The sequence below is a fragment of the Hyperolius riggenbachi genome, chromosome 6 (genome assembly GCF_040937935.1).
Source record: "Hyperolius riggenbachi isolate aHypRig1 chromosome 6, aHypRig1.pri, whole genome shotgun sequence".
Taxonomy (NCBI): domain Eukaryota; kingdom Metazoa; phylum Chordata; class Amphibia; order Anura; family Hyperoliidae; genus Hyperolius; species Hyperolius riggenbachi.
In genome coordinates this window covers 313,218,810-313,506,157 of record NC_090651.1, presented here as the reverse complement: position 1 = coordinate 313,506,157, position 287,348 = coordinate 313,218,810, and the positions used below count along the sequence as shown (strand labels likewise).

The 287,348-nt window shown below is 44.8% G+C and overlaps 1 protein-coding gene across 1 annotated transcript; it reads right to left on the bottom strand.

Moving 5' to 3' along the window:
- Window positions 1-68,391: 68,391 nt before the first annotated feature.
- On the bottom strand, window positions 68,392-253,063 carry LOC137522852 (voltage-dependent calcium channel gamma-6 subunit-like). The gene is made up of 4 exons (XM_068242987.1): window positions 252,248-253,063; window positions 86,154-86,228; window positions 76,093-76,230; window positions 68,392-69,026 (listed from the first exon to the last, which is right to left on the bottom strand). The coding sequence occupies exons 1-4, from the start codon at window positions 252,564-252,566 to the stop codon at window positions 68,800-68,802; spliced, it is 759 nt and encodes a 252-aa protein (XP_068099088.1). The 5' UTR covers window positions 252,567-253,063; the 3' UTR covers window positions 68,392-68,799.
- Window positions 253,064-287,348: the final 34,285 nt, after the last annotated feature.

The window sequence follows — 287,348 nt, the reverse complement described above, 5'->3', positions numbered from 1 at the left end:
GAGTGTGGGAGGGAAGTAGATAATTTTAGGTGTAAGTGTAGGTATTTTTATTAAATAAAATGTGTTGTAATGTACTTTTACTATTTGGCCACAAGATGTCCTCAGTCATTACTTCCGATTCGTGTACGTAAGGACATGAATCGGAAATAAAGCGTGGAAGTGTAACACCCAGAAGATACAATGACGCAGGCATCTAATAGATGCCAGCGTTCATTGATTCGGGGACTTAGATTTGTGAATATGAACTGCGTTCCCATTAATTCATGTCTCTGCTAACGGGCGGTAATGCATTGACTAACTTTCGCGGCCCTGGAACTTCAGGTAAAGTTTCCCAGGGCGTGATTATACTGCACCTGGTGCAGTAAGTAGTTAAACTGGTTTTAATTTTTTTATTTGTTACTTGGGCGCCTCTGTTATTTGTTCTTTTCATGCTTAGTCACCCCTTTTGGCAGGTTTGTATTTTATTTTTCACATTATTTTAATTTTTAGGAACCATAACCTGTACAGCATGGCCGAGTGGGGGCTGCACTTCCTCATAAGCAATACTGGTGGTTACTGGCTCAAAGTGGGATGAAACTCCATATTAACTGAAAAAAAAATTAAAATAAATTATCCAATAATAAATAATTTATTAAAATTATTCAATAATGAATAATTTATTTATCTTACCTATTCTGTTGTTTTTTGTGTTCACTGTTAGATTTAAAAGAAATATGGTATAGAGATAGAGATATTTCTACTGGTTTCCATCTATTGGGACCTAATTTAGAAAAGAAGGGGTTTACATATATACTTGGGATACTTACTATTTTTAGGCATTTTTTTATTTTTGGATGTTACAAGTCCCTTTAAGCAACCTAGATTCGTGAGTATTCACTTATTGTAACGATTGTGGGTTTCTATTTCCGTGGTCAGCGCACAAGATGCGTGCTGACACTACGGAAATCCTCCACAAGCGTATAATAGATAGTACCCAGCGTAGGTGCAATGCACCAGTAGAGGGCAATTCCCACCGGCAGATGGAGCTGTGGAGTGCAGACGAGCACAGCCTCTGCACGGCCACAGATGCCAGAAGGGAATTGTACAGATAAAGGCAAAGTAGGGCACGATAGCCCTCTAAGAGAGAAAGCACAGAGACAGACTAAATGTGTGTTCCCCAATCTAGTCGCCACCCAGCGACGGTGAACACACATCCGCAGAAACAAAGCAGGAACGCAATCGCAAGAGATACGATTGCCAGAAGTGACAGAAGGCAGAACAGAACAGAGCACGAGAGTAGCAAAGGCACAGCAAACAACAATAAAAAGATAAAGAAAATAACAAACACTAGCTAAATGCGAACACCGCACTCATTCGCAGCAGGGAACGCGTTTATGCACGATCACCGCGCGTTAGGCGCCTAGTGATAAGCATGCCACCCTAACTAACCAATGACACACAAACACAAGGTAGAGAACGCGAACGCTCGCTAACGGTTACCTCACCGAGCCTACAGCAAGTGTCCGTACATGACAGGACAGAGAGGAGGAGCGGCCAGCAGCAACCGCAGCTCTGGCCTACACTCCCAGACAGAGTTCAGAAAGAACCACCGCTGCTACCGCTAGAGCGAGTGCGATCCAGACAGACAAACAGATGGGGCTACCAGTAGCAACCGCTTCTCTAGTTAGCACCCCTGAGGCAGAATACAGAAGGAGGCACTGCCACTACCACTAGGGCGAGTGCGATCCAGACAGATAAACAGATGGGGCTACCAGTAGCAACCGCTGCTCTGGTTAGCACCCCTGGACAGACAGAACGATTCCCTGTCGACCGCCGCTGGCGACAAGGCAATCGAGACACAAAGACTCTACAGGCAAAACAGATAATGCAACCTGACTGCACTAGAAGAGCTGCCTACTGCAGTCCCCAGGAATTACTCTAAGATAAACTTTAACAAACAAACAGGGCTGATACTCTAGTAGAGTTCATCAGTAACAAACCATGAGGATGACCAGCAAGGGATTCTGGGAGAACATGGTATTTCTACTGCCAGCCTTCAAAGGAGGCAGCTAGGCAATCTGCATAACAAATATATACAAATTCCCCAGCAGCAGAGCAGGTCTGCAACTTACAAAGTAAAGACAGGTCTCTTTTCCAGAGACCTGCAGCCCTCAGACTTTAGGAATGGTCAAACAGCTGTCTGTCTGTGCAGACAGCTAAGCGGATCATTACACTTATCAAATTATGCCTATCCGCTAATAGTGATGGTCATGTCTAGGAGAACTCATGGAGAAGCACATGATCATGACTAGCAAACTAGAGACTTTCATATCTATCACCTGACCAAACTGATCACAATGCTTCTTCATGAGTTCTCTTAGACTTGACCAACGCTATCCAACACATGTAGCAGCTGGGCAGCACAGTGGCATAGTGGTTAGTGCTCTTGCCTTGCAGCGCTGTGTCCCTGGTCTGAACCCCAGCCAGGTCAACATTTGTAAGGAGTTTGTATGTTCCCCCCATGTCTTTGTGGGTTTCCCCTGGGCACTCTGGTTTCCTCCCACATTCCCTCAAAAAAGATAAGTTAATTGGCATCCCCTAAATTGGCCCTAGACTATGATACATGCACTACACGATATAGACATATGACTATGGTAGGGACTATTATTATTATTATTCATTGTATTTATAAAGCGCCAAAATATTAAGCAGCGCTGATTGTAGGACTAGATTGTGAGCCCCTCTAAGGGACAGTTAGTGACAAGACAATATACAGCTGTGTTCAAAATTATTCAACCCCACTGAAATTGAGTGTTTTGGCCAGTTTGACATTGATTTTGATCATTTCAGTCATCTTGTTTACAATTAAATCAAAGAGGCACTTGTAAGTCAGATAAATATAACATAACATTTATAATGAAATAATAAAAATTTATTTTCTGTGCTCACATCATTACCAGTTTTATTCAAGCCCCAAGTGACATTCATTCTTAGTACTTAGTACAACATCCTTTTCCATTTATAACAGCTTTTAAACGTGAAGCATAGCTTGACACAAGTGTCTTGCAGCGATCTATGGGTATCTTAGCCCATTCTTCATGGGCAAAAGCCTCCAGTTCAGTCACATTCTTAGGCTTGTGCGCTGCAACTGCTTTCTTTAATCACTTAAACCCCCGGCGGTACGAATTTCTCGGTCCCTTTTTTCCCCCCTAAAAAACCAGGGACGGAGAAATCCGTACCTTCCGCGCTACCGCCGCTGTCCGCGCTCCCGCCGCTCGTGCGCGTGCACCCGCCGCTCGTGCACGCCGCCACCTGCTCGCACGGAGATCAATGAACGGGAAAATCCATTCCCGTTCGTTGATCTAAGCCCCCGCAATGATCGCGCTGCTTCTATTAGAAACAGCGCGATCATAGTGATTCTCCCAGCCTCCTACTGCTTCCTGTAAGCGTCAGGAAGGACGCTTACAGGTCGCATGTAAACAAACACACTGTGGCCATCTTGTGGCCAAATAGTAAACTACACACTAAAAGCATTTTACATAAACAAACATTACATTTACACAATAAATTAACTCATTACCTCCCACACTCCCCAATTTTTTTATTTTTTTTTTGTAATTAAAAAAAAAAAATACAATAAAAAAAAAAAACATAAATAGTTACCTTAGGGACTGAACTTTTTAAATATTTATGTCAAGAGGGTATAACACTGTTACTTTATAAACTGCGGGCTTGTAATTAGGGATGGATGCAAAACTGAAAAAAATGCACCTTTATTTCCAAATAAAATATTGTCGCCAAACATTGTGATAGGGACATAATTTAAATGGTTTTATAACCGGGACAAATGGTTAAATACATTTCATGGGTTTTAATTACAGTAGCATGCTTTATTTAAAAACTATAATGGCCGAAAACTGAAAAATAATAATTTTTCCCACATTTTTTCCTATTTTCCCATTAAAACACATTTAGAATAAAATAATTCTTGGCATAATGTCCCACCTAAAGAAAGCCTAATTGGTGGCGAATAAAACAAGATATAGTTCATTTCATTGGGATAAGTAATAATAAAGTTATAGACGAATTAATGGAAGGAGCGCTGAAAGGTGAAAATTGCTCTGGTGTTCAAGGGGTAAAACCCCTCAGTGGTGAAGTGGTTAAAGAGGAACTTTAGCCTAAACAAACATACTGTCATTAAGTTACATTAGTTATGCTAATTAAAATAGATAGGTAATATAATCTCTTACCCACCTTGTTTTAAAAGAACAGGCAAATGTTTGATTTCATGAGAGCAGCCATCTTTTTGGTTGAAAGGAGGCGACATGGAGCATGAGACACAGTTCAAACTGTCCTGTGTGCTGATCATCCCTCCCAGTTGCTAGGCAACGTGAATAACAACCTAGGAAATCCCATCGTGCTTTGCACAGCATCAGGGAAAAAAGCCCAGGCAGTTTTCTTTGATGGGTGGAGCTTAGCTAAAAATGCAGCTAAAAATAATGTTTTGGTAAGAAAAACAAAGTTCTGATGCTGTGAAACTGTTAAAGAAACACCAAGCCTTTTCAGTTCTGCTGAGTAGATTTTTAGTCCGGAGGTTCACTTTAAGTCCCACCAGAGGTTCTCAATCGGATTTAAGTCCAGTGACTGCGATGACCACTCCAAAATGTTCCAGCCTTTAATCTGCAACCATGCTCTAGTGGACTTGGAGGTATGCTTGGGATCATTGTCCTGTTGAAAGGTCCAACGTCTCCCAAGCCTCAGGTTTGTGACGGACTGCCTCACATTTTCATCCAATATCTCCTGGTACTGAAGAGAATTCATGGTACCTTGCACACGTTGAAGCTTCCCTGTACCTGCAGAAGCAAAACAGCCCCAAAGCATGATTGACCCCCCGCCATGCTTCACAGTAGGCAAGGTGTTCTTTTCTACATAGGCCTTGTTCTTCCTCCTCCAAACATAGCGTTGATCCATGGGCCCAAACAGTTCTAATTTTGTTTCAGTCCACAGAATACTATCCTAAAACTTTTGTGATTTGTCCACATGACTTTTGGCATACTGCAGTCGACTCTTCTTATTCTTTGGAGACAGCAAGGGGGTGTGCCTGGGAGTTCTGGCATGGAGGCCTTCATTACGCAGTGTGCGCCTTATTGTCTGAAGTAAAAGCAACCCTACTGCTACTACTTATTGTCTGAAATGAAACTTCAGTACCCGCATCTGACAAATCTTTTTCAGTTCCTCAGCAGTCACACGGGGACTTTTCTCCACTTTGCGCTTCAGGTAGCGCACAGCAGTCGAAGTCAGCATCTTCTTTATGCCACAACCAGGTAGCATTTCAACAGTGCCCTTTGCCTTGAATTTGCAAATGATGCTTCCTATGGTGTCTCTTGGTATGTTTAACATCTTTGCAATCTTCTTATAGCCATTGCCCTTCCTGTGAAGAGAAATCACCTCTTCTCTTGTCTTCCTGGACCATTCTCTTGACTTCACCATGTTTGTAAACACACCAGTATAGAAGGAGCTGAGTATCACAGTCATTTTAATCTGCCTAATTGGTGCTTATTATGCTGTATTGCTGCTTGTTAAAGAGACTCTGAAGCAAGTGAGATAGGATTTGATTAGTGTAAAGCATCTTACATAGTGCCAAAACGCCGCCATCCTGTGGCAAAACAAGGGGTCTAAGCCCCCAAATCCCCTATTCTAGGTCCAGGGAATGCTTCCTGCTTGAGGCAGTGCTAATGGCTGTAGCTCTCCCTCTCAGCGCATCAATCCCGGCCGATCGCCACCTCTCCCCGCTCCTCTTACTCTTCCTTCACAGGGAGCGGGCGGGGGAGAGGCGGAGATCCGCCGGCAGATTGACGCGCATGGAGGCAGAGCTGCAGCTCATAGCTCTGCCTCATGAGCTGCAAAATCCACGACCAAGAAAGTCGTGGATTTTGCAGGGGGGATTTGGGGGGGGTAAAAAACCCTAATTTTGCCGCGGGATAGCGGCGTTTTGGCACTATGTAAGGTGCTTTACATTAATCAAATCCTATCTCACTCACTTCAGAGTCTCTTCAACATCCACAAGTGTGGATCGAAAACACTTGAATGAACCTCTGTTCTTAAGAGTGGTAGTCTTTAAGGGTTGAATAATTGTGTCAATGAAGAAATCACAAAAAAAAAAACATTTAACACTGTATTACAAAAACAAGTGATGTCATTTTAGTTGCATTTGGTTCTTTAAAAAGTCCTTGTAAGATTTCATTCTGAACACAATTACAAATGTTCCCTAAAACCCTTTACAGCATAGGTGGATGAATCATTTTGAACACAACTGTATACTCTGTGCAGTGCTGCGTAATATGTTGGTGCTATACAAATACTTAAATACTGTAAATAATAAATATCTGTACTAAACAGACTGCACCAGATTGGGCTTCCTGTTCTTTTTTTGGTTTCCTTGTCTAGTCACACTGCATACTTCTTCACCAAAAATTTGGCAAATGTACAAATTGAGCAAATGGACAACTCTCAAGAGAAGTTAGGACAGGGATACAAGAGGCGTCCTAGACATGTATTGCAATATGTGGAACCAGTGCTTGCAATGTCACTCTTCATGTATTGTTCAAATATCTTTTATTTCTTTGAGACTGGCTGTGGGTGGCATATCCAAGCAGTAACAACATTTACTGATGTCTCAGGCACCTCCCAGGTAAGCTAGCTCCCAACCTACATTGCAAACTTGTTTATAAAATGAGTTCTCTCTTTGCGAGCATATATAGAAATTATCCGCTGCTCACCTGGTTAAAGGTACTGTACTTTATTGGAAAGCAACAGGAACAAAACAGCTAATACGTTTTAGACAGATGATATGTCCAGTGGCATCGGGGACCCGGTGCGGTCGCAACCTCTGCAGCCCCTATTGCTAGACCACTGACTATGTCCTTAGTCATATCTGCTACACATTAACAAAAGACAAAACTCGATACAGGTAACTTCACTTCTTTGCCTACCAAGCAAGGGGATTGTAAGATAACTCCTAATAGGTAGAGAATGGAGTAGTACACAAAACAGCTGTTAAATCCTCACATTGTTCAAAAAAAAAATTCAAATACCAAATCCAAATCTCAGGCAGCATTTAAACCCTCTGGGACCCAAGTACATGATTTGAAGATCCAAAAGGCTTAAGATAAAAAAGGGTGCGATACACATCCACATGCTGAACAGGTCATTAAACCCTTTTTAGTGTCTTCAAAAGAAAATGAACTGAGATCTTCAATTAAGTACAAGTAAGAAACGTTTTGTCACACTAGAGGGGTTGCCCAATGTGTTCAACTATATGTGTCCTCAAGGCTCTGATTGCCCAGCTAGCATGGAAGTTTCGGAACTGGCAAAGGTTTTACCATTTGACTATGAGGTGATTTGTCTACCTGTAGTGAGTACCTCAAAATTTCAGCATGCTGATAATCCACTTAAAGTAACCCGATAAAGATAACTCGGTAGGTTGAGGACCTGGTGCAGGAGAAGAAAACAAACTAAAGGATAAAAGGAATCCCTGTGAATGGACCCTCCTAGAACATAAATAAGACATTGAGTTCACTTACCTGCTTACACCATGACGAAGCATGCAAGTTTGAAACCAGTTGGTGGGCGGGGCTTATGCATCCTCAACGTCGCTGATTCATCTCGAAACTAGATTCCCCACATTGCTTGTGGATAAACACCGTTGGTGTGTTTGTACGGGACTGCTCCTACACATTCTGTGGATACAGCCAGTGGTTGTCTCTCACTTTGAAAAGACTGCTCATCAGAATTATCATACAAAGCAAGTGTTGTATATTTAAAAACAAAAGTTTGCCACTCTTGCTATTTAAACTATTTTGATCATCAATACCTTAGTCCTTTATACATACCGTACCTTTTTTTTCTTTTACAAGTGTGGTTTGAACGTTATTTGACCAAACTCTGAAAGTAATATTTGGAGTGGTTGTTACTAGTTACCAGCGATCAAATGACCGCACTTCTTAGTCTCATGTCAGCTCGACATTCACACAGCTGTAGCATGTAGACCAGCCTTTCTCAACCTTTTTACCCTGGAGGAACCCTGCAAATACTTTTTGGATCTCAAGGAACCCTAGCAAGTAATTTTTGGATCTCAAGGAAGCCCTGAATTTATTTTGCAGGTGGCATGGTCTTTAATAGCTGGTGTGGCTGTTTATATCACTACCCCCTATTACACTGCCTCTCATTATAATGTCTCCTTATTCTAGTACTTTTTAATAATGTGCTCATTGTTAGTCTGAATTTAATACTTCTATTTACATTACCCCCTAGTATAGTGTGCCCTCTATTATACTTCCCCCGGCCCCTACGATGGGGAAAAATGCCAAGGAACCCCTATAGAGTACTTAAGGAACCCTGGGGCTCCAGGGAACCCTGGTTGAGAAAGACTGATATAGACCATGGATGCCCAGAAGCAATTAAGGACATCTATTGGCTTCAATCAGAAATACAAGGTGTTCCTGTCATCAGCATTCTTTGGTCACAAAAGCGGACAAAGTGGTGTGAGGCGATGTTTGTAAGTGTTATGATGTGAGAAAGTATGTCTATCTCTAGAACTAGCAAAGTGCCTAGCTCTTGCTAAACGCCGATAAGGGTTGTCCCTTTGTTTGAATCTTTCATCCAAAATACCATATTCCAATTGCAGCAATTCTGAGGTAGAGTGATTTTTTTTTTACTCTTTTACGCACAGGATTACAAAATGGTTTATGAGTGGACATGAATCAGCCTAAATGGGGCACCCCTGTTGATGTGCGTTGCAATATGTGAAAACAATGGGGTGTATTCATAAACATATGGTAAAATAACAGATACACAGTATAGTACCCTGGTAACGCATGCATTACCTAGGTAACGTGGGTTGTGCTAATTTCACAATGTGTTACCTTACTATCGGGATTACCGATAAAATGCCTTGCCTTGCCCACGACAACTAGTGAATATACCCCAATGTATTTATTTTTTATGATATAAAGAGGAACTGTAGTGAAAATAACATAATGAATAGTATTGCTTATTTTTTAGAATATAGATTTGTAGAATATTTTGTCATTGTTTTGCCCATTGTAAAATCTTTACTTTCCCTGATTTACATTCTGAAATGCATCACGGGTGGTGACATCTTTAGTTCTGGCAGGTGATCTGTACAGAATGTTCGTTACTAAGAGTTCTATGCACAGAGGAAGATATTGCTTGCTTGGCAGTTGGAAAAAGCTGTTATTTCCCACAATGCAACGAGATTCACAGACAGTAAAATGGTCATGACATCACACTGTGGGAGGGGTTTCACCACAATAACAACCATACAGACCTCCCTAATATTCTATTTGAGAAAAGGAAAAGATTTCTCATGAGAAAGGGGGTATCAGCTACTGATTGCGATGAAGGTCAATCCTTCATTAAAGAGACTCCGTAACAAAAATTACAACGTTTTTTCTACCATCCTACAGGTTCCAAAAGCTATTCTAATGTGTTCTGGCTTACTGCAGCACTTTGTACTATGACAGTCTCTGTAATAAATCAATGTATCTTTCCCCTGTCAGACTTGTCGGCCTGTGTCTGGAAGGCTGCCAACTCTTCCGTGCTGGTCTGTTATGCACTTCCCCCTCTATGCACACTTCAGTGTATGAGTTATTTACATAAGCCAGCAGGTCTCTGCTATCTTATCAGTGATAGAAGAGAGCTGGATAAAAATCCTCCTCTGTTAGGCTGTGAAAGTAGCTGGCTGACACATACTGAGGAATTACAAACAGGAAGAAAGGATCAGCCTCAAAGCCTGTCACTAGTATTCCGTGCATGAGAGCTGAAGGGGACAGAAGGTAAACACACAAGTGATCTCTTGAGATACAAAAGGAAAGCTGTATACAGCCTGCTTGTGTATGGATGTATTTTCTATGTGTGGACATACTGTACATCAACCTACTTCCTGTTTTGGTGGCCATTTTGTTTGTTTATAAACAAACTTTTTAAAACTGTTTTTGACTACTTTTAATGCGGCGGGGAGCGGCGAAATTGTGACAGAGTGGAATAGGAGATGTCCCCTAACACACTGGTATGTTTACTTTTGTGCGATTTTAACAATACAGATTCTCTTTAAGGTTGCTCTTTAAGAGTTAGATTAGTTGTTATAGAATGCCTGCTGTGCTAGAGAAGTACTTGCGCAGTATAGGCATTCACTTGGTTCAGAGCCCTTTCCTGTAGCACTATATAAGGCAGGTGATGGGTTTTTAAAGTTATACTTATACTTGTTACTCTTTTTAATGCGCAATCCAAAGATACTTCATGGAATTTTTACTTGGTTAAATTCCGATTTGCAATTAGTGACTATATGTTGCATCTCATCATTACATTTAAATGATGATGTTAATTAAGATTCTATTGCTCCGCAGCAATACATATTTGAGGATCCATCTGTATTGAACCAGGAATGAGATCATTAAGAGTTTTGTAATAATGGCCACACTTATTCTACACGCAAAGCCTTCCAATGAGATCCCAGTAATTATACTACTTGTAGCTCAATTATGCTTAAAACTAGGTTAATTAATATCAGATATTTATTATTTAAAAGCATGTCCAAGTGCCAGTTTTAGGAATGTAGCGATTATCAATCATAAGAGAGAACATTCAGCTTTAAGTGGAGCATCCCAAGAAATCCTATTGTGGCAGTGTTGCAGTTTTGTGACATATATTTCACATTACATGTAATGTTATCAGCTACTTTGTAAAGGTAACAGACACAAGAAGATCCCTGGCTGGTTGGTCTGGGTAAGTACATTACATCTGCATTTCACGTAAAGTTTTACAATTATGCCCATACATAATTATGATTTGTAAATTTAATTAATTTCATGTAATCCATTGGTAAATTTGTGTAATTTTCATTACATTTTCACGTAATTTCGCACTGACAAAGCCCCCATACATGCTATTGTTACCAAAAATGTTTTTTAACCACTATCCACCCACCCTTCATTTTAAAACGTCCCGTTAGACCCTCTTAACAGTCCTACCCTGCCTCTGCTACCGTCCAGGAGCGCGCACTCCCCCGCTGCAGGTAACGGTTGGAACCCGCAGAGCCACAATTGGTGGGGCAAAGATCATGGCTTCAACGAGAAGCCAATGAGCTTTACTGTAACAACAATGTTTCTGTGTTTGTTTTAAGCAGAGAGACAGAGGATATCTGGTGGTAAACGAAAAATACACACATAAGTAAAAATACACGTTTTACACTACGTTTTACACATAGTAAATTAAATAAAAATAAATTAATACCTCCTTCTCCCCTCCCCCACCATAGTTAGCGAGTGGACTCCCCTTTTTTACTATTTATGGCATGAGGGTATAATACTGTTTTATCTGCATATATGGGCTTGTAATTAGTGATGGACTCAAAGATGAAAAAATGCACCTTTATTTCCCCAAAAATATTGTCGCCATACATTGTACTAGGGACATAATTTAAACATTGTAATAGCCGAGACTAATTGGCAAATAAAATATGTGGGGTTTATTTCTTATTATTCCTGTTAAACTGCATTTCGAATAAAATAATTCTTAGCATAGTGTATCACCCAAAGAAAGCCTAATTGGTGGCAACCCCCCCCTCCCCCCACACAAGATATAGATAATTTTGTTGTGACAAGTAGTGATAAAGTTATTGGCGAATGAAACATAGGAATGCTGACAAGTGAAAATTGCTCTGGTGCGTTAGGGTAAAAACTCTTGGGGTGAAGTGGTTAAACTTTCATTTTTTGTTTAAAAAACATTTTTTCTTTGCATTTTTAAAATCAATTTTCTCAAAAACTACAAGGTCTTTTTGAAAAAAATTTTTTGCCTTGTATCCACTTGGAAAGACCTCCTTGGTAAGAGTGAATGGAATTTTTCTGAAATTAAACTCTTCTTTTTATTAACCATATAATCTGTATCCTTTGCAATAATCAACAAATAAAACCGTACCAGTTTCAGACATCAGAATCCCACAAAACACATTGGGAAATATTTAAATGAAAAATGACAGCCTCTTCCTTTGTCCATCCCATAAAGCAAGTGCTTAGTTGCAATAAGGGGACACTTTGGAATGTGGCATGCCACTATATCTGCTTGATTGATATTGATGATGTGCCGATACTATGGAAAGGGAAGAACCGGAAGCTGAAGAGCAATTATGGGACCTCAACCAAAACAAATATAATATTAAGTTAACATATACAGCTGATTTACAGGAAATAACATTTTTTCGAGGTGAAAATATTGAAAAACAATGTTAAGCTGGCTACCCATATCTACTGCAAACCGACAGCTGGTAATTCCCTCCACCATGCCGCCAGCCAGATTCTTGGCACTGCATTCAAAGCATCCCAACTGGTCAGTTCCTTTGTAAGAATTGTGTTCTTTGTGCAGCATTTTCAATTAATTCTCTGCGCACTCCCAATGCCTTGATGCCTCTAAATGCAAATAGAAATGATCTCCAATTGCAACAGCTATATCCAATAAACAAGAATTCTTAGTTGACAGAGTCATTGTAACATAATTGTTTTTGCCGACCAGCCGTGGAAAATTGATTTCCTTCTGTTTAGTACCTGATCTAGATAGGAATTTGTTCTTTACTTAAAGGGATACTTAAAGCAGTATTGTCACCATAAAAATCAAATTTCAACAGCAACAGGTCTGAGTGTATTAAGTGATAAAGATGCTAATCCTGCATTCAAAACTTTTTCTGCTGTTATGGTTTGGAGTTATCACATACTTTAGGAGCACTGGTCCTAGTGCCAAACGGTGCCAAAAAGTTGAATGCTGGGAGTTCTTTTGAATGTTGGGAGGTTTTTTTTATCTATAATATATTCCTCCTCTTCCATTTATTTCCCTGCCTAGCTGATCACTTGTGTTTACAAGCAAGGCTGAGGTGACTCAGTGATTGGATGTGTAAATAAAAAAAAGATTCTGGGAGGAGGGCAGCTAATTAATACACAATGAACAAGAGAAGGGAGGGGGGAAACAAGAGTCAGGGAGGATATGATGTCAGCATTAGCTTGGCAAAATGGCCACTGCCTGCAATAGGATTTTCTGCTTTTCCTTTCCAAAAATTCACAGGAATCATTACTTGGATAGCACAATACATCTGTTATGTAAGTAGAAGTAGTATTTATCTACTTATATATGTGTTTTTTATTACTAGGTTAGCATGGGTGTCGCTTGTTCTTTAAAAAGGAATCATCACTTAAAATTTAAAACACATACAAATAAGAAGTACATTTCTCCCAGACTAAAATACTTCTCTCCTATGTTTCTGTCACTTACAGTAGGTAGTAGAAATCTGACATAACCAACAGATTTTGGGCTAGTCCATCTCTCTATAGGGGATTCTCAGCACGGCCTTTATTCTTTATAGAGACATTCCCTGAAAATGATTAATACAAAGATGCTGGCCAGCCTCCCTGCTAGCTGCACGCTATTTTGTCAGTTGGAAGGAGGCACTGCCAATCACTAAGTGCTTTTAAAAATAAAGAAAACCCTGAGAACCCCCCAATGAGAAGATGGGCTAGTCCAAAATATGTCGGAATGTCAGATTTTTACTGCTTACTGTAAGTGACAGCTACATAGGAGAAAAGTAATTTATGGCTCATTTTACTCTGGCAGAAATGTACTTCTTATTTATATGTGTTTTAAACTTTAAGATTTTTGCAACCGTTCCTCTTTAAGCCTTGGATAAAAAAAAAACAGTTTTACTCACCTGGGCCTTCTATCAGCCCCCTGCAGCCGTCCCGTGCCCTCGCAGTCACTCACGCATTCTCCTGCCCCTCACCGCCAGCTAGTTTCATTTTCACCAGAAACCCGGAAAAAAGGAAAATCGGAAATTGGCATTGGCAAAAAAATGAATATCCATGGAATCAGAAATGGGCATTTCCTGCCATCCCTAGCATGGAATTTAGAAATTGGCATCTCATTAATTATCTATACTATACTTACTCCTACAAGGTCCATTACAGTAGGAAAGCTTATTTACAACAATGTGCAGCTTTAACAACTATATAGGGCTTGATTCACAAAGCAGTGGTAACTGTTGTCATGCTGTGAAAAGTGCTTCGCGCAAAATTTCATGTGAAAACGGTTACTGTGCGCAAAAAGTTCATGTCTGCGCGTTAACGTTCCGTTAGCATGTTAGCATGTTTTCGCGTGAAAAAGGTTATCGCGCGCAAAAATATGCAAAATATGCATTTGTGCGTTGTTCGTGCGATAACCGAAAACATGCTAAAACCAAACACAAAGCAATTTTTCACAGCCGTGATAACAGTTATGTTGTGAATCAAGCCCATAGGGTTCAAATGCGAGCTACCGAGGCACATGCGCGGAATAGCAGGACTTTAATAAGCATCTGCCGTATTTTTCGGACTATAAGACGCTCCTGACCATAAGACGCACCTAGGCTTAGAGGACAAAAACCAGGGGAAAAAATATATACTAAACCTGGTGCAGCCATGGTGAAGGGGCATCTTGTGGATAATGCCCCCCTTGTACCTCATGCCCCCTTTTACCTCTTGTGTCTCCCTGTGTCCTCCTCTGTCCCCCTTGTGTCCTCCTGTATCCCCCATGTGTCCGCTTCTGTCCCCCTTGTGCCCTCTCTATGCCCCTTTGTGTCCCCGTGTCCTCTGTTTGTCCCCCTGTGTCCTCCTCTGCATGGGTACAGTACAGGGAGTCCCCGGTATTGTGGCGGGTTGGAGGTTCATATTGGCAGGCGTTCACAAGTCAAAAACTCCCTGCATTTGGACTATAAGACGAAGTGACTCCCCCCCCCCCCCCCCCCACACACACACACACACACTTTTGGGGGAGAAAAAGTGAGTCAAAAATACAGTAATTTCCACTAAAGGTGCACAAATAGGAAATGGTTAAAGGAACTCAAGGTAATGAGGTCATAATATGTTATGTTATACGGCATGTTTTTGAGAAGCATTAGTAGCACCTGTCACACAATCATGCATTAGCACAACTGAGCATTAGCACAACTGAGAAGCATTAGTAGCACCTGTCACACAATCATGCATTAGCACAACTAAAAGGGGACTTTCTACCTTTTGACAGCGAGTGTGTAATATCTGGCAGATGTTCAACTGCAGCAGGATATTGTTTATACAACTGAACACAAATCTACCAATGTGCCCAGCATGCAGACAGAAATAGACATATTAATGGTAACAGTTCAGCCTTAACCCCTGGTTGTGATTGGTGATAATATTCAGTTGCAAACATTTACAGACTTGGACACAGTAATACTTATATAACCATCAAATCTAGTCTAGGCGGTAGTAAATCTGCTGTACATCGTAAATGATTACAGTTTCCTTTCCTTTTATGGCTTAAATGACAATCCACAATTTGGCCTTCAACTTTAATGGAATTTAAAGTAAGAGGAAGATATATGTTGCCATTATGCTATAACATTTTTAAAGTGCCCTTTACCTGGCTGCTGTGCGAATCTTTTGGCTTTAGGCTGGATCCTCGCTGTGTGTGTTGCGTAATGCACAATTTAGCTTATTACATGCACCAGTATTGGTGATGCCTCACACTGCATATGAACAATGTCTGTATTTGTAGTTGTGTTGTCCTGATTGTACGTGTGGATGTCCTGATTGTACAGTGTCTTGAACTTCTCATGTATTTATGGGGTTGATTCACAATAACAAATAGCGTGCCTTAGAGTTAACGTGCCTTATCCAAGTTAATGTGCCTTATCGGAGTTAACATGCCTCATCAGAGTTAGTGTGCCTTACCAGAGTAGCATAGCAAGTGCTACGAACTTATGTCTGCTAATTGGCAATGACGAGATCTCCACTCGTCCTGCCCTGAGCCCCTGCAGGTCCAATCACTTTAAAGGACATTATCCCTGCACTTTGATTTGCCCAATAGGCTGCCTGTCAAGTTTCCTGTCAAGTGACAGGCAGCCTATTGGGCCAATCAAAGTGCAGGGATAATGTTCTTTAAAGTGATTGGACCGCAGGGCAGGAGGAGTGGAGCTCTCGTCTTTGGCAATTAGCAGGCATAAGTTTGTAGCGCTCGCTATGCTACTCTGAAAAGGCATGCTAACTCTGATAAGGCACATTAACTCTGATAAGGCACATCAACTCTTATAAGACATGTTAACTCTGATAAGGAACGCTCTTTGTTATAGTGAATCAACCTCTATGTTCCCCACTATTTGTTTTGTACTATGTACAGTGCTATAGAAGAATGTGGCACTAGAGGCCGTTATCAGGTCGGGTACGCACGGGTTACCCAAAATGTGCATCGGGTTTGGGTACCTGGTTTTGCTTGTGGGCAGGTGTGGGTTGCAGGTAGCGGGCTGCGAGTGCGGGTCAGTTTGTGGGTAGAGCAAGCGGCAGGGAGCTGTTATAGCCACCTGTCCAGGTGGCTGGATTGACTTCTTCTCTTCCTCCACCGGGGGCAGCACTGCACTTCTGACATTCTCTTCTGGCTTCCGATCACATGACGTGATCAAAGCTCAGGGAATAGTGCCAGCATTGCAGCGCCGCCCAGTGGTGGGAGAGGTGACACGATCGTCAACACACTCATGGAAATTGACCAGTGATCCGACGTGATGGTTGTTCAAAATGAATGATCGCCACGGCTGGTAACATGTTGTTAAACATTGTTTACATTTTTTTTTGTGATGATCATCGGGAAAAAATAATCACACAAATTGGGTCATGTATACGTACCTTTAGTCTGTGTACAGTCACTTGATTTCTGAAGTATGGTTTGCCTTCTTAAAACAGAAGGTATTTGCGATAATTCAGATTTAGATGTGTAACTGTAGTTACCCACAATGCACCACTACTGAATACTGAATTGCATGCCAATAGCTTTACATTTTACAGAGCCGCATCAACTCAACATTTTTAGTAGGACGGCATTTCAGTCTCTTATGGTCCACTATACTTTCCTAGTGGTCCTGGGTCACCCAACTTGCTTGGGTATTCTGGAGATCTCTGAAATTAGGTTATATGCTCTTCATAAGTATAATAGGCATAAGGCATTTAGAAAACATACAAAAATAAAAAATAAAAAAACAGCAATTCCTCCTCTTCATATCCCACTCCTTTTCAGATTTCCTTAACCACCCTGGCGTTCTGATTAAATCGCCAGGGTGGCTGCGGGAGGGTTTTTTTTAATAAAAAAAAAACTATTTCATGCAGCCAACTGAAAGTTGGCTGCATGAAAGCCCACTAGAGGGCGCTCCGGAGGCGATCTTCCGATCGCCTCCGGCGGCAAGAAATAACACGGAAGGCCGCAATGAGCGGCCCTCCGTGTTTTGCTTCCCTCGTCGCCATGGCGACGAGCGGAGTGACGTCATGGACGTCAGCCGCCTGACGTCTCCGATCCAGCCCTTAGCGCTGGCCGGAACTGTTTGTTCCGGCTACGCTGGGCTCGGGCGGCTGGGGGGACCCTCTTTCGCCGCTGCTCGCGGCGATCAGGCAGCACACGCGGCTGGCAAAGTGCCGGCTGCGTGTGCTGCTTTTTATTTGGTGGAAATCGGCCCAGCAGGGCCTGAGCGGCAGCCTCTGGCGGTGTTGGACGAGCTGAGCTCGTCCAGACCGCTCAGCAGGTTAAAGAAGAGCTGTTAGCCATACTGCGGCTGCACAGCTCTCAGCCCTTCTCCAGCTGCGTCCTCGCTCCCCGCGTCCTCCTGTCCATCGGGCACGCTCACATCGCTCACATCGCTCACATCATGCGGCTGGAGGAGGGCTGAGAGCTGCGCAGCCGCACTTGCGTCCATGCGTACCGCACAGCCACAGCTCAACTCAGCAGCCTTCTTTGGAGGGGAATAATGAAACGACTCGTGCGGTGGGGTCGGGACCCAACCTGGGGCCAGTACTATGAAAACAATGGCGGCGGAATGTAATGGAGGGCGCTGATGGCGTCCTCTATGGGGACAAAAAGCACCCATGTACTAATCTATTTTTGGCCGTCTGGCCTCGGAAGTCCTTTAAAATAACTTTTCAGCACTTTTCAACTAAAAAGGTACCTAAAAGTAAGTGAAAAAGTACTACCAAAATTATTTTGAGTATTTTCTTGCTTTCTGGTGCTTTAAAAAGGCTTTTATTGATAAGTTTTAAAATATCACCTAGGAGAAAAAGTTAATTACATATGGGCCCCTGTGTCTGAAGCCAATCCTTATGTAATTTCCTCCCTTACTCTGTTTCCACTTCTCTATCTGAATGTGTATGCATTGCCCGCCCTCCTCCCAGTCTTCAGACACTCCCACACAGCTCTGCAGTTAGAAGTGCATCGTCACAAATCATTGTCACACGACTTTGCAGACCTGGTTTATTTGTATGGATTGGATTTTAGCTGAGTCACTTTCCCAAATAAGAGCCATGGGACCTGGTAAATTATATTCTATTGAGAAGAAAATTAAGAGTGATTTTTTACTTTTGGATTGCCTGGTTAGCATTTTTATTATTTGTTTGCCATATAAAAATAGATAATTGATTTTTAATTTTATGCCTAGTTACTCTTTAAGGTATGACTCACATCAGTTAGGTTCTAACAGACATGATTAAAGAGAATCTGTACTCTAATATTCTTGCAATAAAAAGCATACCATTCTATTCCTTATTTTCTCCTGTGCCCCTCTGTGCTGTTTCTGCCACTCCCTGCTACAATCCTGGCTTGTAATTGCCAGTTTTAGGCAGTGTTTACAAACCAATGACATGGCTTCTAACCAGAGTATCATAGGCTGTGAACAGCTATCTGGTGTGACTCATGCAGAGCTTGGAGGGGGTGTGTAAAGCTTCTGCCAATGACAAGCAGTGCTGCACATTCCACACATTCCAGCCTTAGCCCGACAGACACCGCAGAGGAAAGGAGATACGATTTATTACAGAGACAGTGCAAGTAGGAAAGGCTGCAATAAGACAGACCACATTACAACAGTAATAGGAACTTACAGGACAGAAGAAATAAGGCACAAAATGTTGTTACAGCGTCTCTTTAAATGTACATGTTCATTATTTAGTAGGCAGTAGGTTGTCTTTCTGTTCCCTCCTCAGTTAGGTGCAAGAAGCTATAAGCCCTAGTAGGACAGTAGTGTGGGGTAAATACAAAGGTGTCCAATGCAGTAGATAGTACATAAATTGTACTCCCTTTAAAGTCACCATAAAAATCAAATTTCAACAGCAACTGGTCTGTATTAAGTGATAAAGATGCTAATCCTGCATTCAAAACTTTTTCTGCTGTTATGGTTTGGCGTTATCACATACTTTAGGAGCACTGGCCCTAGTGCCAAACAGTGCCAAAAAGTTGAATGCTGGGAGTTCTTTTGAATGCTGGGAGTTCTTTTTATCTATAATATATTCCTCCTCTTCCATTTATTTTCCTGCCTAGCTGATCACTTGTGTTTACAAGCAAGGCTGAAGTGACTCAGTGATTGGATGTGTAAATAAAAAAAAGACTCTGGGAGGAGGGCAGCTAATAAATACACAATGAGAAAGAGAAGGGGGGGGGGGGGGGGACAAGAGTCAGGGAGGATATGATGTCAGCATTAAGCTGGGCAAGATGGCCACTGCCTAGAATAGGATTCTCTGCTTTTCCTTTATAAAATTCACAGGAATCATTACATGGATAGCACAATACATCTGTTATGCAAGTAGAAGTAGTATTTATCTGCTTATATATGTGTTTTTTATTTCTAGGTTAGAATGGGTGTCGCTTGTTCTTTAATCAGAAATGAACACACCACTGCACTAACAAGCATTATTTCAGCTATCCGGTCTGTGCTACTTGGAGAAGCAGACAGAAGATGAAGCCCCGAGGGGATCAGTGCATTATTAATGTTACAAACAGCAAACACATAGATGTAAGAAATGCAGCAGCCAGGGCAGCTTTATTGTTTGCTTGTGTTTTTTTTTTCTTTTTTAATCAGGGATGGCTGGAAATGCCAAATTTTGATTCTGACAGATTTCTTCTTTCCACGAGGTGTCTTATCGATTTCCACGGAGATCAGAATTTTATTATCAGAATGTTACTTTTTGTCAATACAATTAGTTAAATGTAAACATAAAAAAATGTGTTCTGAGAAATCCGCTATTTTTTGTAGATGTATACTGTTATGCAGAATCCGCATTTCCAACATTAGTGTTCTGTTCATACATCTGGCCTATAGATGGCACTGTGCTACATGCATTTCATGTAAGATGATTTGTACTGTTGTGTGTTGTTGGTTCCTGTTAAAACATGCTGGAGACACAGAGAAAAGTACTGCTTAAAGTGGAATACAACTCTGACATAAGATTCAATAAAAAGTGTTTTCCTACTTTTTTTTTATTACCCATTCAGTTACCATATTTATTTTTGTCCACAGGTAATAATGCCTGTTTACAAATTACAAAGTCCCAAGGTGCAGTTTATCTGCTCAGAAATCTGCCTTTGCATTTTATTCATACATTTTAATATAAATACAGCAGCTATCTAGTGATACATTTCTCATCTCTGCTTGTCAGCTCTGTGTAGCTCAGTTTCAGCAGTTGCTAGCTGTAACTAATTATCCCTTGTTTACATTCCTCTGTTGATACAATGTTATCACCTTGGATCACAAGCTAAAAGTTCAGATCACAAGCTTCCACTGCAGAATGCAGTGCTGTGTTAACTGTTTGAATGCTGTTCAGCTTAAAAAAATGTTTGCTGGTAGTTAGTTTAAAGAGACTAAAGGCCCATACACACGTCGTTCGGAAAAATTCGACGTGTGTATGGGCCTTAATGCTGGGTACACACGTTACGTTTTATTATGCGATAGATGGATCAGATAGATAAAATCCCTCATGTCTGATATTGCTCCCGATCGTTTCCGCGCTCGATTTTTCATAGCGGTGAATGGAAAAAGATAAGAATAACGAATGAAGATAAGAGAATCGAGCGCAAAATCATGTGTGAAATCGTTCCGAAAAACGATCGGGTGGCTAAGTCGCACGAAAGAACGTAACGTGTGTACCCAACATCAAAGCTGACAAATTAAAGTGTTTTTATACATACCTGGGGCTTCCTCCAGCTACATCTGTTCCGATCGCTCCCACACCGCCGCCCTCCACCGCCCGCAGCTACGGGAACCGGGTCCTGTCACTTACGTCAGTCACGGCCAGCTATGCAGGAGAAGAGCACCCTCTACGTATCTCTTCAACGACTGCTGGAGAGATACACAAACAGCGCACTTCTCTTACGTTAGACTGGCTCTGACTGATGGACGTTCGGGAACCTGGTTCCCGAAGCTGCGGGCAGCGGAGGACGGCGGCGTGGGAGCGATCAGAGTGGATGGGGCTGGAGGAAGCCTCAGGTATGTATAAAATCTTTTTAATTTGGCAGCTCTGGTACACTTTAAGGCTGAAAATAATCTTTTAGAGAAAGAAGAATTGCTGAGTTTCAGACCACTTTAATGGAGAGAGCTGCTAAATCTGGTTCCACCTATTCTACACTAGAGATGGCGCGAACGGTTTCCGAACATCTCACCATCTCTGGGCCCTGTACTACTTCCAGGTCGCTATGACCCAGAGTAGTACGCCTGCGCTGGACCGGCAGTGCGCGTCCTAGATCTCTCTCCTGTTGCCGGGCACTTTTTGTGCATGTACGTGACGTCATGAGTGATGCTCATGCGCAGAGAGAGTGCCCGGCAACAGGAGCGCGATCTAGGACGCGCACCGCCGGGCCAGCGCAGGCGTACTACTCCTGGTCATAGCAACCCGGAAGTATTACAGGGCCCAGAGAGATTCGCCCGGCGAAAGGTTCGGGCCATCTCTACTGAACACAACAAATTAAAGGATGGGATTGTTGTAGTGCCAGAAATGCCATACTTGTCATAATTAGGTATTATTCATATGTGCAAAATGTTTTTAATGCTACTATTTTTCATTTCTTGCACTATACTTTGCTGCTTTTGGTTCCTCTTCAGGACCCTTAGGGACCTTTCACACTTGTGCGCTTTACTAGCGCTTTCTGCATTGCTCAAAAGCGCTAGCATTTCAAAAAGCGCTTGTTCAATGTATTGTCTATGGTTCTGTTCTCATCCAAGCGTTTAGCGTTTTGCTGAAACGCAAACGCGTAGCATGCAGCATTTTCTGAGCGATTGGTGTTCGTAATGTTAAGTAATCACTATTAGCTAATTACTGAAAAAACACTTTCTATACAGTGAAAAATCGCTTGGAAAGCACTCATAAAAAACTCTGTAAAACGCCAGAAAATCGCTTTAGCGCTTGCATTTAGCGATTTTAGGTGTGAATGGGCCCTAAGTCTCAACAGTGCCTCTGTCTGTAATGCCGTTTGAAAATCAGCAAGCTAATGTGTATCTTGAACCTGATGGAAGCAAGAAACTATAAAAACAAAGGAAAAAGAACTGGGGGAGCAAGGCAATACAATAGACACAAGTGTGGAAAAAAAATGTAAGCCTGCTCTCGCTAAAGTGTAAAATACACGACAAAACTTTATTAATGTAAGTTACAATATTAAAAAACAAAAACAAAAACATGAATTCAGACAGAATAGAAGCTGTGTTCAGATGCATTAGTATAGGATAGCAAGCTGCTAACTGTTAGAACCTGTTCTATATCACCTTGCTTCGACACCATTAACTTCTTACAGTTGCGTCTCACAGACTGTGAGATCACTTGACTCTCCACACAGCAAGCAGGAGATAGACTTTCTCAGGCTTCTTCAAGGTTTACGTTATTTATTCAAGAAACAGAAATACAGATAACTACAGTTCATCATATCCTGGCAAAGCAGATTTCCATGTTGCGTTACAGCTGCGTGAGTACCTTCCTGCTGAAGTCAATCAGGCACTTCTTTCTAACTTACGTTCCACTAAACTACCTATGTACAGCATACATTATATCAGATTACAGAAAGGAAGAACATACTTAGAGGTCCCAGTCAGCCTTGCGAGCTAGTGCGAAAGTAAGAAGCAGAATGAGCTCTGATCGCCCCCCTCGATTTTAATACCGACTAGGAAAGAGTTAATTATGACATCATCTTTGCCATCCCCTAAATCAGACTATTGGTGGACCCACTCGTGGTGTCATCATACACACCTACTCGATTCATAATCAATGAGACATTTGACATACATGCAGGAATGTGGATATTTCCAAAACATGGCTGATGTTTATTGTTCCAATGGCGGTACATGCCCAGGTCAGGGAGACCTGCGGCCTTGTCCATAGAACAGCTTCCTGGTATGTTCTAGTTCTGCTGACAGAACTGCAGATTTTCTCTCTAAGAGAAAATCCCCTTAAAGGGCAGGTCTGCTCATCAAGCCTTTTTGACTAACTCAGTCCAAATAACTGAGGCCTACTTAAATTATAACAATCCCCCCTAAAAAGGTTTGACCCGCAGATCCCAGCTTCTGAACCCACCCGTACCTGGTTTCTTGCTTTATGTTTCACTTTTCGATGTTCGTGCTCACACAACTTCTCTGCTCTAGGCGGTTACCCCTTGAAGAGAGAGAGCACGACCTCTTGGTCTTCCTGTAACCAGGCTCTCTGGGGAGGCCCTACTTCTAAGTCCCTCTAATCCACATGCACAGCATTTGCGTCACTTGCGTATCACTCACAAACTTGCATTACCACAGAAAAGTGAAACTTGTGTGTTTGTTACTCAATGGAGCAGTGCCAGGTGCCTTCTAAAAGAGCGCCTTTATACAATCAGCTCCATCACCGGTACTACTAAACCTATACCCGTAACCCTGTATATCCCTTAATTTAAAAATATTGGTTCATGAGATTGTTTATGAGGCACCAATCTCTGGACCAGGTTAATTTGTTTTTCGTAATTTTAACACGCAACCTCACCTGGATAATGATGCCTAAAGTTGTCATCCCCATCCAGACGACCAGTGGGTGTAGAAAGAACTTTGGAACTGCAGAGGCCCAGTCCGAGTGTCCCTGGAACATCACCGGAAACCTTTTCCACCAGGTCAGACTGGAACTCACCTGCTTATTTTTGTGTTCTACCTCGTTAGGATCACCTGGATCATGGTGAAATCTTACCTCTAACTTAGTGTACTGTTTGTTTAACCTTTGTAACAAAGTGTGGTCGTCTTGGGTCAAAACCAGTGCTGGGCCGAAATTACGCATTAGCGTAATTACGCATCGTAATTCACTACAAATGCACCGTAAGCGTTACGTGTAAGGTTACGGTATTACGCGTAATTAATTACGCGTAGACCATAGGGTTACGTTTTACGCGTAACAAATTACGCGTAAGACAGTAAACTCCCATTGAAATTACACAGTCTGCCGTAATCGCGTAATATTACGCTCCCGTATAATATAAAAAAGCCGCCGACTTTAAGGGTTAATAGCAAAGCCCCCTTAAGTGCTAAGAGCCTCAAATTTGGAGAATATATTAAGGAGATCAGAAGCAATAAGATTTTTTTTTCAAAAAGACCTTATAGTTTTTGAGAAAATCGATGTTAAAGTTTCAAAGGAAAAATATATACATTTAAAAACCCGCCGACTTTAACGGTTAATAGCAAAGCCTGCTTAAAATTTAGGAACACCAAATTCACAGGGTATATTAAGGGGATCAGTGGGAATAAGAGGAAAATTTTTTTTTTCAAAAAGACCTTAGAGTTTTTGAGAAAATCGATTTTTAAGTTTCAAGGGCGAAAATGTCTTTTAAATGCGGAAAATGTCAGTTTTTTTTGCACAGGTAACAATAGTGTTTTATTTTCATAGATTCCCCCAAGTGGGAAGAGTTTTACTTACTTCATTCTGAGTGTGGGAAATATAAAAAAAAACGACGTGGGGTCCCCCCTCCCAGACCTCTTTAACCCCTTGTCCCCCATGCAGACTGGGATAGCCAGAATGCGGAGCACCGGCCGCGTGGGGCTCCGCACCCTGACTATACCAGCCCGCATGGTCCATGGATTGGGGGGTCTCGGAAGGGGAGGGGCAGCCAAGCTTTCCCCTCCCCCTCCGAGCCCTTGTCCAATCCAAGGACAAGGGGCTCTTCTCCACCTCCGATGGGCGGTGGAGGTGGAGGCCGCGATTTCCTGGGGAGGGGTTCATGGTGGCATCTGGGAGTCCCCTTTAAAAAGGGGTCTCCAGATGCCAGGAGAAATGAGTATAGAGGTACTTGTAGTACCCCTTACCCATTTCCTTTAAGAGTTAAAAGTAAATAAACACACAAACACATAGAAAAAGTATTTTAATTGAACAAAAAACATAACCACGAAAAAAGTCCTTTAATATTCTTAATTAACCATTAATACTTACCTGTCCCTTTAAAAGCCAGTTCCCACGCAATATCCTCGGAAATATACTAATCAGTTACAATGTAACAAAGTTATTACAATGTAACAACTTTGTTACTTTGTAACACCACCGCACCCGACGTCACTCGCCGCTCACCCGCCGGCCGCCGCATACACGCTAGTCCCCGCCGGCTCCCGCCGTCCACTCCGCCCACACCTGTCACTCATATACATGCTGGCACCCATGGGTGCTAGCATGTATATAGGTGACATGTGGGAGAGGCGGGGAGGGCAGCGGAGCCGGCGGGGACTTAGCGTCCCTTCACCCGACAGAGCTCTGAGCTATATTAGCTCAGAGCTCTCGAAAGCATCTTTGTATTTGGGCTCCAAGGAGCCCCATTGGTCCTTAGCAGACCAATGGGGTTCCTTCAAATCAGAAGGAACCCCATTGGTCTGCTAAGGACCAATGGGGCTCCTTGGAGCCCAAATACAAAGATGCTTAGAGAGCTCTGAGCTATAGCTCAGAGCTCTGTCGGTCCGTGCAGCGCAGACGCGGTGGCGGCGGCGGCGGTGAGTGACGTCGGGTGCGGCGTAGTTACAATGTAACAAAGTTGTTACATTGTAATAACTTTGTTACATTGTAACTGATTAGTATATTTCCGAAGATATTGCGTGGGAACTGGCTTTTAAAGGGACAGGTAAGTATTAATGGTTAATTAAGAATATTAAAGGACTTTTTTCGTGGTTATGTTTTTTGTTCAATTAAAATACTTTTTCTATGTGTTTGTGTGTTTATTTACTTTTAACTCTTAAAGGAAATGGGTAAGGGGTACTACAAGTACCTGTATACTCATTTCTCCTGGGAGGGGGGTGGTCATCTGGGGGACCCCTTTTTAAAGGGGACTCCCAGATGCCACCATGAACCCCTCCCCAGGAAATCGCGGCCTCCACCTCCACCGCCCATCGGAGGTGGAGAAGAGCCCCTTGTCCTTGGATTGGACAAGGGCTCGGAGGGGGAGGGGAAAGCTTGGCTGCCCCTCCCCTTCCGAGACCCCCCAATCCATGTACCATGCGGGCTGGTATAGTCAGGGTGCGGAGCCCCACGCGGCCGGTGCTCCGCATTCTGGCTATCCCAGTCTGCATGGGGGACAAGGGGTTAAAGAGGTCTGGGAGGGGGGACCCCACGTCGTTTTTTTTTTATATTTCCCACACTCAGAACGAAGTAAGTAAAACTCTTCCCACTTGGGGAATCTATGAAAATAAAATACTATTGTTACCTGTGCAAAAAAAACTGACATTTTCCGCATTTAAAAGACATTTTCGCCCTTGAAACTTAAAAATCGATTTTCTCAAAAACTATAAGGTCTTTTTGAAAAAAAAATGTTCCTCTTATTCCCACTGATCCCCTTAATATACCCTGTGAATTTGGTGTTCCTAAATTTTAAGCAGGCTTTGCTATTAACCGTTAAACTCGGCGGGTTTTTAAATGTATATATTTTTCCTTTGAAACTTTAACATCGATTTTCTCAAAAACTATAAGGTCTTTTTGAAAAAATTTTTTTCCTCTTATTCCTTCTGATCTCCTTAATATATTCTCCAAATTTGAGGCTCTTAGCACTTAAGGGGGCTTTGCTATTAACCCTTAAAGTCGGCGGCTACCTAACATTGATCCATGCGTCAACTTTTCCGCTTGGCAGCATGACCTTACGCATTAATTGCTAGTACGATTTTACACGTAAACCTATAACGTAATAACCTGAAGTACGGTATACTTACGCGTAATTGCGTAAGTGCTACGCGTAATTATAGACATGTACCGAAATTGACTGTCTATGCCGTAAGCGTAATTTCGTAATGCGTAATAGCGTAAAATTACGCGTAATGATCCGTAAGCGTAGCTTTCTCCATTACGACCAGCACTGGTCAAAACCTGTTCCCCTTTGTCCCATGTCGTGTTCTCCTTCAGGATGGGAACTTCCCGTGAAACTTTGACCTTTAGAGTTCTCTTAACAATTTGAGAAACAACGTCATCCAACCTGGATGACTGGATCCATATGGGATCTCCGCTCACCCAATATGTTCCCCTTGACAGATCCCCCTTATTGGAACAATTATGAACATGTACCTTGAATGTGTCCTTAGACAGGATGCTAAAAAAACAAACCTTTCCTTCAGCCACCGGAACTATCGGTTTGGCTTCAGGGTGGATCTTTTGAATGGTAGTGTAACGATTGTGGAACTTTCCCCGTGATCAGCGCACAATGCGTGCGCTGACACGGCGGAAATCCTCCACAAGCGTATAATTTGCAGGAACCCAGTAAAAGGTGCTACGCACCCGTAGAGGGAAAATTCCTGTCGGCAGATGGCGCTGGGGAGTGCAGAGGAACCAATCCTCTGTACCTCCACAAATGCCAGACAGGAATTGTACAAAACGCAGAACGCAATCGCAAGAGAGGCGATTGCGAATGAGAATGAGCAAAGAGACAGGTTGTATGTGTGTGTGCCAATCCAGTCGCCACCCCGCAACCGCACACACACAACAGCAGATATGAAATAGGAACGCGATCGCGAGAGGTGCGATCGCCAGACAAGACACAAGGCAGATCAGAACAGAATACGAGGTTAGCAAAGGCACAGCAAATAATACAATGAGGAGATACGGAAAATAACAAATGCTAGCTAACCGCGAACACCGCACTTATTCGCAACAGTGCACGCGGGTATGCGCGGTCTCCACGTGATAAGCACAATAGAGACAAGCACGCCTAACTAACCATTAACAGACAAACATGAAACAGAGGACGCGAGCGCTTGCTTAACGGTTACCTCACCGAGCCTCCAGCAAGCGTAGCAGACAGACACACGAAAACAGGGACAAGCGAGAGATAGGATCCACAGCACTAGCAAAAAGTGGCCAGCGCGATCCCAGAAGACAGAACAGAAGGATCCCCAGCGCTAGCGAAAAGTAGCTAGCGCGATCCCAGGAGACAGAACAGAAGGATCCCCGGCGCTAGCAAAAAGTAGCTAGGGCAATCCCAGGAGACAGAACAGAAGAGATAGCTGGTAGCAACCGCTGCACCAGCTATACTCCAAGAACAGAGATCAGAACCATTTCCTGTCAACTACCATAGGGACAGGACAATGGCAAACAGGCAAGACAAGACAGAACAGACAAGACAGATAATACAATCCTAACAGCACTAGGGAAATCTGCCTAGCGCAGATTTAGGAATTACTCTAAGCTGATGTTCAAACAGAGAGCAAGGCTGACACCCCACCAGGAGTGTTACATAGGACGAAATCCTTATGAACAGCGAAGCATTGTGGGAAAGACATAGTACTTATAGTACACGCCTCCAATGAATGTGGCCAGGCAATTTGCATGACAACGTATGCAAATTCCTCTGCAAGCACAAGCTGCAAAACTGACAGAAGCTGTTCTTTCCAGAGTCCTGCAGCATGCAAATCAAAACAATGGTCAAAAAGCTGCCTGCCTGCACAGGCAGCTGAGCAAATCATCACAGTACCCCCCCTCCAGGGTCGAATTCCAGACGACCCTCAAAACTGCTATTAGCAACAGACTCAAACTGAAGACTCATGAAGGCCAGGACAGCCCGACAAGGTCCAATTCCAGAGTCAGTCCACCCGAAACCGACCTCATCGGAAACAGAAGCCACCGAAACATGCCCATCAGTACTACCAGTCTCAGTATAACACCCATCAGGACTGTGAACGCCAGAGAAGAAGCCATCGACACCCTCCAGACAATACCCACCACCTTCCAAGGAGCGTCCGAAAATACCAAACCTGCCACAATACCTGTTCGAAGTGTCCCTTACAACACAAAAGCCACCGTTGATCTTATCCAGGGTACCAAGCAAAATTTCTCCCGGAATCTCCCAGAACCTTTTGAAGCTCCACAGAGATCCCAAGAGGGCAGAACAATCACCAGGCTCACATGGAGAATTACCAAGAACCCCCATGGAACCAATGACAATTCCGGATTCAGAATTATGAGGACCCCCATCAAGATCAAGACTTTCAGGGACCACTTCTGGGCATGCAAGCAGGCAGACCATATCAGAGCATGTCTCCACCGAGGAAGCATCTGAGTACGCTGGTAACCGAGGCACACTTGGGCTTTCTGGGTCACAGAGCACACTGGGGTACACCAGCACAGGAGAAACCTTAGGACATGTCGGCGAACTGCCAACCTCAGAGTCCGACACGAGGAAACCAAAACCAGGACCGGGCAGAGAATCATCACGAGCAATGGTCTCAAGCACTGGACTTTCAAAAGAAGACTCTGACTCAAATTCAGAAATTTCTGTGACTGCAATATCATCATTGACTACATATGAGTGAAGCTCCACCAGAGCTGCAAAGGTAGTCAGCACAACAGCAATGCCTACTGAAGTGGGCAACACCTCAGAAGGACTTGGGGGGCAGGAGACATCTCCTACAAGTTCTGCTCCCTTTGGGAGGAACTCGGAGACCTCCAGAACATCAGACAAAACTTCAGGAACATAATTTTTCAAGTTTTCTGAGAAGGATTCTGAACTATCCATGTTACAGGGCAAAACTAGAACTTTATTTTGTGGACAGGGCAAATGTCCCAGGGAAGGTTCCACTATAAACTGAGACTGGATCTCATCATCATGAGCGGAATGTACAGGAATATCTACTAGAACACACACTGACTCCCCAACTTCAATCTCACTGCACCCCGAATTCTGCGTAGCAGTCAAACTAGCTTGCAACTCCAAAACTGCAGAAAAACAGGTGAGTATAGCAGCAATACCTAGACGAGCCTCTAGGGGCACTGCAGGAGACATTGTACAAGGCAATATTAACTCATCCAGCGTACAGGGTGCAGAATCAGCATTTTTCTCAAAACAAGAAAGGGACTCACAAATGTCAGTGCAAGTGGAGATCATGTTTTTATTCATGGTACAGGGCAGATTCAGAGAAAGCGTCTCTGAATAAGGCAAAGAGGGTTCAGCATCAGATTCGCAAAACCGAAGCGCTGTCTCACTCTTAGATTCGGCTAACAATGTCGAATCCGAGGAATCAGAACGCAAAACCTGCGAATCAAAATTCACTTTAGGTTGTGAAACTGACGCTTCTATAGCGCAAACCTCCGCGATCTGCGGAGCAGACTGCAAGGCATCTAGGACCGAAACGCTGGAGCAACTGTCCCCAGGCAACGGGCCCTTACAGGTGTAAACAAGGTGAGACAGAGACTCATCTGCAGAAGAAATAGTGACATCAACAGGACAAATTTTATTAGGCATATTAAATTTACTTTTGACGCTGCACAGTCGAGAACTTTTCCCCATAGCAGGGTCACAGACGGAAGATCTCAAAGATCTGTTTCTAAATGACAAAGGATCCCACACATCCTTGAGGAAACCGGCAGACTCATGCCGATCACAATCTGCAGGAACATCCGAGAAACAGGCATCAGATCGCACAGATTCAAACTGCACACTGTCAGGAGCGAATCCTTCAGGATTCACACAGGAATCAACCACAGCGGCACACTCATTCATTTCAGATTGCACAAAGTCAAGACTCTCATGCTTTACCCCAGAAAGGCAGGAACAATCATCCGACAACGATGTCTCTTTATTGGAATCAATTGGTTGGTGTGTGTGCAACTCATCCAAAATCGTTTGCCATACATAGATCACCAGATCCACATCATCCTTGTCACAATTATCGGAATCAATCAGAAGGTACATCGAATTGAGACAAGCATTCAAGACATTTTCGCTTTTTGCGATGTAAAAATCGCAAAAGGCTTTCCAATCAAAATCGAATTCTTCCAGCAAGGCCCCAATATCCCAGGAAGCAAATGGGGGTTCAAACAGGCCAGTATCCAAATAATCTCCATAGGGGTGGAGTTCAGGAACAAGAACAGATTTTTTAACTGCTTTAATGTAGTGTGCGATCCTACCTATAGCAGGATCCACATAAGCTTTGGATTGGGGCAAAAAAGCCGGAGACGGAACAACATCATTACAAACATCAATAGGGAGTGTTTTATTCCGATGCTTGCGTTTTTTAGTTTTTCTCTTTTTCGCCACTTTGCATGTCTGCTGTTTAAAACCTGAAGTGGCAACAGACACATTGAACTGATTGTCATACTGAAAGGTTTTGCATGGAAGGGAAAGATCAGCTGACTTATCAGCAGCTACACACTCAATCAGAGCAGGTGGTAAGCCAGGCAGTTTAAACCAGTGAGAAAATATCTCTGCAAGCAACTGATACAGATTACCATTCCAAGAATTGATTTTTAACAGATTATATGCCCAGGTGAACAAATCGTCTTTTAAGAGCACATAGGCAAACAGAAGAGCCGACGTGGATGGATCAGAAATCTGAAAGGTGGGATTCAGGCAAAACCTCACACATTCAGAAAGAAATTCCGCCTTGGTCTCTGAATTAAACCTTTTAAAGCTCTTAAAGACACAGGACCCAAACTCGACAAAATCGTACAAATCGGAATTTCCGTCTACACTGGGGTTTTGGGTTGGGCTGTTCATACTGTAACGATTGTAGAACTTTCCCCGTGATCAGCGCACAACGCGTGCGCTGACACGGCGGAAATCCTCCACAAGCGTATAATTTGCAGGAACCCAGTAAAAGGTGCTACGCACCCGTAGAGGGAAAATTCCTGTCGGCAGATGGCGCTGGGGAGTGCAGAGGAACCAATCCTCTGTACCTCCACAAATGCCAGACAGGAATTTTACAAAACGCAGAACGCAATCGCAAGAGAGGCGATTGCGAATGAGAATGAGCAAAGAGACAGGTTGTATGTGTGTGTGCCAATCCAGTCGCCACCCCGAAACCGCACACACACAACAGCAGATATGAAATAGGAACGCGATCGCGAGAGGTGCGATCGCCAGACAAGACACAAGGCAGATCAGAACAGAATACGAGGTTAGCAAAGGCACAGCAAATAATACAATGAGGAGATACGGAAAATAACAAATGCTAGCTAACCACGAACACCGCACTCATTCGCAACAGTGCACGCGGTTATGCGCGGTCTCCACGTGATAAGCACAATAGAGACAAGCACGCCTAACTAACCATTTTTTTTTTTTTTTTTTTTTTAACCAACAAAGTTTATTGAAGCATATAGAGTAAGTGCAGGCAACAATGCATTGATAACAGGATGGAATTGAAGAACGTGCAGGGATACAATCATACAGAGTTATTGTAAACAATGATACATTACAATGGGGTATTAACATTACGCAAATTAGCTATTTGGCAAGGTGCAAGTTACTGCAGGTAAGGGGATTATGCGCAATAAAAGAACCACACTACATGACTTACTACAGCGGGTACTGTTATTTACTGCAATTCAGAATATTGAATGTCATGCAGTGTTCTGCATTGTTGAGGCAGACATGTGTTAGCAGCAGTTGGAATTATTTCCTATTTTCCCATTGGTCCCATATGAGATGAAATTGGGTGGCACGGCCCCTGTGTGTATAGACTAGTTTTTTGTATGCCAGACCATCATCTAATCTCTTTATCCAGTTAGAGAGAAGTGGGGAGGCAGGGGACAGCCATCTCAAGGCTATCTCCTGTCTTGCCGCAAATAGAGTCTCACGGATAAAGGATTTAGTACACGGCCGCATGTCTTCGTCTTGGATAACTCCTAGAATGCATAATATTGGGTCCAGTGTTACTGGGGAACCCATCTTGTCATGCAAAAACTTTATTACTTGCTTCCAAAAGGAAGAGATTTTTGTGCGTTTTTTCACCGCTGAAAAAAACGCACCTCAACAACGCTACAGTGGAAACAGGGCCATCCACTTGCATTACATGGACGAATCCGCATGCGTTGGACGCATGCGGATTCGCGATAGTGGAAACGAGCCCTAAAAAGAATGTTTCTATACAGAGACGTACTGTATCAGCTCACTCATATCAGAGCTACATGCACTTCTTAGTCATAGCTAAGAATGCTCTCGCAGGAGCAACAACTTATACTCCACTGGGGGCAGCTCCAGATTAGGTGGTAAAAGGAGGGGGAGTCAAGGCCGCATTTTGGGCATAGTTTACTAGCATTGAAGGGGTCAGATAGGCTTGATGCAGGATATAGAGCTGGGTAGCCCGATCTTTGATGCATAGGGAGACCCTTTTTACAGCTTCTAGGGCATCATCCCAGTCATCTTCCTCTAGCCGCAGCCCCTCCGCAATCCATTTTCCCTTGGACCCGAGGGTACGATCACATGCTTCTTTTGTTATTAATTCCTTATAGATATCGCCTATTTGATGTTTGGTCGGACCCTTTTCGATCAGATGCAATATGTTATGGGGCTCAATGTAGACTGGTGCATTTTTAAATTGTGCAGTATAAGCGTGTTTCAATTGTAGGTATCTAAAAAATTGGGATGCAATTTCAGGGTGGTGGTTTTGAAGGGAGGTAAAGGGGGTGAGGGCTTGCCCAGTTATTACATTACCTAAAAATGTAACACCAATTCTTTCCCAAAAGATTGGGTCTGGGATGGAGTTGAATTCGGGAAAATGTGGATTGTGCCAGAGAGGGGTGTGAAAGTCATAGGTGGAGGATGTGTACAAACCACCTACCCGTTTCCATACTTTAAGGGCCTGGACCAGAATTGTGTTGCTTGATTTACTGGGGGGAATATATTCACGTAGAAGATCAAGGGCTATGCTTTCTTTTGATAAGTCGTTGTTATAGCCTAGGGCTTCAGGGTTGTAGAGGCCCTCCGTGAGGAACCAAGTGGCCATGTGTTGGAGTTGTGCCGCTAGGTAGTAGTGTTGTACTGAGGGGAGAGCTAGGCCTCCAAGGCCATTTGGGTTTATTAGGAGAGAGTGCTTAACTCGAGGCCTCTTGTGGTTCCAAATGAAGGAGAGGAAAATACCCCTAAATTTTTTGAAGACTGATTGGGGTATGTAAATCGGGGAGTGGTGTAGGACGTACAGCAATTTAGGTAACAGGACCATTTTAATTAGATTTATTCTACCCACTACAGTTAAATATAGTTTAGACCAAGCCTTACACTTTGCTTGTACAAGGGAAATAAGAGGTATAATTTCTGCTTCCATGTATTGAACAGGATTTGGGTGGATCAATACCCCCAGGTACTTAAAGGATTGCACCGACTGTAGCAGATTAGATGACTGGGATTGTGCTGAAGAGGAAACATCTAAATGCATCTGGACTGATTTGGTTGCATTCAGTTTAAGGCCGGAGTAGTATCCGGACTCTTCTATCGTGTCCAGAGCTGCCTTCAAAGAGGAGTCCGGGTCCTCCAGATAGAGGATCGTGTCGTCGGCATAAAGGCTGATCTTTTCTTCTGTGTGCTCAGTGCATAGCCCGCGTATCAGGGGATTAGTTCTTATACGACAAGCTAGAGGTTCCACAGCCAGAGCATAGAGCAGAGGAGAGAGCGGGCACCCCTGCCTGGTCCCTCGACCCAATGAAAAGGGGGCCGAGATCCACCCGTTTGTACCCACTCTTGCCTTAGGGGCCTGGTAGAGTAGCTTTACCCAATTACAGAAAGCCTCCCCAAAACCAAACCTGGCAAGGACCCCCTGTAGGTACGGCCACTCGACAGTATCGAAGGCTTTGGCCATGTCTAGGGAGGCGATGACTCTGCGGCCCGAGTTTAAGTGATTGGCTTGTAGGTTTGTCATCAACCTGCGAATGTTTATTGCAGTGTTTTTGCCAGGCATAAAGCCGGTTTGATCAGGGTGGATTAAAGATAGAATTACTGAGTTTAATCTAGTGGCCAATACCTTCGCCAGGATTTTGATGTCAGTTGTGAGAAGCGAAATCGGGCGGTAAGAGTCACATAAAAGGGGGTCCTTGCCTGGCTTGGGTAGCACTATAATGAGAGCCTCCGTCATAGAGGAGGGAAGACGACCTGCCAGGAAAGCCGCTTCAAAGGTCTGGAGAAGTATTGGTGTTATGGAATCCGCGTATCTTTTATAAATTTCTATGGGAAGACCATCAAGACCAGGGGCCTTTTTATTGGGAAAACTAGCAATTGCTGTAGTCAGTTCATCTTGGGTGATAGGGGCATCAAGTAGTAGGACCTGATCTGGGTTTAATCTAGGTAGAGTGATCTCTGAGAGAAAGATTTCAGAGTCTGTTTGCGTGGCAGGGGTTTTACTAGTATAGAGAGCCTTGTAATATTCAAAAAAGGTGTTATTTATTTCTGCACATCCGGAAACTGGGGTGCCGGAGAGGTCTTTGATGTGTGTAATAACCGGGGGAGAGGTGTAAATTTTGGAGATCTTAGCTAGTAGTGTGCCCGCTCTCTCGCCCTGCTCAAAATGTGCCTGTTTGCTGAAGAAAAGTTTGCTTTTGGTAATTTCTTCCAGCATAGTTTTGTGCTGGCGTTCTAGTACCTGCCATGATGATAGAGTGGTAGGAGACGGTTTATTTATGTATTGGGCTTTAGCCACATCAATTTTTTTAATGAGGTCATGCTCTCTTTGCTTCGAGTCACTCTTACAGGTCGAAACAGCCTGGATCATTTCACCCCTGACAAATGCTTTAAACGTCTCCCATATCAGGAGCAAGTCTTCCTCCTCTCTGTGGTTAAACATGAAGTTTTCAAGGTGGGTAGTAATTTGGTCATGTGTTTGTATTAGATCTAGCCAAAAGGGGTTTAATTTCCAGAATTGAAAGGGTAACGTCTGGCCCCAGTTCACTGTAAGGGTTATTGGCATGTGGTCAGATACTAGACGCGGCAGCGCTCCAACCTCAACCACATCCTTCAGGACCAAGGGAGTTACTAGAAAATAATCAAGTCTGGAGGAAGATTTAAAGGTGGAGGAGTAGCATGTGTAGAGTTTACCCTGCGGATTAAAGTGGCGCCAGACATCTATTAAGTCCATTTCTGCTGTGAGATGGGCAAACGAAGTGGGTTTGTCTATATGAGGTGGGATTCTATCAAGAGAGGCATTGCAAACGGTGTTAAAGTCCCCCATCCAAAGTGCCTGGGCACTAGGGTACAGAGCAGTAAATTTTGCTCCTTCCTGAAGAACTGACGCACTATATGGAGGAGGGATATAAATGTTCAGGAGGAGCAGTGGAATGCCATTAATTTTGCAGTGTATAAACACAAATCTGCCTAACTGATCACATTTGACGTGCGTTGGCTGGAATTGGAGCGACTTTTTAACCAAGATGGAAACACCACGTGAGTATTGAGAAAAAGTAGAATGGTACGACCAACCTACCCAGCCTCGTTTTAATGCCATTATTTTGCTACCAGAGATGTGCGTCTCCTGGAGCGCCACCACGTCCGGTCTATGTCTGCTTAAGTAATTGAATAGCATGTGCCTTTTCATCGGGTCATTCATTCCCCTTACATTCCAGCTGATGAATTTAATTTTAACTGGTTGCATTAAGAGTAAAAAAGATGCTTGGTGGGATAAGTGGTGCGCTTATGGCAATACCTTTGCCAACGTCCTCTGTATCTGGTATCTTGTTATGCAATAAATTACATTTGCAGTGCGGCCCGTACATTGTAGCGCTTTTGTGCTTTGAAACTTTTATAAGCATAAAACTAACTTAACCCTAATACCCTTACTAATACTACGCTTAACCCACCCTGGTCGGCCCAAACTAGGCAGACCCTTGTACCCAAAACTGACAACACAACTAACAACAGCTAGTCAGAGTACTGACCCTTGCTGTTGGGGGGAAGCTATAGGAACCCTTGTATTACCCAAAAGTAATAAAAAGTAGTGGTACCGAACACACAACAAACAGTTGAATAGTTACCTATGCTGTAGGGGGGTGGCGGGGAAAAGGGAGATAGCCCCTTACAAAGGAAAGGGCTCGCTCCTATTTCCCGGCCCTCCCGCCCAGAACGGTATAATGCGGTTAATTCCCAAAAATACAATTTTGAAACCCTGAGAACAGTGTAAATATCGTCAACCTGTGTGAGGCCCGGCCCAAGCCTGCAGGTCTTTATAGCCTGTGGAGAGAAAGGTTAATTAAGGCAACCGTGGAGCAACTTGTATCCCTCAACCACGGAAAACACCAGTCATGAAGAAATGACAAAAGTGCATCATAGCTGGAGTCAGCAAGGAGTGGTATTGTACAAGCGGAGTAGGTGGTGTTGCACGTGGCGATGCATAGAGAGAGTACTTGGCTGTATGCTAAAACGCATAGTCTTGTGGGTACCGTTCTATTGTAGAGCATAATAAAAAGAAAGAAACTCCGCTTAGGATTAGGTGCTCCATATGTCTCAGGTGGCTATATCATGGCCTTACAGTAGCTGTGTTTAGAGGGAAGGCACCAAGTCCTCACATTTGGCTTGCGTCATAGCTGCAAACGTATATTCATCCAAAGGTGCTGTGACATAAAATGGCCGTACATGAAAGTGTAGTGATATTAAAGTCAAACTTAAGCGTTCTTTTGTACAGATTTAAGCAACAAGGAGGGGATCTGAAGAAAGGGGGAAAAGCAGAGGCGCAGGGAGAGCAGCAGTTCTGGCGCCAGGAGGACAGTCACGGACTGCACCGGTAAAAGAGGACCGGTGTGGAGGAAAATTTAAGTAGGGCTATGTTGTACTCACTCATCCGGAGAGCCTTGGCTGTGTGCTGGAGAACGAATGGTGGCTGGGCGGGTGTCCAGCCAGTCTGCGGCAGCCTCCGGGGTATTGAAGAAGTGCACGCGATCGTTTTCCACCACTCGCAGCTTTGAAGGGTAGAGCATAGCATACATTAGGCCTCGATCGCGGAGCTTCTTTTTAACGTTGATGAAGGTTGCTCTGTGCTTCTGTAGTTCAATGGAGTAATCCGGGTAAAATGAAATGCGTGCATTTTCGTAGATAATATCACCTTTAGCTCGGGCCTCTTTAAGGATCACATCACGGTCACGGAAGTTTAGGAGCTTCATAATAAATGTTCGCGGCGGTGAGCCCGGTGGTGGAATCTTAGGAGAGATGCGATGCGCGCGCTCAATAATGAAGACGGTGGAGAAGGCCTCTCTGCCGAAGACCGCTATCAGTAACTTCTCCGCGAATGCCTCCGGGGAGGTTCCTTCAAGCTTTTCTGGTAGCCCCACTATGCGGATGTTAGATCGCCTGTTGCGATTCTCTAGGTCATCCTGGCGCTCACGCATGGTCTTAACCTCGGATTGGGTCTGTGCAACGTCACGCTGGATAGGCCGCATACGGTCCTCGAGGCGGCCAACTCTTTCTTCTGTCTCCGACACACGGGTACGAAGCGTTTGCATATCTGCTCTAAGGAGGGAGACATCTGACCTCACCTCCTCCAGCTTGGTGGTAATAGTTGTTAGGGCAGCTTGGCAGGAGGATATGCCTTGCATGATTTGCTGAAGTGACGGAGCAGACGCTTCTGTGTCAGAGGCCTCGTCGCCATCTTGATTTTCATGGCGGAACTTCGCCAGCTTGGCGGCTGCTTCAGAGCCCTTCCTTGTCATGTCTGGAAGTATGTAGGTGTACACCAGCACACGGCGGTTCACAGGGGTCGGTTTATAGGCAGGTGGAAGCGGGAAATACCGAGCGGATAGCGATTGTCGGAGGATCAGGCGGGAGCTCTCGTCTTGTGCGTCTTACTCCATCCGCGTCCCGCCTAACTAACCATTAACAGACAAACATGAAACAGAGGACGCGAGCGCTTGCTTAACGGTTACCTCACCGAGCCTCCAGCAAGCGTAGCAGACAGACACACGAAAACAGGGACAAGCGAGAGATAGGATCCACAGCACTAGCGAAAAGTGGCCAGCGCGATCCCAGAAGACAGAACAGAAGGATCCCCAGCGCTAGCGAAAAGTAGCTAGCGCGATCCCAGGAGACAGAACAGAAGGATCCCCGGCGCTAGCAAAAAGTAGCTAGTGCGATCCCAGGAGACAGAACAGAAGAGATAGCTGGTAGCAACCGCTGCACCAGCTATACTCCAAGAACAGAGATCAGAACCATTTCCTGTCAACCACCATAGGGACAGGACAATGGCAAACAGACAAGACAAGACAGAACAGACAAGACAGATAATACAAACCTAACAGCACTAGGGAAATCTGCCTAGCGCAGATTTAGGAATTACTCTAAGCTGATGTTCAAACAGAGAGCAAGGCTGACACCCCACCAGGAGTGTTACATAGGACGAAATCCTTATGAACAGCGAAGCATTGTGGGAAAGACATAGTACTTATAGTACACGCCTCCAATGAATGTGGCCAGGCAATTTGCATGACAACGTATGCAAATTCCTCTGCAAGCACAAGCTGCAAAACTGACAGAAGCTGTTCTTTCCAGAGTCCTGCAGCATGCAAATCAAAACAATGGTCAAAAAGCTGCCTGCCTGCACAGGCAGCTGAGCAAATCATCACAGGTAGCCTCGCATTCTGCGTTATTGAGCCCGCAGGCTTCTTCACTAAATTTGACTTGCCCCGGCCAACGCAGGTACTTCTGCAAGAATTGCCCGCATGAGGACAACTCTACTTGTTTCACCTCTCCATCTAGCACCAAAAAAGTTTGACCTCTCAGGTCCTGGTGTAAGACATGTGTTGAGGTGGGAACTAAGGAAGTGGCGGTGCCTAAAGGAATGTTGCACCGTTTCCATTTGTTCACCCAAACATCTCGAAGCTGCCATGCAAAAGATCCTTCTCCAGAAAAATCGATATACCTCCCCGTGTCCAATCTCAGTTGCACAGGATCTTTTAGCCTCTCCCTGACAAAATATGCCCCCAACTGTCCTGATTGGACCTCTTCCCCCCTTATGTCCTGAGGCACAATATGTACCTGAGGTCGGGAAGACTGTACTCTCTGCAATCTTTCAATTAAGAGTACCTCTTCACTTACCCAACTAGCATGAGGATAAGCGGCTGCATATGGACTGTGTAATATCGTCCCCTGTTGTGACCCGTGTAGTGTGAATGGGGTTCCCTGTGTTGGCTTTCCCTCCCCCGGGACCGCTCTCCCCACCCTCTTTGTCACCTGGAAATGTGGCTCGATCTCGATTTTTACTTCTTGTTTCGAGAACCACCACCCCTCGGCTTTCCAGCCTTTACATGTGTATAGTTGTTTCAGAGGCACTCTCTGTTGGTAGCTCCAGAGTGTGATGTCCCCTGCGTCTCTCTGGTAGGGGAATTGACGCCTCCTGCTCGTTCCTCTCCAATCTGGAACCATCTCACTCTGCATAACCAAGACAAGGTACCCCTGAATCACACACTCCACCTTTTGCATGTACCCATTGTACTGCACTGTACCTTTTAACAACTCTTTGGATCGGTGCATTGATTCTGGGAGTGTGGCATTCAATAGCAGATTTACACTGCCATTCAATTCCCACTGCCCGCACACCTGACCCTTCAGACCTTTCACCCACATTGTGCCATGAAATTTGTTTTCTCCTGGCACAAGTGCTCTTTTCCTCCGTCCCTGCATGGTCCGTCTGTGCCAAGCGGAGGGAGGTGTGAAAGGATTAGTACCTTTGTCACCAAACATTAACATGCTTGGGCCTTGCATTCTCATTAACCCCTTATTATACATGAAAATGTCCTCTCTTCATTCTCCTAGGACGAAACGGCAACCTAGGATCACCATCAGCACGGTACTCTTCACGGTGGCGTAGTGGTTAGCTCTCTCGCCTTGCAGCGCTGGGTCCCTGGTTCGAATCCCAGCCAGGGCACTATCTGCAAAGAGTTTGTATGTTCTCTCTGTGTCTGCGTGGGTTTCCTCCGGGCACTCCGGTTTCCTCCCACATTCCAAAAACATACATATAAGTTAATTGGCTTCCCCTGAAAAATTGGCCCTAGACTACAGTACTTACACTACATAATATAGACATATGGCAATGGTAGGGATTAGATTGTGAGCTCCTTTGAGGGACAGTTAGTTACAAGACATATATATATATATATATATATATATATATATATATACACTGTACAGCGCTGCGTAATATGTCGGCGCTATATAAATACTAAATAATAATAATAATAATAATTATAAAAGCACCACCTTGGGAAAGAAAAACATTAGCAATTTGCACTATGCTTTGCTCAGTCAGTTTTTTTAGACGTTTTCCGATCTCAGGAATCTCGTGTTTTAGTCTCTTTCCAATTTCAGGAATCTCGTGTTTTAGTCTCTTTCCAATTTCAGGAATCTCGCTGTTCTCCAAACTCAGATTGGCATCTGGAACCTTTCGCTTATCCGACTGACATCTCCATCTTTGCTGCCAGCACTGCAGCTGTCTCGATTCCATATTGCCCAACCCCTGAAATCAAAATACAAACAAAATCAATTCTTATTAATGATTTGGGATTCGCCCTGCGGCTTGTACTCTGTACACTTTAAATTGATCAATATATATCGTAATTGATCTCGTTGCTTTATGGTTCTCATCTCATGAACTCTGTTTACTCTTTTTGGTAGATTGGAGTTAAACTTCACCTCCCTACCGCAGTACTATTCTCAGTACTTACCTGTTTAAAATATGCTCCCGCGGACTTCACCTCTGGAAGCTCTCACCTCATTGCAGCTCCTTCCACATCCCCCCCTATCTGTCCATGCGCGGCCGTCGCATGCACAGATTACGGATGCCACACCTGTTGCTGCTTTGCAGGTGAGCCTGCAATGCTCTTACTCATTTTCGCATTAACTTATCTAGAACTTCATCGCGATACCAGCTCTGCTAGAAGTTCTGTGTGTTGTACCCTCTGATCAATGTTTGCCGTGCCACTACCTAAACTACAAAAAAATGGCTGCCTCCCTGTAGGAAGGAGCACTTAACACTTAAACTACACAGGGTGCAGGGCTAAGCATACCAGCGTCACATGCCTGTATGCAGATCCCTGAATGCCCACGTGGTAGGTAGTCATATGGCAAACACCGTACTGATACACTGTCACTCTGTACATGGCAATTCTTTCATTTGTATAATTGCCCCATGAACTGCTGTCAGTTCTTGTTCTTTGTGCTACAATTGATAGGAGCTGGAAAAAACATCTTTGACCAATCAGTGGACGAAAAAAAAACGCACAAAAAACAGCCCCAGCCCAGCATAGACCCCTTAGTCAAGCTCTGGCCCTGTCCACGACAAAAACCGGAAAAAAACGTTACCGCTCTGCAGCAGCGGCGACGGAAACCCGGATTGGTCAACTCCCTTTTTTCCAGCTCCGGCACCCCCTTGCTGCACTGTTGGGAACTCATGCTGCAACACCCATTAAGGTGCCCCACTTACAGGAATAATCCCATAAGCAACTCAGTACAGACCCATTCCTGATCTGCGCTGTTCATTGTCTCCCTGCACCTAGCTGGGAAACATTTCCTATCCGTGACCATGCTAGTCTTACGGTAATAGCTTGGTGCACGTATTCTGGCATTCCTTTCCATGGACCCAGGGAAAAGCTTCTGGGGAAGTACTTTGAGAACCGAGACACTCAGTAGAATGTCTCTGTATTTCTACCACCCTTCCTTTCAGCTGCTCTGCCCGGAGCCGCGAGCACAGCCTGACGTGACGTGGATCCCCAGCCCCTCCTCCCCCCTGCCATGACGTGTGGGAGCCATGACTCTTGGGGGAGGGCCCTCTCCACTGCCGCCATTTTGAGTCCTGGACTGCCAGCTAAGATGGCTGCTATCAATCTCCCGTAGCAACCACTTAATCCTATAAACCTTAAGAGAAAAAACAAATTCACACAGAACAACATTTTATGCATAATTACACATAGCATCGATACATAGTGCAAAAAAATTCCGCCACACACACTGTCTTCAAAACCGGAGAAACTTTGTCCCAGCTGCAATTCTACCTCAGAATCACCCAGGAACCTGGAAAGCTCTCTCTCTTCACAACTATCTGCTTTAACACAGACAGAGCTCAGACCCACTAGAGCGTGCTGTGAACTTTAAACCACATTAACAGCTAGTACTTCTGAGACGAACATTTATCAGCCCTAGCTGACTAAACAACATTAAACATATGCAGACATTTAAAAACCTTTAAGCAGCTCTGACTGGAACGAGATAAGCTTGCTCCTCTCACTACACTTTTCCACTACGCTCCTCTCTATCCCCTCTCCCTCCCATCCAGTACTAACGGACTGAAACACCGCTGGCTTATCTCCTGCTGCGGGGGACCCCCCCACACACCTCTGGCCCATTTCCCAGATCTTCTCTGTGAAATTAAAGCAAAAGACAGACAAAGAAAGGGAACAAGAGGAGAAAAAAAAAGAAAAAAAAAACCCAATCAACATCTGACCCGCGAAAGAAAACATGCCTGCGACAATTGTGGATGTAACCACATTCTAAGCCGTATATTACCACTACGTAAGTATGCAACACAGGAACATTGAATCCTAAGAAAAAAATCAAAGCACATAAACTCTGAAAACAGCACTATGTATTTACATCGGAGCTGCTCCTATCCTCACCCCTCCCACCACGCACGGGAGAGATGAGAAACCCGCAGCCTCCACGCTGCAATTAGCACAAAACACAGAACACATTATCTTCTCCTTGTTTAATAAAGATAATGCAATATAACAACGTAAATCATACATGCCTGATCTGCAGACTCTTCGCAATTCATCAGCATTCCGCAACTTTTTTCACGCGAAACTTCTGTGGACTCCAGAACGGCAGGGGGGGGCACTCACCTTCCCCCACAGCGGATCGATCTCCAGCGGCAGTTGCGAGCAGCCGTAGCCTCGGAGGGTTCCTTCCGACCCAGGTATAGGCTTGTAACTGTGTGCACATGCAGTTACAGTGTAACGTCCAAGAGTTTTGCCGCTGATTCCTCGAAGTGCAGCAGTGTGCCTGGCTCCCGCACACACCCCACACCACTTATCAGTATCAGCTTGATAAGCTTTACAGTCCGCGTCTATTCCGCTTGTTTTGCTGTGGAATATCTTGAAAACTTCTTCGGCCCCCGGCCCCTGTCTGCTTGTTTAGCTAGGCAGTAAAGGGTTTAAATCGGCACCATTGTTAGAACCTGTTCTATATCACCTTGCTTCGACACCATTAACTTCTTACAGTTGAGTCTCACAGACTGTGAGATCACTTGACTCTCCACACAGCAAGCAGGAGATAGACTTTCTCAGGCTTCTTCCAGGTTTACGTTATTTATTCAAGAAACAGAAATACAGATCATGTCCTGGCAAAGCAGATTTCCATGTTGCGTTACAGCTGCGTGAGTACCTTCCTGCTGAAGTCAATCAGGCACTTCTTTCTAACCCACGTTCCACTAAACTACCTATGTACAGCATACATTATATCAGATTACAGAAAGGAAGAACATACTTAGAGGTCCCAGTCAGCCTTGCGAGCTAGTGCGAAAGTAAGAAGCAGAATGAGCTCTGATCGCCCCCTCGGTTTTAATACCGAGTAGGAAAGAGTTAATTATGACTTCATCTTCGCCATCCCCTAAATCAGACTATTGGTGGACCCACTCGTGGTGTCATCATACACACCTACTCGATTAATAATCAATGAGACATTTGACATACATGCAGGAATGTGGATATTTACAAAACATGGCTGATGTTTATTGTTCCAGTGGCGGTACATGCCCAGGTCAGGGAGACCTGCGGCCTTGTCCATAGAACAGCTTCCTGGTATGTTCTAGTTCTGCTGACAGAACTGCAGATTTTCTCTCTAAGAGAAAATCCCCTTAAAGGGCAGGTCTGCTCATCAAGCCTTTTTGACTAACTCAGTCCAAATAACTGAGGCCTACTTAAATTATAACACTAACCTGGCTGCATTTACGCCTTTTTAAAAATATAGGGGCTGATGCAGGAAACCGCGATAATATTGGCATGCACAGATATTGCATGCAGAGGTGCTGCTAGGCCCAGGCAAACCAAGCAGCCGCTTGGGGCCTCTCCAACAGGGGCCCTGTGCTGCCCTGCCTGTGACATGAATGCCTGCTGCTACCTTCCTGTCACTCACATACAGAGCTCAGATCAGTGGTATGGGCCTGTTTCCAGTACACATGGTGTGATGCAGCTGCATAGCATGGAACATTTTCCATTGCGTGCTGGTTATGTAAAGTGATCCGAGAATCTGCAGCATGCTGCAGATTCTTGCACGGCCGCGTCCGTCCTCATCTACGTCCCGCCTCCTCCAGTCACTTCCGCAATGGGAGATGCGGAAGTGACGCAACTGCAAGTGGAAGTGATGCGATGTGGCAAGGTAGCCCCACTCGCATCACTTCGCAAGTGGAAACGGGCCCTAACTTGAATAGAGGGGAGAGTGGTGCAGTGACCATTGCAGATGCCGAAGTGAGGTCATTCCTCATTTCTTGCATTGCAAGAGTGCTGCACAGTTATTGTGCACTGCTTTCCTCTCTTCGGGTTTCCACTGATCTGAAGGTCTGTGAGTGGTGTGGATGGGGAGGCAGCAGGAGGCTACATACCCCCACTGACACCAATGCCCTGGGAAGGGGGGGGGGGATATCTATACTGGGGACACACCTTGGCTACCTATACTGGGAGTGGCTACCTATACTGAAGGGTCAACATTAACTACCTACTCATATCTGGAAGTATTAATTTTTTTTTGGGGGGGGGGGAGCAACTTGGCCACCTATAATCACGGGAGAAGGGCCTCTGAATGAGGAAGGGTAGAGTTAAGCTGTCAGCGCAGCCCGTAGTACACGACTTGTATGATCATTGCTGAGGTAATGTGCACACTACAAAAGGTAGTTACCACAGCAACGGTTCCACCAGTCGAGTACCACGGGTTGCGTTAATAGCATAATTTGTGGTACACAGTGCCATTAGTAGGGTTATATTGCCGACCGTGCAATGTTTGTGCCAATATACCACAGATTTCTGCATCAGGCCTCATGTAACTTACATTAATAAAGTTGTTATATTTTTTTTTAACTTTAGCAAGGCTTATATCATTTTCTTTTTACACAAGAAAGCATCTTTGTTGCCTGTTTTTGACAAATTTATATTAACCTTTTTTTATTTAGAGTATACTTTTCTTTTCCCCAAAACTCACATATAGTGGCTGTTTAGGATCCATGCTTCCATCCAGGTCTGGCTGAGCTCCATCAGGTTTTCCTGTATCCACTGGCTTAGGCTAGTAGAACTCAATACGCGTTCCCTGACATGCTCCCAGCGCTCGCTCTCAAATTACGTTGACTCTCCGGGACAGGAGTAAGAAGCTTTTCCAGCTAGAGTGAAAATATTTCCTCCATCTATATCTTCCAGTGTTTATTATCAGCAGATTGTGGACTTGTTCTTTTACAACTATTTATAACATGTGGGAGTCGGTGGATGCTACTGGCTGGGCGAGCCGTGTCCCCAGACTTGATGGACAGCAAGACAACAAGAGCGATTGGCTATATAGCTGGCAGAAGGGATAATGTATATGATGTCTTCAGCTTTTTAACTACTTCTGTGTCTGTATGCCGAGCTTTTATCTATGCCAGGCCCAGGCCATTTTTTAGCTAAACAAATTTGGTTTGGTTTTATCAGATCAGACAAGGATTTGTTTGGTAGCAAATCATAAAATAAAATATGTTTATTTTTTTTTTAAATGTTTTTAGGTTAACCACTTCCCCTCCCCCGGGACGAGTAACTACATCCCTGCAAATTCCCTCTTCCCCTTGCAGGGACGAAGCTACTATGTCCCTTGTTGCTGCGCACTCCTGCACCCCCCCACCCCCCACACTCCCCCATGCATTACCACGCTCGTTTTCACCGCCGATCATAAGATGGGAGATGAATGAATGGAAACGCAATCCTCATTCTGCCAAAATAGTGTGTAAGTGAGTAGGGAGGCAGATCTGTGTCTTTCTGTACAGCTTTTCCATAGGGTTCTTTTTGTAAAGAATAAATGAAGTACTGAGAATCCCCCAAGAAAAGGTGGACTAGTCCTAAATCTGTCAGATTTTTACTAGTTACTGTAAGTGATAGCAACACAGGAGAAAAGTAATTTATAGTGTGTTTTACTCTGTGAGAAATCTACTTCTTATAGGTACGGTATGTTCACAGATTTATTTTACATTTATTTTGTGATAGTGGTCCTTTAAAGATATTTCATCTTCAATAAAAAAGTAGACATTTTATTACATTCATGTCTTGATTGTAGGGTTGAGCCGAAATTTTCGAAATTTCGCGTTACTATAATTACGCATGCGAAATTTGCTATTACGATGCGAAATTATGGTAGCGTAATTGCCATTAAAATCGTAATTGAAAATACCGTAAGCGTAATTTTCAACGCGTAATTTCGCGTTTCGATCATAACGTAATTTCGCGTTAAACCATAACGTAATTTCGCGTTAAACCATCCCGTAATTTCGCATTTCTTCGTAATTTCTCGAATTTCGTAATTACTTGTTAGCTATAAAAAAATTACTTGTTCGCATTAGCCAATCAGAAGCGAATCAGCGGTAGTCAGACGAACGCTAACGCGTTAAATAATGTAAAAACTAAGCATGCGCAGTTCAAGGGTGTAAACTACGCTTACAAACGATTGCATGCAAGGCAAACGTAATTTCGCGATACCCACCGTAACGCGAAAACGACGCGAAAATTAACGCTTACAGTAATATCAACTATCACGAAATTACGTTATGTAACTACGCTTACAAACGGTTGCATGCAAGGCAAACGTAATTTTGTGATACCCACTGTAATGCGAAAATTACGCGAAAATGACGCTTACGCGGAATTTCGCGAAATCCTTCTTCATTACGATTATGTACTTACGGCCATAATCGTAATTACACTAATTACGCAAAATTTCGCGAAATCGTAATTAAGTCTCTACTTGATTGAGCTCATCTCTACTTGATTGAGTGGCTCATTTAGAATTCTGTTGGCAGGCTCCTAGACTACGGATCGAGGCAGGCAATTTATATGGTTGTATTGTATGCAAACAATATTAGCTTTCTTTCTATTATTTGATGCAGCACCCAAGTCATGCATACTTTTATATGTTGTATATTGTAGCTACTGTTTTTTTTCAGAATTTTTTGTTGTTGTTTTATGCCTTAAAACTGGTAATAAGTAAGCCCTTGGCCTTGCCATTTTTTGGATGTGATATTTATAAAAGCTAATTTTTATTCTATTTAAATAATCAAACTGATAATTTAGTGAGTTGTCCTTAGTTGTCCCCTCCAAGGGTTCTCTTGCTTTTTTTGACATTCATAATAAAAATCATTCAAAGTCTGAAGTAGTTGTTTAAATCAAATAGAGGATGCTGAAGATCCAATTTAATTCCAAGTCATAAAACAACGAAATGTGGGCAAGGAAATGAAACTTGCGTGTCCTTGCCCATTGCTTGTTACTGACTGACTGCTCAGCTGCCACGTGATACTGATATTTTGAATATTTCTCAGACATACGTCTCTCTCTGCCATCTGACACTGTAAAAATGCCATTTAAAACAAGCACTGACAAGTTCCACACATGGTCCGAGCCTCCCTAATGGAGAACCGCCTTGTTTACTATCCTACAAGATGTAACCAGAGCTAGATGAGCTAGGAACAGTGTCATTATTATTACTTCAGCAGGCACGGAGCTAACGCAAATACCACTCTTCTCTTTCAGCCAGTCTTTATTGACACTCTCTGAATCACTTAAATGGGGATCACTTTTCAGAAAAAATAAAGCGATGAGATTGCTTGGCTCAGCATTTAGCCTTATCTGTTTTCTCTATAGGGAGCCTGTTGTGAAGCAGAATGTTTTGGAATCTACAGGACGGCAGCGACTAATATTACTGCAGCATAAGCAATTCTATTATTGTACAGTCTGCACCATTAAGCGAGTATTTGATGTGCAGGGATTAAAACGATTACGTTTCCTGCCATCTCATTTCACTATTCGAGGATCTTATGATGAGTGGTTTTGCAAATCATGCACAATGGATACGTTATGTAATTGTTTTTTATTGTAACTTTTTTATTTCACCAATTTTAACATTGTGTAATTATTTCTTATTAGCATATCAAAATACACGTGAAACATACTCTTAGGGCTCGTTCACACTAGAGACTTTTTTCAAGCGCAGGCAAATTTTAAAATCGCCCCCAAAACGATGGTGCAATGAATGTCTATGAGAAGGTTCATATTAGCGCGGTTTGTGCGCTGTGCGTTCAGCAAAGCGGAGCCTGGACAATTTTTGGGGCGATTTTGCTGTAATGGAAGGTATAGGAAGAGCGCTAAACGCTCACAAAATTGCTTTGTGGGGCGATTGCGTTCACGTTTTAAATAAATACATTGTATTTATTCTTTTCCGGGTCAAAGAGTTCATTTACTGACTTGCGTCAGGGAGTGAACTAAAAAAAATGCTCGGGGAAAAAGCGCTTAGAAAAACGCTTTTCACAAAAACAGAATGCCCACCCAAGCGCTGGGAATTGAAAAAAAAATTGCTAAAAAAAAACCCAACGCGAACGCTAACGCGAGCGGAACGCAATGTGAACAAGGCCTTATACCTTGGCAAAGCCATGAAATTTAGGACCGCCTATTAGGGATGGTCAGAAATTCTGATTTCTAATTCTGTGGAAATTCCAATTTCTGTCAATGCCGATAACCAATTCCATGAATCTCTGATTTCTAAGTAGTTTTTCTGGTCATTTTTTGCATTTTCTGATTTGCCAAATACTTCCGAGTTTACTCTGCATTCTCTGATTGCTTCAATGCTTCTGAGTTCTGTGATAGGACTGCGGTGACAGGAAATTTCGGGCACATGAGGCTAGTGGACAAAAAAGACGGCGCCATTCACTGCCGTAATAAATATCATTTGATGGGCACCGAACAGGAAAAAAGGGCGCCCAGAGATTATTAACATGAGATTATAACAACTGTGCTTGTGATGATTTAAGTTTACAAAATGTGCCCGTGGTGAATAACGTTTACAAAAATACTAAACATATTTATTGTATTTAACTAAAACGTTGTTTAAAATGCTACCCCTTACTGTTTGTAAAACATTATTCACATAAGCGATCAGTACGTACATTGTAATATATTTTTTTCAGTCACTATTTGTAAAACATTATTATCCACACAATAAAGCGATCATTAAGGGGGGGTTTAGGGTTAGGCACCACCAGGGGGGGATTTAGGATTAGGCAACACCAGGGGGGTCTTAAGGTTAGGCACCACCCGGGGGGTCTTAGGGTTAGGCCCCTCCAGGGGGGATTTAAGGTTAGGCACCACCAGGGGGGGTCTTAGGGTTAGGCCCCTCCAGGGGGGATTTAAGGTTAGGCACCACCAGGGGTGTCTTAGGGTTAGGCACCACTAGGGGGTCTAAGGGTTAGGGATAGGTACAGGGAGGGTTCTGTGTGAGAGTAGGGTTAGGTTTAGTTGTAGTAAAATGTTAGTAATATTTACTAATGTTTTACAACAGTTATTACGAACGTACTTATATTTTTTTCATCGTTATAAACAATATTTTCATATTTTATTACATGAAGAAACGATACATGAAGGTTATTCACAATATTATACAATTATAACGATTATAGATATATTATCATTTTTTAACAGACATAATTATAAGTTTCACTTTTAAAACAGGGAAGATTATCGTTTTCACAATTTGCGATTTCATACATATTATTAAATGTTTTTTAATTTGTAAAACATTATTGTAAACGAAATACAACACAATATTTTTTATAAACGCTATTACCGCTTATCGTTTACACCACACGCTCTTTTTTCCCTGATGACCTTTTTGCATGTACGCCTAAAATTACTGAGTTGCAGTAATCTGGTATTTCTGCAGAAATCTGATTTCCAAGTTCTGTTTTCCAATTTCCATGTTCCGGAAATCTTAATTCCACGAAATCTGAATGAGCATCCTTACTATTTATCTATGACACTATGTAAAATGTAAATTTAAACAGAATGCGATGATTTAAATATCATTTAAACACTATGGGCTTGATTCACAAAGCGGTGCAAACAGTTAGCACGCTGGTGAAAAGCCCCTTATCACCCCTAAACGCAGTTTAGGCATGATAAGTTTAGGCATGATAACTATAGCACCAACTGGGTTAGCACCGCAGTGCACAGCTGATCAAAAGTTTTGCGCTAGCAAAGTCTGGTGCGCGAAACGTCGCATAGAGTTTAATGGCGCTGCTTTGCGCGCAGGACTTTGCGATCTAAACTTATCTAAACTTATCACGCCTAAACTTATCACGCCTAAACTATTATCATGCCTAAACTGAGTTTAGGCATGATAAGGGGCTTTTCACCAGCGTGGTATGCTTGAAATCTAAAAACAATGATGATAGAGGTGGCTTACCTCAATGATGACACCAGGACCCTCATGCAATTCACTTTTCCTCCTGAGTTTTCATCTTCTATTTAAAATAACTTTCCAGAAATTTTCAACTGAAAATGTAGCAAAAATTAGGTGAAAAACTTATCTCCTAGGAGAAAACTCAGGTGAAAAGCTTAATTGCAAATGGCCCAAGGTGTCTTAGAAATACAAGATTTTTGTAAGACGTGCTAAAAAAACTGAAAAAAATGCCTTTTGGTAAACCTAGAAAAAGAGTAAAGTGCAATAGGCTTCAAGGTCTTTGGCTCTGAGGCCTGGCTAATTTTTGTGGAAGACTCATCCAAGGGCCTTTTACCACCTTGTCAGATCCATTTAACAAGACCAAAACAGCAGAGCACATCTATCAGACAAGGCAGGACCCAATATGAGCCATATACAAGGGATTGCTTTTAATAGGCTAGTCTAAAGCCTTTCCAATAGAGTCATGAACATCTCTGAAAGAAACCTGTTCTAGCATATGATCAGCAATGGCATTACCACCAGCAGGGGACATTTAAAGATATAAATGTTATATACCCCATAATGTTTTATTACATCAAGTGGTGCTGTTCTAGTGGATTATTCAATTCTAGATTAAATTTCTGCTGAATTTTATCAAAACCGAGTGGACAAGATAGTAGGATTGGGCAATGTTTCTTTTTTTTTTGGAATTTCAACTGAAGAATTAGTTATTGCTTGCTATGTTGGGCTGTTATTGATCTTTGTATTATTGCCATTTCCTATACTGAGATCAGTTGTCGCTAAACCTATGAAAAATGGTCTTTAGTTCCATGAAACAACTTGAAAATGTTTTGAGGAGCTGCCAATATTGTGCACAAAATAAAGGTGTCACAATCTCACCTGTCTTTCAGCAGTTTCTGTTGTCAGGCTTAGTGGCCCGATTCTTGCATCAGCACTCACAGCATCCCCGCTGATCCTGTGGCTGCACGTGCCAGGGCGCTCTCTGGTGGCTCCGAGGGTTGGACGCCCGTGACCACAAGTCCGTCCTATGCACTTAGACGCTGGCACTGATGGAAATGATGCCATCTTCTCACAGGGAGCATAGCAGGAAGTGATGCAGGATTGTCTAATTGGGGGATTGGATGTGTGGCTTTCGAAGAATGTATAAGTGCTTGTATGCCTGGACTGACCCCTTGCTTGAACTTGACTTCTGTGTAGATTGCTGCCTGGACCAACCTCTGCCTGTTCAACTTCTTTACTTCTGCTCCCTGCACTTGTTGATTGGATTGAATTTTATGAGTATGACCCCTGGCTTGTTTGCCTACACTTCTGCCTGTGGCTTCTGTTATTGTATACTGATCTTGAGTATTGTTCCTGGATTGGCTGCTTTTCTTATGGACTGTGCTGCTGCTTAGTGAGTTGCAGTGGTGGTTCTGTCTTCCTGCAATCAGTTCCTATATTGTGTGCATTAAAGTGAATGTCAAGTGACTAAAAAAGAAAATCCAATACTTGATGGAGCAGAGTGGCTAGTACATGCAGATAGACACCAGGTATGACAAGTTAGAACTCTTTATCGAAGAAAACGTGCAGAGATAAATCATAGATGACCATCAGGAAATGCAGCTTACTAAGAACAGAGAGGACTACAGAATGAATACAGGAAATCAAAATACCATAGAGATCATCATCACATTTTACAGACAGTGACATCTTGTGGTTGTTTTACTATACTGCAGTTTAAGTAATAATGTTGGTAAATCCAACAATACGTACCTATGGACAGGGAAGGCTCTGGATCCTATAGCACCTTCCCAGTCCTCCTTAAAGGGACCCTGAGCACAGTGTGTGGGTATGCATTTAAGCATACCCACGAATACTTGGTTTTACCCCCTCACTTACCGCCTGTGAAGTAAAGCTCTCTGTCCCCTGGCCTGGCCGGTGTAAATTGCATTGGGGCCGGCGACTCTCAGCAAAGTCACGCTGTGACTCCGGTCCCTTTAAAAAAACAAACAAAAGCAACATGTCTCCCAGACGTGATGGGCTTCCCAGACTATTTTGGTACCTCTGGCTGCTGTAGTTTCCCCCAAAGGGCCCAAACAACTACCAGAAATTTACCCTTTTGATTTCAATGGTGTTTGGATTTTATGCTGGGAATACACGGGTCATTTTTTCCGCTCTATTCTCCACTTGATTCTCTTATCTTGCACTCGTTTTTCACCCGTATCAGGAATCGAGCAGCAAAACGATTGAACGGGAGACCGGACATGTCGGAAATTATCTATCTAACATCTATCTGCCGCAAAAATGACCTGTGTATTCTCAGCATTAGACCTTGCAAAATCAAGGCCTGCGAGTGGATAAGAGGCAAGTTGGAGCAACATAAATGACAGTGACTACAGGGAAAAAGAAAAGCAAAACGTCACGCTGCAAAAATGGCACGTTGAAAAGAGTTGTTTTGCTTTTGCAATATTTTTGTAAAACATTTTCTTTGAGTATCTTTCCAGAAGTGAAATAAACACCAGGAGGTTGTGATTGACCTCTTCCTATTATACTGAAGGGCACTACTGTGATCAAATGATTGCAGCAGCTGCTCCCCTTGATACCATCTTCCAGGCAATGCTGATTGCACTAATCAGTGCCTTTATGAAGCGGGAGGTTCAGATTTGGGCAGTATTGAGGTTTTGTATTTGTGTAAGATAAACTCACTGTTGTGTGCTACTGAAGGAGATTTTAGCGAAATCTAACCTCATGGGATAGATCTTCTAGATATATCTAGATTGGAGGAAAAAACAACTGAAAAGTAGTGATTGTTTAGTGATTAATTCCTTTTGAAACTAAGGAAAAAATAGAGGAGATTAATTGCCAAACATTTCTGCTACAACTGGCAGTGTGAAAAAAGGGAGATAATTGTTCAGTCATGCAACTGGAAATTATACATGTAGCCTCTCTCATTTTAACCTGTGTGATCGTCCAAGCAAAGCAAGCAACAGCTCCTCAGCTTTCACGGTCCACACCCAACCCTCTTCTCTGCACCTGGAGGACCACAGAGAATGAATTGCCTCTTGGGATGTCACAGCTTTTACCATGGCAGAACTAGAACCATGTGGCTCCAGATGAAGTGGGGCAAGAATGGGGCAAGGGCAACCAAATGGTGTACATGTAAAAAATGCGCCTGGAAAAAAAGGTCGCGGGGGATTGTTGCCAGTAGAATATCGGTACATTTGCTGATATTCTACTACTTAATTCCGATAGTAAAATATTGGTAATAAATATTTTACTATGACCTAATTTAACCCTACTCTCACACAGAGGCCTCCTACCAATGCCTTATGCTTAACCCTTTCTTTACCAATGCCTAACCCTTAACACTCCCTCTACCGATGTGTAACCCTTAACACCTCCCTTCCCTGGTGGTGCCTAACCCTTAACATTCCTCTGCTGGTGCCTAACCCTTAACCTTCCTCTGCTGGTGCCTAACCCTTAACCTTCCTCTGCTGGTGCCTAACCCTTAATTTTCCCCTGCTGGTGCCTAACCCTTAACCCTCCTCTGCTTGTGCCTAACTCTTAAACTCCCCACCGTGATTAGCGTTATCAAAGTGACATTTGGGCGTCCAAGCCTACCAATTTGGTTTCCATACCTACCAAGTGCATAACTTTATTAGCCTCGGGCGCCCACATTTCTTTACACTACTGCTAATCGCGTCTTTTCCCCTGACAGCACCCTTTTTCCGTGGCTCATATCCAAATTTCCTGTTTCTGCCAAATGGCCCTTGCAGTGTGTGTGTGTGGAGGGGGAGCAGGTATTTCTAAACGTGCCCAGAGCTACATGGTTTGCCCTCATTCTCTGTGTCCCCATACCGTATTGCAGCCTTCTGGTTCTAACCATGTTCCCAAAGCTTCCATGCTTTCTAGTTTTTCAGTACCCGCAGTGTTTTGTCAGGTTTGCAGTGATGTCCATACTTGGCCACAGGTTTCTATCAATGTATGCCATATAAGGAATGTATAAGCACTCTACCAGTGTACGAAAATATAAAACTTTAGTCATAAATGGCAAAAATGTAATAGTAAAAAAACACCCTCAACATTCACCCCAGCTTCTGTGGCATGTGGAGTCAAAAAGGGACCGCTCCTAGGCGTTATCTTTTTGCAATTTCATAGTTGGAAGCTTCTGCTCATGCAGTGTAGGATGGTTTTAATAGGGTGGGATAGCTGTGGCGGCTGTTAAGGGTTTTCTTGTACCATTACATTTATACAGTTTATGACTAAATACATTCTTATATTTTTGTGCACTGGTAGAGCGGTTGCAAATTTCTTATGTGTCATAGATTGGGCACTGTTTTGGTACAGCTGCTCCCACCTGCACATTTTCTGTGGTTTGACGTCTGATTACAGGGTGGTGCACTCTTTATTGGCTTTCTCCACAGCCTTCCAATATCCCTAGCTTCCCAGAGATTGCCCTTACTGCTACGGTGGTGTGTGTGTGGAGGGGGGTGTGGGGGGGTGTGGGGGGGTAACACTGACTGCCTCCTGGCTGACAGGTTACTGTAGGTGCAGTGTGACTAATGGCATAAAGGATGGAGCAACATGTAGCAGCTTACTAAGATTGGTGGCCATGGCCATCTATGAGTGCTGGCCAAGACTGGGTGATTGGCTGTGAGCGCTAGTGTAGACTGGTTGAGTGTGAGGGACAGAGCACACTATTGTTGGATGTGTGCTTGTGACTGATGAGGGGTATCTGTGACTGCCTGCTGAAGGTGCTTGTGGTGTCTGAGACTGGGGTATGACTTCTGAGGGGTTGTTATTTCTGGGTGTGCTTGTGAATTTTGGAGGGGGATCACTGCCTTTGTCTGCTGTGAGAAGGGTCACCCATAAATGCTAAGGGGATGCCAGCATGACCTGGCTACCTGTGGCAGCCAAGGGGGCATCAACTGTGACTGCCAAGTGGGGGATGCCATTGTTGCTTCTGTATAAAAATATCAGGAAAGGGCCTGTGACTGCTGATGCAGACAGAAACGGTGAAAAGCATGGGATCCCCAGGCAATGACACTGGCCGCCACCCATTGGCAGTCACAGATGAGAACTCCCACTTATAGCTAACATAGAGTGGCACAGGTACAGGCAACCCCTCTCTTATCAGTTACATGTGGGAGATAGCACGGGCCTATGTCCCACACTGTTAGCAGCTAACATCCTGTGCTAGAGATCACGGGAAATGCAGCCCTTTCTTCAACAGGAAGTTAGTGCAGGAAGAAGCAACAGGAAGTTAGTGCAGGAGGAAGCAACAGGGAATTAGTGCAGGAGGAAGCAACAAGAAGTTAGTGCTGGAGGAAGCAACAGGAAATTAGTGCAGGAGGAAGCGACAGGAAGTTGGTGCAGGAGGAAGCAACAGGAAGTTAGTGCTGGAGGAAGCAACAGGAAATTAGTGCAGGAGGAAGCAACAGGAAGTTGGTGCAGGAGGAAGCATCAACCCCACCCAATAGAGTTGCTGCAGGGTTAGTGCTGTGGACTTAGAATGAAAATGCGCAGAACAATTTTACAGTACCTTCAAGCTTTATTTTTTAAACAATTCAAAGTGAACTTCATCAGAGTGGGTCAGCAATTTGTAGGGAAGATTTGTTTTATGATCACAGAGCTCCTTTTAATATTTTTTTTTACTTAAACTTCTGTAATAGTAGAAGAAATATGAAAGTCGTTCGGTTAGTTTCACAGTCAATAAAAGGCGGTGAATTAATGGTGGTAATGTTTTATTTTGAGCTACAGCAGTGTAAGCCCATCCACTGGCTTGTGTGCAGTCAGCACATCTCAGCATTACTAGGCAGGCAGCAGACACGCTTCTCAAGTGTTGCATACTTAAACCATGGCTGATGTTAGAAAATCTTAACTGAATGAAGCTAGGTATACTTTAGCAGAGCGTACATTTAGAAGTATAAACACTGGTTCTGTTCTTGACTGACAGAGCCAAGTTAAGAATTCCTTCAGGTTGATATCATGGAAAGCGAATAAGCTGCTTAGACCTGAATGCACAAAAACACATATCTGTAATGCGTCAGTGTAAACAGCTCAATAGATGCAAGTAGCTTCAGCCTCTTACAGAAAGTGCCAGAAAGGTCTGTTCAGCTCGCAGGGACAGTTCTGAAAATCATATCATAAAGGTTCCTCTAGTGAAGTTGAAATAGGGCTGGACCGAGGCAGAGGCGAGAGAGGCTCCAGCCTCAGAGCGCAGTGTAGGAGGGGAAGCACAACTCACTCAGCTATCATTCCCCTATTGTGTTTGAAGCAGAGAGAGATAAGAAAAGGGGATACATAGCAGTAACTGCAAGCCAGATGACTAGAGATTAGGGTGTTGGGGGCCCTGGGGCCGAACACACTAAAACCAGCACAGGAGATTTGGGCGCAGTGCAGGAGATTTGGGCGCAGCCGGCACTACCATAGGTCGTAATAGGAATTACGGCTATAGCAGGCACAGGGAGTAACTTCAGCGCCGTCAGAAGACGGAGCTGAAGTTACTTTTAAAACATAATAATTTGAATTATTTAATTCCCCACTATCCATGGCGGCCTGGAGGGGGGAATAGTATTTAATACGGCCGGGACTTGTGCAGCAGCAGGATCGGCCATATACCGTCTGGATCCTGCGCCCAAGTCTCCAGCGCCGTTATCTCTCGTACGCCCTGTGGCGCCTCTTAGTCTAATAGCAATCAGTGTGTGACGGCTGCGGTGGGAGGGATGGAGGGGCGCACTTTGGTGTCTCAGCCTTGGGTGCTGGAGGAGCTTGTCCCGGCTCTCTGTTGAAGTGGGGGAAACAGAGCACACCATAGGGTATAGCCCATAAGTTCCTGGGTGCTCAGAGCAGTGGTAACTGGACAACTAATTGATACAGAGAGTAAATGGCCAGCACTCCAGCCTGGTGTCTACAGCCCGGACTGCACATCTAGCTCTACTCCCGTGTGCTCATCTTTTAGGCATTTTGTCCTTGAGAAAGAGACACGCTGTTGTCTTGAAACGTTCGAGCATTTGATTATGCAGCAATAATAATAATAAAAAAGTTTGTATATTTCTGACTGGAGTGACGACCATTTAAGCTACGTAAAGGTTCCTTTAGTATGCCTGACGTAATCAGGAAAATATTGGGATGTATGCACTAAATTGCGTAAAGCAGAATAGTGTGCATAAAGTCATACCACACACTGAGTAGAGCAGATGCAATACATTATGCGTAGGACTTTACACACGTTATTCTGCTTAATGTAGTTTAGTGCAAACACCTCATTATCTCTCTACAATCCCAGCTCCAGGAATCTGTAAAAATACACCCTGTAAAAAAATGCCTGTGCTTGAAAAGAATGGCTGACACCAGATAATTAAAATGGCAGTCATGTCTAGCATTAATACCCTAAAACAACTTGGTGGTGCTGGAGGTTGAGACAGGTAAAAAAGGGGCCGGACATTTGGGCACTGCTAAGCGTTGCCATAGTCCGTAATGTGAATTATGGGACTATAGCAGCGCTCGGAGGGTAATTTGGGTACTGGCAAAAGACGGAGCCCAAATTACAAAAAAAACCCCAATACAATTAGTTTTTTTGGCTTCACCCTGCGCCCAAATTTATCGGCGAGTTGACTTCATTCTCATTCATTGACTTCATTTTTTGGCTTCACCCTGCGCCCAAATTTATCGGCGAGCCTTCATTCTCTACCAGTCGTATGCCTACTGACCTGCTGCCTACTTTTTCATCAGCCTCAAAAATACATGTTGTCTTCCAAAGGGGACCCGGGTAAAGAAACACCACACACATACCAAAGAAGAAGGAAGCCTCTGGATGCTCTAGAGCAGAGGTCCCCAAACTTTTTCGGTCAAGGGCCAGGTCAACATACTTCAAACTGCTGGGGGGCTGGAACATACATAAAATTATGTTGAAAAACATAACATTGAATCTAGTTATTGATTGCCCCCAGTCATGCCTGGAGGAGAACTCCCAGCAGCAGCCACTAAGGCATGCGGCACTGAAGAGCGTCTTTGTGCATCAGACAGTGAAGCATACTCAGGAGGCAACCTGTCTTCCAGTTGGACAGCAGTGTCACCTGATTCAGAATTGGATTGGAAGCCAGCGAATGACCGCTCACTGGCTTCTACAGTATGTGGATGGGTAATGCCAGCACTGCTATTCTATATGTAGGCAGCCAATATTTAAAAGGTACAGTGGGCCACATCTATAATTTATAGATTTTGTGTTTAGGGGGGCCAGTGAAAAAGCCTCGGTGGGCTGCATTCGGCCCGCGGGTCTTAGTTTGAGGACCACTGCTCTAGAGGTTTCCTGTATTCTCCTCACTACCAACCTTCCAGAAGGTTTGGGCCATGCTCCTCTTCAGGCACAAGCACATAGTGCTGCACCTGCGCGAGCACGCCTCCCCAGTGTGCAAGAGTGGCTCCAGCTTAATTCCCAGGTGTGGCTATACTCACGCAGGTGCAGTGATAATAATAATAATTCTAAAATTTGGATAGCATTTTTCTCCTGCCGGACTCAAAGCACTTGAGAGCTGCAGCCACTATGGAAGCGCTCAATAGGCCAACCAGCAGTGTTAGGGAGCCTTGTTCATGCACTCTTTACTGAATAGGTACCGGCTTACTGAGTAGAAAGAGCTGAGATTCAGACCCTGGTCTCCTATGTCAGAGGTGGTGCCCTTAACCAGTACACTATCCAGCCAGTACAACCAACCTCATGCCTGAAGTGGCCTCTTCTTCAATCTGGCAAGCTCTTGTTGGATTTCTTCAGTGTTCTGCGGGTGGCCATGGTGGGTCAGAGGGTGGCATGGGAAGCCTCTAGAGCAGGGAACCTAAGGCTCGGGAGCCAGATGTGGCTCTTTGGATTGCTACATCAAGCTCACATACAAATCAGTAGGAATCGATTCATTACGCTACACTGCTCAAGCAGCACAGCTTAGTGTGGCAGCGCAAGTGACTTTGAAAGGGACTTTGTAGAACGAGATCCCTGCACTTTGATTGGCCCAATAGGCTGTCTGTCACTTGACAGACAGCCTATTGGGCCAAAGTGTGGGGATCTCGTCCTACAAAGTGAATCAACCCTCAAGTAACCTAGCTAATTGTACAAGCTGTTAGTCGGTATTTCTCCTGTCTGGCTCTCTGGGAAATTGCTGATGTTTCTGAAACCCAACTGTATATACATCACCATGGCAACAGGGATGTGAGCCCTACTGTTCCAGTTTGAAACATATTGTATGGCTCTGATGGAATTGCATTTTAAAATATGTGGCTCTCTCAGACAAAAAGGTTCCTGACCCCCTACTCTAGAGGTTCGAAAGGCTTTCCTCTTCTTGGGTAAGTATCTGTTTTTTAACCCGTTTGCCTCGTGTACACTTAAAGTGTTGGCAGGGCCGGGCCGAGGCATAGGCTGGAGAGGCTCCAGCCTCAGGGCGCAGTGTAGGAGGGGGCGCAGAATTCATTCAGCTGTCATTCCTAATTGTGTTTCAAGCAGAAAGAAATAAGAAAAGGGGATACATGACAGTGACTGCAAGCCAGATAACTAGATATTAAGGTGTTGGGGAGGTTGTGGGCCCTGTGGCGCCTCTTAGTCTAATAGCAATCAGTGTTTGATGGCTCGGGTGGCAGGGATTTGGTGTCTCAGCCTTGGGTGCTGGAGGACCTTGTCCCGGCTCTGAGTGTTGGATATGAAAAAAAAGATAACCATTGTAGGGTGTACTTTGTTTTTTCCCCAACAGTAACTTTGATTTATTTTAACAAATCAGACAGGAAGGAATTACATTTACCCATTTATAGCTGTATAACCAAGTATGTTATACTTTCTTCTATTTTTTATTTTACAAAGTTTAAAATAGTATTTACTTTGTTGAAGATGCAACACTGATGCTCAACATCTGTTTTTTTTATGCTGCAAATGTATTATAATAAGCTTCACAGCACAAAGCAGTTATGAACTGTAACAAAAAGCTTGCATATACTGTGCAGATAAGCAGCACTGCTGCTCAGTGCTTGTTCCAATATTCTGCAGTTGCAAATATTGTAGAAAAAGGCCCACAGAACAAAGCCATGATGAACAGTAAAGGCATTTTATGGCCATCAGGCGCGGAGCTAGGGGGGGTCGGTGTAGGACAAGTGCCCCGGGGCGCCGGGTCCCCAAGGGCACCCTCCGCCTAGCTGAGCTACGGGTTTTTTTTTTCTTTTTGGGGGGGGGGGGGGGAGGGGAGCAGCGCAGAGAAGAGGTAGAGCTGTGGGGAAGGGGGGCAATCACCCCCCTCCTTCCCTCACCTTAGGTGCTCTCCCTCCCTCGCTCTCCCCTCCATTACTGTCCAGGTGGCTGGCAGCGGCGGGCGGAACTCACCTCCGTCTCGCTCCAGCGCCGGCCGGATGTTCGGGGCAATCACCCCCCTCCTTCCCTTACCTTAGGTGCTCTCCCTCCCTCGCTCTCCCCTCCATTACTGTCCAGGTGGCTGGCAGCGGCGGGCGGAACTCACCTCCGTCTCGCTCCAGCGCCGGCCGGAAGTTCGGGTCCCGCAGCCGCTGCTCTGGTCTGGACCAGACCAGAGTAGCGGCAGATCCATCCGGCGCTGCGACTAGACAAAGGTAAGTTCCGCCCGCTGCTGCCAGCCACCCGACCCGGACAGTAATGGAGGGGAGAGCGAGGGAGGGAGAGCACCTAAGGTGAGGGAAGGAGGGGGGAGATTGCCCCCCTCTCCTACCGCTGCTCACAGCTCTCCCTCTTCTCTGCGCTGCTCCCCTCCTGCTGGGGAGGGGGACACCTGGCTACCTACTCCCACCTGGCTACCTACTCTGGGCACCTATACCCCTGCCTACATATATTGGGCACATATACCCCTGCCTACATATATTGGGCACATATACCCCTAACTACATATACTGGGCACATATACCCCTGGCTACCTACTCTGGGCACATATACCCCTGCCTACATATATTGGGCACATATACCCCTAACTACATATACTGGGCACATATACCCCTGGCTACCTACTCTGGGCACATATACCCCTGCCTACATATATTGGGCACATATACCCCTGCCTACATATATTGGGCACATATATCCCTAACTACATATACTGGGCACATATACCCCTGGCTACCTACTCTGGGCACATATACCCCTGCCTACATATATTGGGCACATATACCCCTAACTACATATACTGGGCACATATACCCCTGGCTACCTACTCTGGGCACATATACCCCTAACTACATATACTGGGCACATATACCTCTGGCTACCTACTCTGGGCACATATACCCCTGCCTACATATATTGGGCACATATACCCCTAACTACATATACTGGGTGCATATACCCCTGGCTACATATACTGGGCACATATACCCCTGACTATATATACTAGGCACATATACCCCTGACTATATATACTGGGCACATATTATACCCCTGGCTACATATACTGGGCACATATACCCCTGACTATATATACTGGGCACATATTATACCCCTAACTACATATACTGGGCACATATACCCCTGGCTACCTACTCTGGGCACATATACCCCTGCCTACATATACTGGGCACATATACCCCTAACTACATATACTGGGCACATATACCCCTAACTACATATACTGGGTGCATATACCCCTAGCTACATATACTGGGCACATATACCCCTGACTATATATACTAGGCACATATACCCCTGACTATATATACTGGGCACATATTATACCCCTGGTTACATATACTGGGCACATATACCCCTGGCTACATATACTGGGCACATATACCCCTGACTATATATACTGGGCACATATTATACCCCTGGCTAGATATACTGGGTACATATACTGGGCACATATATCCCTGGCTACATATACTGGGCACATATACCCCTGACTATATATACTGGGCACATATACTCCTGACTATATATACTGGGCACATATTATACCCCTGGCTACATATACTGGAAACATATACCCCTGGCTACATATACTGGGCATATATACCCCTGGCTACATATACTGGGCACATATACCCCTGACTATATATACTGGGCACATATTATACCCCTGGCTACATATACTGGGCACATATACCTCTGGCTACATATACTGGGGACACATACCCCTGCCTACATATACTGGGCACATATACCCCTGGCTACCTGTTCTGTGGACATCTCTACCCCTGGCTACCTGTTCTGGGGACATCTATACTGCTGGCCACCTATTCTGGGGACACCTATAGACCTGGGGCTATCTATTTTTGGGGAACCACTGCTGTCAGATTGAGTGTATTTTGGGGAACTGCTGCCAGGTGAGAGGTGTCTACCATATTAAGGGGGCATTCTGCCTATTTATGTGAAATGCTGTCTATTTATGTGCCTCATGACTGCTGAATTTGTCTTGTTGGGGGCCTCATGATTACTGAATTTGTCTTGTTGGGGGCCTCATGAATTGTTGGGGGCCTCAAGATCGCTGAATTTGTCTTGTTAGGGGCCTCATGATTGCTAAATTTGTCTTGTTGGGGGCCTCATGATTGCTAAATGTGTCTTGTTGGGGGCCTCATGATTGCTGAGTTGGTCATGTTGGGGGCCTCATGTTTGCTCATGATTGCTGAATTTGTCTTGGAACATGCTGGAAGGTACATACTGAGGGAGAGTGGGTGAGTGTGAGCCTGCTAACCTCCATGTACATTTGGCTCCACCCATAACCACGCCCACATTTGGCCACGCCACTTTACCTTAGGGGGGCGCATTAATTGTCTTTGTCCCCGGGCGCTGAAAACCCTAGCTACGCCTCTGATGGCCATGCGATGTAGACAAAAAATACTACTGCTCAATGGCTAGTCTAATTGTAAATATAGGAGAATAAGTCCCTCAGCACAAATTGTAATGATGAAAAGTAAAAGGTAGTTTATAGCAATGCTATGCAGACAGGCAACAGTGCCGCTCACTGCAAATGAATTTAGATATTCCCCACATCACAAAGCAGTGAATAGGAGGAGTGAGATACAACTTGACTATACAAGAAGTCTAAGAAGTAGTGGCTCATTTCCTGGGTGGTAGATGAACAGTCATATGATTCCTCAGTCTCTCATTTTCATGAAGACTTCTATTCAGGTACTGTAAGTATTTCTACAGTGTATGGACTGTTAAGGGGTGGGACTTCACCCTGCCTTCAAATGTTCGCTTTCAGCTGAGTTTTAAACAAAGATAGAGGAGAGAGCAGTAAGGTTACACAATTTCAATATTCTTAGCATGAAACATACCCGCAGTTAAAGGGAACTTGAGGTGAGAGGGATATGGAGGCTGCATATTTATTTCCTTTTAAACAATACCAGTTGCCTGTCAGCAGGGCAGTTTCTGAGGGTGTAAAATTGCACCCACTTCACCCCAACCCCCATGGACTTGCGAACCCTTACTCTTTAGGGACAGTCACACAGTCACAGGTCACAAGTAGATATGCCTACTTACTAGTTACCAGCCGCTCATCTAGGAGGAAGCTGGGACCAGGAGAACACACAGGCTGACTCCTCCATGGGCGCAGCACACTGACAGCCTGCAGTACCGCTACAGGACATCAGGTGTCATCACGCGATGGTGACGCGATGGTGACTTGATGTCTGACACAGGCAGCCTAGGAAGAGTCAAGGAAGGTGATTAAGCTGGGAATCTTCTTCCATTTGTCTGCACCGCACGTCAGCAGCTCCCTAGCGGTTATATCCTTCTTCCTGTGCCCCCCCTTCTTCTACTTGCCTGTCTCTGCCCAGGGCGGTCGCCCTGACCGCACTGCCCAAGAAACGGCCCTGCCTGTCAGTCCTCCTGATCCTCTGTTTTTTAATACATTTAGCCATAGACCCTGAACAGGCATGCAGCAGATCAGGTACTCTGACTCAGCTGAATTAGGTTTTACTGGATTAGCCCATATGCTTGTTTCAGGGTTTTGATTCAAACACTATGTATGCCAGAAGATCAACAGGGCTGCCAGGCAACTGGAATGGTTTACAATGAAATAAATATGGCAGCCTCCATATACCTCTCACCTCGGGTTTCCTTTAATTCAAGGACTAAAGAGGCTCCCAATTGACAATGGGAAATATTCAAACATTTATAATACAGTAGATACATACAAGTAAACATAGCAAAAATGGAAAACAATTATAAAGATAAATATAAGGCTTTACACATTTATTCTGGAAATTTTGCATTATTATATTATAGGCAACATGACTATTTATTCTATGTGGAATAAGCCAATATAAATACACAATAACAATAATTACATTTTTAGTACAGGTGCTTGAGGCTCAAAGCTTAGCATATTTGAAAAGGACTTAAACTTTTCCACAGGAGTGAAGAAAACACAGAAAAATTCACCCTGTTTGTATTTAGAGATAACAGCGTGTCTAATGGTGGCCACTAATGATCCAATCTCTTTCATCCAATCTTACCATTTCTATGTAATATGAGGGACTGCCTAAATTATCCATTCAGTATATTCACTCAAATTACCCTTATACTACATAGATTTGGTAAAATTGGATGAAAAAGATTGGATCATTAGTGGCCACCTTAATACTCCCTTGTCTGCTAGTAATGAGCCACTGCAATTTGAGCTTTCAGCTCTGTCTGATCTGTGCCGCAGTGTGCCGTTCAGACAGGCTATAAGTAAACATAGGAGGTTAACCCTGTATGTGCTCCCAGCAAACCAGGAAGTAACTACAAAGCAGCATCTCTGAGGAGTTCTGTAAGCAGTAATAAAGAAATGTTTTTCTGTAAAGGATATTATGCTGTTGCTTTTATTTTAGAGCAACGAGGAAGTTCTGGGTTTAGGTCCACTTTAGTGGTGATTTTTTTTTCTTATATTTACCATTTCACATACCATTTAAAGCGGATCCGAGATGAAAAACTAACTATGGGCCTGATTCACAAAGAGGTGCTAACAGTTAGCACGCTGGTGAAAAGCCCTTTATCACGCCTAAACTCAGTTTAGGCATGATAAGTTTAGGTGTGATAAGTTTAGGCATGATAAGTTTAGGTGTGATAAGTTTAGTCGTGATAGGTTTAACCTATTTTAGTTCCTGGACGTAGAAACTACGTCCAGGAACCATGCACGCTCCCGCGGCCGATCGCGCACGTGCACGCGCGCCCCCGGCCGCGGTTCGTTAGCCAGGCAATCAGTGAAACGGGCTATGGTGCCCGATCACTGATTCCTCTCCCCCGCTGAAAAAGCGACAGCTTCTCTCGGAAGCTGCGCTTTTTCTGGCTGTAGCGTCCCCCATGCGACTCTCTAAGCGTATGTTACGCTTAGAGTGACATCATGTAAACAAACTCATGGCCGCCATCTTGTGGCCAAAAAGTAAAACTACAACTAAAAGTAAAAAAAATAAAACTCAAACACATTATAAATCTATTGTTACATCCCACCCTCCCAAAACTACCCAAATAAAATGTTTAATATGAAAAAACAAAAAACATTACAATAAAAAAAATGTAAATATTTACCTAAGGGTCTAAACTTTTTAAATATTAATGTAAAGATGAAATATTTCTCTATTTTTTTATTTTAAACTTGTAAATAGTGATAGATACAAAACGGAAAAAATGCACCTTTATTTCCATATAAAATATTGTCGCCATACATTGTGATAGGGACATAATTTTAACGGTGTAATAACCGGGACATATGGGCAAATACAATACGTGAGTTTTAATTCGTTTTAATCCGTTTTTCTTCTTATTCTTCCTGTTAAAATGCATTTACAGTAAAGTGGCTCTTAGCAAAATGTACCCCCCCCCCAAAGAAAGCCTAATTGGTAGTGGAAAAAACAAGATATAGATCAGTTCATTGTGATAAGTAGTGATAAAGTTATAGGCCAATGAATGGGAGGTGAACATTTCTCAAGTGAAAACGACGGAACGTGAATGGGTTGAGCACCAACTGGGTTAGCACCGCAGTGCACAGCTGATCAAAAGTTTTGCGCTATCAAAGTCTGGTGCACTTCGCATAAAGTTTAATGGTGCTGCTTTGCGTGCGGGACTTTGCACGGGATCTAAACTTATCTAAACTTATCATGCCTAAACTTATCACGCCTAAACTGCCTTTTCACCAGCGTGGTGCAATGGTTATCATGCCTAAAGTCTCTAACTGGGTTAGCACCGCTTTGTGAATCAAGCCCATTATATCTTATCTAAAGTTTAGATATTTAGTTTACACAGCAACTCTAGCTGCAAACAGAACAGCTTCAACGGCATATGATTATTTCTTCCTGTGATGCAATAAGAGCGGCCATGTTCTGTATGTGATCATTACACACAGGCAAGCTACTCTGCATCTCCAGCCCTCAGCCTGTGAAAACTTCACTCCCCTCTCCTCCTCCCCTCTGCCTCTGAACTCTCTGGCTAGTACCACCTCCTCTTCCTCCTTCTCCTCCTGCCCACACTGAGCTCCCATAAGCCCTTGCTACATGGATCTGAGAGTGCCAAGGCACTGGAGAAGCTGTGGGTAAGGCTTGTTTAGTTTATAGGGGATCAGAGTATTAAAACAAAAAAAAACTATAAACTATATAAAAGGAAGACAATTATGCAATGAGTAAAAGTTTATCTCGGATCCACTTTAATGTTTGTATCTGCAAACAATAAAAAATGAATTTTGGGGGTTTTCAAAGGCTCTGTATCATTGTAAAGGGGCACCTTTTGTTATTTGCAACCTCCCAGTTCCTGATATACACCATGCTTAGCCAGTTCACACAATCATACGGTTTTATGATTTCCATATAAATTGGATCACAGCATTCAGTAGAGCAGCATCCTTGGTCGGCTTTCTATTAAGGGTCTTCACAGTATCTGAGATTTTAAAATAGCAAAGCCAAAGCATGGAATATATTTGTGTAAATTCAATGCACACACTCTCCAGAATAAAAATAATCTTTAATAGCACAATATAATATAACACCAAAAAAAGAAAAAAAAAGTTTTTGTTTTTTTATACAATAGCCCTTCCCAACCCCCGAATACAATACATTAACAGAGTTCTGGATGCTACAAAGCTTATTTACAAAAGGGAAAAAAACATCCGGTCCGAAATAGGATATAAATAGATTGTCCATATATATCAGAGCATCTTCCTTTGCAAGAATTACCACAAAGTTTGAATACTGACTGTTAATCTGGATCAGGTGCGAAATATGACAATGACGTAAACAAACAACTGTCCTTGCATTGCAAAGGACTTCAGTGTTAAGAGCCCGGCCATGTTTGATCGGTCTCCAGCTCATCGACTAGGAAATTAAGCAGCAATGGTCTTCATCATTTATATTTTAAGAACTGCTTCCTTTCTTCATGCAAGATTCCCAAGGCTTTTTGGGCAAAGACGGCAATATCAGAATCAGGCAACATAGTCCCCCAAATATCAAAATGGCTCCCGCTGCTACCGCACATGCTGTAGACCAGGAGTATTCAAATTCCAACGCTACATTCTGGTTACTTGCCATGAGCCAACCGACAGCCTGACGAAATACCGCCATGGTGATGATGACGAAAACACCTGGCAAGTAACAAGTGAAAGAAATAGATTAGCATGCTCTTGAGATGACAAACTCAAGTGACTAGAACAGTTTGCAAAAGACTCAATGTGTGGAATACGGCTTATTAGATTTCTGGTTTCAACTTTCTAGCCTTATATGATGTACACTTTTACATTTTTTTTTTGTATAAAGTGAAAACTTTCCTCTTGGGAGAAAACATTGTATTCATCTTACAGGATAATTGTAGTTGTTTTGGTTTTTGACATTATGTCCAAGAAAGCCCCATTTTCCCAAGATATCAGAAGCTCCACCCTCAACATACATATTAGTACGCCACCGGTTAGTTTGGCACAGAAGGACAGGGACGGATTTAGGGGGGGGCAAGCGGGTCTCTTGCCCCAGGCGCAGTTTGTTAAATTCTTAAAAAGGCGGCAAAATGTGGATGGGGAATGGCAGTTTAGGCGCCAAAACCTGACCTTGCCCCAGGTCTAGATCCGTCCCTGCAGAAGGAGCCAAGTGAAAGCTCACCTTGCTGCCGCTGAAATTCCTGGTGGCGTAAAATACTATTCCCCCTCCAAGTTGGTGCGCAACTCGGTAGAAGATATGTACTTCCAGGTCCAGCTGTCGATGGCAATCGGATTACAGGTACCATAGCATTGCAGCTATAGCCGTACTGATAGCCGTGCTGATATATTAGTCCCTGTCCCAGCGTCGAAGTGACCTGCTTCCTTGTGCTTTATTGATATGCATAATGCATTACTGTAGTTTAGTAACTGGCAATGATTAGTTACATGTGATAATGCTTTACGCATCTAAATATTGTGCACAGTATGTCTACTATTTATGAGTTTCACTTTACTTCAGTTTAGAGAAATGGCCCATAGGTAAATCACTTTTTCTCCTGACTTTTCTCCTAGGTGATATTTTTAAAACTTGTCAATAAAATGTCAATAAAATGCCTTTTAAACCACCAACAAGCAAGAAAATACTCAAAATAATCCTTTTTATTTACTTTTTGGTACTTTTGCAAAGTACTGAAAAGTTATTTTAAAAATAAGTTTAAAAATGATCTCCTAGGAGAACAAAAGAAGAGAAAAAGTTAGTTGCCTATGGTCCTTTATGTCACTTCTGGTACCCTTTGAAAAGGAGCTGTCAGCCATACTATCTCAGAAAAAAAACCCTCACATACAGAAGTAGAAAAATACTTGCTCTACTTACATACAGTATGTATTTGCCTGTCTACATTTTTGATTTTAGTGTTTTTTCTATAGTAAAAAAAAGAGAAAATCCTTCTTAGTCTATTTTGAAGCCAATCCTGATGTAATTTCCTCCCTTACTCTCCTCTGCCCGATTGTGTATGCATTGCCTGCCCTCCTCCCAGTCTTCAGACACTCCCACCTAGTTCTGAGTGAGTTTCTCAGCTCCTCAGCATAAGAAACATTGACCAATCAGAGAGGAACAGAGGTGTGGGTGAGGAAAATGGTAGGGAAAGAGGCTTCAGCCAATCAGGCTGCATTAGTTATGTGTGAGGGGAAAAGGAAGGAAAGTAAGGAAGAAAAAAAGTAAACACTGGCATACCCTGCAACTTTCTTTGTGCGGCAGAGGTGCCAAATAAGAGCCAGGGAAACTGGGGAATGATATTTTATGGTTTAGAAAAGTAAGAGAGATTTGTAACTTTTGGATTGCCTGGTTAGCACTCTTATTACTTGTTAACCAGATAAAAATAAAGTATTGATCTTTGATTTTCTGCCCGACAGTTACACTTTAACCACTTAAGTACCACAGTCTTAACACCCCCCCAGTGACCAGGCCACTTTTCACTAATTAGGCCAATGCAGCTTTAAAGAGACACTGAAGCGAAAATTTTTTTTATGATATTATGATTTGTATATGTAGCACAGCTAAGAAATAAAACATTAAGATCAGATACATCAGTGTAATTGTTTCCAGTACAGGAAGAGTTGAGAAACTCCAGTTGTTATCTCTATGCAAACAAGCCATTAAGCTCTCCGACTAAAGGCCCATCCACACGTCGGATTTTAGCGAATGACCCGTCGTTTGAACGTTCCGTCGTTCGGACGTTTCCGTGTCAAATCCGACGTGTGTACAGACTATCGTTCGGGTGATAAGACTGGTTACCAGCGATCCGCTCGGCGGATCGTTGGTAACCAGTCTTATCACCCGAACGATAGTCTGTACACACGTCGGATTTGACACGGAAACGTCCGAACGACGGAACGTTCAAACGACGGGTCATTCGCTAAAATCCGACGTGTGTATGGGCCTTAAGTCTTAGTCGTGGAGAGGGCTGTTATCTGACTTTTATTATCTCAACTGTTCCTGGACTGTTTACTTTTCCTCTGCCAGAGGAGAGGTCATTACTTCACAGACTGCTCTGAAAGACTCATTTTGAATGATGAGTGTTGTGTAATCTGCACATATTATAGAATAATGCAATGTTAGAAAAAACACTATATACCTGAAAATAAAAGTATGAGAATATTTTCTTTGCTAATCTTCTAGTAATTATTCATAGTACACAACCAATTCACTATATCATATTTTTTTTTTCGCTTCAGTGTCTCTTTAAGGCCTCACTGCAGGGCCGCACAACTCAGCACACAAGTGATTACCCCCTTTCTGCCCACCAACAGAGATTGTTGTTGGTGGGCTCTGATTGCTCCTGGAGTTTTATTTATTTTTTATAAATATTTATTTGTTTTATTTGTTAATAAAATAAGCTATTTTTTTTTCTTTTTGGCCAGAACTTCCTCCCTCCCCCCGCCAGCCAATCACCGTGTTCGGCTGTCATAGGCATCAGCTTATGACAGCCGGTCACTCCTGAGCCTGCCAGGGGGACAGCCGTGTCACACGGCTGTCCCCAGTACAGCGCTGCCATAGATCACATCGCTGTACAGTGTTATTAGACGGCGGTTTCACCATCTAACAGTCTCCTAGCGGTGATCGCGCCTGGGAGACGCTCTGTCATTCAATCGGAGATGCGCGTGCATTGGCGAGCACGATCTCCTGAAAAACCTCGCCCCATTCGGCGTTACGTGGTCGGCAAAAGGTTAAAGGAAATCCAATACTAAAATTAGGCTTCACAAATCATAGCAGTGGTTAAAGTCTTCTACATATATTAGATTACTGTCTATTGACCTAATCATTATGATTAGATTGAGTGACAGTATCATTACAGGAATCCCTGCATCCCTTAGATCAACCTCCCTAGCCACAGGAGCTCAATTAAGGATGCGGGCCAGTGCTTGTGTTGTATTGCATGCCCTGGTACAACGTATGTAGGCTGTTCCATGGGAACCGAGCGGATTGGAGGTGAACAGGGAGAAAGGTCTGGCATCCTTTAAAGAGACACTGAAGCGGAAAAAAAATGATGATACTATGATTTGTATGTGTAATACAGCTAAGAAAAAAAACATTAAGATCAGATACATCAGTCTAATGGTTTCCAGTACAGGAAGAGTTGAGAAACTCCAGTTGTTATCTCTATGCAAACAAGCTATTAAGCTCTCCGACTAACTTAGTCGTGGAGAGGGCTGTTATCTGACTTTTATTATCTCAACTGTAATTGAACTGTTTACTTTTCCTCTGCTAGAGGAGAGGTCATTACTTCACAGACTGCTCTGAAAGACTCATTTTGAATGCTGAGTGTTGTGTAATCTGCACATATTATAGGATGATGCAATGTTAGAAAAAAACACTATATACCTGAAAATAAAAGTATGAGAATATTTTCTTTGCTGCTAATCTTCTAGTAATTATTCATAGTACACAACCAATTCATTATATCAGATATTTTTTTTCGCTTCAGTGTCTCTTTAAGATCAGGACTAGGACTATTGTCACTTCAGGTTTGCTTTATGTTGTTGGCACTTTTACCTTTATGTTGTTGGCACTCTAAATCTCACTAGAGACTCTTGGCCTGATATTATTATTATTATTATTTAGCATTTATATAGCGCCGACATATTACGCAGCGCTGTACAGTGTATATATATATTGTCTTGTCACTGATATACTGTGGTTCTTCAAGCTGCCAATCATCAAAACATTTTAAACCAAGTGCCTTCAAGAAAATTATTTAAGAGAACCTAAAGTGACAGTAAGGTCCCCATTTTAACTTACCTAGAACTTCTTCCAGCCACATGTAGTCATCCTGGTACTTTAAGGCCTTTCTGCTTTAGCTGCTGTGCCCCTCTGAAATCTGTCTGACTTAATGGAACACTATTGATCTACATATTTTTTTCAATTGAGATAGGAATTGTTTGGGAAGTGCTGCTAAGTACTGGTGTATACATTTCACTGGCAACCTCTTTGTTTACTGTTATCAAAATACTTTCAAACTTTACTGATGCCAAAACTGATGGCAGAATGAGCCATGAGGAGAGGGGGAATTCCCCTCACACTTGATCAGTTAACCCTGTGTGTAATTCTGTATGAGAGAGAGAGAGAGAGAGAGAGAGAGAGCGCTCACAGCTTTTGTCACAGCTTTTCATACTGTTTTTGCTTTCTGAGAAAAATACTCTGTAGTCTGATATGCAACTCTGGCTGTGCATTGAAGCAGACACCCCTTCTGCAATTGATTTGTCCCAATATAGCTAAATTCTACTCTCAATAAATTAAAGCTTTTACCTTTGATATTTAACATGAAAAGTAGGAAAATGTTTACACAGCTACTTAGACATTATTTGTACATTGTCATTTAGAACACTTGGGCATTGATAGTATTCCTTTAAGTAATTGCAGGCTACTGCACATGTGCAGCCCTGGGCCACGCACCTCATTGTGCTCTTGTTGCTGGGGACATTTGGCACATGTGCAGTTTCAATTTTTTTCAAACCGCGCCAGTGCAGAATGCTCCTGGCTACGGGAATTGAATTGAGGCACCGAAACCATGGCTTTTGAAGGGGACAGCGGCTGAAGTGAGAAGAGCAGAAAGACTATGAGGGACGAAGACATCTACAGTGTGCTGGAAAAAGCCCTAGGTAAATTAAACTTGGGACTTTACAGTGACTTTAGGTACCCTTTAAACAACAACTTCAAGTAAACCTGAGATGGTTTAAAAAGTGACAGCATTTTTTTCTACCTTTTTTTTTTTTAATATATATGTGATGGGGGTATATTACTTTTACTTTTGCAAATAAGGGCTTGTAATTATTTACAAGGTACAGTTCAAAAAAAAAAATAGGGGACATGTTTATTTTTTGTAAATAATGTATTGTTGCAATACATCGTACTAGGAATATAATTTAAAGATAAACTGTAACCAAGAATTGAACTTCCCAATCAGTAGCTGATACCCCCTTTTCCATGAGAAATCTATTCCTTTTCTAAAATGGATCAGGCTTTGTATGGCTGATGTTTGGGTGAAACCCCTTCCACAGTGTGATGTCAGCGCCTCACAGCTCTGAGGTTCTGACATCACACTGTGGTAGCCTTGTTGCATTGTGGGAAATAACAGCTGTTTCCAACTGCCAAAAATGCAAGCAGCATCTCCTTCTAGTGACATCACTTGTCAGCAGTAAAAATGTCACCATGTGATAAATGTCAAAATGTAAATCAGTGAAAGGAAAGATTTTACAATGAGCAAACACTGACTAAATCATTTATACATAATTATTGTAAAAATTCCGTACTTTTTTTCAACTACACTATTTTCACTGGAGTTCCTCTTTAAATGTTGTTATAGCCATGACAAACAGGCAAATAACATGTGTTTTATCTACAGTAGCATTGTTTATTTAAAAAAATATAGGGGATGGAATTTAAGAAATAGTATATTTTTCAGTTTTTTTTTCTCTTTACAATGGAAAATAAAGTAATTACTGAAAACAAAAACATCACTCACAAAAAGCCTAATTTGTGGTGAAAAAAAAACGATAAACATCATTCAGGTATGGTAAGTAGCAGAGCTGGGACAAGGTCCTCCAGCACCCAAGGCTGAGACACCAAAATGCGCCCCTCCATCCTTCGCACCCCAGCTGTCACACACTGATTGCTATTAGACTAAGAGGCGCCACAGGGCCCACAACCTCCCCAACACCTTAATATGTAGTTTCTGGCTTGCAGTCACTGCCATGTATCCCCTTTTCTTATTTCTTTCTGCTTAAAACACAATTAGGAATGACAGCTGTATGAATTGTGCGCTCCCTCCTACACTGCGCCCTGAGGCTGGAGCCTCTCCAGCCTATGCCTCGGCCCGGCCCTGGTAAGTAGTGATAAAGTTTTGGGGGAATGAATGGGATGAGCACTGAAATGTGAAAATTGCTTGCCCCCTTAAGGTGAAAATAACCCCTGAGCTAAAGTAGTAAAGTATTAATTATCTGCTGCTAAATGTATTGTTGGCAGATACCACAGAACACCTTCAGATGCCTTGTAGAGTCTATACCTCAATGGGTCAGAGCTGATTTGAAGGCATAAGACAAATCTACACTTAGGTAGATTTAACAATAGTTTTAATGTTTTTGGCTCATCAGTGTTTATTGATATTATCAGTTATCATGATTAGTTAGAGGTTAAAAATATAATAAATTAAACTTCTCACAAGGGAAATATGGTTTTATTATTCTATTGTTCATGTCCTTTTAAAACTCTTAGGGCTTAATTCACAAAAGGGTGCTAACACAGTTAGCACGCCTAAACGCTTTGGACGTGCAAACTAGGGGGCTAAGCAGTTTGCACGTCTAAAGCTCTTACTGATCGCGCGTTAAGTTGGTGCGCACGAAAAGTCGCTCCGTTCGCATGTAAAACAGCTTTTCAGGCTATTTTGCGTGCAAACGGTGCGACGTTTCATGCGCACCGGTGCGACGTTTCACGCACCGCGCATCGCTAACCTTTTCACGCGCAAACGCTTGCGTGCATATTAGCACGTGAAGCGGCCCTTTTCGCGTCCTAAGTGCCTTTTCACTGGCGTGCTAACATTTAGCACCCTTTAGTGAATCGAGGCCTCAGTCTTACAGCAATTTCAGTGCTTTGTAGGCTCTCTTTCACGTGAATGAGGTGACCATAGATGAATATAATGCAGAGCACATCTTTGTAACATTTTGTACTGTACAGAAGCTTCCTTACCTGAAAGAATGAAAAAGAATGAGGCAGGCTTCAGGAGGAATTCCACTCCTTTGCTCAAAACCATCGTTATACAAATTGATCCCATTACCATAAGAGTTATGCTGAGCAGAGAGAGAACAGCTGCTGTGATATTGAGATCTGTGGAAGAAACATGCAGGTGAATGGCACAGCACACATACATATACATCTTATAACCACACATTAACTGGACATACTTTTTAGGGTAATTGCATGCATGCTCTTGACCAGTGTCTGCCCACCTTCAGTCAGCAGCAGATGAGAGGCGACTGCTTATATTGTTCATTGGAGTGTATTGGAGTAAAACTGCTGTGCACAGATTTACTGGTGCTATTTATTGGTAGTGTAGCCTGCTTGGTGCAATTATTATGCCCCGTTTTACCTAGGTAAGGCATACGATACCGCAGTACTGCGTTCTGCAATTGCATAATACACGGTACTCTGATAATGTAAACATTACAGTACTTAGGTAATGCAGGTAACAGTAATTGTGCAAAATTGGCTGCAATATTAATGAAATGGTGGATTTTTAGTAACAGTGCTCCAATACCACTGATGGGGAGTGTGTTGACTCACTGTCAGTGGCATCAGAGTTCTATCACAGTTCTGCACAACCCATTGAAATCAATAGGCTGCTTCCTAATTGATGTGCGGGGGGAAAAACTGAAGCATTTTTTCCCCACTAAACATGTGATTCATATCTAGAGGGAATCGAATACGTTCTCGCTATGCGTACTTCATTACTGTACAAAAGGCCTCCTAAAAGGGCTGCTCAGCCAGGTAAACAAGGGAATAACTTTTCTCTCACTGGTTGTCATTTGAGGCTCCAACATCTGGATTGAATTATGCTAAAACAGATTTCCATTGGCACAAGATTGGCGAACCTATCTCACTGATATTTTCCCACTGAGATTTGCTTTCCAAAGATATCTGCTGGTGCTCATAGACAGGAAGCTGACATGACGAGAGGATGGGGTGATGGACACCTTGGAAAAAACAGAGACAACGGTATCCAAATAGTGCAACACTTCACTAGGTTTTTTTGGGCGCATATAACTCCTAGAAGAAATATATGCAAAGGTGGGTTGCAGGAAGGAGCAATTGGGTACATTGGGTGCATTGCGTGTCAGCTCATCTGCTGACATGCTGCTATGTTATTGGTTAATTTGGATTTCTTTGCTTTCTGATTGGTTAGTCCTTGTATATACAGTGGGATGCGAAAGTTTGGGCAACCTTGTCAATCGTCATGATTTTCCTGTATAAATCATTGGTTGTTACAATAAAAAATGTCAGTTAAATATATTTTAGAGGAGACACACACAGTGATATTTGAGAAGTGAAATGAAGTTTATTGGATTTACAGAAAGTGTGCAATAATTGTTTAAACAAAATTAGGCAGGTGTATAAATTTGGGCACCACAGTAAAGTGCGCCGAATGGTTGAACGATGTACAGTGACTCCATCTGCAGCAAGATGATGTTCTAGGTCTTTGGTACTGGTCTGTGGGTTGACTCTGACTGTTCTCACCATTCGTTGCTTCTGTTTATCCGAGATTTTTCTTGGTCTGCCACTTTGAGCATTAACTTGAACTGAGCCTTTGGTCTTCCATTTCCTCAATATGTTCCTAACTGTGGAAACAGACAGCTAAAATCTCTGAGACAGCTTTTTGTATCCTTCCCCTAAACCATGATGGTGAACAATATTTGTCTTCTGGTCATTTGAGAGTTGTTTTGAGACCCCCATGTTGCTACTCTTCAGAGAAAATTAAAGGAAAAAGGAAACTTACAATTGACCCCCTTAAATACTCCTCATAATTGTGTTCACCTGTGTATGTAGGTCAGGGGTCACTGAGCTTACCAAGCCAATTTGAGTTCCAGTAATTAGTTCTAAAGGTTTTGGAATCAATAAAATGACAAATTTATGCACCTGCCTAATTTTGTTTAAACAATTATTGCACACTTTCTGTAAATCCAATAAACTTCATCTCCTATATGATATATATAACTGACATTTTTTATCCTAACAACCAACGATTTATACAGGAAAATCCTGACAATTAACAAGCTTGCCCAAACTTTCGCATCCCACTGTAGATAAGGTGAGCGCCCTCAGACATCGCCTGTGATAGCATTAGCTGTGGCTTGGCTTGTTGCTGGGCATGCACTCACACTCTGATTGATCTCTGTTGCTGACTTTGCCTTGTATCCTGACCAAGCTTTACTCTAGATTGATTGCCCTTGCCGACCACTGCTGGTTTCTACTTCGCCTTCGATTGGATTATCTGCTGCCAGACTTTGCTTTGTACCCGGACTTGCCTGATTGCTGCCTGGATCGACCCCTGCTTGATTTAAGGACTCCCTTGAACTCTGCCTGGACCGACATTGGCTTGAACTGACCACGCTACCTGTAAAGTGTTTGAACTACCTAAACCAATCCTCAACAGTATGCAGTCACCCGGCTATCATCAGGACTGTCTCAGCCTTTAGGCCTCAGGTGACAATACTACTTTTAAATACTGTGCCTTGTATCTAACTACTAGTTTGTTTGGTGAATACTATCTGTCAGTCTGTATGCTACATCTACTTGCAGGGTTACTGTAGTTCTGTGTTAGGTAGGAGTTTGCACAGGTGTTACGGGGTGGGCTATAGGTCAGTCATATGGGCATACAGCCTGACCTATAGTCATTGACCAGACTAGCCTGACAGGACTGATGAATCCCCCCCCCTTCCTTTTAGAAAAGGGGAGGATCGACTAGCACAACAGGGGTGAAGCGTCATCCAGGGTGGATAAAACTTATTAAAAACCAAATAAAATGAAAAAAGATGGAGGTGGCTTAAGGTGGCCATACATCAGACGACTTGCCTGCCGATTGACCATCCAATTCGATCATTATAACCGAATTGGATGAAAATTGGTGCTGCCAAGTGCCAATTGGTCACATGGTCAATCGCACGTGCCGCAAAATGTCAGGCCGAAGTTGATTGGTCAGGTGTGCGGTGGTACGTAGTGTTGGGCGAACAGTGTTCGCCACTGTTCGGGTTCTGCAGAACATCACCCTGTTCGGGTGATGTTCGAGTTCGGCCGAACACCTGATGGTGTTCGGCCTTTTAAGTTCGGGTTCGCCCCGAACTACTAAATGGCCGCCGAACAGGGCCCTGTTCGGCCGAATACTGCCCCCCTATGGGGTCGCAGGCATAAGGGGGGAGCATGCCCCGATCGCGGGGGGGGGGGTCGGAAATTCCCCCCACCCCCTCCGCTAGCGCTCCCCCCTCGGCCCGCTTCCCCATACAAAAAGTTGGCAAAAGTAAAATAGTACCGGTGGTGGTGGTGGCCTTGCACTGTGAAGTGAGTGAGGAGGAGGAGGAGTCCGGAGAGTGACGCGTTGAGGGAGACCGGGCAGCGGGCGGTTTAGCGGTAGTACCCTTGTGGTACTTCCGCCCTTTCTCTGACCTCACGTCCTCTGCGTGATGACGCATACGAGGGTACGCGTGACGCGTACCCTCGTATGCAGAGGACGTGAGGTCAGAGAAAGGGCGGAAGTACCACAAGGGTACTACCGCTGAACCGCCCGCTGCCCGGCCTCCCTCAACGCGTCACTCTCCGGACTCCTCCTCCTCCTCACTCACTTCACAGTGCAAGGCCACCACCACCACCGGTACTATTTTACTTTTGCCAAACTTTTGTATGGGGAAGCGGGCCGAGGGGGGAGCGCTAGCGGAGGGGGTGGGGGGAATTTCCGACCCCCCCCCCCGCGATCGGGGCATGCTCCCCCCTTATGCCTGCGACCTCATACGGCCCCCAAAAGCGGGATGTTCGGGGAGTTCGGGGTTCGGCCCGAACATGCCGAACATTGCGGCCATGTTCGGCGAACTTTCCCGAACCTGAACATCCAGGTGTTCGCCCAACACTGGTACGGTGACGATTTCCGCATTTATACATTACCTGTCCTCCTGGCGGCTCTCCGTATACACGCTACTGGAACATAGTGTCTGACGTTGGCGCATAGCATGTGACTGAAGACGCTATGCACCAGTGGCATGTATGGATAGCCGCCTGGAGGTTTACAGACACTGTGCGGAGGCTGCTACAGGACAGGTAACCTATAAATGCACACACGGAGCGGGGGGGGGGGGGGGGGAGCGGGGAACATTATACATTGGGGGGCAGCGGCGGTGCGGACTGTATTTCATGCTGAAATCGGACGGGAATCGGCCGGTAGTGTATGGGCAGAATCAACAAAAAACAAATTTATCTCTAATCAAATTGGATTAGAGATACATTTTTCTCTTTGTCGAATCTGCCCATAATCGTCAGGTCTATGGGCACCTTTACCTCTCAACTGACACAATCAATTAAAAACAAAGCAGATTTTTGTTTGCACAGCCTCTGCAAATAAAAATCTACTTTCTTTTAAATTGATTGTGTCAGTTGAGAAGTAAGGCACCTCCATCTTTTTTCACTTTATTTGGTTTTTAACACGTTTTATCCACTCTGGGCACATCTTCACCCCTGTTGAGGAAGCTGACATGATCAGCAACCATCCTCGTCTAGATAGCATATCCTGTAACTAGGGTTGCCGCGGTATACCGGTATGACGATATACCGCGGTTTGATTGTGCATGGTAATCATACCATGCACAATCTCGTATTACCGGTTTTCGGGGGGCGGGGCGACCGGGAGGGCAGGGCGACATAGAGGCAGGGATGCGACACAGCGGTGAGCGCCGAGCGCACGAACAGTGGCGGTGAAAGAAATACTTACTTGCCGGGCCAGTCCTCGCACTGTACTGGCTTCATTCGTTTTCCTGTTCTTGCCTCACATTTTCCTGAAACAGCACCCTAGGCGCTATTACAAGGAGAAGGAAGCAAGAACAGGAAGTAGACTAAGCCAGTACACGCATGAGGACTGGCCCAGCAAGTGAGTATTTGTAACCCCTGCTGCTGCGTCCCTCACCCCCCCCCCCCCCTCTATACTGCGGGCACCTATATCTATCCCTGTCTACCTATTCTGCAGCCACCTATCCTGCCTACACCTAGCTCTGGCTACCTATGCTGTGGCCACCTATCTTGCCTACACCTATCCCTGGCTACTTATGCTGCAGCCACCTATCCTGCCTACCCCTAGCTCTGGCTACCTATGCTGCTGTCACCTATCCTGCCTACCCCTAGCTCTGGCTACCTATGCTGCTGTCACCTATCCTGCCTACCCCTAGCTCAAGCTACCTATGCTGTGGCCACCTATCCTGCCTACACCTATCCCTGGCTACTTATGCTGCAGCCACCTATCCTGCCTACCCCTAGCTCTGGCTACCTATGCTGCTGTCACCTATCCTGCTTACCCCTAGCTCTGGCTACCTATGCTGCAGCCACCTATCCTGCCTACACCTAGCTCTGGCTACCTATGCTGCAGCCACCTATCCTGCCTACACCTAGCTCTGGCTATCTATGCTGCGGCCACCTAATACTGGCTACACCTATCCCTGGCTACCTATGCTGTAGCCACCTACTACTGGGGTGTGTGTGTGTGTGTGGGGGGGGGGGCATATTAGTAAATGTAAGGGGGGGAGCCCAGGTCCAAATAATTGTATAATATCGTATACCATAATACCGTCACATTGTGATATTTTATTTTTTACGGTTATCATACCGTGGAATTTCATACTGTTGCAACCCTACCTGTAACAAAAAGCATTCTAACTAAAGATACCATAATATCTTTACTTTGTCTTGTAAACAAACAGACAAAAAAAACCTGCAACAAGTATAACACCCCGCAAACCGAGGGCCCAACTACCTGATGAACCTGCTGGTCTGTTACACTGAAACCCGTGGTCTCTGGTGTCAGGTTCAGCTCATACTGCATTTATCTCTGGAGGGTTGGGCATTCTGCCAGGCTGCTCTGACTCTGTGGAATCACCTCCCAATAAAGTTCAAGTGGTCCTCTCTGGAAGTATTTAAAAAAAGATTGAGAATACACCCTGTTACACAAAAGTGGCCCATGCAAACAGATCTTTTTATGGACTACTGGGAAATATATTTTGAGTACAGTATCTACTGTCAGCGAGTAGAGATCAATGAAGATACTTCTTTCTGTATTCAGTATAATAAACTTTTACAATACACTAACAATTTCAGACAAGTGACGTGCCATAGGGATATATAAGCCCACTCTGATATTCCACAAATACTTACCTTAGATCAGGACTCTGGCACTGGCATATGCCAGTTTCATGGTTCCGTTTCATGGTTGCATTAACAATAAAACGAAAATCACAACAAAACAAAATATGGCAAGTAGCTGGGCAGCTATGAGGGGTGGTGGGGGGTGCAAAGGGGAACCATATGTCCTTTGGCGCAGCACTGTTACATAGCAATATATAGATATAGGAAGTGTTTCTGATGGGGAAACCAGAGTATTTAATGTAAAAGTGAGTATCCTGAATAATTTACTACATGCTGGTACAGTTCCTCGTTAAGCTGCCATATATAGTTGAATATTTTCGGTTGCTGGGGCTGACATGCATGCTCACAAAGGGGTGTGCTCACTAACCTACAGTAAATTTGCTGTGCGCAGGGAGCACACTGCACAATATTACCAGTAATCCTGACAGTAAGGTTGTGCTAAGTGCGCAATGCATGCTACGGTACTGTCGGCTTTACCGGTTAAATTGCTGTGCATGTGCACTGCTGCACACAGTAACTTTCCCATAGCAAAGGGCGCTGGCAGCTAGTAGACGAAAAGGGCGCTGCCATAGACTCTGATGCAATTATCACTAATACGGTGAAAAAAGCTGAAAAAAAGGGCGCCTGAAAAATATCGTTAACAACATTAGAACATAAAATTTTTTGAAGTATGTTATCGTTTTAGAAGCTTGCAACGTTATAGTTTTTAGTCATATTATTTCACTTGTATGTACAGATTTTACGTTATCAAAGATACTATCGTTTCTATGTGTAAAAGGGTGTTTATGCAGTGGGAGTGGTTAGGGTTAGGCACCACTGGGGGGTAGTTAGGGTTATGCAACACCGGCACCACCTGGGAGGTTAGGGTAAGGCACCACCCGGGGTGTTAGGGTTAGGCTCCACCAGGGGCGGTTAGGGTTAGACAACACCAGGGGTTGTTAGGGTTAGGCACCACTAGGGGAGTGGTTAGTTTTAGGCACCACCTGGGGAGGGTTCTGTGTGAGAGTAGGGTTGGGTTAAGCTTTATTGTTGACTTACGTTATGATTTTTAACATTAATATATTTTGGTTATCAACTCCCGTCTGTTTTAAAACCGTATTTATTGTTACCAATTTAGTTAACACTGTTTATCGTTATTGAGATTTCGCTATCCACCGTCACAATTTCGCCACCCAGCCAAGCCCTTTTTTCCTGGCGCCCTTTTTTCACGCACTTCCCATATATTAGTGAATACACCCTAAAGTTTGAAGAGTTATTCGGAATTCTACAGTTATACTTAACAGCATGAGGACTATTTCTACAAAATAAGTGCAATTTCACGAAAATGAGTAAAAAGACAACCCCGAAGTATGTTGTCATGAATGTCTTTAGTAACCTCAAAACTGATTTAATAAATGTTGCTCAATCATCCCAATTTAATAGTATCACTAGAGGCATGGTCATTGAGGACACACATAACTTCAGTACTTTCACACATGTCGAAGTAATTAAAATATTGAAGAAAATCTGAAATAATTGGATGTTTGAAGTAAGCAGATGCATTTGGCTATGTCATACAATAGGGTTGATGCAGGAAACTGCACTAATATTGGTGTGTGCAGACAGCACAAAGCAATATTGCCCTAACTACTGGCAGCAGTGTAATGCGCATTACCATAGCAATGCTCACAAGACTGTATTACCTCAGGTCGTGCAAATAGCATAACTTTCGGCACACAGCTGCAGGTAGTAACACACATTCAAATTTGATTAGACAATTGGCCAGTTTTAACACTTTATTGTAGTATGAGGGGTTACTTATACAAACTGTTCATAGTATTCAATATCTGTTGGCAGGGGCGTTGCTAACCCAAAAGATCAGTGGCACGTGCCCCGGATCTTTTCTGGAGTGCCCCGGATGTCCCCCAGGCAGAGTCAGCTCAGCTGTAGTGCTCCAATGGCAGGCATGCTGGAAGCTGTAGTGCATCAATCGGGGTTTTGCTGGGTGCTGTGGTTCCTCTATGTGGGCATACTGGGTGCTGTGGTGCCATGCTGGGTGCTGTGATGCCTTTATGGGGGCATGCAGGGAGCTGTGGTTCTTCTATGGTGCATGCTGCTGATGTTGTGGTGCCTCAGTGGCAGGCCGGTGGGAACGTGAGAGGGGGTCCACTAGACGGTCAGGGAATGCTGTTGGGGAACTGGCGATAACCTGGCAGCAGGCCAGACCAGCCAGCACAGAAGCCAGATAGCTTTGCCAAGTTATGTTTAAATGACACTGCCTATTTATGTTATCTGCTGCATTTTTCTTGTATAAATGCAGAGGGGCTTCATCCAACATTTTTCTGGGCAGGTCTACTTAGACCGCTGTTAAGTTCATGTAAATTTGGCTCCACCCATGACTATAACCACATTCTGGTGCGTGACCACACCCATTTTCTGTCTGAACTGCCCAAAAGTGCCCCGGATCTCTAAGGAAGCTAGCAACGCCCCTGTCTGTTGGCCTTTATACTGAATAGAGGAGGTAAAATTGGTCAGTGATTGGCCAATCAAAATTGGTTGTGTGTATGCACCCTAATATTGCCTTGCTACTGCTGCTAATACCACCACCTCTCACAGCAATATTAACGCAGTTCTCCAACCCTGTCCTCAAGGCCCACCAACAGTGCATGTTTTGTAGAAATCCACACAGGTTGTTAATCAGCTCTGCTAAGCCTCTAATTACCCCTCCTGTGCATGTTTGTGGTTTTCTGCAAAACCTGTACTATTGGTGGGCCTTGAGGACAGGGTTGGGGAGCTCTGGTCTAATGCATTTACTTTATGGTATTTTCACACATTGACAACTTTGTTTACAGCCCGACTGGGGAAAACAGAGAATGGTATGAGATTTACCTACAATGAAACCTGGAAAAGAAAATTTTATTACTGGACGGTTACAATAATCCTTCAGTGCTTCACCATTTTTGGGCCAAGAAAAGTTGAAAGGTACAATGGACCTTATGGAAGATTGCAGTTTTGGCTTCCTGCCTTTGCCACCTTGCTTTCTTGGCAAGGGGAATTGGGGAGGGAGTCGCAGGAGGTGCCAGCCAGGCCTGTGGACACCAGCCTTAAAGGAGTCATCAGCCAAACCAAGTCCTCCCCACACTACTTAACCGGGGCTTCCTCCAGCCCATTGCAGATGACACTTCCCATGCCGTAGCCCCCCTTCAGCCGTTCGGCCCGGGGTCCCTGCTGGTGAGGAAGGCGACTTCCTCTAGTGCGCCTGCAAGAGCGCCGCTGTCCACGTTGTCTGTGGTGTACTGCACAGGCGCAGTAGTTCTGCACCTGCACAGTACACCGCAGACAACTTGGGTTTGATTGAAAGCAGGTTTTTGCGACCTCGAGGTTGCTCTCTGCACCGGCGGGGACCTGGGCCAATCGGCTGAGAGCGGAGAGGGACTTGCCTATGTTGCCTAGGTTTTCCCTGCAGGTGATAGGGTTCTGTTTGGGTTCAGTGATGGATTAGTAGGGCTCTGCACTTCACACCGTGCACTACATAGTAGTGGCAGTTAGGGATGAGTTGCAAATACTTTCTTCTTGCATTCAAATTTAATTTAAATTATATGCAGCTAGAAATTGGACCAATCAGAATAACTTCCATTCAATTTTTCAATTTTTATTGGTCCACGTTCAAGCTGCATAACATTCACATGGAATTTGAATGTGAGGAGAAATTACTTGCATCTCATTGATCATCCCTAGTGGCAATGCAGGAGGGGGCAGGCTTAGCAAAAGTCACATGTTACCGTTTATGGTTCAGGGAAATAACTATTTTTTTACATATGGATTCAAGTTTAATTTAACATTAGTTAACGTAAACATTTTTAGTGCAAAATCAAGCTTACCTTTGTGTGTAACACGTTGAAATATGTATGCATTTTCACCGGTTGTGAAGAACTTGAAATATGAGCAATTTGAATCTGTAAGAAAAGATAAAGAATGACAAGATAAAGTACTGGTATCATTTCTGGTCATTTACCGGCATATGTGCAGCAAGGATGACAATCTCAATAATGCTTTCACATCTACAAACACAATCATTATGGACACCATCGCTTCTAGTCTTTCTACTTGTTATTGGTATTCATTTATTTAATAATAATACCACATTAAGCTGAAAAAAAATTAAGTTTTAAGGTGGAATGTGAGGCATTTTTTGGCCATAGTGAGGAACCTCTGTAGTGTTTTCTACTGCAACTATACTATTAGGAAGAGCTCTCCTAACTTCCTCTCCCAGTAGCCCCCAAGTGTAATGTGGTTCTAATTAGAGAATAAGGTAAAGGTGTCACCAGTTGGGAAATATAAAACTGGATGGATAGTTCTACCACTTCTCCACTCTGTAAGGCCTGGTGCACACCAAAAACTGCTAGCAGATCCGCAAAACGCTAGCGGTTTTTGAAACAATTTTTCTTATTTTTATGAACCGTTTCACCTAGCGTTTTGCGTTTTTGAGTAGCGTCTTTGGTGTAGTAGATTTCATATATTGTTACAGTAAAGTACAGTAAATATCTATAAATCAGCTGTATCAGTAAAGGACCCAGATAACAGAGACAGCTTCCACACTCCTGATTACAACCCCCAGCCAGGAGCTAGGAACACAGACCTCAAAGTTAAGGGAAACAACATTAAAGCAGTACTCTGCAATGCCAGGTCCATAAACAACAAAACAGCAGTTATTCATGATCTAATAGAGGCTTCAGATCTAGCTTTAATTACAGAGACATGGTTGGATCAGAACTCAGGACCCACTCTCGCAGCTGTGGTACCAGACAATTACTCAGTTTTACACTGTGAAAGGCAAAACCGCAAGGGCGGAGGATTAGCTCTGTGCTTCAAATCCAGTTTGAATATTAAACCCCTTGCTGTAGCCCCCACCCACTCTTTTGAATGTCTAGCAGCCCAGCTCTCAGCTGGAAAAAAAATAAACATACTGCTTGTCTACCGACCCCCTGACGCTGGCTCAGCTTTTCTCAAGGAAATAGCAGAACTTGTATCTTGCATAACACTGAAACACCCTAGGTGGATAATTCTTGGAGACTTTAACGCACGGGTCGATACACACTCTTCCCAATTTGGAACTAAGCTACTTCTCTCCATGAATGAACTGGGCTTCTCTCAAGCCGTCAACCTCCCTACCCACAAAAAAGGACACACTTTGGACCTCATTTTCCATTCAGAACTCCTAATATCCAATGTGGAAATTGATCCAGTAGTTTGGTCAGACCACCACACTGTCCACTTCTCCTTTACAGCACCGGCTACAAAACACCAAGTGAAAGAACTAATAAAATATCGTTCCTTGAAAGGTTTGACACCCCAACACCTTCAGAACAGCCTCAATCTAGGTGGACTGACAGATCACAACTTAGGCCTTGAATCCATGGTCCTTAAATATAACCACGATGTCTCAGCCGCTTTTGACGCCATAGCTCCCTTAAAGATTAAACGTTCCGCACCATTACATCACGCTCGCTGGTTTGACAACTCTATAAAGGAACTAAAGAAACAGGGACGCAGACTGGAACGAAGGTGGCGCAAACATCAGTCTTCTGATGACAAACTTTCCCTAATTGCTCACCTGGAAAAATATCAAACGATGATTAACAAAAAGAAGTCCTTATTCCTGTCTCACGAAATTGCAAATGCAGCCAACAGACCTGCCCAACTCTTCCGCACGGTTGACAGTCTCTGCAATCCATCTTGCAGGAAATCCAGCATCAGACCTTCACAGGAACTGTGCGAGAAATTTGCCCACTTCTTCTCAGACAAAGTCTCCTCCATATGATCTGCCATTCAATTCACAGCCCCAGAAACCCATGCAGAGCCATATAACAGGTGCAAAAATAGCCTACCACCATGGTCTGATTTTAAGGTAATCACTGAAAAAGACATCTTGGATATCCTCTCAAACCTTCGCCAGACTACCTGCGATCTGGACCCTGGCCCCACTAAGTTCATGTTGAAATGCCCTGAACTATTTACACCGGCATTCCACAAAATAGTCTACGGCTCCTTACAAGAAGGGTGGTTTCCCTCTACTCTGAAAGAAGCAATCGTCAGGCCTCTACTCAAGAAACCATCCTTAGACCCAGATGCTCTAAACAGCTACAGACCTGTCTCAAACCTCCCCTTTCTGGGAAAAGTTATTGAAAAGGCTGTCTACCTCCAACTTGAAGCCAGGCTCTCCAGAAACAACATCCTTGACCCTCTTCAATCTGGTTTCAGGAAATATCACAGCTGTGAAACAGCCCTCACCCAGATTTGCAATGATCTGCTCATTGCAAGAGACAAGGGTCAATGTTCCATCCTGATTTTGCTCGACCTCTCAGCGGCTTTTGACACAGTCGATCATGAAATCTTACTCAACAGGCTACAAGAGTACTGTGGTATAGATGGCATTGTTCTCCGGTGGTTCAACTCCTTCCTGGCTGGCAGAACACAAAGGGTAGCCTTAGGGCCCTTCCTCTCCAACCCTGTACCACTAAAATACGGTGTACCTCAGGGCGCAATATTATCCCCTTTACTGTTCACCATATACATGCTGCCACTTGGAGAAATCATACAAAAACATGGCCTGACATATCATTGCTATGCTGATGACACCCAGCTATATTTGTCATTCAAACCTGATGTCACAGACCCTACTCCACAAATAAACGCATGCTTAGCTGAGCTTCAGGAGTGGATGAATAATAATTGGCTAAAACTTAATGCTGACAAAACTGAGGTTCTTGTTATCGAGGGCCAGGGCTCAACAGCAAAGCAGCTCCAGTCTCAACCAACACCGCTAAGGATAGGGAGCTCAGACCTGAACAACTCAGACTGTGTGCGCAGCCTGGGAGTACTGATTGATGGGAAATTAAGCTTCAGGAATCAAATCTCAGCTGTTGTGAAACATTCCTTCTTTCACCTAAGGAATATTGCAAGGATTAAACACCTAATTCCTTCAGAGGATCTTCCAACCCTAGTTCATGCCTTCGTCACATCAAGGTTAGACTACTGCAACGTCCTCTACACAGGCCTGCATAAGAAAGACTTACGCCGCCTGCAATTAGTACAGAATACCGCCGCAAGGCTTTTAACGAGCCAACCCCGCCATTGCCACATAACACCAACCCTGAGCTCACTCCACTGGCTACCGATAAAGTGGAGAATTCTGTTTAAGATTGGCTTACTGACATTCAAATCCTTGCACAATCTGGGCCCTGGATACCTGAAGGACTTGTTGCAACTACATCACACCCCCCACAATCTTAGATCAAAAGGACGTAACACCTTGGTCACCCCCAGAGTCCACCTCAAAACCTTTGGAGACAGAGCCTTTTGTCATGCTGCCCCTACACTTTGGAACTCCCTGCCACACCCAATCAGGACAGCCCCATCCCTGGAAGCATTTAAGTCTAAACTGAAAACCTACCTTTTCAGTCTGGCATTCATGAACATCTGACTATCTCCTCTGTAACACAACCCAGCCTGAAACCCTGTATTAATCTGAGACACAGCTATGCGCTTTGAGTCTAATGGGAGAAAAGCGCTTTACAAATGTTATTGTATTGTATTATTGTATTGTAAAGCTGTTACTGAACAGCTTCTGTAACAAAAACGCCTGCTAAACCGCTCTGAACTGGCAATTTTCAGAGTGGTTTGCGTTTTTCCTATATTTAACATTGGAGGCAGAAACGCCTCCGCAATCCAAAAAATGCCTCAGCCCGAGAGTATGCGTTTCAGCAAAACGCCTCCCACTCTGGTGTGAACCACCCCATTGAAATACATTACCCTAGCGTATCCACAGCCGCAAGCGACTGTAAAAACGCAAGAAAACCCGCTCGGTGTGCACCAGCCCTTAGTGAAAAATTTTCATGACTGCCCCTTTAAAGTGGACCTGAACTCTTGCACAGGACAAAAGGAAACATAGAGAAATGCACATAATTTCTAAGAAGGTGAAGTTCCGCTCAATGGTCCATGGCTATGACTAAGGACCAGTGTGTGTCCGAAACATGTCAGCGAACTTTTTATGCCGTGTGATTTATATTTAATTTATATTTAATAAAGATTTGATACTTTTGTGGGCCATTGAGCAGAACTTCACCTTCTTAGAGATTATATGATTTGGGGAACGAGTTACCTGGCTCTGTTCCCAATATCAAGGTTGAGCGGACATCACATTGAACTTTTCTATAGAGAAATGCACCCTGTATAAGTGTAATTTGATCTCAGCTGTGTCAGCTTAGGAATCTCCTCTGCCAGGGCAGAGCTGCGAATTTGTAAACATAGGATGATAACAATGAAAGCAGGAAGTATATACACTGCAGATTTATTGCAGGATTTGTATCAGCTGTAACAAAGAAAAGTTTTTCGTTAAATGTTATTATACTGGTGTGTATCTTTTAGAGCACAGAGGAAGTTCTGAGTTCAGGCCGGCTTTAATAATATCTACGCACCTTCCTGTTGAGACAGGGAGTCTGCAAAATACTCCCCATAACAGAGACACAGATAGCTGTAAAGACGTGTATATTTGTGCTAAAGCAGTAACCAGAAAAAGGAGAGCCGAATGCACCAATCTGCAACGTTACGAAAATAATATATAGACCATTGGCATTAAAACCAGAATCTAACAAACAGACAAAAGGGGTGGGGGTGGCGGGAATGCCAGGCTGTAAATAAGACTGCCCATCTAGACTGCCCATTCAGTTCTCTACCGTCCAAGAGCAGCAACAATAGAGCAGTGACGGGCAAGGGGATGAATGGGTCAGTTGAAGCAGGGTTGTCCAAGATGGGGACCAGCAGAAGAGGGGTTGAGGTGGTACTGGGAGGTTACGGCAGGGGATTCCACCATTGAATGGATGGCGTGAACAATGTGTGGACAGTGTGGTATGGTCCTGCTGGTGAATGGTGAGCCACATATTTAACAGGGTGGGGTCTGGAGGTCTGCAAACCTGCCAACAGCAATGTGAAATCTCTAGACGGGTTTATAGAAGTTCTGATAGATAGGGGTCACAGTACAGCGCTAAAAATCTAAAAAGTCCTTATCACACTGTGCAAAATATTTTCTTATCCTGGATCCTTAAATATTTTCTGGAAGTGTTCACGTAATACAAGGGTTATTTTTCCCTTTTTCATGTACAATGACTTTGGTCTGCTTCGGGACAGTGCCAAACACTTCACAGAAATATGCCTTCAGCTTCCCAGATATTGTTGGCTGGTGGCATCGGTCACCTACTTCTCTGCAAGGGACTATAAAGACACTCCTTTTCTCTGCCTTAAATAAGCCAACAGCAGAGATGAAAAAGCTGTTTAAAATTCGCTTCACAAGGCTGCTCACCTAAATTGACTCTGTGATCCATTTGCAATGCAGTTCATACATTTTCCTGTTTTGAAACTTTGCTGGACCCAAAAGGTATTTTTCATGTCCTCTAAATTTTTGTAGTAAATAGCCGTGGAATGTTTTTCATTAGTGCCACATCCACTATCTCATTTTTTCCCCAGATGACGGTGTTTAAAATAATGATAGGCTGCTGGGAAACTCACACGTGGAAGAAACTTTTGGGGCAGGAAAACGCGGCATCCCATCTCAGAAACAACAATAGTTCTATGGAGCTATCACATTTATTACGATGCGGCAAGAGTATATGAGCATCGTGCTTCTTTTACCCGGGAAGGAGGCATACTTTCAGTGGCGTAGCTAAGGAGCTATGGGCCCCAATGCAAGTTTTACAATGGGGCCCCCCAAGCATTCTATAAATAACAGTTGATACGGCGCACCAAAACCTGCCAATAGCAACTACAGTGTCAGAGGTGTAAGAAGGGGGATGGGGAACAGCTAGTTAATGATTACCACTATTCAAAGTATCTATAGAAGTGATTATTATGAGCACAGGACCAATAGAGAGCTAATACTGTAGTTGAGGGAGGGCCCTTTGGGCCCCCCTCTGGCCCCTATGCGGTCACAACCTCTGCAACCCCTATTGCTAGGCCCCTGCATATTTTCATTGTAAAGTATACCTCACTGTATGGTCACATTGCAGGGGTAATGTGCTGTACGACCTTTTCGGACAGTGCCATTGCAGAAGAATCGCACCACAATGGACTTAAGGCCCGCACCCACTATGCAATTTTTCCAACAATGGAAATTTTTTGAGAGAGGAGTGATCGTTTCCATGATTTTGCGATGTGATGTACATGCACGTGATTACACAAATGACGTTTGGTGACGCGCAGTGGTAATGATCGTCATGGCGGATCTTTAAGATCCCCGAAAAAGCCACATAAAATACTGCGATGACATAGGGGCTTTCGTTTGTACCTGTGCTTTGTGGCTTCAATAAAAGAAGATTCTATGAGGAGTGCCGGAGTCTGTCAGTTCTTTCAGCTATAAAATACTGCGATTGCTTGACTGCCCATTCTCGCCCGTTGTGTGCCAACGCATGTACCCACCTGCAGGAAGATGGATCGGGGAATGCTCCTCGTTGGGGGACGTTGCTGTGATCCATGTTCCTGGTTTGTCAGGTGAGTATTCAGCATTAGAGGTGCAGCAGGCCAGTGATGGCCACATGCACACTAGCAGTCATCCTGCAGCCTCATGACACTCCTCCCCAAACGTTCACTGGCAGTTGGTCAGGTAAATGGCATGGTCATTCTGGAGGTGTGGCCAACTGAGATACTGAGCTTAAAGAGAAACTCCGACCAAGAATTGAACTTTATCCCAATCAGTAGCTGATACCCTTTTACATGAGAAATCTATTCCTTTTCACAAACAGACCATCAGGGGGTGCTGTATGACTGATATTGTGGTGAAACTCCTCCCACAAGAAACTCTGAGCACCGTGGTACTCCTGGCAGATTCCTGTCTGAGAACCTTGTTGCATTATGGGAAATAGCTGTTTACAGCTGTTTCCAACTGCCAAAAAAGCATGCAACAGCTACATCACCTGCCAACAGTAAAAATGTCACCATGTAATAAATGTCAGAATGTAAATCATGGATTTAAAAGATTTTACAATGGCAAAGCACTGACTAAATCATTTATACATTATTGTAAAATGTAGCACTTTTTTTTATTACATTATTTTTATTGGAGTTCCTCTTTAACCATGCACCACTAGTGACTGGCTGGCTCAGCTGGCCCAATCCTATCCCCTCCCCACGATGTGGACTGTGTCATTTAACTGTCCGACTGCTGGAAAAGGAGAGAAAAGGCAGGGATGCTTTTTATAAATATTTATCCAGTATAGTGTCTTTAAATATAGTCAGGCTGTATCATATAAATAAAGAGAAAACATTTTTAGTAAATCCAGCCACTCAGACCATTTGAGCATTTGAGTGGAGAGAGGAGCCAGCCTGGTGATGGTGTCTCTGATCTCAGCTCACATCTAGCAAGTTGACCACCACTGTGCGGAAGGAAAGGTTTATTAATGTGTTGACCTTTAATTGTATTTGAAAGACAATATTTTACTTTTCAGTAGAGATTTAAAAAAAACACATGGATGGTATTCACTGCTATACAGCAATATCATTTCCTTGCTTCAGATTATTCTTGCTCATAGATAACAGCCCATCGTGCATGTGTCAGAAGGATGGTCTAAAAAATTTAAATAGAAAACAGCTGATATTTCTTGGTCAATATCAGTATTTGGTCAATATCAGTAATTGGAAAAATAAAAAAAACATACACTTAAAGCGGTTTAAAACCCTGACATAATATTCAATAAAAACATGTTTACCTACTTTTTATATGCCATACAGTTATCAACCACCCCCCCCCCCCCCCAAACTACCACATTTTTTTTATGGGAATATTGACGGGTTGGGGCAAATTTTGTTTTTTTGGGGGGGAAAAGGAGTCATCAAGATGTAGACGGAGCTAACCGTTATGATAAGTTGTACAGTGGCGTATCTAGGCCCCTCAGCCCTCCCCCCATCCCCCACACACACACCTACAATCAACAGCATCCTGTCTAACCTTTTTGGACAGGGTAAACCCATCATGCATTCAGAACACACACACACATACCAGAATGTAACAGTCACTAGGAAATAAATGAGGCTATCCTTCTGATCCTCTGCCTCTAATACTTTAAGGCAGGGAACATACTTGACTGTTTTCATACGCGTTTTCTGCACAGAAGAACTGAAAACTCATGTTAATCAAGGGGCTAGTTCACACTTAATGTGTTTTTCTTGCACAGAAAAAAAAACTGACATTCTGCATGATAATTCTGCTCATTTTGTCAGTTTTCTGTATCAATTACATTAACTGCTGTGAAAAAAAGCACACATTTTTCTGCATAGAAACACACTTGGGGCTTGATTTACTAAGCGGTGCTAACCTACTTAGCACGTCTAAAGTCTGTGCAGTGCGCACGCAAAACTTTGCGCGCAGTACTTTGCGCACAATCACTACTTCTCACATTTCAACTAAGTTTAGACGTGCTAAGGGCCAGTGCTAAAGTTAGCACCGCTTAGTAAATCAAGCCCATGGTGTGCAGAAAATGTGCACAGAAAAGGCTGAGTTGAAAACTGAAAAACAAGTGTGATCCCTGCCTTAGCCATAGACCCTGAACAAGCATGCAGATCAAATGTCTATAAAACATCTGACAAGATTAGCTGCATGCATGTTTCGGGTGTGTGATTTAGACCCTAGTGACCAGAAGGATCAGCAGGATTTCCATGCAACCAGTATTGTTTAAAAGGAAACAAATATGGCAGCCACCACTCTCATATGAATGAAAGCAATGAAACATTTGCAGTGACAATTATAACATAATAAAAGGCTGACAACCTATTAAATATCAGTAGATAGGTACTGAGCTAGAAATATAATGCATTTTAACAACTGAGGTACACTGTACAAGAGAGAGGTTGTTAAATCTGGCCACAGAGATGCCAGCAGCGTAATGGTTAAAGTGCAGAGAGTGCCATAAATAAAAGTAAGTAAACAGCACACTGAGATAAGGCTGAGGAATGTGTGAATGACAGAGCTGAATGGATGTGAGATCTTGTAACCTCCAGACCAGGAGCATCTGCTGCTATCTCGGGGGACTGAGACATGGTAGGGAGTGAGGGAAAACTGCGGAGCTCACCTCTCAATAGCTTGTAATGTAGATATAAGACAAAGGCTGAGACGGGCAGGCTGCTGGATGATTGTTACTCCCTTAGACTCAGGAATGCTGTCAGCAGCACCGCGCCCCCCTGATGATTGAAGAGGGAGGTCGCCTGGGGCACGTGTCATGTCTGCATCCCTCCAGATACGCGTCTGACGCTGTACTCTATACAGTGCTGCAGAAGATGTCAGTGCTATATAAATACATAATAACAATATGGTAGGACATTAGACTACGACTATGGTACAATTAGATTGTGAGATCCTCTGAGGACAGTCGGTGAAGGCAGCTAATGTTGTCCAGGAAGCTCTGCCGTATACAGGAAGTGATCTCTGTTTACTTCCTATATAGGGTCGAACCTGTTACTGGACAACATGAGCTGCCTTCACTGCAGGTCAACGCTGATCTTCAGTGTGAATTATGCAGGGCATAAGCAGCAGGGAGATTTGGACTTTCTTAAGGAGGGAGCCGGGAACAGAGGAGGTAAAGCGGGGGGGGGGGGGGGGAGCAGGTAGGGGGGAAAGGGAGCTGGTCCCCAGTGCCTACTGAGTCCCCGCATCTTGCACTGCCGCTAGGGCTTATTTTAGGGGGAGGGGTTATATTTTGAGCATACTTGAAATATATGGTAGGGCTTATTTTCAGGGGAGGTCTTACATTTAGGGAAATATGGTAGTAAAGATGATGATCTGCATGCTCATTGTGGATCAAACAACATGAACAAATTACATGGTGAATATCAATTATTTCTTAATCTCTCTTCTATTTTTTAGCTTCCCACTTTGCAATGTATTGATTGATTTTCCCCCCCTATAACTATGTTTCGGTGAAGTTCCTCTTTAAGCACTTCAGTACCAACAGTCTCTGGCCCCCTAAGGACCAGAGCCCACTGATACAAGAAACAGGGCCTACTGGTCACCCTGCATGGACCCGCCGCTATCACCTATTAAGTCGCTCTCAATGAGATTGGGTCACAGTGTCCAATGAAATAAGCTCCTGACCGGCTCACAGAGCTCTGCTGTCATACCAACAGCAGGGCGAGTGGGCTACAGCGGGGGGAGTGTTGCAGCTGGAATGCGCGACCGGCTAATTGAAATCTATGCCTTGGCAGGGCTTACATTTCAATTAGCATGGTCCAAAAGTGGTTCATAAGGTTTCTTCTACTTCCTCTTCTGGTGTTAAATGTTAATACAAACTAGTAGTGAAGGGGTTTCCCAAAACCTTTCCCTACTGCATGCAGCAATAAAAAGGAACATTTTGGAAAGAATCCCGCTGTAAGCCTGGGTATCCGTAAAAAAATCCATGTTGGAGAATATATGTTTACCAGAAGAATGTACACAAATTAGTGAATTTAAATTAAGAAGTTTTAAATCAGGATGATACCATTTATTGGCTAACTACAAATGAATAAGAATAAACAAGCTTTCGGCCTTGCAGCCTTCGTCAGGTTTACATCCTGTTAGTTTGCAAGCTGGTGGTACAGACAGCTTATATACATGCAACATCAAAAGGGAAAACAGATATTTTTTTCAAGCATAAATTCGTCATTAAGATGCCTTAATACAAACAGACCATCTAAATGGGGTAAGATAAGGATCCTTGTTTACTCCATTTCTCACAGACCTGGTATTAGTATTGACCCAGAGGTATCGTAAATTCTTAGTTCACAAGTTCAGCTAGAGTGGCTGAGACAGTTCATATATCATCAATCTCATACCAATATATACCAATACCCTACTGAATTTAAATTATTAATCACTAAATAGACAACTTATAAATACATTTGAATTAGTCACGTATTAACACTATCAGACCAAACATGGCCACTCCCGGTATAAACACACGATGATTGCTGACACAGTAACTCTACGCTAACTTGGCAGAGGACATTCCTTTAATGCATGCCTTTAGACAGAAACAATCTGGCTCCAATTGGGCAACCATAACCCACAGTAATAATCAATTATCTTTAGAATAGCATGCATAAAGATATATGTTATTAATTAATTAACCAGAAGCAAGTGACATTACATCACCTTTACTATAGGAATAAGATATATTGGCAGTGTTAAATGCTGTCTGTACAGCTGTTTACTTTCTCTCCTGCTGCTAGCACAGAAATGCACGCTCATCAGTCAGGCAGAGGGGACTGAGCACAGTATGCTCTTACAGTGATTGATATCACCATGCTTTAGGAGAAGCAAAGGCAGCTATTCTACAAAGCAACGTCTATTCCGCTTATACATTTTATTGAAAAGAAAAAAGGTTTTGTGGCCAACATGAATAATCTTGTCTCACTTGAAAAGTCATAACTGGTGGAGGGAGTCACCCAAGGAATGTGAAATACTTTAAAGGCACTAGAAAGGAGAGGAATAGGTTAACCTACCTCTCCTGAAGAATGGGCTAGTCATAGATTGACTAAATGAAAAGGATCTTTATTATACAGAGTTATGATTACGGGTTTTGCAAGTAATTCCTGCATCTTCAGGTCAGTGAAACGTGCTTCAATGAACAAATCACATTGGAGCTGATGGTCTTGCAGGCGGGACAATGGCATCATTGGTAGGCCAATCACTGCCCTTGATCAATAGCGGTGATGTATGACATAATGATGGTGCTGTGGTCCCACCCGTGAGACCATCGGCAGCAGTTAGCAAAAGGAGCAATGGGCGGCTGTGATTGGCCAGTCTGATTGTTGGTTACGTGCCAAAGCTTCCCCTCTGACTGGCTATGGTGATCTCTCGCCAGTGAAGGGGTTTATATGGGAGGTACTGTATATATGATATGAGGAATATATGATGGGGAGGGATATATATATATATATATATATATATATATATATATATATATATATATACTCGAAGCAGGTAAACACGGAGCATGCAGCCGGCTGGTAATAGAGCGCCCATTGTATAATAAGGGCACAGGAAAACACTATAGCAATAGCAATAGCTTTTGGTAATAAAGAAATAAAAGGAACTAATAATAGAAATAGACATGTATCAATAAAATGATGGAAAATTTTACTCCAATATAATTTTTTTTGTTCTGCTATTGGCTTGGATGCACCTAGGGCCCAAATTACCGCTAATAGCGGCTGTTAGCATTCCAATTATCAGTGAATAAAGTTAGGCTGGTGTGTGTGTGTTTGGGGGGGGGAGGGTTTCTTAAAGATAACGTGAGGTGGGTTCTAAGAATCCAATTAGCACACAGAGGCTGGGTCTGCATATAATACCCAGCCTCTGTTGCTATACTGTTTGCCCTAGTCTCCCTCCTGCGCTCTGCTGTACCCCATAAATCAATCGCTGTGCTGGCGACATACAGCGTGTCGCCAGCCGGCTGTTTACATCTGAAGTGTCAGTCTCTGCCTTTACTCCATAGCGCCACTCCCCGCCTGCGTCCTTTCCCTCCCGCTGATAGGAGGGAAGGGACACAGGCGGGGAGCGGCGATATCGGAGGCGGGGGAGCGGCAGAGACTGACACTTCAGATGTAAACAGCCGGCTGATGACACGCTGTATGTTGCCAACACAGCTATTTATTTATGGGGGTACAGCAGAGCGCAGGGGGGAGACTAGGGCAAACAGTATAGCAACAGAGGCTGGGCATTTTATACAGACCCAGCCTCTGTGTGCTAATTAGATTCTTAGAACTCACCTCGGGTTCTCTTTAAGTTTAGACGTGTGGGGGTGGGTTAAGGTTAGGGGGTGGGTTAAGGTTAGGCACCACTGGGTCGTGAATTAGGGGTAGAAAGCGGCGGGGGGGGGGATCCTAAGGTTAGGCACCACTCGGGTCCTAAGGTTAGGCACACTTTAGGGTTAGGCAGCGGTAAGGGGAATTGACTACAGTTAGGCATCAATAAGAAGGGTTCTATGTGAGAATAGGGTTAGGTTAAGTCATAGTAAAGTGTCTGTAAAGATTACCGATATTTTACTAAGGCAATTAGCTAGTAATATTTTAGTAGTGGTATCTCCGGCACCCTTTTTACTGGGTGCCTATTTTTTTACATGTATACAGCGTGTGTGTTAAACATTCATTGCTCAAGTAGAAGCAGCAGTTTGAAAAGCAAGTTGATTAGGTGGAAGCTGTTTCTTGCATGCTATCAGTGTGGCTATTTAGCACATATAGCAAGTGACATTTACAGCAATATGATTAGGCCTCGCTTCGTACTGGGCGGCTCCTGCAGTTAGTGACACTCTTGCTTGAGGATTTCTATTTGGTAAGACTGTCCGGCCTTTTCAGCTGGCAGAACAACATGAATTACGAAGCAACTTGTCAGTCAGTGCTAGTGTTGGGCGAACAGTGTTCGCCACTGTTCGGGTTCTGCAGAACATCACCCTGTTCGGGTGATGTTCGAGTTCGGCCGAACACCTGACGGTGCTCGGCCAAACCGTTCGGCCATATGGCCGAACTAAGAGCGCATGGCCGAACGTTCCCCGAACGTTCGGCTAGCGCTGTGATTGGCCGAACGGGTCACGTGGTTCGGACCCGAACGCGCTCTGATTGGCCGAACGGTCACGTGGTTCGGGTAAATAAATACCCGAACCACGTCATATCTCCGCCATTTGTCTGTGGGTTTAGCTTTGGGTAGGCAGGCAGGGTAGTTCGCGCTCCAGCCACGCTAGCCAGGGTCCCCCCTGTCATTGTGTCACTGCTGGGAACAGTAGTACACCGCTTGCTCAGCCACACTATATAGCATTCTGTTTACTGCCACTCTGTGTACCTCGCTCAGCCACACTATATAGCATTCTGTTTACTGCCACTCTGTGTCTGCTGGGAATAGTAGTACACCGCTTGCTCAGCCACACTATATAGCATTCTGTTTACTGCCACTCTGTGTACCTCGCTCAGCCACACTATATAGCATTCTGTTTACTGCCACTCTGTGTCTGCTGGGAATAGTGGTACACCGCTCGCTCAGCCACACTATATAGCATTCTGTTCACTGTTCTGTCGCTGCTTGGAATAGTGGTACACCGCTCGCTCAGCCACACTATATAGCATTCTGTTTACTGTTCTGTGTCTGCTGGGAATAGTGGTACACCGCTCGCTCAGCCACACTATATAGCATTCTGTTTACTGTTCTGTGTCTGCTGGGAATAGTGGTACACCGCTCGCTCAGCCACACTATATAGCATTCTGTGCACTGTTCTGTGTCTGCTGGGAATAGTGGTACACCGCTCGCTCAGCCACACTATATAGCATTCTGTTCACTGTTCTGTGTCTGCTGGGAATAGTGGTACACCGCTCGCTCAGCCACACTATATAGCATTCTGTTTACTGTTCTGTGTCTGCTGGGAATAGTGGTACACCGCTCGCTCATCCACACTATATAGCATTCTGTTCACTGTTCTGTGTCTGCTGGGAATAGTGGTACACCGCCCGCTCAGCCACACTATATAGCATTCTGTTCACTGTTCTGTGTCTGCTGGGAATAGTGGTACACCGCTCGCTCAGCCACACTATATAGCATTCTGTTCACTGTTCTGTGTCTGCTGGGAACAGTAGTACACCGCTCGCTCAGCCAGAGTATATAGCATTGTGTTTACTGCCACTCTGTGTACACCGCTCAGCCAGACTATATACCATTGTTTACTGACACTCTGTGTACACCGCTCAGCCAGACTATATACCATTGTTTACTGACACTCTGTGTACACCGCTCAGCCAGACTATATACCATTGTTTACTGCCACTCTGATTCTGCTGGGAACAGTAGTACACCGCTCGCTCAGCCAGACTATATAGCATTGTGTTTACTGCCACTCTGTGTACACCGCTCAGCCAGACTATATACCATTGTTTACTGACACTCTGTGTACACCGCTCAGCCAGACTATATACCATTGTTTACTGAAACTCTGTGTACACCGCTCAGCCAGACTATATACCATTGTTTACTGCCACTCTGATTCTGCTGGGAACAGTAGTACACCGCTCGCTCAGCCAGACTATATACCATTGTTTACTGACACTATATAGCAGACTATATAGCATTGTGTGTACACCGCTCAGCCAGACTATATACCATTGTTTACTGACACTCTGTGTACACCGCTCAGCCAGACTATATACCATTGTTTACTGCCACTCTGATTCTGCTGGGAACAGTAGTACACCGCTCGCTCAGCCAGACTATATACCATTGTTTACTGACACTCTGTGTACACCGCTCAGCCAGACTATATACCATTGTTTACTGCCACTCTGATTCTGCTGGGAACAGTAGTACACCGCTCGCTCAGCCAGACTATATACCATTGTTTACTGACACTCTGTGTACACCGCTCAGCCAGACTATATACCATTGTTTACTGCCACTCTGATTCTGCTGGGAACAGTAGTACACCGCTCGCTCAGCCAGACTATATACCATTGTTTACTGACACTATATAGCAGACTATATAGCATTGTGTGTACACCGCTCAGCCAGACTATATACCATTGTTTACTGACACTCTGTGTACACCGCTCAGCCAGACTATATACCATTGTTTACTGCCACTCTGATTCTGCTGGGAACAGTAGTACACCGCTCGCTCAGCCAGACTATATACCATTGTTTACTGACACTCTGTGTACACCGCTCAGCCAGACTATATACCATTGTTTACTGCCACTCTGATTCTGCTGGGAACAGTAGTACACCGCTCGCTCAGCCAGACTATATAGCATTGTGTTTACTGCCACTCTGTGTACACCGCTCAGCCACACTATATAGCATTGCGTACTCTGCCAGTCAGTGTGTATATTGCTGGGATCAGTAATACTCCACTCACCGTCAACCACTATATGAGCTCAACATGAGTTCCCCAGAGACCTCCGCTGTGAGCAGCACTCCCAACAACAGCAACAGCCAACGCCCCACGCAAGCTATAACATCCACCCCAGCAGCCAGTGGTCAGCAGCAGCCCTCCCCGGAGGAGAACGTTGTGTCCATCAGTCCGTCGCCAGAGCGATTAATGAGGGCTGCCATTGAGGAGATGATGGGGCCTGATGTGGAGGAGGAGGTCTGGCTCAGGCCAGCATCCCAAGTTAATGTTGAGGACGATGAGGGGTCTGTGTCTGGGGATGTTGGGGTGGCAGAGGTGGTGGGTGGGTCAGACTCAGGAGAAGAGTTGTATGATGAGGATGATGATCGGGACCATCTGTATGTGCCTCAGAGTCCGACCCCGGAAAACATGTTGTATCGTGTGTTTAGGTACTAAAATCTGCGTTCCCTCCCAGTAGTGTTGGGCGAACAGTGTTTGCCACTGTTCGGGTTCTGCAGAACATCACCCTGTTCGGGGTGACTATATAGCAGACTATATAGCATTGTGTTTAATGCCACTCTGTGTACACGGCTCAGCCACACTATATAGCATTGTGTTTACTTCCACTCTGTGTCTGCTGGGAACAGTAGTACACCGCTCACCCGCCACTGTATAGCATTGTGCTCTGTGTCACTGCTGACAATAGTGGTACACCGCTCACCCACCACTGTATAGCATTTCTGTACTGCCACTGTACTGCTGCCAGTCAGCGTGTACTTTAAGGATAAGTGAAATGAGGAAGAAATCCGGTGAAAGAGGGAGGGGCAAGGGAAGAGGTGTTTCCCCTGACGGTTCACGTACAGGCCACAGGGGAGCACCCAAGAAAACCCACTCAATACTGCCCATGTTGTCCAGGACAACAACCCTCACAGATCCAAAAGAACAGGACCAGATAATTACTTGGATGACCTCTCAAGCGTCCAGCAGTGGGTTAAGCAGCACCAGCACATCACGCACGAGGTCCGAGTCCTCAGCCAGTTAAAGTCTGGGCTTTCTTTGAAGACTGCACTGAGGATGTTACCATGGCGATTTGCAAGGTGTGCAAGACCCGCCTGAGCAGGGGGAAAAGTATTAACAACCTCTCCACCACCAGCATGAGCCGCCACATTCTATCCAAACATCCCACTCTGTGGGCAAACGCGGCAGGACAGGGTACCACCAGCAACACTGCCTCCCTTGGGTTCACCAGACTCACCACCAGACCCGCCTCAGCAGCAGCAGTAGCCCAGCCATTGCGTGGTTCACAACATTCACAAACATCAGACGATGCTGACACTGTCACTTTCCGGACTAGTGCTCTTGAGGTCTCCCAGTGTTCATCAAACACAACAACCAACAGCCCTTCGGTGTGCAGCGCTACGGTTGAGTTGTCTGTCTCTGAGATGTTTGAGCACAAGAGGAAATTGCCAGCAAATGACCCCCGGGCCGTGGCAGTAACAGCCAGCCAGCATAGCCAAGCTTCTGGCCTGCGAAATGCTGCCATATCGAGTGGTGGAGACAAACAGCTTCAAGGGCATGATGTCAGTGGCCATCCCACGTTACGTTGTTCCCAGCCGCTACCACTTTGCGCGCTCTGCAGTGCCTGAGTTGCATGAGCACGTGGTCAGCTAAATAACCCGAAGCTTGAAGAATGCCGTTGCCTGCAAGGTTCACCTCACCACTGACACCTGGACGAGTGCGTTCGGCCAGGGTCGATACATCTCCCTTACCGCGCACTGGGTGAACCTTGTGGAGCCTGGCAGCGATTCCTCACCTGCTACGGCGCGGGTGTTGCCCACGCCGCAAACAGCTGGATAACAACAGCAGCACCTACCTCTCTGACTCCTTCTCCTCCAACGCATCTCAAAGCTGTACCTCATCCGGAAATGCTAACCCAGCACCAGCAGCAGTAGGATCGTGGAAGCAGTGCAGCACAGCTGTTGGCATGCGTCAGCAAGCGTTGCTGAAGCTGATCTGCCTTGGGGATAAGCAGCACACAGGGGAGGAAATTTGGAGGGGAATAAAGGAACAGACGGATTTGTGGCTGGCACCGCTGGACCTGAAACCGGGCATGAAGCTAGACACCTGGCACGAACTGGCAATGTACGCAATAGAGGTGCTGGCTTGCCCGGCAGCCAGCGTTATGTCGGAACGCTGTTTCAGTGCTGCCGGAGGCATCATCACAGATCGGCGTATCCGCCTCTCCACAGAAAATGCAGACCGTCTGACTCAAATTAAAATGAATCAATCCTGGATTGGAAACGACTACGCAACACTCCTGGACCCCAACCAAGTAACATGACCGATGAACATCTGGGATGGTTTAGCGTTTCCGGTCCCTGTTTATTGAACCTCTCATCTGTATTACATTTATGACTGCATGGCGGCAAAAAGCATTGCTGCTATATCCGCACGCTTTTTGTCCTCATGCAAGGCCTGGGTTGTTGTGTCTCACAAAGCGTGGCCTTCTCCTCCTGCGCCTCCTCCTGTTCCATCACGTGTGCTGCTGCTGCTGCTGCTGCTGCTGCTGCTGGGTTACCGTTGCCGGTCCCTGTTTATGGAACCTCTTATCTTTATTACATTTATGACTACATGGCGGTACAAAGCATGCTATCCGCACGCTTTTTGTCCTCATGCAAGGCCTGGGTTGTTGTGTCTCACAAAGCGTGGCCTTCTCCTCCTGCGCCTCCTCCTGTTCCATCACGTGTGCTGCTGCTGCTGCTGCTGCTGCTGGGTTACCGTTGCCGCGTGGTCCCTGTTTATGGAACCTCTTATCTTTATTACATTTATGACTACATGGCGGTACAAAGCATGCTATCCGCACGCTTTTTGTCCTCATGCAAGGCCTGGGTTGTTGTGTCTCACAAAGCGTGGCCTTCTCCTCCTGCGCCTCCTCCTGTTCCATCACGTGTGCTGCTGCTGCTGCTGCTGCTGCTGGGTTACCGTTGCCGCGTGGTCCCTGTTTATTGAACCTCTTATCTTTATTACATTTATGACTACATGGCGGTACAAAGCATGCTATCCGCACGCTTTTTGTCCTCATGCAAGGCCTGGGTTGTTGTGTCTCACAAAGCGTGGCCTTCTCCTCCTGCGCCTCCTCCTGTTCCATCACGTGTGCTGCTGCTGCTGCTGCTGCTGGGTTAGCGTTGCCGCGTGGTCCCTGTTTATTGAACCTCTTATCTTTATTACATTTATGACTACATGGCGGTACAAAGCATGCTATCCGCACGCTTTTTGTCCTCATGCAAGGCCTGGGTTGTTGTGTCTCACAAAGCGTGGCCTTCTCCTCCTGCGCCTCCTCCTGTTCCATCACGTGTGCTGCTGCTGGGTTAGCGTTGCCGCGTGGTCCCTGTTTATTGAACCACTTATCTTTATTACATTTATGACTGCATGGTGGTACAAAGCATGCTATCCGCACGCTTCTTGTCCTCATGCAAGGCCTGGGTTGTTGTGTCTCAAAGCGTGGCCTTCTCCTCCTGCGCCACCCTCCTCCTGTTCCATCACGTGTGCTGCTGCTGGGTTAGCATTACCGGTCCCTTTTCCTGGAACCTCTTATATGTATTACATTTATGACTGCATGCCGACAAAAAGCATGTTACCTGTGCAAAGAAAACAGACATTTCCCGCATTTAAAAGACAGTTTTCCCTTTGAAACTTTAAAATCGATTTTCTCAAAAACTATAAGCTCTTTTTGCTAAATTTTTTTTTCCTCTTGTACCCACTCCCAAGGTGCACATACCCTGTAAATTTGGGGTATGTAGCATGTAAGGAGGCTTTACAAACCACAAAAGTTCGGGTCCCCATTGACTTCCATTATGTTCGGAGTTCGGGTCGAACACCCGAACATCGCGGCCATGTTCGGCCTGTTCGGCCCGAACCCGAACATCTAGATGTTCGCCCAACACTAGTCAGTGCCTATGATGTATTTCTCACTCTCTAATCTTGTTATCACTGATGCTAAAGCCAACATTTTTCCAGCTTCCATTTGTCATCAGGGTCATGGTGGAGCCGAATGGATTAAAGCAGATTCATTTCGTATTGTTCAGTATACTGATCATATCCATTTATACATTTCTCATGGTTTATCTCCGCTTATCTCTTTTTCACCTCATCTATATCAAACCTCTTAAAGTGGATCTTCAGTATTTTTTGTTTTTTACGTTTCACTTACCTGGGGCTTCTACCAGGCCCCTGCAGACGTCTTGTCCCATGCTGGTCCTCAATGATCCTCCATTCCCCCCGCCGCACCTCACTTTCACTTCTGCCATCTTACAAGCAGACGGCGACTGTGCCTGCGTGGACGTGGCCATGCTCCCGCTCACGTTACCGAGAGCGTCCTGCGCAGGTTCAGTATGAGGTTTCCTCACACTGCGGCTGAGCAGGAGCCTCCCAGGTACGGGAGCACGAACGAGGACACGCACCCCCAAGGCCCAGTTGCCGTTGTCTTGTAAGTCGGCGGTAACGAAAGTGAGCTGGTAGAAGCCCCAGGTAAGTGAAACTTTAAAAAGAAAAAAAAAAAACACTCAACATCTACTTTAAGCACCCAGTCAGCAAAAAGTACAAAAGATGAAGGGCTTCTATTCAATTAACTTTTCTCCCAGGTTTTCTTCCAGGAGATACAGTATTTTCACATCTTATCAGTTAAAATACATTTCAAGCCACCTGCAATAAAGAAAATACTCAAGAGAAGTTTGATTGCCCTTTTTTTTATCTCACTTTTTGGTACTTTTTTCAATTGCAAAGTGCTCAAAAGTTATTTAGTAGAAAAGAGTTATTACGCGTACGTTACCCTAGCAACATTCACGCTACCCATGTATGGAACCACGTGAAGAAGTTCAAGGACATTTTTGTGAAACTCCCAGAAGAGCTCTCGCTCCTCCTACTGCTGAGTTTTTTGCAGGATATTTTTCCACACCTTATACATAAAATACTTTCTAAAGCAACCACAATGTAAGGAAGCTCACTTCAGGTTTGATACATAGTTAGGACATAGAGGGAAAGCTCTATATGCCATAGAGCCTTCTTAGTCCTTCGTTTATCCCGTCCTTCCTGCTCCGTTCCAAGTTAATGGTATTTGGCATACATTTGGAAAAGCCGCAAGTTTAAAAGGGCGCAGTGTTACTGATATTCTACAACATTCATATAGTAAAATATCGGTAATATTTACCAATATTTTACAATGACCTAACCTCTCCATACTCTCATACAGAATGCTATGCTAGCGATGCCTAACCCTGCTACATACAAAGAGAAGACTGGATCCCGGCACAGTGAGTGACCCCACAGCACACACGGCCCTCCCAGCAGTATCCATGAGTGTAGCTCGGGGTTTCCGCTAATTGCTGTTAAAAGTAGCCCCATGCTACACTCAGGAAAACCGCCAAGAAGGTTAAGCCCCCAGCAAACAAGAAAATGCTCAAAATAAGTTTGATATCACTTCTTAACACACTTTTTGGCTGTTAGAGGGGCTAAGGAAAGTCGATTTTTAAAGTAAGAATTATAAATCAATCTTGAGGTGAGAAATGAGATAAGGAAAGGTAAAGCAAGAAAGAACTTTTGTGAACCAAACCATTGCTTTATAAAAAACAGGAAAAATTTGCGCTGCCTCACAGTCCACTAAATAGCAACAGGTAACCCAAAAGACAGTTCTTGGCCTCGTAGCCACCACCGGCGTAGTTGATCGTCCTCAGTCAACCTCAGACAGAAGAAAAACAAAAAAAAACAATTCATCGCATAGCCTGTCAATTCAAAAAACTTGATCCTCCACCAGCTAGGGCCCGTGTGGTATTTAGAGGGTAACACCTTCTTCCTGTGCTCCACCACCCGCAGGAATTGCCCTCACCTTTGGCCGTAGCTGCCCAGACCTCACAGACAGCAATCAGCACATATAGGTAACCACCAAGTCCTTGGCTTCTCCTCGCTTCAGACCAGTAGGATAACTCACGATTCCAGGTGTTTATAGAACAATAACAAACATATCATTGCGTAGGCTGCTAATGCAATTTTTTCAAATAAAGCCAGACCCAATAGCCACTATATCACCGTGCCTATGGATCTACGGGGGCCACCTCTACAACACACACGTGTGCTACCACCCAGCAGGACCGTGCTCACCTTTGCCAAATGCTGCCCCAGTCATAGACAGCCACACAGCACTTTATGGTGAGCGGTCCTCCATAGAGTTGCAGACTAGTATAAGTTCCCTCCACGCATGCGTGGAGGGAACTTATACTAGTCTGCAAGTCTATGGAGGACCGCTCACCATAAAGTGCTGTGTGGCTGTCTATGACTGGGGCAGCATTTGGCAAAGGTGAGCACGGTCCTGCTGGGTGGTAGCACACGTGTGTGTTGTAGAGGTGGCCCCCGTAGATCCATAGGCACGGTGATATAGTGGCTATTGGGTCTGGCTTTATTTGAAAAAATTGCATTAGCAGCCTACGCAATGATATGTTTGTTATTGTTCTATAAACACCTGGAATCGTGAGTTATCCTACTGGTCTGAAGCGAGGAGAAGCCAAGGACTTGGTGGTTACCTATATGTGCTGATTGCTGTCTGTGAGGTCTGGGCAGCTACGGCCAAAGGTGAGGGCAATTCCTGCGGGTGGTGGAGCACAGGAAGAAGGTGTTACCCTCTAAATACCACACGGGCCCTAGCTGGTGGAGGATCAAGTTTTTTGAATTGACAGGCTATGCGATGAATTGTTTTTTTTTTGTTTTTCTTCTGTCTGAGGTTGACTGAGGACGATCAACTACGCCGGTGGTGGCTACGAGGCCAAGAACTGTCTTTTGGGTTACCTGTTGCTATTTAGTGGACTGTGAGGCAGCGCAAATTTTTCCTGTTTTTTATAATTTATATGTTGGTGTGACATTTGAATTTGCAGCATACCCACTGTTCTGGGAGGAGGTTACAATAGGGGTGGAGCTCGCTAAAATACTCATTTTTTTATTACAAACCATTGCTTTGTTTATCTGTTCAGACATAATTGTGAGTTTTGTTGTAGTCTTAATATGCTCCAGTAACCTAAATGGGACAGCAATGGTTACAGAAATGGTATGGTATTGCTCCCGATGTGGCCATGCTGATATCTGGTAGCTTATTATTGCCTGAAATTGTGTTCATTACATGTTGCAGTTACAAACTAGTTGCACAAATGTTTTGCTTTATTTTGTCTGACCTTGAAGGTCATACGCATAGACTCTGAATGGAGTGTAATGATCGCTGCTGCAGCAGCTATTACTGGAAGTAGTAGTGCTGCAGCTCAGGCAGTTCTGATCTATTTCCATGCAAGCTGCATAGCTTTGTCTGTCTTTCCCTGCTGTCAGCTTGTGACTGATTATCATTCACCTGTGTGGGAATCTGCATGTCTGCTCCCATTGGATGACCTCAGTATAAAGATCTGCTTCCTGCAGGGTTTCCTTGGGTTTTCATAGCTTCAGTGTAAGCCAGTCTTGCTGTCGCTTTAGCCCCCGATCGTGTTTCTTGTTATAAAGATACTTTGCTGGTCTTTGCATCATATATTGGTTCATTGCCAATATATATGCATACCAGCACGTTTATTATTTTCCTTGTATTTGTGTTACGTTGATACATCAGTGTTGCTGATGTATACGTACACGAACTGTTTATATCCTGTGTGCAGTTAGTCAGCTTTCCAGCACGTTTTGGTAGGTTGCGCGTACCGTGACCACCCGTGCTGAGGTAGTTACCCTGCTCCTGGTTCTGTTTGTGGATTGCGTTCATCTCTGCGAAGAGATAACGAATCCTTCTGAATCCTGTTCCTGGTCCTGTTTGTGGATTGCGTTCATCTCTGCGAAGAGATAACGAATCCTTCTGAATCCTGTTCTGTTACTGTTTGTGGATTGCGTTCATCTCTGCGAAGAGATAGCGAATCCTTCTGAGTCCTGTTCCCTGTATTACTCCAGTCCTAGTCAGCGTTCCTGCTTATGTCATATATCGGTTCATTGCCGATATATACATATGTTAGTCAGACGTTACAAATAGTTTCATTGATAGCTGTAATTGTAATACGCTAGGAAAACATACTTATTGTATATTTATCTGTGTTACGTTCATCTATCTTAATCCTGCTATTTTCTGACTATCCTGTCCTGTCTTTGTGAGGCACGCCATCGCCGCATCGCATTGGCTGCCTCATTCCAGTCTGTCTGGTTTTGGACGCTTGCTGTCGCTAAGTAGCCGCTAGCTAGCAAGCGTTCATTCTGTCTACCTGTCCTGATCTCCTCAGTTCTGGTTTATGCGCTCAGCGCTACTTTGCGCTGAGACGTTATAACGAAAGCATTGTTTGTGGCTGTCAGATCTGCACCGGCTCTGTGCGCCACAATCTCCTATTGGAGTCAGTCCTCCCCTCCACTATACTAGGGATAGCCTGTTTCCTTGTGCTAGTGTGTGTACCTCCTCCACGCCAGCTCATGCGTTGCATGCTGACCTTGGAGAATACACCACCAAGCCTTACATTATGAAAACCCCATTACCAATCCCCATTGTGGGGGGGATTCCCAGAAAGTATGACACTGTTAATTATGGTTCCTGTTCCTTTAAGAAATTTGAAGAACTTAGCTCTGAAACAGAAAATGAGTTTTTCTCTGAATGTGCCAGGTTCCTGACCAATCCTGATCTCCAAGCGACTCCTGTTTCAACCTGGGCACTCCAACTAAGTTATATTTTGTTTAAAGGGGAATTATTCCAGTGGGCATTTGATGTTCTCAATCATTCCGATTTGAAAGAGAGACCGCTGGAATTTCTAGCGTTTGTGATCCATAACTGGTTGCGCATAGATCCATTGCCTTTTCCTCTTAATGAACTCCTGGCAGCAGGCCAATCAGCTACTCCTTCAATTGCTTGCAAAAATGTTCAGCAAGCAGAAAGTGTTACTGATAATTTTCCTGCAGCCTTGAATAAATCACCAAGAACAGCAGGGAAAACAGCAGGGTCTAAGGCCAAACGCAAACGTTCTAAGAAACGTGTCCGATCTGCAGAGTCCTTAGCGACTGAGACCTATAATGAGATTCTGCCATTAACAGATAATGAAATGCAATTGTCTTTCAGGGGAGTTAAATGGACTTATGAAACTACTAATGAACTTTCCTCCCTGGCTAGGGAAAATAAAGATTTTTGTTTAAAAAAATTATCTGAGTATGATTATGAGGAGATATTACAGAGTATTGAACAAATCAACTTATTTGTAAAGCAAGGAAAGTTTGCATACACTACAGTTCAGCACTTGCTACAGGTATTGGAGATTCTTAGGAATAAGGAATCTGCCAATCACCTGCTAATTAACCCAATATATGTCCCTGCTACAATCATATCTGCAAACCATGATCTGCCTGTTAAGTATGCTTGGAATCCTCCATTTGAGAAAGGAGAGATGGAAGCTCTGGTCAATGAATGGAAGAATGATTCAAGTTCATTTTGTCAATTTTACAGTGCAAAAAGTGAATTGATATTGAATGCATGCATTAAGTCTGCCTATAACCTAATAAAAACTGGTGTGTGTGAGTATGACTTTGTGGCTCCATTGATTGATGTGTGGGAACTGATTTTGGATGATTTTTTTGTGACTCCGAATTCGCAAATTTGGCGTTCTGACCCGCCTGCTTCAGCACCTTTGGCTGATTCAGCAGGTGATTCGGAGCTCTTTTTGTGTGAAATTGAAGTTCCTGCAATTCCACCCTGTACCATGGATAACTCAGTGTTACTTCCCAGTAAAACAGAAGCCACTGATACATTCTTAACCTTGCCCTGCGCAAATTTCTCAGCAGAGAATCCAGAGGTCCTGCTGACTTCCGAGTCCAGCCTAGCCAGTACTCATGACTCTTTGTTTAGTGAAACAGACACCAGAAAAATCTTGCCTGTCTCTGCAAACACTTCTGCAGAAATTACCTGTGTTAATAAAGTTCAACTCCTGTCTGATCCAGCAGATGCGCAAACATTGTGTCTTGATCTTCCTGTTTCTACACCTCGCTCTAGTTTCGTGAATAGCTCAGAGCATCTGCTATGTGAACCTGAAATCGCAGAATTATTACCTTGTTCAGAAAATTTTCCAATAAATTTGCCCTGTACCATGAATGGTGCAGTAGATCTCTCCAATGAAACTCAGGTCACAGAATCATTATGCTGTCCAGCAGGTGCTTCCATGGTTTTGCCCTGCAATATGGACTGTTCAGTGATCCTGTCCAGTGAAGCTGTGGTCACAGAGTCTTATGCTTCACCCAGTATTTTGGATACTTTAAACCCTCTAGCAGAGGAGGCTGAAGCACTGCTTACCTCAGTTGGTGTTGCAGTAATATTCACTTGTCTAGCAGCTGTTTTGGAATTACAGTCTGCTCTAATAAAACTTGATGAATTTCTGCCCAGCAAAGCAGAAGTTATTGAAATATTGTCCTCGTCAGCAAGTGTGTCAGATACCTTGCCCTGTACACAGTCTGATTTAACCAATGTTGTTGAGTCCCTCTCCAGTGTTGTAACAGCCGAGGAACTCCAGCCCTGTCCTCTGAATGTTTCAGAAGTCTTGCCCTGTAACATGGATAATTCTGATTCTATGGTCAAAATAATAGAAATCTCAGAATTTCAGTCCGGTCTGATGAGTGTTCCTGAAACCCAGCCCTGTATCCTGAAAGATTCTAGTTCTTTGGCCGCTGTGGCAGAGGTTCCAGAGTCCCCTTCCTGTCCAGGGAATTCCTCAGTTTTGCCTAGTCCAATGGGGGCTGCTGCAATACTGACTTGTTCTGCAGCGCCTCATGAGCTCCAATCCAGTGTATTAAATGAGTCTCTGTCCAGTCCAGAGGTAGTTGTGGAGTCCCTATCTGGTTCAGTGCATACATCAGAAGATTTGTCCTGTTTTGTTGGTGCCCCTGAATCTGATTTGTTACTGACTTTGCTGGAATCAGCGACATCTAAGTCTGATCCAGCATTCTCGTGTAAAAGTCCAGTGGTTGCGAAGTTTAGTCATGATGATTTTTTTTTGGCCAGTCCTGGTTTTGGTCCTGTCTTGGCTGACCCTGAGGCTCACAGTTCCTTGACATGCCCAGAGGTTTCTCTTGTGCCGGTGTGCCCAGATGTTCTTTGTGTGCCAGAATGCCCAAGTGTGTCTAAGGTGTTAGCGTGCTCTGATGCTTCCTTAGTGGGAACACGTTCTGATGTTGCCAGTCTGCCTGCATGCCCAGAGATGGTTCTGGTCCCTGAAAGCCCTGATATTGATGTTTGTCCTTGTGGCCCTGACTCGGGAATTGCCCTAGGTTCCATAGGGGTTCTTGATAGTTCTCCATGTGAGCCTAAGGGGCGTTCTGACCTATGGGGATCTCTTTGGAGCTTCAAGGTGTTCTGGGAGGTCTCTGAGAAAACCTGTCCTGGTGCCTTGGACTGGTTCAACAGTGGGTTTTGTGTTGGTAAAGACAGTACCGGTGGGCATTGCAAAGGCTTTGGCGTTTCTGAACGGTTCCTGGAAGGCGGTGGGTATCGCTCAGGGAATTTCGGAGGGCTTTCTTCTGGAAATCATGGTTCTGATGGGTGTCACACTGGGGCTTGTGGTACTGATGGGCGTGGTTCTGTAGGTTCTGGTTCTGATGGGTCCAGTCTTGTGGGGACTGATTCTGGAATTCGGTCTTGCCGGGCTGTCCCGGTCATCATGAATTATCAGTCAGACTGTTTTGTTGGGAATTTCGGTTTTGAAAAGCGTCTGGAATCCGCTTTTAAAGGCGGGGGTACTGTAATGATCGCTGCTGCAGCAGCTATTACTGGAAGTAGTAGTGCTGCAGCTCAGGCAGTTCTGATCTATTTCCATGCAAGCTGCATAGCTTTGTCTGTCTTTCCCTGCTGTCAGCTTGTGACTGATTATCATTCACCTGTGTGGGAATCTGCATGTCTGCTCCCATTGGATGACCTCAGTATAAAGATCTGCTTCCTGCAGGGTTTCCTTGGGTTTTCATAGCTTCAGTGTAAGCCAGTCTTGCTGTCGCTTTAGCCCCCGATCGTGTTTCTTGTTATAAAGATACTTTGCTGGTCTTTGCATCATATATTGGTTCATTGCCAATATATATGCATACCAGCACGTTTATTATTTTCCTTGTATTTGTGTTACGTTGATACATCAGTGTTACTGATGTATACGTACACGAACTGTTTATATCCTGTGTGCAGTTAGTCAGCTTTCCAGCACGTTTTTGGTAGGTTGCGCGTACCGTGACCACCCGTGCTGAGGTAGTTACCCTGCTCCTGGTTCTGTTTGTGGATTGCGTTCATCTCTGCGAAGAGATAACGAATCCTTCTGAATCCTGTTCCTGGTCCTGTTTGTGGATTGCGTTCATCTCTGCGAAGAGATAACGAATCCTTCTGAATCCTGTTCTGTTACTGTTTGTGGATTGCGTTCATCTCTGCGAAGAGATAGCGAATCCTTCTGAGTCCTGTTCCCTGTATTACTCCAGTCCTAGTCAGCGTTCCTGCTTATGTCATATATCGGTTCATTGCCGATATATACATATGTTAGTCAGACGTTACAAATAGTTTCATTGATAGCTGTAATTGTAATACGCTAGGAAAACATACTTATTGTATATTTATCTGTGTTACGTTCATCTATCTTAATCCTGCTATTTTCTGACTATCCTGTCCTGTCTTTGTGAGGCACGCCATCGCCGCATCGCATTGGCTGCCTCATTCCAGTCTGTCTGGTTTTGGACGCTTGCTGTCGCTAAGTAGCTGCTAGCTAGCAAGCGTTCATTCTGTCTACCTGTCCTGATCTCCTCAGTTCTGGTTTATGCGCTCAGCGCTACTTTGCGCTGAGACGTTATAACGAAAGCATTGTTTGTGGCTGTCAGATCTGCACCGGCTCTGTGCGCCACAATCTCCTATTGGAGTCAGTCCTCCCCTCCACTATACTAGGGATAGCCTGTTTCCTTGTGCTAGTGTGTGTACCTCCTCCACGCCAGCTCATGCGTTGCATGCTGACTGTGGAGAATACACCACCAAGCCTTACATTGAGCAAGTCAGATAAATGCCCCTCTAGCATCCTTTCAGCTGTATGTGCTTACACAACCCCCCCTTTGAAGTGGGGTGAGCTAAAGGTCACTTCTTGGAAATCATACAAAAGGATCCCTACAACAGCTCCAAGCACCAGCAACAAAATAGCACGCTAGACATGGATTTTATGGATAAAGTTATGCATCGCCAATATTTTATATACTTTTGGATTCTCCTTGAAAATTTATTTTTTATGTGTACAATTGCACATAAAGAAATATTTTAATTTCTTAAAACAAATATTAACGATTTCACTGCAAAAAAAAAAAAAGTTGTTTTAATTGATCAGTCAGGTTTAATTTTGTTTTATAGGGGGAGGAGCATTGGTTGGCATTTTATTACTACTACTATTACTACTACTACTACTACTACTACTACTACTAATACTACTACTACTACTACTACTACTACTACCACTACCACCTGTATTCTTTAAATAAATATCATAAGCCATGGAGGGCCAGAACCACAAGGGTTTTTTTTCTTGTAATGAATTAAAAGGAGCCCCAACAGTCCTTACTGAAAAAGCTATTTCATGCACGCATTCTTAAAACAGAAGCTATTTATAACTAGGTACAGCAGGAGGGAGTGGCAGTGCTTTCAGTCAGAGGCTGTACCCCAATTAGCCATATGCAAAGATGTGCAGAGCTCCATAATGTGGACAAAATCATGCAACATGCATTCAAAACAGGTACAGCAAAGGTGGGCGTTAGCTTCAGTATAAATAATATGTGCACAAATTATTCCCTACTAGACTTTCCCACGGCATAGACGGTCCATCGTGGGGAAGACCTACCGTAGTCTAACAATTAAAACATAATTTTTGACCTAGTGCTGCTAATCATAAATGGTATACAAATTTCTTCAAACAGACATCAAACAAGTGACAGCTCTCCAGGTTACAAAGTGAAATGTAAGCCAACAGAGGCACGCAGAACCCCACAGGGGCTAAATACATGCCTTGAATTCAAATCAGATGCAAAAATATGTACTAATTACTCATCTAAAAATTTGAATGCAGGTTGAAGCACATGAATACAGCTAGCCAAATAGTATACTTACGTACATTTTGTACAGCAGGAGGAAGTGGAAGAAAGTGGAGAAAGCACTTTGTCCACATTGTGGAGCTCTGCACATATTTGCAAATAGCTTATTCGGGTACAGCCTCTGTCTGAAAGCTCTGCCACTTAGGAGAAAAAGTTAATTGCAAACGGGCCCTGGAGTCATGATCAGGAAATAAAAATGGTCCGTGCGATGCTAATAATTAGCTGTTCACCACATCATGTTCGCCCGGCACACAGCTTTGTGCTGAGTTCACTCAACAATAATAATTAGTATTCCTTTGAGCATCCCTAGTCACTCATCATGGTTCCACATATTGTAACTAGGTTTAATGTGACAAACGGTAATTGTTTTTATGATGACATTCAGATGATTAAGATTCAGTTCACACGATAATGGACCCAACCAGAGCACCACCACATCGAAGAGCATTGTGGTCCATTACAGGGTCTGGAGTGGAGGAGTGCCATTCTTTGGACAATACAAATTTTGCATAAACCTAATTTTGCATTGTAATTCACAATTAAGATGCAAATTCGTAATGTGAAATTTTGGAAAAATCTTAATTAATTTCATAATTTCGTAAGTAAATGTAATTAGGAACCATAATTTTGCTTAATTTTCGGCATAATTTTGTGCTGACTTTAGCAGTTAATAGCCAAGCCCCATACAATAAGTCATTTTTTTTCAAAAATACCTTGTAGTTTTTGAAATAATCGATTTTGAAAATGCAAAGAAAAAATGTCCTTTATTTAGTTTAAAAAACATTTTTCTTTGCATTTTAAAATAGATTTTCTCAAAAACTACAAGGTCTTTTTGCAAAATTCTTTTTTAGACGTATTCCCACATTTTGGTGACAACAACCTGTATGGGGATTATACGAGTGTTTTAAAAGTAACTTCAGCTCCGTCTTCTGACATCGCTGAAGGTACTCAATATGCGCCTCTATAGCCGTAATTCCTATTACGGTCTATGGTGGCACCGGCTGCGCCCAAATCTCCTGCGCTGGATACCATGTGTTGGGGATTAGGTTATTGACCGCTAATTGGCATGAAATTACACAAAAATGCAAATGACAAAAAAAATCATAGAATTTCCAACTCGTAATCACATATGGCCGTAATTTTAAAAAATATGTAAAATTTTGCGTATTTTTAATTACCAGATTACGTCCATCACTAATGACAACGTAGTCTGCTGTCTGAAAAACAAAATCACACAGGTCGGATTTGTCTGTTGCGGAATTGCTTAGTGTGTTTTGCCTTCTTAAATAGAAGGTATATGTGGTAATTCAGCTTTAAGTGAACAATTGCGGTTACCCACAATGCACTGCTACTGAATATGCAAATTATCTCTTTATGCCCCGGAAGCCAAGCTTGCATCCAGAACTGCTGGTGTATAGCTAGCCTATAGCTTATAAAATTCACAGAGCCACATTAACCACACATGCAGACTGTTTCAGAATGTTGGTCCTCATCAGTGCATGGCAGGGATTGATATGGCTCTATGGGATAGGTGGACATGCAACACACAACAACCGATACGGTACTGATGGATTGACATGAAAGTCATTCCCTGCTTCAACCCATCTGTTTTTAGTCCGCTGTCCATCCTGTGAAAATGCAGAGCAATGAATCTGGTGTGACCTAATCCTGAAATCATTAATTTTCACTGCTTGTTTAACGTTTCAAGGAAAAATAAATCTCCGATAAGAGAAATAGCAGATGTGTCACGATATTAAAGTTAATCAGACATCTGCAGCTAATTTCTGCAATTATTTTCAAACCCGTTCTGCAATTTTATGAGAAAATGGCTATTTTAGCCCTTTGCAATGTTATCTACTTAAAGGGGAACTGAAGAGAGAGGTATATGGAAGCTGCCATGTTTATTTCCTTTTTAGCATAACCAGTTGCCTGGCAGCCCTGCTGATCCTCTGCTTCTAATACTATTAGCCATAGCCCCTAAACAAGCATGCAGCAGATGAGGTTTTTCAGACTTTAACCACTTGCCGACCGCACACTCATACCGTGCGGCGGCAAAGTGGTAGCTGGAGGACCAGCGACGCAGATCTGCGTCGCCAGGTGCCTCCCAAATTAATCAGGAAAGGCCGCTCGCGCGAGCGGCCGTTTCCTGTTAGATCACGGAGGGGGTCTCCGTGAATAGCCTGCGAGCCGCTCATCGCGGCTCGCAGACTAAATGCAAATGCAGGAGACGTATGTCTCCTTTGTTTACATTGAACGACGCTGCTGCGCAGCAGTGCCGTAGGGCAGATCGGCGATCCCCGGCCAATCAGCGGCCGGGGATCGCCGCCATGGGACAGAGGACATCCTGTCACAGGCTGCACAGGACGGATAGCGTCCTGTGCAGTCGCGATCACCAGGGGGGACAGGTAGGAGAGGGAAGGGGGGAATTTCGCAGCGGAGGGGGGCTTGAGGTGCCCCCCCCCCGCAACATGCCTGCCGACCGGAGCGATCAGACCCCCACCCTGCACATCATCCCCATAGGGGGGAAAAAGGGGGGGCCATCTGATCGCTCAGCATGCCACCTGATCTGTGCTGGGGGCTGCAGAGCCCACCCAGCACAGATCACAAAAATCAGCGCTGGTCCTTAAGGGGGGGTAAAGGCTGGGTCCTCAAGTGGTTAAAGTCAGATCTGACAAGACTAGCTGCATGCTTGTTTCTGGTGTTATTCAAATACTGCTGCAGAGAAATAGACCAGCAGGGCTGCCAGGCAAATGGTATTGACTAAAAGGAAATAAATATGGCAGCCTCCGTATACCTCTTACTTCTGTTCCCCTTTAACCACTTAATGACAAGCTGACTGATAAAAAACATCCTGCTAGAGCCTCTTAATGGCTCCAGGACATTTTTATAAGTCAGACAGTGCTGCTGCTGCTGTGCACGTGCACGCTCCCGCGGTTGCACGTGCATTCCTGTGCACGTGCATGTGAAAAAAGTGAAAACAAAAGCAACCAAAGAAAAAATACACCTTTATTTCCAAATATTATATTGTCACCATACAGTGTACTAGGGACATTATTAAAATCTTGTGATAACCAGGACAAATGGGCAGATACAATGTGTGGGTTTATGTACAGTAGCAGTGTTTATATTAAAACTATAGGGGATGAAATTGGAAAAATAGTGTATTTTCTCATTTTTTCCTTGTTTTCCCTTTAAAATGCATAGAAAATAAAGTAATTACTGAAAACAAATATCAACCCCAAAAAGCCCAATTGGTGGTGGAAAAACAAGATATAGATCATTTCATTGTGATTAGTTGTGATTAAGTAGTGATTAAGTGATTAAGCTATTGGCAAATGAAAGGGATGAGCACTGAAAGGTGAAAATCGCTCTTGTCCGTTAGGGTAAAAACCCCTTTGGGGTGAAGTGGTTAAACCACCGTGTGTGTGAGAGCAACATTTTATGCCTGTGTGACAATCTTAGGCTGTGTGTCTTGTTCTGAATGAAGAAAAGTCAGGTGTTCGGCCCTTCCAGATTTCCAGGACTTGCAGTAGCTCTGCTCACAGCATCTTCATTGTGCAGATCTCAGTTCCGGCGAGACTCTGAGCCTGTGTGGGCGTCCCGCATAAGAGTCACCTGCACTCGGCGCAAGAGATAATAGCTTGCTGCTGCTGGAGTCGGAAGTCCAAGCAGAATAGGAGAAAATGGAAGAGCAAGCAAGTTTGTTGTAGCAGGAAGCACAATCACAATACGTTTTAAATCCTTATCAGCTGCTGTGCCACGTACGCATTTTTTTCTTCACTCTTCCCAGAAACCTTTGCATTTTCTCATGTTAACTATACTAAATTACATCCTTTCCCTTCTTGTGCTAGACATGTACGTCTCCATTCAATGCAATGCAGTCACGAGCTGCCTATACACAGAAAACCTTTTTACATTTTAATAAAATGCTTCTATTGTGCTCAGTGAAGGAGGACCTGGCTTTTAAAGCTGCAACCTTAAACAGATTTACCTTTAAAAATAAATAAATCACACTCTAGGTACGATGAAATATAAAATCGTGTATACTTAAATAGTTAAACTCCAAGGAAAAATATATCCATCTTAAACCAAAACAGGACAATGTTCTGTGTCCAGAAATCAAGAATCAGTTTCTTGACCAGCAAAAAGGGATATCAGTAAACAATTAGTAAAAATCAGTAGAAGTTCAAATGCACAGTAAAGACAACCTTTCTTCCTCTTGTGTGGAACCGAGGGCACTGTTTCCAAAATAGGATTAAAGGACCACTAGAGTGAAAAAGTAAGCAGTTAAAATCGGAGCTGGGAAAAAAGGGCGCAGGCAGCTAGTGGACAAAAAGGGCGCCGCCATTCACTCCCATAATAAATAACGTTTAATGGGCGCAGAGCAGGAAAAAAGGGCGCCGGAGCTAAATAAAGTTTACAAACGGCGCCCGGAGATGTTTAATGATTTATAACTGAGCTTGTGGTGATTTACGTTTATAAAATGCACCCGTGCCGAATAACGTTTATAAAAATACTAAACATATTTATCCTATTTCACTAATTAAAACATTATTTAAAGTTTTATCCCTTACTGTTTTTAAAACGTTATTCACAAAATAAAGCGATCAGTACGTAATGTAAATTGCAATATATTTTTTGGAGTCACAATTTGTAAAACATTATTATCCACATAATAAAGCGATGACTAAGGGGGGTGGTTAGGGTTAGGCATCACCAGGGGGGTCTTAGGTTTAGGCACCACCAGGGGGGTCTTAGGTTTAGGCACCACCAGGGGGGTCTTAGGTTTAGGCACCAACAGGGGGGTCTTAGGTTTAGGCACCAACAGGGGGGGTCTTAGGTTTAGGCACCAACAGGGGGGTCTTAGGTTTAGGCACCAACAGGGGGGTCTTAGGTTTAGGCACCAACAGGGGGGTCTTAGGTTTAGGCACCAACAGGGGGGTCTTAGGTTTAGGCACCAACAGGGGGGGTCTTAGGTTTAGGCACCAACAGGGGGGTTTTAGGTTTAGGCACCAACAGGGGGGTCTTAGGTTTAGGCACCACCAGGGGGGTCTTAGGTTTAGGCACCAACAGGGGGGTCTTAGGTTTAGGCACCACCAGGGGGGTCTTAGGTTTAGGCACCACCAGGGGGGTCTAGGGGTTAGGGATAGGTACAGGGAGGGTTCTGTGTAAGAGTAGGCTTAGGTATAGTTTTAGTAAAATTTTTGTAATAATTACTACTGTTTTACAACACTTATTACGAACGTAGTTATATTTATATCATCGTTATAAAGAATATTTTCAGATTTTATTATAAGAACAAATCATAAATGAAGGTTATTCTCAATAATATACAATTATAACAATTAAACATATATTATTGTTTTTTTTTAATAAACGTAATTATAAGTTTAACTTTTGAAACAGGGAAGATTAACGTTTTCACAATTTCCGATTTCATAAACATTATTTAATGATTTATAATTTTGTTAAACATTATTTGTAAACGAAATATAGCACACTATGTTTATAAACGCTATTAATGATTAATAATTCATTAGAGTTTACACCCCGCGCCCTTTTTGTCCGGGCGCCCTTTTTGTACGTACGCATTAAAATCTGACAGAACCAACAGGCTTTGAACTAGTCCATCTCCTCAGGGTTGATTCTTTGTTTTTAAAAGCATTCCCCGAACAGCAATTGCTCAGTCCAACTACCAAACAGTGTGCAAGCGAGTAGGGTGGCTGGCTGGTATCCAGGGGCGCTTCTGGCCATCTTGGCACTCAAGGCGAGAAAACCTGTGGTGCCCCCCCCCCCATGGTGCCCTGACACGCTTCCCCATCCTCCCCCTTGTGGTGCCTCCCTATGAAAATAATCGTGATGCGGCTGCGTTTCACTGGAAAATAATCGTAATGCAGCTGCCACACTGCTCTGCCTGCCACAGACTCCGCGGGCTGCGGCCGACAGGTGAACTGGTGCTGCGTGTAACGATCGGTGTCAGCACACAGAGAGAATCTGATTATTGGTGATCTGCAGTATCACCAAGAATGCAGATATATACCTGATTATTGATGATCTGCAGAATCACCGATAATCCAAGTATAACTAACCTCTGGACACCTAGATAGTGTGAGTGTTTGGTGCAACAGTAATGACTTTGAGTAAACCCACCCGAGGAGCAGGTGGTTTTTTGGCAGTATGGGCGATACTGCCTTTTGAGAAGTACAAGAGCCTTCCAGCAGCCTGAGACCTCCAAAGGGGTGGAGTTCCAGTCTGAAGGTAGGAGGGACCTGTGAGTGAGTGACACTAGAAGGCGGAAGTCACTAACAGGTCTGGAGACTATCTCTTAAAGGAGAAAGATAGCTCTCGAGGTCGGGCAAGCCAGGTCGGCAACACACAGACAGATAAGGTACAGAGACAGTAGGCTAAATCGGTATCAAAGGCATGGCAGGGTTGGCAACAGATAATCAGATATGCGTAGGTACCAAATCAGAGAGCAGAGGGATAGTCAGGAAAGCAGTAGGTCATAACAGATATCAAACAATGCCTAGTCTTGGGTGTGAGGTCCGTGTTCTCTACACCCTGGAACTAGTCTGGAGTATACTAAGATGGTACACAGTATCCCTAGTCTTGGGTGTGATGTCCGTGGTCTCTACACCCTGGAACTAGTCTGAAGCATAACAGAATGATAACACGAGTTCCTGAGCTTGGGTGTGAGGTCCGTGGTCTCGACACCCTGGAACTAGTCTGAATAATAACACAATGATAACACAAGTTCCCTAATCTTGGGTGTGAGGTCCGTGGTCTCGACACCCTGGAACTAGTCTGGATAATGACACAATGAAAAACAGAAGTAATCTGGCTCAGTGTGAATTCCCAGGGCCTCCTGGTTCAAACACACTGTAGGATCTGACTAAGGTCTGAGTGCTTCCACGTAGTGTTCGCAACGGCAGACAACTTGAGACTGAGCAGCAGTAACTATATATAGAGCAGCGCTCTCCTGCGCCACCCATCAGTGATTGACCAATAGTCACTTGCTCTGAGGTCAGCTGACCAACCTGGTAAGCTGATCCCTCCTTGGCTGTCATAAAGGTTCTGCCTCTCAGCGCGCGCGCGCGTATTCCTGAATCTGTGTGAACTAACAGACCCAGCCACACCAGACGCACGCTGCTGCGTGCAAACCGCCGCGCTGGATGCGGAATCAGCCACCTTGCCGTCAGTACACGCGCCGGCTTTTCCGCGTTCCCTTACAGTACCCCCCCCCCCCTGAGGAGTGGACTCCGGACACCACCAGGCTTTCCAGGGTGCAAGTTTTGGAACTCTTTCTTCAATTCCTCTGCGTGCAAATGACAGTCTGGCACCCAAGTTCTCTCCTCTATGCCATACCCTTTCCAGTGAACCAAATACTGCATGGAGTTCTGCACAAGCCGTGAGTCCAGAATCTTCTCAATTTCATACTCAGGTTGGTCATCAATCAACACGGGGGGGGGGGGGGGGGGGGAGCGGAATCCACGTGCACCGCCAGCTTGAGTAAGGACACATGAAATGATCTCACACCTCGCATGCTGGTAGGGAGATCAATGGCATAAGTGGCATTATTGATTTTTCTGGTCACTGGAAAAGGACCCACAAATCTGGGGCCTAACTTGGGTGACAGTTGCTTTAAGGCCAAATGTCGTGTGGACACCCAGACCAAATCTCCAGGAAAAAAATTCCCATTCTGTGGAATGTCTCCTGTCAGCCTGTTTCTTCTGGTTCTGAAAAGCCCTCCCCAGATTCCCTTTAACCTTTCCCCAAATCTGCTTTAAAGACCTCTGCCAATTCTCCAGGGCTGGAAACGGAGTAGAAGCCACTGGCAATGGGGTCAACTTAAATGACCTTCCCATCACCACCTGAAATGGGGAAAATTCTGAAGAGGGACTTTTCAGATTGTTGTGTGCAAATTCTGCAAACGGCAAGAATTTTACCCAGTCGGTTTGTGCATCTGCAACATAACATCCCAGGGACTGATTGACTCTTTCGGTCTGGCCATTGGTCTGTGGGTGGTAGCCTGATGAAAAAGAAAGCTCCATGTCTAACTGATGGCAGAATGCCCTCCAAAACTTAGATACAAATTGGACTCCCCGATCTGACACTATATTTTCCGGAATGCCATGCAGCCGGAAAATGTGCTAGATGAAGAGATCAGCCAATTCCTGGGCCGAGGGGAGTCCTTTCAGGGGGACAAAATGAGCCATCTTACTGAATCGATCGACTACCACCCAAATGACCGTCATGCCCTCAGACCTGGGGAGTTCGCCTACAAAATCCATGGACAAATGCGTCCAAGGTTCACTCGGAACTGGTAAAGGCTGCAATGTTCCAACAGGTGCCTGATGGGAGGGTTTGCTCCTAGCACACACTGCACACTCTCTTACATACTCCTTACAGTCTGTTGCTAATGATGGCCACCAAGCACATCTAGCAATTAGATCCTGAGTTCTTGAGGCCCCAGGATGCCCAGCATTCTTGTGGGAATTAAACAGCTGTAACAGTTGTAGGCGAAAAGGCAATGGTACAAACATGACCGCCTCAGGCTTCCCCTCAGGAACATCTTGTTGAAACGGACTCAGAGTGACAGTCCAGTCTTTCCAGGTCTCAGTGGCTGCCAGGACCACCTTCTGAGGGATAATGGTCTCAGGGTCTGAAGGCTGTGCTGTCTCGGGCTCAAAACACCTGGATAAGGCATCAGCCTTGATGTTCTTACTACCAGGGGTATACGTGATTACAAATCTGAATCTTGAGAAAAATAACGACCACCGGGCCTGTCGGGGGCTAAGTCTCTTAGCGCCCTCAATGTACTCCAAATTCTTGTGGTCAGTGTAAACTGTAATGGTGTGTTCTGCCCAATCTACCCAATGTCGCCACTCCTCAAAGGCCAATTTGATGGCTAGAAGTTCCCTATTGCCTATATCGTAGTTTTTCTCTGCGGGTGAAAACCTACGGGAAAAATAGGCACAAGGATGCAGTTTTCCCTGTAAACAAGAACGCTGAGACAGCACAGCCCCTACCTCTGAGGCATCTACCTCCACGATAAAGGGAAAGGTGACGTCTACATGTCTCAGTATGGGTGCAGAACAGAACAATTTCTTCAGGGTGGAGAAAGCAGCATGGGCCTCTGGGGACCAGTGGTGAGTATCTGCCCCTTTCTTGGTGAGACTGGTGAGAGGCGAGATCACCGTAGAGTACCCTTTTATGAACCTCCTGTAGTAGTTGGCGAACCCCAGGAATCTCTGAAGGGCTTTCAGTCCTACAGGTTGGGGCCATTCCAAGACAGCTGAAACCTTTCCAAGGTCCATAGAGAGGCCAGAGGTCGAGATTATGTACCCCAGAAAGGCGACAGAGATTACTTCGAAAATGCACTTTTCCAATTTAGCATACAGCATATTCTGTCTCAACTTCCGTAACACAAACCCAACATGTTTCCTGTGTTCTGAGAGGTTGGATGAGAAAATGAGTATATCGTCTAAGTACACTAAGACAAATTTGCCCAACACCTCTCTGAAGACCTCGTTAATCAGCTCTTGGAAGACGGCCAGCGCGATACACAACCCGAAGGGCATCACTAGGTACTCGTAATGCCCGTCGGGTGTGTTAAAGGCCGTCTTCCATTCATCACCATCCCTGATACGCACAAGGTTGTATGCACCTCTCACATCCAGCTTCGAGAAAATCTTAGCATTGGTGACCTGGGTAAACAAATCATCAATTAAAGGCAAAGGATAACGATTTTTTACTGTAATCTTATTTAAGCCCTGATAATCAATGCATGGACGGAGGCCTCTATCTTTTTTTTTCACAAAAAAGAATCCTGCCCCTGCTGGTGACCGAGAGGGACGAATAAAGCCTTTAGCTAAGTATTCTCGGATGTATTCTTGCATAGCTAATTTCTCTGGCCCAGATAAATTATAGAGATGGCCTCTAGGGGGCATACAACCAGACCTGAGATCAATGGGACAATCAAAAGGACGGTGAGGAGGAAGTTTATCTGCTGACTTGGGTCTAAACACGTCCGCAAATTCTGAATACTGGTCTGGCAAACCTTCCACCTGAATCTTGGTGTTACCCAAGGTTACCTTCGCTAAACAATGATGATAACAATGGGTAGGCCAGCTCGTTAGCTGACCTGAAGCCCAATTGATCTGAGGAGAGTGAAGTTGTAACCATGGCATACCAAGAATGATCGTGGAAGTTGTCATCCGCAAGACCAGAAACTGTAGATTCTCTTTATGTAACACCCCCACCGTAAACCTTAACTCTGGGGTCTGAGACAGAGGGTATTTACTCTGCAGAGGAGAGTCGTTCACTGCAGTGACCAGAATCCATTGATTCAAAGGGGAAATAGGAATCCCAAATTTCTTAGCAAATTCGTAATCCATAAAATTGGCTGCTGAGCCAGAGTCAATGAAGGCCTCAGTGGTCTCTGTTTGATCCTTCCAAGATATAGTACAAGGGAGGAGCAAACGTTTATCGTCTAGAGGTAAAGACTACGCGCCTAGGGTATTATCTCCGACTACACCTAGGCAGCAGCGTTTCCCGACTTCTTGGGACAATTCTGTACTCTGTGACCCTCCTCTGCACAGTATAGACAGAGCTGCTCTGTTTTTCTGCGACTCTGCTCCACCCGGGACAATTTTGACCGACCAATCTGCATTGGTTCTGATGGAGGTGAAACGGGTGGAGGTGAGGCATAGGAAACATATCTCACATTGTTCCTACTCCGAGTCTGTTTTTGGTAACGTAGACGACGATCATCCCTGACTGCTAATGAAATGGCCTCATCAATAGACTTCGGCTCAGGATGACCCAACATTAGATCAGAGACTAACCCTAACAAAAAACAGTCTAGAAGTGTGAATGAGCCCCATCTAGCCGAAACTGCCCATTTTCTGAACTCAGCTGAGTAAGCTTCAACCGGATCTCTGCCCTGCCGCAAAGTCTTGAGCTTCCGCTCAGCGGAAGAGGCAATGTCCGGATCATCATAAATTATAGCCATAGCTTTAAAAAATTCCTCAACCGAGGCTAGGGCCTCATTCCCTGGTTGAAGACCATGTGCCCAGGTCTGGGAATCCCCTGACAACAGAGTCTTAATGAACGTAATTCTCTGTGCCACGGTTCCCGAAGAATTAGGTCTCAACTCAAAGTACGATAACACTCGATTTCTAAAGTTCTGAAAGTCAGATCTGTGACCAGAAAACTTTTCGGGCACAGGCATACGTAAGTCTGTACCTGGAGGAGATCGCACTATATTCACAGCCGTCTGTAGGACTTGTGCAGACCCAGACAAAGCGTTGATCTGGGTCTGATGACTGTCCAGCACTTGGATGAAATGTTCCACCGAGGTGGTGAGTGCATTCAGATGGCTGTTAAGTGCGTCCATTTGGATCGGTGTCAGCACACAGAGAGAATCTGATAATTGGTGATCTGCAGTATCACCAAGAATGCAGATATATACCTGATTATTGATGATCTGCAGAATCACCGATAATCCAAGTATAACTAACCTCTGGACACCTAGATAGTGTGAGTGTTTGGTGCAACAGTAATGACTTTGAGTAAACCCACCCGAGGAGCAGGTGGTTTTTTGGCAGTATGGGCGATACTGCCTTTTGAGAAGTACAAGAGTCTTCCAGCAGCCTGAGACCTCCAAAGGGGTGGAGTCCCAGTCTGAAGGTAGGAGGGACCTGTGAGTGAGTGACACTAGAAGGCGGATGTCACTAGCAGGTCTGGAGATTATCTCTTAAAGGAGAAAGATAGCTCTCGAGGTCCGGCAAGCCAGGTCGGCAACACACAGACAGATAAGGTACAGAGACAGTAGGCTGATTTGGTATCCAAGGAAGGCAGGGTTGGCAACAGATAATCAGATATGCGTAGCTACCAAATTAGAGAGCAGAGGGATAGTCAGGAAAGCAGTAGGTCATAACAGATATCAAACAATGCCTAGTCTTGGGTGTGAGGTCCGTGGTCTCTACACCCTGGAACTAGTCTGGAGTATACTAAGATGGTACACAGTATCCCTAGTCTTGGGTGTGAGGTCCGTGGTCTCTACACCCTGGAACTAGTCTGAAGTATAACAGAATGATAACACGAGTCCCTGAGCTTGGGTGTGAGGTTCGTGGTCTCGACACCCTGGAACTAGTCTGAATAATAACACAATGATAACACAAGTTCCCTAATCTTGGGTGTGAGGTCCGTGGTCTCGACACCCTGGAACTAGTCTGAATAATAATAATAATAATAATAATAATAAAAACAGAAGTAATCTGGCTCAGTGTGAATTCCCAGGGCCTCCTGGTTCAAACACACTGTAGGATCTGACTAAGGTCTGAGTGCTTCCACGTAGTGTTTGCAAGTGCCCCTGATTCCAGAACACTTTTTCACAAACATTATGGGATATGCAGATATGTTACCGCCTGTTAGGATAGGACTGGAGTGGGTATATCATGACATTGAAGGGTTGACATAGTCAGATGGTATAATAGTTTAGTCATTCATAACCCATTCTTGAAATAAGCACAGTGTGTTGGTAGTGTGAGAGAAGTAGAATGGAGGGAGGAAGGGTGGTAGAAGGTCAGAATTGATGACATGCATGAGCAGATAGATATGAGCAGAATAGAGGCGTGCTGGATAGCACTATTGTATTATAGTGCTGAGTCCTAGGTTTGAACATTGGTTAGGGCAAAATCTGCATGGAGTTACTATCTTCCCCGGGAATTCATTTAGGCACTTCATATTCCCCAACATCCCTAAAACACACTAACAAGTCAACTGGTTTCCCCCAAAACAATCCTATATTGAACATATTAGACTTTAAACGAAAACTATCAATACTCAAGTGTTCTAAAATGACAGTGTGCAAATAATATCTAAGTAGCTGTGTAAACATTTTCCTACTTGTCATGTTAAATATCAGAGGCAAAAGCTGTAATTTATTGAAGGTAGGATTTAGCTATATTGGGACAAATCAATTGCAGAAGGGGTGTCTGCTTCAATGCACAGCCAGAGTTGCATATCAGACTACAGAAAGCAAATATCAAACATATTAAACTCTGAAAGCAAAAACAAAAGCTGTGACAATTAGTTACATTTCCTCTTCTCTCTTCAGACAGGTCAGTCAGAAACAGGACAGGACATAGGAGCTGCAGCTGTTGGGAGCTCTCTTCTCTGTCACACACAGAGCTACACATAGGTCTAGTGCACACCAGAGCGTTTCGACTGCGGTTTGCGATCCGCTTGCGGGTGCGGAACCGCTAGGGTAATGTATTTCAATGGGCTGGTGCACACCAGAGCGGGAGGCGTTTTGCAGAAACGCATACTCCCGGGCTGCTGCAGATTTTGGATTGCGGATGCGTTTCTGCCTCAATGTTAAGTATAGGAAAAACGCAAACCGCTCTGAAAAACGGCACTTCAGAGCGGTTTTCCAGGCGTTTTTTGTTACAGTAGCTGTTCAGTAACAGCTTTACTGTAACAATACATGAAATCTACTACACCAAAAACGCTTCCCAAAACCGCAAAATGCTAGGTGAAACGCTACATAAAAATAAGAAAAAGCGTTTCAAAATCTGCTAGCATTTTGCGGATCTGCTAGAGTTTTTTGGTGTGCACCAGGCCATAGAGTTAACTGCTCAAGTGTGAGGGGAATTTCCCCTCTCCTCATGGCTCAGTCAGCCGTCAGTTTTGGCGTCAGTAAACTTTGAATGTATTTTGCTAACAGTAAACAAAGAAGTTGCTACTAAAATGTATACACCAGTACTTAGCAGCACTTCCCAAACAATTCCTGTGTCAATTGAAAAAAATATGTGAATCGATAGTATTCCCTTAACTATGGTAGGGATTAGATTGTGAGCTCCTCTGAGGACAGTCAGTGACATGACTATGTACTCTGTAAAGTTCTGCAGGAGATGTCAGGGCTATATGAATACATAATAATGATATGGTAGGACATTAGACCATGATAGGATTAGACTGTTAGCTCCTCTGAGGACAGTCAGTGACATTACTATGTACTCTGTAAAGTGCTGCAGAAGATGTCACTGCCATATAAATACATAATAATAATATTGTAGGGCATTAGACTATGACTATGGTAGGATTAGATTGTGAGATCCCCTGAGGACAGTCAGTGACATGACTATGTACTCAGTAATGTGCTGCAGAAGATGTCAGTGCTATATAAATACATAATAATAATAATAATAATAATATGGGAGGACATAAGACTGTGACTGTGGTAGAGATTAGATTGTCAGCTCCTCTGGGGACAGTCAGTGGCATGACTATGTACTCTGTAAAGTGCAGCAGAGGATGTCACTTCTATATAAATACAGAATAATAATATGGTAGGACATTAAACCATGATAGGATTAGATTGTGAGCCCCTCTGAGAACAGTCAGTGACATAACTATGTACTTTACAAAGTGCTGCAGAAGATGTCTGTACTATATAAATATATAATAATATAGTAAGACGTTAGACTATGACTATGGTAGGATTAGATTGTGAGCTCCTCTGAGGACAGTCAGTGACACAACTATGTCTCTGTAATGTGCTGCAGAAGATGCCAGTGCTATATAAATACATAATAATAATATGGCAGGACATTAGACTATGATTACGGTAGGATTATATTGTGAGCTCTTCTGAGGACAGTCAGTGACATGGCTATGTACTCTGTAAAGTGCTGCAGAAGATGTCAGGGCTATATAAATACATAATAATAATATGGCAGGACATTAGACTATGATTACGGTAGGATTAGATTGTGAGCTCTTCTGAGGACAGTCAGTGACATGGCTATGTACTCTGTAAAGTGCTGCAGGAGATGGCAGTGCTATACAAATACATAATAATAATATGGCTGGACATTAGACTATGATTACGGTAGGATTAGAGTGTGAGCTCCTCTGAGGACAGTCAGTGACATGGCTATGTACTCTGTAAAGTGCTGCAGAAGATGTCAGGGCTATATAAATACATAATAATAATATGGCAGGACATTAGACTATGATTACGGTAGGATTAGATTGTGAGCTCTTCTGAGGACAGTCAGTGACATGGCTATGTACTCTGTAAAGTGCTGCAGGAGATGGCAGTGCTATACAAATACATAATAATAATATGGCAGGACATTAGACTATGATTACGGTAGGATTAGAGTGTGAGCTCCTCTGAGGACAGTCAGTGACATGGCTATGTACTCTGTAAAGTGCTGCAGAAGATGTCAGGGCTATATAAATACATAATAATAATATGGCAGGACATTAGACTATGATTACGGTAGGATTAGATTGTGAGCTCTTCTGAGGACAGTCAGTGACATGGCTATGTACTCTGTAAAGTGCTGCAGGAGATGGCAGTGCTATACAAATACATAATAATAATATGGCAGGACATTAGACTATGATTACGGTAGGATTAGAGTGTGAGCTCCTCTGAGGACAGTCAGTGACATGGCTATGTACTCTGTAAAGTGCTGCAGAAGATGTCAGGGCTATATAAATACATAATAATAATATGGCAGGACATTAGACTATGATTACGGTAGGATTAGAGTGTGAGCTCCTCTGAGGACAGTCAGTGACATGGCTATGTACTCTGTAAAGTGCTGCAGAAGATGTCAGGGCTATATAAATACATAATAATAATATGGCAGGACATTAGACTATGATTACGGTAGGATTAGATTGTGAGCTCTTCTGAGGACAGTCAGTGACATGGCTATGTACTCTGTAAAGTGCTGCAGGAGATGGCAGTGCTATACAAATACATAATAATAATATGGCAGGACATTAGACTATGATTACGGTAGGATTAGAGTGTGAGCTCCTCTGAGGACAGTCAGTGACATGGCTATGTACTCTGTAAAGTTCTGCAGGAGATGTCAGTGCTATAGAAATACTTAATTATCACTTGTATATGAACAATTCTCCATTATTGTACCTTTGTAAGAACCTTATTAACCACTGGGAGATCTACAATTACCAGCATTTCTTTGTGAAGATGAACTATAATTCCATACATGACACATACATAATCACAGTAGGACATGCTGGTACCTGTAGTTCCCCAGTGTGCACTGCATTCTATGATTTGGTCAAGGAATAGGCAGCCTGAGCAGCACCTTATACAGCAAGTCACTCTATTCACATTCTGATGACCTGGTCTCCTGCTGTGCTTCCCCCTCCCTGAGCTGCAGCCAGAATTTAACCTTTTGTGTGCTCAATCAGTGACTAAAGCTTTTAATTTAGCTAGTTTTCCTGCTATTCACACAGCACCTTATCAGTCTGGAAGCCATCACATTCAGGTGATTGGGGTCTGGTGAGGAAATACAAATGTCCCAAGTGCTGCAAAGGACAAACAGCATGGCAGGGGAGACGGTCAGTGCCAAGTAACCTGTAACTGTCTGGGGATTGATGTTCTCTAGCTGGAGCTCTGCACTCCTGGCATGACTTGCATGCCTTGCTACCTCCAACAAGAGACATGCTCTTCTGCTGTGTTTACTTTTCCTCTTTGGCACAGGGAGGGGCGGGACAGTCGAAGTGCACATAGCAGGAGATCGCCAGATAACAATGAATAAGGACTTGGTGCAAATCTCTGTCTACAAAACTCCTTATTAGTGGCTCAGTCAGCAATTGCAGTCATCAGAACCCTTGTACACAGAATAGAAAGTTTTTCTCCGAACTCTTAAGCTAAATACACACAAGCTACATTTGTAGCTGTCGCTAGCACACGGGGAGCGTGTGCGCGACAGCTCGGCGACAGCTCGTCGCCAAGTCCCTCTGCATCCACACAGCAGCAAAGGGATTAGCGATGCGCCGGAAGCTGTCGCCGAGGTTCCCCCCCCCCCCCGCCGGAAGCTCTGTGTGCTGTGTGTGGGTTGCTGTCGCTAGCCCACATACACATGCGGGACTAGCGACAGTTTCGGCGAAGTTGCGGCGACAGCTGTAGCTGGCGATTGAACATGTCAATCGCCTGGCGACAGCTCCGACGGGCGACGGTTCAGGGCGCGCGCGTCATACACACGGGCGGCCTGTCGCCGCAACACGCGCGTGCCACGTGGTTGCGGCGACGGCTGTACCCGGTGTGTATGAGGCTTTAACTTTCAATAAAATAAACTTTTTTTTTCCTGGAATGCGCTTCCCAGACTGCTCAGCTCCCTAGGCAGTTTGCTGGACTGTCTGTCTTTAGAAGCGCCTCTGCTGGTATCTTATTGTTTGGGCCGTTAGACTGAGCAACTGCTGTTCAGGAGATGCTTTCGAAAAAAAAAAAAGAAAACCCTGAAAATCCCCCATGAGGAGATGGACTGGTCCAAAACCTATAGGTTCTTTCACATTTTAACTGCTTACTTTTTTCACGATAGTGGTCCTTTAAAAATAAAAGGAAAAGGGGACTCATTGGGCGTCATCACCATTTATTGCACTTAATTATAAATATCAGAATCAGAATCAGAAAACTTTATTCGCCAAGTGCGACCATGTCACACCCGGAATTGCTTGTGGTTACATGGCAGAGACAAAGAGAGTAGAGAACAGACAGTACAAGCAAGCATCAAAACATACAATCATAGTGGGGATAACATTGCACTAAAACGGGGCATAGGGGCTGGACCATGTCCTTAGGGGTTCGCATATGGGAGGGTGAGTGAGTTCAAGAGAAGGACCGCCTGAGGGAAGAAAGAATTCCTGTGCCTTGTGGTTTTGGTGAGACAAGTCCTGAGGCGGCTGCCAGAGGGGAAGCGGTTGAAGTAGCGCCAGATGGGATGTGAGGGGTCGTTCAGTATCTTATATGCCCTTCCCCGCAAACGGTTGGTGTGTAGGAGGTCCAGGGGTGGCAGAGGTGACCCAATGATCCTCTCCGCAGTGTTGATGACTCTTTGAAGTTTCATCCGGTCACCTGCGGTAGCGCCTGCGTACCAGACGACAATGGAGGAGCAGAGGATGGACTCAATAGTGGCAGTGTAAAAACAGGTCAACAATTCCCGTGGCATGCTGAACTTCCTCAGCTGTCTCAGAAAGAACAATCTCTGCTGAGCCTTCCTCTGGATTAAACTGGTGTTCTCCCCCCACCGCAGGTCCTTTGTGATAGTAGTGCCCAAGAACCGTACACTTGACACTCTGGGGACCTCACCGCCTTCTATGAGGACGGGAGCAGGAGAAAAAGGGCGCTTCGTGAAATCCGCAACCATTTCAACTGTTTTGGTTGTATTAAGAACAAGTTTGTTGTCTGAGCACCAGCTGCAAATGCGTTCAATCTCATTATGATAAGCCTGTTCACCGTCGCTGCTGATGAGACCAAGGATGGTGGTGTCATCTGCGAACTTGATGACCTTAATGGAGGTGGTGGATGAGGAGCAGCCGTTCGTGTATAGGGAAAACAGGAAAGGGGACAGAACGCACCCTTGTGGGGCACCAGAGTTTGTTATTCTTTCCTGGGAGGAGCAGGTGCCAAGCTTGACAAGTTGCGACCTGTTGGTAAGGAAGTCCCTGATCCATGCACAAAGAGTGGGATTGAGACCGAGTTGTGCCAGATTTGTGTGCAGAATGTCCGGGCATATAGTATTAAATGCGGAACTGAAGTTGAGGAAGAGCAACCTGGAGTAGGTGTTTGGTTTATCCAGGTGTTCCATGATAGACGCCAGGCTACAGTTGATGGTGTCCTCGATGGATCTGTTAGCCCTGTATGCGAATTGGAGGGGGTCTAGAAGGGGGTCAGTAGCCTTCTTCAGGTGGATGAGGACCATCCTTTCCAAGAGTTTCATTATGGTTGAGGTTAGGGCAATGGGCCTGTAGTTGTTTAGGTCAGTCTTCCCTGGATTTTTGGGTATTGGAATGATAGTCGATCTCTTGAGGCAGGAAGGAACTCTGCCCTCCGCTAGTGATAAGTTAAAAAGGGAGGTGAGAACAGGAACAAGTTGGGTCGCGCAGGTTCTTAGGCATATTGATGACACTCCATCCGGGCCTGAGGCCTTTCTGGGGTTTAGCTTCCAGAGCTGTTTCAGAACGTCCGTCTCCTGGAGCATGATAGGTGCAGCATTGGTGCAGGCAGGCTGGGGGAAGGCCAGCGGTGTGAGGGCCAGGGCCCCGGGGGGTACCGGAGCTGCCTCAAAGCGGCAGTAGAACTTGTTGAGTTCCTCCGCGAGTTCCACACTAGGAGGCGCGTGCTGGGGTGGAGGTTTGAAATTGGTGGCTGCCTTGAGGCCTTTCCAGACTTCTCGTGGGTTGTTGGAGCGGAGGTTGAGGCTCAGCTTGTTCGAGTACGCCCGTTTAGCTTCCTTTATTTCTCGATTGAGGGTGTTTCTGGCTGCTCTGAACTCCTCCGAGGAACCAGATCTGTGTGCTTCCTCCTTGATTAAACGAAGCCTGCGCAGTTTGCCATTGAACCATGACTTATTATTGGGGAAGACTTTGAAGGTCTTTGTGGGGTTGCAGGTCTCTTCACAGAAGCTAATGTAGGAGGTGACAATCTCTGCCCAATTTTCCAGGCAGGGTGCCTCCAGGACTGACCAGTCTGTGCTCTCAAAGCAGTCCTGAAGCTCAGACTTGGCCTCCTCTGTCCATCTTTTAGCAATCCTGCGGGCAGGCTTGGTGGTCTCCAGCTGCCTCCTATATGTGGCGATCAGGTGGATTAGGCAGTGGTCGGAGTTGCCCAGAGCAGCCCAGCGAGCCGATTTGTAGGCATCTTTGAGTACAGTGTAACAGTGGTCCAGGTTGTTCTTCTGTCTGGTGTGGCATGTGATGTGCTGTCTGTAACGTGGCAGTTCCAGACAAAGGTTATATATAAGATACATATGAATTTGTATTTGCAAAACATGGGGGATGGGGTGGCTCTGTATTGGCCTGCAGACTGAACAAACACATAACTGATATGATCTGACATAGGGGAAAGACTCAAAAACCTTCAAAGCAGTATTAACCTCCCTAGCGTTCAATTTCTGCAGGATTTCTGTGCACAAAGTGGTTCAATTCATTTTCGTGAAATTTTTGATTGCAACTTACTAAATTCCATCAAGCAAGGGTCGCAGTCGCAGTAGAGGCTGACCTGGCGAGGTCAGCTTTTAAAACGGAGGGGATTCCGGGACTCCGGACCTGCGGCAAGGGACATGGCGGCTGCCAAAGCTGGAGGAAGCCCCAGGTAAGTAGATCTCATTTTTTGTGCTGTTTGGGTGTTTCCTTTAAGTCATATCCCCCTGCTTTTTTTAGTAAAAGTTCCAAAAAATAACTAAATGATAAGAGGCAGATGCTGTCTATGGTGCTGAAATTAAGTTTTCCACTTAAAAACAAACAAGCTCAGTGCTTCAGACATCAAAGTTGGTGTCCCCAAATCAAGGTGATGGAGAGCATGCATCCTGCTCATCTTTGAAAAATAATGTGATCAGGGCTGTGGAGTCGGTACAAAAATCATCCGACTCCAACTCCGTCTCCTCAGTTTATGAAACCACCGACTCTGACTCCTCCAGGCACTCAAAATGGCTCCGACTCCTCGACTCCTTAGTCTAATTTTTACAAGGGCTATAGATTTGGTTCAAAAATCATCCGACTCCTCAGTTTATTGAAACCACCGACTCCTACTCCAGGTACCCAAAATTGCTACAACTCCTCGACTCCGACTCCACAGCCCTGAATGTGATGTGAAGTTCTTATCATTACCAATGCCTGATGTTATTTTTTTGCCTAATATCCAATACTGTGGGCGGCACAGTGACACAATGAGTAGCACACTAAGGTCCCAGGTTCATATCTGAGCCAAGACACTATATGAATAGGGTTTTTCGCCCTTTGTTTGCATAAGTCCCTATAGACACTCTCGTTTTCTCCAATATTCCTAAACATACTGGTAAGTTAATTGGTTGCACCCAAAATTGATCCGTAATCAATAGTAAAATTGTATGTGATCCTTGCGCATTACCGTGCTTTTGTTCATATGGGCCATTCTCTGATACGCCACCATTTTTATTTTACTTTATAGCTTTCCTGTTGCAGATCAGCAATGAAGCATGGCTATTTGAGTTACCATTCCAAGCTTGCATTCCTCTTTAGTATCTGAAATAGCAATGTAAATTGAATGATGTGTATGGATAATCTTGAAGTGTATTATCTGAAATATATTAATGTAAATAAATGTTTTATATTACCTCGATGTACAGTATAGAGTTCAGCAATAAAACCATTAATAACTTTAGCAATAGAGCTTCATTCGAATAATGGTACATTATATATGACTTCAGCACTTGTGAAGGCTGAATTTAGTGTAATTAGAATTAATGCATAATTAGTTAATGTAAACTATTAGGCCTCGTTCACATAAGGGGCTTGACTCACTAAGCCGTGATAACTCATATCACTGCTGTTTTCGCGTGCATTTTCGTGTTTGCGCGTGATTGCTAATTTTTATGCCAAAATTATTTCACGTTTTCGCACAGAAATTCATGTTTGCACGTGAAAAGTGATTGCGTGCAAAAATTCGTGAGCGCGCGCAAACGCGAAAATGCGTGTGAAAACGGCCATGATATGAGCATCATATGATATCACAGCTTAGTGACTCAAGCCCTAGGTACGCTGAGAAACATGTAAAAGCGCAAGTTGCGTTGCGCTGCTCTTTTTTTGGTCCGTTTTTTTCTTATTGTAGCAGTAGTAGTTGTCAATAAAGCTTGGTCTTCATATGTAAATGTATTTTTTTCCCAATTAGGGGTAAAAAACACATGCGCTTCTACGCGTTTGTATGCGCTAAAAAAGCGGACCCATTCACTTGCATTGATGTGCGCTTTACAGCTCAACGCACAGAAATACATGCAACACTACGTTTTTGTAACGCTGCTCAGCACAGTGCATACATGTGAACCAGGCACATTTCATTACATTGTAACATCAATACCTTGCTGATCGCACAGGGCATTGTGCTGTGAAAAGTGCACAGAAATGGCCCTGATGTGAATGAGGCCTTACTATTACATCACTAATACAATCAGAATGGGATGTTCATATTTGCAGTGATCCAGAAAACCCAGTACAACAAGAATTTGTCTATATATATTTAAAAAAAATTGACAATGCTAAAAAGTAAGTGGCACTCCTTTCTTGAATATACTACTAGTAGTAACTGATTCTACCATTAAGCAGAGTGCTATTTAGATATACTGAGGCATTTGTTACCTACTATACTTGACCACTCCTAAATAAACAGAATAGCCTACCATCATCCTACCATCTCCTAGACAGCATAAACATGCTAACCTACAATGGTCACACTAATAATTTTGTGAAAGTAGCCTTCATAAATGGAGGTTTTCCATACAACCCATTGTCTGTGTTTTGTACAGTACATTTTGGAAGATCTAGTGATAGTTAAAGCAGCCCTACAGAGGCGTATATTTAATAACGGCATTTGTTACCATGGTCATATTGTTGAATTATGCTTGTTCATAGGCAAATTAATTGCCATTATTGACCTGAGGAAGCGGGAAACGCCTGTGAAACATGTTACCTGCCCCTATTATTTGTGTGATAAATACTTGAACTGAGCAGTGTGATAAAAAAGAAATCTGGACTTACCTAGGGCTTCCTCCAGACCCCATAGCCTGTGAGGTCCCCCAGCATCCTCTTGGTGCCTCCTGTGGTCCTGCTCGCGGCTCTGGTAATTTGGTGACTTTGGCTGAAGTTGCATGTGCGTCATCACATCGGTCGCCGTAAACGTCCTGCACATGCGCGGTTCAGCCCTTAGAGGACCACGCATGCATAGGATCATTACAGCAACTGCCGTGATGACGAACGGGGTGCACATATGCGACTTCACCTAAAGTTGCCGGACTGCCGGAGCCGCCAGTGGGACCACAAAAGAGATCAAAAGGATGCCAGGGGACCTCACGAGCTACGGGGGCTGGAGGAAGCCCCAGGTAAGTCCAGATTTCTTTTTTATTGCACTGCTCAGGGTCCCTTTAAACTGTTTTTAATTATTTTGTTGGGTTTTAGGCACCTCTGCCCATATCCTCAACAAGATTTTTCAGAATGAATTTTTGCAATATTGCACAGCATCCTTTAACGAAAATCCATTAAACGATTTTGTACTACTGACATGCTGAATTAAAGGATACCTGAAGTGAAATGTGACATAATGAGATAGACATGTGTTTGTGCAGTGCCTAGCACACAAATAACTATGCTGTGTCACACTGTAGTCACTTCCTGTCTGAGTCAGGACTGAGTCAGCCACTTGCATACCAGATATTTAACTCTTTCAGGCAGAGAAAGAAAAAAAAGGAACACAGCATAGTTATTTGTGTGTTAGGCACTGTACATACCCATGTCTATCTCATCATGTCACATGTCACTTCGGGTAGCCTTTAAATCGGAGGATTGTTTGTTCTGATCCTCATTGACTTGGTGATCATGATGGTGTACACGATTGTTTACATGACCGTTTGTTTACAACAGTTCCAACAACGCTTGCAGAGTTGGCCAGATGGATTCCAGTCGGCTGTGGGTAATTTCACAACATCATAAACTGAATCAAACGTGCCGGTGTGTGTGCAAACAGAAAAATAATATTGATTTTTATAGTGCAATTACAATTAGCAGAACATCTGAGCAAATAACATTGTGAAAATGCAATATGTACATTTTACTGGACTATCAAATTCATTATTAGGTTTTACTCTCTGGTCCAGAAATGCTGCCCGGCTATTTTAGGCAATTTATTTTTATGCCCTTTAATTCTCTGTCCCACCCTCTAACATTGGATACATAAATATAACATACTCCTTACAGCTAATAGTAAAATAGCTGTAGGGTAAAGGTTTATATTCCCTGGTATGGCATACCATTGACAGGAAGGCTTAGGAAAGCTATGCTACAGTACTTGTTCTATGAGGAGTGTTTAAACAGTTTGTCGCTGGCTTCCTTCTCTATATTTGGCGATCAGATTTTAAATTATTTCCAAAGGAAAGCATAGAAATCCTTAAAAATATGCAGGATTGAAATTACAGATAAACATCTGAAAAGACACTCATGCTTTTCTCTGTAAACAATCAAATTGCAAGTACACACTACGCGCTGATAGGAGAACGCTGACTCAGGCGTTGGAGAAAAAACGGTTCGCCCACTCTGTTTAAAATATGTAAATCAAATCACCAGAGGTGGCGCTCACAGCAATGTCACATCTATATTACAGTTCAGATGCCTAAAGCCCCATCTACACAATACAATTCTGTGTGCAATTCGATTACGATTCTATTTACGATCCGATTAAATCCGACATGTCCGATCAGGATTCGATTCAATTCAATTTGATTTTCCTTGGTTTTGCAATGGCAAATCAAATTGAATCGAATCGAATCCCGATCGGACATGTCGGATTTAATCGGATTGTAAACAGAATCGTAATCGAATCGCACAAAGAATCGTATCATGTAGATTGGGCTTAAGGCAGATATAAGCAGGACGGCGCAATTCCAAATTCCACCATCCACTATGACAGAGAAACATACACCCCACAGTTTCTGTGCTCCACTGAGGATAGATACATACACCACCTATCACAGAGTCAATGATCAAATAAGGTAGTCCACTTCCAAACTCCACATTAAAAAGCTAAATTTCGAGAGAAGCATATACACTTGAGTCTCTATGTTGGATCACATTTTCATATTCAGCATGTAATTCCTATTTTTCTTTGTCTGTGAATAAAGTTTGACCACATAGATGGAATAAAACACCACCACCACACCCTAAGTCAGTAACTCACCGTGTGGTGCGACCTATGCCAGGTCTATTCAGGCCTTGGGACTGTTCCCTGGTAGTGGCAATGGCTGTAATCTTCCTTAAGCTTGTATCCTCGTCCCATATACCTCAATAAAAAAGGCTCCCAATAGATATACATAAATACTATTTACAAATGGGGATTGAGACTCACTTCAGAGTCTCTTTAAACCCTTCAGGTTCCTGGACCTGAGTTTCACATCTAAACTAGCTACTCTAAAGCTCCCTGAACATGAAAATTCACATCTTTGTACTCATTCAATAGTAAATTAATGCCTTACAGAAAAAAATGGAAGGTGGGGTGGGTTTGTCACATTAAAAAAAGTGTTTTTTTTGTAAAGTGTTAATCTCTAACTGACTAATTCACCCCTTGTGTCAGTTATACTTGGCCTTAAAGAAAACCTATACTAAAAATTAAAAGTCAAAATAAACATACGCAAGTCATACTTACCTCCCGTTCAGTTTACTCCTCAATCTATTTTTCCTCTCCTGCGTCCTGTTTGTCCACTGTGATCAATAGAATTTTCCGTCCTCCATTTTGAAAATGGCTATTACCCCATAACAGCTTCCTGGTCAGCACACAGTTAAACTGTAACATCTCCACTTGAGCCATAGGGAAACATGGACACATCAGTTCTCCTCTCAGCTGTAACTGACAGCAACTGATATATAACTGGCAGCAACTGATATATTTCAGTTCTGACAAAATGTTGTCAGAACTGGAAGGGATCATTGTCAGAAGAAAATGGAGAGCTTCTGAGAGGAACTGATGGCAAGGTAACTATGTAATGTTCATTTGAAGTTACCTCATGTGTTTATTTTAAATAATTTTACTCAGTACAGGTTCTCTTTAAGCTTCATGGACACCTGCAATGGCTGCCACCCACAGTGATTGGAGGCGATCACTAGAGCGACAGCTTGGGGACCCAATGCATTGAAATACTGTTGCATAGCAATGCATCTATACAGCACTAGGGTCCCCAAACTGTGCACCCTGGCGATCGCATGCATTCACTACAGATGCACAGGCTGGCAATAATGGTACACTACATGCTCAACTAGGGATGAAATATGGCATATACAGTATTGTGTTAGCCGGGACTATCCGATTTTAGGTTCACAAACCTCGAACGTGAACGCGAACCATGCAAACCGCAATAGACTTCAATGGGCAGTTGAACTTTCAAATCTACAAACACTAATTCTGGCCACAAAAGTGATGGAAAAGATGTTTCAAGGGGTCTAACACCTGGAGGGGGGCATGGCAAAGTGGGATAGACGCCAAAAAACCTGGGGAAAATTACGGATTTGACGCACAGCAGGGTTTTAAGGGCAGAAATCACATTGCATTGCTAAATTGGAGGCATACAGTGCTTTAAAACATCTTGCGTGTGTATACATCAATCAGGTAGTGTAATTAGTGTACTGCTTCACACTGACAGACCAAACTCTCTGTGTAACGCACCCCAAACAGCTGTTTGTGTAGTGATGACTGTGCTGGACTGGTGCGCACCATGACGAGAGTGCAGGGGATGGCGGATTTTGAATCCCATATGGTTGGGCTGAGGTAGCTGAATGACAGAACAACAGTGATTGAGTGTTCAGCTGATCGAATTTGGTCTGTCCACAATGAAGCAACAACCTTATTATCTTGGGTCAGGTGTGCCCTCCAACACACTCATATAGCCGGTCATTGCTTCATTGTGATACGCAAGCCCCTTCACCGCGGCAAGGTAACGATCACGAAGGGGAATTGACACATATACATGCCTTTTGTTTTGTTGTTGCAGCCACAGTGCAGCCAGAAAAATTAGGCAGGCATGTACACGCACCAGAAATTTTTTTATAGCGGCCACTGCTAGCAGCGGCCTTAAAAATTCAGGAATCCACCTGGAGTCCTGGACCCTGTTGGAGGTGGTGGAGAAGGCAGTCAAGCGACCTGCAGGCAGAGATGCTGTGTGGGGACTGACTTAGTCTTGGGGCAGGCAGTTACATGGAGTGCAGGCAGAGATGCTGTGTGTGGGGACTGACTGGGTCTTCGGGCAGGCCTGAGCGTGCTTTGCAGACCAGGCATCTGTGGTCAGGACCCTTGACCCAACGCTGTGTGCCAGAGATGACTCCACTTGCCTTTCAACATAACGAGTACAGATTGGGTATCGCCTTTTTTGAAAAATAATTGCGGCCTGGTATCTTCCACTGTAGTGTATGGCTTTGCTTTTGTGTGCTGCTTTTCCACAGGTGGTCATCCCATTGCAGTTTGTGCTTTTTCATCATGTGCCTTCATAAGGCAGTTTACCCTACATGAGTCTAGGGGCTTGATTCACAAAGCGGTGCTAACCTACTTAGCACGCCTAAAGTAGTTTAGGCGTGATAACCTTTGCACCAGTAGGTTAGCACTGTTTTCAGGAATAAAACTCGTGCGCAAAGTTTTGCGCGCAAAGTCTGGTGCGCGCAGAAAGTTGCATAGGGTTTAATGGGAGCATAAAACTTTACATGCGCAAAACTTTATGCGCACTAAACTTTGCGCACAGGGATTCCGCACGAGTTTGTTTTTATCACACCTAAACTGAGTTTAGGCGTGATAAAGGGCTTTTCACCAGCTTGCTAACAGTTTGCACCGCTTTGTGAATCAAGCCCTTGGTCTTTTTACGGCTCAATTTTTAGTGGCAGAGAGTACAGATCGCATCGCTCTCATCTGAGGCAGACACGCAAAAAAATTTCCACACCGCTGAGCCCTGGGATGATGGCACTTTGGTGATGGCTGCCGACTGAGTATTAATTGGGGTGCCAGAATCCAGAGCAGGAGGAGGAAGATATGTCACGCTTCCGTGCGGAAGCTGTGGAAGATGAGGTGTTCTGTGTTAAATAGTCAACTACGTCTTGACAATATTGGGGGTTGATGGCACGTGCCTTCTTCTGAACACTGTACTTTGGTCGTGGACCGCACAAAATCACGACAGCATGACCTCGAACAGACCTGCCAGGTGGCCTGCCTCTGGCTCTGCCTCTTGCTTTGTCCATATTGGGGGGGATGAAGTGAAAGGTATGCACTGACTTGACAAATACAATGTGCAGTCACACAGATGCAGTGAAAGGTATACACTAACTTCTGTATAATGATGAGACGAATACACTTGAAATCCTATAACGAGAATCTGTTATGGAGGGCAAGTCTGCCATCCATTCAAGTGAAAGGTATGCACTGACTGGTATAATGCAATGTGTAGTCACACAGGTACAATGAAAAGGTATGCACCGACTGCTGGTATATAAAACAGCGTGCTGTAACACAGATGCAGTGAAAGGTATGCAGTGACTGCTGGTGGTATAATGCAAAGTGCAGTCACACAGGTGCAGTGAAAGGTATGCAGTGACTGCTGGTATAACAATGTGCAGTCACACAGGTGCAGTGAAAGGTATGCAGTGCCTGCTGGTATAACAATGTGCAGTCACACAGATTCAGTGAAAATTGATGCACTGACTGCTGGTATATAAAACAGCGTGCGGTCACACAGATGCAGTGAAAAGGTAGGCACTGAATGTGCTGGGTCTGGCACAGTATAGCAATTTTCATATATAATTGGGAATAGCGTCTTTTTACACAAAGGGAAAGAGCAAAAAACCTTGTGATCCTTTTATGGGGTAATCCACTTCCCCCTATTAAAACGTTACATGAGTAGAAAGGACCCAATTAATAAGAGTTCGGGCAGAAATTTTTCAATTGCAAAAATATCAAAACTTTATTAGCGCAGGCATAAAAAGAATAAAAATTCTCTGTTGAGGATTCCTTATAAATATATCCAATACAGGAGATACAGTGCAGACATCAGCTTAATCATAGACTTAGTGCAAATTTTAAGAGGCAACGACACGCTCGTTTCGGGCACAAAAGGCCCTTCATCAGGCCAGGTTGCAGAAAGCACTGTCTGCCAATGCTGTGAGCAGTACACATTAAGGGCACCAAGGAATCAAAGACATCTGAGCCAACCAGATGTACAATACACCATCCCAATGGCCAAGGAACACCTGTTCTAGCGAGCTGCAATGATGGGAGTCACAGCATTGGCAGACAGTGCTTTCTGCAACCTGGCCTGATGAAGGGCCTTTTGTGCCCGAAACGAGCGTGTCGTTGCCTCTTAAAATTTGCACTAAGTCTATGATTAAGCTGATGTCTGCACTGTATCTCCTGTATTGGATATATTTATAAGGAATCCTCAACAGAGAATTTTTATTCTTTTTATGCCTGCGCTAATAAAGTTTTGATATTTTTGCAATTGAAAAATTTCTGCCCGAACTCTTATTAATTGGGTCCTTTCTACTCATGTAACGTTTTAATAGGGGGAAGTGGATTACCCCATAAAAGGATCACAAGGTTTTTTGCTCTTTCCCTTTGTGTAAAAAGACGCTATTCCCAATTATATATGAAAATTGCTATACTGTGCCAGACCCAGCACAAAAATTTCTGCCCGAACTCTTATTAATTGGGTCCTTTCTACTCATGTAACAGTATAGCAATTAGCAAGGACCAGCTGTGACAGACAGGGCTGTATATGCAGTGTCAGTGGGCCACACACACAAAAAAAACATATCACAAGAACATTAGCTCTCAAAAGTGCTTTTTTGGGGTGCTTTTCAGCAATAAATATCAGCAAGGAGCAAGCTAACAGACCTCCTAACTATTGCTTTCCCTATCTCTCCAATGTCTCTCCCTTCTTTCACTAATACAGCAGCACACAGAGTGAGAAAATGGCCGATGCTGCTGCCTTATATAAGGGGGGGGGGGGGGGGGGGCTCCAGGAGGGAGTGCAGCCTGATTGGCTGCCATGTGTCTGCTGACTGTGATGTAGAGGGTCAAAGTTTAGCCCAATGATGTAGTATAAGAGGCGGGTCAAGCTTGCATAAAGTTCGCGTTTAAACGTGAACGCAAACCCGCGTTGTTCACACGAACAAGTTTGCATGCGAACCGTTTGGCCATCTCTAACCGGGACTGGCCAAAAAATGTATATATATATCTCTTGTTTTTCTGATCGATTTTGTATGGAATTGATCAGAAAATCCATCAGAAAAACGATCGGAAATCAGATCGGACCTGTAGGAAATAATCGATTTGACCCATCTATCTGACAGGAAATTGCATGGTATTTACCAGTCATTTTATTCTCCACCTGACCACTCCTCCCTCAAGGAGAAGTGGAGAACAGCAAAACCTGGTGTGGATCTCTTTTGCTCACCTGGCTTCTGTCTGAGGGAAGACTAGAAATCCCAGAGTGGATTTAGCTTGGCATTGCAGATGAAAGAAATCAAGGACATACATATACTTCACCTATTACTTTCCCTGACTCTTTCTCTGCCACTGTCACAATATATATATATTCTGTATGCATATATAATAGAGCGTATTTCACTTTGTTCTGAAACCTATCACTTACATGCCACAGTGCCAGGGCAGGTGGTCACATTGAAGTTGATCCCAGGCTGTGGAGTCGAGGAGTTGGAGTCAGAGCAAATTTTGGGTATCTGGAGTTGGAGTCGGAGTTGGTAGTTTCAAAAACTGAGGAGTCGAATTGGGTGATTTTTGTACCCACTCCTCAGCCCTGGAAAGGCTGTGGAGTCGGAGTCGATGAGTTATAGCAATTCAGAGTCAGTGGTTTCATAAACTGAGGAAGAGCTGGTTGTTTCATCAAGCTTTTTTTTTTTAACAATAAACTCACTACACTAACTTTTAACGCCAACTATAAACATGATTTAGGCTTCTTGCACACAGGGACGTTACAGGTGCACGTTAGTGCAGCCTGTAACGCTCCCCCAACGCACAGCAATGTAACACAAGAGGGCTGTTCACACTGCCCACGTTGCGTTAAATTGTAACGCAGCAAAGTGCTGCATGCTGTGCGTTCTCCGCGGCTAAACCGCGTTAGACTGTTTGCACATGCTCAGTCATGTTGGGGAGGAGGGGAGAGCGGCCGGGCACATGGCTAATTAATATTCACTGCACTCAGTGACATGCAGTGTTTACTTCCTGGAGCGGCCGCTCTGTGCGGCAATTGGCCGGGCGGGACCACGTGATGCCGCATGCGTCCAAGAGTACGCATCACGGCATCATGGATGCCAGAGTGAGCTGCACAACGCGGCTCACTCCGACGTCCACACCAGAGAGCACCAGGCGTCCCCTAAACGCAACGTCCTGGTGTATAATAGAGTTGGGCGAACTGATAGCGCAACTGCAGCCGAACTGTTCGGCTGCCCAACCTGTCATGTGGCTGTGGCTCTTACTACTTCCGGGTCGCAATGACCCGGAGTAGTACGTCTGCGCTGGCCCGGCGGAGCGCGTCCTAGATCGCGCTCCCATTGCCGGGCACTCTCTGCGCATGTGTGTGACGTCACTCATGACGTACTACTCCGGGTCATTGCGACCCGGAAGTAGTAAGAGCCACAGCCACATGACAGGTTGGGCAGCCGAACAGTTCGGCTGCAGTTGCGCTATCAGTTCGCCCAACTCTACTGTATAACTAGCCTAAAAGATACAAAAACACAGAGAGAGCACAACAATTGCAGAATCAGTGCAACCCGTATTATTTAGGTAATGTGAATATTACCAAACAAACAAACACAGAACACTTATATCACGCTTTTCTCCTGGCGGACTCAAAGCGCCAGAGCTGCAGCCACTAGGACGCGCAGTAGCAGTGTTAGGGAGACTTGCCAAAGGTCTCCTACTGAATAGGTGCTGGCTTACTGAACAGGCAGAGCCTGAGATTTGAACCCAGGTCTCCTGTGTCAGAAGCAGAGCCCTTAACCATTACTCCATTCAGCCAGGGTACCGAATCCTGTGCTACTTGAGTAACATGTAGAACCCTGGTGACTCTGTGCAGAGCAGGTTTTACTGACATGCTAAAAACACTCCTATGGTACGTATCACTTTAAAAAAATAGAATGCTGTAATTTAAATTAAGTTGTGTGGTTTAGGCCTTACCTGGCTAAACTGGCTATAGCTAAGGAAATGCATCTTGGGTAAAAGATCTATTCGTGTCTGTCCAGTTGTATACTTCATCATGCATGTTCTCTGCTGTTAGACCCTCAGGTGCCAGATGTACTGCCGCATCCATTCGCAATGGGAATTTTGAGTTAAACAAACAAGTAATGCAATGGCAAAGGCATCTGCCACTTTATCTGGACTCTGCACAGAGTCTGCGTCTGGCTGTCATCATGGCGCGTACTAAGCTTCTCTAAGTCATCCCCTGTCATTTGTGACTTACAAAGCTTTTGGGAAGTATCATTATAAATAGAATCCATTGGGGTTATGTACACTGCTCTTATGATCCCCTGAAGCACTTCTTACTCAAGTAATTTTAGCTCCATTGCCATCTATCACAGTTGATGGATGGCTGAGCGTTCCTTACGATCCTTAAAGCAGAACGGAACTTGTTCTATAGAAACGAAACAAACAGTAAGGTGTTACACTGGGTCTCACTTAGCAGCCTGTGGTGTCTGTCAAAACAATTCCCCACCGAGACCTAGTGGTTACTGTTAACTCCGTCAGTTCTGCATAGTGGGCAAATAGGCACACCATGATGTAATGTCTTCCTGGCCTCTGCAGCTATTCAGAGGTTGAGCATGTGTTCATGTGAGGATCTAGGGTGTGGACAGGTTTTAAAACCCTTAAAGAGTTCCTCACCCAAATATTAATTTTTGAAATAAGCACAGAGGTTTGTTGATAAGAAAGGTACATAACTGTGTGCACTTGCAAATCTCTGATCTGCTCCTCACGTTCTCCACAGATCTAACAATGTTGACTTTTCCAGAAAGTGAAACATTGAATCAGGAAGACGCAGTCTTACGTGGGTAACAGGGACATACCTAGAAATCCCCGGGCCCCCCTGCAAAAAAAATCCGGGCCCCCCTGCAGAAAAAAATCCGGCCCCCCCCCCCCCCACCTCCCTAGGGCCCACTCAGGGACTTTTGTGGGGCAGGAGGGGTCTCAGCATAAGAGGAGAGCATGGCCGCAGATCAGTGGGGAGGGGGGGGACATCCCCCCTCCTCCCTCACCTCAGGCTCTCCTCTCAGCTCTCCCCTCCTGCAATCAATCATTGGTGGCTGCGGGCGGGCGGCGGCAGGCTGAATACATTACCTCCTTCTCGCTGGAGGTCTTCTGTTCTCTAAGAGCAACTTCCTGTTTACACAGGAAGTTGCATGAAACTCTTAGAGATCTGAAAAAGTCCCTGAGCGGGCCCCGTGGCGGCAGGGGTCGCATCCCCTATTGTTACGCCAGTGGTGGGTAAACCATCCCGATACCACTTGTTTCTGGCCTCCCTCATGTTCTTTCACTGCCTCCTTTATGCCTTTTGCCCCCCCGCCAAAAAAAATCAAAAGGGTTGCGCATTGCATGCAAGAGGGAGTGCTGACCCAGAACTTCTTCTGGGGTTGGTGCCATTTTGGAAATTAGATGCCGGGTTTTGATCGTTTGCCACGGCTGAACGTAAAGTGAGTCAGCATGTGGGAAGTAATACAGTAATGTGTTTACTTCCACAGGTTGGGCTCAGGTCAGTTGTCCTTTAGCTCTCTGCTTTATGGAGAGCTCAGCCATGTTCCTCAAAAAAATGTTTTTATTTTCTGATTTGTATAGTTCCAGAGCCAAAAAAAGAAACAAACATGACAAAGCCAAAACAGTTGTAATTGCACCAATTTTCTGGGAAAGTGTAGAGCTTTCTGACATACAGTAAATGCACGGGTGTCAATATTTTTAGCCATGACTATATATGCGTAATGCCCATTACATTGTTTGCATAAATGCTGGTGAAATTGACTTGCCCATCAATTTTACGGGCAGTTTATGAATGAGGGCTGAGGGTTTATACACTATGAGTTATGAGCCAGTTAATGAGAAATAAATCAAGCGTTAGTTAGCTAACATAAGGGGCCAGATTCACTACCCTTACTGTATCATACCTTGGCAGATGCTATGCAAAAACACATTACACAAATAGCATAACTCAAGTACTGCACACAATGCATACATTGCAGCGATCAGGGCAAGATTTCTGGAAAGACTACAAAGGTCCGGGCCTTGGGTGGATGCAGCCCGAGGAGGCACCTGAACATGAAAGAGGGGCTGTTACATATGAAACAGGAGCCTGAAAATGTGGAGCAACACATGAAAAAGGTAAACTGATGCCCAAAGGAGCTGTTAATAAAGGAGAGGGAGAGCTGTACATGGATGATAAACGAGGAAGAGGGGGCTGCACATGGAATGGGTGGGGCGTTGCTGTACATGAAAGGGGAGCCACAACATAGTTGGCGTAGGAGCACAAAAAATATAAATCCACCCTTGGCAATGGCATCTATTACATTAATTATTGGCTGTGTAATGTATGCTAACCTTACATATGCAGTCAGGGCAGAGCCAGGACAAGGTCCTCCAGCACCCACGGCTGAGACCCCAAAGTGCGCCCCTCCATCCCTCCTCCCCCAGCCAACACACACTGATTGCTATTAGACTAAGAGGCACCCCAGGGCCCCCAACACCTTAATCTCTAGTTGTCTGGCTTGCAGTCACTGCCATGTATCCCCTTTTCTTATTTCTCTTTGCTTCAAACACAATAGTGGAATGACAGCTGAGTGAGTTGTGCGCCCCCTCCTACACTGCTCCCTAAGGCTGGAGCCTCTCTTGCCTCTGCCTCGGCCCGGCCCTGAGTCAGGTCAATGTTAAGCTTAGTGAGGGCTTTTTCACACCATGGATGATTCCATAGTGTTTGTGCTGCAATTTCCGATAGCCGGTGATTGGCAAATTCTCACTGCAGCTTTAGCTATCGCAAAAGCACTGCTTGCATCGTTTTTGGAGTGATCACAAAACAATAGCTTGAATTTCCAGTGTGAAACAGTCCTGAATCTGGCCTAAGAAGAGATACATCATGAGTTAAGAAGAAATAAATTGTGAGTTAATTCCCGCGACACATTTTATGAATCAGCCTGTTGTGCCTTCAGGTTCTGCTGTGTGGAATTCCTGTTGTCATAATCTTACTTCTGTATGTATTTTTATGTATTTCACGAAAATACTCACCAGTTAGTCACCAAAGGGTGACAGCCTTTTAATCTGGTAAGTCTTTGAAATTAAACAGCTAAATGACTGTCCATCAGTGACTTCTGGAATGGAATTTGGTTGCTGTTCAAACATTTCATTTCAGATCCTTCACATTCTATGAGGAGATGTTCTGTCATTATTCCACAAAAATGTCCTGTGACTGAAACAGGCCTGCATTGTATGACTGCAGTGAATGTTCACACTTATGCCAAACTGGATTATCAGATAGTCCCAACCATTGAAAGAATTCAGGTTGTTTACAGTCTCGCTGCCTCCCATCTGCCTTTATTCATTAATCTTTGGCATGCCCAAGTCAAAATAAAGAATCACTTTACGTAAGCATTAAAGTTCCTTCAGCAGCTCATGTCAGTGTGCAAAGTGAGTCTAGCAAGCTAACTGAACACATACATTTAATAAGAGCGCCTGTTCATTTGGGCACCAGCTCTTGGCGATACAATATCGGTAATGTAATGTTAATTACAGTCTAATTTCGGCTTCTGTTAACCAGGTACGAATTTACCTTGAGGCAATGTAGGACCGCGCCTACAGGTGCCTTATGTAGGAGAGGTGGCTCGCCTCCCCAAATGTCCCCTACCTATTGTGGGGGCTACTTAATACTGGGGCGGGGCACATCTGGCTGCCCTTCTGGGGGGTGGGTGGCACATCTGCTACCGATATTAATGGGGATGCCAAATACTGGGGAAAATCTGGCTGCCTAATCAGGGGAGGAGGGGTGTCAGCCTAATATGTGGATGAGGTCTGAGTTGAGGGGTGGAGTTTAGGGTGCCAGAACATCTGCGCCTACAGGCTCCTGATCTGATCGCTGGGGCCAAATGTTTACAATGACAGGAGCTTGCGCTCGTGCGACTGCGAGCTCCCGGCAAATCACGCTCCTTGCAAGATGACGCCATTTGGCGTCATGGAGAAAGAACGGAGCCACTCTGACGCCGCCAATCGGCGCTAGGCGGTTGGCAAGTGGTTCAAATGGACCTGAACTCTTGCACAGTACAGAAGGAAAACATAGAGAAATGCACTGTGTATGTATTTAGAGAGTTTAGCCTGTCTAATTCCTTCTCATATGTGACTAATCTCAAGTGTAATTTGATCTCTCAGCTGTGTCAGCTGGCTGCCTCGGCAGAGCAGCTAATTTGTAAACACAGGATGTTAACCCTCTGTCTGTTTTCATAAAAGCAGGAAGTAGACAGACTGCAGATTTATTTCAGGATGTATAAAAGCTGTAACAACAAAGTTTTTCTTTAAAGGTTATTATGCTGGAGTACATACTATTTTAGTTAAAGCGGTCCTGCCAGCTCCCTAGTTGAACAATGAATGAGCACTATTTTTCAGAAGATAGTTTATGTCGATGATTCATGTGATTATAACAACCCCGGGTTCATCTAAAAGACAAAAGGAGACCAGGAGCCCAATGGTGCAGAAACGTGTAAGATTCAGGAAAGCAAATTGCTAAGGAAGCACCTTATATACTCACAAAGGTGGTTTGCATATCCTTGCAACCACCGTCAGAGCAGGTGGGAAATTAACCATCCCCGCTCGGTTTTCCAGGTCTGTGACAGTAACTTGCCGGTCGCACTCCGGAAGTTCTTTAGGACAACTAAAAAACTATCACCTCTAAAAGAGGTATGACAAGACACTTAAAACAGGGGTGGAGGCGCCCAATGCATAAAAGATAAGCTAATGAGATGTTAATCTTATAAACAGAGAGGGAATCTTACCTCTCTTGAAGAATTTGGATCAGTTTATTGAAAAAAAAGTTCTTTTATTCAGGCACATAAAATTGACAACGCGTTTCGCAGGTACTTACTTACCCGCTTCCGCAGGTCAATGAAAAAACAGGTGCCTTGACTGCTATGGCTGTGTAGCAAGCATGAGCGCCTCTCTGTCTTTTTTCAGCATCTCCCACTTTCAGTCTTCATGGTCTTCTCCCTCCTACCAGCACTGAACAGAGCAGGCTCCTTGGCTGCAGCTGAGCAGAGAGTCTGTACAGCGCTCCTTTTAAAAACTGTCTGTCTCATGGTCACTTCATAATCATATGGCAACAAAAACTTTTCATCTGTAGGTAAGTTTAGTCATTTAATTTGTGAGTGCACCCCCTTTTTCCAAATAACTCCTCATTGCCCTGAATGACACGGTTCACTGGTAGAATCAAATGCACAGAACTCTTCCACTAATTTGAAAAAAGAGGCATGGGCAGTAGTGTTGGGCGAACATCTAGATGTTCGGGTTCGGGCCGAACAGGCCGAACATGTCCGCGATGTTCGGGTGTTCGACCCGAACTCCGAACATAATGGAAGTCAATGGGGACCCGAACTTTTGTGCTTTGTAAAGCCTCCTTACATGCTACATACCCCAAATTTACAGGGTATGTGCACCTTGGGAGTGGGTACAAGAGGAAAAAAAAATTTAGCAAAAAGAGCTTATAGTTTTTGAGAAAATCGATTTTAAAGTTTCAAAGGGAAAACTGTCTTTTAAATGCGGGAAATGTCTGTTTTCTTTGCACAGGTAACATGCTTTTTGTCGGCATGCAGTCATAAATGTAATACATATAAGAGGTTCCAGGAAAAGGGACCGGTAATGCTAACCCAGCAGCAGCACACGTGATGGAACAGGAGGAGGGTGGCGCAGGAGGAGAAGGCCACGCTTTGAGACACAACAACCCAGGCCTTGCATGAGGACAAGAAGCGTGCGGATAGCATGCTTTGTACCACCATGCAGTCATAAATGTAATAAAGATAAGTGGTTCAATAAACAGGGACCACGCGGCAACGCTAACCCAGCAGCAGCACACGTGATGGAACAGGAGGAGGCGCAGGAGGAGAAGGCCACGCTTTGTGAGACACAACAACCCAGGCCTTGCATGAGGACAAAAAGCGTGCGGAGAGCATGCTTTGTACCGCCATGTAGTCATAAATGTAATAAAGATAAGAGGTTCAATAAACAGGGACCACGCGGCAACGCTAACCCAGCAGCAGCAGCAGCAGCAGCAGCACACGTGATGGAACAGGAGGAGGCGCAGGAGGAGAAGGCCACGCTTTGTGAGACACAACAACCCAGGCCTTGCATGAGGACAAAAAGCGTGCGGATAGCATGCTTTGTACCGCCATGTAGTCATAAATGTAATAAAGATAAGAGGTTCCATAAACAGGGACCGGCAACGCTAACCCAGCAGCAGCAGCAGCAGCAGCACACGTGATGGAACAGGAGGAGGCGCAGGAGGAGAAGGCCACGCTTTGTGAGACACAACAACCCAGGCCTTGCATGAGGACAAAAAGCGTGCGGATAGCATGCTTTGTACCGCCATGTAGTCATAAATGTAATAAAGATAAGAGGTTCCATAAACAGGGACCACGCGGCAACGGTAACCCAGCAGCAGCAGCAGCAGCAGCAGCACACGTGATGGAACAGGAGGAGGCGCAGGAGGAGAAGGCCACGCTTTGTGAGACACAACAACCCAGGCCTTGCATGAGGACAAAAAGCGTGCGGATATAGCAGCAATGCTTTTTGCCGCCATGCAGTCATAAATGTAATACAGATGAGAGGTTCAATAAACAGGGACCGGAAACGCTAAACCATCCCAGATGTTCATCGGTCATGTTACTTGGTTGGGGTCCAGGAGTGTTGCGTAGTCGTTTCCAATCCAGGATTGATTCATTTTAATTTGAGTCAGACGGTCTGCATTTTCTGTGGAGAGGCGGATACGCCGATCTGTGATGATGCCTCCGGCAGCACTGAAACAGCGTTCCGACATAACGCTGGCTGCCGGGCAAGCCAGCACCTCTATTGCGTACATTGCCAGTTCGTGCCAGGTGTCTAGCTTCATGCCCGGTTTCAGGTCCAGCGGTGCCAGCCACAAATCCGTCTGTTCCTTTATTCCCCTCCAAATTTCCTCCCCTGTGTGCTGCTTATCCCCAAGGCAGATCAGCTTCAGCAACGCTTGCTGACGCATGCCAACAGCTGTGCTGCACTGCTTCCACGATCCTACTGCTGCTGGTGCTGGGTTAGCATTTCCGGATGAGGTACAGCTTTGAGATGCGTTGGAGGAGAAGGAGTCAGAGAGGTAGGTGCTGCTGTTGTTATCCAGCTGTTTGCGGCGTGGGCAACACCCGCGCCGTAGCAGGTGAGGAATCGCTGCCAGGCTCCACAAGGTTCACCCAGTGCGCGGTAAGGGAGATGTATCGACCCTGGCCGAACGCACTCGTCCAGGTGTCAGTGGTGAGGTGAACCTTGCAGGCAACGGCATTCTTCAAGCTTCGGGTTATTTAGCTGACCACGTGCTCATGCAACTCAGGCACTGCAGAGCGCGCAAAGTGGTAGCGGCTGGGAACAACGTAACGTGGGATGGCCACTGACATCATGCCCTTGAAGCTGTTTGTCTCCACCACTCGATATGGCAGCATTTCGCAGGCCAGAAGCTTGGCTATGCTGGCTGGCTGTTACTGCCACGGCCCGGGGGTCATTTGCTGGCAATTTCCTCTTGTGCTCAAACATCTCAGAGACAGACAACTCAACCGTAGCGCTGCACACCGAAGGGCTGTTGGTTGTTGTGTTTGATGAACACTGGGAGACCTCAAGAGCACTAGTCCGGAAAGTGACAGTGTCAGCATCGTCTGATGTTTGTGAATGTTGTGAACCACGCAATGGCTGGGCTACTGCTGCTGCTGAGGCGGGTCTGGTGGTGAGTCTGGTGAACCCAAGGGAGGCAGTGTTGCTGGTGGTACCCTGTCCTGCCGCGTTTGCCCACAGAGTGGGATGTTTGGATAGAATGTGGCGGCTCATGCTGGTGGTGGAGAGGTTGTTAATACTTTTCCCCCTGCTCAGGCGGGTCTTGCACACCTTGCAAATCGCCATGGTAACATCCTCAGTGCAGTCTTCAAAGAAAGCCCAGACTTTAACTGGCTGAGGACTCGGACCTCGTGCGTGATGTGCTGGTGCTGCTTAACCCACTGCTGGACGCTTGAGAGGTCATCCAAGTAATTATCTGGTCCTGTTCTTTTGGATCTGTGAGGGTTGTTGTCCTGGACAACATGGGCAGTATTGAGTGGGTTTTCTTGGGTGCTCCCCTGTGGCCTGTACGTGAACCGTCAGGGGAAACACCTCTTCCCTTGCCCCTCCCTCTTTCACCGGATTTCTTCCTCATTTCACTTATCCTTAAAGTACACGCTGACTGGCAGCAGTACAGTGGCAGTACAGAAATGCTATACAGTGGTGGGTGAGCGGTGTACCACTATTGTCAGCAGTGACACAGAGCACAATGCTATACAGTGGCGGGTGAGCGGTGTACTACTGTTCCCAGCAGACACAGAGTGGAAGTAAACACAATGCTATATAGTGTGGCTGAGCCGTGTACACAGAGTGGCATTAAACACAATGCTATATAGTCTGCTATATAGTCACCCCGAACAGGGTGATGTTCTGCAGAACCCGAACAGTGGCAAACACTGTTCGCCCAACACTACTGGGAGGGAACGCAGATTTTAGTACCTAAACACACGATACAACATGTTTTCCGGGGTCGGACTCTGAGGCACATACAGATGGTCCCGATCATCATCCTCATCATACAACTCTTCTCCTGAGTCTGACCCACCCACCACCTCTGCCACCCCAACATCCCCAGACACAGACCCCTCATCGTCCTCAACATTAACTTGGGATGCTGGCCTGAGCCAGACCTCCTCCTCCACATCAGGCCCCATCATCTCCTCAATGGCAGCCCTCATTAATCGCTCTGGCGACGGACTGATGGACACAACGTTCTCCTCCGGGGAGGGCTGCTGCTGACCACTGGCTGCTGGGGTGGATGTTATAGCTTGCGTGGGGCGTTGGCTGTTGCTGTTGTTGGGAGTGCTGCTCACAGCGGAGGTCTCTGGGGAACTCATGTTGAGCTCATATAGTGGTTGACGGTGAGTGGAGTATTACTGATCCCAGCAATATACACACTGACTGGCAGAGTACGCAATGCTATATAGTGTGGCTGAGCGGTGTACACAGAGTGGCAGTAAACACAATGCTATATAGTCTGGCTGAGCGAGCGGTGTACTACTGTTCCCAGCAGAATCAGAGTGGCAGTAAACAATGGTATATAGTCTGGCTGAGCGGTGTACACAGAGTGTCAGTAAACAATGGTATATAGTCTGGCTGAGCGAGCGGTGTACTACTGTTCCCAGCAGAATCAGAGTGGCAGTAAACAATGGTATATAGTCTGGCTGAGCGGTGTACACAGAGTGTCAGTAAACAATGGTATATAGTCTGGCTGAGCGAGCGGTGTACTACTGTTCCCAGCAGAATCAGAGTGGCAGTAAACAATGGTATATAGTCTGGCTGAGCGGTGTACACAGAGTTTCAGTAAACAATGGTATATAGTCTGGCTGAGCGGTGTACACAGAGTGTCAGTAAACAATGGTATATAGTCTGGCTGAGCGGTGTACACAGAGTGGCAGTAAACACAATGCTATATAGTCTGGCTGAGCGAGCGGTGTACTACTGTTCCCAGCAGAATCAGAGTGGCAGTAAACAATGGTATATAGTCTGGCTGAGCGGTGTACACACAATGCTATATAGTCTGCTATATAGTGTCAGTAAACAATGGTATATAGTCTGGCTGAGCGAGCGGTGTACTACTGTTCCCAGCAGAATCAGAGTGGCAGTAAACAATGGTATATAGTCTGGCTGAGCGGTGTACACAGAGTGTCAGTAAACAATGGTATATAGTCTGGCTGAGCGAGCGGTGTACTACTGTTCCCAGCAGAATCAGAGTGGCAGTAAACAATGGTATATAGTCTGGCTGAGCGGTGTACACAGAGTGTCAGTAAACAATGGTATATAGTCTGGCTGAGCGAGCGGTGTACTACTGTTCCCAGCAGAATCAGAGTGGCAGTAAACAATGGTATATAGTCTGGCTGAGCGGTGTACACAGAGTGTCAGTAAACAATGGTATATAGTCTGGCTGAGCGGTGTACACACAATGCTATATAGTCTGCTATATAGTGTCAGTAAACAATGGTATATAGTCTGGCTGAGCGAGCGGTGTACTACTGTTCCCAGCAGAATCAGAGTGGCAGTAAACAATGGTATATAGTCTGGCTGAGCGGTGTACACAGAGTGTCAGTAAACAATGGTATATAGTCTGGCTGAGCGAGCGGTGTACTACTGTTCCCAGCAGAATCAGAGTGGCAGTAAACAATGGTATATAGTCTGGCTGAGCGGTGTACACAGAGTGTCAGTAAACAATGGTATATAGTCTGGCTGAGCGGTGTACACACAATGCTATATAGTCTGCTATATAGTGTCAGTAAACAATGGTATATAGTCTGGCTGAGCGAGCGGTGTACTACTGTTCCCAGCAGAATCAGAGTGGCAGTAAACAATGGTATATAGTCTGGCTGAGCGGTGTACACAGAGTTTCAGTAAACAATGGTATATAGTCTGGCTGAGCGGTGTACACAGAGTGTCAGTAAACAATGGTATATAGTCTGGCTGAGCGGTGTACACAGAGTGGCAGTAAACACAATGCTATATAGTCTGGCTGAGCGAGCGGTGTACTACTGTTCCCAGCAGAATCAGAGTGGCAGTAAACAATGGTATATAGTCTGGCTGAGCGGTGTACACAGAGTGTCAGTAAACAATGGTATATAGTCTGGCTGAGCGGTGTACACAGAGTGTCAGTAAACAATGGTATATAGTCTGGCTGAGCGGTGTACACAGAGTGGCAGTAAACACAATGCTATATACTCTGGCTGAGCGAGCGGTGTACTACTGTTCCCAGCAGACACAGAACAGTGAACAGAATGCTATATAGTGTGGCTGAGCGAGCGGTGTACCACTATTCCCAGCAGACACAGAACAGTGAACAGAATGCTATATAGTGTGGCTGAGCGGGCGGTGTACCACTATTCCCAGCAGACACAGAACAGTGAACAGAATGCTATATAGTGTGGATGAGCGAGCGGTGTACCACTATTCCCAGCAGACACAGAACAGTAAACAGAATGCTATATAGTGTGGCTGAGCGAGCGGTGTACCACTATTCCCAGCAGACACAGAACAGTGAACAGAATGCTATATAGTGTGGCTGAGCGAGCGGTGTACCACTATTCCCAGCAGACACAGAACAGTGCACAGAATGCTATATAGTGTGGCTGAGCGAGCGGTGTACCACTATTCCCAGCAGACACAGAACAGTAAACAGAATGCTATATAGTGTGGCTGAGCGAGCGGTGTACCACTATTCCCAGCAGACACAGAACAGTAAACAGAATGCTATATAGTGTGGCTGAGCGAGCGGTGTACCACTATTCCAAGCAGACACAGAACAGTGAACAGAATGCTATATAGTGTGGCTGAGCGAGCGGTGTACCACTATTCCCAGCAGACACAGAGTGGCAGTAAACAGAATGCTATATAGTGTGGCTGAGCGAGGTACACAGAGTGGCAGTAAACAGAATGCTATATAGTGTGGCTGAGCAAGCGGTGTACTACTATTCCCAGCAGACACAGAGTGGCAGTAAACAGAATGCTATATAGTGTGGCTGAGCGAGGTACACAGAGTGGCAGTAAACAGAATGCTATATAGTGTGGCTGAGCAAGCGGTGTACTACTGTTCCCAGCAGTGACACAATGACAGGGGGGACCCTGGCTAGCGTGGCTGGAGCGCGAACTACCCTGCCTGCCTACCCAAAGCTAAACCCACAGACAAATGGCGGAGATATGACGTGGTTCGGGTATTTATTTACCCGAACCACGTGACCGTTCGGCCAATCAGAGCGCGTTCGGGTCCGAACCACGTGACCCGTTCGGCCAATCACAGCGCTAGCCGAACGTTCGGGGAACGTTCGGCCATGCGCTCTTAGTTCGGCCATATGGCCGAACGGTTTGGCCGAGCACCGTCAGGTGTTCGGCCGAACTCGAACATCACCCGAACAGGGTGATGTTCTGCAGAACCCGAACAGTGGCGAACACTGTTCGCCCAACACTAATGGGCAGCTGCCATTTGAGAGATACCACTTTGCATTGTGGGGTGGGATGTAGCATAGTTGAGCCACATCCCACGTATCTCAAATTTTTGAAAAGTAAAGACTGATGTTTTCTAGTAGCACCTTTAGGAGTCCTGTGGGCGAAACAGCATAAGGTAATGTGAATTACAGCTACAGTGGTGCTCAGACAGTAATTTGGGCAATGTCAAAAGACGGAGTACAAATTACTTTAAAAGCAGCGTAATTCAGCCCCCGGGAATAGCTGGCAGCCGAATTACGATTTACCCCGGGTCCATGGCTGCCTGGAGGGGGAATAGTAATTAACGCTGCCCTGCGCCCAAATTTCCTGGCACCATTTTGGTATGTATGCCCTTGTGGGGCCTGCCTTGTGGTTAATATAATAGGCTACAGCTCATCACAGGTGCACTTTAAGCTTGGCTGACAATGTTATCTTAATCTCAGTGACATGCCTCTTACCACAGAACTTGGGTGTTAATTCCCTAGCATGTTACGACAGCCACCACATTCAGCATTCCAATGTTATTGGCATACTACACCAAAACGATAAAAGTGATACACTACTCTATAGAGAATCTTCTAAGAGACCCAGTATCAAAGTGTGTGTGTGTGTGTGTGTGTGTATCAAACCTCTGCTGAGTTCTGCTATGAATCCAGGAAAAAGGTCCTGGATAGTGAAGGTTGTTGCAAGTTAGCAGTGTGACTTTGGATAGTAAACAGGGGCAGTATGCAGTGACCCTGCAGCTAGCCCGGGGTAGGTTGGACGACACCCCCGCTGAATACCCAGCGTGGTGTATTTTGGTTGCTGTTTTGGAAATTGTTTGACTGACAAATAAAATGATATTATTTTATTTTAGCCCTAACAAGACTCACTGGCTGGAATGTTATGATCCTTCTATGCTATGATCACCTCCACCAACATGAGCTAAACACCACAACTCCCCCCAGAATATCACAATATACATATGTTAGGAGACCATATGCTCTTACGTTTGCTAGTTTTCCATTTGCTATTGAGTTTGATGGCCTCAGCATGGAGATTCTCTGTAGCATTCCTTTGTATTGGTCTTGATAATTCTGATGTGTGTGAAGGGGTATAACTACCAATCATAGGGCTCCCCTGAAATACTTAGATTGGGCAACTCTACATTCATATTGCCTTGCATGGTCAGGGGGCTCCTTTCATTTGATAATAGTGCAGATATCATGACTCTCCTCACCCACAAGTAAAGCACAACATCACGTGCACTAGAGGGGCTTATGACTCGCACGTAAGGATGATTGGAATAGCTAAATTCCAAATTCTTTAAAACTTGGTGTTCCGCAGGTAAATACCAAATTTGGTGTTCTGATTTGCATTCCAAAGGCATCTTCTATTGAAGTCAATGGTGCCGATTTCCATGGTTAATCACAAAGACCATCGTCGCCAAGAAGTTATACCATTCTTTCCATCCTTCCATCTATACCTATCAGGTATGTGTAAAGGCTTATACACACGTCCAACAAATGCACGACCAACACCGCGATATGACCAACACCACAACATGACCAATACTATGGCATGACCAGCACCATGACAGGACCAACACCACGACATAACCAACACCATGGCATGACCAGCACCACATGACCAACACCACGACTTGACCAACACCACGACATGACCAGCACCACATGACCAACACCATGACATGACCAACAATACGGCATGACCAAAACCACAACATGACCAACACCATGATATGACCAACACCAGGACATGACCAACACCACGACATGACCAACACCACGACATGACCAACACCACGACATGACCAACACCACGACATGACCAACACAATTGCATGACATGACTTATATTTTCTGCAAACCAACCAACTAAACGACCAACTAATGTAAATACTGCGGCAAACAACAAACTGCACACATTCAGAACAACAATGGTGTTCAAACGACACTGTACACATGTGGCCATCTGCACAAGATTAGCCCAACAGTCGTGTGAGTTGATCTGGCGGATGGATCAGACAAACCGCCATTTATCCAACACACCAAAATCAGACGACAATCAGGTTTGGTTGAGCATGTGTACATTGCATGGCTTTGTGATGCCTCTTACTGTTCGGTGGCACCCCTAGGTATTTTCCTAAGTGTCCTAAGACTAAAGGTGGTCCTGTCCTCCGCAATGTTTTATTTCGGAAATACTTTGCAGTACTTTCTTCTCTGCTTTTGCAACTCCTGCTCCAACTGAAGCAGACATCTCATTGTGATCAGTTTTACTTTTACACACAGAGCTATTTCTGAGCACCAGAATGGAGAGATAATGAACCAAGCTGCCATGCTGCACACTAGGCTGCCTGCTACGCACTCCTTTCTGCATGACAGAGGAAGATAAGATAAGATTATCACACCTATACACGTGAAGGCTACACATGTAATGAAAGAAGGCTTGATATGCAGTAAGTGATAGCCACCTATCTGATTTCACCTTTTGGAAGTTAGAAAAAGGATAGGTGATTCCTCACCGATTACTATAGGGGACCCTGTTTTGCAGTTTACCCATTGTGTATTGGAGGCAGCATTATTCCTCACTTCATATGAAAAAAGTAATATCGGTGTAAAAGAGCAAAGCATGATAGAACCAGAATGCAGCAGGGACAGAACCAGCAGGCATAGGGAACTCTGGGGGAGATTTAGCAACGCATTACCGGCAGTTTTTTCTTCTTAATCTGTTCTAACCAGCAGGGAGAACAGTTCTGCATGATAATAAGAACCTTCTTAAATCCTAGGTAATAGTGGCAGTTTAGCATGAATTTCTAGAGCTGCACTACAGTTAAGAGAAGTGCAAATCCATCCCTAAACTGGCACAGATTAAGAAGTTCTTGATAGTTCTAAAGATGTAGAATTGCAGGCTTGAAATGATTGCAGAGTGCAGGCTAGACATGATTTGTGATGTGCTCCTCCCCCCTGCTGAATTCCTCCTCAGAGCCTGCTGTTATCAATACAGCAGGTGTGTTGGTTACCTCAGCAACAGCAATTCCCCTCACACACTGCACTGTCTGAGAGACCTTCCTAGCTCCTCCTATTATACAACAGTTTTAGAAGGAATCTGCACTATCTAATGATTTCTGAAGATGCCTGAGACAGTTCTGCACGGATTTCTAAAAACCTACCAATATTTTGTCTCAGACACTTGATAAATCTGGCCCTATGAGCGTGCACTCATGTAAACATCAACACATGGAGGAAAGAAGAGAACAGTGAAGCACTGTTTCCTAAAATCCCTTTATTTCAGCTGGGCGGACACAGAGGTAGTGGTCAGTAGAAATTACGTGTATGTGTAATTACGAATTTCATGCAAAATTGTGCTCGCGTTGATTACGCAATTTTTTTTTTTTTTTTACATACAAACACATTTTTCACAGTGAATATTTAAATAATAGCAGTGCATGTGCAGTACACTGTCAGATGAATGCGATTTCTTTTGCATACGAACTCATTTTTCACATATAATATTTAACTAATAGCCACACATATGCAGCGCACTGGCTGATGAATGCTTATTTTTTTTCATACTAAAGTATTTTTCGCATTAAATATTTAACTAATAGCTGCACATACACTGGCAAATAGATGTGAATTTTTTTTTACAATTTTTTTTAATTGCATAATTACAGGCATAATTACGAATCACAAACGTAGTATGCTGCACGAAATGTAATCGCAATGTGTAATCGTAATTCACCCATTACGAGCACCACTTCACCGGTACAGAGCAGTGAGGTTGTCAGAGCCTGACAGTTGTTTCGCAGGTATTAACCTGCTTCATCAGAGGCAAAACATGTTATTATTTGCGAAACAGCTGTCAGGTTCTGACAACCTCACTGCTCTGTACCACTCTGTCTGCCCACTTGGAATAAAGGGCTTTTAAGAAGCCGTGCCTCACTATTCTCTTCTTTCCTCCATAAAAAGTAATATTAGTTTGATTGAATAGATAACTTACCTTGAGCATAGAATTCACTTTCTAAACTTCCTGACTTATTTTACATATATACATTCGTCTTACGGCGTCTACAAGGCTTTCTCTAGTAATTATACCTTGAAAGGAAGCAGGGTAATAAGCAGCTAGTGACTAAATAACCTCGAATGAAACTCAGTGTATAATTAGCACTATTATGTTGATTTCAGTGCTAGAGAAACCTTCAGCATTTCGCTATGGTTTCTGAAAAAAAAACGATTAGATTGTTCCAGGAAGGTAAGAGCGTACTACACTGCTTTTCTTAAAGGTGTGCTGCGCCCGCAACTCTGTTATAAAGCCTGTAAGCAATGTTACAGGCAGGGGATTTTAATAAGCACCAGGTGCCGTTTTTTACCTTAAAGAGACTCTGTAACCTCAAAAACATCCCCTGGGGGGTACTCACCTCGGGTGGGGGAAGCCTCCGGATCCTAATGAGGCTTCCCACGCGGTCCTCTGTCCCACGGGGGTCTCGCCGCAGCCCTCTGAACAGCCGACGACAGACCCGACTGTAAAATCAATATTTACCTTTGCTGGCTCCAGCGGGGGCGCTGTGGCTGATTTCCGCTCCAAACTACACGGAAATACCCGATCTCAGTCGGGTCTGCTCTACTGCGCAGGCGCCGGAAACTTGCGCCTGCGCAGTAGAGCAGACCCGACGGCGATCGGGTACTTCCGTGTAGTTCGGAGCTGACAGCTGTCAGAGCGCCTGCGCAGGAGCCGGGAAGGTAAATAATGACGTCATCTTGTACGGAGGGCTGCAGCGAGACCCCCGTGGGACAGAGGACGGCGTGGGAAGCCTCATTAGGATCCGGAGGCTTCCCCCACCCGAGGTGAGTACCCCCCAGGGGATCTTTTGATGTTACAGATCCTCTTTAAAGCCATCTGCTGTGCTGCAGCATACTTCGTACAGCATGCTGCATGACAGCATCAGATGCCGCACAAAGTATGAAGCAGCAGGAGATTACAGCGCCACCTGATGAAACGCTGCATGCTTGAAATGAGAGAGAGAGAGAGAGAGAGAGAGAGGCCAGGCCCACAAATCGGCTCCAAATAGCCCATAGACCAGCACCTGGTAACAATATCTGGGGCTTTTCTAGTATCCCTATAAACTGTGTGGCCTTCACCACCCAACCCCCCTTACCGCAGAAGGGTGAGTCGGCCAATAACACTATGTCAAAATATAAGAGAAGACGCAGAGAGCCCAGTATAGTGTAGTATGTACTGTAAATTGGGTATGAAAGGTAAGTATAGGTAGGTTATACTCACAAACAAGGGTTACCATCCAGGTAACCACTATGAAGGCAGGTGAGGAGATTAGACCTGTCTCCACTCAGGATTAAGAAGTCGCTCTATGTAGATTGGGGAAAAGGAAGAATTCCCCTCCATCAGGGATGGAAACAACTGCAATAGTAGTACAGAGGCGCCAACAGGGTAAGAATAATATTTCTTTAAAATGGATAAATCGAAGTAGGTAGAGGTGGACTGACCCCTCCAAAACAGACACAAAAAATTGCCATATAACCAATGCGGTCCGGTACGTAGCCTGGCGCCAGGCTACGTACCGGACCTCATTGGTTATATGCTCCTATTTATTGGCTGAGGAAGTGGGATATACCCACGAAACGCATTGCACCTTGTTTGGAGTATGTAAATAAACCGGTTTTTGCTTAAAACTGCAATTTTTTGTGTCTGTTTTGGAGGGGTAAGTCCACCGCTACCTACTTCATTTTATCCATTTTAAAGAAATATTGTTTTTACCCCGTTGGCGCCTCTGTACTACTATTGCAGAAGGATACATGTTCTGTCCACTCCACATGGCGTTCTTGTTTGCGCTTCCTCACAGGCATATACAGTAGCCTCAGCCAAGAGTTTCCTAGGCATATTATCAGAGATTTGAATGATGGGCATAGCTCCAACATGGAGGAGAGGTTAGGGAAGCTGAAGGGCAGGTACTCACTGATAACTAATTACAAGCCATAAAACTCTTGTACGGCAGGAAATAACTTCTAAGTGCAGGGAACAGATATACAAAAGTTAACAGTTCAAGGCAAGAGCTGGAAAACATTAAACACTGTCATCATTCCTCGGAGACAATAAAAACTTGAAAAGTATGGTTTTAGCTTTTAAACACAAAAACCCAAAGAGTGTGCATTTCAGGAACTAATTGTTTATATCATTAGCTTGTTTTCAATTCAGGTATGCTTAAAGGGACACTTAAGTCAAACAAAAAAAATGAGTTTTACTCACCTGGGGCTTCCAATAGCCCCCTGCAGCTGTCCGGTGCCCTCGCCGTCTCCCTCTGATCCTCCTGGCCCCGCCGGCAGCCACTTCCTGTTTCGGTGACAGGAGCTGACAGGTACTGTTGGGTGAACATCTAGATGTTCGGGTTCGGGCCGAACAGGCCGAACATGGCCGCGATGTTCGGGTGTTCGAGCCGAACTCCGAACATAATGGAAGTCAATAGGGACCCGAACTTTCGTGTTTTTTAAAGCCTCCTTACATGCTACATACCCCAAATTTACAGGGTATGTGCACCTTGGGAGTGGGTACAAGAGGAAATTTTTTTTTAGCAAAAAGAGCTTATAGTTTTTGAGAAAATCGATTTTAAAGTTTCAAAGGGAAAACTGTCTTTTAAATGCGGGAAATGTCTGTTTTCTTTGCACAGGTAACATGCTTTTTGTCGGCATGCAGTCATAAATGTAATACAGATGAGAGGTTCCAGGAAAAGGGACCGGTAACACTAACCCAGCAGCAGCACACGTGATGGAACAGGAGGAGGGCGGCGCAGGAGGAGAAGGCCACGCTTTGAGACACAACAACCCAGGCCTTGCATGCGGACAAGAAGCGTGCGGATAGCAATTTGCTTTTTGTCGGCATGCAGTCATAAATGTAATACAGATGAGAGGTTCCAGGAAAAGGGACCGGTAATGCTAACCCAGCAGCAGCAGCACACGTGATGGAACAGGAGGAGGGCGGCGCAGGAGGAGAAGGCCACACTTTGAGACACAACAACCCAGGCCTTGCATGAGGACAAGAAGCGTGCGGATAGCTATTTGCTTTTTGTCGGCATGCAGTCATAAATGTAATACAGATGAGAGGTTCCAGGAAAAGGGACCGGTAACACTAAACCAGCAGCAGCACACGTGATGGAACAGGAGGAGGGCGGCGCAGGAGGAGAAGGCCACGCTTTGAGACACAACAACCCAGGCCTTGCATGCGGACAAGAAGCGTGCGGATAGCAATTTGCTTTTTGTCGGCATGCAGTCATAAATGTAATACAGATGAGAGGTTCCAGGAAAAGGGACCGGTAATGCTAACCCAGCAGCAGCAGCACACGTGATGGAACAGGAGGAGGGCGGCGCAGGAGGAGAAGGCCACGCTTTGAGACACAACAACCCAGGCCTTGCATGAGGACAAGAAGCGTGCGGATAGCTATTTGCTTTTTGTCGGCATGCAGTCATAAATGTAATACAGATGAGAGGTTCCAGGAAAAGGGACCGGTAACGCTAACCCAGCAGCAGCACACGTGATGGAACAGGAGGAGGGCGGCGCAGGAGGAGAAGGCCACGCTTTGAGACACAACAACCCAGGCCTTGCATGCAGACAAGAAGCGTGCGGATAGCAATTTGCTTTTTGTCGGCATGCAGTCATAAATGTAATACAGATGAGAGGTTCCAGGAAAAGGGACCGGTAACGCTAACCCATCACAGATGTTCATTGTTCATGTTACTTGGTTGGGGTCCGGGAGTGTTGCGTACTCGTTTCTAATCCAGGATTGATTCATTTTAATTTGAGTCAGACGGTCTGCATTTTCTGTGGAGAGGCGGATACACCGATCTGTGACGATGCCTCTGGCAGCACTGAAACAGCGTTCCGACATAACGCTGGCAGCCAGGCAAGCCAGCACCTCTATTGCGTACATTGCCAGTTCGTGCCAGGTGTCTAGCTTCGATACCCAATAGTTGAAGGGGACACAGAGCACAATGCTATACAGCGGCGGGTGAGCGGTGTACTACAGTTCCCAGCAGAGACACAGAGTGGCAGTAAACACAATGCTATATAGTGTGGGTGAGCGGTGTACTACTGTTCCCAGCAGCGACACAGAGCACAATGCTATACAGTGGTGGGTGAGCGGTGTACTACTGTTCCCAGCAGAGACACAGAGTGGCAGTAAACACAATGCTATATAGTGTGGGTGAGCGGTGTACTACTGTTCCCAGCAGCGACACAGAGCACAATGCTATACAGTGGTGGGTGAGCGGTGTACTACTATTCCCAGCAGCGACACAGAGCACAATGCTATACAGTGGCGGGTGAGCGGTGTACTACTGTTCCCAGCAGAGACACAGAGTGGCAGTAAACACAATGCTATATAGTGTGGGGGAGCGGTGTACTACTGTTCCCAGCAGCGACACAGAGCACAATGCTATACAGTGGTGGGTGAGCGGTGTACTACTGTTCCCAGCAGCGACACAGAGCACAATGCTATACAGTGGTGGGTGAGCGGTGTACTACTATTCCCAGCAGTGACACAGAGCACAATGCTATACAGTGATGGGTGAGCGGTGTACTACTGTTCCCAGCAGAGACACAGAGTGGCAGTAAACACAATGCTATACAGTGGTGGGTGAGCGGTGTACTACTATTCCCAGCAGCGACACAGAGCACAATGCTATACAGTGGTGGGTGAGCGGTGTACTACTATTCCCAGCAGCGACACAGCGCACAATGCTATACAGTGGTGGGTGGGTGAGCGGTGTAGTACTGTTCCCAGCAGCGACACAGAGCACAATGCTATACAGTGGTGGGTGAGCGGTGTACTACTGTTCCCAGCAGAGACACAGAGTGGCAGTAAACACAATGCTATACAGTGGTGGGTGAGCGGTGTACTACTATTCCCAGCAGCGACACAGAGCACAATGCTATACAGGGTGAGCGGTGTACTACTGTTCCCAGCAGAGACACAGAGTGGCAGTAAACACAATGCTATATAGTGTGGGTGAGCGGTGTACTAATGTTCCCAGCAGCGACACAATGACTGGGGGGACCCTGGCTAGCCTGGCTGGAGAGAGAACTACCCTGCCTGCCTACCCAAAGCTAAACCCACAGACAAATGGCGGAGAAATGACGTGGATCGGGTATTTATTTACCCGAACCACGTGACCCGTTCGGCCAATCAGAGCGCGTTCGGGTCCGAACCACGTCACCCGTTCGGCCAATCACAGCGCTAGCCGAACATTCGGGGAACGTTCGGCCATGCGCTCTTAGTTCGGCCATATGGCTGAACAGTTTGGCCGAACACCATCAGGTGTTCGGCCGAACTCGAACATCACCCGAACAGGGTGATGTTCTGCAGAACCCGAACAGTGGCGAACACTGTTCGCCCAACACTACTGACAGGCTGGGGACGCGAGTGATTCTTCGCGTTCCTGGCCACAATACCGCCATCTATACTGCTATAGCATATATTATATACCATATAGCAGCATAGAGGGTGCTAATGTGTCTGGGAATGCGAAGAATCACTCGCATCCCCAGCCTGTTAGCTCCTGTCACAGAAACAGGAAGTGGCTGCTGGCGGGGCCAGGAGGATCGGAGGGAGACAGCGAGGGCACCAGGCAGCTGCAGGGGGCTATTGGAAGCCCTAGGTGAGTAAAACTCATTTTTTTTGTTTGACTTAAGTGTCCCTTTAAAGGGATACTGTAGGGGGGTCGGGGGAAAATGAGCTGAACTTACCCGGGGCTTCTAATGGTCCCCCACAGACATCCTGTGTTGGCGCAGCCACTCACCGATGCTCCGGCCCTGCCTCCAGTTCACTTCTGGAATTTCTGACTTTAAAGTCAGAAAACCACTGCGCCTGCGTTGCCGTGTCCTCGCTCCCGCTGATGTCACCAGGAGTGTACTGCGCAGACACAGACCATACTGGGCCTGCGCTGTGCCAGTATGGTCTGTGTCTGCGCAGTACACTCCTGGTGACATCAGCGGGAGCGAGGACACGGCAACGCAGGCGCAGTGGTTTTCTGACTTTAAAGTCTGAAATTCCAGAAGTGATCCGGAGGCGGAGCCGGAGCATCGGTGAGTGGCTGCACGGACACAGGATATCTGCGGGGGACCGTTAGAAGCCCCGGGTAAGTTCAACTCATTTTCCCCTGACCCCCCTACAGTATCCCTTTAAGTGATTATCTATCCCAATGCAATGATTTTAATATTTCATTTCAAAATAAATGCCCAGCTTTCCACAAGACAAGAGTTTATTATACAGTATTGCATTTGTTATTGTTTCCTTTTAAAGACATCTAGCTAGCTACACATTTATATCTGCTTTCTTTCCTTTATTAACCACTTTTACCACTAAGGAGTTTTAACCCCGAGGCTAGGTTCACAGTGATCAGTTGCATAACGCACACATTAAAATGTGTGCGAACTACAAAGTCTGCATGCAGAATAACATGATCAGTTACTGTGAACAGGCATTAGAATTTTATGGGCAGTGAGTTAACATGCAGAATTATTCTGCAACGCAACTGACCACTGTGAACAGGGCCTTACGGACAAGAGCAGTTTTCACCTGTAAGTGCTCCCTTTAATTTACCAATAACTTTATCACTATTTATCACCCCAAAATAATCCATAACTTCCCCCCCCCACAAATTAGGCTTTTATAATTACTTTAGACACTATTTCTCCAATTCCATACCCTATAGTTTTAAAATAGACAATGCTACTATAAATAAAACCCACACATTTTATTTGCCCATTTGTCCTAGTTATTACAATGCTTAAAGAGGAGCTGTTAGGTATAAGGTCTCAGAGAAAATAAACACATATATCAGTAGCTAAAGATTGGCTGTACTTACATTACATATGCATTTCACTGTCCACGTTTGTACTTCACAGAATTTTTATATAGTATATGCAGAGATTGATGCTCCTGACAGCTCATGGCAGGTTCCATGTTTTTCTGTCAAATGTGTCGTCATGTCCTGCCTGCTTCCTGATCACAGAAAAGCTCGTACTGAATAACACAGTGTGCAGTGAATATTAATTAGCCATGTGGCTAGGAACAATAGCTGACTCCTGCAGTGTACTCTGCCCGGAGATTTATCAGTGCTACACGCTGGACTGATTACAAGCTGCTGTAACGTCTCATTAGCAGCCGAGGGGAGGGCCCCAGAATGCTTTGCAGTATAGTATGCGGCTTGCGTCCTCTTATGTCTAACAGCTTTTCTGATAAGCACACATCAAAGGTAAGAGAGATTTTTATCTTCACTAATGCCTTTTTGGCTTCCTTCTAAACTGTTTAACACAGGAGAATAGAGGTTTAAATTAGCTTCTGCAGCCTGACAGTTACTCTTTAAAGTATGTCCACAGTACAATGTATAACAACAATATTTTTTTTACCAGACCAATAATTATTAACCTTGTTTGCAAAAATAACAGCAATAAATCCTCATGACATACACAGTAAAAAAGTTGATTTCCTACCATAACTATTTATGTATTTTTTTTAAATGCTGTCACTTTTTTTTATTGAGCGTTTTATTTTGGAAACTATAGGGGGCAACGGAGGGGGAAGGATTTATTTATTTTTTTATTTATATTGTGCAAAATGTGTATTTTTTTATGTATTTTTTTCCCACTAGATGTCCCCACATACATTATTCTTTGTGCTCTGAACAAATCTCAAAGCACACAGGCAGTGTTGTTACAGGAAAGATTGTCCCAGGGAACACATGTTTCCATTCACCAATCGCAGGTGTGTCAGTCTTGGCGGGTGCGAGAGGCGGGAGCGCGCATGCATGGTGACGGTAGCAGCGAGTGATGTATTGAAACGTCAGTTTGCCATTAACGGGGTAAACAGGACGTTTTAAAATGTATAGTGGTTCTAAAGTGGTTAAGTTACTCCACTTTGTCTTCCATATGGCCAAAAGTGTGCTATAATCCCCCAAAGTGCTTTCCGCTGACTGGTAAATGGGGGTCTTGAAGTGACAGTCCTAACCCTAATTACACTGCAGCTCTTCATTACGACAGTGGCTAGTTTGATGCAGTGTCTCATTCACCGTAGGAAATTTTGTGAATCGTTGTTATCAATAATGCCAAGCTGCATCCAGATCACTGCTGTTCATGTTGGTAATCTTGCCTGACCTCTGTGCTAACCTTGACAAACACTCTGCGTGAGGGCGTTTGGAGCATTCTTGTGCCCAGAAGCTAGTCATAGTATTATATTTTTAGATGTTACATATGTATTGTGCGAGCAGCCTACATGTTGCCCTACTGACATCACCTTGAATTTACCCAGGGTGCAGTAAAATAATCTCACGTTGTCATGGTGACCAACATTTTTAGGAAATGTGTTTGCTGCTTTCGAAAATTACAGTACAGAAGAAATAAGCTAAAAAGCAAAAAAAAAAAAAAAAAGGATTTCCTGTTATTTTCTGCACTGATGAACGTTCAGGGAGAAAATTTGGTTCTGTCTCAAGAAAGTGAACAGGGTGATAGGATTTAACGGCAGTCAGGGCTGTCATTTGTGGTTTGGCTGAGCAAATACCTCAGCAAGTACCAGCCGTCATAACTACGACCATGACCTGCCAGTCTACATCAAGCATATACAGTTAGGGCTATAAAGATTTCGACACTGACACAGTTTTCTTAATGTTGTTTCTGTACATTACCACGGTGAAACTAAAATGAAACAATTGAGATGGAATTTGAAATGCAGACTTTTGGCTTTGTTTTAAAGGATACCTAACCCGAGGCAAAGTTACCTAAGATAAGCACAGAGGTATGTGCATTTTGAATCCATAGACCTTTGTGCATTGTTTGCTTGTCACCATGTTTTCCCCCAATCCATGGAATCACTCCTTGAAAAATTTGACTTTTGGTTGAAGTCAAATTTTCAAACAGGAAGAGGTGGACTTGCTGTGAGTGACATTGCCTCAAGTCACCTTCTTATTCCCTCCTCTTGAAGGATACCTAAGGTGACATGTAACGTGGTGAGATAGATTTGTGTGTGTGTTTGAACAGTGCCAGTAATTCTGATAACTAGGCTGTGTTCCTTTTTTTTTCTTTTTCAGACTGAATTCAGCCTGAGTTAACATTTAGATAATTCTCCTAGTGTGCCCAGTTTGGCCTGGGGCACACTAGGAACACTTTTATAAGAGCTTGTGATTTGAAAATTTGAAAAGCTCTTGCTAATATAGTACTATGGTGGATTTTGTTTAAATAACATCCCTCAAGTGGGATTACACCCATAGCATTACAATAGCAAGAGCTTTTTAAATCATAAGCGCTAAGAAAAGACTTAGAAAAGCACTCTTAGTGTGCCCCAGGCCTTACTCTTAAGTTGAAACTTAGTCATACTATATAGCCCTCCCTGATAAAGAATTACAGCCATAAAACGCTTTCCTAGCAGAGAACAACTTCTGAGAGCAGGGGCTAAATAAAAAATGTCATCAAGTCATGCATTTTAGGTTCTGGGACACTGAAAGACTTGTGTCAGAGACAAGACAACATTAAACATTTGGAAGCAGATACACAGAATATAAAACTGCAGGATTCTAAAAGAAAGTTATTTTTAGGAGTAAGAGGATAGATACAACTGTTTATCTCGTCAGTTTATTCTCCAAATCTCCATTTCTGATTCTACGGAAATTCCAATTTCCCTAAAGGCCAATATCTGATTTCCCATTTTCCAATTTCTAGTTTTCCATTTTTCTGATTTTCTGTTTTACCGATTTCCAGTTTTACGACTTTATGTCTTTACTATTTTCCAATTTCTGAGTAGTATTTTATCTGTAATTTTTTGCATAAGACAATGTAAAGGATACAAAAAATGGAAATTGGAAATAAGAAAAACTGATTGGTGTAAAATTACCGCAGTAATCGATTTTTGCTGAAACATTCTGCATTCTATGATTGGTCCAATGCTTCCAAGTTCTGTGATTGGTCTAAAATTACCAAGTTGTGGTAAATCGGATTTCTGATTTCCAATTTCCAAATTCCGACTGGAAATGCAAAAAATTCAATCCTGCGGAGTTCAAATGAGCAATCCTACCCAGCATAATGCCTAGTACACACCATACAATTTTCTGTTATGCTGGGAATACACAGTTCGTTTCTACTGTGCGTTTTTGATTTCAATAATTTTTGCCGCTCGATTTTGCTCTTGATTCAGCTCTCGATTCTTATTGTCCTCTCGTTTTTCTTATCTTTTTCCATTCCCTTCTATCAGAAATCGAGCGGCAACACAATCGAAAGGGAAATCGGACATGTCGGAAATTATCTATCAAACCATCTAATCAGCTACAAAACAAACCGTGTATTCCCAATCCCTGCATAATGCTGGGATTACACAACACTTTTTTTGTAAGAATCGTTCCGATAGATGCCTTAGATGATAAAATTCCAACATGTCCAATTCTCCGCTCGATTGCTTATAGAAGTCAATGGAAAAGAAACACGAGTGGAAGATAAGAGAATCGAGCAGAAAATCGAATGGCTAATAGATCTCGCGCAGAATTGAACGCAAAAAACCTATCGTGTAATCCCAGCATTAGATTTTCTGTTAGATTTACCTGCCAGATAGATCATTTCCAACATGTTGGAAATTATCTATCTAGCTGGCCACTAATGGTCCAATTTCTAGCGAAAAATCGTTTGAGCGATCAGAAATTCTGATCGGATTGGTTGTAAATAATTTCCATTGGTGGACACAATCGATTATTAACGAGTGAAAAATATGTCGCCCGAATGAATTTTCGCCGAATGAAAATTTGGATTTTCTTGGTGGACGTGATAGATAGGAAGCAATGATTGGTTAGTTGATGGTGTAGTGAACGATTTTTCGTCCGAGCAGAATTTCTGATCGCTCGAACGATTTTTCGCTAGAAATTGGACCATTAGTGGCCAGCTTTACCATCTATCTGCCTAGCAATTAGGCATTGTTCTACTCAGCAGATATAACCAGAAGACAATGCACCAGAGATAATGACCAGTCTCTACCAGTACTTTCCACTTATGCGTTGCGATTCCGTCGCGGAAAACGCATCAACGAATCCGCATGCGGGTGCGGATTCATTCGCGTTTCCATGCGCTTTTTCACACGATTTCACTCGCGGTTTGCTCTATGCGATTGTAACCATGTCAATGCCGGTAAGCATTGACATGGGTTTTTAAGCGACAACGCACACGAAAACGCATGGAAAACCACAAGACAAAAACGCTTGCGGTTTTCCTATTAAATTACATTACTGGCGATTCGCGTGCGGGTGTGCGGCATGCGAAATATGACGGGTCTGCCGTTCAGATTTTTTCTGCACAGCAAACCGCACAGAATTCCTGACAAGTGGAAACAGCCCCATCCACTTGTATTGGTTATGCGAATCTTCATGCAGGAAACGCATGCAGATTCGCTCTAGTGGAAACAGGCCCTTACAGAAAATAATCTAATTACAGAAAATCTTACAGAAAATCTAACAGAAAAATCTACAGAAAATTGTATGGTGTGTACTAGGCATTACACTTTACTTTTCCCTAGCCTTTGAGACTGCATAATGCAGGGTTACAGCGCTTTGAGTCCCCAGGGAGAAAAGCGCTATATAAATATTATTGTTATTGTTATTTAGCTGCTAATTGATAAGCTTGTCATTGCTGGGGAGTACTATCACATTATGCTGGGAAGTGTATTCACTGTGTAAACAAGGCAGAAAAACTTTTGCTGTATCCAGAGGGGGAGAGCAGAGAACTTTATCTGTTTTATTTCATCACTAAATACTTCTCTAGGAGTACATCTGATAATTTCTCCTGCAGCAGCAATATCAGTCAGCTTCAGTGAGGTGCAAATATGCATTCAGAAGACATCAAAGCAGTCTCATATTATTTTGTATTACTTTTTTACTGTGTTTAATGTTTCATGCTGGGAATACACGGCTCGATTCTGAGCCATTAACCACTTCACCACTGAGGGGTTTTACCCCCTGAGCACCAGAGCAATTTTCACCTTTCAGCGCTCCTTCCATTCATTCGTCTATAACTTTATCATTACTTATCGCAATTAAATGAACTATATCTTGTTTTTTCCGCCACCAATTAGGCTTTTTTAGGTGGGACATTATGCCAAGAATTATTTTTTTCTAAATGTGTTTTAATGGGAAAATAGAAAAAATGTGGGGAAAAAAATAATTATTTTTCAGTTTTCGGCCATTATAGTTTTTAAATAATGCATGCTACTGTAATTAAAACCCATGAAATTTATTTGCCCTTTTGTCCCGGTTATAAAACCATTTAAATGATGTCCCTATCACAATATTTGGTGCCAATATTTTATTTGGAAATAAAGGGGCATTTTTTCAGTTTTGCGTCCATCCCTAGTTACAAGCCCGTAGTTTATAAAGTAACAGTGTTATACCCTCTTGACATAAATATTTAAAAAGTTCAGTCCCTAAGGTAACTATTTATGTATTTTTTTAATTGTAAATTTTTGAATTTTTTTTTAATTACAAAAAAAAAAAAAATGGGGAGTGTGGGAGGTAATGAGTTAATTTTTTGTGTAAAAGTCATTTATTTGTATGTGAAAAATGTGTAGGGTGTAGTTTACTATTTGGCCACAAGATGGCCACAGTAACTTTTTGTTTTAATGCGACCTCCAAGCGTCCTTCCGGAAGCTTAGAGGAAATATAAGGAGGCTGGACACGTGAGTTTTTTCTCACAATGATTGCGCTGCCCATAGGAGAGCAGCGGATCATTGTGGGGCTTAGATCAACGAACGGGAATGGATTTTCCCATTCATTGATCTCCGGGCGAGCGGGCGGCGGCGTGTTTACTAGCGGCGGGCGGCGTGTTTACAAGTGGGAGCGCGGACAGCGTCGGGAACGCGGAAAGTACGGATTTCTCCGTCCCTGGGGGTTAAAGGGTGGAAAAAGGGACGGAGAAATCCGTACAGGCGGGGGTAAAGTGGTTAAGATAGCTCGATAGATAATTTCCGACATTTCCGATCTCCCGCCCAATCGATTCACCGCTCGATTCCGCATTGAAGTGAATGGAAAAAGATAAGAAAAACGAGCGGAAGATAAGAGAATCACCTGCGGAATTGAGTGGGGAATGAATCGAGCAGAAGGGCCAAGTGGCAAAATCGAGCTGTGTATGCCCAGCATTAGAGGTAAAACTTTATGACAATGACAATATCACTTTAAGGGGAGTAGTTAGGATGAGGAAGAGGAGGGAATGCGAGGGTGATAGGAAGGAAGAAGCCTGCCTCTTCCTGTCTAAAAATTTGACTGTGGCCAAAAGTCAATTTTTTCAAGGAATGATGACGGGGTGTGGAGTGGAAGGAAAAAGAAGAATAGACAACACAGAGAGGTCCATATGCAATTATATTTTTTTCCTGAGTTTTCTCCCAGGGAATATTTCCACACCTGGACTCTTCTGCAATTCACTTTTTAACCTTAGTTTTCTCCTTGTTAATATGTTCACTACTTGTAAATTAGGGTTACCATATTTTGATTTTCAAAAAAGAGGACGATCACAACAGCATGTGGGCGTGGTCATGGGTGGGGCCAAATATACAAGACCTTAGCAGTGTGCTGTCCAACTTCGCAGGCATGGAGGGTCGTTTTTTTTTTCCAGACCACATGGCGGAGGCCGGCCGACCACAAAATGCTATCAGATTCGCAGAATATTTCCCCACAAAATGCAATAAGATTGGCAGCAGATTTCCCTACTAATGCAATCTTATTGGCAGCAGATTTCCCCACTAATGCAATCTTATTGGCAGCACATTTCCCCACAAATGCAATCTTATTGGCAGCACATTTCCCCACAAATGCAATGAGATTGGCAGCACATTTCCCCACAAATGCTATGAGATTGGCAGCACATTTCCCCACAAATGCAATGAGATTGGCAGCACATTTCCTCACAAATGCAATGAGATTGGCAGCACATTTCCCCACAAATGCAATGAGATTGGCAGCACATTTCCTCACAAATGCTATGAGATTGGCAGCACATTTCCCCACAAATGCAATGAGATTGGCAGCACATTTCCCCACAAAATGCTCTTTCCCCCATGCTGCGTGCGGCTGCCTAAATATACCTCCCTTGTTCTCCTCTGACCAAGTCACCAACGCAAAGAGTGCGACTGGACAGATTATTGGAGGGGATAATAAGATAACAGAGTGGCTGGAGAGGAAGGCAAGGGAGTCCACGCACCTCATGGAGCTGGTGGAAGCCCCAGGTAAGTATGAAAACAAAACTATTAACCATCTCAGAATTCCTTTAAAGGAAACCTGTAATGTCTTTAAAAAAGTTTCACTTACCTGGAGCTTCTGCCAGCCCCCTGCAGCCTCCGTGGGCACACACCGTCTCTGAACGATCCACCAGTCCCGCGCCGCAGCTAAGTTTTGTTCTTGCGGACTTGCAAGTCATTGTCCACTGCCACTGGCCACACAAACGTCCTCATTCGCACTCCCATCACCAAGAGCATCCTGCACAGTACGAGAAAACCTTGCACTGCACCCACGCAGGACACTCATGGCGAAGGGAACACGAACGTAGATGCGCATGGCCAGGGACATCGACTTGCGAGAATAAAACTTGGCTGCAAAAGGAGACAAGAGGACTTTTTTTTTTTAAAGACATTACAGGTTTAATAGCATATAACAAGCATGTATACAGGGTGTCTAACAAGTGTCCAGCTTGTGTTGAAGTACTGTGGCTGGCAAGGGCTTGGAGGTTTCTACACAGTGCACAGCATGCAGAACACTAGTAGTGGCTGAGGCTGCACTCTGCTTCTCCCTCTATTGTCAGCTCACCTCTCCCCCCTCCAATCTCAGCCTCCTCTCTCTGTCCTGTGTCAGGCTGTCCACTTTTCTTCTCCCCCTCCCATCTGAGGCTTCCTTATCTTATCCCAGGCATTCTGATGACTTGCTTTCAGTCACACAGCCTGTGTGTTATTGCCGCTGGCTTGTTTCCGCCTCCTCCCCCTAGCTGTCGGCACTTCCTAGCTCACTTCTCCTGCAGCCCAAACTGCAGAAGAACAGCTTGCAGAGATCCACTGAGGCTGAGATGAGCCGAATACTGCGAGCCCAAGGCAGAACAACCGTTTGCAGAGATTCTCTGCAAGCGGTTCTTCTGCTGCTTGGGCTTGCAGTATTCGGCTCATCTCAGCCTCAGTGGATCTCTGCAAGCGGTTCTTCTGTCGCTGGCTCGCAGTGTTCGGCTCATCTCAGCCCAATGGATCTCTGCAAGTGTCTTCGGCTCTCTTTACTTCACCGGACATTTCAGAAATCCGGTAGGACAGCCCGGGCAGGTCTGAAAAAGTGGACCTGTCCGGGCAAAAGAGGACGCATGGTCAGCCTATGTAAATAAAATGCCGTTCACACCCCCAGCAAGCAAACACATTTTGACAGTACTTTTTCACCTACTTTTTGGTACTTTTTCCATTGCAAAGTGATAAAAAGTTAATTTAAATTGAAGATGAAAAATTATCTTCTAGGAGAAAACTCGGGAGAAGAAAAGGAATTGCATATGGGTCCTTGTCAATAAAAGGCCCAATTAACCACCAGCAAGCAAGGAAAAAATTAACATAAGTTTGATAGTACTTTTTCAATTGCAGAGTGCTGGAAAAATATCTTCAAACAGAAGATGGAAAACTATCTCCTAGGGAAAAAACTCAGGAGAAAAAGTGTATTGCATATGGGCCAGAGGGAAGTCTGTGGATCCAGCATGAACATATATCTGTGCTTACCTTAGGAAGCCTTACCACAGGTCAGGTGTGCTTTAATGGGTTGAGCAAAAATATTGCATAAAAGTTTAAGAAGTTGGAGTAATTTTTATACACAATCCCCTCATTTCAGGGACTCAAAGGTAACTAAACTAATGAATACATTTAAGACTGGCTTCACACAGCTAGCCCGTAGTAGCGGTGCGATCAGATGATCGCGCCACCGTACCACCATAAAAAGCCAATGGTGATTTCTGCAGCAGTGTGCGGTAATCTCCATTCGGGCAGCAGACTAAGCAGGAAGTGAGGCTATCTAGTGCAGTGATGGCTAACCTTGGCACTCCAGCTGTGGTGGAACTACAAGTCCCATGAGGCATTGCAATACTCTGACAGCTCTAAGCATAACTCAGGGAGACAGAGGCATGATGGGTTTTGTAGTTTTGTAACAGTTGGAATGCCAAGGTTAGCCATTACTGCTGTAGTGCTCACTTCCTGTGGCTGGAATTCAAATTGGGCGGAAGTGTATTGACAAAATACGCTACTGCGCATGCATGCCGCAACGTTAACATCGTACATTTTTAAATATGATGCGTCGCCATAGACGTGCATGACTCCTGGTTCGCCCCACGTCGCTGTGCATGTTGCTCAGCAACGCACTGTTGCATTAGCTGCAAATCAGGCACTTCCGGTGGGACGCATCGCACCGCACTAGGTATGAAAGGCCCATGGACTTTCATTGGCATAGCGTTGGCCTGCTGCCGAATAGGTCAACACACCACGCCAGTGTGAAAGGGGCCTGAAAATAACCTGTTCATTTTTAGTGATGAGAGCATGGTAATTTCTTTTATAGCTTTTGCACATTTTTGGATACATCAGAATATTTGCAAAAACGTGTTTTCACACAGATATGAAGACATGTAAAAATACTGAACATGTTTGCCAACTGCACTGAAGTCAGGCGCATGAGAAAAGTCATTTTTGCACAAATTAGATTAATAGCAATACCATGTGGGTGTATGCGTAAACACAATCTTCGCAAAATGCATTAAAATCAACGAGCATGAGAAAACACCTATTGAAGAGAGTACACATATTTGCGAAAATGTACATTAAAAATCCATGACGTTTTCATGAAGATTTCATGTCAGGTGAAAACGACTTTGGAGAAAATTGAAGATTATCTTTTGCAGGCAATGACTACCTGTACTCTTCAAGTACGTACACACATTAGATTAAACTCCTATAGATATTTGGCTGTTTCTTCAGGAGAGGTAAGCCTACTGTTACCTCTACTTCTTAACAATTTGAATTATTTTAACCAATCTGGGTGCCTCTTTATGCTGGGAATACACGGTTCGTTTTGTAGCTGATTAGATGGTTCGATAGATAATTTCCGACATGTTCGATCTCCCTTTCGATTCTTCTGCCGCTCGATTTCTGATAGAAGTGAATGGAAAAAGATAAGAAAAACGAGAGGAAGATAAGAATCGAGAGCTGAAGTCGAGCGGCAAAATTGATCGAGAGCAGAAACGCACGTCAGAAACGAACCTTGTATTCCCAGCATTAGTGTACATGTAGAAAGGGTACCTGGAAAAAAGGGCGCCAGATGAAACCGATAAACGGGATTTTATTTTGTAAAAGGTTGCCGAATATAGCCAATTTAATTTATAGAAGGGTGCCAAATATTTCATAAGCATAATTGAAATCAGGTCCTTTTTTGTAATCACAAACATTTTCATGATATAGATGATATAAAATCAGGGACGGATCTAGGGGGGGCAGGCGGGTCTCTTGCCCAAGGCTCAGTTTGTTAAATTCTTAAAAAGGCGGCAAAATGAATGGCAATTTAGGCACCAAAACCTGACCTTTAGGCGCCAAAACCTGACCTTGTCCCAGGCGCAACTTGGTCTAGATCCGTCCCTGTATAAAATAACAGGCGCCCTTTTTGCTAAGTATAGCTGCTAATCACAGTAAATAACATTGAAGCCTATGGCGGTGCCCTTTTTATACAGACGGCTCTGACACCCAGAGCTGGGACAAGGTCCTCCAGCACCCAAGGCTGAGACACCAAAGGCACCCCAGGGCCCCCTACTCCCCCTACACCTTAATCTCTAGTTATCTGGCTTGCAGTCACTGCCAGGTATGCCTTTTCTTATTTCTCTCTGTTTCAAACACAATAGGGGAATGATAGCTGAGTGAGTTGTGCACCGCTCCTACACTGCGCCCTGAGGCTGGAGCCACTCTCGCCTCTGCCTCGGCCCAGCCCCGCTGACACCCTTTTCATCCGATACCGTCTCCTTCCCCCTAATATCAAAGTTTCATACATTTGAAAGGAGGTTGTAATTTTAGTTTAGCACCTTTTCAAGGACTACTCTACAAGATCCAGGAGAGCGACTATTGGGTTCTAGCCCTAGTACGAGCAGGGGCCGCTATTCACCTGTAATGCTAAACTGCAGCAACCCAGAAAGTGTGAGCACCCCTTGTTTTCTGACCATATACTTGGTTTACCTGCAGTTTGGGCTATTGACTCCTGTTGCTTCTTTGTATTTTACCTGACCATCCTGTTATCCTTTCTCTAAATCTGTCACCGTGACCTAAAATGATCATTAAATATGGATTCAGCTGTTGAATGCCCAATGTTCTATACAGTAACTGGTCAATCAACATTGTGTAATCTCTGACAGTGCTAATTGCAAATCTTGTTTTATTGACCTGTAAAAAATGAAAGACCGCTATTTTACTCTAGACACCTGTACAAGTAGTTTTGAACCAAAGGAAACCTGAAGTGAACATTACAATACAGTTCTATTATTCTCGTTTACCTATGGTAACTGTCACACTCACTTATATGCGTTAAAGGGGAACTGAAAAGAGAGGTATATGGAGGCTGCCATGTTTATTTCCTTTTAAGCAATACCAGTTGCCTGGCAGCCCTGCTGATCCTCTGCCTCTAATACTATTAGCCATAGCCCCTGAACAAGCATGCAGCAGATCAGGTGTTTCAGACTTTAAAGTCAGATCTGACAAGACTAGCTGCATGCTTGTTTCTGATGTTATTCAGATACTACTGCAGAGAAATAGACCAGCAGGGCTGCCAGGCAACTGGTATTGATTAACCACTTCACAACTGAGGGGTTTTCCCCTTAAAAACCAGAGCATTTTTCACTCCTCCCAGGCAGTCATCATTCATTTATTTATTAGGCAATATGATTGGTTATTGGGGACTGGGGTCCCCAAAACCAATCATTGGACTGTGGAGCTGGTGTGCACGTGCGTGCGCGCGGCGCGGGGGCGCGCGATCGCGCGCTGCACCTTTGTTTACAACTGTTGTTATGAATGAAGACTGCCTCAAGCAGAGGCAGTCTCCATTCATTTATTTGTCATGTGGTATGATTGGTTATTGGGGACTGGGGTCCCCAATAACCAATCATTGGACTGCAGGGGCTGTGCGGGTGGGTGTGTGCACGCGCGATCGCGTGATCGCGCGCACACGGACACAATAACAATGTGCCGGCGGTTTGTTATGAAGACTGCTTCTCTTTGAAGCAGCCTTCATACATCAATCGGGGACTCTATTTGGATTTAGGAACACTCGTTCCTAATGTCCAATTAGTCAACTGCTGTGCGGGCTGGCTAGAGTGTGCGAGCGTGTTGCCCCGCCCACTCCAGGCATGTAAACAGAAACATACGCCTTTCTCCGTCCCTGGGGGAGAAGCAGTGCGCAGAGGGACGGAGAAATTTAGCACTGCGGAGGTAAAGTGGTTAAAAGGAAATAAATATGGCAGCCTCCGTATACCTCTTACTTCAGTTTCCCTTTAAAGCGTGTGCATTGCTTGTATAATGCACATTACGCAAATACGCATACACATTATACAAGCAATGAACATGTTGTGTATATAACATATGTTATGTAAACCTCATAGCGTGCATTGCATCATTTGAATAACATCCGCTAAAATGTATGTGCGCTGTTTGTACAACTAGATTTTAACAGAGTTTAGTGAATACATCCTATTGTGTCTTCAGTAATCTGTGAATCACTCACCCACAGGAAATATAAAGCAGTTAGAACACTTGATCTTGATTCTGTGTAAATAATTCAGAAAGTTCTAAAGGCGAAAGATTGTTGTATGTATTTATATGAAGGTCTGCAATACTATTTTTCATTCTCCTCATTTCAGGTTTCTGTGAAAATTGAGGCTATTGAACCCACTGTGATAAATTAAGGTGTATTTTCTGTTGCTTTCTTATCCTAGGCCAAGATTGCTTAAAAGCCGCAAAAGGTCTAGAAACGGCCCTGCACACTTGTACCCGGTAATTTTGGTGCAATTTATGGTGCTTAGTGGCGGTAGCAGCGGGTTTTATAGGTAGACCGAGGTTTCATTTAGCAGCATGTAGGGGTGTTAGTGTTAGGCGTAGGGAGGGTAGGGTGAATGTGAGAGCTAGGTTACAATAGGCGATTATAGAATATCGGTAAGATTACCAGAATTCTACATCCGCCACACAAAACAACATTTTGGCTTACCTTGCACTAAAATTTCCAAGCTTTTCTTTTACGTGAACCCTGATGTGGTTGTATAAATGGTGTAATTTATGTCATGACAGAGCTAACTTTCTACCAGAGTTTTCATTTTTAACTGTACAGACAGCACAGTCAGACATTTTTATTTACTGACCTGAATATGCTATGGGGCATATTTACTAAATACCAGTGTAATTAATGTATGTACCTACGCAGAATACAGCAATTCTGGTATTTATGCAACTGACATGGTATGTGTTGTACATATACAGCAACTCTTGTTACCTAGGTATCTTGCGCATAGAGAAATAACTAGCATTACCACACGTGTGGTGTACAATACACTAGCAATGTGCGTGCTACCCAAGTATCACCAGTTATGCTATGTGCGCACAAGGCCGGATTTGTACTTTTTACCGCCCTAGGCCACTGTCACCAGCTGCTCCCCTTCAGTATAGGTAGCGAAATGACCCCTCCCCCTTCCCTCTAGCATAGGTAGCCAGATGACTCCTCCCCCCTTTCCCTCTCATATAGGTAGCCAGATGACCCCTCCCATTCCCTCTAGTATATGTTGCCATATGACTCTTCCCCCTTTCCCTCCAGTATAGGTAGCCAGATGACTCCCTTAATCCCTCCTTTTCCCACCCCCCATCCTTTCAGTATAGGTAGTTAGCTCGCCTTCACACCACAGCAGCTATCAGTGTCACTCATTTCTCCGCTCGTCTCCAGTACAGAAGCTTCTTCTGCCTCTCCTTCTCCAATGCTGCCCAAGTCCAGATCCGCCGGCCACAATACAAACGTGCACAGAAAGCAAGGTGGCTGCTGCACAGGAAACTAGTAACAGAGTACCACGGTCAGGCACTAGCCTGATCTACCTGAATTGCATTTGCAAGCTTGAAGGTGGCCTTGGCCTAAATCCGGCCCTGTGTGCGCAACGCTAACTACATCAGTAGCTCTACGTATTTCTAACACATTTTATTTCTCTACACTAGGATTAGTAAGTGACTTAGTTTGGTTTTCTGGTAGTAAGTGGATTAACCCCAACTGCTGATGCATGTGCGATATTACATTCTGGTACAGACAATGCAAACACTTTTAAGATTAAAAGTCTAAACTACCCACTGGGAGCTGCGTCCATTTCCGAAAGGCACCTGTGCTGCCGCGAAGCCACAGCCGGAATTGCTATAGCCCTGCCGCACACAGCTGTAGTGATTCAGATGCGACTGTGGAGAACTGCAGCCATCACTATTTTTTTGTGGGAGGGGGGGGGGAGGGCTGCCTATTGATTTCCATAGGTTGCAATTCCACATCCAAAATCACATGCGAAAAAATGACACATTTCACAATTAGTGGACATAGGCCCTAAAACATTTTAGGACTGATTCAGAAAACTTATTTCATCTTATTTATTTTTCAGCTCAACTATCAGAAGAGATATGAAAAGCTAATTCAATAGAGGAAACAAATAAAAAGTGCATTCGCTAACTGATTGTATAAAGCACGTTATGCTATTTGTGTATGGTACATTATACACAAGCAAATGACTTATGCAAACTGCACAATATGCATTACGTAGCTTGCACAATGACAAGCAAAATTTACGTCTAGAGCCTTGCCAAATCTCCTTACAGCCCCCCCCCCCACCTTTCCAGTGCAGGGACCCTCTCAAGTTTAACAGATTTCTTCTGGTTCTGGCTGTGGAGAAGGACATCCTAACTGGGACATCCTAACTGGGCATGTGCAAATAAGGTCCGTGCATGCCCAGTAGGAAGAAACGCTCTTGCACTGAGGAAAAAAAGTTGTACATAAGTGGTTTTGTTCTAGCGGGCATGAAGAGATCTCACTTGCACGTGCCCAGTCTGGATGCAATCAACCACGACCAAGAGCACGGACAGGAGATGAAGAGAGGCCCTGCGCTGGAATGGTGGGCTCTAGGAGGATCTGGGAATTAGCCAGATACTTCCAATTACTGAGGTAAGTATCTAACGTTTCCTCTATCTCCACTTCGGGTGTAGCTTAAAGAGGAACTCCAGTGAAAATAATTATTTACAATAATTACAATAATTATGTATAAATGATTTAGTAAGTGTTTTCCCATTTTAAAATCTTTCCTCTCCCTGAGTTACATTCTGACATTTATCACATGGTGACATTTTTACTGCTGGCAGGTGATGTCACTGGAAGTAGCTGCTGCTTGCTTTTTTGGCAGTTGGAAACAGCCAAACAGTTATTTCTCACAATGCAATGCGGTTCACAGACAGGAAACTGCCAGGACCATGGTCCTCACAGTTTCCTGTGGGAGGGGTTTCACCACAATATCAGCCATACACAGCCCCCTGATGATCTGTTTGTGAAAAGCAATAGATTTCTCATGTAAAAGGGTACTGACTACTGACTGGGATGAAGTTCAATTCTTGGTTACAGTTTCTCTTTAAGTCACGCTTCTTACACATTTCATGTAAGTTGATTGCGGTCACATGAAAGGTGCTATTAGGTATTCTTGGATGGGAGGCTAAAAGTAGAGCATAGTTCTGTGAAGGGAATATATATATATATATATATATATATATATATATATATATATATATATATATATATATATATCTTTCTTTATTTGATGTTCACCATTAACCATACTTAAAATAGTTCATGCTCAAGACTGAAAAAAACGAGATTCCAGTCAGAAGAAATGACCTCACCGTTTCCATATATACAGTAGGTCATGTGTTTACATGTATGACATTATTCATTGCTCCACAAATGCCAGTGTTGAGTCTCCTTTGCGGAATGATAAGAAGCAGGAATTACATTTGAATTTAGCCCCAGAGAACATGAAGCTGGACTCTTTTGTTAATGCTCCAGGTTTCCATATAAACCAAATAGTACAACCTATTTTTCATATCGTAGGCTGAGGACAGTGGCGTAGTAATAAGGGATGCAGAGGTTGTGACCGCTCATCAGGAAGTACGAAGGCCATGGGGAACGGAGGACCCGGAAGCATTGGCAGGCTGCTGCAGTGTATATTGGCAGCTGCAGAGGAGGAGAAGAGGAGCAGGTGCCTTGTGATTTTCGGCTGCTTTTTTTTTTTCGTATTTTCAAATGTTTTGCGATTTTTCACAACCAATTTTTTTGTTTGCAAATTTTCACATTCCGATTTTTGCATACCAATGAAGTTAATCTACGTGAGATTGTAATTAAATTCACATTCACATGCAAATTGACTTGCAACTTGCAAATAAATAGCATACATGTAGACTGTTTTTTTTATTCTGCAGAAAATTTGGATGCAAAAATTCACACAAGAATGTGATGCCATAGACATTCATTAGATGTGCACGAATGCAAATGTGCAAAAACACAATTTGCACACAAACCCTGTCAAGTGTGAAACGTGCCTAAACGATAAACAAAGAATGGAGAGCTTTTTTTTTCTTCTTGTTAACAGTAAGGCCTAGTTCACAGTGCTCAGTTGTGTTGCACAGGCTCGGACTGGGCCGCCGGGAACACGGGAGAATTCCTGGTAGGCCTAGCCTCTTTAACTTTAATTGGCCCACTCAGGCCCAGCACCGAGCAGCAGGAGTAGGTATCGCAGGAAGGAGGGGGGAGGCTTGGGCACACAGAGGCCCAACTCCCCCCGTTCCGCACTCCCCCCTCCAGAATTTAGTGCAATGGCAGCTGCAGCAGGGAACAACTTACTTCTTCCGTGTTCCAGGCACCGGACATCTGTGTCACTGCGTGTCACATGTCTTCCATCTCCAATGCCTTTCATGGTACTTCCTGATTAGCGGAAGTATGGTGAGCGGCATTGGAGACTGAAGACAGGTTACACGCAAAGGCTCTGTGGCAGAGTTCTTGCACCAGGACGAGGTGAATCGTTCCCCACCCGCTGCCACTGTGCTAAAATCTGGAGGGGGAGCGCAGAAGGGAAGTCCCAGGTGAGGGAGGGGGAAGTTGGGCCCCCTCTCCACCGCTGTGTGCCAGCAAGCTCCACCTTCCGTGCTACCTTTACTGGGGACACCAATAGCTAACTAGCTTTACTGGGACACCTATAGCTAAATACCTATACTGGAGACCCTTATAACTAACTACCTATACTATGGACACCTATAACTTGGTTCCTACTGGGGACACCTATAGTTAACTACCTATTCTGGGGACACCTATAGCTAACTACCTATACTGGAGGCACCTATAACTAACTACCTATACTATGGACACCTATAACTTGCTACCTACTGGGGACACCTATAGTTAACTACCTATTCTGGGGAAAACCTATAGCTAACTATAGCTATGTGCGTGGGGCTGAAACTTTCCTGGTAGGCCCTTAGTGTCCCAGTCCAACCCTGGTGTTGCAGAATCATTCTGCACGTCATCTCACTGCCCATACAATCCTATGGGCCTGTTCGCAGTACAGCATTGTAACAGATTATGTTATTTTAACTCACTGCATGAAGGCTTTGGCCCATATTCAATTCCACTTTTCTCCTATGTTTTCTCCTAAGAAATAATTTCTCATCTTCTATTTTAAATAATTTTCCAGCACTTTTCACTTTTCTCAAGAACTGAGAAGTAAGTGCAAAAGTACTATCAAAATTATTTTAAGTATTTTCTTGCTTGCTGGTGGCTTAAAAGGTATTTTAACCTCCTTAGCAGTATGCCCGACATTGTGTCGGCCATGCCGCTGCAGAGGTTTTTCTGCCGATCGGGCCCTGCTGGAATTGATCTGTTAGTTTATACGAGTCATTGCACGGAAAATGCAAAACCTCCTAAGCGGCGTAACGCTCAGGAGGTTAATGACAAATTTAATGACGAATTTAAAATTATCACCTAGGAGAAAACTCAGATATATAAGTGAATTGCATATGGCCCCTTGTATTAAAGCAAATCCAAGGTGGGAATTTTAGTAAAAAACAAAAAACACGCTACCTGATCTGAGGGGCTAGCCTCTCAGGTAGCCTTAATTCCCACCGCTCTCTGCTGTTCCTGTGGCCAGCAATCCTTTACTTTTGTTTTCCGTGACCCCTGTGGGCAGGATGCTGCAAGCTCTGCTATGTTTGTGTCTCATCACAGAACAGAATGCAGGGATGCGGGGAAGAGGCAGAGCTGTCCAATGACAGCTGGGGAAGGGGTGCTAGGAACACCCTCAGTGGACGTTTTGCAGGAGTGCCTCTCCTGCAAGGGACACACCATCCCCTCGACATGCCGACAAGCTGCATGTCGGCAACTTTGGGGGGTGTCAGCGTGGTACAGGGAGGCGGGCAGAGAGTAGCGCATAGGGGACACAGGGACTAAATATCTAAAATTGGATGTGCCTCGATCACTCGCGTCCCCCCTGCACACCTGGGCGGGCCTACAAACAGCAAATCAGGTTTCCTCCACTCATGCCAATGGAAAAAATTTAAAAGGCTGCCATTCTCACAGTAATCAAGCCAGAATCACCACACTTGGCACAGTTGGTCACTCGGTGACCAAGGTTACAAATCCAGGAAAAGTGGGCGGAGCATAAAACAGCCAATTCAATTTCAGCCATTCATTATAAATGGGAAATTGTAAACTGCAGCCATTCTTACACTGTTAATGACAGAGGCTTCAAACTTGCCACACTCGGTTACTGGGTGACAGGGATTAATATTCAGTAAAATGGGTGGAGCCTACAACAGCCAATCAAAATTCACCTATTGATTTTCAAGGGGAATATTTAAACTGCTGCCATTCTTACACTGTTAATGGCAGAGGCTTCAAACTTGCACCAGTCGGTCAATGGGTGACTGGGGTTTAAATTCACTAAAGGAGCAAAGCCACAAACAGCCAATCAGATTTCTTTGGTGGATAAACTGCTTCCATTCACACATTTTTTATCCCAGGAACCCGAAAGCTCACAAACTTGGTCATTGAGTGACTGTGTGTCAAGGTTACAAAAAGTGAGCCAAAATCAAATTTCACTGGGAAAATATAAACTGCAGCCATTCTTACACTGTTGATAAAAGCGTACTCAAACTTTGCCTAGTTGGTCACTGGGTGACTGGGATTAATATTCAGGCTAATAGATGGAGCCTACAACAGCCAATCAAAATCCATCTGTTGATTTTTAAGGGGAATATTTTCAATTTTGCTATTCTTGCACTGTTAATAGCAGATGCCTCAAACCTGGTACAGTTGGTCACTGGGTGATTGGGGTTCACATTCAGAAAGGGGGCGGAGCCACAAACAGCCGATCAGATTTGTTTAATTTCAATGGGACAAGACAAATTATTGATACCAAGGACCCAAAAGCTCATAAACTTGGTCATTGAGTGTTTGTGTGTTAGGGTTAGAAAAAGTGTGCAGAGCCAACAGCAACCAAATGCATACCTGGGCGACGCGGGCCATCAGCTAGTTAAAGTATATGTCTAGTCTCCATTGCACATCACACTTATTATAATGCATTATAACACGTGCATTATGCAACTGACCACTGTGGACCTAGCCTCACACTTATAAATGCTTTGATTTAAGATAAATATGCCAAGATTAATCAAGCGTAGACAGCTTAGTTGCCTTAAATAATACGATTACCTAGTTAGCAATCAAAGCAAGGTCTTACATTAAAATCCACAAGGTGAGCAGTGGTCTGCTTTATGTAATTGAGCTCTGCAGCTTCCAGAAGCACAATTGTGCTGAATTCTGTTATCTAGGAAAACATGCGCAATTTTCAATTTTCGATTTTATTTGATTAGCCGCACCCAGGCTATGCATATACATAGGTTAGGATTTAGTTAGTGTTAGGCCCCTCCCATGGAGGATCGACTTCTTCGCAGTGGGAGGGCCGAGTACTTAATAGGTTGCATGCAAGCTGTTACAGGAAACTAACATCCTCCTCCAGTGGTAGACAGGTCATGTGTATGCTCGGTGTGTATTATATCCCACAAGTGGGGCTTGCACTCTTTTGCAGGTAGGCACTTGCCTGTTTTTAAGTAGCGCTGTTCATTTCCTTGCTATGTACTAATTTATTTCGTTTTTGGTCAGCTGCTCCCACTTAACAGCCATGCTTTTGGTGTATATGCAGAGCTTCTGTTTGGGTTCAAGGTGCGTTTGTAGTTTCTGGGGGGGCTCAGCGCACCTCTGATTGGAGGCCATTCGGAGGCGGCCTGGTGTTGCGCTGATCCACCTTTTGCTCAATTTTCAATTTTCGATTTTATTTGATTAGCCGCACCCAGGCTATGCATATACATAGGTTAGGATTTAGTTAGTGTTAGGCCCCTTCCATGGAGGATCGACTTCTTCGCAGTGGGAGGGACGAGTACTTAATAGGTTGCATGCAAGCTGTTACAAGAAACTAACATCCTCCTCCAGTGGTAGACAGGTCATGTGTATGCTCGGTGTGTATTATATCCCACAAGTGGGGCTTGCACTCTTTTGCAGGCAGGCACTTGCCTGTTTTTAAGTAGCGCTGTTCATTTCCTTGCTATGGGATTAATATTCAGGCAAATAGATGGAGCCTACAACAGCCAATCAAAATCCATCTGTTGATTTTTAAGGGGAATATTTTCAATTTTGCTATTCTTGCACTGTTAATAGCAGATGCCTCAAACCTGGTACAGTTGGTCACTGGGTGATTGGGGTTCACATTCAGAAAGGGGGCGGAGCCACAAACAGCCGATCAGATTTGTTTAATTTCAATGGGACAAGACAAATTATTGATACCAAGGACCCAAAAGCTCATAAACTTGGTCATTGAGTGTTTGTGTGTTAGGGTTAGAAAAAGTGTGCAGAGCCAACAGCAACCAAATGCATACCTGGGCGACGCGGGCCATCAGCTAGTTAAAGTATATGTCTAGTCTCCATTGCACATCACACTTATTATAATGCATTATAACACGTGCATTATGCAACTGACCACTGTGGACCTAGCCTCACACTTATAAATGCTTTGATTTAAGATAAATATGCCAAGATTAATCAAGCGTAGACAGCTTAGTTGCCTTAAATAATACGATTACCTAGTTAGCAATCAAAGCAAGGTCTTACATTAAAATCCACAAGGTGAGCAGTGGTCTGCTTTATGTAATTGAGCTCTGCAGCTTCCAGAAGCACAATTGTGCTGAATTCTGTTATCTAGGAAAACATGCGCAATTTTCAATTTTCGATTTTATTTGATTAGCCGCACCCAGGCTATGCATATACATAGGTTAGGATTTAGTTAGTGTTAGGCCCCTCCCATGGAGGATCGACTTCTTCGCAGTGGGAGGGCCGAGTACTTAATAGGTTGCATGCAAGCTGTTACAGGAAACTAACATCCTCCTCCAGTGGTAGACAGGTCATGTGTATGCTCGGTGTGTATTATATCCCACAAGTGGGGCTTGCACTCTTTTGCAGGTAGGCACTTGCCTGTTTTTAAGTAGCGCTGTTCATTTCCTTGCTATGTACTAATTTATTTCGTTTTTGGTCAGCTGCTCCCACTTAACAGCCATGCTTTTGGTGTATATGCAGAGCTTCTGTTTGGGTTCAAGGTGCGTTTGTAGTTTCTGGGGGGGCTCAGCGCACCTCTGATTGGAGGCCATTCGGAGGCGGCCTGGTGTTGCGCTGATCCACCTTTTGCTCAATTTTCAATTTTCGATTTTATTTGATTAGCCGCACCCAGGCTATGCATATACATAGGTTAGGATTTAGTTAGTGTTAGGCCCCTTCCATGGAGGATCGACTTCTTCGCAGTGGGAGGGACGAGTACTTAATAGGTTGCATGCAAGCTGTTACAAGAAACTAACATCCTCCTCCAGTGGTAGACAGGTCATGTGTATGCTCGGTGTGTATTATATCCCACAAGTGGGGCTTGCACTCTTTTGCAGGCAGGCACTTGCCTGTTTTTAAGTAGCGCTGTTCATTTCCTTGCTATGGGATTAATATTCAGGCAAATAGATGGAGCCTACAACAGCCAATCAAAATCCATCTGTTGATTTTTAAGGGGAATATTTTCAATTTTGCTATTCTTGCACTGTTAATAGCAGATGCCTCAAACCTGGTACAGTTGGTCACTGGGTGATTGGGGTTCACATTCAGAAAGGGGGCGGAGCCACAAACAGCCAATCAGATTTGTTTAATTTCAATGGGACAAGACAAATTATTGATACCAAGAACCCAAAAGCTCATAAACTTGGTCATTGAGTGTTTGTGTGTTAGGGTTAGAAAACGTGTGCAGAGCCAACAGCAACCAAATGCATACCTGGGCGACGTGGGCCATCAGCTAGTTAAAGTATATGTCTAGTCTCCATTGCACTTCACACTTATTATAATGCATTATAACACGTGCATTATGCAACTGACCACTGTGGATCTAGCCTCACACTTATAAATGCTTTGATTTAAGATAAATACGCCAAGATTAATCAAGCGTAGACAGCTTAGTTGCCTTAAATAATACGATTACCTAGTTAGCAATCAAAGCAAGGTCTTACATTAAAATCCACAAGGTGAGCAGTGGTCTGCTTTATGTAATTGAGCTCTGCAGCTTCCAGAAGCACAATTGTGCTGAATTCTGTTATCTAGGAAAACAGGCAGTTTACTGTTATTACTCCCACTGCGTAAAATGTCTGGAGATGCTGGGGCAGCTTGCTGAGTTAGGTGTAAAGATTATCAATTTGCTGCTTAACTGTTAAAACAATAAAAGTTTATTGACACTTATATGAGTACACAATAAGCCTACACAACAGGGCAAGCACAGTAAACATATATTAGTAAACGTAAGTGTGCGTTTATTGCCATGCAGGGTATATACTGTACATTCCGGCTTTAATAATTGGTCTCATAAATCCCGGAGATCACTGTACAGTAGAACTACTGGTGGAGCGTCAAGATGAGTTGCCAGAAAATTAGGCTCACAAATCTTCTCTCCTCTTCTGCTTGTATTGTGTATTCATTTACTGCAGATTGTAAGCTCGCAAGGGCAGGGACTTCCTCCTATTGCTTCTTATTTTGCTGTAATTTATCATATATGTACCAGTTCTAGTCATCTTTCAAACCACACATTAAAGGGACCCCGAAGCGAGAGGTATATAGAAGCTGCCATATTTATTTCCTTTTAAAGAGACACTGTACAAAAAAATGCCCCTGGGAGGTACTCACCTCGGTAGGGAGAAGCCTCTGAATCCTATCGAGGCTTCCCCTGTCGTCCTTTGTCCCACGGTGGTCTCGTCTGGCCCACGGAATGCACAGCCGGCAATTTGTCAGGCAGTGCAATATTTACCTTTCCCTGTTCCAGCGGGGAGCTGTAGTGGCCCTCCATTCGGAAATAGGCGTAAATAGCTAATCTCAATCAGGTCCGTTCTACTGCGCAGGCACAGGAGACTTGTGACTGCGCAGTAGAGCAGACCTGGCTGGGATCGGCTATTTCCGCCTATTTCCGAGCCGAGAGCCACTACTGCGCCTGCACTGGAGCTGGGAAGGTAAATATTTACATCCCCGCCGTTCAGGGAGCTCTATCGCTGCATTCGTGGGACGGAGGAGGATGGGGAAAGCCTTGATAGGATCCAGAGCCTCCCCCCCTCCCTAGGTGAGTACCCCCCAGGGGCATTTTTTCCGATACAGATCCTCTTTAAGTAATACCAGTTGCCTGGCTATCCTGCTGATCCTCTGTCTCTTATACTTTTAGCCATAGACCCTGAACAAGCATGCAGCAGATCGGGTGTTTCTGGCATTATTGTTAGATCTGACAAGATTACCTGCATATTTGATTCCGGTGTTATTCAGACACTACTTCTGCCAAATAGATCAGCTACAAGGAAATAAATATGGCAGCCACCACATCTCGCTCACTTTAGACAAGACAAGACAAATAACATTTATATCGCGCTTTTCTCCTTGCGGACTCAAAGCGCCAGAGCAGCAGCCACAAGAGCACGCTCTATTGGCAGTAGCAGTGTTAGGGAGACTTGCCAAAGGTCTCCTACTGAATAGGTGCTGGCTTACTGAACAGCAGAGCCGAGATTTGAAGTTGAACCCTGGTCTCCTGTGTCAGAGGCAGAGCCCTTGACCATTACACCATCCAGCCACCACACTTTAGTGTTTTCTTTAACTGTAAGTATGTATTTGTACTTGTATTGTGGGATTGTCAAGGTGGCGTAGTGGACACTCTCTGTGCGGAGTTTGTATGTTCTGTGTGGGTTTCCTCTGGGCACTCCGATTTCCTCTCACATCCCAAAAACATAGAGACAGCTAGCTGGCTTGCCCCTAAATTCGTCTTAGACTCCTCTGAGGGACATGTAAGTGTGCTACAGAAGTTGTCAGTGCTATATAAATAATAATAATTGACATGCTGGTACAGTGGCTTGAACTTCTCATGTGTACATGTTACCCAATATTTTTTTTGTACTATGTACGGTGCTATGGAAGATGTTGGCGCTATATTAATAAAAAAAAAAAAATAATAATATTGCAATAGCTACAAGCGATCCAAACGACTAGTAAACTGAATAAATAATTTACAGGGGAATTTTTTCCTTGATTATGACTTATCATTATTATTTAGTATTTCTATAGCACCGACATCTTCTGCAGCGCTGTACAGAGAGTATAGTCTTGTCACTGTCCCTCAGAGGAGCTCACAATCTAATCCCTACCATAGTCATATGTCTATATGGTGTAGTGTATTTTATTGTAATCAAGGGCCAATTTAGGGGGAAGCCAATCAGGGGAGGACTGGGACCTTTTGGCCTGGGGGCAAAAGACAAACTAGAGGCCCGTTTTCACGACAGCCCCAGCCCAAATGACATCACACACGTGCCCCACGTGCTATATGTTGGTAGTCACGTGGGAAATACAGCAAGGACACTCGAGGGACAGCGTGACAGGTAAAGTATAAATGCACTGGCATCGGGGGGGCACATAATACATTTTGAGTTACAACGGTCGGGGTTTCTATCTCTTACACAAGTCCTGCAAGCAGCCCTTCTGGAGTCTAGGGACTGTCTGCAAGCAGCCCTTCTGGAGTCTAGGGACTGTCGACAGATTTTTTCCCACGGACCCTGCAGGCAAGCCTCTGCTCTGTATCATGTTGTGTATATTTACTAGCTTGCCCGCCCTGCAATTGCTCTGTAATTGGGTGTTTATTTCCCTCATTCAGCCTAGTGTTTCACATTGCCTTATACAAAAACCTGAATTCACCAAGCATAGTGCCAGCCCTAAATCATTAAATGAGAGGCAGCCTGGGGGGGGGGGGAAATCTCCCCCCTTCCCCCCTGGCTAGTCCTCCCCTGAAGCCAATTCATTTATCTGTATATTTTTGGGATGTGGGAGGAAACCAGAGTGCCCGGAGGAAACTCACGCAGACACGGGAAAAACACACAAACTCCGTCCAGATGTTGACCTGGCTGGGATTCAAAGCAAGGACCCATCGCTGCAAGGCGAGAGCGCTAACCACTACACCACCGTGCTCCATGACTTCTGGTACTCTCTAATTATCATCATGGTAGTGTGTTTGCACTGTTGATGAAGATAAGGGAACTGTATATTTTCCAAAAGGCCATGGCCATGGTCAAACTTGCCTGTGTCCATGGTATACACTAAAGATGAGCCCCACCCATGAGGGTGAAGGTGACATTAGCAAATCAAAGCAGTTCCCTGGACGAAGCTAATTAACATGCTGGGAGAATTTTTCACTCAACACTGAAAGACCACATGCCTACAAGTGCCATTGCTGGAGGGAGGGATGATTGATCTCAGGGACATTTCTTCCTGTAGCATCTGCCTATCCTTCTGTATTAATGGCTTACAAACAAGGGCTGCAGTAATTATAACTGCAAGCAGGCCTCTGCTCCGGATGGTCTATGAGACTCTTTTATTTTTAATCCTTACTCTGTCAACCGTATACAACTCCCAGTGATGGCTAGAGGGAACCAGTGAAGGAAGCAGGAAATTTGCGCTATCTTTGTAAGTTTGATGCAGCCATAGGTGCCCATTAAAATAGCGGTATTGTGGGGAAAATGTAGTGCCCCATGGTGCCTGATAAATAGCAGGTGCTGTGGCCAGCGGGCACCCAAATTAACCTTCAATGCTGCAATTTCAATGGCCACCTATGGCAGTGACCGAAAGTTTACATTTTTTAATGCTTTTTTTGCAGCGATTGGTGGCGGGGGTTTCAATTGGCGGGGTGGGGGAGGTAGAGGGTTGTTTAAGGTTAAGTGTTAGGTGGTGTTTAAGGTTAGGTGTCAGTGTCAGGTAGGGGGTTTGTGCAGGGGGAGGCCATTAGGATAAGGCATCAGGAAGGGTGCGTGGGAGGGGAGGGCAGTTAGGCTTAGGGCCTATTTCCACTACACGCGGATTCTGGGTGCAGAAAACTGACTCCAATGAATGCCTATGAGAAATCTGCATCAAAAAAATCACGTTTATTGGAAACAGGCCTATAGGCATTCATTGTAGTCAGTTTTTCTGCATTCAGTATCTGCGTGTAGTGGAAACAGGTCCTTGGGCATCAGGTAGGGTAGGAGGGGGGATGGTTAGGGTTAGGCGTCAATCGGGAGGGTTCTGTATGAGAGAAGGGTCCTGTATTAGGTTTAGCATTGGTATAATATCGGTATTTATTACCAATATTTTTCGATTGTTCTTTAGACTTTATTAGGAGAATATTGGTATATTTAGCGATTTTCCAGGTGCTCTTTCTACATACACACCAGCTAGGCCTATGCCACATAAACTGATCCCTATAAATCACCAGCTTGGGAGGATGTGAAAAAGAATATGTTTCATGTATAAAACAAAGGACACCCACCTCACTCCTAGTCATACTTCTTGTCATGAAAAACCAACCACTTCAGCCTTCAGGGTTGTTTCACCTTATGCATCCGAGCAACTTTCACGTCTCATTCATTCGCCAATTACTTTATCACTACTTATCACACTTACATGATCTATGTCTTGTTTTTTTCCGCCCCCACTTAGGCTTTTTTTAGTGGTACATATTGCTAAGAATTATTTTATGCTAAATTTGTGTCCATCATTTCTTACAAGCCCATAATTTAAAAAATAACAGTAATACACCTTACTACATACATATTAAAAAAGTTCAGCCCCCCAAGGTAACTATTTATGTGTTTTTTTATTGTATATATATCCTACTAATATAATAAATGTGAAAGTTCGGATGTTTGGATGTTTGGATGTTTGTTACTCGATCACGCAAAAATGGCTGGACGGATTTGAATGAAATTTGGCACACACATAGTACATTACCTGGAATAAAGTATAGGATACTTTTTATTCCCATAACTAAAAAGGGGGCGGAGACAAATACACATTTCACTGGAAAATGTAAACTGCAGCCATTCTTACACTGTTAGTGGTAGGGCTCTCAAACTTTGCACAGTTGGTCACTGGGTGACTGGGATTAATATTCAGAAAAGTAAGTGGAGCCTACAAAAGCCAATCAAAATTCACCTATCGATTTTCAAGGGGAATATGTAATTGCTGCCATTCTTACACTGTTAATGGCACAAGCCTTAAACCTGGTACAGTTGGTCATTGGGTGACTGGAGTTCAAATTCAGAAAAAGGGGTGGAGCCACAAACAGCCAATCAGATTTGTTTCATTTAAATGCAAATTATTGATGCCAAAGACCGCAAAGCTCACAAATTTGGTCACTGAGTAATTGTGCGTTAGGGTTAGAAAAAGTGGGTAGAGCCAACACCAGCCAAATACATACCTGAACAATGTTAGGAAATAAGTGGGTGGAGAAAAATACAAATTTTATTGAGAAAATGTAAACTGCAGCCATTCTTACACTTTTAATGGCAGGGTTCTCAAACTTTGTACAGTTGGTTACTGGGTGACTGGGATTAATATTCAGAAAAGTGGGTGGAGTCTATAAAAGCCGATCAAAATCCGCCTATTGATTTTCAAGGGGAATATTTAATTGCTGCCATTCTTGCACTGTTAATGGCACAAGCCTTTTGCACAGTTAGTCAACTGTACCGGGTTCAGCCATTGGGTGATTGGGGTTCAATTTCAGATGAGGGGTGGAGCCACATTCAATCAGATTTATTTTATTTCAATGCAAATTATTGATGCCAAAGACCGCAAAGCTCACAAACTTAAGTAATTGAGTAATTGTGTGTTAGCGTTAGGAAAAGTGGGAGGGGCCAACATCAGCCAAACACATACCCGGGCAATGCCGGGCAATCAGCTAGTATATATATATCTTTTTTTTACAAAAAAATGTTGTGTAGCTATTTGGAAGTGTGGGAGGTAAGGGACTAATTTTAAAAGTAAAAAAAAATGTCATTATCTGAAAATGTTTATTTTCAGATATAATTTTACTATTTGGCCACAAGATGCCCTCACAGCTCACTTCTGCATGTGGAAAGTTCCTCCGCAAAGTGGATGGAATGAGTGGATGGGACAGAAGGATTTGTGAAAGATGGAGCCATCTCGTTAACGGCGTCGGTCTTTCATACGGGGACCAGTGGTGTAGCAATAGAGGGTCCAGACAGAGGTAGCGACCGCATCGGGGCCCCAAAGAGTCCACCTTCTATCACAGTATTAGCTCTCCATTGGTCCTGTGCTGGTAATAATCACCTATATAGATGCTTTGAATAGTAGTAATCCCTAACACACTGTTCCCCATCCCCTTTTTGCATCTCTAACACTGTGGTTGTCCTTGGCAGCTTTTGGTATGCCATATCAATTGTTATGTATGGAGTGCTCGGGGGGCCCCATGTAAAACTTGCACCGGGGCCCATAGCTCCTTAGCTACACCACTGACGGGGACTTAGATCAATTAATGGTAACTGTGCTCCCATTCATTGATCTCTGGGCTAACGGAACGGTGGCGGGAGCACGCGCGGCAGCGCGTCCAGCTCAGCGGCAGCAGTGCAGGCTCTCTGGACAGACATATCCTTTCAGTAAGAATTAAGTGCTTAACTAGAGGCCTTACATGTCATCTCATCTTTAACGTATCCAGAACAGACCCTCTGCCTCAGTTGCCCCCCGCGGTGCCCCTTCTCCCCAGAATCTACACCGGTATAGGCCATGACCACAAGTAATCAGCGACCTTTAAACTGGATCTTCTTTTTCCCGTGTATGCACTGTACACACGTCCTTATATTGAAAATAAGAATATGAGATTCCGAGAAAGATTTTTATTTGCCACTTATTTACTACTACACATAAAATTAATTATCTCATTTAATTTTCAGCTCAGGTTTGCTTTACGCCCTCATCTACTCCTGCTTTTCCCTGCTCTGCAAGCAATCACAATCTGAACCCTGAACTCTATCTACCTCCTTCTGAGCCAAATTACTATTTATTTTTCATATTCATCTTCAAAATTCAAAACAAGGAAAATTCTGTCCTTAAAAGCCGTGCTTTCTCCAAACCACTCACATTTGCATATAAACAACTTTACACTTTGCCACTAAAAGAAATCATCTCATATTGCGTCTATGATCCCAGCAGGTCCTGCACAATCAAAGCTGTCTTTTCTGTACTGCTAATTAGCTGATCCTCTAAAGTCAAAATACAAGTATTCAGCAAAAGAATTTGTCTCTAATTGCCTCCCCAAAAGACTTGAAGTAAACCTGAGGTGTAGAATATATATATATATATAGTACAGACTAAAAGTTTGGACACACCTTCTCATTCAAAGAGTTTTCTTTATTTTCATGACTATGAACATTGTAGATTCACACTGAAGGCATCCAAACTATGAATTACCACATGTGGAAGTGTAGTACATAACCAAAAAGTGTGAAACAACTGAAAAGGTCATATTCTAGGTTCTTCAAAGTAGCCACCTTTTGCTTTGATTACGGCCTTGGGGCCTTCACGGCCTTGGGGCCTATTTCACAAGGGTCATAAAACAAGTGTGGCCATCATGATCTTCATGCTCATAACAAGTGTAGTCAAAAAGAAAATACTTATCTGAAGTATAGTCCCCTGTATCGGAGGAAGGGAAGGTTAGTAGTTGGGGATCCCACAGCTCTGCCCCCCGTACGATCACAAGTGCTGCTCCCCCCTAGTTACGCCGTTGCTTGAAAGGCATTTTATTGATAATGTGAAATATCATCTAGGAGAAAACTCAGGAGATAAAGAATTTGATAAGGCTCATAGTTTGTTGATATGAATGTGGTGTCCACGTGTGGCAGAGCTCCCTTTTCATCACAATTTTAATGCACCTACCAACAGGGCCGGCCCGCTCATGAGGCGGGGTGAAACTTTTGCCTCAGGCGGCACATTTCTAAGGGCGGCATCCACCCGCCGGTGGGTGCGGGGGGCCGCCCGCTGAGCTGGAGGGGTAGCGGGCAGGACGGGGTATTGGGCCTAGCAGCGGGGAGGGGGGTCGGACCCCCCCTCCCTCGCCTGGGTCCCCTGTCCACCGCTCCCCTCCAGCCTTAAATAGATCAGAAGCGCTACTCGTAAGAGGCAGTGGGAGGACTCACCTCTTCCTCGATCCAGTGTGCGCTCCACTGACGTCACTTCCTGCAACGCCGCCCACTGTATTGTAAGTGGACGGCGTTGCAGGAAGTGACGTCAGTGGAGCGCACGCTGGATCGAGTGAGGAAGAGGTGAGTCCTCCCCGCCCACTGCCTCTTACAAGTAGCGCTTCTGATCTATTTAAGGCTGGAGAGGAGCGGAGGACGGGGGACCCAGGCGAGGGAGGGGGGGGGGTCCGACCCCCCTCCCCGCCGCTAGGCCCAATACCCCCGTCCTGCCCGCTATCCCTCCAGCTCGGCGGCGCCCCCCCCCCCCCGTTGGCGGCAGCAATAATTTTTTTCAAAATTTGCCTCAGGCGGCAAAAAGTCTAGGGCCGGCCCTGCCTACCAAGATCCTCATTATTGAAAATGAAGGCCAGAAAATACCCCCAAGTTCCTATTTCAGGCCAGAACATTAATCCTCACAAAATAAGATGACACTCCCCCTATAATTAAAACCTGGGTCACCAAGATCACTAAAAACCTGAAAATGAAAAAAAAAGATATCTGCCCATACAGGTGTACATGAACGTTTGGAAAAAAAATATGCCATCATTGGTTATCTATACCCTAAGGCCTCTTTCACAGTGGGACGGTGCGTTTAATGCGACGTTAAGGTCGCATAACGTGCCCCTAATGCAACGCATTGAAAGACTATAACTTGGACGTTATAGTACATTCTTTAGCCCTGCGTTTGGTGCGCCGTTTTCATCGCACAGTGATGAAACAATAACAGCGCATGCGTTACATTAAAAATTATTGAGCACATTACTGAGCATGTGCAACATACACAACGCAGCAGATTTATTGCTAAACGCACAGCATTCAGCACTTTCTAAATATTGCTACACGTTACACACAACTCCACGTGTGCATTGTGAATGTTGCACAGACTTTGTATTGCTGTGCGTTAGTCCACGTTAAAACATTTTGTAACAAGCGACTTTAACGTCGCACTGTGAAAGAGGCCTTAAAGGGATACTGTAGGGGGGTCGGGGGAAAATGAGCTGAACTTACCCGGGGCTTCTAATGGTCCCCCGCAGACATCCTGTGTTGGCGCAGCCACTCACCGATGCTCCGACCCCGCCTCCGGTTCACTTCTGGAATTTCTGACTTTAAAGTCAGAAAACCACTGCGCCTGCGTTGCTGTGTCCTCGCTCCTGCTGATGTCACCAGGAGTGTACTGCGCAGACACAGACCATACTGGGCCTGCGCTGTGCGCTCTTGATGACATCAGCGGGATCGAGGACACGGCGACGCAGGCGCAGTGGTTTTCAGACTTTAAAGTCTGAAATTCCAGAAGTGAACCGGAGGCGGGGTCGGAGCATCGGTGAGTGGCTGCGCCAACACAGGATGTCTGCGGGGGACCATTAGAAGCCCCGGGTAAGTTCAGCTCATTTTCCCCTGACCCCCCTACAGTATCCCTTTAAGGATGGTCAATGAAATGCAGTTAATTCTATTAATTATACATTGATTACATTTTATCATTCGAGCAAAAATGCCAATATCATTTTTGCAATAATTTTTGCAAAAATAATGTAAAATTTGACTTTTGAGTAAAAATACCATAGAAAATCATTTTGTAATAAGTCTGTGATTGTTTGCTAATTATAGCGCTAAAATAAATCATTTCTGCGCTGTTCACAAATTTTTGCGTTAAAATTAACGTGAATTTTCACTTCGGAAATAAACATTTTGTTTTCTTTTCCCAAATTGTGAAAATACAATGTATTTTCGTGAATATTTTATCAAAAATGAAAATGGCATTTTCGTTGCCAAAATGACTTTGGCAACGATTCGCAAGCAATGCTGCATTTTATAGTGATTTCATGTAAATTTATGTCGTTTGAAAATAGACAGCAGCATTTGTTGAAGGTAGGGATGTGCATAAAATTACCATGCAGTTTGCATAAACTCTCAATTATTTGCATTTTACAAATAAACACGTGGGGAGTAAAGCACACCTGTGAAAACACTATACATGTTGCTGTCTTCATTATCGCTTACGCTTATTATATTGTGTAAATGCATTTATTTAACTGAACACATTTTAGATACGTTTGCTTTAAAGTCATCCTGTCTATGCTGCCTGCTATTACTGGGCCCCTATAAAAGTCATTTTCTTGGCCACGGAGCTGACGCTCTGGAAATACTATTAATATTCTCGAACGAGAGTCCAGATCAGGTGATCTGACTCGCCTCTCATTTTATTGCTATGCATACTTGTCTCCGGGAATCAGTATTATAACCAGACGTTCAGCTGTTTCAGAAGCAGGGGGGTCAGTAGCAGAAAAAACAGTCACTTCCGTTATATATGATGCTTATGTTGAAAGCTCAGCTTAAATGCCATATGTACTGTAAAACGTGACAATTGTTTGCCCTGCAAATGGAGCAGAGGAAATATGCTGCCCATATATGGGTGCCTGCTGAAAGGATTCCGACTGTTTTATTTGTGTCTCCATGGCAACTATTAAATGTGCAGATACTGTACGGCAAGATTAACATGTTGGACTATGTGTGTTCTGTTGCCATGGAAACTGGAAGAGAACAAATCCGACTCCTAGAGGAAAGGGCAGGGGTAGCGTGTCATAACAACTTAAAAGTTTCCCTTTTTTTCCAATTTGTGTACATCCCGTGCGTAGCAGGTTTACAGCAAGCTTAACATATTATTTTACACCACTGTAAAATATAATCCCCCTAGCAGACACTTTTCACTGCGTTTTGCTTTAGTCATCTTCACCAGGCAAGCAATTGTACGTTTTCAGAATTTTCACCTCCTCAATACCGCATCGAGAGGCATTGTATGTTTGCAATTGCAACACTTAGGAACTCGGGCTCTTAGCTTTGCCTTGCATTGATTATCTCATCTTTTCTCGGGTTAATTTCAGAACCATTGTTGCCATGGTAACATCCCTGATTCCTTTATATAGCACCTCGGCAAATGATATCATCTTTACAATTTGGTCTGCCTCGCGAGTTCGTTTCAGCTTCCAGGAAACAACACAAGGAAATTGTGCTACAAACTGTATAATCTGACCCAATCCCTTGAGAAAATAGGAAGACACGTTAAGCTGAGCTCCCTCCATTGCATATGTGTTGCCTTCCTGAGACGCAGTTGGTTGAGCAACAAAACCATCCAACTGTGAAGGTCAGATGGAAACCAATTTGCTATTAGATTTCACGGTCCCTAAATTAAATATTAATTTATATCAATATTTCATTTTTTAAAAAAGGGTAAAAGAAACACAACAGTAAGCATTCTAAAATGTAAAGGACCCCAATAGCAAAAAAAAAAGTAAGCAGTTAAAAATCTGACAGATCTGACAGGTTTTGGACTAGTCCCTCCATTGCATACGTGTTGCCTTCCTGAGACGCAGTTGGTTGAGCAATAAAACCATCCAACTGTGAAGGTCAGATGGAAACCAATTTGCTATTAGATTTCACGGTCCCTAAATTAAATATTAATTTATATCAATATTTCATTTTTTAAAAAAGGGTAAAAGAAACACAACAATAAGCATTCTAAAATGTAAAGGACCCCAATAGCAAAAAAAAAAAGTAAGCAGTTAAAAATCTGACAGATCTGACAGGTTTTGGACTAGTCCCTCTCCTCATGGGGAATTCTCAAGCTTTCTATGGTTACAAAAGCATTACCTTAACAGCAGTTGCTAAGTATAACTGCCAACATGGTAAGATACCAGCCAGCCTCCCCACTCACTTACATACTAATTTGGCAGTTAGAATTAGCAACTGACATTCAGGGAATGCTTTTAGAGCACCCCCCATGAGGATTGGGCTATTCCAAACCTGTCAGTTCTTTCAGATTTTGACTGCTTTCTTTTTCACTTTAGTGGTCTTTTAAAGTGAATATCTGCTCAAATGTGTATGAAGTGTAGTATAAGGGAACTGCCTAAATTGTCCTTTCAGTATATTCACTTAATTTACCCTTATACTACATAGAAATGGAAAGATTGTATGAACAAATTGTACCATGTATGGCCACCATTAGTGGTTAAATTGGTGTATGTTTTAGTACACCACCAGTGGGTTGGGTGCAGGGTGAGCTGAATGACGGATGATCCTGCTAAAGCTCAAATTCATAGCAGCGTTAAAGGACCACTGTCGCGAAAATCATAAAATTTTAAATACATGTAAACACATACAAATAAGAAGTACGTTTCCAGAGTCAAATGAGCCATAAATGACTTTTCTCTTATGTGGCTTTCACTTGCAGTAGGTAGTAGAAACCTGATAGAACTGACAGGTTTTCGACTAGCACATCTCCTTGTAGGGGGTTCTCAGGATTTTGTTTATTTTCAAAAGCATTTAGTGAGTGGGTGGCAGTTGCTCTGTCCAACTGCCAAAAAGTGTGCAGCAAACAGGGAAGCTGGCCAACATCATTGTATAAATCCTTTTGAGGGAATGTCTTTATAAAGAGCCTTGCTGAGAACCCCCATTGAAGAGATGGACTGGTCCAAAACCTGTCGGTTCTGTCAGATTTCTACTACCGACAGCAACATAGGAGAAAAGTAATTTATGGCTCATTTTACTCTGGAAGAAAAGTACTTATTTGTATATGTTACGGCCAGAACCCGAAGTTTGGCCAGAACTAGAAGTGGCCGGCCACTTCGGGTTCTGGCCGGCCAATGTGCGAACTGGCCGCTGCGCTGCGGCCAATGTGAGAAATGCAACAATTCCTGTAAGGTTAATGGGATGTTGTGGCCGCAGCGCAGCGGGCAAATGTATCACACATCTTTACTTTATTCAATGACATTAAGCCGCCCGGCTTTTTCTCTGCCTCTCTCCTCCCCCCCCCCCCCCCGCCTCTCTCTCCTCCCCCCGCCTCTCTCTCTTCTTCTCTTATGGGCAGCCGGGCGGGGGACACGCGTGTCCCTCCGGAGTCGTTCGTCGCGGCAGGGGAATCCTGCCGTTCTTGCAGAGCGGGTGCTGGCAGAAGCGATGTCTGCAGCCTCCCCGCTCTGCTCTCCTGCCGCGACGAACGACTCTCCTGGACACGCGTGTCCCCCGCCCGGCTGCCCATAGGAGAAGGAAGAGAGAGAGGCGAGGGGAGGAGAGAGAGGCGAGGGGAAGAGAGAAAGCGGGGAAAAAGCCGGTCGGCTTAATGTCATTGAATAAAGTAAAGATGTGTGATACATTTGCCCGCTGCGCTGCGGCCACAACATCCCATTAACTTTACAGGAATTGTTGCATTTCTCACATTGGCCGCAGCGCAGCGGCCAGTTCGCACATTGGCCGGCCAGAACCCGAAGTGGCCGGCCACTTCTAGTTCTGGCCAAACTTCGGGTTCTGGCCGTAACATATATAAAGAATGACACAAGAGCCTGATATAGTGTAGTACAGTGGTCCTCAAACTAAGGCCCGCGGGCTGAATGTGGCCCCCTGAGGCTTTTTTACCGGCCCCCCACACACAAAATATATTACTTATAGATGCAGTCAGCTACATCTTTAAATATGGTTGGTACGCATTTAATATAGCAGTGCTGGCAGCCTGGCACCACCCATCCACATGGAAGCCAGAAAGCAGCAATTCGCTGGATTCCAATCAAATTCCACATCAGGAAACACTGCTGTCAAATTAGACTGCAGGTTGTCCCCTGGGTATACTTCACTGTCTGGCTCGCTAAGACTTCTACATCATTTATACTCCGGCCCCCCAGCAATCTGAAGTATGTTGACTAGCCCTCAACCCAAAATGTTTGGGGACCTCTGGTGTAGTATGTAGCAGTAAGGATAAATTGAGGATAGAGTAAATATCTTTATGCTCACAAGCCAGGGTTACCACTCAGGCAACCACTGTAGATGCAGGTGGGGAGATTAAGCCTGTCCCCACTCAGAGTTAAGATGTGGCTCTCCGTAGATCAGAAGAAAGGGCTAACACCCCTCCACCAGTGGTGGACTCGTATAGTACAAGGTGAACAGAAGCAGCAAAAGAGTAAAAATAGATACAACTTTTAAAACATGGGGAGGCGTGGTGGACTTACCTCCTCCAAATAGACACAAAAATGTATTAACATTTTAAACATAGAAAATGTATTGATACACCATATACTCCTACTCCATTGCCTGATGAAGCAGGGTCATACCTGCAAAACGCGTTGCAAAGAACCTTGGAGTGTATCAATACATTTTCTATGTTTAAAATGTTAAAGGACTTACGAGCCCAAAACAGGAAAAAAATGTCTTTACCTGTATGAATTTGTAACGTACGCCACGTAGCGTGGATCGGGGAGGGAGGCCCTAGAGCTGCGCAGCCGCACTCGCATCGGTGCGACTGCGCAGCCGCGGCCTCCTCCGGCGGCCATATTTGAGGAGGAAGGAGCGCACGACCCGGGCTGTGGGGTCTGGGTCCGGCCGGGGGGAGCAAAAGCAGCGGGGACCCGGCGGAGCTGCACGGAGGGCGCGGATGGCGTCCTCCGTGCGTTACAAATTCATACAGGTAAAGACATTTTTTTTCCTGTTTTGGGCTCGTAAGTCCTTTAATACATTTTTGTGTCTACTTGGAGGAGGTAAGTCCACCACTGCCTCCCCAATGTTTAAAAAGTTTTATCTATTTCTACTCTTTTGGCGCCTCTGTTCACCTTGTACTACTCTTATTTGTATATGTTTCCACACATTTTAAATTTTACAGTTTTTTGCTATAGTGGTCCTTTAAATTCTATTCCCACTCTGAGTCAGAGAAACTCAGAGGAAAAAGTAATTACGCGGGGTACAGACTATGGAATTAGTGCGATAGTGGTGCCCAGTTCAGGCGCTAGGCACCAAGCACTGTGACGACCAGCTTTGTAAAATTGTGCCTACCCCTTAATTTTTTGCTATGCTGCTTCCACTGGTCCAGTGTTACCAACTTCTGTCTTGTCTAAGGTCCTGTTTCCAGATTGGATGCAGAATTGATACAGAATGGATGCAGAAAATCTGACTCCAATGAATGCCTAGGGGAAAATCTGCATCAGAAAAATCGCGTTTAGTGGAAACAAGCCCATAGGCATTCATTGGAGTCAGTTTTTCTGCATCCATTCTGCATCCAATCTGCGTGTAGTGGAAACAGGCCCTTAGACCAGACAGAAGTTGGTAACACTGGGCCAGTGGAAGCAGCATAGTAAAAAAATTAAGGGGTAGGCACAAATTTACAATCTTTTGTACATACAGATGTTTTATATCATCATGTCACATGATGTCGCCTCGGGTACACTTTAACGGATCAGTGAATAATGGCGCACAGCGCCTATGCATAAAAATGGCGCCGCATTAAAAAGATACGCTTATCGCTATTTATCGTTAGTACTGCATAATAATGGCACACAAGGAAAAAAGAAGACAAACGGCACACAGTAACGTTATTTATCAATAGCACCGTTCATATGCCAAACAGCAGACGTTATTGCACACAGTAACGTTATTTATTAATAGCGCCCTACATAAGCCAAACTGCAGAAGTTATTTAACTGCAAAATGGTGATTGGATTTAATGTAACACTGTCAAGGTTAGGGTCAGGCACCACCAGGGGAGATTTAGGGTTAGGCACCACCAGGGAGGCGCCTCCAGGGGGCGGTGGTTAGGGTTAGGCACCACCAGGGGGGTGGTTAGGGTTAGGCACCACCAGGGGGGTCTTAGGGTTAGGCACCACCAGGGGGGAGGTTAGGGTTAGGCACCACCAGGGGGGTCTTAGGGTTAGGCACCACCAGAGGGGTGGTTAGGGTTAGGCACCACCAGGGTGGTGGTTAGGGATAGGCACCACCAGGGGGGTCTTAGGGTTAGGCACCACCAGGGGGGAGGTTAGGGTTAGGCACCACCAGGGGGGTCTTAGGGTTAGGCACCACCAGGGGGGAGGTTAGGGTTAGGCACCACCAGGGTGGTGGTTAGGGTTAGGCACCACCAGGGGGGTCTTAGGGTTAGGCACCACCAGGGGGGAGGTTAGGGTTAGGCACCACCAGGGGGGTCTTAGGGTTAGGCACCACCAGGGGGGAGGTTAGGGTTAGGCACCACCAGGGGGGTCTTAGGGTTAGGCACCACCAGGGGGGAGGTTAGGGTTAGGCACCACCAGGGTGGTGGTTAGGGATAGGCACCACTAGGAGGTGTTTAAGGGCTAGGGATAGGGACAGAGAGAGTTCTGTGTGTTAACGCTAAATAACGAAAAGGCTTTAATGCTAAATAACGATAAGGCTTTAGCGTTAAATAGCGATAAGCGACAAATGGATTAGCGGCAACACTGTGTGCCATTATTCGCAGGCGCCATTTTCAGATGGATCCACACTTTAAATGTCCTGTATTCCAGATACCCAGAGGAAATGCAAGAACATCCCTATAATCTCTGCTCAGCAAACATGTCTTTTGTTGACTACCAACATTTGCTTAAAATTGAGGTTTGTGGGACCTCTCACACACGATCACAACTCTACGGAACTCACTTTCCCAGTCAGTCTGACTCATTCGTAAGGGTGGGAGGGTGAAAGCTCGCCTTCAGTTAGCTCACACTGAACACTTTAGGACTCTTCAGGTGGCTTTATATATCCCCTTCAGTAAGCCCAGACTCTCTTGCTGGGTAGACCTCTACAAACAGCTTAACAGGGTAGATGTTTCAGTGTAACTTACAGCTTCGGTTTCAAATTCATTGCTTGTCAACTTGATTAAGAGATAGAATACTGTCACCTTCTGGCTATATATAGTACTAGGGAAGTGGCTCAGGGTATGGCCTGCTACTCACTCTCGGCTAGTGTGTTCATACAAATTTGGAACATGCTTCAAGCCTTCTCAAAGCATAGAAAGAAAAACAACAAGAAATAGCAACAGAAAAGGAATAAGCAACGCTATGAAGTTGGTTACAGTAGACATGGGACAGCAGTTGGATTGAATACAGTTCAACATCAACATTGTTTACATGTGCTAGATGTCTCTCAGGCTAATCATGTGCTCAGGCCATCTCTGCCGACAATCTAGCATGTGTACAGTGGCCCTGATCCACCCTAATACATTGGCGAGAGATTCGGAGTGCAGGATCATTTTGGCCTAACAAATTGTTCTTCTACTTACTCCTCCACTTTGTGATGTGCTACACGTTGTCCCTCCTTACCCCTCCATAGTAACATAACAGGCTTGTGATACATCTGTACAGCACTTGGTAAAAACTGTTGCCTATTGGATAGAATGAGTCCCAATACATACAGACACCAGTAGTGGTGCTTGTGCACACACCTTAACTGTTAGGTATCACCTAATGAGAAGGCAAAATTCATTGGAGAAGATCGTGATGCTGGGAAAGATTGTGGGCAAAAGTAGGAGACAGCAGAGAATGAGATGGCTAGTATCATGAAACCAACAAACATGAGCTTGGACAAGCTATGAGAGGCAATAGAGGATGGAGGGGCCTGGCATGCTGTGGTCAAACACAACTGAATAGTAACTGGACAACAACAATCACCTCCAAGGGCACCCTCAAAGGGAAGATTTGAGGACAATAAAAAAAGGTCTACTTACCCGGAGCTTCCTCCAGTCCCTGGCAGTCGATATGTTTCTCGCCGCAGCTCTGCTTCCAGCCGATGGCCCGGGGTCCACTCCGTTGGAGATGCCGACCTCGTCAGTAGTTCTGTGTCTGCGCAGAATGCTCCAGACCCCGTGTGCGCGATCACGAGCGGTGCTGCCATGCGCTCGCGCAGGCGCAACGGATGCCAATCTGGCAAGGTCAGCATCTCCAACGGAGGGGAACCCGGGCCACTGGCTGGGAGTGTAGCTGCGGCGAGGGACATATCGGCTTCCACCAGCCCCGTGTAAGTAGAACTTTTTTTTTTAATGTCCTCATTTATTTCCTTTAACTAATCGCAACATAGGGAGTGGTCTATAAAATAATACGTGACTATCCATCCCTTTAAACAGATATAAATAAATTTCTCTTGAATTAAAAATTGCTAGAACAGACAGGATTGCTATGCACGTTTCTCTGCTGCGGCCGAACGCTTCTGTGACAGTCAGATTATCTTGACCAGGCCTGCCAAATGTTGCCCAGTAGTCGGGACCCACCACAGAAATGAACACTACTGCACCTTTTGAACTGGAACACCATGGCCACTGGAGTGGCCAACACTACCAGATTCCAGGTGTCAGCAATTGGGATCCCCAGCAGCGCCAGCCTTCACCACCAGTTTACTTCATGGCGAACTGGGCCATCACTGCTCAACCTTCGCCTTCCTCTGCCCCCCCTCCTCCATGTCTCCTTAGGGATGACAGATGTTTGCCACGTGTGACTGGTGGCGCCGTAGTGTGGCAACCGCGGCTCTTGGCTTTCTGATATTATCCCCCCCTCCTTCCAGAACCTGTATGAGCCAAAACCAATTTCAGGTACAAACCCATCTTTGTACTGCAAAATAAATTATTCTGATTCTGCAGTTTTACTAGTTTTAAAATGTTGTGTTTCTGGTCTCCATCGTGCAACAATTTTCTAACAAAAGTTGTGATTTTTTAAAATGTATTTATGAGTGTGACATTCTTCAATCGAATTCCGTGTGTTTGTGTAACTGTCTCACTGCTTTTGCCAGCAGTTTAACCACTTGCCGACTGCACGCTTATACCGTGCGTCGGCAAAGTGGCAGTCGCCAGCTGCAGGCTGATTAATCAGGAAGCAGCCGCTCGCGCGAGTGGCTGCTTCCTGTCAATTCACGGCGGGGGGCTCCGTGAATAGCCTGCGGGCCGCCGATGGCGGCTCGCAGGCTAAATGTAAACACAAGCGGAAATAATCCGCTTTGTTTACATTGTACGGCGCTGCTGCGCAGCAGCGCCGTAAGGCAGATCGGCGATCCCCGGCCAATCAGCGGCCAGGGATCGCCGCCATGTGACAGGGGACAGCCTGTCACTGGCTGCACAGGACGGATAGCGTCCTGTGCAGCCCGGTTCACCGGGGGGGCCAGGTAGGAGAGGGAGGGGGAGGATTTCGCCGCGGAGGGGGGCTTTGAGGTGCCCCCCCCCCGCAACACCCGGCAGGCAGGAGCGATCAGACCCCCCCAGCACATCATCCCCCTAGTGGGGAAAAAAGGGAGGCGATCTGGTCGCTCTGCCTGCACCTTGATCTGTGCTGGGGGCTGCAGAGCCCACCCAGCACAGATCAGCTAAAACAGCGCTGGTCCTTAAGGGAGGGTAAAGGGTGGGTCCTCAAGTGGTTAAGAGTAATTCCACGTGGAGCAGTCAGTCACATGACCAGGGGTCTATGCTGAAGTATGTAGCTATGAGGAGATTGGGTGCTGCTCCCCAGCACAGAACCATCATGTGACCCTGCCCACCTCCTTCCTCTGCTTTCTCCTGCTCCCTCGTGTATGCTAATCACAATAGCAACAATCCATTTTTAATAAATAGGCAATTTAAATGGGCTTAGTTTACTTTACTGGACATTTTATCTGCTTCCTAGGAAAGGGTAGCAGGAGGAGGACCCAGTGCCAGAAAATGATTCATGATATGGGACAGCGAAGAGTTCTTTTGTAATTTAATGGACACATATCATATTATATAAAAAAACAAACACGGTGAGATATATGTAGAGGTGGGTATAGCTCGACTGGACACAAAGACAAATTGTATAATGAAAAAAGTTCAAAAACCCGTAATTGCAAAGGTATAAATCCATTTATTACTAAAAAATCTATAAAAGACAATGCGGTGTGTGTCCCAAAGTGCAACCCCCCCCATAAAAAGACCCAGGACTCAAGCCCCAACACTACCCACAAGCAAAAATGAAAAAAATGAAAAAAAAATCATTATTTCTCAGTTTTCAGCCATTATACTTTTAAAATTAAACATTCTCCTGTTGATAAAACAAACATACTTTATTTGCCCAGTTGTCCCGATTATTAAACCGACAATATATTATTTTGAAATATAGGTGTTATTTTTTGTTCTGTTTTTTTTTTCTTCTGGCCATAATTACAAGCCCCTATATAATAAATTAAAATTAATTTCCCCCCATAAAATATAGATTAAAAAAGGCAACTATTTTTTTATTTATTTGAAGCTGATTTTTTTTTTTTTTGGGGGGGGGAGGGTTGGAAGTGTAATTTCATCCATTTTATTAATAGTGTGTATGTACTTGTATATGTATGTACTTTGTATCTGTAATATACTTTTTGGCCACAAGATGGCGCTAGTGAACATTCTCCCGTATAGGAAGTGATCACTTTTTTTTTTTTTACACTTTATTAAATTGTTACAGTTTCCTGTTTTTGTGAATGGAGGTGGCCGCTGTTCGCGGTCGCGCCCATCCACTCCAGGCAGTGCGATTGGGTAGAGGACCATTCGGTCCTCTTCCCCAATCACCCAGCACGGAACCTGACGGAAACGGCGGCGGTAGCGGCGCAAACAGGTGCAGAACGGCGCCGGGAATGCGTGATGTATTAAAATGACATGTTGCCATTAACAGGCAAAAGCATGACGTTTTAATACGTTAGTTTGCCGGTAAATGGTTACAAAAAAAAAAAAAGGTCACTTGTGTCATAAATCAGCTTAAAGTGAATGGGAACCGCATTTAAAAAAATGAGACAGATACTTACCCAGGGAGAGGGAAGGCTCTGGGTCCTATAGAGCCTTCCCGCTCCTCTCCTGGTCCCGTCGTTCCAGTGCTGGCTCGCCCGGTAGCAGTATTTGACTAAAGTAGTCAAATACTGCTTTACCCAGCCGAAGGAGGCTTCAGAAGTCTTCAGGGAGCCCGAGTGCTCCTGAAGAAGGGCGGCCCTGTACTGCGCCTGCGCAAGCACGCTCTCTTGCACGCTCACGCCTGTGCAGTATGGAGTCGCACGTCTTCGGGAGGACACGGCTCTCAAAGACTTCCAAATACCCTTTCGGCGGGGGATTGAAACTGGGGGGAGCCAGCACAGGATAGAGAGCAATGAGAGAGGAGACGGAAGGCTCTATACAACCCAGAGCCTTCCCTCTCCTTAGGTAAGTATCTGCTTCATTTTTTTTTTAAATGCGGTTCCCATTCACTTTAACATCCTCTCAAGACCCTATTTGGATGTTTTGGCACTGTAATGACATGTATTTATGTCCCCCAAAAAATCTATGTATCCCCTTTTGATGTTGCTTCTATATAGCTGTGTGCTCCAACATATTGGCAGCGTACAAGATTCAAGTCTGATGAAGGCTTTTACAAGCCAAAAGCTCTTATTATTATACTCTTATTATTTTAAGTCAGCCAATAAATGGTTTCATCCTGATTCAAAACTTCTTTCTTGTAATCCTTAACAAGCAAACTGCGCCTGCCCGAAATAGTCAATTCAAATTAGTCTAAACTAATCTTAGTCAGAGTGTTCGCTATCAATAGGTTCAGCAAAGTTCATAAAAAGATGAGTGACAACGCTCCTCTTCTGAAGCTCAGTTCAATATCTGCAAGAAATTTAAAACATGCTCCACATAGTGCATTACTGCATATATACACAGATTCTCGTTTCTCCCAGTGACAATAAGTGCAGCACACGTGATCATTCAGTGTTAAAACCACAAATCCAACTTTCCAGTATATTAGCCGCTCACCGGATAGAATCCACCTCACATCCAGGTGGGTCTAGCGTTTGTTTGATCAACCAATAACTAGGCACTAGGCTCTTTCATTCCAGGTAATAAAGCTTTAATCCAGATTCATGTAAAACATAAGCAGATAAAAGTTCCTCATAGCGTAACTTGATAAAAACAGAATGTACAGCCTGCGCTATACAGCGCACTTACTCAATCCTGGTGATTGTCGCGCATATCGGGCTGATTGGCCCAGCGGTTATCTCTCCCTCGTGTGGCGTCGGCGTCCCGCTCCTCCACCGTGGTGTGTCCGCTGGTTTGCAGTGTCAGATTCCGGCCGGCCGGCGAATGTTTCCGCACCTAGTGACGTCAGTAGCACCTGACTCCGCCCTACGCATTTCGTCCAATGGACTCATCAGGAGCTTCTTTCTTGTAATGTTGAGTGTTACTCAGTGAGCATTAATGTGAGAGTTTGTGCAGTGGGTAGGAAATTGGACTTTGAAAATGGTAAATAATGCATGTTTAGATCAGATGGCAAGGGTTTATAAACCAGTGCTTTGTCTGTGAGGTGGGAAAAGTAATACTGCTCTCTTGAAAACTAATTAAAGGCCGTAAAACCTCTGTGTGACTGTGCAAACGCTTATCACAGCAGGCTAGTTATTAAAAGCTAAATAGGCCATCAATTCTCCATGTTTGAGCTGAATGAATCAGATTTAATGTTACAATAACATGGCCGCTGTTTCCACCTCAGTCTAATAAATTGAAAACGAACCAGTGAGTTCAGGAAAGTCCTATGTATCGTCATTACTATAGATACAATTATTGAGCTAATCAGTTTATTTTAACTTCAGGTTTGCATGCCATTAACATGATATATATATTTATATTATATTTGTCTTTACTTGGTATCACGTAATAATGGCGCCTATTAAAAAGGGTGCCTTATCAATGCAAATCTTTTCTCTATTGGTGTCAGGTGTACAAAAAGGGCGCTGCATTGATATAAAACAATTATATAGTAAAAGGGCAGGTAGCAAATATAAAACAAATATATCGCTTGTTAACTTTAGCTTTCATTTCTATACCAAATTTATCAATTACAATAACCCATTATTTAACAAATAATTGTTTTTAAAACTGTATAACTGTTTCGCAGCTCGATTCTGCAATCTGCAGTCGATTCTTTTATCTTCTGCTCGTTTTTCTTATCTTTTTCCATTCACTGCTATCAGGAATCAAGCGGCGAAACGATCTAGCGGGAGATTGGACATGTCGGAAATTATCTATTGAGCCATCCAAATGGCTCAAAAGTGAACCGTTTATTCCCAGCATCAAACTGTTCAACTTTTTGCACCACATTGAGCAGCTTCCGCTATTCTCACCTACTTTACAAATAATCATTTTTCAACAAACTTAAATAAGCTTTTGTTTATTTTTATGTTGACTCCTCGATTATATATATATTTGTATTGTATATTAAATAAAACAATAAACAATCATATACAAATGTATATTACACAAACAAAACAGGAATTTGAGCTTAGGCGCCCTTCGGGGGGAGGGGGAGTGGTAAGGTTACGCACCATCAGGGGGGGTCTCAGGGGTCTAGTCCTGGGAAAAGAAGTGAGTGGACTCACCTGGAGAACCTCTGCGCCGCGCTAAAAATGGGCGTGGTCAAGCACACCGTGGGCGTGGCCATGGGTGGGGCCAAATATACATGACCTTAGCAGTGATGTAAAAGGTCTGCCAAGGAAGTTTGAGCTCTGTCGTAGTGTATCCCCCAAAAATTGATGTAATCTGACAGCATTTCACCAAAAAGACACATAATCTGGTAGAAGTTCCTCCAAAATACAGATAATATGGAAGTGGTTCCCCCAAAATAGACAATGTGGCAGCAGCAGTTCCACCAACGTACACATAATTTGGAAGCAGTTCCCCAAAATACGCGAAACCTGACAGCGGATCACCCAAAATACACGTAACACCCAAAAGACATAATCTGGCAGTAGTGGGGCGCGCGGCGCGCCAAAAATGGGTGTGGTCAAGCACACCATGGGCGTGGCCATGGGTGGGGCCAAATATACATGACCTTAGCAGTGATGTAAAAGGTCTGCCAAGGAAGTTTGAGCTCTGTCGTAGTGTATCCCCCAAAAATTGATGTAATCTGACAGCATTTCACCAAAAAGACACATAATCTGGTAGAAGTTCCTCCAAAATACAGATAATATGGAAGTGGTTCCCCCAAAATAGACAATGTGGCAGCAGCAGTTCCACCAACGTACACATAATTTGGAAGCAGTTCCCCAAAATACGCGAAACCTGACAGCGGATCACCCAAAATACACGTAACACCCAAAAGACATAATCTGGCAGTAGTGGGGCGCGCGGCGCGCCAAAAATGGGTGTGGTCAAGCACACCATGGGCGTGGCCATGGGTGGGGCCAAATATACATGACCTTAGCAGTGATGTAAAAGGTCTGCCAAGGAAGTTTGAGCTCTGTCGTAGTGTATCCCCCAAAAATTGTTGTAATCTGACAGCATTTCACCAAAAAGACACATAATCTGGTAGAAGTTCCTCCAAAATACAGATAATATGGAAGTGGTTCCCCCAAAATAGACAATGTGGCAGCAGCAGTTCCACCAACGTACACATAATTTGGAAGCAGTTCCCCAAAATACGCGAAACCTGACAGCGGATCACCCAAAATACACGTAACACCCAAAAGACATAATCTGGCAGTAGTGGGGCGCGCGGCGCGCCAAAAATGGGTGTGGTCAAGCACACCGTGGGCGTGGCCATGGGTGGGGCCAAATATACATGACCTTAGCAGTGATGTAAAAGGTCTGCCAAGGAAGTTTGAGCTCTGTCGTAGTGTATCCCCCAAAAATAGATGTAATCTGACAGCATTTCACCAAAAAGACACATAATCTGGTAGAAGTTCCTCCAAAATACAGATAATATGGAAGTGGTTCCCCCAAAATAGACAATGTGGCAGCAGCAGTTCCACCAACGTACACATAATTTGGAAGCAGTTCCCCAAAATACGCGAAACCTGACAGCGGATCACCCAAAATACACGTAACACCCAAAAGACATAATCTGGCAGTAGTGGGGCGCGCGGCGCGCCAAAAATGGGTGTGGTCAAGCACACCGTGGGCGTGGCCATGGGTGGGGCCAAATATACATGACCTTAGCAGTGATGTAAAAGGTCTGCCAAGGAAGTTTGAGCTCTGTCGTAGTGTATCCCCCAAAAATTGATGTAATCTGACAGCATTTCACCAAAAAGACACATAATCTGGTAGAAGTTCCTCCAAAATACAGATAATATGGAAGTGGTTCCCCCAAAATAGACAATGTGGCAGCAGCAGTTCCACCAACGTACACATAATTTGGAAGCAGTTCCCCAAAATACGCGAAACCTGACAGCGGATCACCCAAAATACACGTAACACCCAAAAGACATAATCTGGCAGTAGTGGGGCGCGCGGCGCGCCAAAAATGGGTGTGGTCAAGCACACCGTGGGCGTGGCCATGGGTGGGGCCAAATATACATGACCTTAGCAGTGATGTAAAAGGTCTGCCAAGGAAGTTTGAGCTCTGCCGTAGTGTATCCCCCAAAAATTGATGTAATCTGACAGCATTTCACCAAAAAGACACATAATCTGGTAGAAGTTCCTCCAAAATACAGATAATATGGAAGTGGTTCCCCCAAAATAGACAATGTGGCAGCAGCAGTTCCACCAACGTACACATAATTTGGAAGCAGTTCCCCAAAATACGCGAAACCTGACAGCGGATCACCCAAAATACACGTAACACCCAAAAGACATAATCTGGCAGTAGTGGTCCCCCAAACATACACAATCTGGCAGCAGTTCCCCAAAATACACGTAATCTGGCAGCAGCTGTTCCCCTAACATACACATAATCTGGCCTCTGTTCCCCAAAATACATAACAGCGATTCCACAAAAATGCAGATAATCTGACAGCAGTTTCCCCAAAATAGGTACCCCCAGGTAGCCAGGTCTATAGGTGTCCCAGTATAAGTAGCCATGAGTATAGTAGTCCCTAGTATATGTAGCCAGAGGTATAGTTGCCTAGTATATGTAGCCAGGGGTATATGTGCCCAGTATATGTAGCCAGTGGGATATGTCCCCAGTATATGTAGGTAGGGGTATATGTCCCCAGTATATGTAGGCAGGTGTATATGTCCCCAGTATATGTAGGCAGGGGTATATGTCCTCAATATATGTAGGCAGGGGTATGTCCCAAGTATATGTAGGCAGGTGTATATTTCCCCAGTATATGTAGGCAGGTGTATATGTCCCCAGTATATGTAGGCAGGGGTTTGTCCCCAGTATATGTAGGCAGGTGTATATGTCCCCAGTATATGTAGGCAGGTGTATATGTCCCCAGTATATGTAGGCAGGGGTATATGTGCCCAGTATATGCAGCCAGTGGGATATGTCCCCAGTATATGTAGGCAGGGATATATGTCCCCAGTATATGTAGGCAGGGGTATATGTCCCCAGTATATGTAGGCAGGGGTATATGTCCCCAGTATATGAAGGCAGGGGTATATGTCCCCAGTATATGTAGGCAGGTGTATATGTCCCCAGTATATGTAGGCAGGGGTATATATGCCCAGTATATGTAGGCAGGTGTATATGTCCCCAGTATATGTAGGCAGGTGTATATGTCCCCAGTATATGTAGGCAGGTGTATATGTCCCCAGTATATGTAGGCAGGGGTATGTCCCCGGTATATGTAGGCAGGTGTATATGTCCCCAGTATATGTAGGCAGGTGTATATATCCCCAGTATATGTAGGCAGGGGTATGTCCCCAGTATATGTAGGCAGGGGTATGTCCCCAGTATATGTAGGCAGGTGTATATGTCCCCAGTATATGTAGGCAGGTGTATATGTGCCCAGGTAGCCAGGTGTGCCCCCAGCCTCCCACCCGGAGGGAGCAGAGCAGGGAAGGCGAGCTATAGGGACAGCGGGGATGGGCGGACATCTCCCCCCCTCATCCCTCACCTTTGTGCTCCCCTTCTCCTGCCTCTCCTCTCCGGCATTTTTAAGTGTCGGCCCGGTGGCGAAAGTGGGCGGAGACTTACCTCGTTCCAGTCGCATGGGACGCTCCGCTCTGTGTGCGGCTGGAAGACCAGACTAGCCGCACACAGAGCGGAGCGTCCCATGCGACTGGAACGCAGGAAGTCTCCGCCCACTTTCGCCGCCGGCCCGACACTTAAAAACGCTGGAGGGGAGAGGCAGGAAGGGGAGCACAAAGGTGAGGGATGGGGGGGGGGAGATGTCCGCCCATCCCCACTGTCCCTATAGCTCGCCTTCCCTGCTCTGCCCCCCTCCACACAAGCCAGGGTGAACGGCGTTCACTTTGAAGAAAAAGTGGGTGGACGCCTTTTACCCGCGTTCACGCAGGACTCGACCCCTGGGGGGTCTTAGGGTTAGACATCACCAGGGGGCTCCTAGAGTTAGGCACCACTGTGGGCTCTTAGGGTTAGGCACCACCAGGGAGGGTCTTAAGGCTCGTACACACGGAATAACCAACAGCCTCTTTACTGTCTGACTTTAGTCTGTTGGATGACAATCAGGCATGTCTACATGCACAAACGACTAGTCGAGCGACTGATAACAGGCAGTTTGCCCGATCCAACTGTCGGATCTACTCACATGACTGTTGGGCTGATATCGTGTAGATGATAGCATGTGTACAAGTGATTTGAATGACTTGTACTTGTTTTGAAGCCATATTGAAGCTGTATTGTGCAGTCTGTCATTCTGCTTGCGTGCGCAGTATGTAAATGAGTTGGTTGTTTAGTTGTGTGGACATACAGGTCGTGCAGTTGATCAGGTCGTGCAGTTGGGTGTATGCTTGTTGTAAGCTTGTTGGACATGTGTATGCAGCTTTAGGGTTAGGCACCACCAGGGGGAGTCTTAAAGTTAGGCCCCACTAGTGATAGTCGTAGGGTTAGGCACCACCATGGGGGTCTTAGAGTTATGCCCCATCAGGGGGGTCTTAGGGTTAGGCACCACCAGGAGGGGGGGCTTAGGGTAAGGCACCACCAGGTTCTGTGTGAGAGTATCTAGAGGGGTTAGGTTATAGTAAAATATTGGTAAGTATTGGTAAAGATATTTTACTGTATGAATGAGGTAGTACATTATTGGTATATTAAACAATATTTTATCACTTTTACTGGTACACATTTTAGTAAACATAAAAATAAATGTCATAGTAGAATATCAGTATTATAAACAATATTTTATGTTATATCCTGGCACCCATTTTACTAAACGATAACTTTAATAACGTTTATATCTGGCGCCCATTTTAACCAGAACCTCTGTTGTATCCACGCCTTCACTTGACATGTAAAAGAAAGTTACATAATATGATTGACGCGACCATACCAGCTAAAACGAAATGACAGCCCTGACACTTAAAATAGAAGTGGCTAAATTAGCCGAACATTTGTTTCTTTCCATCTTGTTTTCAAATTAAACAGGAAATGCCAACTTTAATGCATGATAATGTGCACATTGTAAGTGCAGAAATGATGGTATTGTCGGATATCTGTAGCTTTGGAAGCCACCCTGCGAGAGTCTGGTTGGCTCTTGCTCAATTTACTCCTGTCTATTTGGAAACACGATATGATCTGTGACCATAAAAGTCTCTACTTTCAGCATATAAACTGATTAGTCTGCAGGATGAGGACACAAAGAGCCTGAATGTACTAATGCTTCCCGAGCCTGGCAATCATGGGCAGATAAGCGACCTTGAAGAAATTGCTTTGAGTTAATAAAACTCAGCCCCCATCTTTTGAAAAACATTTTATGTTAGTTTCAGACAGTACAAAAAGGGTTCAGGATCTCTTTGAGGTTTTGTTTGTTTATTTGTTTTGGTTTGTTTGTTTTACTGCTGTCTTTTCCCCCACTTTGGCCTCGATTCATAAAGCATTACCTCATGCGGTAATGCTGAAAACAGCAGACTTTACCGACCACTTAGCAAAATGTCAATTCATAAAGGCTGTTACCGCATGAAAAGCTGACATTACCGACCAGGGAGATAAATTACCGACTTGGCTGTAGTTACCGACAACACATGTCAGTAAATTGTCAGCAAATGTCAATTCATAAAGCCTTCAACAAGCGGTAAGCCTGGCGGTAGTTACCGACACCTCTAGTGAGGCGAAAACAAGTTACCGACACCTCTGACAGCTCTGATGAATGCAAAAGTGCAGAGAGCCGAAGTCTGTTTGAGTCATCAGTGGAGAGAGCCAGAGAGCCCTCTGTGTGAATCATTTGAGCAGGCAGGGAAAGACTGTGTGACTCATCTGTCTGAGTCATCAGTGGAGAGAGCCCTCTGTGTGAATCATTTGAGCAGGCAGGGAAAGACTGTGTGACTTATCTGTCTGAGTCATCAGTGGAGAGAGCCAGAGAGCCGTCTGTGTGAGTCATTTCTGCAGGGCAAAGAGAGAATAGAGACACTGCTCTACTCTACCGCTCAATGGGCTGCGGTAATTTACCGAGCTCCAAGGGCAGCTGGGGAAATCTTTATGAATTAGCACACAGACCGGGAAAATACAGAGTGCGGTATTTTCCCGACAAGATTTTTTTATCGCACTGCTGTTTATGAATCGAGGCCTTTGTGTTTCTGGGACCTTAGAGGACTTCTGCAAGATGCCCACTTCCTATCACAACAGGAAGTAGAGAAAATGCTCTCAGATGCTGACACAAGCCAAGCAGAAGCAAATGCATAAAACAGGCACTGATGCCCTTGCACACTGAAATAAACATCAACAGTTTTTCTGCAGTTAAACTGTTAAAAAAAGCAGCTACTATTCATTTGAAAAATATTAAAAGGACAAATATGGGAATTATAAAATTAAAATTCAAATACATACATATACATGTAGATTTCTACCAGAGGAAAAAAGCTCTATAAATTATTTTCTTCCTAAGTTGCTGTCACATCTGTAAGATGTTGGACTAGTCCACATGCATGGGCTCACGAGTCTGTAAGGTCTCGAATTCGGGGGTGGGGGGGGGGCTGCCAACAAGAGAGGGAAGCCTCAATTGGATCCTGAGGCTTCCCTCTCTGCAGGGTAAGAACTTGTTTTGGTACTTATCCGTTAGCCGGGCGCATCCGGCAGGTGGCGCTAATTACTATTCCCCCTCCAGGCCGACATGGATAGTAGGGAAAGATGTAACTCTGGTGGAGTTTTGTCGCCACCTAGAGGATGCGCCCGGCTAACGGATAAGTACCCTTGTTTTGAACCCTGGCTTTGGCTCGGGTGCAGTTATTATTGTTGCATTTCCTTGGCTAAGACTAGACTTTCCTAAGTCTATTAACTTACCAAATAAGTCCCAAGAGTATAATTAAATGGAACAACATCATTATTCGCTGGAATATGTACACAGATGTTCTTTTTACCTGTCTGCATTACCCTTTTTGTAGGAACGCTTACGATCCACTGAGGCATGGACACCAGGAGACCTTTAGAAGCTGTAGGGTTGTACCTGGCACCAAACCACTAAATGCAGATTGTTTAAGTCCTCAGCCATCAGGGAATACCTTTGTCATGAAGGTTGTATGTGGTCTCCAAGAAGTAAGTGGTATTTGTCAATGCAACATTAACATGATCTAAAAGCAAATGTGGTTCATCAGAACAGGCCACTTTCTTTCACTTCTTCACTTTCATGAAGCAAAAATATATTCTCTGGCACAACCACCTGTTTATCCAATAAGTATAATTATAATAAGTATAATAGCTCACAAGAAAACAAGACAAATTCAGCAATCATGAGGCCCCCAACAAGACAAATTCAGCAATCATGAGGCCCCCAACAAGACAAATTCAGCAATCATGAGGCCCCTAACAAGACAAATTCAGCAGTCATGAGGCAAATAAATAGACAGCATTTCAGACAGAATGCCCCCTTAATATGGTAGACACCTCTCACCTGGCGGCTGATCGAGGTCTGACGGCAGCGGCGGCTGGGGGTGGAGGGGGGGGGGTTTGGGGGGGGTAGGCAGCGGGCGTCCAGGGCAGGGAAGATGCCCCAATTTGTCCGACGTGAACACGTCTGGTCGGTATCTTTTTTTAGAAGAGACATTTTGGGCTGTTTTTGAAGTTACTGTAAGTACTATTGATTACCGGTAAACTCACGATTCTCAAAAGAATCCCACATCTGAAGTAGAGAACACTGACTGCAGGCACTATGAAGTGGAGTAGCTGCTGTCGCTGTCTTTGTGGCATTCAGAGTGGCAGCAGCGTGCAAGCTTTGCACATTACCACTGCCTGAAGTTTGTACCTTGTGCGGTGACGTTTATTTTGTGGGCAGTGGCTTGGTCTGTGTGGTATGTGGTGGTTGTAGTTTGTGTCCATGGTGTGCATCTGTGCATAATTAAATCCTTTGGTTAGTAAATAGGATTTGCTTTTTCCCATCTGCACATAAGGAGGTATATGAGAAACAAAGGGCCTGATGTACAAACCACCACCAGTAAGCAATTTTGAGTGCGATCAGCAGAAGCCAACACTAGGGGAGCCGTGAGGGAGAGGAGAGATCTGTGATCCCCACTGGAGCAAGTGGATGAGGTGGGCCGTGCTGCCGCTGTTCAAAAGAGACCGCTGTTTTATAGAAATATGAAGAGCCACTGTCACCCAAATATACAGTAACCAGCAGTGTGACCCAGTGCAAATTTTACAGCCACTTTGCACAGGGGTAGCAGGGGCGAACTAGAAATCACTGGGCCCCCTGCAAAACTTTGAATGGTGCCCCCCCCCCCCTCCCCTTTGCTTTATGCAAGGTAAACAGAGAACCAATAGTGTAAACTTGAATGGATGTTCCCCATGCAGATAAAAACAGACAGCAGTGAAGCACTGCACACGTTTTCTCTATCAATTACATTAGCTTCTGTGAAAAAAACATGCATGTTTTCTCACATACAGACACACATGGTGTCCAGAAATCTCATACAGAAAACTGACAGACGAGTGTGCTCCCAGCCTCAGCTAATTACAGTCACTCTGTCCATCTCTGATGGAGCAGAACTGGTTCTGCAGACTTCTCCAGTATCACCATAGTACAGGGAACATGGGGAGAGGTAGAGAGAAGTTGGGGGCTAGGCACTGTGATACAAGAACCTGCTGCATACTGAATCAGGACTGTCCACAAAACTTTGTAAAACTTTGTATGATTCCTTATCAGTGGCTGAGCAGATGAAGTCATTAGAACAATTGTGCAGGGAGCAGAAAGCTTTTTCTCTCCATGCCCTTAGTTGTCAGTCTCTCAGGACAAGGAAAAGAAACTTCTCCCCCCCTACAGCATCTGGGCTACCGTGCGGCTGCATCCCTTGCAGGGTCTATTGTTATGCCCCTGATGGGTTGTTAACAGTCATCACATTTCAAAGCATAGATAGAGGTGATCGTTACTACTGCAGCACCAATAAACAGCTAATACAGCAAACAGAAAAAGGCCCCACATGGACCCCAGCTGGGGCCATGGTAATCACAACCTCTACATGCCATATTTACAGTATATGCCACAGCCACATGTTACTGTAGAAAAACATAAAGGGCAATATGAACAGTACATTAGTGGACTGCAACTTTTGAGAATATCTGAGAGTACCTATGAAGGACGTATCTGTGTCCAGTAAGCAGAGTTCCCCTGGACCTGGGTCAGCCAGAAAAAAGTGGCTATGTAAAGTACAGTAGCCCATAGTAACCAATAAGTGCACTTTTTTCGATGCTCTGACTATAAACTGATATCGGTTTGACTGTCCTACTGTACGGCACTTTGTACAGTCACTGCACTGAATGAGCCTGGTCATTGTTCATTCAAGGGCTTCATAAAAGTTAGCGTGTCTGATTTGTTCTGTAAACTAAACAAACTACGGTTACAATATACATCACTATGCTTCTGTTTACATAAGGTGGCCAGGTCATGGAAAATACACACAGCCTGACTGAATTATTTAAAATACCATCTCTTGAATCAGTTCTTCACAAAAGGCAGAAAGCTTGCAGGCTGCACACTCACAGAGGACCCAGAATCACTAATAGGAGAATCCAGGGGTGTGAAATACTTCGCTTATTTGCTGTGTGCTATGTTTGTTCATTATGCACTTTTACCTTCATTTCAGACCAGAGCTGTAAACTGCTGGTAAAAATGTAAGCCCTCCTGTTGCACTAACGCTAGCCCCACATCATCCCTAACTCACCACTATCTGATGTCTAACACTCACTTTAAAGGGACCCTAAAGTGAGAGGGATATGGAGGCTACCATATTTATTTCTTTTTAAACAAGCTAATCCAGTTAGACTTCAGTCAGAAACATCTCATCTGCATTCTTGTTCAAGGTCTATGGCTACAAGTATTAGAGGCAGAAGATCAGTAGGGTTACTGGGCAATTTGCATTGTTTAAAAGGAAATAAATGTGTCAGCCTTCATATCTCTCTCACGTCTTATGAAAAAATACGAACCTTCATGCAAGCCTGATTCCTAACGCTAGTGGTCAAGCCCCCCACTCCCCAATACTGAGGTAACCAATAACCATTAACCTCTAAGTACCATTTACTGGTGCCTTTTATTAACCTTAACCCTTAGGGCTCGTTTCCACTATCGCGAATCTGCATGCGTCCAACGCATGCAGATTCGCACATGTAATGCAAGTGAATGGACCTGTTTCCACTGTAGCGTTTGCGTGGTGCGTTTTTATGAGCGGTGAAAAAACGCACAAAAGAGCCAACGAATTCGCCTGCTAGTGGAATGCATGCGAATCGCCGCTAATGTATTTAATAGGGAAATCGCATGCGTTTTTTACGCGCTATTTTACGCGATTACGCATGCGATTCCGCATAGGAACCAATGTAAATTAACACAGGCAGTGACATGGTTAAAAACGCACATAGCCTAACCTATGCGAAATCGCATGCGTAATCGCGTAAAATAACGCGTAAAAAACCGCACCTGCATGCGATTTCTTCTGCGGTGGAATCCAGGCGATTCTGCACCGCTACAGTGGAAACGAGCCCTTAATTTACTCACAACTCAAACTAACTTTCCTCTAGGTCAGAAGTTCCTTACTATACCCTCTGCGTTATGATTGAAGTCTTGTCCTGAAATCAACCTGCAGTGGATGATCTGCTGTTGATCTTACTGTAGAATCTTGGCACTATATATATCAAAGGTGGAGGAGTCGTATGCCATGCTTCTTTGGCAGCATTAATGCCGGAAAAACGTATGACCAATCAGTGTTTTGCCATTTACAGGTACAGTATTTACAATATGTGTGTAGATAATGCCTGGCTGAGGGTTAGTCATAGAGGCAGGGGCGTATCTGGGTGACATAGCGCCTATGGCAAACACTGAAATTGCGCCCCCCTCCACCCATCAGACCACCTTGTCCCATAATAACAGCTTCTTTTCTTGCAATGATACAAGTCTCCCCAGTATAGGTTGCTAGAGTTAACCCCCAAGTAAAAGTAACCAGAGGTAGCACCCAAGTGTAGGTAGCCAGAGGTAGTTCACCCAGTATAAGTAGACCCATGTTTACGTTGCCCTCCCAGTATACGTAGTTAGAGATGTCTCCCCAGTATAAGTAGCCTTCTTTAGCATACATGGTAAGAGGTATCCACCCAGTATAAGTAGTCCCTCAGTATAGATAATAAGAGGTTCCCCACAATATAAGTAACTCCCTCAGTATAGATTTGGCAGGTGTCCCCCAGTATAGGTAGTGAGAGATGTCCTCCAGTATAAGAGCAGGTACAAATGCCTGAGAGACATCTCTCAGTAGTAGGTGGTGAAGCATGAGGGAGGAGGAGGCATCCATGGCGCCCATGGTGCTGTGGCGCCCATGGCACAAGCCATGCCTGCACCCCTCTAGATACGCCTCTGCATAGAGGTGCCTGCTTTGTGTGTATCTTCAGTGTATACTCACTGTTAATGACATAGCTAAGGAGCCAATTTTACAAAGAGCTGATTTTGTGAACTGTACAATGAGCTCCCTCAAGGTGTACTTGCAAAGGAAAAATGGCCGCCAGGTAATTCCAACGGCAGAATATAATTACCGATATTCTACTATCACCCTAGTTTGACTTCAAAGTAGTGGCACTTTATTTCCAGTATTTTGTGTGAGTACCCCGTTATTTTCTTCAGACGCAGAGTTCCGCTATATGGTAGCGGTACTCCAGCACCGCCTTTTTTATGTGCCTCCGGCACTTTTTAGTAAAGTAAGCCACAGGCGATAGTGGCATAGTCATAATGCTTTCAAGAGAAACTGTATTGAAAATAACATATTGAATAAACAGCACATTTTTTTTTTTACAATATTCGTTTATTCCTTATTTAGTCAGTATTTGCCCTTGTAATATCTTTCCTCTCCCCGATTTACATTCTGAAATTTATAACTGGTGGGGACCTTTTTAGTCCTGTCTGGGGATCTGTGTGGAATGTTTATTACTGAGAGTTCTATGCACAGGATAGATATTGCTTGCTTGGCTTTTGGAAAAAGCAGTTATTTCCCACAATGCAACAAGACTCACAGACAGGAAACTGTCAGGACCATGGTCATGACATCACACGGTGGGATGCAGGAGGGGTTTCACCAGAATATCAACCATGCAGACCCCCTGGTGATCTAATAGAGAAAATGTAAAGATTTCTCACAGGAAAGGAGGTATCAGCTACTGACTGGGAAGAAGTTCAATCCTGGGTTAAAGTTGCTCTTTAAGTACAGCATTCTTTAGTGAATACACATTATTTGTAGACACTATGGGCTTGATTCACAAGTGGTAACTGATAGCACGGCCGTTTTCGCGCAAATGTTCACGGTTTGCGCGATCGCGAATTTTCACGTGACATAATGAATTTTTGCGCAAAAACGGTATCGTTCCACACAAAAATTCGCGATCGCGCGAAACATGAAAATTCACGTAAAAACGGCCGTACTATCAGTTAGCACTCTTTTGTGAATCAAGCCCTATATGGCAACTATTGCTTCTAAGGGCAACAATGGTTAATTTGCATATATTCAGCAGTGATGCCCTGGGAGACATCTCAAGCTCACTCCAACCTGAATTATCGCAAATTCTTTCTGTTTTAAGAAAGCAAACTTCTTTTTTTTTTTCATAGCATTTTAGTAAGGGGGCTTTTAGGACCGTTGTAGCCCCTCACACACTCCAATGAGTTCTGGATCACTATGAGCTTGCTGGTTAGTCTGCAACTATTGTTTGAAAGCTACAAATTTTACTTTGCACAGCATCCATTTGAAAAACAACATAACATGTCATATCATGCAAGTTAATGTTTTAAATATATCCTTTATGAATATTAACTCTAAGCATAAAGCTGAAAGACGCACACAGCTTGTGTGCCTCCAACCGATACGGCTGTTAAACATGGCTCCAGTAATAGGCCCTGACATGGATATTCCATCAGATGAAATACGTTGTCAGCTACATGTTAATTGGAATTAGTTGGCAAATTTTTGACAGAGAGGCATACTGATCTGACTGGCACAGATCTCTGTTCATCTGCAAAGCTTAATTGTATGTGTATAAAGGTCGGAGAAAAACATGAGTGTGCTCATGAAGGTGGACGTAAAATGAAATTACAATGCAAATTAAAGACTCTGGCAGTTAAAGTGCTTTTTTTTTGGTAAATAAAAATACAGTAATGAGGCTCAGAGTTATGGCCCATTCACACTTAAGCGGGAATCACGGGATTCCAGCTAATCACAAAACATTAGCGTTTAAAAAGAAAACTAGTATAGCCTATGGCAATGTTCTCACTGACGCTATAGCGGGAGTTTTGTTGTTATCGCCAATCGCAAACGCCTTACCTGCAACAGATTTCAGGCGATTTTGGAGCGATTGCCATTAGTATGCATAGAACAGCTAATCGCGATCGATCCAAAAACGCGAATCTGTTGAGTGATTTTTCCACGTTAAATCACGGAAAAAGCACCCACGGAAAACGCACATCGCTAACGTTTAGCGTTTTTAAGTTGCATGGGCCCTAAAGCAAAGTGTACCGGCCAAATGGGCATGAGCTCACTGTTACAAGAAACCCATTGCCGGGACTTGCTACCAGTGGTCAGGGCAGCCATCAGGGGGGGACAACTGACACTGCAGTGAGGGGCCCTGGGCCCCCCCAAAAGCGATGGAAGGGCCGCATGCTCACTAACCAGCACACCATGTTCCAGTACTGAGAGAAGAGTGACATCAGACTCAGCGCTTGAACGTGGGGAGCAGATGAGTGAGCCCGTTACAGCGGACTTTCTATCCTGGGTCACCACCTCTATCTGGCTACCTATACTGGACCACCACCTATATCTGGCTACCTATACTGGTCCACCACCTATATCTGGCTACCTATACTGGGGCTGGAACCGCCTATACCTTGCTACCTATACTGAAGCACCACCTATACCTGGCTACCTATACTGGGGCACCACCTATACTTGGCTTCTTAACCGGGGCCTACCTGTATTTTGCTAGTATTTGGCTCCACTCACAACATGCCATGGTCACTCCCACTGTTTTACCGCATCATGCTGTGCATGCCACTTTCTTCAGTGTCGGAGCCATGCACATTTTTCGCCGCAGCGCACTTCACGCACGGACACGGGGTGGGGTGGCTAGTGGAGGGGCCCCAACATTTCTGATGGCATCCCTGCCAGTGGTAACAACTAATGATAGTCAATGAGATGTAAATATTTTAGAGTTGATGCAGGATTATGCAAATTCTGTATGTAAATGTGTGTGGCTTGAAATGGACCAATCAAATTAAATGTTGGTGAGATTTGAATGGTCCATTTTCAAGCCATATAACTTTACATACAAAATTGGCATAGTCCTAACAAGTAGTTTCTATCACAGGCAATACAATTAAAACATAGTTAAATCTAGTTGTAGCTAAGTCTTGGCCAAGGCTGGATCTATGGGTTTTCCACCCCTAGGCCAACTTTCTTATGCAGCTGCACCTTCTAAAAAGAATAAGAAGATATGACACTCCCTGTTCCGGAGTCAAGCAAAAACAGTGCTGGAAATTTGACTGCACCAGGTACCGCCACAGGCCGTAATGCGAATTACTTCTATAGCATCGCTCAGTTAGTAGTATGGATACCCTCAAAAGACGAAGCCCAAACTACAATAAAAAACAGCGTAATTACATCTTACCATTGAGTCAATGGCGGTCTGGAAGGGGAATAGTAATTAATGCCGCCAGGACTTTTGCTGGAGCAGAGAGAGTCATTTTTCGGTATTACCTTGTGTCCAAGTTTCCCGGCACCTTAATTTCATTATAAGCTCAGTTCTATGTGTGACATGCATGTACAGCAGACTCTAGCATTTCATGTACAGCTCCCTCAGGCAGCAGCTCCCCTCCTCCATGTATTGCTTCTCATTTGCAGCCTTTTTCTACTTTTACTGGTTGAACTCGATGGACGTATGCCTTTTTTCAACCAAAATAACTATGTAACAGGGCCAGTTCTAGACTTTTTGTTACCTGAGGCAAACTTGTGAGAATGAGCACCCTTCTCAGTCAGGACAACAATGCCACCTCCTCTCTTCTGCTGTGCAAGTCAAATGAAACACTGCTGCTCTCCTGCCTCCCCCCTCCTCACTCACTGTATGACTCCTCACACAGCACAACGAGCTGCTTTTCCCCAATAATGACCTCTTCACCTCGTTCTCCTCTCACTTCTCCTTCTACTCTGACTGCATGCTGTTACAAAAATGCTGCCCCTGTAATCTCTGCGCTTGATGCAAATGTTTCACCGTGCTTCATGAGAGAACCCGCCCTGCCTATGAATGATTCAATGACACTCTTGTATTACAGGATACATGAGACTAAACCTCCAGCCCCTAGAAGTTTCTGTGTCCCTCACCGCAGATCCGATGTCACCCAGTCTTCTGGTGTCTCCTTCATAGTGGCCACTGACCCAAGTAGGTCAGCGGCTTGTGCGCATGCGTGGGTGCACGCACACAGCATTAGTGGCCACACTCCTGTTGCCGTGAGCGTTCTGTGCAGACAGCTCTTGAGTCCTGACCACACACTCGTGCATGCGCAGAAACCGCTGATCGCTACTGAGGGGACACCAGAACACTGGCGAACGGAGGGGGCTATTCCGGGTGTCTGGAACACCCCCCCTGCACTGAGCTGTGTATTCAGCCAGGGAAGCCCTCATAATATAAACAGCCTCATTCTCCCTCCCTTCTTACTTCTGGTGCCTCCCTCCAGCTAATAGAATGAGAGAGGCAGCCAAGCTTCCCCCACAAGAAGATGCAGCCTGCAGTGAGAGAATGTTGATTCTGGAGTCCTGGACTCTCCACAGCACAGAAGTTTCAGACATGATGCAATTAGAGGGCAGGAAAGCTGGTAAATATGCACAGCATGATGCAGAGCTTGCCTGGACTCAGGGTCCGTGGGCAAACATCTGTCTGGTCTCTCCCCATTGTTATAATGACTGCATGTGTGGATAAGGTGTTAAGCAAGTTGAAAAGTTTTTGACAGTCCCTAGACTCCAGGAGGGCTTCTTTCTGACTTGTGTGGGAGACTGACAGGGACAGGAGTCCGATTACAGGCAAGTAACCTGTCTGATGTGGGACTGCAATACAGATAAGTTCTCTGCGCCATCTCAGGCTATTCTCAATTTCTCCACTCCTCTCTCTGGACTAGTGCAACTCCAAAATGACAATAGCAATCGCTAGCAATTTGTGAGTATGATTTTGTGAAGCGATTTTCAGAGCAATTTTTGAATGAATCGCTCAAAAACATGCTACATGCAGTATACGTACGATTTTGAAAATGTCACAACCCCTAGTGCTGGCTGTGTCTTCTTGTCATACAGGAAAGCTAAATAAAAGTGCAATTCTGGTGAGGCAAAATATTATTATTTAGTATTTATATAGCGCCGCCATCTTCCGCAGATGCATATATCCCTGCATCATATGGGTATCTCTTGCGCTATGTGACACTATGTGGCATATTCCACTGAATTGTCCAAACTAAGTCTATCTCCCGTTCCTCTCTCGGGGAGTTGTTCCGGCGCTGTACCCCGTTCACATTTGCTGCTACCAGAAGCCCTCAGAAACACTCGTGTCCTTGAGTACTTCCAAAGGTAGGCAGCTCCGTAATACACCAGCGCACTTTTGTGCATGGGCAGTATGGAGCCACCTGTATTCGGAAGCACTCGGGGACATACGTGCTTCTGGACCTTTCAGGAATCCCCCCCTAAAAAATCCTGCGTTTGCCCCTGCCAGAAGACTGGGTGACATTAGAACTGCGGCTGGAGGAAGACCCGCTGCAGGGCTTAATTTAGTCACGTATCCTTTAACCACAAAGAAATAAAAACATAAACAGACAAGTAGTTATGGAAAAGGCACATTATGTAATTAACCATAACCATAACTAACCATCTATGTCTTTCTTCTTCCGCTTTCCTTCTTGCTCAAACTAGAAATACAGATTTGAAAAATTTGCGATATTGCGTTCACCCTAAAAATTACAGTTTCTCCACAAGAAAAGTTTTATTCTCTTTTTATCTTGATGTATTTTTTTTCTTCTCCTAATATCTTGATGCATGCTTGCTGTTCATATCATATCTAGCTTATACTTTTCACTTATATGTTACGATCTGCAAAGGACACCAAAAATGAGAGGCGTATGGAGGCTGCCATATTTATTTCATTTTAAACAATACCAGTTGCCTGGCTATCCTGCTGATCTTTCATGCATCAGTAGCGTCTGAATCACACACCTGAAAAATGCATCTGGCAAATCCAGTCAGACTTCAGCCAAAGATCTGTTCTGCATGCTTGTTCAGGGTCTATGACTCAAAGTATTAGAGGCAGAGGATCTGAAGGACAGCCAGGCAATCTGCATTGTTTACAAGGAAACATGGTAACCTACATATCCTCTCACTTCAGGTTTCATTAACCACTTCAGGACTCAGCCTTTACTCCCCCTTAAGGACCAGCGCTGATTACTGAGATCTGTGCTGGGTGGGCTCTACAGCCCCCAGCACAGATCAAATAACAGGCAGAGCGATCAGATCGCCCCCCTTTTTTCCCCACTAGGGGGATGATGTGCTGGGGGGGGTCTGATCGCTCCTGCATGCGTGTGGGTGGCGGGGGGGGGGGGGAACCTCAAAGCCCCTTCCCCCGCAGGATTCCTCCTCTCCCTCTTCTCCCTCCCTGTCCCGGAGATCGGAGGCTGCACAGGAACGGATCTGTCCTGTGCAGCCTCTAACAGGCTCCTGCCTGTCATGTGACAGCGATCCCCGGCCGCTGATTGGCCGGGGATCGCTGATCTAGTACAACGCTGCTACTGTTAGCAGCGTTGTACAAATGTAAACAAAGCGGATTATTTTCGCTTGTGTTTACATTTAGCCTGCGAGCTGCGATCGGCAACCCGCAGGCTATTCACGGAGCCCCCCGCCGTGAATTGACAGGAAGCAGGCGCTCGCGCGAGTGGCTGTTTCCTGATTAATTAGCCTGCAGCTGGCGACACAGATGTGCGTCGCTGGTCCTGCAGCTACCACTTTGCCGACGCGCGTTATGAGTGCGCGGTCGGCAAGTGGTTAAAAGACACCCCAGGTGAAAATAAATGAATTAAATAAACAACTGTATCTATCCTCCTCCTCTTAAAAATGACTTTTTAAGATATTCTACAGTTTAATTGTATATTTAAATCTACTTTGTATGTTTTTACTGTTTTATTGTTTTTGCTCAATGACACATTCATTGAAATATGCCAGAGCTAAAATCTCTGAACTATTGAACCTTTTATCTCTTTTCTGCTCTCAGAAGCCATTTTCTGCTAGGAAAGTTTTTTATAGTTGTCAATTCTTATCAGTGAGGGTCACACTGTAGTCTGACCCAGTCCTGACAGGAACTGCCACTTACATACCTGATGTTTAACTCTTTCACACAGAGAAAGAAAAAAAGGAACACAGCATAGTTATTTGTGTGCTTGGCAATGTACGTACACATGTCTATCTCATCATGTCACATGTCACCTCGGGTATTCTTTAACCACTTCAGGACCGTAGGCTCACACCCCCTAGTAACCAGGCAATTTTTTTTTACAATTCAGACCACTGCAGCTTTGAGGGCTCGCTGCAGGGCCGTAAAACTCAGCACACAAGAGACTCCCCCCCCTTTTTCTGCCCACCAACAGAGCTTTCTGTTGGTGGGCTCTGATCGCTGCTCCTGTGTTTGTTTATTTTTTTTATTCGTTTGTTGTTGTTTTTTAATACAGTTTTGCATTTTTTTATTTATTTAATTTCCCATCCTCCCTCCGGCAGCCAATCCCAGCGATTGGCTCTCATGGACATCAGCCTCTGAGAGCAAATCACTCTCTGAGCCTCAAAGGGGGACAGACGAATGTCACGGCTGTCCACAGTACAGCGCTGCCTTAGATCGCAGCGCTGTACATTGTAAATAGACGGCATTTTTGCCACTGGGAGACTGATGAAGGTGATGATGAGTGGAGCTCTGTCATTCAAGCGGAGATGCGCGCAATCTCCTGCAAAACACACCCCCAGGACTTCACGCCAATTGCCGTTGAGCGGTCCTGGGGCTGCTGCTGCATTCACACCGATCGGCGTGGAGCGGTTGGCAAGTGGTTAAATGTAACCATCTTAATTAATGCTTCAATATTTTTCTGTAAGGGCCTATTTCCACTTGAGCAGTATACACAGTGTTTCCCCACATCCCAGTTGCACACAAAAATGGTGCCTATTCCAGCAACAGAATGCCGTTCGAATCACATGCCGGTGCAATTCTATATGGCATGCAGCAGTTTTTTGTTTCATGCATCCGAATCCCTATAGCCGTGTATGGCATGGCTGCAGGGATTCGGATGTGTATCTCTCCAAGTGCCGGCATGCGCCCCACAAGACGCATGCCAGCTCAGTGAAAACTGGCCCTAAAGCAGGGGTCACACTTGTCTTTCAGTTTTCTGTGCACGTTTTTTTCTGCACACATTTTTGGCTCACCACGTACGTTTGTATGCAGAAAAACGCTGACATTTACGCAACTAATGTAACTGATATAGAAAATTTACTCAATGGGCTTGATTCACTAAGACAAATAGCTGCCTTATTATTATTTAGTATTTATATAGCGCCGACATCTTACGCAGCGCTGTACAGTATATATATATATATATATTGTATTGTCACTAACTGTCCCTCAAAGGAGCTCATAATCTAATCCCTACTATTATCATATGTCTATGTATGTATTATAAGTACTGTAGTCTGGGGCCAATTTAGGGGTGAGCCAATTAACTTATCTGTATGTTTTTGGGATGTGGGAGGAAACCGGAGTACCTGGGGGAAACCCACGCAGACACGGGGAGTACATTCAAACTCCTTGCAAATAGTGACCTGGCTGGGATTCAAACCAGGAACCCAGTGCTGCAAGGCAAGAGCGCTAACCACTACATCACCATGCTGCCTTATCAAAGTTAAGGGGCCTTATTGGTACCTTATCAGAGTTAAGGGGCCTTATCAGAGTAGCATAGCGTGCACTACGAACATATGCCTGCTAATTGGTAATGACAGGAGCTCGACTCGTCCTACCCTGAGCCCCTGCGGTTCCAATCATTTTATGGTCAGGAGCGTCTTATAGTCCGAAAAATACGGTAAATGCCCCATGATTTTACTCTGTGTCACAAAAATTATGCTTTTTGGAAAAAAAAAAAACAAACAAGCAATATTTCCACCAATGTACTAGGTTAGTCTCCACATGTTAAATGTCATAGATTTTCAACTAAGATTTATATTGTAAATAAACACATATTAGGACAGGGGAGCTGGTCAGCTTTGCACTTGACAATCCAGCTATCTAAAGATGAAAATCAATTCCACCTCATTACATCACCTCTGTATATCTGTAAGTCTGAATGGGTAAATGCACACAGGTGACATGTGAATGCATGTGGGTGTGGCTGTAGCACCTGCCTGGATTGCATCATCCCCACTGATGCGACTACAAGGGGGAAGGCATAGTCTGAATCTCCCTGAGGAAACTAGCCTATAACAATGAGAATAAGGGACGCAGGAAGTGGACAATGTTAGGACTTCTGAGCTAGCATTTTAAAAGTGTTTTATGTTGCGCTGTGCTGGCTGTGCACAGAAATTTTACCCATGTTAGGTGCATCCATGCTTAAAGTGGAATAAAACTCTGACATAAGATTCAATAAAAATGAGTTTTCCTACTTTTATTATCCATACAGTTATCATATTTGCTTTTGTGCACAAGTAACATTGCTTCAGGAAAATGAGAGAACACTGAGAGCCCAATATAGTGCAGTATGTACTGGATTGATATCGGTAATGAGAGGCAAGTACTGGTAAGTAAAGTTATATTCATGAACATGGGTTACCACTAAAGCAACCACTGTAGAAGCAGGTGGGGAGATTAGACCTGTCCCCAGACAGGATTAAGAAGTCACTCCTTGTAGATCTGGAAACAAGGGGTAAGCACCCTTCCACACCATGCGTGGACTCAAAGAATGCGGAAAAGATCAGAGGCACCAAAAGAATAAAAGTAGCCAGAACTTAAAAAAAATGGGGGAGGCAGTGGTGGACTTACCTCCTCCAAGCAGACACAAAAACAGGTTGGTATTATATTAACAAGCAAATGTATTTATATACAGTATACACTCCAAAGAGTCAAAGCAACTAGGACTAGGCTGAGGAGCTAGGCTGAGTCATAGACACTTTTTGCTGTATGCTCCATCCCCTATTGCCTGATGAAGTGGGGCCACACCTGTGAAACGTGTTGCTTTGACCCTTTGGAGTGTATATATAAATACATTTGCTTGTTGATATATAATATCAACCTGTTTTTATGTCTGCTTGGAGGAGGTAAGTCCACCTCTGCCTCCCCCATTTTTTAAAAGTTTTAGCTACTTTTATTCTTTTGGCGCCTCTGTTCATTTCCACAAATAGTATTGCCTGTTCACAAATTACAAATTCCCAAACTACAGTTTATCTGCTCTGAAAGCTGCCATTGCAGTTTATTAATACATTTTAATACATATGCAGCAGCTATCTAGTGATAATTTCTCATATGTCTCGCTTGTCAGCTCCCCAGCAGTTCCTTCTGCACGTGGCTAGCTGTGTAACTAATGTAATTGTAACAACTGAGAAATGTAAACACAAGATAATGTTATCTCCACTTCAGATGGATCCTAAGCTGAAGGGGCTTTCTGTGGCAGGACGAAGTGCTGGCGAGGTTCCGTGGCAGGACGAAGTGCTGGCATAGTTACCGGTGACACTCGGGCTGAGTCTTGGGCCACTACTTCTTTGATCGGGGTCATCACAACGGCTGCTACGCATCAAGGCATGACAATCCTGCGCATGCGCGGTTCAGAGTTAGAAAACCGTGCAGGACTGTCACGCCGGCCACCGTGATGACACGTAGCGGCCGGCGTGATGACGCGGAGCGTCCTGTTTATGGAAGTGTTGTCCCGACACTCAGCCCAAGTGTCGCCTGTAACAATGCCCCTGTAACAATGCCGCCAGCGGGACCCGGAGAGGAGCCAGAGGGACGCCGGGGGACCTCACGGCCTAGGACGGGCTGGAGGAAGTCAGGTAAGGGAAATTTTTTATTTTAGCTACTGTTCAGGGTCCTTTTAACTGTTTGATTGCTGTTCTACTACATTTTTTAACAGATTCAACAGGGGATCAAATAATTATTTCCCGCACTGTACTCCACTGTATTCCACTGGGCAAGCTGCTCTGCATAATTGTCAGCTGTTACTGAGATTCGAGCCATTGCTGGACGTTAGGATTCCTCCTTTCTGTGGAATATATACTGTATGTATCAATGCTGCAGGTTGTGAAGGGAAAGAACATTCAACTTTGTACTTTGTGCAAACAAACAGATTAATGGGCTGTTCACAAAATAACAGTAAACTTAACATGTGCAGACAGCACATACTAAGTTTATTGCGGCTTATGTAATTTACATAGTGACAAGCGACATAAGAGATGCATGCATATAGTTAGCATTTTTTGAATATAGCCCTATGAGATAAGTGGGACTGGCTATCTTCAGCACCATTCCTACTGTTACCATGGTTCCCAGTATTTTTTTCAAAACGTACAACTATTGCAAACTAAAGCAGGTGCGTAACAATAGGCCCCGCGACCTGCTGCCAGGAGCAGGTCATGTATGAGGCTCCGTTGCTGTTCTGCATTATGTACAGGAGACGGCTGACAGATCACTGTGAGGGGACCCAGCACACTGCAGTTACACCCCTGGGCTGAAGTTGAGAAATAATATTTAAGTGCATAAAGTTGTTAAAGTGGAGCTGAACTCAGAATGTCCTCTCTGCTCTAAAAGATAAGCAACAGCATAATAACCTTTAACCACTCAAGTACCAGCGGTCTCTGCCCCCTTAAAGGGAACCTTAACCGTGGAGCAAAAAAAAGTTTCACTTACCTGGGGCTTTCCCAAGCCTCCTGCAGCCGTCCTGTGCCCGCGCAGCTCCTCCAGTGTCCTCCGGTCCCCCGCCGCGGCTTAGTTTTATTTTCGGCCGACTGCCAGTTGTCCTCCTGCAACGTGTCCTATTCTTCCACATTCCCCGACTTAAAGCGCGGTAAAGCGCGTCCATGGAATGCATTCCCCGCCGTAAAGCGTGTCCATGGAATGCATTCCCCGCCGTAAACCGCGCCCGAATGACACGCTTTATGTCGGGGAATGCGGAAGAATAGGACGCGTTGCAGGAGGACGACTGGCAGTCGGCCGACAACGAAACTAAGCCGCGGCGGGGGACCGGAGGACACTGGAGGAGCTGCGCGGGCACAAGACGGCTGCAGGAGGCTTGGGAAAGGCCCATGTAAGTGAAACTTTTTTTTTGCTTTACGGTTAAGGTTCCCTTTAAGGACCAGAGACTGCTGGTACCAGAAACTGCGGAATACCGGTGCATACCAACGAATCGATGCAACGACCATCCATGCTGCACAGCGAGAACCTCAACCACCCACTCTGCCGTCTCTATGACGGCAGAGTTCCTGTAAGCAGGTCAGGAGCCACTTTCATTGGCTCCTGACCGTGTCTGTCAATGTAAGTCAATGGGAGTTGCTTACATTGATAGGAAGGGTCAGGAGCCAATAAAATTGACTCCTGACCCACTCACAGAACTCTTCATAGAGACGGAAGAGCGAGTGAGCTGCGGCAGGGAGACAGAGGCGAGATTGTTGGGAGCGATGAAAGCACCAAGAACGCGCAGTATCGGTGTATTGAAATCTACACCGTGGCAGCCAGATCAGCATCAAAACGGCGTAGATTTCAATTAGCGTTGTCCTTAAGTGGTTAAACAAAAAACATTTATTTGTTACGGCTGATACAAATCCTAAAATTAATTAGTTTCTACTTCCTGATTCATGGAAGCAGACATATTGTTAACATCCTGTGCTTTCAAATTAGCTTATCTGCCATCTCTGCCATGGCAATCATGTGACACAGGTGAGAGATCAAATTACAACTTGTGATTAGACACAAATGAGGGGGAATTAAACAGGCTAAACTCTCTAAATACATGCAGGCTGTATGTCTCTATGTTTTCCTTCTGTCCTGTGCAAGAGTTTAGGCCCACTTTAAAGAAAACCTGAACTGAAAATTAAAAGTCAAAATAGGCATAGACAGTCATACTTACCGCCCATGTAGTCTTCTCCTCAGGGTCTTTCTCCTCTCCCGTGTCCTGTTTTTTCACTGTGATCAAGGGAATTTTCCATCCTCCATTTTGAAAATGGCCATTACCCATAACAGCTTTCTGGTCAGCACAAAGTTAAACTGTAACATCGCCCACTTGAGCCATAGGGAAACATGGACATTACCTGGTACATCAGTTTTCCTCTCAGCTATAACTGACAGCAACTGATATATTTCAGATCTGACAAAATATTGTCAGAACTGGAAGGGATTATTGTCAGAAGAAAATGGTGAGCTTCTGAGAGGAACTGATGGCGAGGTAACTATGGAATGCTCATTTGAAGTTACCTCATGTGTTTATTTTAAATATTTTTTCACTTAGTACAGGTTCTCTTTAAAGAGGAACTGCAGTGAAAATAACATAATGAATACAATTGCTTATTTTTTAGAATATTCATTTATAGATTATATATTTAGTGTTTGCCCATTGTAAAATCTTTCCTCTCCCTTATCTACATTCTGAAATTTATCACAGGTGGCGACATATTTAGTCCAGCCAGGTGTTTATTTAATGAGAGTTCTATGCACAGAGGGAGATGTGCTTGCTTGGCAGCTGGAGGCGTCATTCACCACAATGCAATGAGGTTCACAGCAAGCTGTCAGGGCCATGGCCATGACATCACACTGTGGGAGGGGTTTTACCACAATATCAGCCATACAGATGTCCCTGTCTGATAATCTATTCAAGAAAATGTAAATATTTATCATGAGAAAGGGGGTATCAGCTACTGATTGGGATGAAGTTCAATCCTGGGTTAGTGATAGTATATTGTCTTTTGTGGTAAAGTAGAGTAGCCTTTTAAGGACACGTGACCGGAGTGCAATATGTAAAGACTATTGCCAGCCTCATTTTAAAATATTGTCTGTTTTGCTAATACTCTGCTTTTAATACTTTCTGGATCCCAGAGCCAGGACTACCATGGATATCGGGTGGCCTGACTCCGTGTTTGTTCCAGTTGTTTGAGTGTGACCAGGAACTACTCAAGGTCTGTACACACGCCGGACTGGAGTCAACGACGGGTCTGTCGTCACCTCCCGCTGGGTGGGCGTTTCAACGACAGTCCGGCGTGTGCACGCACTGTCGGCGGACTGATACGGCTGTAACAACCTTATCAGTCCGCCGACAGTGCGTACACACGCCGGACTGTCGTTGAAACGCCCACCCAGCGGGAGGTGTCGCCAGACCCGTCGTTGCCTCCAGTCCGGCGTGTGTTCGGACCTTTAGGCCAAAAGATCACCAAGGCAGCCAAAGGACCTGCGTTTTTTCATAGGAAATAAAAATGCTAGCTTACGTATTCCTCTCACTTTGATTGCTAAGCACAATATTCAAAACATTTCCACTGGCAACTCTAGAATGACATTTTTTCAGGAAGGTGTATATTACAAGTGTGAATTACAAACTAATAATATATTTCATTGATCTGTTCTGTAATCAGAAGCAAAAGTACTGTTGGAGCAGCCCCCACAGCTGTAATGGGGCCAAGGGCCATGGGGTGCCCCCAAACTTTTTAACCTTTCCTTCAATACTGGACCTTTCCAGAACCAATGCTGTTGTGACCACACATATAATTGGTGGGAGGACCCCTAAAGTCACTGTTCCTGGGGGAGGTTCATATTGGTCACAGCTGTTTTATGTGTCCGAACAGTTGGTCCCTTGGCCATGGGGGTCACTATAGGGGAAGGGGGTGTGAAAGTTTTGCTGGGGGACACCAGGATGTGTAGTTATACTGCTGGCTTTAAGCACTGGTACCATCTATCCTGCAGTGAGATATTCAGTGGACATAAAGCCATTGGATGGAATAGAACATGCTAGATCGTGGTTGGTAAAACTGATTTTAATCAATAAAACTTGTACTTTATGCATTTCACCAGAATTTACACACAGAATGAATTGCAGCTCTTAAGTTCAGAAGTAAATTCTTGGAAAAGGGCAATGGTCAAAAAGATCCTGTTATAGACATAACGCTATTCAAGTTTTGATCACTGCCATATTTATTGAAGGTGTTTAGAACTGCTGCAGACAATACTGTATGTTACAGGCACCATGATGCGGCTTTGGAGGTGACAATAGCATCGGCCGGGGTCACTGGCAGCGCACTCCCTTCAACATTAATCAGTGTAAAAGAAGGAGGAACAGTAAGGGCACCACTCCTTTAAGAGCCCTTGATTGCGTTCTGGGTAGATACAATGGCAGCCGTGGGAGGGGGAAGGGGGGGTGGGGATACAGGATAGCCTGATAGCCATTTCTCGATTAGTGTTACTTCTTCAGAGGCACTTTTTCTACTGCCTCTGAAGGAGCGACACTAGTCGCAAAATGGCTGTCAGGCTGTCCTGTACCTCCGGCTGTCATTGCATCTAACTGCATTGCAATAAAGGGCTCTCAAAGGAGTGGTGCCCATACTGTTCCTCCTTCTTTCACAATTCTTCCAATCTTCACTTCCAATCAACAAGTGTTCTCATTAAAAAAAAATTGGATTGTCTACTTTTTAAAGAGAATTCTGCAAATTGATTAGAAATGACCAATAAATAATTGTTTTACTGGTTGTTGAGCAGCTTTACGCAATGGTAAATATTGATAAGCTCAGTTACATCGCTACATGAGCAATCGCCAATTGCAGTAATGAAAGCAAAGAAAAATTGGTTGGAAAGTTATCAACCGTGTGAGGTGTTTTTTTTTTTTTCTCCTCAAACTCAGCATAACTTTTCAGGTTATAGCCCGACCTTTGCCCGGAGTATCATCGCATTGCTCCAAGGTCGTTAGAGTTAGCATCACAGTTTGAAAAGAAAATCTTCCTTATTTCTTATAATATTGTTATAATTAAGTTTATTAACAATTACTTTATATTATATACAAAAAAGGTACACATAAAGGAACACAAAACAGAAGAAAGGCTACTTCATACTACTTCTTCTTGCCAATAGGAAGCTTCTTTTCCCATGGAAAGGAAATGTACACTGAAATATTTTAATAAACTAAACATCTCATACTATCACCTCATCCTCCCCCCATTGATCATCCAAATGTTCACCCCCTCCATCATACTCATGTCCTCCTCATAACCATCCTTCCAAAATTCCCCATCTTACATACACAACATCACCTCTGGGATTCCCCCCCCCCCTTTCCACACTATGGGCTGGTGCACACCGAGCGGCTTTTTCCGCGTTTTCAGATCCGCTTGCGGCTGCGGATCTGCTTGGTCAATGTATCTCAATGGGGTGGTGCACACCAGAGCGGCAGGCGTTTTGCAGAAACGAAAAATGCCTGGGTGAGGCATTTTTTGGATTTCGGATGCGTTTCTGCCCCAATGTTAAGTATAGGAAAAACGCAAACCGCTCTGAAAAACGCCTGTTCAGAGCGGTTTTGCAGGCGTTTTTGTTACAGAAGCTGTTCAGTAACAGCTTTACTGTAACAATATATGAAATCTACTATACTGAAAACCGCAGCAGCAATCCGCAAAACGCTAGCAAAACGCCTCATAAAAATAAAAAAAAGCGTTTAAAAATCTGCTAGCGTTTTGCGGATCTGCTAGCGGGTTTTGTTGTGCACCAGCCCTACTAGTTGATCTTGACAATCTCTCAGCCTCCTCCATCTTTCTTGTCCATTTCTAGTAAGGTTAGAGATCCCTTCATTCGAGCTCAATGTGCAAATTCCCCACATTCCCTCTATACCTGTCATCCATTCAGCACAATCTAAAGGATCAGGGTCTCTCCAATGTCGAGCAATTATCTTACGAATTATCAGGGAGCCCGTTTCTTTTAAAAATACAACATCAGGGTATTCATTCTGTTTGGCAATTCCAAAAATAGCTGTGATCTCTGAAATGTTGAAACTATGATCTGTTCTGCAACAGCAAAAGTTCTAATATAATCTTGCCATAACTTCGCCACCACCGAGCAAGTCCACCACATATGGGTCTCTGTGCCCACATCTCCTCCACATTTCCAGCACCGGCCCCCGGCTGAAAATCTCCCCAGTGTACAATACCGTCTGGTAGTTACCTTGTATTGTAACAGTTGTAGGTCACTTTCCGGGACTTTCCACAAGTAATCCCAGACTGTGTGCCACAACCCCACTAAAGAACTCTGCATCAGCTGATCCCATTTTTGGCAATATTCTGGCAATTTGCTATGATAAGTATTATTTATAAAGTCATGCATGACAGATATAACTTTAGTCGTTTTTTTTATTAAGGATCAATATTTTATCTGTTACATTGAGCTCTCTTCTGATCGGACAATACTATTACATTAATACACTTGTAACCTCCACCAACTGACCGTATTATCCCCAATATTGCGCTCAATTAACAGATTATGGGCTTGATTCACTAACCGGCGCTAAGTGTTAGCGCCGGTGTGAAAAGCCGTTTTTTGTCCCTAGTGCGCGCAAAGCTACTTTGCGCGCAGCCCCGCTCAATGCGCGCGCAGCGCGGGTGCGCCTATATTAGTGCGCGGTGCGACGATACCGTCGCACCTGCTGCCCCTTAAATGTCGCACCTGGCGTTTCAGGGGTACCCGATGCGACGTTTAAGGGGCAGCGGGTGCAACGGTATCGTCGCACTGCGCACTAATATAGGCGCACCCGGGCTGCGTGCACAGTGAGCGGGGCTGTATCCAATGTGTGGGCGCAAACCACCTAACGCCGCGGTTTGTGCACACTAAGTCTTAGGACACACTAACCGGCTTAGCGCCGGTTAGTGAATCAAGCCCTATGTATTCCCAGTTCTTTGCTTTCAAAGAAGTTGGTTGGAAAGTTATCTTACGTGCAGGGCCGGCCCTAGACTTTTTGCCGCCTGAGGCATAATAAGAAAAAAATTGCCGAGCTGGAGGGGTAGCTGACAGCAAGGGGGTATTGGGCCTAGCGCTGGGGAGGGGGGTAGGACCCCCCCTCCCTCGCCTTGGTCCCCGGATCTGCGCTCCTCCTCCAGCGTTAAGTAACCAGCTGCGTGCATAAAGATAAAGAGGCAACGGGCGGGGGAATCACTCACCTCTTCCGCGTTCCATCGTGCGCTCCACTGACGTCACTTCCTGCAAGGCCGTCCACTTACAATGCAGTGGGCGGTGTTGCCGGAAGTGACGTCAGTGGAGCACACGATGGAACGCGGAAGAGGTGAGTGATTCCCCCGCTCATTGCCTCTTCATCTTTATGTACGCAGCTGGTTACTTAACGCTAGAGGAGGAGCGCAGATCGGGGGACCCAGGCAAGGGAGGGGGAGTCCGACCCCCCTCCCCACCGCTAGGCCCAATACCCCCTTTCTGCCAGCTACCCCTCCAGCTCGGCGGGCGGCGCCCAGCATCCACAGACAGGTGGGTGCCGCCCCCCCAGATCTGCCGCCTGAGGCAAATGTTTCACCCCGCCTCATGAGCGGGCCGGGCCTGCATACGTGTGTGGTGTTGATGTTACTGACCAATCAATCATCGACAGGAAAATCAGTCCACAAATTGACTTTGACATTCATCTATTTTTATGATATATCTTTTAACTGTGTGAATTATTGAGATGGGAGCTATGAATCTAACTATTGTTCAAAATACCTAATATCAATTTTTAATATGAACCATTAAAAGCTAAGTTTAACATGTGTTAAGCACAATTAAGTAAAGTCTTATGCGCAATGAGTAGGGCCAGGGGTGCCTCTAGTCATTTTGTCACTCCAGGTGAGAAAACCTGTGGCGCCCCCCCTCCAAGCCCCTCCCCCCCAGGAAAATAATCGTAATGCAGCATCGTTTCACCAGAAAATAATCATAATGCGGCAGTGTTTCATCAGAAAATAATAGTAATTATCGTAATTCAGAATCGTAATTCACCAGAAAATAATCGTAATGTGGCAGTGTTTCACCAGAAAATACACTTATTGCAGCAGCAGTTCACCAGAAATTAATCATAGGGCAGCAGCGTTTCACCAGAAAATAATCGTAATGGGGCAGCGTTTCACCAGAAAATACACGTAATCCGAGCAGAGGGAAAGAGTAGAGAGGGAGAGGCAGCATAAGATGTAAGAGGGGGGTAGAGGAACAGAGAGGGGGAGGGATAGACAGCATAAGATGGAAGAGGGTGCAGAGAAACAGAGGGGAGAGGGAGAGACAGCATAAGATGGAAGAGAGTGCAGAGGAACAGAGAGGGGTAGAGACAGCATAAGATGGAAGAGGGGGCAGAGGAACAGAGAGGGGAGAGGGAGAGACAGCACAGCACTAAAGCACAGGTTTACAGCTTTACCAGCCTACAGCCTAACCAGCTTTCAAAGAAAACTCTAGTATCAAAAGTGCAGGGCACATTCTAGCAGTTATAACAGTACTGGGAGTCTGCACACAGGACAGGAAGTGTTCTTAGCAGCCAGCCGGCATACCTTCTCTTCTGCCTGTGCATGCAGCTTATCATCTCTGGAGTAGTGATGGGTCGTTCGCGAACGAGACGGCTCTAAGAGCCGGCTCTTTGCTGCGAACGACAAGAGCCGGTTCTCAGTTTTGAAAGAGTCGATGCCTCAGCCGCCCCACAGAGCTCTGCTTTGCTCTGCAATAAAGGGCGCTGAGGCATGTTGGGAGATGTAGTCCTCCTCTTGCAGCTTGTAGGAGTGTATGGGGCGGAGCAGAGCAGTAGCAGGAGGGATTGCCCCAGTCAGAGAAGCAGTCTGGAATTGTCATGGAGACGGGGGCGGGGCTTTTACTCCGATTCTGAGTGGTGTTTAGTGATATTTAATGAAGAGCCGATTCAGAGCCGTAAGAGCCGGCTCTTTAATGGGAGCCGATTCAGAAGAGTCGATTCTCTGAAAAGAGCCGGAATTCCCATCACTACTCTGGAGCAGAAACTTCCCTTCTCCCGGGCTGTGTTGCTGTCTTGTGCGGGGCTCCAACACGGACACATCACATTCTTCTCTCTGTGACTGCATCTGTACCCTGGCTGTCTCGCTCCAGTGTCTGTGTGCAGCCAGTGACACAGGTGGGGGGTCAGACTGTCGGGGGCATAAGCTGGCTGGCCGCTGGCTCCTGGTTTGACTGGCGTGGGGCGGAGTTAAAGGCTGGGCCACACGGGATAAACACTTTACCTGTGTGGCTACTGAGAAGAAGGGGCACGGCTTTAAAGAAGAAGCCTGGCAGAGAAGAGCAGTATTGATTGCTCTATTGGCTGGGGAGAAGTGGAGGTGGAGGCACTGCTGAGCACATGCTAGCGTGCCGAGCACCGGGGACTGAGTCGGGAGGTAATATAATATAAAAAAAAAAAACATGGTCACAGTAGCTGTGGTGGGGGAATGCGCCTCACCACCTCATGGCGCCCCAGGCAACCGCCTATACTTGCCTGGTGGGTGAGACGCCCCTGAGTAGGGCATAATGCATTGCATATAAAATATTGCATACTGCTCTACTCATCATGCAGTTTAATGCACACACCCCATGCTTCTTAGGCCTGTTGTTGAGTTACTGAGGTACTAAAGTGCTTTAAAGCAGGGGTCCCCAACCACCGTCTGTCATCTCGCCCCTCCCCCCTCCTGTAGCGGCGATATGCATGTAGGCATCACCTACCCATACTAGGGCGCTATACTGGGCACTAAGCTAGCTATATACTGGGCACTATACTAGCTATACTGGGCACTATACTAGCTATATACTGGGCACTATACTAGCTATATACTGGGCACTATACTAGCTATATACTGGGCACTATACTGGGCACTATACTAGCTATACTAGGCACTATACTAGCTATACAGGGGCACTACCTACCCATACTGGGCACTATACTAGCTATACTGGGCACTATACTAGCTATACTGGGGCACTACCTACCCATACTGGGCACTATACTAGCTATACTGGGCACTATACTAGCTATACTGGGGCACTACCTACCCATACTGGGCACTATACTAGCCATACTGGGCACTATACTAGCCATACTGGGCAGTATGCTAGCTATACTGGGACACTATACTAGCTATACTGGGGCACTACCTACCCATACTGGGCACTATACTAGCCATACTGGGCAGTATGCTAGCTATACTGGGACACTAAACTAGCTATACTTGGCACTATACTAGCTATACTGGGCACTTTAGTAGCTATACTGGGGAACTACCTACCCATACTGGGACTATACTAGCTATACTGGTGGTCACTATACTAGCTATACTGGGACACTATACTAGCTTTACTGGGACACAATACTAGCTATACTGGGACACAATGCTAGCTATACTGGGGCACTATACTAGCTATACTGGGGCAACTATACAAGCCATACTGGGGCAACTAAACTCCCTACACTGGGGCAACTATGCTAGCTATGCCACCCCGCACCCCAGCCCCCCCCCCCCCCCCCCCCCCGTAACACGCTGCGCACGACACTGTCCACTAGGTCACGCGTAATGCCCCCCCACTACCCAGGGAAAAATTTGGTCAGAAAGTGGTCCCCGGGCTGGAAAAGGTTGGGTCCCCCTGCTTTAAAGGACACCCAAACTGAAAGGGATGCCATATTTATTTCCTTTTAAACAATACCAGTTTCCTGACAGTCCTGCTGATCTCTGACTGCAGTAGTATCTGGATCACACACACACCTGACACAAGCACGCAGCTATTCTAGTCAGACTTCAGTCAGACACACGTGATGTGCATGCTTGTTCAGGGTCTATGACGGAAAGTGTTAGAGAGAGGTGATCAGCAGGACAGCCAGGCAACTGGTATTGTTTAAAAGGAAATAAATATGGCAGCCTCCATATGCCTCTCAGTTCCGGTGTGCTTTAACACAGGATGAAGGTAAGTGACATTTATGTCCTCCAGAACCGGAAATTTGAACTTATCCAACAGCAGGTGCAATTCTTTAATCTCAAGACAAGTTTACATTAAAGTTTATAAGGATATTGTCAACTTTAGCCATTTGTAGAAGTTGTCTAGATGCCAGGCAGGGGCATAGCAATAGGGGTTGCAGAGGTTGCGACTGCATCGGGGCCCTTTGCCAGAGGGGCCCTGAAGGACCCTCCCTCAACTTCAGTATTAGCTCTCTATTGGTCCTGCGCTCATAATAATGACTTCTATAGATACTTTGGCTTTGAATAGTGGTAATCAATTAAAAACTGCTCCCCATTCCCTTCTTGCACCTCTGACACTGTAGTAGCCATTGGCAGGTTTTGGTGCACCGTATCAATTGTTACATATGGAATGTTTGGGGGGCCCCAATGTAAAACTTGCATCAGGGCCCACAGCTCCTTTGCTATGCCACTGATGCCAGGCCCACCCTATGACTGGACTATGTCTACCTTTTACATTATGGTCCTTCTGCAATTCATATTTCCTCCTGAGTTTTCTCCTAGGAGACACTTTTTTTATCTTCTGTTTGAAAAAAAAACTTTTTTAGCACTTTGCATTTAAAAAGGTACCAAAAACTAGGTGAAAAAGTATTGTCAAATTTATTCTGATAATTTTCATGCCTGCTGGTGTCTTAACATGCATTTTATTGATACGATGATCACCTAGGAGAAATCTTAGGAGAAAAAAAAGAATTGAATAAGAGCCCATAATCATTAGACTTGTTTATGAGTTACTCAGACACCAAGGTGCTTCATTGCAGGAGGCAGATTGGTGACGTTTCTGTCCTCTAGTACCAGGAATTTGAACTTACGCAACAGGTGGTGTCACAAACGTCATCTGCAAGACAAGTTTGCACAGAGGTTAACTGAGGATGTTGTCAATTCTAGCTATTTATTAGAAGTTTGTTGGCACTCTTGGCCATCCTATAGTTTCTCCCCCTTGAGTCACTCAGTGATCAAGGTCACAGAATGAATATGCAGGACGGGACTCCTGTATGTCCAACACTCACTTACTTTTATAAGTACTCTTACAATGATAAAACGTGGTTTTGGTCGGTATCATAACGCCTTTTTTTAGGTTTCATAAGGGTAAATGTGTCCAGCTAGTGCATGCAGAAAATAATATTTTCATAACAGTTTTATTGAATACAGCAAATCAACGAGGTAAGTGCTGTTAAATGTCCATGGCAATCACACAGCAATCACCCTTAACGGTCTGGGATGGCTGCTCCAAGCTCATAAACATCAAGATCTGATTGGTTGCTATGGATAACTGCACATTTCTGGTTTTGCCGGTGACAGGCTGAAGTTCTCCAATTTCAGTGTCGGCAATCCTGACTTTAGACACTCCTACGACACAAAGTTTGGTTGGTCAATAAAAACAAAAAAAAAACTTTGACTTGACCTGTAACTCCAATAACACAACATGAACAGTCTACAAACACTCAAATCCCGATTAGCCATTTGAACAGTTCATTCATTTCTCCAAGCAATAAGTATTCAAAAAGGGAACATGTCATTCAATACCACTTTGCACCATGGCCAACCCATCAGTCCCGTGGCTGTGCCCAGCCATGCTACATTCCAGCGTCAGCAAGAAGGGTGTTGTATGGGGTGACGCCGGCGCCGTTTGCCAACTAGCAACGTCTAAGTCATTAAAGTAAACAATGCCCATTTTAGAGCCAGAAAGCAGACACATCAATGTACAAAAATGTAAATGCAATTTGTAACGTATCTGTTCATAAACGAAAACAAATCTGAAAGAGGAAAAAAACATAAATAAATACAACTATTAAGGTACCATTGTCAACAAAATAACCCAATACTAATTACCGACAACAGTTAAGACATCTTGGAGTTGTTTGCAAGATCTCATAGTGATTACAAAAAATGGGGCTGTTTGGGAATTTTGTGCTTAAAATTCCCGAGAAGGGGTCCAGTTTCATATTTACTAATAGCTAACAACATACGCCATTCTGCCTCTTAAAAAAAATCAATCAGTTTAATTTTGTACCTTCCTTCTCTATTTATTTTTCTTTAGATTATTTACAGCCACCCCCTTTTATAAGACAGCTATATCTAGTGAATACTGTGTTGTGTTGGTCTCCGGCATTTGGGATGTTACTTATAGCTCAAGATGGCTACTGATGCAGAAACTAAATAATTTCTCACTATAACCTCCAACACAGCCTAGCTTGGAGCTCCTATCTGATTGCCCTTGCAGTTCAAGTGCCTCCCGTGAGCGTGAAGCACTCAGTTCTGAACTTTGCTGTGCCCTGGAGCAACTTGTGTGCTGCCTTCAGTGTAAGCAGTACAAGAACAACATGTAACGGGAAGCACTATACCTCCAGGCAGCTCCGCGGGGCCACAGGTGGCTCGATATTCATCCACATCTGCAATCCACAGTTTTTTGTAGCAGAACTTCCATAGCCCGAAATGGGCAGCTTCGCAGGTCACGCTGTTATTCTGCTTGTAGGTGTTCACCTCCACCCAGAACTCTGTCCCAACTGCCAGCACCGAGAGCGTCACCCCTATCAGGGCCACAAAAAAGGCCAGCTTGATCTTGCCCTCTTGAGCATCAGATAAGCCCTTTCCACGCTGCCCTCTGCCTCGTCCAGAGAAGCGCTGCTCCTCCTCTTGCATGAAAAAATTAGGCCACATCATTTGGATAGTGGATGCTCTTCCCTCAGCTAGGAGAACTGATTAAAATCACCCTCGCGGTTGACACCCTCGTCTTGCTTCTTCTTCTTCCTTCCACTGATCTTCCTCGTCTTTTCCGTTAGAATTGAGGTCGCTGAAAGGGAATCTGCTGTAAGTTTCACAGGCTAGAGAGAGACGCAGCAGGGACATCAGCGTGCTCTCCCCCTTTCTGCTTTCTCTCTCCCCCTCTTGCTGTTACACACAGACGCACACACATGGCCTGGAAATAATCCCTGCACCTGTTACATTCATCAGATCTCCCAGGCAGAGCTGTTATTTTAAGGTTCCCTTAAAGGCACTTGCCTCATGCACAGGCGACAGAGATCATCAGGATGAGGCTAAAGACAAAAATGAAGTTAACTTATCTCTGTTCAGCCCCTGATAATATGTGCACCTGCCTCGGCTGTTGTTGTATCCTCTTCCTAGCTGTGATGCGTGCTCACGTGCCAAGCCATGCAATGTAGCCTCGATTTTTTTTTATTATGCTCCTGCTTTGATTCTTGCTTCCTTCTGCGGAGCTCGTACTTAGCACAAATCCCAGAGCCACAAATGTAACGCTGTCGCTCTTTTCCTGTTGCTTCTTCTGGGCTCAGTCAGGCCTAATTTAGTTCAAGCGCTCACTGTGCTCTTGCACGACTATTGATCTGGATTCCCTAACATTAATAAGTCTCTAACATCTAAGCACTTAGCAAGGGAAGCAGCAATCTAGAAGAACACTAAGCTTTCAAAGGACTACAAGAAAATCTCTTGTCTAAGCATCACTGCTTCCAATAAGTCACTGGGCAAATTATTTATTGATTGGGTAGGAAGGACATGCAGATTGCTTTGTGAAGAAATGGCGTAAGATATGTTGTTGTTTTTGTTGCTGTTTGCTTATAAGGAATACTGCAGGGAAAGCCTGTGCGGCAGATAGATAAGGAATAGCTTTCAGTGAGTCTGTGTGGTTAGGAGCGTATGTGCTCTGACAAACTGGCTAGGCAGCTCAGTAATGCGCTGTCAGGAACCAAACTGCCTCCAGCTCAACCCAGTCTACTTCCACAGAGATGCAAAGCACAATAATGAGGGATGTTTTCAATGCTGCAGACTTAGCTATAGAGCTCTCTCTCACACGGACAGTGAATGCTGACATGTGGATGCTATACCATGATTAGTAACCAGAATGCATCAGTGCTTGCAGAAGCCACAAATCATCATTAATGTGGACATTGTCACTGAAGGTGACCATTTTTTTTTTTAATTGACTGTTGATTGTTGAATACATTGGATGAAATGGAGCTTTTTTTCTTGAATTTTCTCATCTTCCTTATTATTCACCTCAACTGTAAGAAGGAATAATTTGTAAAATCAAAAATGATAGGGATGATGCATGAAGCTGCGGTAATAGTGCTCTACATAGACAGTGCACGGCAATATTACTGTTACTATCTCTTGCAGTGTATCGCGCGTTACGCCATTAGCGTGACCCGCTGTACATATCGCAGCCATTACTATGGTAACACACATTACGCTATTTGCGTAATGCGCATAACCGTAGCAACACTCGCATGAATTATGTGCCGCGGGTTATGCTAATAGTGTAACACACGATATACTGTTGGCGGTAGTAATGGACTAATAATATCAATATCACTGCCAGTTAGTGCATCAACCCCAAAGAAAGATAAATCATGAGAGAAAAAGAGAAGGAAAGTTAGATCGAGGAATAAACAGATAGGAGGGCTTATTCACAAAAGTTCAGTCCTGCTCATGGTTATTTTATCAATATTTACGTTGACAAGGTTGCATTTATTGCTTAGTTAGGGTGACTCGCTTTACCTAGGTAATGCAAGCATTGCTAGTTGCATAAACCACATTACTGTAGCAACACTCGCATAAGCTAAATAACATAGGTTGCGCTAATTGCGCAATGCACATTACCTTGTCAGCATCATTAACCACTTCACCACTGAGGGGTTTTACCCCCTGAGCACCAGAGCAATTTTCACCTTTCAGCGCTCCTTCCATTCATTCGTCTATAACTTTACCATTACTTATCGCAATGAAATGAACTATATCTTGTTTTTTCCGCCACCAATTAGGCTTTCTTTAGGTGGGACATTATGCCAAGAATTATTTTTTTCTAAATGTGTTTTAATGGGAAAATAGGAAAAATGTGGGGAAAAAAATAATTATTTTTCAGTTTTCGGCCATTATAGTTTTTAAATAATGCATGCTACTGTAATTAAAACCCATGAAACGTATTTGCCCTTTTGTCCCGGTTATAAAACCATTTAAATTATGTCCCTATCACAATGTTTGGCGCCAATATTTTATTTGGAAATAAAGGTGCATTTTTTTCATTTTTGCGTCCATCCCTAATTACAAGCCCATAGTTTATAAAGTAACAGTGTTATACCCTCTTGACATAAATATTTAAAAAGTTCAGTCCCTAAGGTAACTATTTATGTATTTTTTTTAATTGTAAATTTTTTAAAAAATTTTTAATTACAAAAAAAAAAAAAAAAATGGGGAGTGTGGGAGGTAATGAGTTAATTTTATGTGTAAAAGTCATTTATTTGTATGTGAAAAATGTGTAGGGTGTAGTTTACTATTTGGCCACAAGATGGCCACAGTAACTTTTTGTTTTAATGCGACCTCCAAGCTTCCTTCCGGAAGCTTGGAGGAAGTATAAGGAGGCTGGACACGTGAGTTTTTTCTCACAATGATCGCGCTGCCCATAGGAGAGCAGCGGATCATTGCGGGGCTTAGATCAACGAACGGGAATGGATTTTCCCGTTCATTGATCTCTGGGCGAGCGGGCGGCGGCATGTTTACTAGCGGCGGGCGGCGTGTTTACGAGCGGGAGCGCGGACAGCGTCGGGAACGCGGAAAGTACGTATTTCTCCGTCCCTGGTTGTTAAAGGATGGAAAAAGGGGCAGAGAAATACGTACGCGCGGGGGTAAAGTGGTTAATGGTAATCTTTACCAGACTGTTGTTAATATGTCCCTTTAAAAAGAGATCATCCATAAGAAAGAGGCTCATACACGGTCAACAAAAGTCTTTTATAATGGATGATTATCACACAACTTGAAGAAGTTAGACAACTTTTGTCAGGTAAAAGACATGCAAATGACAAGGCGTTATCACTGATAAGAGGCGACCAATGACTGATAAGATACAACTCAAGTCAATCCAACAGCTGGATTGACTTGAGCTGCACCTTATCAGTCGTTGGTCGCCTCTTATCAGTGATAACGCCTTGTTGTTTGCATGCCTTTTACTTGACAAAAGTTGTCTAACTTCTTCAAGTTGTTTGAAAATCGTGCATTTAAAAGACTTTTGTTGAGCCTTAATTCTGGGAATACACGATGCGTTTTTGCAGCAGATAGATGGGTTCGATAGACAATTTCTGACATGTCCGATCTCAAGTTCGATCGTTTTGCCGCCGAATTTCTGATAGAAGTGAATGGAAAAAGATAAGAAAAACGAGCGGACAATAAGAGAACCGAGCGGCAAAAACTATCGATCGGAGAATCGAGTGGCAGAAACGCATCATGTATTCCCAGCATTAGGCCCATAAGGAGAGATAAATCTTGAGATAAACAGAAAAGGAGAGATGAATAGACAGGGAAAGATACATCTTGAGCTAAACAGATAAGTGTAACATCTGCGGCAGCGGGCACGCAGGGTATCTCCGCAGCCGCCTCAGTTCCCTGCTCGGAGGATTTTTCCGTTCCGCCGGCGTCTAGCACGCCGGGGACGGAATTGTCATTAGCACATAGGGTTGCTGTATCGCGCGGAAGGAAGCTTAAGACTCTCAGGCAGGGGCAGGGGCATAACTCAGTTGAAAACTATGCCGCTGAGTTCAGAAGGTGGGCGGTGTCAGCCAGATGGGGGCAGTATGCATTATTAGATTGTTTTTTGTCAGGATTATCCGATGCAGTGGCTGATCTTATGTTAGGTCACCCTGAGCCTAAGTCAGTTGATGAGGCCATTTCCCTGACAATTAAAATTGATCGCCGAGTGCGATACCAGAAGCAGACTCGAGGCAGAACGCCAGGGAGACTTGCTTCTGGCATGTTCTCTCCTCCTGTTCCTCCCTCTCCTCTGAGCTGATGCAAATTGGACAGTCCAAGCTCACTGAGGTTGAGAAGAACAGGAGGCGTACCGAGAGACTCTGTCTTTATTGTGCAGAGAAGGGGCATATCGTAGCAAATTGTCCCAGGAAGGCGGAAAACTCCATCGCCTAGGTGTAGCTGGAGGTACTACCCTAGGCGATCCAGTCTTACCTCTAAAGAATAAGCGTGTACTGCTCCCGTGTTCTATTACCTGGGAGGATCAAGTCCATTCCACCCAGGCCTTTGTAGACTCGGGTTCTGCAGTTAATGTAATGGCATATGACTTGGCCATTAAGTTTGGTTTTCCTCTCTTTCCTGTGGGACGTCAGATTATAGTGACTGCAATGGATGATTCACCGTTGCAAGGGAAATTACCACTCACTCAGACTCCGTTATTGTTGTGTCAGTTGGGGGTGTTGCATACAGAACAGATACAGTTTTTGGTTCTAGAGATGTCTACCTCCACAGTGATTCTCGGTATGCCGTGGCTTAGAAAACACTCCCCTCAGATTGACTGGAGTTCCAGACAATTGTTAGCCTGGTCCTCCTACTGTCATCATCATTGTTTGAAGAAAGTCACAGTAGGAGCTACCGAGATCCAAGTGGAAGGGTTACCATCTCACTCCTCTGGTTCCACTGATATTGAGGCCTGGAAGGACTGGGCAACTATGCTGAGTCCATTTCAGCAGGAAGCCCCAGAAGGGAAACCAGATGGAGTTCTATTTGTACCTCTTCAATTCAGATTTAAGATTCTTCATATGTTTCACTCCCATAAGAATGCAGGTCACCCTGGTGTTGCCCGTACGCAGGAGTTATTGGACAGATGTGTTTGGTGGCCCTCCATTGTATCTGACTGTAAGGACTTTGTGGGGGGCTGTTCTGTTTGTGCCAGGAGCAAACCCTCCAGACAAGCTCCCGTGGGCACTTTACAGTCAATACCCGTGCCAGAGCAGCCATGGACACACTTGTCCATGGACTTTATAGGGGAACTGCCCAGGTCTCAGGGAAAAACTGTCATATGGGTGGTAGTCGATAGGTTCAGTAAAATGGCCCATTTCATTCCTTTGGATGGACTCCCCTCTGCTCAAGAACTGGCAGAGCTCTTCATTCACCACATTTTTTGTTTACATGGTATCCTGGAGAATGTGGTGTCAGATAAGGGAGTCCAGTTCATCTCCAAATTTTGGAGGGCCTTTTGTAATCATCTGAGCATGAATCTATCATTTTCCTCCGGCTACCACCCACAGACAAATGGGCAAACGGAAAGGGTTAACCAGTCCCTGGAACAGTTCCTGAGGTGTTATGTGGCAGACACCCAGACTGATTGGGCCAAGTTCTTGCCGTTTGCAGAGTTTGCCCATAATAATTTGAAGAGTTCCTCCTCGGGGTTCTCTCCGTTTCAGGTTGTGACGGGGAGATCTCCTAAGTTTTCTTCTTTGCTTGTGGTGGCATCTCCTTTTCCAGCACTGAAGGAGTGGCAGGGAACCTTAAAGGAGATCTGGGCCTTGGTTCAGAAAAATCTCAAGAAGGCTTTTGTAACCCAGAAAAAACAGGCAGACAGGAGACGTTTGGGAGAGTGGGACTTTGCATTGGGGGATTTGGTGTGGGTGTCTACTCGTCATTTGGCTCTGAAGTAGTGTTGGGCGAACAGTGTTCGCCACTGTTCGGGTTCTGCAGAACATCACCCTGTTCGGGTGATGTTCGAGTTCGGCCGAACACCTGACGGTGCTCGGCCAAACCGTTCGGCCATATGGCCGAACTAAGAGCGCATGGCCGAACGTTCCCCGAACGTTCGGCTAGCGCTGTGATTGGCCGAACGGGTCACGTGGTTCGGACCCGAACGCGCTCTGATTGGCCGAACTGTCACGTGGTTCGGGTAAATAAATACCCGAACCACGTCATATCTCCGCCATTTGTCTGTGGGTTTAGCTTTGGGTAGGCAGGCAGGGTAGTTCGCGCTCCAGCCACGCTAGCCAGGGTCCCCCCCAGTCATTGTGTGTCGCTGCTGGGAATAGTAGTACACCGCTCGCTCAGCATTCTGTTTACTGCCACTCTGTGTACCTCGCTCAGCCACACTATATAGCATTCTGTTTACTGCCACTCTGTGTCTGCTGGGAATAGTGGTACACCGCTCGCTCAGCCACACTATATAGCATTCTGTTCACTGTTCTGTGTCTGCTTGGAATAGTGGTACACCGCTCGCTCAGCCACACTATATAGCATTCTGTTTACTGTTCTGTGTCTGCTGGGAATAGTGGTACACCGCTCGCTCAGCCACACTATATAGCATTCTGTTCACTGTTCTGTGTCTGCTGGGAATAGTGGTACACCGCTCGCTCAGCCACACTATATAGCATTCTGTTTACTGTTCTGTGTCTGCTGGGAACAGTAGTACACCGCTCGCTCAGCCAGAGTATATAGCATTGTGTTTACTGCCACTCTGTGTACACCGCTCAGCCAGACTATATACCATTGTTTACTGACACTCTGTGTACACCACTCAGCCACACTATATACCATTGTTTACTGACACTCTGTGTACACCGCTCAGCCAGACTATATACCATTGTTTACTGCCACTCACGTGTGCTGCTGCTGCTGCTGCTGCTGGGTTAGCGTTGCCGCGTGGTCCCTGTTTATTGAACCTCTTATCTTTATTACATTTATGACTACATGGCGGTACAAAGCATGCTATCCGCACGCTTTTTGTCCTCATGCAAGGCCTGGGTTGTTGTGTCTCACAAAGCGTGGCCTTCTCCTCCTGCGCCTCCTCCTGTTCCATCACGTGTGCTGCTGCTGGGTTAGCGTTGCCGCGTGGTCCCTGTTTATTGAACCACTTATCTTTATTACATTTATGACTGCATGGTGGTACAAAGCATGCTATCCGCACGCTTCTTGTCCTCATGCAAGGCCTGGGTTGTTGTGTCTCAAAGCGTGGCCTTCTCCTCCTGCGCCACCCTCCTCCTGTTCCATCACGTGTGCTGCTGCTGGGTTAGCATTACCGGTCCCTTTTCCTGGAACCTCTTATATGTATTACATTTATGACTGCATGCCGACAAAAAGCATGTTACCTGTGCAAAGAAAACAGACATTTCCCGCATTTAAAAGACAGTTTTCCCTTTGAAACTTTAAAATCGATTTTCTCAAAAACTATAAGCTCTTTTTGCTAAATTTTTTTTTCCTCTTGTACCCACTCCCAAGGTGCACATACCCTGTAAATTTGGGGTATGTAGCATATAAGGAGGCTTTACAAAGCACAAAAGTTCGGGTCCCCATTGACTTCCATTATGTTCGGAGTTCGGGTCGAACACCCGAACATCGCGGCCATGTTCGGCCTGTTCGGCCCGAACCCGAACATCTAGATGTTCGCCCAACACTACTCTGAAGCAGCCCTCTGCCAAATTGGGCCCTAGATATATAGGCCCATATCCTGTCTCCAAGAGAATCAATAAGGTCACATATGCTGTTTCACTTCCGTCCAGTTGGAAAGGTGTTAAGACATTTCATGTGTCCTTGTTAAAACCTGCAGTACATGTGGATTCCTCCCCCCCCTCCCCCCCTGTGGTGATTGATGGGGAACCTGAGTATGAGATAGAACAAATTTTGGATTCTCGGTTTGTGCGCAACTCTATACAATACCTGGTTCATTGGAGGGGGTATGGGCCTGAGGAGAGGTCTTGGGTTCCCACTCATTGTATGTATGCGGAAGAACTTAAAAAAGAGTTTCATAGGTTGCATCCTGACAGACCTGGCGGCCCGTGTTCGGTGTACATGCATCAAGGGGGGGATGCTGTAACATCTGCGGCAGCGGGCACGCAGAGTGTCTCAGCAGCCGCCTCAGTTCCCTGCTTGGAGGATTTTTCCGTTCCGCCGGCGTCTAGTCATTAGCACATAGGGTTGCTGTATCGCGCGGCCGCGCGCGTAGACAGGACCTTTATGCTGGGAGGAGGCGCATCAGCTGACCCGCTGGTCGGCTGACGTCAGAGGGGACTCACGCCGCTCAGGATTGGCTAATTGCAGTGAGGTCTTCTCTGCTTCTTAAGCCTGCACGATTCACTCGCAACCTGTCTGCTGTTGCGAATACATACGTGTTAGCGCTCAAACCTTAGACTAGTATCCGGTGTGCTTTGATCTGGGAGGAAACCAGGGATTTCACACAAGACTAGGACTATTGTTTATTGTATTATTATTGATATTCTGTGTATGACTCTGGCTTATCTCTGACTCCGCTATTGCTTAACGTTTCTGTACCTCTGCCCACCTGATCTAGTTGCTGAACCTCTGCCTGAATACCTACTACTCTTTTGCCTACTGATTCTGTACTGTATCTGCCTCTCAGTTGCCGAACCTTGCCTGTCTGACCTCTCTACTCACCAGTGGGCCCTTGCCACTGGTGAGGTGTTTTTCTGATAGTACCCACCAGCTCCTCTGGTAAGGTCTCATTAAACTAATCAGTTACTGTTGCACCAAGCACATCTCACGCTATGTTCCTGTTAGCTATACTTGCATTATTGGTGATTCTGCAGATCACCACATAATCAGGTATAGCGTCTGTATTATTGGTGATTCTGCAGATCACCACATAATCAGACGTCTGTGTTGCTACACCAAAACATTATTACAATAGTTACAATAAGGGTGTGTATTCACTAATGGCCGGTAAACTATGTAATGTACCTTATTTAGTTTGTGTAATGTATGTGTGATATAGAGACTAGCGAAGCCGCCCCATGGTGGTGTGCAAACATGTTTTAAGGTTTAAGATTGTGTAGTATGGTGACGTGGCTTAAAGTTTCCTCATGATTGTATTAATGTGCTTTGGTGAGGTGTTTTTTACTCACAGATTTTGTTGCTGGGTTAATCCTCTGCCCAGTAGTGGTTTCTGGGGGAGAAGTTGTGGAGATACAGCTGTGGGTAGTCTTCTCTTTCTATTGGTCCAGGTGTGCCGTATGGGTAAAGATCAAAGGAGATATAGCTAGAGTGTAGTCACGACACCCTGAGGGGTGGGAAATGAGTAGGTAGGTGGAGCCTGTGAGCCAAAATAGATTCCTGTTACACTCCACTGCTCAATGCTGGAGATGCCCAGCGCCTCTGAATGTGTGTTGGGATAAACAGATAAAGGGCTTGAAGTACATTGTCCATGCATTGTTGGTAACACATGTAGGGGTTGATTCACTGTGACAGGCAGCCTACAGGGCCAATCAAAGTGCAGGAATCTCGTACTTTGAAACTGCTAGACCCGCCGGGCTCCAGGCGGGCTCAGTGGGGTGCTCGTTGAGAGTAACAAAGCGCCCTTTACAATATCTAAGTAGAGTTGGGCCGAACGGTTCGCCTGCGAACGGTTCCATGCGAACTTCGCGTTCGCTTCCCGCAGGCGAACTTTTGCGGAAGTTCGGTTCGCCCCATAATGCACCATGAGGGGTCAACTTTGACCCTCTACATCACAGTCAGCAGGCCCAGTGTAGCCAATTAGGCTACACTAGCCCCTGGAGCCACTCCCCCCCTAATAAAAGGCAGGCAGCGGCGGCCATTAAGCTCACTTGTGTGCCTGCATTAGTGAGAGTAGGGCGAGCTGCTGCAGACTGTCCCTCATAGGGAAAGATTAGTTAGGCTTAGCTTGTTCCTGGCTGCATACCTGTTCTGTGAACCCACCACTGCATACCTGTACTGTGAACCCACCACTGCATATCTGTTCAGTGAACCCACCACTGCATACTTGTACTGTGAACCCACCACTGCATACCTGTACTGTGAACCCACCACTGCATACCTGTTCAGTGAACCCACAACTGCATACCTGTTCAGTGAACCCACCACTGCATACCTGTTCAGTGAACCTGCCACTGCATACCTGTTCTGTGAACCCACCACTGCATACCTGTTCAGTGAACCCACCACTGCATACCTGTTCAGTGAACCCACCACTGCATACCTGTTCAGTGAACCTGCCACTGCATACCTGTACTGTTCAGTGAACCCGCCACTGCATACCTGTTCTGTTCAGTGAACCCGCCACTGTATACCTGTTCTGTTCAGTGAACCTGCCACTGTATACCTGTTCTGTTCAGTGAACCCGCCACTGTATACCTGTTCAGTGAACCTGCCACTGCATACCTGTTCTGTTCAGTGAACCCGCCACTGTATACCTGTTCAGTAAACCCGCCACTGCATACCTGTTCTGTTCAGTGAACCTGCCACTGTATACCTGTTCTGTTCAGTGAACCCGCCACTGTATACCTGTTCAGTGAACCTGCCACTGCATACCTGTTCTGTTCAGTGAACCCACCACTGCATACCTGTTCTGTTCAGTGAACCCGCCACTGCATACCTGTTCTGTTCAGTGAACCCGCCACTGCATACCTGTTCTGTTCAGTGAACCTGCCACTGTATACCTGTTCTGTTCAGTGAACCCGCCACTGTATACCTGTTCTGTTCAGTGAACCTGCCACTGTATACCTGTTCTGTTCAGTGAACCCGCCACTGCATACCTGTTCTGTTCAGTGAACCTGCCACTGTATACCTGTTCTGTTCAGTGAACCCGCCACTGTATACCTGTTCAGTTAACCCGCCACTGCATACCTGTTCTGTTCAGTGAACCTGCCACTGTATACCTGTTCTGTTCAGTGAACCCGCCACTTCATACCTGTACTGTTCAGTGAACCCGCCACTGCATACCTGTTCTGTGAACCCGCCACTGCATACCTGTTGTGTTCAGTGAACCCACCACTGCATACCTGTTCAGTGAACCCGCCACTGCATACCTGTTCTGTTCAGTGAACCCGCCACTGCATACCTGTTCTGTTCAGTGAACCCACCGCATCAGTGCGCATACCTGTGCAGTTAAGTGAACCCACCTACCTACGTGAGTGCACGCAGTGTGATATACCACTCCGTGCATACCCGATATGGACAAAACAGGTAGAGGAAGAGGTAGTGCCAGAGCCAGAGGAAGGCCACCCGGCAGGTCTGTGCGAGGTCGTGTAAATGTAATTTCGTGTGGACCTGGCCCACAGTACAGTGCTCGGAAGAAGGCACGTCCCATCACCTCCCAAGATTGTCAGGACGTGGTTGAGTATTTAGCGACACAGAACACCTCATCTTGCTCAGCCACCAGCGCTACTACTAGCACCACTTCCGCTGCATTTGACACTTTGCAAGAATTATTTAGTGGTGGAATCACTGATGCACAGCCATTGTTGTTACAGCCAGATGAATTTTCACCAGCTCATATGTCTGAGTTACGCATCAACACTATGGATAAAACGTGTAAGGAGGATGAAGGACCTACTGATGGTGCATGTTTGGATTTTTCTGAGGCAAGCGAAGCTGGGCAGGATGATTACGATGACGATGATACGGATCCTCTGTATGTTCCCAATACAGGAGATGAAGAGGGGGACAGTTCAGAGGGGGAGTCAGAGAGTAGAAGGAGGAGAGAAGTTGCTGAAAGAAGCTGGGGCAGCTCTTCGTCAGAAACAGCTGGTGGCAGTGTCCAGCACCATGTATCGCCACCTATGTACAGCCAGCCAACTTCCCCTTCAGCATCAGCTGCTGAGGCCCCCATAGTGCCCACATCCCAGGGTGGCTCAGCGGTGTGGACATTTTTTAATGTGTGTGCCTCAGATCGGAGCAAAGCCATCTGTTCGCTCTGCCAACAAAAATTGAGCCGTGGAAAGGCCAACACTCACGTAGGGACAAGTGCCTTACGAAGGCACCTGGAGAAAAGGCACAAACAGCAATGGGATGGCCACCTGAGCAAAAGCAGCAGCAGCACACAAAAGAAAAGTCACCCTCCTTCTCCTCTTCCTCCTTCAGGTGCATCATCTGCTTTTGCCGCTTTCTCCCTTCCACCTTCACAGGCACCCTCCTCCACTCCGCCTCTGCCCTTGAGCACTTCCTGCTCCTCTGCCCACAGCAGCAGTCAGGTGTCCGTGAAGGAAATGTTTGAGCGGAAGAAGCCAATTTCGGCCAGTCACCCCCTTGCCCGGCGTCTGACAGCTGGCGTGGCGGAACTGTTAGCTCGCCAGCTGTTACCATACCGGCTGGTGGACTCTGAGGCCTTCCGTAAATTTGTGGCCATCGGGACACCGCAGTGGAAGATGCCAGGCCGCACTTGCACCGTGAAGTTGAGAGGCAAGTGGTGTCATCTCTTGCGAAGAGCGTTGGGTCAAGGGTACACCTGACCACGGATGCCTGGTCTGCCAAGCACGGGCAGGGCCGCTACATTACGTACACAGCCCATTGGGTCAACCTGGTGAACGATGGCAAGCAGGGCGCAGCGGACCAAATTGTGACACCTCCATGGCTTGCAGGCAGGCCTCCTGCCACCTCCTCTCCTCCTGCTACATGCTCTTCGCTGTCCTCCTCCTCCTTGGCTGAGTGGCAGTTCTCCTCTCCAGCTACACAGCCCCAGCTCCGCAGGGCCTATGCTGCATGCCAGGTACGACGGTGTCACGCCATCTTAGACATGTCTTGCCTCAAAGCGGAGAGTCACACTGGAGCAGCTCTCCTGACTGCTCTTAAGAAACAGGTGGATGAGTGGCTGACCCCGCACCACCTGGAGATAGGCAACGTGGTGTGCGACAACGGCAGCAATCTGCTTGCCGCTTTGCATATGGGGAAGCTGACACACATACCCTGCATGGCACATGTCATGAATCTAGTTGTTCAAAGATTTGTGGCAAAGTACCCTGGCTTAGCGGATGTCCTGAAGCAGGCCAGGAAGTTCTGTGGGCGTTTGAGGCGGTCTTATATAGCCATGGCACGCTTTGCGGAAATTCAGCAGAAAAACAACTTGCCGGTGAGACGCCTGATTTGCGATAGCCCGACTCGCTGGAATTCGACCCTGCTCATGTTCTCCCGCCTGCTAGAACAGAAGAAAGCCGTCACCCAGTACCTCTACGACTACAGTAGAATGAAACAGTCTGGGAAGATGGGGATGTTCTGGCCCGACAACTGGACACTGATGAGAAATGCATGCAGGCTCATGCGGCCGTTTGAGGAGGTGACCAACCTGGTGAGCCGCAGTGAAGGCACCATCAGCGACTTGATTCCCTACGCTTACTTCTTGGAGCGTGCTGTGCGTAGAGTGGCGGATGAAGCTGCGAATGAGCGTGACCAGGAACAGTTATGGCAGGAACAGGCATGGGACCAATTTTCATCAGACCCAGCTGTTTCCTCAACATCTGCGGCAGCACAGAGGGGGGAGGAGGAGGAAGAAGAGAAGTCGTGTGCAGAAGACGAGTCAGACTCAGAGGATGATGAGCAAGGTGTTTCTTTGGGGGAGGAGGAGGGGACGGCGGCAGGAGAACAACCGCAGCAGGCGTCGCAGGGGGCTTGTGCTGCTCAACCTTCCCGTGGTATTGTTCGCGGCTGGGGGGAGGAGGTTGACTTACGTGACGTCACTGAGGAAGAGCAAGAGGAGATGCATGGTACATCTGGATCCGACTTTGTGCAGATGTCGTCTTTTATGCTGTCCTGTCTGTTGAGGGACCCCCGTATAAAAAACCTTAAGGGGAATGAGCTGTACTGGGTGGCCACACTACTAGACCCTCGGTACAGGCACAAAGTGGCGGACCTGTTACCAACTCACCTGAAGGTGGAAAGGATGCAGCACATGCAGAACAAGCTGTCAACTATGCTTTACAATGCCTTTAAGGGTGATGTGACAGCACAACGCCAGCAAGGTACCACTGCCACTAATCCTCCTCCCGTGTCCACGCAGTCAAAGACAGGATGCTCCAGCGATCTCATGGTGATGTCGGACATGCGGATGTTCTTTAGTCCAACGCCTCGCCGTAGCCCTTCCGGATCCACCCTCTACCAACGCCTGGAACGGCAGGTAGCCGACTACCTGGCCTTAAGTGTGGATGTAGACACTGCTGTGAACAGCGATGAGGAACCCTTGAACTACTGGGTGCGCAGGCTTGACCTGTGGCCAGAGCTGTCCCAATTTGCCATCCAACTTCTCTCCTGCCCTGCCGCAAGCGTCCTGTCAGAAAGGACCTTCAGCGCAGCTGGAGGCATTGTCACTGAGAAGAGAAGTCGCCTAAGTCACAAAACTGTTAAGTACCTCACCTTTATCAAAATAAATGAGGCATGGATCCCGGAGGGCTGCTGCCCGCCCCAAGACAAAAGTCAGTCCCCGCACACACAGCATCTCTGCCTGCACGCCGTGTGACTGGCTGCCTGGCCTGCCCCAAGAAGACTAAGTCGCTCCCAGTCCCTCCACACAGCATGTCTGCCTGCAGGCCGCTTGACTACCTTCTCCGCCACCACCACCAACAGGGTCCAGGACTCCAGGCAGATTGCTGAATTTTTTTAGGCTGCTGCTAGCAGCGGCCGCTGTAATAATTTTTCTCGTGCGTGTACATGACTGCCTAATTTTTCTGGCTGCACTGCGGGCAGCTGCAACAACAAAAGAAAAGGCATGTACATGCGCCCATTCCCCCTTCGTGATCATTACCTTGCCGTGGTGAAGGGGTTTGCGTATCACAATGAAGCAATGACCGGCGCCTAGATGAGTGTCTCGGGGGGCACACCCACGATAATAAGGTCGTTGCCTCATTGTGGTCAGACCAAATTTGATCAGCTGGACAGTCACTGTTCTGTCATTCAGCTACATCAGCCAGGCGACCATATGGGCTGTAAAGCCACCAAAACCTGCACTCTCGCCATGGTGCGCACCAGTCCAGCACGGCCGTCACTACACAAACAGCTGTTTGCGGTGCGTTACACGGTGAGTTTGGTGTGTCAGTGTGAAGCAGTACCTTAATTACACTACCTGATTGATGTATACACATGCAAGATGTTTTAAAGCACTTTAGGCCTGTCATTTAGCATTCAATGTGATTTCTGCCCTTAAAACGCTGCTTTGCGTCAAATCCAGATTTTTCCCGGGGACTTTTGGCATGTATCCCACTCCTCCACCTGGGGGTCCAGGTGTTAGACCCCTTGAAACATCTTTTCCATCACTTTTGTGGCCAGAATAATTTTTTTTTTTAAAAGTTCGCATCCCCATTGAAGTCTATTGCGGTTCGCGAACTTTTACGCAAACCGAACCTTCCGCGGAAGTTCGCGAACCCGGTTCGCGAACTGAAAATCGGAGGTTCGGCCCCACTCTATATCTAAGCACAGCGTAATTTCACTGTGCACACTATGGCAGCATAGCATGCGCAGGCCATTTTAACACTCTCTGAACTCATTAAAGGGAACCTAATCTGAGAAGGATATAGATTTTTCCCTTTAAAATAATACCAGTTGCCTGACTCTCCTGCTGATCCCGTGTCTCTAATGCTTTTAGCCACAGCCCCTCAACAAGCATGCAGATCAGGTGCTCTGACTGACATCAGACTGGATTAGATGCATGCTTGTTTTAGGTGTGTGATCCAGATACTACATGTGCATTGTGTGTATAATTTTAGTTATGCAAATAACCTTCAGCATGTAGTTTCTGTAACGCCCAGCAAAATGGATGTGTACACATACTGTACATTCCACCAATATTTAGTGAATACACCCCAAGGAGAGATAAATCATGACATGACGAGGATATTTAAAGCATAAGCAATCAACCCTTTGCAATTCTTTTTGCCGATTACCCATGTCGTCCCCTCATACCTATTTTTTTTTTCAGGGTACTGGTGGGATTTGGGTGATTGGGAAAAAGGACCAGGGATCTGGAGGCTCTACAAGTGTGGCCTGAGGTGGAGGAGGTGACCCCACATCAGGGGCGGGGCCAGTGTCAGCTAGGGCTCTGCAACTCCTCCCACTTGCACAAGGGCCAGCATCATTTTGTTATTACACGGTGCTGCTGCTAGAAAGGATCAAAGTATCGGACTTTGTCCAATACTTTGATCCATATAGGAGGACACTATTCCAGTCCATATCCAGCAGCGGTGCCCCTGCAATTGGGAAGAATATGGCAGAGTGGTCCGACACTCTGATCAGTAGAGTATGGCGCTGTCTCTGATTTTATAACAGCGCCATGTAGCAGCAGCCACATTTTCCTACATTGGACTGTTTTCAACATTGGTGCTTTAGGGCAAAATGCCAATTTTCCAACATAGTAAAAGAGGCGCCCACACTCGTGAGCACTGCTGACTTAGGCACTTTTTATTGACCTGAAGAAGCGGGCCAGTACCTGTGAAACGCATTGTCTTTATTGTGCATCATTAAAATGTATGTCTACCTATGTGGTATGTTCATTGATGGAGGTAACAACACAAGAAAGATAGGGAGCATCGGTGTAGATAGGTGGTGTGCCTAGACCCCCACCCCAGTGCCTCTTGAGGCCAGCAATGTCCAAAGATAGAGATGGGTCAGCACCAGCAAAGTAAATTATAGCTCTTTATTCATTAAGATAGGTTGCAGTAACAGATGCTGTTTCGGGCTGTCCTAGCCCTCTATCAAACTGCCAATGACCACCATCATTGGCAGTTTGGAAAAGGGCTAGGACAGCCCGAAACAGCATCTGTTACTGCAACCTATCTTAATGAATAAAGAGCTATCATTTACCTTGGTGGTGCCAACCTATCTCTATCTTTGGACATTGATGTAGGTAAGACATCATTTCTTCTATACTATATGATTTAAAGTTAAGTTATATTCTGGGCGCCTCCTACACATCATTTTAGCTATGGATATAGTCCGACACTCTGATCAGTAGAAGATGGCACTATGTCGGATTTTATAAAAGCGCCATCTAGCAGCAGCCACAATTTCCTACGTTGGACTGTGTCTGACATTCGTGCTTTAGGGGAAAATGCCAATGTCCAACATAGGATTAGTGAGATAGAAATAGGTTTTGTGAATCAATGCTAAGGAAAGAAAATTATGAGTTAAGAAAGATAGGGGCCACTGTTCAATCAACTTTTTCTCAGCAGATACATTTTCTCTTATCTACAAAATAAATTTTCTGCACATGCAAATGAAAAAGTACTAGACAGTAGCTAGTAAGTAAAGAAGTATTATCAATGTATTTTTTTGCTTGCTGGGGACTTTAAAGAAGTTTTATTGATAAGGGCCCATATGCAATTCACTTGTTCTCCTTAGTTTTCTCCTAAAATATTTTTTTTTCTGTTTAACCTCTTGCCAACTGCTCCACGCCGATTGGCGTGAGCAGTGCGGCAGCCCCAGGACCGCTCCACGCCGATTGTGGTGAACGGTTGGGATTGTGCTTTGCAGGAGAGCGCGCGCGTGTGTGCATCTCTGCTCTGATGACAGAGCTCCGCCCGGCCTTCAGGAGACTGTTAGACAGCGAAACCGCCGTCTAATAGGACTGTACAGCGCTGCAATCTAAGGCAGCACTGTACTGGGGACAGCCTTGTGACACGGCTGTCCCCCCAGGGAAACGGGTGCAATCTGCTGTGATAGCCTGACTGGGGGAGGGAGGGAAAATCTATTAAAAAAAATACACGTTTTTATTTAAAAAAATAATAACATAAATATTTGTAATAAAAAAATAAACATTGGGGGAGCGATCAGACCCCACCAACAGAGAGGGAGAAAAGCACTTGTGTGCTGAGTTGTGCGGCCCTGCAGCAAGCCCTTAAAGTGATCCTTAAGTCTAGGGAAAAAAATGACTTTACTCACCTGGGGCTTCCCTCAGCCCCCTGCAGCCGATCGGTGCCCTCACAGCCCCGCTCCGATGCTCCAGGACACGCCAGCGAACACTTCCGGGTTCGCCGTCACCGGCCGACAGGCATGGGAAAGCGAGTGATTCTTTGCGTTCCCAGCCATAATAGCGCCCACTATGCTGCTATTGCGGCCTTCACTCACGTTCCTATGCCCGTCGGCCGGTGACGGCCATACCGGAAGTGTTCGCCGGCGTGTCCTGGAGCATCGGAGCGGGGCTGCGAGGGCACCGATCGGCTGCAGGGGGCTGAGGGAAGCCCCAGGTGAGTAAATCTCATTTTTTCCCCTAGACTTAAAGTGAACCTAAAGTCAGGAAGAAAAATGAGTTTAACTCACCTGGGGCTTCCCTCAGGCCCCGTGAAGCTGATTGGTGCCCACGCTGACTCCATCAGATGTCCCTGGACCGGCCGGCGGCGACTTCCGGTTTCGCTGTCACCGGCCAACAGGCTGGGAACGCGAGTAATTCTTCGCGTTCCCAGCCAGAATATCGCCCCCTATGCTGCTATTGCAGCATAGGGAGGCCGCAATAGCAGCATAGGGGGCGCTATTCTGGCTGGGAACGCGAAGAATCACTCGCGTTCCCAGCCTGTCGGCCGGTGACGGCGAAACCGGAAGTCGCCGCCGGCCGGTCCACTGACATCTAATGGAGTCAGCGTGGGCACCGATCAGCTTCAGGGGGCTGAGGGAAGCCCCAGGTGAGTTAAACTCATTTTTTCTTCCTGACATTAGGTTCACTTTAAGGATCACTTTAAAGCTGCAGTGACCCAATTTGTGAAAAAAGGCCTGGTCACTAGTGGGGTTTAACACCGCGGTCCTTAAGTGGTTAAAATAACTTCTTAGCACTTTCCAATTGAAAAAGTACCAAAAAGTACAGTCAAAATAATTTCCTCGCTTGCTGGTAGCTTAAAAAGTATTTTTTTGGTAAGGTATAAAATATCACCTAGGATAAGACTATTAGGGGAAAAAGTGAAATGAACGTGTGATAAATTATGAGATAAAGAAAGATTATTCACAAGATACGTTTTGTGAAAAACCCTGATATGCTGTTGTAACCCTGTTTCATGCAGTGAGCTACACTTGAATTGATGTATGCAGCACTATTGCATTACTTTTACTGGCACACAATGCAGTTTACTGAAAATAAATGCACTGCAAGCAGCATATGTATGCAATGTGATATGCAGATATATTTGATTAATGAAAATGGGAGCATAGTGTGACAATGTGCATGATAATGCCAGATCCCTCGGATCAGCTTATTTCGGCGCGAAACTGGGCCCCACATAGCAGCAATGCTATGCTGCGCGGGGCGCGTAGCGGTAATTTTGGGCCCTTGCGGCTGCCAGACCCCGAAGTACATCTCCCTCTGAGTTGCGACAACTCGGAGGGGGGATAGTTTTTAACGCCACCTCTGAGTTTAGCGGCAGCGGTGAGAGCCGTCATTCAGCTCTCACCGCACCGAACTGAGCGGCGACAAAATAATATGCACCCCAGAACCCTTACTTAAAGAGGAACTGTAGTGAAAATAACATAATTAAATTGCTTATTTCTTACAATATTCATTTATAGATTATTTAGTTAGTGTTTGCCTATGGTAAAAACTTTCCTCTCCCTGATTTACAGTCTGAAATGTATCACACTGGTGATAGCTTTAGTTCTGCCAGGTGATCTGTATGGAATGTTAGTTACTGAGAGTTCAAGCACAGAGGGAGATACTGCTTGCTTGGCAGTTGGGAAAAGCCGCTATTTCCTACAATGCAACGAGGTTCACAGACAGCAAATTGTCAGCACCTTGGTCATGACATCACACTGTGGGAGGGGTTTCACCACAATATAAACCATACAGACGCCCCTGGTGATCTATTTGATCAAAGCTACAGATTTCTCGTTGGAAAGGGGGTATCAGCTACTGATTGGAATGATGTTCAATCCTTCGTTAAAGTTCTTGGTTAAAGGAACTGTAACCAAAATAACTTAATTAATAAAATTGTTTACAACAGTTTATACAATACTGTAACATTTAAAGGACCACTATCGAGAAAAAAGTAGGCAGTTAAAATCTTACAGAACTGTCAGGTTTTGGACCAGTCCATTTCCTCAGGGTTTTCTTTGTTTTCAACAGTATTTCCTGAACAGCAGTTGCTAAGTCTAACTGACAAAATAGTGTACAAGTGAGTAGGGAGGCTAGCTGGCATCTTACTATTTTGGCAGTCAAACTGTCGTTCAGGAAATGCTGTTGTAAACAAAGAAAGCCCTGAGTATCCCCCAATGAGAAGATGGACTAGTCCAAAACCTGTCGGTTCTGTCAGATTTTAACTGCCTACTTTTTTTCGCGATAGTGGTCCTTTAACAATAAAAATACAGTAAGTAGGAACTGGTCTATGCGAGGAAAGGTCAGTTTGGGAAGGTGTGGGACTTCTGGGATGTGAATTATGAATGGTGGGGATGGGATTTGAAATAGGTAGGACCATAAATATATGATGGTGTAAGATATACACTCCCTTTATGGGAGTTGGAGGGAGGCGAGATGTATTCGACACTGGTAATATAGTACTATGTGATATAGAGGTACTATTGTGCTATTATCTTTTTCTTGTTTTGCTTTTTTGTTTTAGATTATATTCAGGGCTCGATTTCCTATAAGGCCCTATAGGCAAGTGCCTACTGGCGCCTGATGATGGAAAGGCGTCTCAGTCCTGTCCTCAAGCGCCTCCCTCCCTCCTTCCCTATGCAGAGTCCCGAGTAGAGCACACATGAGAGATTACTTACCCAGCTCCTGGCATTTCACTGAGGAGATCTCCCTTCAGTCAGGGGCCACTCTGGCTACCTAATCCTAATATTGAGGGTACTTCTGGCTACCTTTTACTAAGGGGCCCCTGTAGTATGACGGGCAATGGAAGTGAAGGAGAGGTGACAGCTGGGCCAGCCAGCACACGGCCAGCGGTGCGATTCTAGGTTCATGGAGGGCGAAGTCTAAGGTGCCAGGACATTTGCGCCTAGAGGCTCCTGTGATGTAAATGTGGGCCTTGTTATATGTGTTCTATTCTCAAGATCTCTAGGACCCTTTCTATATATACAATGTTCATCGAAGCATAATTTAATTGCCCCATTTTGGGACCAGGACTCCTGTTATGTAACAGATTGAATAAGTAATGTGACTCCTCTTTTGAGCAAAAATTTCCCGTATCATATGCATTTCATTGTATATTTCTACTTTTTTTTATTGTTGCTTGCCAATAAACAGAGTTATTAAAAAAAAAATGTAGGAACAGAAAAACAGTACTGTATATTTTGTAACATGGAGACAAAGGGCTTGATTCACTAAACCGTGATAGCTCATAGCACGGCCATGCTAGCGTTTTTGCGCATGTTTTTGCGCGCAATCGGGGGTATAAATTTGCTATTGTGCATGAAAATTCACGATTGCGTGCAAAAAATGCGAAAACGCTAGAGCGGCCGTGGTATGAGTTATCACGGTTTAGTGAATCATGCCCAGAGTACAGTGGTGCAGTGGTTAGCACTCTCACCTTTGCAGCGTTGTGTCCCCACTATCTGCACAGTGTTTGTATGTTCTCCCCGTGTCTGCGTGGGTTTCATTCCACATCCCAGAAGCATACAGAAAAGTTCATTGGCTTCCACCTAAATTAGCCCTAGATTACGATAAATACATTACAGGATACATACATAGACACATGACTATGGTAGGGATTACATTCTGAGGGACAGTAAAGTCACAAGACAATATACTTTGTACTTCGCTGGAGAAGATGTCAGCTCTATGCAAAAAAAAAAAAAAAATAATAATGTGTGAAACATTTTAACTTGAGTCGTTTGTAAATAGGAGACTGTCTGTGTACAGCAATATACAGGTAGTCCCCGACTTACGAACGCCCGACTTACGAACGACCCGCCGATACAAACGGCATGGATTCTGTGTTTCCATGGGAACAAGTAAAAAAAATGTTTCAAATTGGACTTGTAGTTTTTGAGAAGATCGATTTAAAAAAAAATTCAAAGAAAAAATGGCTTTTAAACTTGTATAAGCAGGTACAGAGGGCAGAGGTGACACAGAGGGGGACACTGGAGGCACGGGGGGGGGGGGGGGGCACAGAGGAGGTACAGGGGACAGAGATGGCACAATGTTCTGAGTTAAAAACAGATTCAGGTTAAGAACGAACCTACAATCCCTATCTCGTTCGTTAACCGGGGACTACCTGTATAGCTATAGAAAGCTATTTCTGATGCTGAAAGGGATATTTAATGAACAAGTAGAAGAATCCCAGGGGCTTATTTATAATACTACCACTACTAATAATAAAAAAGTGGAGATATTGATTACATGTTATCTCATGTGGGTACTGGGGATCTGAAGCAACCCAAAAATTTCTAGCTGGTGCAAATACTATGTTGTTCTTTGGAACGGGACTAATCAAAATCATAAGCTGGAGACAGCAGAGTGGGTGGCCTGAGGCGATGGGTGCGCGGCATGGACGGCGGTAGCAGCAGGTATGTGCGGCGATTTGTTGTTATGCGCCGGTTTCTGGTCCTTAAAGGGGTCTGAATGTCAGCATTTCTACATTGCTCTAAAAGATTCCTCATAACTTGAAGCTAGTATCACAGAATGTTGTTTTTTTTTTTTGCAGAACATCACTGAAATGTTTAAACAAAGCACTTTGTCCTGCTATTAAGCTTCAAATCCGCATCCAAACGGGAGATAACAGTATCTTTGTTTGCATTCCAATGTTGATACATGTGTGTATATACAATGTAACAAGTGAAAAGGAGCTCTCTGTGAGCTCTCTGTGTTCCAAGCACACAAACAGCTCTGAACAGCTAATTAGAAGATGTTAATATATAATAAAAAGCAGTTTGAGTAAATTGCAATGGCAGGTTTCAGGGCAAGATAAACTACACTTTGGAAACTTGTAATTTGTAAACAGACAATGTTACTTATGCACAAAAGCAAATATGATAACTGCATGAGTAGTGAAAAGTAGGAAAACACATTTTTATTGAATGATATGTCGAAGTTTCAGACCACTTTAAGGGGGCAGAAATCGCTAGTACTGAAGGGGTTAAAACATGAATCACACATGAAAATAAACAAATCTGCCATTTGAATTTCAAATGCGGTTGCAAATTCGCCTACCAGCACAAATAACATGCAATATTACTGCAATATATTAGACACACGGCAATCACAATTTTTGACACACGTGAACCCTGCCTAGTAAAGGATTTTATTGAAATTTTTCACCTGGAAAAATGATTTCCATATGAATGCATATTTTCAGATTGTCAGACTCGAGATGAAATTCAGAACTAAGGTTCTATGATGAAAAAGGCTGATGTCTGTTTATTTTTCGCCAATAGCTGCAGGTGGATGTAATCGGTGAAATAAAGATGTGCTTCTTTCATGGTATAATGTCAGGTTCAGATTCTTGCTGTAATGTAATCAGAGATGTAGGCTGATAATGATTTTTCTTCTCAGGTTTTCTACATACTCTACATTTTCAGCTGGAAACAATGAATAGATTACTACCTGTGTGACTTCTTCCTTTTCACTTCAACCTCATAATATGAAATGCTGATATTCACCTAAATTCATTGGTCTGATGAGGATATCAAAATGATTGGATTACCACTGGAAACAGCTCTATTAAAGGATACATGAGGGCAAAGAAAGGAGTGCAGCCATGGGCGTAACAATAGGGCCTGCAGCTCCTGCTCCCGCTCAGGGCCGTTTTGGGGGGTTGGAGTGGAAGCAGCATGAGGGGAAAGCCATGGCCACACTTGGCGGGGAGGGGGGACGGATACATACCTTCCTTGCGTTCCACTGGGAATGTTCCTCTTTCTAGTGTCTGATGTCACTTCCTGTATAAACAGGAAGTAGTGTCAGACACTAGAGCAAGGAGTATCCACGGTGGAACGCAAGGAAGGTATGTATCTGCCCGCTGCCCACCACTACCCAGACACTAATTTAAGCTGGAGGGGAGCGCAGAGGGGAGAGCCCGAGGTCCGTCCCCCCCCCCGCCAAGTGTGGTCATGGCTTTTCCCTCATGCTGCGTTTCCTCCAGCCCCCCAAAACGGCCCTGAGCGGGCCTCAGGGAAGGCCGACAGAATCTCTGCAGGGGGGCCTAGTTATGCCCCTGAGTGCAGCATTACTTACCTGGGGCTTCTTTTAGCCCCTATAATTCTCATGCAGGTCAACATCTGCAAGGAGTTTGTATGTTCTCACCTGTGTGGGTTTCATCCAGGCACTCTGGTTTCCTCCCACATACAAAAAACATACAGATAAGTTAATTGGCTTCCCCCTAAATTGGACCTAGACTATAATACATAGACTACATGATGCATACATAGACATATGACTATGGTAGGGATTAGATTGCGAGCCCCTCTGAGGGGAAGTTAGTGATAAGACAATATTCTCTGTACAGTGCTGCGTAATATGTCGGCGCTATATAAATACTTAAATAAATAAATAAAAATATCAAATTAGAAAAACAAAAACACTAAAGATGAGGTGTATTGTGCAAGGTACTGCACAAGCAGGATTGTGTGCACACCTGTCCAACAGCTAAAGTCAGTGGTGCACTGTTGACAGTCAGACACACAGAACTGCGATATCACAATAGAAAGAAAAACCTATGTACCAGCTCTAGACTCTTACAAGGGTTCTTTGGGTGCTCAGGATGCTGTGCTAATAGCAATAAACTCAGTGGGGACACAGACCAGAGGCGTAACACTTTTCCTACCCGCAGTATAGCTCTCTCCCTGCTCTCACTCACAGCTGTTACAGAGTGTAAAATGGCTGCCGTGCTAGCTTTTTTATGGGGGGGGAGGGATTCCAGGAGGGAGTGCTAGCTGATTGGCTGTCATGTGCCTGCTGACTATGGAGTGAGGGGTCAAAGTTTGGCTCTATGATGATGTATGGGGGTCGGGTCAAATGCTCCATGTGCTTGCCTGCTGATGCTAACGCAAGCACAGGTTCTTCACCAGGAATTGTCCGCCGGTGAACAGTTTGGGACATCACTACAAATAAATGCATTGTGCCAGGAAAAGAGATTGATGTAGGCTATATTTAGAGATGGTTGGAAATGCCAATTTCTGATTCTGTGGAAATAACGATTTCCACCAATGATGATTACCGATTCTGCAGATTCCGACTTTCGATTTCCAAGGAGTCTATTTTTTGGGTTATTTTTGGTTATTTTTTGCATTTTTCTGATTGTCCAAATACTTTGGAGTTGACTCTGCATTGTCTGATTGGTGCAATGCTTCCGAGTTGTGTGACGGCCGGGGCTAAAATTACCAAGTTGTGGTAATGCAGTATTTCTGCAGGAATCCAATTTTTTCGAGGAGCCTTTTTTGGCCATTTTTGCATTCTCTGATTGGTCCATTGCTTCCGAGTTCTGTAATTGGGCTAATATTACCGAGTTGCGGTAATGCGGCATTTCCACAGAAATCTGATTTCCTTTTTACGATTGGAAATGCGGAAATGTAAAGGAATTCGAATGAGCATGCCTAGCTATGATGTTTGTATTTACAAGATTAGAGGGGATAGAGGGTAGGAGTAGGAGGTATGGAAGAATAGGTGCCTTTTCTTAACAGAAATAGCCCTGGTGAACCACTACTATATAAAGAGGTGCTAATGATTGAAAATTGTGCTGCCTGAAGAGTGTCTAAAACAGGGTTGTCAAACCGTTGCTTCGAGGGCCGAGGTCTTCACACATTTTTGGCACTGCTCAAATTAATTGATGGGTCTGAATCAGGCAAGGTGTGGTCCATTAGGTAGAACACATTCCTCTCTCAGTCCATCGTAAACACTGGCATGGATCTGGCCCTCCAGGCCTGGAGTTCGACACCTGTGGTCTAAAAGATAGAGCTTGGAATTTCTTCCCGAGCATTCCTGTTGGTCCATTCATAGAACTAATAAGAATGTTTAGCAGTAAATTTAATAACTGTATTTCTTGTTGGAGACTTATTTGAATGTTCTTGCTAAATTCCTATTGGTCCACACAAATTGATAAGTTACATACAGAAATAGTGTTGTTTCTCAAAATACATCTATAAAGGGTTTACAAATTATTAGCTATCCAAATACTGTTTATGTACACCCTGAAATCCAGGTCATAATATTGTCCTGAACACCAGAAGAGTCACAACAATCAATACAGACCAAATCTAAAACAATTCCAGCATAATTAGCAGATGAAAAGCACCTCCCATATCGTGGTGATGCTATTCAGGCCTCCTTTTTTATGCTAATCAACACTAGTGCCAATTGAGGTTTTAAAAGCTCATTGATAGCACTAGGCCAATTGTGTTGTATGCCTATGCTTCAAAACTGCTGTGCGTGTGTGTGTGTGTCATCAAAGATAAACAAACACATCACTGCACATTGCAGTGTTGTTGTTTTTTTTTTTTAAAAGGCTTTTTTTTTTACAAATTAAGCTTTTGCAAAATAATATTATTATTAATAATATACTTAACTTGGTGCATCCATATTTCAGGAGTATCTTGTAGTTCTCCCCCAATGATTGTGTCCTCCTGTGTCACTAATATGCTCCCGACTATCACCAGTGTGTCCCCTTCTGTCTCCAGTGTGTTTTCTTCTGTCTCCAGTGTGTCCCCTTCTGTCTCCAGTGAGTCCTCTTCTGTCCTCATGTGTCCCCTTCTGTCCCCAATGTGTCCCCAATGTGTCTCTTCTGTCCCCAGTGTGTCCCGATTGCCCTCCACTTCCCCGGCGTACTTCTCCGCCACTGTGTCTCCTGCTATAGTGCTCTGCCCCCGTGTCTACCACATGTTGCTCTGCACCACCCCGTATGAGTATGGCCAAGTGGCAGCAGCGACTCACCTCCTCCACAGCTCCTGTGGCGACAGCAGAGCTCTCATCCTTCCACACGGCTCCCTCTGGTGAAAGCTGCTGATAACGCGATCAGCAGGAGGAGATGAGCCGCTGCTGCTGCTTGTCCATACTCATACGGGGGAGGGGGCCGAGTAGCATGTGAGGGGCATGGGGGGCAGAGCAGCACACACAGAGAACAATGCAGGGAGTCCCAGACGTTGCGGCGGGTAGGCGGTTCATGTCAGCAGGAGTTCATAAGTCAGGTTTTCCCTGCATTTGCCATATATGATGCAGGAACTTTTTCTCCTCATTTTTTGTTGGGGAGAAAAAGTGCGTCTTATATGGCGGAAAATATGATAATCACTGCAGTTTGCCATAATGACCACTGTGTAGCTGGGGATTCCTTATTACATGTGCTGGATCAAATAATATTGTATAGGCCATCACCACTGGTTTAAGTCTGCCATATATACCTCACACAATACCTCTATTTCTTTTTGGAAGATGAGGGATTACACTTGTAACATATTTCGCAAAGCAGCAGCAACAGCAGCAGCGGTCTCCACTCCAGCACAGCTTCCGATTTCTTGTGCCCTTTCTTTCACAGCTATTACAACTGTCATTCAACAATGCCAGGCTTCTATCACAATGATTAATCAACCTGTTGAATTGGTGTGTTTTGACACTACTCTGCTGCACAACAAATTGTACAACTCCTGAGGTTAAAGTGAAGGTGAGCGCGACTTGAGGATAAAATACTGCCATTATCCGTTGACTTCTCTGCTTTTAAGCATAATTCCTCTTACAAATGGATAACCTTGAGAATTGCCTGAAAAATAACAATGTCATTTGCTGGATGCTGGCCTCCCGGAGAAAGCTGAAAATCTTCATCCTACATTTGCACAAAAACGGCTGATTGAATTTTTTGGCACAGCCTGTTCTGTTAGAATCTTTGCTTAGGAAAGAGCCCATTCTGTGATTACAGGACATGACCCGCTGGGGTTCATCTCAGGCCATTTCTCATCAGTCTGATGAATCAGAGATTGAGGTATAATGCTGTGTAGCACACAGGCTAAAGAGAAAAATTCACTTCACCTGATTTTTATCACAAGAGGTGCAGAGGTGGTACGCCAAATTGGTCAAAGTTAAATTGCCCTTTTGAACTTGTTGGACCCAAGAGGATTCAGTTTTCTGGTCTACAAAACATGCGCCAGGCACTTCCTCAAGTAATCTTTCACCCAAGTAACCTAACAGCTACTCAGTGCAATCCATTTTTAGGGGTTTCATTGCAAGACCAATTCCTGTTGATTAAGGGTGTTTAAGTGGTGTAGCTAAGGAGCTGTGGGCCCCGATGCAAGTTTTACATTGGGGCCCCCCCAAGCACTCTATGCATAACAACTGATGCGGATCACCAAAACCTGCCAATGGCAACTACAGTGTCAGAGGTGCAAGAAAGGGATGGGGAACAGTTTGTCAATGATTACCACTATTCAAAGTATCTATAGAAGTGATTATTATGAGCACGGGACCAATAGAGAGCTAATACTGCAGTTAAGGGAGGGCCCATCGGGGCCCCACTGGCCCAAGGGCCCCGATGCGGTCTCAACCTCTGTAACCCCTATTGCTATGCCCCTGGGTTGTTTCTAGTCCTTCCATTTGTATGTTGTACATACGTCTGGACACTTTCTGCTTTCCTCTGATCTCAGTACGATAGAACGCTTTTCAGGCTACAGCAAGTTAGCTGCTGCCCATGGTGAATGGTACTTACTCATAGCACATTGCATGGCATTAGAGGTAAACTTCACCTTTTACTTTTTTAATTTACCAGACAGTAAACTGTGGTACATGGTGGTAATCTTGCGTTAATGACTTGATAAACTTACACAAATACACAAACCCAGATTCATTAAAAAGAACCAACTAACCAGAATGAGCTGTTTGTTAGCCACACTCAAATTAATAGCTTATTAACTGCTATCAAAATTAGTAAACTCTTGATAGTGATGAATGATGAGCAGAAATTACGCCTATGCATCATTTTCATGCATCGTAATCTGCAATTACGCATCGTAATGCAACATTTCGGGGAAAATCGTAATTTCACGTAATTTTGTGCCGACTTTAGTGATTAATAGCAAAGCACCCATACAAGCTATCTATGATGAAAATCGATTTTAAAAATGCAAAGACATTTTTTTTTAAACAAATTTTTCTGACTTTAAAAACCAGGTTCTTTCTTTGCATTTTTAAAATTGATTTTCTCAAAAACCACAAGGTCTTTTTGGAAATATCTTTTTTTTTTTTTTTGTACTTCTACCCACTATTCTCCTTAACATATGTAACATATTTTTGTTTTTAAATATTCATTTATATTTTATTTTCTCTACCTCATTTACTTTCTGAAATTGATCACAAGCGGCAACATCAGGGGCATAGCAATAGGGGTTTGCAGAGATTGCGACCACATAGGGGCCCTTGGGCCAGAGGTGCCCCGAAGGGCCCTCTCTCAACTACAGTTTTTGCTCTCTATTGCGCCTGTGCTCATAATAATCACTTCTATAGATACTTTGAATGGCAGTAATCATTAATAAACTGTTCCCCATCCCCTTCTTGCACCTCTGACACTGTAGTTGCCATTGGCAGGTTTTGGTGCACCGTATCAATTGTTATGTATAGAGTGCTTGGGGGGCCCCAATGTAAAACTTGCATCAGGGCCCACAGCTCCTTAGCTACGCCACTGGGCAACATCTTTAATGCTGGCAGGTGATCTCTGACGAATGTTTATTTATTAAGAGTTCTAAAGCCAATAGCAAATATCTCTGGTCTCCCAGAATGCTCTGAAGGAGAATTTGGCATAATACTGTATACAGCCTAGGCTAAGCCTCACTGGAAGGGCAGGACTACATTCCAATATACAGCAATAAGTAGCTAGAAGCAGTGTTTCTGGTGCTGAAACCAGGATATTTAACATAAATGACTGCATTGTTCTATATGTCGTCATGGCTGCTCTTTAATAACACTTACTGTAACTGAGAGCAACACAGGAAGAAAGTCATTTACAAAGCATATTACTGTAGGACAAATATACCTCAAAGTACTTCTTACATTTTAATGGTACATATACTGTATTTTCCATGATTCCGTGCCATTTTATTGAGCAGAGCTTTTGCAGTGCTTAACCACTTGCCGACCGCCTACTGCATATTGGCGGCAGCAAAGTGGCAGCCCCAGGACCACGTAACGCAGAATGGCGTCGGGTCCTGGGGCACTGTTTTGCCGGGGATCGCGCGCTGGGATGCGCGCGCATCCGCTGGCAATAGGCTCCGCCCACCCGCGACGTCAACCCGCCGGCCAATCGGAAGCGCCGGCGGGTTGTTTAACCGACGATCACCGCATAGGAAGCGTATAATACGCTTTGTAATGTTTACAAAGTGTATTATACAGGCTGCCTCCTGCCCTGGTGGTCCCAGTGTCCGAGGGACCACCAGGGCAGGCTGCAGCCACCCTAGTCTGCACCCAAACACACTGATCTGCCCCCCCCCTGCCCCCTGATAGCCCACAGCACCCCTCAGACCCCCCCCCTGCCCACCCCCCAGACCACTGTTTGCACCCAATCACCCCCCTAATCACCCATCAATCACTCCCTGTCACTATCTGTCAACGCTATTTTTTTTTAGTCCCTAAACTGCCCCCTGGGGACTCCTGATCACCCCCACCCCTCAGATTCTCCCCAGACACCCCCCCCCCCTGTGTACTGTATGCATCTATCCCCCCTGATCACCTGTCAATCACCTGTCTATCACCCATCAATCACCCCCTGTCACTGCCACCCATCAATCAGCCCCTAACCTGCCCCTTGCGGGCAATCTGATCACCCACCCACACCATTAGATCGCCTGCAGACCCGACGTCAGATTACCTCCCAAGTACACTGTTTACATCTGTTCTCTCCTCTAAACACCCACTAATTACCCATCAATCACCCCTATCACCACCTGTCACTGTTACCCATCAGATTAGACCCTAATCTGCCCCTTGCGGGCACCCAATCACCCGCCCACACGCTTTGATTTCCATCAGACCCCCCCCCCTTATCAATTCGCCAGTGCATTATTTACATCTGTTCTTCCCTGTAATAACCCACTGATCACCTGTCAATCACCTGTCAATCACCCATCAATCACCCCCTGTCACTGCCACCCATCAATCACCCCCTGTCACTACCACCCATCAATCAGCCCCTAACCTGCCCCTTGCGGGCAATCTTATCTTCCACCCACACCATTAGATTGCCTGCAGACCTGACGTCAGATCACCTCCCAAGTGCACTGTTTACATCTGTTCTCTCCTCTAAACACCCACTAATTACCCATCAATCACCCCCTATCACCACCTGTCACTGTTACTCATCAGATTAGACCCTAATCTGCCCCTTGCGGGCACCCAATCACCTGCCCACATGCTCAGATTGCCCTCAGATCCCCCTTTATCAATTCGCCAGTGAATTATTTACATCTGTTCTTCCCTGTAATAACCCACTGATCACCTGTCAATCACCTATCAATCACCCCCTGTCACTGTCACCCATCAATCAGCCCCTAACCTGCCTCTTGCGGGCAATCTGATCACCCACCCACACCATTAGATCGCCTGCAGACCCGACGTCAGATCACCTCCCAAGTGCACTGTTTACATCTGTTCTCTCCTCTAAACATCCACTAATTACCCATCAATCACCCCCTGTCACCACCTGTCACTGCTACCCATCAGATTAGACCCCTATCTGCCCCTAGGGCACCCAATCACCCGCCCACACCCTGAGAACGCCCTCAGACCTCAGCCCTGATCACCTCGCCAGTGCATTGCTTGCATCTATTCCCCCCACTTATCACACCTTGAGACACCCATCAATCACCTCCTGTCACCACCTGTCACCCCCTAACACACCTACCCATCAAATCAGGCCCTAATTTGCCCCGTGTGGGCTCCTGATCACTCGGCCAAACCCTCAGATCCCCCTCAGACCCCCTTCCGATCACCTCCCCAGTGCATTGATTGCATCTATTTTCCCCTCTAACCACCCCCTGAGACACCCATCAATCACCTCCTGTCACCCCCCTAGCACTCCTATCCATCAGATCAGGCCCAATACAACCTGTCATCTAAAAGGCCACCCTGCTTATGACCGGTTCCACAAAATTCGCCCCCTCATAGACCACCTGCCATCAAAATTTGCAGATGCTTATACCCCTGAACAGTCATTTTGAGACATTTGGTTTCCAGACTACTCACGGTTTTGGGCCCGTAAAATGCCAGGGCAGTATAGGAACTCCATAAGTGACCCCTTTTTAGAAAAAAGACACCTCAAGGTATTCTGTTAGGTGTATGAAGCGTTTATAGAAGATTTTATTTTTTGTCAAAAGTTAGCGGAAATTGATTTTTATTGTTTTTTTCACAAAGTTTCATTTTTTACTAACTTGTGACAAAAAATAAGATCTTCTATGAACTCACCATACACCTAATGGAATACCTTGGGGTGTCTTCTTTCTAAAATAGGGGTCACTTGTGGCGTTCCTATACTGCCCTGGCATTTTAGGGGCCCTAAACCGTGAGGAGTAGTCTAGAAAACAAATGCCTCAAAATGACCTGTGAATAGGACGTTGGGCCCCTTAGCGCACCTAGGCTGCAAAAAAGTGTCACACATGTCATATCGCTGTACTAGGAGAAGTAGTATAATGTTTTTTGGGGTGTATTTTTACACATACCCATGCTGGGTGGGAGAAATATCTCTGTTAATGACATTTTTTTGATTTTTTTTACACACAATTGTCCATTTACAGAGAGATTTCTCCCACCCAGCATGGGTATGTGTAAAAATACACCCCAAAACACATTATACTACTTCTTCTGAGTACGGCAATACCACATGTGTGGCACTTTTTTGCAGCCTAACTGCGCTAAGGGGCTCTAAGTCCAATGAGCACCTTTAGGCTTTACAGGGGTGCTTACAATTTAGCACCCCCCAAAATGCCAGGACAGTGAACACACCCCACAAATGACCCCATTTTGGAAAGTAGACACTTCAAGGTATTCAGAGAGGAGCATACTGAGTCTGTGGCAGATTTCATTTTTTTTTGTCGCAAGTTAGAAGAAATGGAAACTTTTTTTTTCCTATTTTTTTGTCACAAAGTGTCACTTCCCGCTAACTTGTGACAAAAAATAAAATCTTCTATGAACTCACCATGCATCTCAGTGAATACTTTGGTGCTCAGAAAAGTCGGAGATGCTTCAAAATGGGAAAATTCACTTTTTGCACCATAGTTTGTAAACGCTATAACTTTTACCCAAACCAATAAATATACACTGAATATTTTTTTTTTTAATCAAAGACATGTAGCAGAATAACTTTCGCGCTCAAATGTATAGGAAATTTTACTTTATTTGAAAAATGTCAGCACAGAAAGTAAAAAAAGTCATTTTTTTGACAAAATTCATGTCTTTTTTGATGAATATAAAAAAAAGTAAAAATCGCAGCAGCAATCAAATAGCACCAAAAGAAAGCTGTATTAGTGACAAGAAAAGGAGGTAAAATTCATTTAGATGGTAGGTTGTATGACCGAGCAATAAACTGTTAAAGCTGCAGTGGTCTGAATGGAAAAAAAGGCTCTGGTCCTTAAGGGGTTTTATGACTGCAGTCCTTAAGTGGTTAAGGGGCCCATACATTGGTCAATTTAAGCGATCGATTGATCCTATAGAATCGATTGATCGATCTATCAGAAAACAATTCCATCAAATCTATTGATCGATCAATTTGTGTCCGATTTTGATCGATTTTGATCATTTTGATCTATCTGACAGGATGGAAAATCTAGGTCGATCTGCTTCCGGCAGCAGATCGATGGCCCATAGAGTTGCATTGGATCTAATGGTCCAATAATGCATTTAGATCGATTTGCAATAGAATCCTGAAATCTGTTGGATATCTATTCCTAGTGTGTGGCACTCATCAGATAGATTTCTGTCAGATACAACTTGACAGGTATCTGACAGAAATCTACCTAATGGTCGAATCTGCGGCAAATCTATAAGTGTAGGAATGGATCTGTAGTCTTTTGCCAATCATTCTGCTTTTTGCAACTCAAGCTCACAATGGAAGACATACAATAGCTCACTGCATAACACTGTGTGCTGTTGATGGATAAAGAGAGTAAATAATGTGTTCCTGATAAAACAGAGGTATGCATAATAAGACTTCAGAAAGATATTGATAGAAGGAGAAAGGAAACCCTGGCTTATAGAAGCTTAGATGCTCACACACAGTCTGCGATGGACTGTCTGTTCAAGCACTGCAAGGATGAGAAGGCGCAATTACATTACTAGGCAGCTAAGCACCATATGTGTATTTCCATGTCATTATTTGACTAAAGTGAAGTTACATTACTATTAACCGCTTAAGTCGGTGGTCATTAACCACTTGCCGACCGCACGCTTATACCGTGCGTCGGCAAAGTGGCAGCTGCAGGACCAGCGACGCAGTACTGCGTCGCCAGCTGCAGGCTGATTAATCAGGAAGCAGCCGCTCGTGCGAGCGGCTGCTTCCTGTCAATTCACGGCGGGGGGCTCCGTGAATAGCCTGCGGGCCGCCAATGGCGGCTCGCAGGCTAAATGTAAACACAAGCGGAAATAATCCGCTTTGTTTACATTGTACGGCGCTGCTGCGCAGCAGCGCCGTAAGGCAGATCAGCGATCCCCGGCCAATCAGCGGCCGGGGATCGCCGCCATGTGACAGGAGACAGCCTGTCACTGGCTGCACAGGACGGATAGCGTCCTGTGCAGCCCGGATCTCCAGGGGGGGCCAGGTAGGAGAGGGAGGGGGAGGATTTCGCCGCGGAGGGGGGCTTTGAGGTGCCCCCCCCCGCAACACCCGGCAGGCAGGAGCGATCAGACCCCCCCAGCACATCATCCCCCTAGTGGGGAAAAAAGGGGGGCGATCTGGTCGCTCTGCCTGCACGCTGATCTGTGCTGGGGGCTGCAGAGCCCACCCAGCACAGATCAGCTAAGACAGCGCTGGTCCTTAAGGGGGGTAAAGGGTGGGTCCTCAAGTGGTTAAAATGTATTTGAAAATAACAATCAAAAAACATTTGTGCAAAATACATATTTTT

Bases quoted from the DNA above. Each gene is read 5' to 3' on its own strand.
- LOC137522852 (XM_068242987.1), bottom strand. From the start codon at position 252,566: ATGATGTGGCCTAATTTTTTCATGCAAGAGGAGGAGCAGCGCTTCTCT. The intron at 76,231-86,153 runs GTAAGCTTGATT...TTTCTTCCACAG, and splicing joins TCAACGTGTTACACACAAAG to ATCTCAATATCACAGCAGCT. The intron at 69,027-76,092 runs GTAAGGAAGCTT...GTTACTTGCCAG, and splicing joins ATTCTTTTTCATTCTTTCAG to GTGTTTTCGTCATCATCACC.